Source organism: Momordica charantia (genome assembly GCF_013281855.1).
Source record: "Momordica charantia cultivar OHB3-1 chromosome 9 unlocalized genomic scaffold, Mcharantia_2.0 BLBB01000009.1, whole genome shotgun sequence".
Lineage (NCBI taxonomy): Eukaryota > Viridiplantae > Streptophyta > Magnoliopsida > Cucurbitales > Cucurbitaceae > Momordica > Momordica charantia.
This window is the reverse complement of record NW_028275167.1, coordinates 29,899,356-30,172,704: the sequence shown is the minus strand read 5'-3', so window position 1 is coordinate 30,172,704 and position 273,349 is coordinate 29,899,356. Positions and strand designations below refer to the sequence as shown.

Here is a 273,349-nt window from a genome sequence, read left to right as displayed (position 1 = left end):
AGTGGGTTAGTCTTGTCCAACAGTTAAGGAGAGAGATGTGTACTTTGTATAAAGGGGTATCATTCTATTTCACATAAAAAAAATTAAGACTATCAAAAGAAGATCTGCTACGTTAAAACAGTCAATTAACGACTAAAGATGGTATCCCAAAGCCTGAAGAAAATCTAAAGGTATTAACTTTATAGCACTGGAAGCATATCTTATCTTTTCGATTTGGGACAATTTGCTCGATCTTCTAATATTTGACGAAAGCTCGTGGGAGATGTGATTTTTATGTATTAGGAGGGAGGTTATAAGTTATAATAAGAGATTGAGATTTTGAAATGTTTATAATTTGGGAGTGAGTAGTAGCGTAGGGCCAATAACACCAAAAGCTTTGTCTCATGCATTGTCACTATAGGCAACGACATAATCACGTTGGGTCTGGATAGAAACCTAAAAAGGACTCATCACAATCATGCTGTCTGTGAAAAACCAGCTACCTCTTCGCTCATATTAATTTTTACAATCGTGGCTGAGAAGACGTTTCTTTTTCCTTTTTGTGAAAAAGCTGCCTTCTGCTACACATTATTTCGCTTTTTTATATCAAAATACCAATGCGGAATAAATAAATATCCACTATACCATACCACAGCCACCTATTTGTAAAGAAACACAGTTTCTTTTGCGGTCAAAATTCTGAAGACGTTACAAGTTTATTTATTAATTAAAGAAGATTAAATTCATGAACCATCTTGGCACTTTCAATAACTACCTTCTAATAGGCTTCTTGTTGGAAGATTCGTAAAATAATTAAATTATCGTCTGAGTTTAGTGAATAATAAAAGTGATAGAATTTTAAGGAAGAATGAGATTAATTAGGCCTAGTTTTTTTTTTTTTTCGTTTGAAATTTGTATATTGATGAGAGTTATTCTCATGGTTCCTTCTCCCTTTGTTAAGTCCTTTATCTGTTGGGACATCAATCTGGGTCAAATTTCATTTTTGGATCGGAGGCTCGTTTGAACGTTTTGGATTTTGATACCATATCAATATTCATGAGGTTCGTCAATTAGCAATAAGAGGAGAGGAGTAGTTCATATCTATTATATATAAACCTTTGTTAGGTTCCTTATCTTTTCAATATGAGATATTTAACCGTCGGTCTAATATAATGAAAGAGAAAGTTTATGGTTATAATTGGCAAACTCTGCGCAATCAAGTATAAAAGTTATTTTATCCCTCCGCTGTGCTTCTCCTCTCCTGTGGAAAACAAAGAATCTTCTATCTTACCAAACTTTGGTTGTTTTAGATGTAACATTTAAAGATAAAAGTTTGTATTCAGAGATTAGATGAGAATATGCAGAATAAACATGAAGTAGATTAAAATTCCGTTAGTAAGGGAAAAAAAGGAGGTTAGAAAGAAGTAGTAAAATGGGAAAGTCAGATAATAATAATGTACTAAAGTTGACAGCCGAGGTTGCAGAGTAGAGTAGCTGAGAGTGTTTGTTTGTTTGTTTGTTTGGACTGAAAATTCACATTTTCTTGTCAAGAAATCACGTGCAATGTTGCCCATATCTAATTTCTAAACATCTTGAACACGATAGCTTAACTTACATGCATTATGCATCCCCCAAAACTATATTATAAATAATAATAAAAATTTTATTAAATTTTTTTTTAGAATGTTGGTGGTTAACGGGCCATAAATCTATCATTTTCGTACTGTTTTTGGTCAAGTCAATTAACTCTCCCATCTTTTTTTCTATTTATATATGTTAAAAATTCCAATTCTCTATTCCTAATTTCTTGTTTTTTAGGACTAGTTTCACATGAAAGATACTTCTATATCTGTTTAGGACTTCGTTACTATATGATTAGGAGAATATTTAGCATATGATTATTGCTAGTTTAAATATTATGATAGAGGAATTGGAATGACAGGCTGGCAGTCTCATAAGGGCCACAGACGTAAAGAGATTCACAGCTTGGTTTTTTTATTTTTTATTTTAATTGGACATCGATCAACATCATTTTATTTATTTATTTAATAAACAAGATAATACAAAATATAGTGTATCATTTTTTTATTTTAAAAAAAAGTTATATATTTGTGGCGCCGATTGCAGCCGACGGACCTTCGCCGGTGACGGTATCTTCCTAGTTTGAAAATTCAAAGAACCTTTTTTATTTCCATACCTAATAAGTCAATACGAAAATATTTAATTTACATCCATCCAATAAAAAACGTAGACCATTCATTTTGGTCACATATAACTGACTTCTCTGAATTGGATTTGAATATATTTTTTCTCGTTATTTATTTGAAAAAATATATATAATTGAAGCCAACTTTCATTTTCAACAAAAATTGACCAACGAACGAACAATGAAAATTGAGAGGAATTGTCAAAATAGTAAGGTGTGTCCGAACCAGCACCATGCATCCGAATCTATATCTTCAAATGTTTCTGAAATTGACTTCCACTATATAATAAATTTCATTTATTACATCGTCAACTATTTATAGGCTGGAATACTTGAAACCAGACTTTAGCCCCTAACTAATTACTTTGTTTATTACACTCACAAACTTCCGTCTCTCGGGACATTTTCGTGACTTTACTTTTGATTTCGTCCAAATGATTTTATATTGATGAAGAGGGTTATCCTTAATTATATACCCACGATTTTTTCTCTTTGTCACTGGCGTAAGACTTTCGTTGCATTTTCAACAAATATTTTTATTAATAAAAACAACTGTAATTTAATTATGTGTAAACAGGTAAAAATGAGTAGAGGATATGGTATTGAGAGAGTGGTGATGCACATCCCACATGGTGTGTAAAGTGGAAATATCTTAGGGTGGAGGAGAAAGGTAAAACAATATAGTCGAGTTGATACGTGAGACTCATTTGGTAACATTTTCGTATATTTTTTAAAATATATATGTTTGATGACTATTTCTATTTCTTATTTCTCAATTTTAAAAAATTGGACAACAATGAAATCATTTTTCATATTTCTAGATTTTTTTCCAAAGAAAAATAACTATTTTATCATTTTTTATTTTTAAAGTGCATAACAAAAATATAAAATTAAAGAATTAAATATTTAATTTGCTTGAACATAACTCAATAGGCAAGATACTTAGGTATAACTAAAATAGGTTCAAATTCTCTTCAAGAAATTAAATATTTGACTTGAAAAGTTAATTTGATACCATTTTATTTTTCTAATCGAAACAAGAAACAAGAAATAAAAACGTGATAAAGGAAGGAAGGAATGTGTAGAAATGAATGAAGTGGAATTGGGACGATAGGAAGCCGAAAAAGAAAGTGTAAGTGGTATGGAGAATTGTTGGGTGGTGAAGGTGAAGGAAAAGCGTGTCTGATGGAGAGGGAGCCCAATCGGCAGCCGTGTGGCACCCGGCCACAATCACATGGCTACAGTTGTTGGCGATTGGCCCCATCTCCCACCTCCCGCTTTAAATGGAATGTCCTCCATCTCTCTCTCTCTGATCTCTCTCTCTAACTCTAACTCTGCTATTGCCTATAATCATAACAATAATACCCTTTTAAACTTTGCTTAAACCGCTTTTGCATTTTTCTTCTCCTACAGATTCGCTACAGCCTACAACCAATACAATCAAATATTCATTTCTAAATGCCCTTCGAATGTGCAATTGTCTTCATTTATTTTGTTAAAATCTCTTTTTTAATTGAAGGGGGTAGTTGTTCCTTTTGCAATTATTACGAGATTAGACAATTATTTGATGTAAAACGCTCACCAATAAAAATAATAATAATAATTTTTTTTTTTCCTTTCAGAAATGGTCACCGCTGCATGTGTGAAAACACAAACTAGACTACATAAAATGGCCACTCATATATGCTTTAATATTCAAAACCTTTTGTTTGCCACGTGATTCACTGGTGCAAAATATGGGTCCTTAGACACACAGCTAATGCTTGTTCTATTTTGTCCACCTTAAAAGTTAGAAGTGGGGGTGCTGCCATGACCTTGGCTATGTTCTCTTCTACCATGTACATATTCTACTTCATATCTTAACTACAAATCAAAACCCAAGAAAAATGCAGCACTAAAAACTCAATGAAATGTCGACTACTTTGCTATTACTTTCCTACTTAAACATCCCAATGAAATAAGAATGAAGGCCGAGACCATCTCCTCTTTGAATAGATTAGGCAGGCGCGCCGAAGAGGCTCCGGTCATTGACTTTAAAGCTGGAGACTGCAAGTTTGAATACCTCAGGCATTGGCATGCATCCGATTTGTGAAGCAGGAGTGGCCAAACCAGAGCAAACTGAGCTAGCACTTTCGCTCAAAGGACTGCAACCACAACAGTATAACACAATAATTGGTATTAGAGCTGCCCATGACAGGTACAGGAAAGATATGTTATGCTAGCTATGCACTCATTTTCCATCTAGGTTGTGATTTGTGAAGAATCAACAAATTGGGCTTTTGCTTTGAAGAGGGCCACATCCAAGTTGGCCAACTAAGAAGGATGGTTCTTTGGGCCCTTATCACCCTACAAAATGATTCAAAAAGCAAACCGCCTTCCTGAACCTATCTCCTCTATAGTGCCTCAAAATTATGTTTTCTTGTATTTAAACAGTTAAATCTGGACGTTTACTATGAGGTTGACTATCACTTGGCGGTCCCTAACACAACTAGTCGCCCAATATTTCATGTTTCACAGTTGGGTTAGCCAAAGGTTATAACTCTCATCACTGCCCATTATCCCCTCATCTTAGTGCCACTATGGAGCTAAACTTAGCCCCAACAACCATTTTGGGCGTGCGGCCATTAGTTGTCGAAGCTATATTTCAACTAGAGATACTAATGATCCACTAAGGGCAACTATCAAAAGAAGCATCCGAACTATATGATCTTCTTATCACACGGTAGTTTCAAATTAGAATTCTACCAATTAGTTGCATCAGGAGATCAGCTTTTGTAGTGAGGGGAATGTGAACGCCTTAAATAAGTTTGTCAGGAGAGTATATATGTGGAGTGATGATGTAAATAGTCGGGGATTATGCATCTAAGAAGACAATAAGGGCAAAAAAAATCTCGTAAAAGACTGGGATTTCTTTTCTTTTCACCTTCCTTCCAATTTAACTAACTGTGCATTTCACTCAGAATTCTATCCAATGGTTCATTTCCCTTTTATTTGAGAGTGAGTACTCACTTTATAAGAATGGGTTCATATGCACAGATTAGCACATCTGTGTAAAAGACTGGGATTTCTTTTCTTTTCACCTCCCTTCCAACTTAACTAACTGTGCATTTCACTCAGAATTCTATCAATTGTTCATTTCCCTTTTATTTGAGAGTAAGTACTCACTTTATAAGAATGGGTTCATATGCACAGATTAGCACATCTGTACCAACTCCTTTAAGACGTAGATTCGCCAAATAAACCTGCATAAAACAATAAACAGATTTACTTTATGACTCATTGGGAAATGGGAAACACCTAAACACTAGAGTAAACAAAATGAGAAGGCTACCCGGACAATATTTTGGGCTTCTCTTCCTTGCCGGCCCTTTGAAATTGCCTACACAGACAGAAAGAACGCTCATTGAAAAGATAAGAAAGTTTGCAACAATAACGACGGTCACCAATGTGTGAGAGTTCTAGTAAGTGCAGTTTGAGAATATTATTAGTATATTAATGGGAGGATATTATGGTAATTAGTTAGGGGTGAATTGTTATAAATAGGGGTAGCTTTGTGTGAGGGATTTGAGAGAGTTCTTCGGAGAGAAATAGCCCTCTTGAAAGGTTATCAGGACTATCGTTATTGTTCTCTTTTGTATTGCAATATAGTGTTCTTGTTAGGTTCTCTTGTATTTGAGATTCCTAACAAATTGGTATCAGAACAGCGGTTCTGGTCATGGGTGTTGTATCAGAGTTATTGTTGCTGAAGATACAAAGATGGGCAGTAGAAGAGGACAAGGGTTTGATAGAAATGCAACAACTACTAAAGGAAATGCAAGATGCGCTAGCAAGGTGCATTACAAGACCGACTGGAAGGGAAAGGGAGACATCAAGTATTGAAGAACCAAATGTGAAGAAACCCGTCCTGAAGTTATTGGGTTGTCAAAAAAGGGCGAAGGGTGGCTGGAAGGCGACGTTCATACCTAAGAACGTGGACTGTAGTGCGATGGAAAATCAACCAAGGTTTGAATGTGTTTCCAGATCCCTTGAGAACATACGAGAAGAATAGCCATCGACGAAAGATGAGGAGGTTGCGACAACAAATCCCGATTACGTTGAAGACACCAAAGCAAGGTAACAAACATAAGTTTGAGAAGTTTAAAAAGGATGAAGGAAAAGTCGACTGCCAAGGAAGGAGCATCAAGAGTACGGTCGGGCGGTGGGTGAAGAATCATAGGACAAAGAAGTGGAATGATGGGAGTAGGTGGCGATGGAGAGTGCGACAGGCGAAGGAAAGGGGAAGGAGAAAACGAAGGAATCAACCCCGACATTGGAAGTGCAAAAGGAAGAATGAAGAAGAAATCAAATGGCCGAGAAGAAACACTACATGAGGGAAGATACGAGGTTCCGACGAGTGTAGCACTAGAGTTGCACAGTGGCCGGCGGACGAGTAAGCACCAAAAAAAATATTGGCACAACAGAGGTGGGTGGCGGCGGAAAGGTACGGCATGTGGAAGAGAGCTTACGAGGCAAGGGCAGGGTTACAATACAAGGAGCCTCGTGGAAGAAATAAAGTTATTGGGCTTGGGCTGGGGCTAAGCCAAACTAAAAGGGCCCAATTTGGTAAAAGTAAAGGAGACCCTATTATGTTTTTTATAATTGGGAGGATTATTGATGGGTGGGTCAGAAACTATTTTAAAACAGCAGAACATAGATGGGCTTGGACAAGGTAAGAGTAGAGAGGCCCATCTTAAAGAACATCCTAGGGCTGTGAGTTTCAATTGTTTACCTATGGCCACGCGGGCGTGCACATCAAGGTACAACCCAATTAAAGCTTATGTTAACTTTCTACCCACTTGCACTTTGAGGTTGTTGGAGACATTTTGGAAGCCAGCTCATCCAAAGGGACCAAAACTTGAGGAAGCCCATGGTGAAAGTTTAGAGGCAGATCTGCAAGGTCATTTTAAGAGCTTGTCAATAATAAACAAAAACTCATTCTATTCAAACTCAATAACTTGCGGTGGCATCTATAGAATTGTGATTGTCACGCTAAACAAAACAAAATCTAGCAATGGGAAGCGAGAAAATCCAAAAATCCATCAAGAAGAGGGAAGTGGCAAGGTTGGGTTCAAAAACACAATGTCGGTTCCGGTTCGCAACGCTTATGCTGTTTTGTTCACAAAGTTGGGCGGAAATTGCAGTTTTCTTGTATCTACGAGTATGGTCAAGGGAGATGGAAGGGCGATTGACGTGACTTGGGAACAACGAAACCCAATTTCCGGACCATTCAAGCTGATCTCTTTCGCTTTGACTTTCAGGCAGTGGTTCCTTGTTATTACACTGCTGTTGAAGATTATATTTAGGGGTCTGCACCTTTTGTTAATATAGGTGGGAGGGCGAGCATAAGACTTTTGTTTAATTTTTGTATTCACATTGAGGACCAGGTATCTTTGAAGGACATGGTAATGTGAGAGTTCTAGTAAGTGCGGTTTGAGAATATTATTAATATGTTAGTGGGAGGGTATTATGGTAATTAGCTAGAGGTGAGTTGTTATAAATAGGGGTATTACGGGAAGGAGAAGGACATCTTGGAGAATAGTTTTGTGTGAGGAACTTGAGAGAGTTATTGGGAGAGAGATAGCCCTCTCGAAAGGCTATCGATATTGTAATCTCTTTTTGTAGTGCAATATAGTGTTCTTGTTAGGTTCTTGTATTTGGGTATCTAACACAATGGAACTGGAAAGAAAATTTTATGGAAACGCGGACTACATCAAAGTTCAAGCTATATCAAACGAGCATCATGAACAGCATAACAACAAATATTTGACAAGCTTGGAATATCTAGCAAATACATCAGACCCAACAAATTTAAGCCAAAATAACCACTCTACTAACATATGCCAAAATAACCACTCTATTAAGATATCATAGAAACAACCAGAATGAGAAGTGATGCCGCCATAACCTCATGCACGACAAAGAAAAAGAAAGACAAATTTCTATAGAAATTTGTGTTAGTTAAGTGAAACAGTAGTACCATTTCCAATTCATATAGAAGGAAAGGAAAAAGATACTGCCGTAAATATTGATAGATTAAATAATTAATGTTTATTAAAAACATGTAATAAACATGACATTAGTGTTTTTTTAACGACTAATATAGAAGGAAAGGAAAAGAATGCTAACATAAATATTAATAGATTAAATAATTAATGTTTATTAGAATCATGATTATTTCGAGCTATTGAGCAATAATGTTTTTAAAGCTCTTAACATTTTTTTTAATTTTAACTTAAATGTGCATGTTTATTTTAGTAATTGAGGACTAATTGATTAATCAATAGTAATTAAATAAAAGATATAAAAAAAATCATCTAAAGCATAATGTTTAAATTGTTCTCATTAAATTATTTTTTAAATCAAGATCCTCGTACTATATCCATCTCAAGTTGGTTCTTCTCCTAGATTTTTTTTGCTTGATTAACTTTATCTAAGTTTTTGTTTTTGTTTTTTTCCTTCATTAATAGATTGATTGAGTAGATATGCGATAATCTACCTAAATAAATACCCAAGCGAGCTTAGCTAAACGGTAATTGACATATATCTCAAATCAAATCAAGAGGTTGTGAGTTCGAATCTACCTGAAAAAAAAAAACCATAAAGTTATTCTTACTAAATAAGCATCTTATTTATTCAAAATATGGACTTTTAAAATTTATGATATTTTTTTTTTCACTTTTAATAATTAAATAAATTTTTAAAAAATTAATAATTTTAGTACATTTACGAGATTAGAAATGCTTGAATATAAATTTTTTTCAATTTATTCTTAAATTAATTCTAAAAATTATAATTTTTTTTCTTTAATTATAATTAATAATGAAATTTAAAAAGTTATTATGTTTTAATGGTTAAATAATATTCGAAGAAATAAAAGTATTAAGAATATATTGAAACTAATTTGATGCAAATTGAAATGACAAAAATGTGAAAAGTTTGGAAGAAAGCTTTGTCAATTTATTTTTAAAAATTATTGCCAAAAAAAGAAAATTAATTTAAATTGATGATGTTATCCTGTTATTATTAATAATGAAAATTTTAGAATTTTAGAATTAATGTAATCTCCCTCAACCTCTACAACGATGTCAAGAGCTTCTCATATATTTTTAGACACAGCTTTTACATAGCATATCTATTTAGTCTTTTTATTTGAATTGCTAAGTAGTGTTGTCTAGCAATTATACGATATTTTATTTTTTAATAAATAATTATTAGCAATAATAATAATAAATAAATAACAAGAACTACTATTCACTTAGATAAAAAACAATAATAAATTACAATGTACAAGACATGTGCTAATATACTAGTATTGATAAATGTTTATAGAACAAATAATAGCGAGTCGTTGTTTTATTGTTAACAATTAACAAAATTACAAAGCAAATAAAAAAATATCTTGATTACTTTGAATTGATGTATTGTCATCTTGTTGGGAGGGAACATTTTTAATTACTGTGTGCATTCTAACGCAACTTAATTTTATGCCTCACATTCCCTACCCCTAAAAGAACTCATGCATGATACTTTTCTATGGTTTTCCAAATATTATATTACTTTTGTTTTTACAAATTTTGACTATCAAAGTTCTTCTATAGACAATTTATGTAATTTATGTGTGGATTAAATGATAAAAGATCACATAGACTTACTTAGCATAATTGAGACCTCGTAAAACCATACGAGCCTCTCATATTTATATATATTCAATAGTCTCTCAAATTGGATCACTTTGATTTTAACTCTTAATCTGGACAAATCCTTCAAACAGTCTTTCGTCCATCCAAAAGTGTCAGTCTTAACACAGTAAAACGTAAATTTGGCAACAAAAAGAAAGATCAACAACAGGTGACAATAATTTAGGAAAGTAAATTTGAAAATTTTAAGCAAACAGCTATTTAAATATTGATAGTGAAATTAAGATGGAAAATTAAAAACAAGTGGGGACTTCGTTGAAAAAAATGTACACAACCGAAACAATGGGCAGGCTAACGGATTAATCGAGGTCGTTAATTGCGTGTATATGATCAGTCCACGAACCACAAAATCACAGCCATACATCAAGTTGGGCCCCACTTTGACTCTCTTCCAGACTGCCACGTGGTAGACCTCTCAATCGAATCCAACGCTTTTTCCCCCCGACGACATTTTTCACCAGCTTGGTTGGAAAGCGAATAAAAAAACGACGTAGTTTGATTCTTCTCGATCTCCATCCTCTCTCTTCCATGATTCGTACCACTTCCACAGATTTTTCTTTGTTTTTTCTGAAAACCCTAGCTCTAAGCATTTTCCTTTCCTTTCCTTCTTCTTCTTCTTCTTCATTGATTTTGGGCGTTGTTTCAATTTTCTTTCTGTAGAGAAGGCCAGTGTGGGAAGGTCGTCCCTACTCTCCTTTCCCATTATAGGAATTGGATTTGGGATTCCCTTCCTGCTCTTTCTCAGCCCGGCTGATAATTTTTCGGGAGCTGCGATTTGGGGTTTTAGGGGATATTTGATTCCTAATGCAATTCCGGCTTTCTTTGGGCTGAATATTTGATCGGCTGGAGTTGGACGTCATTTTCCAAGATGGGTATTGTAATATCTGATCAATTTTTGGGTACTTTTGTTCCAATTGTGGTTTATTGGGTATATTCTGGAATTTATATTCTTCTCGGTTCATTTGAGAACTATCGGTTGCACTCTAAGAAAGATGAGCTGGAGAAGAACTTAGTGTCCAAAAGCACTGTGGTTGGAGGCGTTTTTCTTCAACAGATTATTCAGGCAATCGTTGCGATCCTCTTGTTCAAGGTATGCATTGAATAATATCTGTGCAAGTTCATTTAATTTCAATATGTGTGTGATTTCGATCATATATTAAAAAAAGTTCAGTACCCCCTTATCTAGCCAGGATCAATAAGCTTATTATTGGTTGAAATAGGCGGCACTGAGTCGTATTGAAAGTATAAAAACCACCTGTTGGGAAATTTATGGCCTTCTAGCGATGTTTATTTTGTTAGCCCTCCCCCTTGGTCCCCCACTTGCTTGCAACTCTTATGGTTTTTTAGAAATTAGATATTTATGCATTAAGACTGACACTTTTTTGTTCACAAGTAAATCTCCGAGTACTGATCTGTGACTTGAATGGTTCTTGTTGAGCTTTACGAGCTATATTATCAGTATCAGTTGGTGGAGGTCTAAGGATGGTTGGACCTTCGTGCTTCCTAGTCTTGCAGACCAAGATTGGTCGTTTTTTAATTTTCTGAAAATACTTGCTGTCAATTCTGAATCATCTCTTTTAGTTCACCTCGTCTGGTCACTTTCCGTTTTAGTCTTTCATCCACGATCCTCATACTAAACTTCAGAATTCTTAACCTCCCTCCACTCCACAAGAAAAACTGAAAAAAGTAGCATTCCAAAATCTCCCACTGTATCTTAATTTCAAAAAGTTAGTCATCTGAATTAGCACTTTCTACAAAAAAAACTTCGTTGTAATTTTTCTGTGGTATGTGCATCTCGAAGCAAAACTCAATCCTTCGGTTGCCTCATGAATGGCTGTCACCAAATCTAATATTTACCATGTCCGTTGAGAGGGCATAAGTTTTGATCTTTTTTCCCCCTATGTCTTGGGAGTTGGGTGGTTATGGGAAAGGAAGGAAGACCACTGAAAGTTGAAGAAAGCATGTAAAAATTTTATTCTGTATGGATAGATTACATTTTAGCCAAGATCCTTTTAGTCTTGGATGATAGACTTATGGTCTTTAAAGTGCTTTTTGTTTTTTTTGAGATTTCTCAGGCTGTTGTGCTCCAATACCGACCCTCCGCATTGAGTGGGTCTTTTATTAGTTCTGCGGTTCATGAATATTAGTTTCACAAGTGTGGAATTTTGGCTTACATTTATTAAGTATATGTTTCTCCCTGGTAGGACCACCAGAACACCATCAGATTGATTTACTCTACAGTCTGCCGAGGTGTATGATTTCTTACACATACATTTGTTTTCTCACTGTTCTTAGTACTGACCAAAAATGACCTATGGCCAATATGATTAAGAAACAGTAATTTGTCTCTTGAGGACTCAGTTTCGTGAGGTAGAAAACCTACGCATACCTGAAAATAAATGGGTTGAAGAACTTCCTTGTATGGTGGCAACATTGCAATATTGTATCAGTTATTCATTAGTCTGTTGATCCTGCAACTGATTTCTGATACGCCGGATGCTTTGCAGGCTGGGACGATTACTTGTTCCATTCATTTACCAATTTGAATCTAATGGACCTATTATTTATGCACTAAAATTATCAGTTGTGGGACAATGTGGCTACGTTTTCTATACTACGGCTGAGTGGATTTGACACAGGAAGGTTGATTTGATCATTGCCTGTTGCTGAAAATAGCCTTTTGTTCTTAACTTGTGATGTAGGTGACTGGAAATGATGGGGAGGTTGCTTCAGGTCCAAAACCTTGGCTAACAATCATAGTTCAGTTTATCGTTGCAATGCTGGTGTTGGACACTTGGCAATACTTTATTCACAGATATATGCATCAGAATAAGTTCTTATACAAGCACGTCCATTCCCAGCATCACCGGTTGGTTGTACCTTATGCATTTGGAGCTTTATACAACCACCCGTTGGAGGGTCTCCTCCTTGACACAATCGGCGGGGCTTTATCTTTTCTCATTTCCGGGATGTCACCTCGAGTAGCCATCTTTTTCTTTTCATTTGCCACCATCAAAACAGTGGATGACCATTGTGGATTATGGCTTCCTGGAAACCTTTTCCATGTGTTCTTCAGAAACAATTCTGCTTATCATGATGTCCACCACCAGCTATATGGCAGTAAGTATAACTTCTCACAGCCGTTTTTTGTTACGTGGGATAGAATATTTGGCACCTATATGCCTTACTCATTAGAGAAGAGAGCAGGGGGTGGTTTCGAGGCGCGAGTTAAGGAGGATTAGTTGTTCGTTAGGAAGCATATATTATTTGCCTCAGTGTTAATTTTTTCTCTTCCTATTAGCCACCCACCACACTGTTAAATTTGTATCATACGTCTATTCTTGTGTCTTACACTATTTTCTGGAAGTCTAACTAGCTGAATCGTGTTGTGATTGAACTTTTCTTTCCTCTCTTTTCCCCTTTCTTTTACCTACTTCCTGTGAACAGAGAAGAACCCCTATGATTTTTTTTCTCTTTTCTCCTTTCTTGTACCTAATTTTTTCTGCTAAAATAGACATCTCTGATCCGGTAAAGAAGCAAATCTAGGCTAAACTTGGGTCTGTCTGTGTGGGCGATTTCATATCTAAAATCTGGCACTTTGGGTGGAAAGCTTTCAGCCTTGCATATAGTGCATTGCAGGTTAATTTATTTAGTTGAAATGTTATGATTTGTAGATATTGTTAAAGAAAGAAATCAGTGAATGATATGTTATATGAACTAGTTGAGACTTGAGACTAAGAGGCATATATTATATTGATGTAATTTGGAATTAGGACCCAGTTGCCTCATTGGAACTAAGCATAACAGCAGGTAGAGTTTGGGAACTGTCGGTCAAACTTTGGATTAGACAGCTTGACTTTAGCAACTGCCAGTTAATAACAGGAATAATATTTTATTATTTTGTCGTCTGCATCTGATCTGGAAGCGCAGCGCACAGCACATTATCACTCATCACATCACAACCTCGAATATTTTTACTCTTCAAAATTTGATGTAATCTGCGATTAATTAATTATTTGTTGCCGCTTCATATAATTTTTAATAGGTTTATTGGGTTGTTCAGGAAAAAGAAACGTTTTTTTTGGGAAATGTCTCTTTTTATCTATACTTTGGAACTTGAAATATGACCAGAATTTTACGATTTTTAGTCGTTTGCTTCCTACTGTAAATATAGTTTTGGTAAAATTTCACTTTTGGTCAAAGTTAGATTAAGTGTTCATTTGGTCCATTTTTCGTCTCATAATTGTCAAAGTGAGTATAATTTAACGATAATTATATTGAACTTCTTGTCGCTCTTCCTTCAATGTCTTTGCATTGCTACTTGTCTCCACTCTGCCTCCCTTCGACGCCTTCACCATTGCAACCTATCGTCGCTCTGCTTCCCCTCAACGTCTTCATTGTTGCAACCTGTCACCTCTTCCCTTCTCCTCAACCCCTTCATCACCGCTCGCTTAAGTTCGTCCGACTTCGTTTTGGATCTACTACGAAGGAAGAAGTTCCCCCATTCTAAATTTGAGATGGAAGAGAGCTCTCCCTTCATGGTGGATCTAAAACGAAGGTTCTACGTGGAGATACTTGACTGTATCCTTCTACGACTACTCGACTTTTGCAAGTTCTTATCTTGACAAAATCTCCTAAAGTCACAGGCACCAGCTGGTCGGAGAGGAGAAAAAAAGAAGGGAGAATTAGTTGGTCACATCACATGCTCTAATCACAAAATATACATATTATGAGCTAAGTAAGCAAATTTATTTAACAAATAATTGCCATGTCATATTTCCATTAGTCAACTCAGAGACAAATAAATTTAGGATCATTTAGAATGATTTATCAAATTTTAAAGACTGAAAGTATACTTTTTATAACTTTAGGGACTAAATAGACATTTGGCTTAAATCTCAGGAATTAAAAATATATTTTTTCCAATAGTTTTTTTTTTAAAATATACAAGTAAAAAAAAACTCAAAAAAAAAGAAACAAGATGATTCATTGTCTGTCAACTAGAATAATTTGCAAATTATTCAAGGTTTGGATCCGTTTTAACGTTAGTAGTGTTGAGATTATTTGAGGTGAGATTTGGTTGCATCCTAACGATCGTCAACTCCATTAAAATATTGAAGGAACTTTGGTCACACATCTAACTAGTAGGTTTTAAGTTGCATGTTGCCGGTTCTCTTTTTTGCAATACTTGAAGTTGGAGACTCGAACTTCTAAATTTTAAGTCAAGAATATATGTCTTAACCAATTGAATTGCATATTATCAAATATTTCAAATAAAAATTCGATTTTTCATTTCAAATAAAAGTTTTATTTTTCATTTAAGAGGCTTGATGCAACTATCGAATCCAATTATTCACAATTGGGTGGCAAGAGGAAACAGTTCCATTCTAAAATAGATATGTAATAATTATAAATAATCTCTTATATAATATCTTGTTGGGGGTTATAATTTATACAACAATTTGAATTTGTTTCTCTTGTTTTCTTTTTTTCTCTGTAAAGAGACAGATTAATGATTGAAATGAGTTGGATGATCAATGGATATACAAAAGAAGACGTCTTAATGAGAAAAAAAAAGAAAAAGAAAAGGAAAACTGAATTATTAGAAGAAGTATGGGTACTATAAAGAAAGACGAGGACAATTTACAAACATTTTGGAAACTCAATAACCAAAATGAAATTTAGAAAGAAAATTAACACATCTAAGGAACTTAAAAAGTGTTAGGATATTTAAGGCACGTTTGGTGACATTATTGTTTATTGTTTCTCATTTTCAATTTTTGAGAGACTTGAGTATTTAGTAACTATTCGTTGTTTCTCGTTTCTCATTTTTATGAAACATTTCTAAAATTATATAGAAATTTTGGAAACAACAAAATCAAATTTCTTGTTCTCGTTTCCACTTTTTCCAAAATAGATTTAAAAGCATTGTTTTATAATTTCTTTACTTATCAATGACATAATAAATATCAACAAATAAATACAACACAAAACTTTTGGATATTTAAATTTAATATAAAACTGTTTTATTTAAAATTTCAAAGAACAAGAAAGGATTATCAAATATATTTATTTTTCATTTTTCTATATAAAGGAAAGAAACGGTTATTAAACACAATTTTAATTTTCTTAAATGAAAGTGAGGAAATAAGAAATAATAAACAAGTCCAACAAACTGAGGAGGATAAGATGCCAAAAGCCATACTCATTGAGGAACCATATATTACAGTTCTCCAATTGTCACAGATGGCATATTTTGAGGCTAAGTGGAGTGGGTTTTCTTTTTTTTAATTTTGTGGCCCATGTATAATAATTGATGGGGTGGTGGTGATAGATTGATTTAACAAACATTGATGTAAAAGTTACCCTGAAATTTTAGAGCCATCCATTCCATTATCTTTTCTCTACTCATCCTCATCCTCCTCCACTTACCAATCAAACATGTTTTTTAGGATACATGAGCCACCCTGCATCATGCATGGATTTGGTCCAATTAGACCATCCAAAAATAATCAACCAAACTTAAGGAGAAACGACTCCAAAGATGAATGGTTATGCAAACAAACCAAATAACACCTCATTTTCTTTAAGATTGAAAGTTTGATTTTTCACCCCATTGTTTTTGTTTTTAGAGATAAAACGAGACTACTAAAGATACTAGCGGATATATATGTTGTTTGATCATTGGTATGGTGAGTTTTTTTTCTTACGTTTTTAATACAATATGTGAGGTACAAATTCGAACTCACAACCTTTTGGTCAAATATATTATACCTTAACTAGTTAAATTATGTTTAAGTTTGACACTTTAACGATGAATTTGATATATCTTTTAATTTTAATTTTTTTCCTTTAAAATGTCTTTAATTATGTATTTGATTATATTTTATGAAAGTACTTTAAATAGCAAATTTATTTGATTGCCCTATATTCAAAAGTGATTCCACAATCACTTTAAAAATAAATAATAATCTCAGAAATGTTTGTTTAAAAGAATTATTTTAAACTAATTTGATTTTTTTAAAATGCTTTCTTTTTCTTATAAATTTTTAAAAAGCACGTTTAGTTCTATCTAAAACTACTTAAGAAGTTATAAAAAATACACTATAAATGAGTAGTTCTTTAAAATTGTTTATAGAAAAGATAATGTTCTATTTAGAAAGCATTTTTTTTTTCAAAAATCATCCTAGCACACAATTTTACTAACTATTCAAAAGTTTGATGTGAAATTACAGTTTTATCTTTTTACCACTTAAATTGGCGATGGATAAGAGACCACCGTCTACATCTCCATTAATATGACGTTATCTACCTTAGACATAAATTCGCATAGTTTTGTTTTTGGAATCATACCCATAATACTGCCTCATTGTTATTAACTCACGAGACTTTAGTTGCATATTTAACAATCCATTCGTCAATTTGTTCGACATCTGAGGTTTCTCCCCATATGGCTAAGTACCACCCTCCATTTCTCCAAATAATGATATTGTCTACTTTTCACATATGCCATCATGATTTTGTTTTTTTATATCACCCAAAAGGCCTCATTGTAATAGATGTTAATTTTCTCCTTCACTATTCAACGTGGGATTTTGATCGAATTGTCAACAATACTTATATGAATATAATAGGACGACAAGAAATACAAGGTGCCTAATTGAATATAATTATCATTTATTGACAAACTCAAAATTAGACTACGGAGAACAATACATCGAAACAATAATCACATTAAATAAAATGGTAGGTACTCAAACAAGGGAGTGAACTTGTTTAAAACGATCATAACATTATCAATCCCCATAAAGAAAGAATGATCATTTGAAAAGCAAGTGTTTTTTTAAGAATAAACTAATTAAACATACAAAATATTTGACAGTAGGCAATTGGCTTTTATTACCTGATGATAAATAGGATGGACAAGGAAATCAACATACGAGGAATGAATTAGAATCTCTTGAAAAGCGTATGCTTTTGAAGAATCAATAAACTAATTAAACATACAAAATATTTGACATTTGGGGCGAATACCGACGACTAATCGAGTTCGTGCCAACAAAACCCATAACCTTCGTCTCAGCTTCGAACCTAGTCATCCGCCCAAACGCCTCCGCCCGCCGGCAAACTTCTGCCTCGGAACCGTACGCATCTCCCGCCGCCTTCTTACTTCTACACCCCATCAGAAGATTGGAGCGCCGCCTCTGAATCTCTTCGGCGGCGGCGGTTGGGCTGGTGGTGGAGAGGCGCCGTTCGTCGTAGTCGGTGGCGCTGGCGGTGACGACACTCCACTCGATGCTGGCCTCGCTCGGCGCGTAACAAGTGGTGGGCGTGACACAATCCGTGCAATCAGAGCCCTGTCTCACCAGAAACGGATTGGGGTTCCCCATTAAGCTCTCTATCTCGAAAAGATCCGAACTTGCATCGCTTTCCGCATCCCCATTGTCGATTAGAATCGAATCATCAGTGGCGGACACGGACATATTCGAATCTGATTCCTTCACTCTTGGACCGATGTCGTTCCAAGACAGCATCGACAGCTTCCTCTCTAGGTGGTTCAGGCTCACAGTCTCCACACTTTGCGCCTTCAGGGAAGACCCAAAAACCTCAATTGACCTGCGCGCTTGCTGTTCCTCTACTTGAATTTTCATTTTCAGGGGTAAGTTTTTGGGCTCCGCTAATTTCGAGGTCGATTTTCGAAATGTGAAATTTAACCCACTTCTCACCAGTTCTTGTTTCGGATTTGTTTTGGTGTTATTGGATGAATGAACTTCTTCCACTGAGTCTTTGTGGCAGCCACAGCATTTATAGAGAAACCCCTTTGGTTTTAATGAGGATTTATTTTTCTTCTTGCTCTCCCCTGGGCCTGAATGATTTCTCCGTTGCAACAATGTATTTTGGCTATTCCAACTGGACTCTGAACGGATACTTGGAGTTCCAGAGCGGCTAATTTTTGTTTTTGGCTTCTTTTGGTGAACATTCATCTGTTCTGCCTTTTTAAACTGCTGTCTCCTGGGGCGTAATTTCAGAGGATTTGGGTTGTCCATTCCCCCATTGAAGTATTTCTCTGCTCCAAAAACTTCAATATCCCCATCCTCCTCTTGGGGCCGATCTCGAGCCGCTTCAGCGAGTTTGCGCACAAATTCTTTCTCAGCATGGTTCAAGTAGGAAGAGAAAGAGGCTTCCCGAAGGTGGTTGTTGTTATTATTGTTGTTCTCGAAGGACAACCTCTGCGAGAGGTTTGTGTCACAAACAGGTGGCGGCAGGCTCACCCTTCCCATGGACCAAACAGAAAGAAAAATTAAATACCCAATTGAAGAATTCTGAGAATGACAAGAGTGTAGATCCAAAAAGCAGAGGAGAAAGAAAAAAGTTGGAAGCTTTAATGAAGAAAATGAGATGTGAATGATTGAATCGGAGAACCAGGGGATGTGTGTATAAGTAGAGTAGCCGGGTAAGGCTATAAGAAACAGATTAAGCATGCAATTGCAGTTGCAGTTAAAGGAATAGTAGTATGGCCTCTGTTCTTTCACCAAAAACTGACAAATTCTTGATTTCATATCAAAATAACAGCTTTATTTTCTGGTGTGGAGGGCCCTGATTTGCATTTAATGGAGTGCCAGTCCTAAACTCTAGTCGGCCAAACACACAACTTGGACATCCGACATGAACCATTAACAGAACCTCTCTCTCTCTCTCTCTCACTCTCTGTGGAGGGACAGACATCGTAATGTTAACGTATTATCAGGTTGATTAGTTGATGTACCTCTTTGTCTTTATTTTTCACCATTCCTTTGAGAGGAGGTTGTGAGATTATGATTCACAGAACTAAAAACATGAAAAGATCAGAAAAACAAGAAACAAAACAAAACAAAACAGTACTTGTTTCCTTTCGTTTCCTTCCAAAGATTTTTGCTTTTTCTGGGTTCTTTCCCCTAATTTTCTTTAGTATTTGGACACGATCTCAAACTTTAAACCACACTCAAAGTTGGAGAAATAAGGATGCGAATCATACACGTAATTGCATTGGTGTGAAGCTCATTGCCACTTGTCATAAGCTTTTAAAATCCCAATTATTTTCTTAACTAGCAATTTTTAGCATTAGCTCCTCCCTCGCTTGTGCTTTTGGTATTTTTCAGTTGGAAAAACAACAAAATATCTTCTGTTATGTAAATTTAACAATATAGCAATGATGAATCATAACAAAGTGAGGCTCGATCTCTATTATTTAGGATATATTGGGTCAGAATAAAATCATTAGTTTAATACTTTGTATCACCTCTGTACCATTTACATAAATTTATTGGGTTTATATAAAAATAAAAGTGATGTTTTAGAAGGATATTTGTAGTTTCTTGAGAACACATTAAATTTCTTTTTCAAGTAAAGGAAACCGGTTAGACCCCACAATCATTTGCAATCCCCAACTGGTTAGAAGATGCCTTTCATTTCAAGCTTAGATAATTCCAAATTAATCAATCAATGAATACAATCATGATGTGTCGATGCTCGACAGAAAGTACATCATGATCCAAAGTATTTACAGAAGTTATAATTTATTTTTGTTGATTATTACAAATTTAGTAATAGTTATCAGCTTGGCATACAGTTTTTCCATATCCAGAAAAAACATGAGTAAAAAATATAAAGCAAGTAAAAAAAATTGTTTCTTTCATTGCTCAGAAAAGAACGAACTTTAGATGTTAGTTAAAGGAATGAATTTCCCATTATTTTCGAATTTGAGATGCATGGGTCCACTAATTAATTCAATTCTATTTCAAACCGAACCTTAGATTTGACACGATTTTAGATATCTTCAAAGGCTCAAAAAGGATTGATGGGAAGAAAGAGAGTTTGGTAGAATAAGTATAGAATTGAAGAGGAAATATTACATTAATGGGAGTGGCGAACCACAAACCAGAGAGGAGAATATAATAAATAAGTTAATTTTAAAGAATGGGATGCAAATTCATAAATGGGTAAGAAAGAAGAGGTTGGCAGATTTGAAATTGAGACAACGTGAGGATAAATAGGTGGGATGGTTGTGTTGGGTGAATTAGGGTCCACGCCCTAATCAGACACAGACAATGAAGTTAAGTTTGTGACCCATATTAATATCGTGAAAGTGACCAGTTGGAGAAATTATATTAGATTTGTCAAAAAAAAAAAAACTACGAAAATATCTCGAATCTATATTTAGTGGTTATCAGATTAGAAGATTTTTGAATTTGTGCATGGAAGGAGTGGCGGCTTGGTTTAATACTTTTTTGAGCAGCTGGGGCTGAAAGAAGCTTCTTGTTTGAAAACAAGTCTAACTAACAGTTGATTTAGGCCAAATTATGGGAGAGCACTGATTTGCCCCATTGTCGTTGAAAAGTGAAAGATTCTTCAAGAAACAAATAACTGTTTTGAAGTTGAAGGGCGAGTAATTGTTTGCCACTGTTGTCGTGGTTGGTCTGTCAATTTTCATGAAAGGGTATTCGTTCTTGTGTGGAGGCCCACGGGCCAATGAGGTTTCGCTACATTGTTCAATTTCTTGTCTGCAAAAAAGATAGAAAGAGTACTGCTGGCTGAATTGACAAATTTTTTTTTTTATTTTTGTATTTTTCTCTCTTAATTGTTGAATATTTAATGATGACAGGGAGAAAGTTACTCCTTACTTACTAAGTAGTCAAAAATTTTCCTTACAAAATTATAAAAAAAGTGGCAATACTTTGTTTTCGCCGTGGAGTTGGATTAATGGATGGATGTCTCATATGAGTGTAGTTTAAAATGACAAATATAGTGTCTTGGAGTGGTTTTGAAAGCTTGAAAATTTTATATACAATGGCCATACTTTTGTTCGTAGCAAAAGGTCTTTTGCTGAGACATTTTCTTTTCTCTAAAAGTTGTGTTTGGAATTAGAAAATTCTTAGATACCTAATTAGGGTAGGTACTTTCAAAAAGAAATTAGGGTCTTGATGTGGTCGTGAGAGGGTGGATAAATGTTGTTTCAGAGGAAAAGCATTTTCTTACATACATTGAGAGGCGAACATCCAATCCATCATCATCAGTTTGGTCGGATTCCGTCGATTTGATAAATTTTTCATAATAGCTGGTAGATAAAATATTAAAATTATGCTATATTGAATGAATAACTAAAAAGATCTAGCTTGTAGAGGCACCTACTATGGGCTTTGTATAAAGCTTCGATTGTGTCGGATGGCGTTGGCCCAATACTTATGGGTTGGAGAAGAAACTGATTGTTGATCCAAATTGTATGTGGGTTTGGTTTCTTATCACCGATTCGACTTCTACGGACTTGAACTTTCTGCAAATTTTCTTACTTTTTTCGAATTCCACTGCCTTATCCTCTTCACTCTTCAGTAAGAGCGAAAAATTCCATCCTGGGACTCTAGTCTACGGGTTTCATAGCGAGCAGGGGAACATAGTAAAATTGATTAACAAATGAGGATTTCCTGTTCGACTACCTTCGCAACTTTAGCTGAATCTTCTATCTATTGTCTTTCTAATTCATGGAAGCCGTCGTCTTCTTTGAAATCCACCGCGAAACCAACTCCTAAGATTGTACACTTTGGTTACCGAAACTTGCCACTGCAATTTTCACCCCGACGTTCGAATTCCCTGTCCCAAAATGGGTTTCGTCCGCTTTCTTTCTTCAATGCTAAAGATGAATCCGGCGGCGATTTTCAGCAAAAGGTACGCTACTTGTCATCTAATTTGCCATTAAGTTTCGGCATACTTTCTGTTGAATTTGTTTTCCCAGAAAACATACGTATATAGCAGGCAATTGAAGTACATATGCTGGGTCGCTGCCAAGCAGTGCACAAGATAGAAGAAATTATCTGAATATTGTAATTTTGTTCATGCATTTTTTGGTATGAGTTAGCTTCAACACATATTTGGAACTTTGTTACAGGGAAATGGGGGGGAGTGGCCTATCTTGAAGCGGTGGGAAGTGCCATGGGGATGGCAAACAGTTTCATTAACTTCTCTAGCTTGTGGATTAAGGTGGCTTTTTACAACTGTTTCTGCTTTGTCCAAATGTAATAGCTTTCATAATTTCCAGGCAAGGGCGAAAGTTAATGTTTTCCCCAGACAGTTTCATTGTGACAGGATTGGTTGAATCTGCCGCCATACCTTATCTTGGTATTCGCATTGAAGAGCTAAGCTTAGACGAGAAGGCTGAAATACTGTTTCTGGATCAAGGGTATGCTTGCTTTCCTCTAGTTTTTAAAACCTGCTCATAAGTCATAAATTTTTCTGGTCTTTTTTCACAAGTAAATTTCTTGAAGCTATTCGTAAAGTACCTTCAATCATAATGTTTTCTAGCATCTAAGATTCTTTGGTTATCTCTGATGAGTCTCCTGCCACTTTACATTTATTTTTTGTGGACCCAAAATAAGACTTAATTATTCACTGGCTCTTTTGGTAGCATTACAACTGTGGCAGTGCTTGGGATCTTATACAGTATTGCAAACACTTTCCAACCACTTCCCGATGACTTGTATCGCTATGGTATTCTCAATTACGAGCTAAGCTACTGTTGATTGCTTAATCAAATTTTCCCTTTAGCAAGAATTAGTGATCATTTAATTTATGTTAAAGTTTCTTCATTATTATTACTATTATTTGGTATAATGGTTCCCCCCTGATAAATAACTATGGTGTCAGAAATCAGAAGAGCCTTTATTATGTTTTATATTTCAGTGTGGAAAAGTATCATTTTCATGTTATTAGTAGTCATTTGGGCAGATCTTTGGTTTCCTGATCAGGCTCTAACATTTATGCTGATTTATATCCTTCAGATATTAAGGACCCCCTGAATCTGCAGAAAGGCTGGCTCTTATGGGCAGGAGTGGGTCTGGTCGGTGCCCTTGCTTCTATTGCAGCGACAGGAGCAGTCTTGTCTTCATTTAACGGTGGGAGCCCGCAAAGAGAGGTTAGAGATGATAAAGAGCCTTCTCATATTTTATTTTCCATTTTCCAATTTAATCTGGAACTGGGAAGTACATAACTCTACAGCCACCCTTTTCAGTTCTTGATAGCTTGTAGGTTACAGAGCATTCAAATTTAGTGGGTTAGTTCAAGATGAGTTATGCTTTACATTGGATTGTTTATGATGTTTTGTGAAGTATGAATGTAGTTGGCTTCCATATTTTGAAATTTTTATTTTTGTTCCTGGATATGTGGGATTTTACAGAGCACAGACTTTTAAGTATTCTTTTCATTTTTGTTTCAGACAGACGCTCTAGTACGCTTGCTTCCACTAATTGGATCTTCCAGCATCAGGTACTTCAATTTTGCATAAATTCTGGCTTTCAAAATGTCTAGATTTTTCTAAGGCTAATCATGTAGGTGTCTTCTTTACTAAAGACTAACAATTAATTTAGACATAAGCAAAGTGAAACAAGCATATCTGTTTTCATTTCAGCACTGCTTGTCTGGTGGGTATCGCTGGTGTCCTTGCTCCAGTTCTTGAAGAGACTGTGTTCCGGGGATTTTTTATGGTGTCTCTTACCAAGTGGTATGGTCTTTGATTGGTGGTTTATGAGCCTAGTTTTGTTGATCACTTCTTTGAGCATGAACCCGTGATTAGCGCAGCTGCATTTGCCCTTGCACATCTTGTAAAATAATAATCAGCACAAAATAGTTTTACAGATAACACAAATTCAACTTGTAAAAAGAGCTTTCTGTTTACAAAGTAAAAGAGAATTTTAGAAAGTTTAAAAGCCCATTCAACCATAGAAAAGTAAAAAAACAATGCTGCCTCTGAGACATGCTTTGAGATATTCAGGGAAAAAACATCTGGGAGAATAGAATTGGGTGATTGTTATGTGATCATAGTGGAGAAACAATCATAATATATAATTTTTATGAAGTTGTTTTGGCTGAATATGATTCTTTTATGTGTTCATCCGCACGATTTCTCCTTCCTCCAGGGTTCCCACGCCAGTTGCCATTCTGATTAGTGCAGCTGTGTTTGCCCTTGCACATCTCACTCCTGGAGAGTTTCCCCAGCTCTTTGTGCTTGGTAATGTTCATCAACTGCAAGTTCTCTCCGATTTTACCACATCGTCTAGCTGTGACTTGAAATATTATCATCAATTCAGAATCCCTTTGGGTCGACACTTAAGAACGAAGTAGACTTTATTTCGAGTGCGTAATATGTTTCCTTGCATCAAAAACTCATATAGGAACTGCTCTCGGATTTTCTTATGCTCAAACTCGCAACCTCTTGACACCCATCACCATACACGCTTTGTGGAACTCAGGCGTCATTTTGCTTCTTACCTTCCTCTCGGTAAAACATTAATTTCACAGTGAAAGTGAACTCTTTCTTATGCTTCAATTTCAGACTGCAAAATGTACTGAGCTAACTCTTTTTTTTTTTTTTTTTTGTGTGCATATAGCTCCAAGGTTACGATATAAAGGAATTGCTGCAGACAACATGATAGAAGTTGAGGTTTCTTTTTGTCAAGAATTCAGAATCTGTGTAGGAAATCGTCAGACATATTTCCATTGCTTCGTTGGTATTACTGATATCAAATCTTGACAGAAGTAGTGTACAAGTTGATTGAAAGGCTACATATTTCTGAGGATGATCATTGTACTGCAATCTAGCTGATAAAATGAATTTATAAGCCTTTTGCCACTCCTTTCTTCATTATATCCAAATTCTTCGAAACATCAGAGTTGAGTGACAAAACATCAGAGTTGGTGGTGTAATTGGGTCAGCTAAATTTATGTCAAACTATATGTTGGATTAGAAAAAATTAAGAACACACCAAAAAGTAATGCCCAGCATAATCTTAAGATTTTGAATTAAACTGAGAAGCCCATCAAGTGGATACCCTGCATTCTAGCCAGACAAGTCAAACCTTTTCAAGTCTAGAAGACCATTCGAACTAATTAGTTTAAAAATTTGTTCAAAATGTAACATTTTTACACAAAAGGGTCTAGTTGAAATATACATCACTCTTTTTTAATTGATTTGTCCCCGGACTACGATTAAATTTTTGACAAGTTTTAAGAGAAATGTAGAGAGATTTTTTTCTTTTTTTAAATTAAAGAACTATCAAATTTTTAATGGCGAAGAAATAGTCAAATAGACGTTGTAATATATTTTTGAAGATTGTGCCTGTAATTAAAAATAAAGTGGGGTTGCACGCTTGGCAAGTAAGTCGAAGGCGAAGGAGTGAGACAAAAAGGGTTCCAACCGAGGGTTAGATTTTTGGGAATTTCACTGAATTTGATTTTGGAGTCCCATGCAAGTTTGGCATTTGACTCTCAACTTAAATTTTGTGGCACTTCCATTGTTGGTTTTGGTGCACCAACAGCACACACTTTTAGCTCACCCAACTACTCTATATTGGTTTCTGCGTCCATTTATATGTACCTTTTATCTTTCATTAATTCTAGCTCTTATTTATCACATAAATCAAAAACTATATAATATTTGACTTATGGGTTAGGTTTGTGTAACCTTGAAATTAAAATATTGACCTTATGTTTAGTTATGTAGATTGTTTTCTTCATACTATAAATTGTGTAATATCATGAAAACTATATGTAAAATTCATGTCATATAAATCGAGGCTCGTTAAACCATATTAGCCATTTATATGAAGGTGAATGAATTTGAGTATTGGAGTGGAGCATATTTTTCTCATACTATTGGTATTTTTATTTTTAATTAAAAAGTATATTCAAGTGATGAGGTGAATCAAACATTGCTTCTGAATCAAACTTTCTAATTGATATTTTAATTAAACACCAATGTTTCAGTTGAGTGATTAAAAGCAAACACACTATTGACTTATAAGCCCCCTCATCAAATTTTGATATTAGTATTTCGTCCCCCAAACTTGATTTTTAATGTTTTAAAATCATTTGATGAGGAATTGAAAGAAGCACTATTTAAATAATGGCAGTTTAGAAATTACATATAAGGTTTCTTTTTTAATACAATAAATGTGGAGATTAAACCTTCCAACCTTATCAGAAGTACAATGCCTTAACTGTTAAACCAACTGCTCATATTGACACATATGAAATATTTAAGAAAAGAAATTTGATTAAAAAATTTTAAGTTGATGTGATGTATTTATGTTAGAATGTATTAAAATATAGAGGTGTAGAAAATGGGGAAATAAATATATTTTACAAAAACTAAGATATATAAATCATCTCTTACAAGGGGTAATTTTGAGTAGAGATAATTTATTGAGAGAAAATCAAGAGAGAAATTTTTTAAAGATTTTTTTTTTTTTCAAAATTATTTAAGAACATTATAATTTCTGATAAGCCCCACAAAACCCTAAAAGCCAGGTACTGTTTAAAGTCTGAGAGATTAGATTATCATAAATGGGTCAAAGCTTGACTCATTGAAGAAAATGCCCATTTTACCCTTTTGCTGTAACACTAACACAAATTTCCCATTTTTGGCTTTGTCAAATCTTAGAAAATTAGTTAAAATTCTGACAAAGGCAGTGGAATAGAAACTGTGGGAATGGAATAGAAGCTGAATTTTGGAACTCCAAGGAACTCATCAAATTATTATTATTTTTAATCTTATTAATGAAATCTCATTGAAATTAATTTATATTTAATCAGAGAGTATCGAAAGTCGTTTTTAGGTCCTTGTTTCCATGTCTTGATTTCAAATATTAATCCTTTTTTAATTGGAGTCTCCTTTGAAAAACTCCACTCTCCATTACTAATCTAATTTATTACACACACACACTCACACCTAAAACTCCATGAGATTCAAATCTCCAGATTCCTCCATTTCCATAATCCAATTACCTAACCCCAACAAGTTCAAGTTTTTTGCATGTAACTAATTTTAATCAACAAATTACCAATTTTTACCACATGGGTTCTTAAAAAGTTGTTTTCTTTCCTCAAGTTCTAAACTTAATTAAAATCCATTATATTATTTTTTCTTGACCTTAGGGTTTTCTTGGTAGGTGTTTTACAAAGAGGAAGCTTTTAAGGGCCACCACAAATAGCGGCTGATCCCTCGGAAGCAGACCCCTTCTCAGGAAGCATATATTGCCTTCAATCTAACTCAACTTTCACACTGATCTCTCTTCAACACCTTCTCAACTTTTATCCTTTGTTCTTCATTTCTTAGTAACAAAGGAATTGGCTAGCTGAGTTGTTTAGGGTTTATAGAGAGGCAAAAAGAAGACAACTTTTTTTTTCCCCTCTTTATATAAATGGAGGAGATAAGTGATGCAGAAAGATCAGTAGAGGAGGTGATGTTGCCAGGGTTTCGGTTCCATCCAACAGATGAAGAACTTGTCGGATTTTACCTCAAAAGAAAGATCCAACAGCGACCTCTCCTTATTGAGCTCATCAAGCAAATTGACATTTACAAATATGATCCATGGGATCTCCCAAGTAAGAATAATAAAGATTCAAACTTTTTCACTCCCTACTTTAATTTATTGCATGTTTGAAATGAAGCCTGATTTGGGTCTCTTTTGTTTGTTTTTGTTTGAGTTTAGAGCTGGCAGGAAGTGGAGAAAAGGAGTGGTATTTCTACTGTCCTAGAGATAGAAAATACAGGAACAGTGCAAGGCCCAACAGAGTAACTGGAGCTGGATTTTGGAAGGCCACAGGAACTGACCGCCCCATCTACTCCTCCGATGGAAGCAAATGCATTGGGCTGAAGAAATCACTTGTGTTCTACAAGGGCAGAGCCGCTAAAGGGGTTAAAACTGACTGGATGATGCATGAGTTTCGTCTGCCTTCTCTCACCGATCCAGCTCCACCCAAGAGATTCATTGATAAAACCATTCCAGCAAATGTAAGACCCCATCTATAATTTGTTTTTGTTAAATGTTAAGATTAAGACGAGAGGAAACAACAATATGAAGTTCGAACATAGGACTTCCTGTTCGAATGAATAAATCGCTAGTCAACCGAAAGGCTTAAATTGATGAGTTGTATAAATTTAATTCATATATTCGATACCAGGATATCTAATATGTTTGTCCTTTTTTAAGAACTGTTATGAGTTATCCTAAAGATGATGGATCATAAAATGGTGGTGGTGCAGGATTCATGGGCAATATGCAGAATATTCAAGAAAACCAACTCTACCGCGGCTCAAAGAGCTCTATGTCTCTCTTCTTCTTCTATCCCTCCATTGTCTGAAATCAACCCATCCAACAATGCTCTCACCAAAGATGACACCTTTTTTTTCACATCAAAAACCAATTTACCGCCCTCCAATAATCCATTTTCTTTCCCTAACGAGACCCACCAATCTTCCATTTCCAACACTGCTTACCCTTTTGACTTTATTGCCTCCTGTAAGCCATTCAACCCTCAAATTACTAATAGAGTACTCTCCCACCACCTTCCCAACTTTTTTGCTGGGCCCATCACCACAGAACCAGAAAAATCCAGATCAGTGGACCTGTCTTCTATTCTCCTCAACATGTCATCGTCAGTGCTTGGAGATTTTGGTATTGTCAAGCCCACCGACACCATAGATTTCCATACGCAACAGCAGTTTATTACAAGCAGCAGCAACTATGATCCGCAGAGTTTGTCACATGAGATGATGCAATCAGCTGGTGACCAGTTTGGGGCTATAAGATCCAGTAGTACTGTTGGATATCCACTGAATTTGCCTTTGAATTTGAGTGATTCCGGGAAGTCAAGTTTTGTGTGGGATTCTTCTTCTTCATGCCCTAGTGAAGTTTCCACTAGTTTGTCTACAACTAATTGCTACACCTGATCATCCATTGAATCTGAGTAGAAACTTTTTAACTGCTTTTTTATTTAGGTGTTTATGTAGTTAAGTTAGCTAGAAATAGGGTTTAGTTTCCAATGGTAGGAAATACTACTCTTCAGTTGATATGTAAAAGCTGTTCCATCCGCAAAAGTTTTTGCAAATCATTAAAGTGTGAGTTATTTTCTCTCCTTCACCGGGAAAAAAAATGATTGAATATGACTCCACCTTCAAAAATCTGCATGTTTCGTAATAATCAGATACAAGTTTGAAATACATTTTATATAATTTCTCTCATAGAGTAAAATTATCAATCATGTTTTTTTTAGTACAACTTATGGGGTGGGAGATCAAACTCACAACCTTTTGATTAGAGATATATATGTCAATTATCGTTAAGCTATGATTGTTTTGACAAAATTATCATTCATGTTCTTTCACTATCTAATAATTTCTTGTTTCACAGACCTGAGAACTAACACGTGACAAATTTGGAAGATTTAAATTTAAAAAGAAAAATACTGGACTCTTTGATAGTAATGATAAATACTAAATTTTTTCCTATCACCCATAAATGTTTACGAACGGAGAGAAATGCAAAAATAATTGTTTTTTTCTTAAATAAAATGGTTGTGATGGTGGAAAGAGGGAAGTATTATCCATTAAATGACGTATGTGTATTTGTGTGGACCAAAAAATATATTATTTAGCCTATAAAATCTCACTGTATCCATGGTGTGTGTAGGGCAGCCTAAGAACGTAAATTATCATTTAGTATCCTTGAAATCAAACAAATACTTTTAAACTTTTCTACTCTTTTTAGTTTTATATTCTCTTAATCAATCTTTATTCTATTTTAGTATCCAAAGTCTAACATTTAATTGTATATATAATGCTTCAATGTAAGAAACTAACAGGGCGTGCATTTTTTTAGACTTTTCAGATAGCAAGTTTCCAAATTTTCTCATAGTATGACTTTGAACAAATGGATATATATTGACGAACCAAATAAAATAATCTCACCCCCATGAAATTCAACAGTTATAAATCCTCCTCCCTCAAACATCAACAACCACAGAGAGAAAAAATGGAAGGGAAGCAAAGTGAAGTTGTGTTGTTTGGATCGTGGTATAGCTCATACTGCACTAGAATTGTGCTAGCACTCAAAATCAAAGGCATAAACTTTGAGTACGTGGAAGAAGATTTAGCAAACAAGAGCGAGTTGCTCATCAACTACAATCCAGTCCATCAAAAAGTCCCTGTGCTCGTCCATAAGGGAAACCCAATTGCTGAGTCCTTTGTCATTCTTGAATACATAGAAGATCATTGGAACCACCACCCTAAAATTCTTCCAGAGGACCCTTATGAAAGAGCCAAAGTTCGCTTCTGGGCTCAATTCTATGACCAAAAGGTTTATTTCTTTTAATTTCCACCAAATTCATGCGCCGCTGATTTCAATCTTTCGTTCCCCTTTGATGATGTTCTGTTTTGTTTATGATATTTAGATAATGTTAGGCGCCTTGCCCATCCTCAAGTCATCTGAAGGAGAAGAGAGGGAGAGAGCTTGTGAGGAGCTATCGAAACTGATAAGGGTATTTGAAGAAGGAATGAAGAAAGATTTACCTGGAAAATTTCCCTTCTATGATGGAGAAAACTTGGGACTTGTTGATATAGTTGTGGGGCCTAATGCCTCCAACTATTTGGCCCTGCGTGAGGTTGTTGGACCTGTAATTGACTCCAAAAGAAACCCTGACTTTTTCTCATGGGTGGATGCTTTGAAAGCCCATCCTCTCATTAAGGAAACGCTTCCTCCTCATCATAAAATGGTCCAGAAACTGAAAGAGAAGATCCCTCAAAAGCCCAAAGATCACTGAAGGAATCATATAGATAAAGATATATGTTTGACTATGTTTACCAGTTCAGTGTGGCATATGTTTTATTTCATTAGTTTGTATGTATGAAGATCTAAAAGCATTGTAATAATCATAAATAAACAGAGTTTGCAGGAATTTTATGATGGAAAATACATATATTTCATTATAGAAAAGAAACTATCAGATTTGGAAATCAACGAAGCAAGTTATTCCAATATTCTCCTCTGATCTAAACCTGTGACAAAATTGAGATTTGAAGTCAAAAAGGAAAAAGCAGAAGTGCGGGCTCCAAGTGGACCTTTCTGTTTAGGAATGTAATTTGATTAAGTTTTTGGTTGCACCATAATAATTGGTCAACGGTCAACTTTGACATTCTCAGCACTCTTGAAATCAATTTCAGGTCAACCTGAGCAATGAAAAGTATTAGTGAATAACTCAGCCCAGCTTCCTCTTGCTTTTCCAACTTCTTTACTGAAAAATTATTGCTGCCTCTCAGAAGATCTTTCAGCTTTCTCTTAGTCTGTATCACCAGAAAACAGAATTTGTTAGGTACGAGTTGGCAGAAAGGCATTGTCATTGACGAACAAGATTGGTAAAGCCAACCTTCTGAAAGTGAGCTTGAATGTTCACCAACAAAAGCTGTAGATTTTCTGAACTTTGGAGTTCAACCTGATACTTTCTGTTGCATTTTAGGATATTTTTAACATCATTTTTATCAGAAAGAAGAAATTCATAGAAAACCCACATTGACTTCTCTATAATTTCTGCTAAAATATTACATGAAAAGTCATCCTCATCTTCCCATTCCCTTCCTTCAGCTTCTGCAGAACCACCATCATCTGAAGAATAATTAAACAGATTTATCATGATCCGGACCCCCAAAGTACCCAAAATTTGCTAAATATGTTGCAAATTCTACCTTTGATGGGTGGAACTTGCAGAAGAGAACGAAATACACATCGGTTCTGGACATAGTTTTCAACTCTGTTGCCCTGAAACCTTTCTTCCTCCATGAATCTTTTAAGCACGACTTTAAAAAGTTGGAACTCGCTAGCGACTTGGTTATACTGACAAATGCCTTGCGAGTCATGTCGTTGCAGCTCAATGGCCTTCCTAAGCTGCCATTGTAGAATTTCCCAGGAAAGACAAACTTGTCCTACGTACACCAGTTCCATGTCCCTTTGTAATTCTCCTACGGATTCAAGTCTTGGGTCAGCTGTCAGTTTCCGTGTGTTTCCCAACCATAACACTGAGTTTTGCTCTGAAATTGAATTCAGTGGATATTTCAACTGCAGCAAACCTACAGAGTTGAAATCCATTGCTATGTAAAAAGCATCAAGAGATATAACTATATATTGAATGATGAAAGTTTTTATATTTGATAATCATTTTAAACATGGTATAGTATGGTATTAGAGCATGTGGTACTGAATTATTTAAATATGCAACTCTTCACTAAGCCTTGAGACTTGTTCAGGGAAATATCAGACGTATAATAAAATATTTGTTCAAAATAATATTAGGCAGCAAAATGAGTAATGTAAGAACTTCGTGTTATGTAGGTGAATACGTACCAGTGGCATGCATACTCTGATTGTTTAAGATATCAAGTTTCCACATTTTCTCTGCATAAGTTTTGTATACCTTTCGTATCTCTCGCATTAGTTCTTCATGCTTAAACTTTTCATTAATTGCTTCAGGTTCCTCTTCAAAAATCGTTGGAAGTCCCCCAGTTTTTGCATTCCTCAGTTCCATTTCTAGCTGCTGTACTATATCCTGGTGATCTGGTAGATAGTTAAGTTCATACCGATGATCAAAATTCAATATGGAGGGCTTCTCCTGCAAAGTTGTTTCTGTGGATTTCTCTGGAACGTCGACAGATTCTTCCTCTTTCTGGGCCAAATTACTGAGAAAGTCAAGTTGCTTGTTTTCCTCAGCCTTGATCTCTTTGGAAGACGAACCAACTTGATCATGATTGATTCTTGGGGAGGCATTGGTTGAATCCCCTGCAGATTCTGAATCAGACGGAATTGAATAATCTTCCCAAAGCACTTGAACTTCCGCTTCAGGCAATGAATCAAACATATTGGAAGCACTATTTTCCGGGTCAACTATCCGTGCCTTTACTGAGAAATCATCCTCGGCACTGTCACCACTTTTCAAGACACCATAATTTCTTCCCTTTGAAACAACATCCAAAGCAATGGATTGAGTGTAGGCAAGAGCAGGATCGATATTACTCTCGTCAAGTTCTATCCCTTCCCAAGTAAATTCAGAATTTTCCAATTTCAAAAACGAGATACTCTCCTTAGAAACAGAGCTAAAAACAGAATTCCTCGTTTTCCCATTATTTGCACAATCCATTTCACTACTATCCTCCTCCGGAAGTTCGAAGGGTTTCGAACCAACTCGACCATTCTCCAAATGCCCACTTCTTTCATCATCTTTCTGAAACCTTTATGAGAAAGAAAACAGAGAGAAGAACCAATTAAGAAGGTCAGAAAACAAAAATGCATATCTGCGGAAAAATAAATAAAAAGAAACCTGAAAACGTATCGGTGAACTAATCGAAAGGCAGAGAACACATAGGTGTGAAGAAATATCCTAAAGGGAAGGAGGAGTGTAAGCATATTGCTGTGAGGAATAGAGTTCTGTAATTCTTTTGGGTAAGAAATGAAGAAGGGCATTGAGCGGAGAAAATTTCTGTGTAGCCATCAAAATCAAATTAAGGTCCATGGAATTTTGTCTTGATTACAAGAGAAGCTAAAGGGACACAGAAACTGAGATGGAGACGCTGCCTCTAATGACTAATCTTCTCAACCAAATTTCAGGGGAGACGATGGACGTTTCACTTGTAGATGCTCAAGTTTGAAGGTAAATTTCTTGTCAAATTTTACAGACAAATCAGATCACCAACGTCTCAGAGGATAAAAAAATTTGTTAGAACTCCAGAGAAAAAAAAAAATTTAATTTCCGATCCATGTATTTATTATTATTATTTTGAAAAGATTAAATTTTACGGTAAACTTCATAGGATATATTAATTTTATCCTACGTTCAACTTTGATAAATATTGTAATCTCTATTTATTAAAGTGGAGCAATTTAAATTATTATTCTTCCAAATTAGAAGTTTGAATTTTTCACTGTCTATTAAATTTTTAAAAAATGGTAAATTGAAAACATCACTTTTGAAATATGGTAACATTATACTCATAAACTTTCAATTATAAAAATTAAACTCTCAAAACTTCTATGATCGAAACAAATTGGATCCGTGAAGAAAAAAATTAAACCCTAAAAAATAATTGCACCTCTAGATTTTCAATTATTAAAATTAAACCTTAAATTTTAAAAAATTAAATTTATTTTACTCTATTTCTCCCCACATTTTTAAGGGTGGTTTTTGCAATATTACAACTACCATGTGAATGAATGTAACTTAAATTGACAATACTACATTACTACTCTCTTAAAAAATTTTAACTCCCTATAAATTAAGTTGTAACTATGAGTAAATAAATTAGTACTAATCTAAATATAACTCGACTAGTTAAGTGTGTGAGTTCGAATTTCCACTCCACATGTTCACATGGTTACAGAACTAAAAGAAATTACATAAACAGTTAATTTTAGTTTTAAATGTCGAGTAAGTGAATATTGTGAAATTGGAAATGATGAGGAATGTTCTTATTTCTCTCTCTCTTTTTTATAAAATATTTTTAAAATTATATAGAAATTTTAAAAACAACCCAATCATATTCTTATTTTTATTTTTAAATAAAATATTATTTTAATTATTATTGATTTATAGAAAATCAGAAATTATTACCCAAGATAATTATATTTTTCTTTGTAAAAAAAAAAAAGGGATAAAAAACAAGAAATCAGAGCTGTTACGAAACGGTACAGAACCGGACCATCACTGAGGACAAATACGGGATTTCCGTTGTTTCGTTTTCTGGGCTCCACTAATAGCTTCCTTTAGGCCCAAAAAGATCAGAGATTTCCGTTGTTTCGTTTTCTGGGCTCCACTAATAGTTTCTATTAGGCCCAAAAAGATCAGGGATCTTTGTGCAGCATGAGCTGGGTACCACTAAATTTTGTATTTCTCCCCCATTTCCTTTTAAATAACTATTCAAAGTGTTCGTAAATTAGTTTCAGTTATATCCATAAATATTTTGCATTCAATTCAATTTAAATGTGTTGAGTTATAGGAAAATGTAATTAACTATTATTTTAAAAATAATATGTAGAAAGTAATACCAATTTAACGTATAATATTTAACTAGATACAAACAACCTGATATTTCTAACTAAAGATTTAAAAGAAGTGTTATATATATAAATCTTCATTTCTCCTCCTTTTTATTGTCTATTAGAAAAATGAAGGGAAATAAATAATAAAATTGAACTAGAATATTTTAATACTGCTACCAAACGACATCTTCTATTTTTGTAATATTTTGAGAACAAATTCTTGAGATCTAAATAGGAGGTTTTAACTTTTGTATAAAGTAAGAGAGAGAAATTGAAGAGAGATAGAAATGAAGAAAAAAGTATTATAGATTGATAATGTGACATGATATTTGAACTACTACATAAATTTTTTAATTAACAAACGAATAAATAAAAGTTTTCATTTTTTTTTTAGTTTTGTTGCCCAGTGAATATCAAAAGTTTGAAACTTCAAATTTAAAGAATATAAAAATTATTCTGATTCACATCTCATATAAAATGGAGATACATTGCACGTAATTACCAAAAATAATTGAATAAAGCAAGCCAAGTCTGACACTTCAATAAAGTAGATTAATTTCACAACCACAAGTGCATCGGCAACTCAAAAAACACATTACTATAATTAATTTAACACAAATTATTCAAAATAAAGATAAAAGACACGTGACAAAACTGCTTAATAGCATTTTAGGGCGTCGGCAGATCTAATTTTCAATTTCATTTTTCGAAAAATAATTAAATAGATAAAACAAAAGAAAAAATATATTTTTACGGTTCATCTTTTGATTTGATGTAATAATGTAATGTTTTGAGGCTGCACAATCATTTATGTTTCGTTGTTATCATTATAATTTGTGCAACTAAGTGGGCGTGCAAATAATAAAACTTTATAATGATTTGGGCAATAAAATTTTTCTTTCTTTCTTTCTCCCGGTAAAAAATTATACATATTTATATTTACGGCAATTCAAGTATTTATTATTATTATTATTTATTTCTTGAGAAACTGAATATTTGTATTAAACTCCACATGGATAGATCATAGATGGGAAGAAAATCATCTTCTAGTAAACACGATGAGCAGATAGAAAATGGGAGAAAAGAAGAATTGTAAAAACTGCAATTCAAGTATTACATGTTACCTATTTCACTTGTGTTATTATATTGTTATTTTCAATCAAAGATAAAGTCTAAATTTACCTAGGTTGATATTTATAATATTTTTAGATCACCTTTCTATACCTATACCTATAGATTGTGATGTGACATTATATTTGTCGGTGATGATACCTTTTATTTAATTATAAAAAATACTTAACTTATAATATTTAATTAGTTTAAAGTATCCGTTGTAGTTCAATTTCTTTACCTTCACCTCTACTTTTTTTTTCCCAACATGTCATGTGAGTAGAAAGTTCTCCCATTTGCGCAAGATTTGAGGAAGATATTTTCTCCTATAAGAGATAGTTATTATATTACTTAGTTTTTTTAGTTATTGTGTAATGTTGACACCTGGTCTATGATCTTATTATTACTTTTCAATACAAGTCAGATTAATTTACTCTCAGTGTTAATGTGGTATCAAGATTAAGTGATTTTTTTTTCTCCTGAGAGTAATCTTCTGTTGTGCTCTTTCGTCATGTCTCTTCCCACTAATGAGATTGCTCCATTTGTCGAAGAAATCACCCCTCCCGCTAGAGTACTCCATTATCAATCCGTATTATCTCCATCATTCTAATAATACGAGTCTCATTCTTGTTTCCGAATTAATAACGGAAAACAATTATACTTCATGGAGTAGACCTATGGTGATTGCCGTGACGGTGAAGAACAAGATCGACTTAGTTGATGGCTCGTTTCTATTTATAAATACTTACTATAGGTGAGCCAATAAATTTGTCCATTTATAAGTTCGTAGGGTAGTCCTTGATATTCATGACTTCACATTAACTTTTATGTAATCTTACTTACGCTATTTACGTACTTATTAGTATTTAACTAGTATTAAGAACTAAAATGATATGCTATTTTTAAAATAAAAATATTTACCATAGAAGCTTCTACTAGTTCTAACATAAAAACAGTGGACAGAGTAAAATTTGAAATTTGACCCTGTAAAAAGGTTATGGAAGACTTAATCCGTTAAAGCTATGTTCAAACAAGTCAAAATATTATGTTTTTAGAATACTATATAAAGAAATAACAACTTTAGACTATGATACCCACCTCCCTATAATTTTAATATCAAATTTCTTAACAATCAAATGTAATAACATTAAAATGAGTAAGAAAAAAAAAATTATGCTGAAAATGTTAAAAGAGAGGAAGAAAAAATTGTTGGATGAAGAGATGTGACATTTAATTTATAAAGAAGGAAGGAAGCTTGGAAAAGCGAGGCTAGAGAGACAGCAAACATGTTTGTGCAAGAATTAGGAACCTACCTCCTGTTATGCATCAGACAAAATTGCAGATTTCATATCCCAACAAATCTCTCTCAAAATTCACAACTCTTTCACTTCCCCTTTCTTTGTCCAAACAGATCCAAATCAACCAACTTCAGATCATTCACTAAACATCACAAAATTAAAGTATCCCCAAATAATTGCTTTATCATAATCACTACTCTCATACTTTTTTACATCAACTGGGCGGATTTTTTTTTTCCCTTTTTTCTGCGATGTAATGAATAGTTAAATGGCGGATATGGAGGAACAAATTATGTACTCTCTTTTGAATCATTTCCACCATTATCAGAACTGTGAGAAGCTCTGGCTCTGTCCCCCTTCCCAGCTGCTCCGACGACGTATTTGTTATTGTGCATCCAAACTCTGAGCACCCGCTTCCCGATCCCAATTTCATTGCAGAATTCCTCCACTAACCTCTCGTCACTTTTGCGAATTTTCCATCCCATTTTCTCCGAGAATAAGTACATCTTCTCCTTCTGCTCCACGCTGAATTTGGTCCTCTTTCTCTTCCTCTCTTTTGGGCTCAATGTCAATTGATCGCCACGGCGGTCGTCCGGTGGCGCTCCGGTGCTCAATGCCAGCAACATGTGGGGGGCCGAGAAGTGGAGCGGGGGCGGTATGTGCGAAATTGGTAAAGGGACCGGCGAGGATGGGCTTTGGGCCTTGTTTGGGCTCGGGCTTGAGAGCCCATGAGAGTGGTAAGGGTAACGGCGGTGGGCGGCGAGGTTTGGCCAGGGATCGTCGGGTTCTCGGCGGTGGAAGTTGCGGTGGCAGCCACAAGCAGCGCAGTTTAGAGAGGTGGGATCGGCGGGGGTGGCGGTTAGTGAAGGCATAAACTCGCCGCAGCCGTCGAGGGCGTGGCCGCCGACGGTGGCGGCGTGGTTCTTGAGGCATTCTCTGTAGGAGGTGAGCGTGAGCATGGGTTGTGGGATTGAAGAAGAGGAGGCTAATTCCATGGGTGGCAAATGTTATTGGCTGATCTCATTTATGCTGGAGATAATTTCGTTGTTTTCCACTCACACAATGATTGGGAATGGGATTATGGACGCAAAAAAAAAGGGGTCCAATTTTGCATTAGACGACGTGACGGTGACGACAATCATGATTTGGAATTGGAATTGGAATATAACATTTTGACCAGAGGAACATTTTAATTAGAAAAATAAAGGATAAGAGATTAATTAAGATAATCGAAGACTTGATTGAATAATAATAAATAAATGGTTGAGGGAGAGGAGGAGAAAGGAAGAGCAAGAAGGTGGAAAACTTCATGGCCACTGATTAATGGAAAAGAAAAGGGTATTGATTCAATTAGATATAAATCCTTTGGAACTTGATTTGATATGTACTCAATAATTAATTGGGATTTGGTGATTAATTAGATATATGTCTTGTTGTTGATTTAATAATGTCAATACATTTTTTTCTTTTTGCTAATTAATGTTTTCGGGAAGCGGGGTGGGGATATTCTATCATCTGATCTGATGACCCCGTCATTTGCTCCCGTGCCAATACGTGTCCCTTCCAGAAAATTTCAGATCCTGTTTTTTCTTAAAATCTACATTGACAAACTTTGAATAAAATAAAAAATAAAAAAACCTTACTCGATGAAATAATAAAATTAAAATAAAATTTTTTTATTGCACACCCCTCCACTATTCTCACAAATAACCACATAATTCTACTAAATTTGATAGCCAATGTAACTCATGAAATTGAATACTAGATAAACCACCACCAATAATTCAAATCCATTCTGTCTCAGCTTTTTTCTTTTTTCTTTTTTCATTTTATTTCTATCGTCCATTGACTCTCCGTCAAGTGATTACTAAAAAAAATTCAAATTCTCTTATCCATATTTGTTTAACTATAATTTTTTCTTACAATTAAAATTCAAAGTCTTCCCCCCACTTTGTGTTTGATATTTAAAAAAAAATCAAAATCTTTTTAAAGTATGAGTTTGTAAAGCTCACCCAGTCAAATATAATTATTTGAGGTTTTTTCTCGTTAGATTATGTATATTAAGTTATTTTCGTCATCTTCCAATTGTGTTAATTTGGTCGTGGAAATTATAAAAATATTTACAAATAGTCATTAAATCTATCGATCTTATTGATATAATATCAATATCTATCTAGTTCTTCATTAAGAATTATATAATCGCATTAGTTTATTAATGATATCACACTTACATCACTTGTTTGTTAAGTATTAATTTGACTAACAATAGGGACTAGTAAACTGTGGACTATACATGTAATTCAAAAAAGATAAACCTGGCTAGCTAAAAGAACTATTTCAAATATAAGGGTAAGAAGAGAGACATAAATTTGAAAGCAAAATATCCATTAATTTCCTCCAATGAACTAAGGTTTACAACTTGTGTGTTAAAATTGTAGTTATCCAAAAACGAAAAGATAAGAATATAGAATAAGGAATGGAGGAAGTAAGTTGTTAGTGGTGGACACGTGTGAGAAAGGGAGTGAAGGCAGTGGCTGGGACATTGCCATGTTATGGGCCGTGTGTAACACATCACTTTCTGGTTCGGGGTTAGTGCCATAATGGAAGCCATTAAGAGATAATTAAGGGCTCAAAATTGGGGAAGATTCGGAAAAAAAGGTAGAAACGAAGGGGGGGGGGGGGGGAGGTGACAGTTTGTCTTATAGGGTGCTGCTAATGTAATGATAATGCTGAGTCATGATTTAATTAGGAGTGAAGAAACAGGAAACAACACAAAATCTTTCTAATCTCTTTGAAAGGACATTATTAAAGGAAGAAAAAGGAAAAAGGCAAGGCGTGCTCAATTAAATAGGATGGCCGTGGGTGTGCGGCAAGGCAAGCAATGGCAATACAGATGGCGGTGCCGCCGTAGTGATAGAGTTAGGGGCTACGGCACTAGCACTATAATGTCCTTGCCGCCCGCCCATCTCCATCTATTCAACATCGGCATGCGCCCTACTTATGCAAATAATCAATTCAAAAGGAAAATTTAGAACCGACTAATTGGGATTAGTGTAGTATGTACGGTCATCTATGGGCTGTGATTAGTTTTCAGTGGGGATGGAATTTAATTATAGAAGATAAAGGGGAAGAGAAAAGATGGGAGGGGATGTGAATGGAAGAAAAAGTAGTAGTAGTAGTAGTAGGATTGGATTGGAAAAGATGGAGGGGAATGGGAATTGGAATGGGCCTAGTCAACACAAGAAAGAACGTGGCAGTGAGTATTGGGTAGGTTATATGCTGTGCAATAATTGAGGTTTTGTGAGATACAAAGAGCTCATCCAACATGCATTCCATTTCCTAACTACTCATATTTACCCCCAAAAAAGGTAGAATCTTTGTTACTTTTTTGCTCTGGCGTCAGCACCTATCAAAACTTAGGAGAGAAAAATGTAAAAAGGATTTTTAAATTAAAGGTAAAAGAAGCTGTCAGAATTTAGTGGTGTAAGATAGGTGCTAAGTTAAGTATTTTTCGAACTTAATTGTTGTATTTCTAAAAGTGGTATATGAACTAAAATCTTAACAGAGAGACTAGTGGTGTCTTTTTGACCTTATTATTGTTTATTGTCTAGGTTTAAAAAAAAAATCTCTCTCAAGGGAGACACTTCAACTTTGTCCTCACTCCTCACCAAATATTCTCTTGGTTTCAAATGTCATTTTTTTGTAGTGTAATTCCAGCTCAGCTACAAAATACATGGAGACAGGAAATTCCATCTGAAGAAAAAATAAGAAAGAGTAAGAAATACCAGCAATTCTTGGCGTGAAAGTTCCTCTTCCTCAAGAGTTCAGGAACAGAGCTGAGAGCGCCACCTTTCATCTTGCAGTTTTCTCTGCATGGAAAGGTTAATGGTACGCCAAATTTATTATTCCCAATGACTTGTACCACCTTCTTTTGCTTGACTGATTTGGATCAAACCTGTAGCAAACAGCCATGGATCTCCCTTTTTTGAACATATCTTCCCTGAAAACAGTATAAAGAATGCCTAGATTTGATCTGCTGCTTGAACATCAATTGGGCTTTTTGGATCTGTCTGATGGGTGAGGACTGAGGAGAACAACTGGACAAAAAGGTTTGTGGCTCCTTAAGTCTTAAAGCACCAACCCCTGTTCGGTACACCTGCTACAGATTCAATGCAGTTGAAATAAAGAGCAAAAATTAAAAGTACGCGTAACTTGTAAAAGCTCAAACAAACAACAAGCAGACTGATGAGAGAAATGTCCACTTTAGATGTGAGGATACCAATTTATCCCATTATTAGAGGGAGAGGGTTATGTAAAAAGCAAGTAAGGTGGTAAGAACAAATCCCCTTGAAATTTGGTTTATTTTTCGTATCATCCTTTCCATATTTATCAATTATCTGCTACTTTGGCCTATTTGATTGGTTCTATATGCGACACAAAAATTTACTCTACTTGGTTCTTGCGCGGATTGGCTATCTTTAAGCTTTTCTTTGTTCTTTCACCGAAGGGCTCTTGGAGGATGAGGCTTCTAGCTCGATGCAATTCTCTGCAAAGAGATCAATGTTGAACGTTGATTAAAAGCAAAGACAACATAGTGTACAAGATAAACAAAACATGTACAGTTGTTCCTACTATATTTAATAATTCGAGGCCGAGATCTTTGAACGATTCCTACTAATTTTGTTTCAAGTGTTCCCATCCAACTATAGAAAATTTGATTAAACTTTCATTGCTTTATTATTCATGGGTGACGGGTCAACAAATTGCAAGACTGCAAGTCATGAAAAATAATTACAATGTAGAATTACACTCGGCTTTGCAAAATGAATATAAGACAGATTACAAACATAGAAGCTCATTTTAAGGGAGACTAAATTGAACTTTTTGGTGCTAAAACCATTGAAGGAAAACCAAAAAAGAAAAAAGAAAAGGAAGAAGAAGAAAAGGAAGAGGTTAGATTTGCGCCTATGTAAGTTAAACAATGTCCTGGTGCGGAGCCACTTGAGGTCCTGATGCTATGGCAAATTGCAGACCTCTGTGTCGTCCTGATTGTAGCACAAAAGCAACTTGTGCTGCACCTAAGGCTGCAGCCTCCTGTTCCTTAAATTATACAAAACATAGAGGATAAACAAACATTCAATACAAAAAAATGATACTTGAATTATTCGTTAATGAATGATAATGTGGGAGGTGAATCCACCTGTCTTCGTTGTCGACGTTGCAAGATGTTGACTGCACAAGCCATAATGTAGCAAGGCAAGAGAAAACCGGCCGCTCGGAGCAAGAAAATCTGAACAATATGGTTAAAAACAATGTCCACAAGTTGAAGCCAAAGATCTTTGAAAAGGAAACTGGCAGCAGATTATTGTTCATTGCAGATTAAAACAATCAACTCGACTTACAGAGAAGAAAGCAGACACATAATCATCACCATCAGGATCTGTGACTTCCAGTGCATGACGTAAGAAAAGTAGGATCATGAGCTGCAAAATTGAAATAAAGAAAATGATGTTATTTATCCCAATTGAACGGCAAGTTTCAATAAAAGGTTCTTCCTTTATGACGCTTTTTATGAGAATGTGAAACCACGATGACAAATTTATCTTCAAGAGTGAGGTATTAGCAAAACGGTGTATCCGATATATCCAACTAGTAAGATTGAAGGATAATCTATACTGACATCAATTTAAAAGTGCATGATAAAAGTAAGATTCTTGATTATTATATTGGGTCTCTTATGTGTGATATCGAACAATAAACTTACAATAAGAGCAGCTGCTCGACAAAATGCAGCTCCACTAGCATCTGAAGCTGCATATTCGTCATACTCGGCTTCCAATAAATTACGTTCAGCCTCTGCAATAGCCAAAAGGCGAGGATCCTGTAAATTCAAAGGGGTGCCAGTGATGGTCCATCCTCCCCTGCAGAAACAAGAATGCAAAGAAAGAATACAACATGTTCAGCTTAATCACTCAAATGCACAAAACCAAAGAACTTTCCATAATTTTTCAAGTAAACAAAAATATTTCAGAAGATAATCCTGAAACTTCCTGGAACTTCCTAAAATATGAAAACTTGAAGCATGTAAGGTACCCAATATCAATAGAAGTTTCTTCAATGCGAGGGGGAGGTGGTGGAGCTGTATAATCAGGTTGGTAAGGCTGTACATCGTATGCAAGAGAATAACATCAGATAAGCTGAAACCTCTAAAAACCATAACATTCAAGGTAGCTGAATTTTTCTATATATATGCGTTTACACACATTGTTTTAGTTTTATAATCTTTTAACTGCCAAACTATATCATTCATTGACTTCATTTTTCAACGGAAATATCATTACGGAAGAAGGCTTTTCTTTCAGCTAATGCAAGCCATGATGCTATCATTGAATTATGTCCTTGCTCCTCGGCAAAGTATTGAATCGAGTTAATACATGTTTGCATAACATTGACCACGAGTACACAGAAGATTCTGAGGATTTAACATAACCAATTAAGATAAAGAATGTGCACATACCTGATGGCAGATTTCGCAAGTTATATCCCCTTTCTCATTGCACCATTGCTGTATACACTTCCGATGAGCATACTGAGAAAATAATTATTGCTGTTAACATCTTATCGAAATCATAATGCACTACAGGCACATGGTGTTTCCAGCTTCTGAGATAATATACTTATTACTCGTTCAAGCTTTTAGTACAGTGGCACAAATATATAAAGAAACAGAGGTCCTATAAAGTTGTTTGTTTCACAATGCTTCATCATTGAGAAGAGGACCAATCATTTATACCTTAAGACTGCCACTACAGGCACATGGTGTTTCCAGCTTCTGAATCGTATCCTCATCCTGGCAAATACGACATTCTGCTACCTGAATCAGTGAATCATTCTCTCCATCCAAAGCCTCATTCTCCTCTCTCCTCACACCATCAACATTGGAAGTGGACGTCGAACAAGACGAGGCCACGGAGTCGCCGTCCAAATCCTCTCCGGGCGTTAAGAAAGGAACAATTTCATTCGGGTCGGGCACCGGATCAACGGGTACCGGCCGAATCAGCCGGTCCACATACAAAACGAGATGATCGCCCATTGCTCCGCAACCAGAAATTGAAAACCTAACTCGTGAAAAACAAACCTCACCGGCTCACAGTCCCCAAAAATCATATGCTATATACACGAATAAAAACAGACCCAACCCTAAGAAGAAAAAGAGGTGTACAATTGGGAGAAAATAACCAGAAATCCAGAATCCCCAGTGATCGCGCTGAGAAGGCAGCGGACCGGTGGGATTCCGGAGCAGAATTGAAGAGGAGAGGAAGATAAACAAGGGATTCAATTAAATGAAGGGAGTTGAATCAGATTGGGGCAAAACCCAAGAATATACCTGCGGCAATGCAATGAAAGCGCTGAATTTGTTCGGGTCGAGCGTGAAGAACGGGGATTTGCTTCCGCCGAAACAACGAATCTAAAATGTAATAAAAGCAATAGCGAGGTTTATCAACAACCTGAGGGGAATTTTGGTCACTTCATAAATTATTGGCGCGTAAACAACCGGGTCCGGGTTCTTCCTATCCTCCGCTCCATCTGGCCCGGCGTATTCCCATTCCAGCCCGCCAGTAGCCAGCTAATTTAGCTACATTAAATATTTCATTTCATTTTACTAATTATTAATAAAATAAAAAAAATTACATACTTAGTCTTTTTTTATAAGAAAATTCAATTCTACAAATCAGGAATATTATTGAAAGTTTAATATAATATCCATATATGGTGTTCACTTTAACAGTGAAGTTACATCATTGCCATGTAAAATACTTTTATGAAAAGAGAGGTAACAAAAAATTACACAAAATCTCTTACAACCTATTTTTTCATTGATATGGAGCGTAAGTCGCTAGTCATTGAAAATGTTTGATTCTTCTATTCTTTTGAGTTGGTATACGAGTTTACTATTCTTTTGAGTTGGTATACGAGTTTACTTCTACGATGCTTGATGGAAATCTCCTTGTGAAAACTTATCCTGATATTGGAATGCTGACTTTTGACAATAAAATAAAAGCATTGGTTTCAATTTTTGTTTATCTCAAGTTGTATTTGGTGGCATTAGAATTCTTCATACTAGAAGGTGACGGACAACCTTTTCCAAGCCCGTCTCAAAATAGGGAGTCTATAAGTTGAAGGAAAGAATATGTTTATGCTGCCCACTGCACTTCTAATATTGCCCACCGCATAGAAGTTTGGGATCCATAGCCTATATTTCTTTCTTTGGCGTTTTGACTGAAAAATCAAATGTATTTCTAAGAAATGTGAAAAACCTAAAAGAATCGCTAGAGTGCAAGCATAATTTTTGAAAACATAAAACAAAAGAAATGAAATCATTATTAGACGTGTCCTTAATTTTTAAAATCAAATTAATCATTCAAACTCACTCTTGATTTATATGAAAATGATTAAGCAAGAAGATTTTCAAACCAAATATTAAAATAATTGATTATTAAACATGTTTTACAAAATCATTTAGAGCTAAATCACTCCCAAACCTACCAAATTCATCACAACCAAAAAAATACCCAAGATTTACACAATTATACAAAGAGAGAAGGTAGGGAGAATAGACCTGTTAATGCATTGATTCCGTTGATAAAAGTTCTGAAGAAGGTGGTGCCTTCCCGTGGAAGCTGGCTTTGGCTCTCCATTAATCTGTCTGCATAAATTAATCGACTACTTTGGCTACCGTTATTGTGTGCAAAGCAAGTAAAACTTGGAATGAAATAAATAAGAAAAGCATGCATAAAAAACAAAACAACAAAAGATGTTACCCCTTTCTCTGGTGTACCAGCTTAAAAGACAGTAATTGACAAGACTTTAAATGTCGATGTCTCAATTTCATGGATATTTTTCTAAAAAGTTAGAGAAATTATAAAAAACGTACCAAAAAAATTAAACTAACAAGTAAATAATTACTCCTTGTGTTGATGTCAAACTCATGGAAATGTGGATGGACGTATTGACGAATATTTAATGTCATGGTAATTCGTAAAGACTAAAGACTGACATCATTTTTATCCTCAGCCACGTGGCACCATTCCCAACTACTTCACTCTTCAAAATTTTATCCTGATGTGTTGTTCCTAAAAAATAAAATAAAATAAACATAATTGGCTGATACCATTTTTTTTCTACTATTATCTGCAATATATATAAAAGTATATAAAAGTGAGTAGGTGGAAGATACTCATTTTTAATAATATTATATTCTTCATTTCTTAAATAACACCTAAATTATTGATGTTTAAGTTTCTCTCTCTTCCACCCATATCTCCTTCCACGTTCGTCTCTCTCAAATTCTAAGTTTCTTTACTCATTTAACTTTACTTTTCTCTTGCTAAAAAAAAAAAAAAAAACTTTACTTTTCTCCCTCCCACCCATCCAAATTCTCCCTCTTTCGCTCTCCCAAATTCTTTTCTCACTTTTGATAAAATACTAATTACCAAATTATAGATAAAAAAACCACACAAATTACATATATATGAAAGAAACTTTCTGCCCTCCCCAATAACACCTCACCTAAAATATTAATAGCCAATCAAAATTTAAAAAACATTTTTACATTCATTATAAATCTTATGTTTTAAAATTTCATGACTTTTCATTGAGTTAATTTTTTATTTTTTATTGTCAAACTGAACATAGCTCAAGTGGTTAAGACATTTATCTTTCATCAAACATCATGAGCTTGAACCCTTCTCCCCACATATTATACTAAAAAATGTTAATCTTTTATTTTATTTTTTTGACTTTTTATAATGGTTAGAAATTGATAAATGAAATTAATTGCTTCCTAAAAGTAGGATAGGGATAGTTTTCCTACCTAATGGCTAATCAAAATTAAATAAATATATATATAGATATTACATTCATCAATCGTCATAAACTTTTCATTTTAAAATTCATGCATTTTCAATTTTTAAATTAATCTTTTATTTGTTATTATTATCTTTTTATAATGTTTAGAAAATTAAATTGGTAAAGGAAAATTAATTGCTCCCATAATCTATGCTATATATAAATCTCTACCTTCCATTTTTCCTTCAACTTTTTAATACATACTCATTTTTACCCTTCAAACTCCTACGGGACACGACTTTTCGAAGGTGTCTATTAAGATAAATTAATCTAAAAGAGTTGCGACTGTTTGACAAAACGATGCATCCATCTACGTATGAGTATGATTGCAAACCATTTATAAAAGAAAAGAAAACCATGTTTTTTTTTTTGCCCAAAACTCATGTTCGAGACACTATCTGTAAACCTTCTCTCAAGAGGAAGAATTGTGTGGCTAGCCAGCAACAGGTGGTGCAAGTGATTGATAATGAAGAAGGAAGATGAAAGTAATGAGAGTTGTGGAAATTGGAGCCCTCCATCAGCGACAATGAGGACGACGATGGTGTCATATATCTATGATTGGAGTTTTTTTTTTTTTTTTTCCTTAATTGTTGATCAATCATATATGGACTTAGGTCTCTACTGTCCTATTTTAAATGGTTAAGATGCTTCCGTTCAATTTTATTTTATTCGCATTAATTGGTCTACGAGATAAGTTTTTTATTTTTCATATCCAAAAGTTATGAAATAAGTTGTTAGATCATATCCGTTTGTAAAAAATCTTTTCGTTTATTCAAAAGGGCAAAACATCACCAAAACCCCGAGACCCTGTCACATTTTCGAAGGAGAATCAACAAAAATCAAAGATCCTACCAAAATTTCATGAGGGAGAATCAACAAGAACTCGAGGTCATATAAAAATGTAAGTCCTCAATCATTTGAATATTTTATTTTATTTTCTGAAACTTTTTATATTTACTATTCAAACAAAATCTTTCCTACTAATTATTTGCTAATTTATATTAAACATTTTTTTACTATTCATATTATATTTATAATAAATCAAACCCATCTTATTTGGCAATTAAATTTTGCCACCTAGACTCTTAGTCAATGCCACATCATTAAACCCGTTAGTTTTTAACGGTGAGTTAATAGTCGGGATCAAAATGATACATTTTTTAAAATATGGAGACTAAAATGAACAATTTTAAAATACAAGGATCAAAATGAACCAAAACTAAAATTACATGAACCAACGGAGTATTTTAACCCAAAATTTATTATATATTGACCTGAAAATTATATATTCATAAACGTTTTACAATTCCGCTCAGAGAAGAAAATAAGTACCCAAGAGGGCAACAGAAAAACCCATCACCAAAATTCCCACAATGATCATCAATTCCCATCCAAATTTTCGTGCGGATTTATTTTTCTTGAGGTAGCACAAACATGGGATCATAATGGAGGTGGTGGCACTTAGAAATGTGCCTGTGAAAGCCATAACATACTTGAAAAATGGAATGGACAAAGCCACAATGAGTGTTTGTGACAAGCAGCAGAGTTATGATGAGGATGCTCTTCATCCAAGTGGCACTCCATACATCTTCTATGGCACTAGAAATTGGGTTGCCTGTGGTTGCATATTTGCCGATGAGATTGATGAGGATTGGGCGAATTGCTATTCTTGTGCTGATTTTATGGATTGGAAGGTTTAGTGTCACTTGTGACTTTCTATGGTCATTGTTAAGGATCCCAAGAAAATAAAAGACATGGAACGACATTATCAAATTTTAGGCATAAATTTTTGTGACTTTAACTTTTGTCGTTTCACTCAAAAGATCTCTTATCAACGAAGATAATTTTTCTGATTAGATCTCCTCATTCTCTATCCAATATGAAAGTTTATTTCCACCCCTAACATCCTAAATCTTACACAACACTGAACTGAAGAAGATAGAAGTAATGGGCGTGATGTGGGTGGAAATTCCACTTATAGATAGATAGAAAGGAAAAAAGAAAAACCATCTTTACCTTCCTTTCAGGCTCACACAAAGTTAGATAAAAAAAGGTAACATGATCCGCTTCTTATTCATTCATTCAAAGTTTTATTCAATTCATTCATTCATTCAAAGTTTTATTCATGACCAAACTCTTGTCTTCACTACCACAAAAAAACTTGACAACTTATTATTAAAAAAAAAAACTCTATTTTTATATTACTCTCTCTGAATTGTCAAACATTTAATGGTAGTAAGAATAAAATTGGTTTGTCACCAAAGATCCAAATATTTTCCTATATGATTCCATTGTCCAATACAATTAGCTAGGTTTTGTAGAAGTTAAAACAAGTTACCAAGTAAATAAAATTATTAAACAAAGTAAACAAACACATGAATATCAACATGCCAAGTGTACCAAGTGAAATCAAATATTTTTTTGATAGTTTACTCATCTAGTAAATAAGTATTTCTAAGTAATTTAAATTACACGGAGTAAGCCGTAAACTCAACCAATGTTTTTATTTTATGTTATCTTAATTTTACAATCATAGTAAGTAAATTTATTTAGTATGAATGCAAACTGTTAATAATGTCTAATTTTGACGTTATAATTGAAGCATGACATACATATATTTCCGGAAAAAAGAGTGGGTTCAAATTTGCTTCCCATGTAGTAGTACTAATAATAATAATAATGCAGTGTAATTCGGATAATAAGATAGTAAGTCAAATAATAAAGTAATTCAATAAATAAGGAAAGGACAAAGTAATAAATAAGTTAAATAGCAAATATATATAATTAACTTTAGGCCGCAAATATAAATTTAGCTTAGTGAAGGTAAAGCATTTTGTTCCTTACCTAAATTAAGATTCCCAACCTCATCTCCATTCCATAGTTGTTATATTAGAAAAAAAAGTGAATACAAAAAGAATAGTACCCTCCACAAAAATATAGAATATTGATTAATGAATATCACAATAGGTGAAACTATCATGGATCAGTCTATTGGTCAAATAAGTCAAAAAAAATTAAGAAAAATAAAAAAAGAAAAGAAAAGAAAAAGTGTTCAAAACTCATAGTAACCACTGCTTAAAATTTAGTATTGGTTGTAATAGGATTAGGCAGTCCTTATACAGGGTTAGGCGGTTATTAAATATATATATATATATATTTTAATATATAAAGTTGATATTTTGCTACAGAATTCCACCAGTGTGATATGTTTATTTAATTTTTATTTTTAGGAATAACACATCACGATAGAACAATATATATATGCCACTAGTTTCACAAAATCCAATACAACACTTAACGAAAAAAGACCTAACTTTTGAAAAGTGAAAGTAATGTAATGGAATGGGCGCGACGGCGGTGGCTGAGGAAAAAATAGTGTCGTCTTTACCATCCATTTAGGCTCACATAAAGGTGATACCAGAAAAAGAGGTAACATTTTTTTCTTTTCTTTTTTTTTTTTTATCTATGCATGATTTTCTTATTTATTGCCTTCCAAGTTTTACTTGCTTTGCGCAATAACGGTAGCAGAAGTAGGCAATTAAGATCAATGGAGAGCCAAAACCAGCGTCAACTGGAAGGCACCACCTTCTTCAGAACTTGTATCAATGGAATCAATGCATTAACAGGTTTATTCTCTCTGCATCTCTTTGTGTAGACTCTTGGGTATTTTTTGGTTTTGATGAATTTGGTATGTTTAGGAGTGATTTAGCTCTACATGATTATGTAAAAACTGTTTAATAATAGATCATTTTAATATTTGGTTTAATAATCTTCTTGCTTTGAAATAGGGTCATTTTCATATAAATTAAAAGTGAGTTTGAATGATAAAGGCTGAGTTTAAAAAATTAAGGACGCGTCTAGTAATGATTTCATTTTTATTTTGTATTTTAAAAAATTATGATTGCATTCTAGCGATTCCTTACCTTAGGTTTTTAACCTTCTTTAAAATAATTTTTTAGTTTTCGAAACTTTTAATCAAATTTTAAAAATATTTGTAAAACGCAGATTACAGCTCAATAATATACTTGAAAGTAGAGTTTAAAGCTTAATTTTCAAAAGCAAAACATTATAAAAAAAAAAAAAGTCTAAATTACTCAAAGTTAACTGATTGTTATTTTCTTACCTTTCCACAATAACATATTTAGCACCAGCAAATATCACAATTCATATAGGGTGCGTTTGAGGGTGATTTTGACTTTGTAATTGCTAAAATTACTCTCCTTTCTATTGATGCTTTTATGAAAGTTTAAAATCATTTAAATTGATTCTTAAGATATGATTAGGAGGGTGATTTTGAAAAATGAAATGTTTTTTTTTTCAAAATCATTAATTCTAACATCACTCGTGAAGACATCTATATTATTTTGCAACATTAGAACATGTTTGAGGATAATTTGATGTGAACCTAATCATTTTTTATATTTGGAGTAATATATTAAAATGATATAGAAGTGATTTTAGGAAATGAAAAAAGCGATTCCCATATGAGATAAGGGAAAAGTGCTTTTGAAAATTTTCAAAATCACTTCAATACAAGGATAAAAATCACTCTTTGAGATATATATATATAGGTGTGGGAATATTATCAATTCCATTTGCACTCTGTCAAGGAGGGTGGCTGAGTTTGATTCTTCTGTTTTCGGTGGCAATTGTGAGCTGGTATACGGGTTTACTTCTGACGCGCTGTATGGATGCAAATCCCCTTGTAAAAACTTATCCTGATATTGGGACGCTGGCTTTTGGCAACAAAGGAAGAACATTGGTTTCAATTTTTGTTTACCTCGAGTTGTATTTGGTGGCAGTACAATTCTTGATATTAGAAGGTGACAATCTACACAAGCTTTTTCCAACCCTAAGTCTTAGAATGGGGAGTCTAGAGGTCGAAGGAAAGAAGATGTTTATGCTGCTCACTGCGCTTCTAATATTGCCCACCACATGGCTTAAGAGTTTGAGATCCATAGCCTATATTTCTTTTGGTGGCGTTTTGGCTTCTCTTATTTTGATTTTGTGTGTTGCCTGGATTGGTGCATTTGATGGCGTTGGCTTCAACCAAAGAGACATTCTTTTAAAACCTCATGGATTGCCCACCACTATAAGCTTGTTCGCCTTCTGTTATTGTGGACATCCTGTTTTCCCGATGCTTTTTACCTCCATGAAGAATAAACCCAAATTTTCCAAGGTAAACTCACCCATTAAGTTCTGTACCATTCATCGACCAGGATCCTAAACTTTAAAAAGTAACTAACAAATCAAAATGAGTGAAATTGATGAAGGGTTTTTAATTTGACTGCAGGTTCTATTTGTTTGCTTTGTGGCAAGCACAATGAATTATGGTTCAATGGCCATATTGGGTTACTTGATGTACGGACGAAATATCAAGTCACAAGTGACACTAAACCTTCCCATCCATAAAATCAGTACAAAAATTGCAATTTACACAACCCTCATCAATCCCATTGCCAAATATGCAGCCATAACCAACCCAATTTCTAGTGCCATAGAAGATGTATGGAGTGCCACTTGGATGGTGAGCATTCTCATCAGAACTCTGCTGCTCATCACAACTCTCATTGTGGCTTTGTCCATTCCATTTTTTCCGTATGTTATGGCTTTCACAGGCGCATTTCTAAGTGTCACCACATCCATTCTGATCCCATGTTTGTGCTACCTCAAGATTAATAAAGCCGCACGAAAATTTGGATGGGAATTGATGATCATTGTGGGAACTTTGGTGATGGGCTTTTCTGTTGTCCTCTTGGGTACCTATTTTTCTCTAAACGAAATTGTAAAACGTTTGTGACTGTATAATTTTCAGGTCAATATATAATAAAAAATTATTTTAATACCATAGAACTAAGGGACAGTTTTTTCAATAGGGTAAAAAAACAAACTAATTATTTTGAAACTAATTTTTAAAATACTATTTCAAGAGAAGATCTTGTCTAAGCAAGATGGATGTGTAATACTTTGGTCCTCCCTAGAGACAACTAATTAAACATGTAAGTTTTTCACTTTTATGAGATCTAGAAATAGATAGGTTAATGGTGGTTGGAAGTTGGAATCTATGATGCTGGGTAGCATTAAGCCACCTTTCACATGGCAAATAGAGGACTGAGAGTGGTACCTCAAATCCACACCTCGAACCTTTGTGTAACCTCGGCATCATCGAAATTGGTCCAAGGACTTATTGAATAAACTGATGTAAACTCTCCCACCAATATTAAAGAACCTATGCTTGAATTTCTGAAGTAGTATCGGGTAATTATTAAGTAGACTCCACTTATCAACAATATAAATAGAGAATCAACCTTCAAGTATACGTCTTATATATGCTTTAACCATGGTTGAGCTCAGTTTGGTTTAACCGTCCAAGTATGAATTATATTTTTATCAGATACGTCTTATAGTAATATTAATTGTTTACTCTAAGTTTTAATTTTCGTATAGAAAATTGATTATCAAATTAATACTATTTAAAAGAACAATCAAAATGTGTTACATAAGTCTTCATAGATAGATAGGAAGCCAAATAATTAGGCCTTTGGGTAAGGGTGATAAACTTATAATAATGACTAATCAATCGTGAATTACAAAACATAATTTTAGGTATAAACAAATGTGGGGAGAGGAAGGATTGTGTACAACTTCTGACCTTAAAAAAAAAAGAACAAAATACGTTAACTGTTGAATTAAATTCATAATAAAAGAATATAATATAATTTCAATTATAATTTTCCTAAAATAATAGAATTGACCATTTTTTAGTTTATATAATCTATATTTTCTTCTATTTGCTATTTATGAAAGGACTTCAATTGGGAGAGAGAGTTATTTCCCCAATGATGCGTAAATCATAGTTTCATTCAACTAACTGTTTACTTTGAAATTTTTCCAAAAAAATAAAAATAATAACAATAAAATTCCATACTAATAGGGTGCTAAAAATTGCATCCATATAAAACATAAATAAAGATACAAGTAAAGGATGAGCATTGAATCATATTATCATTAACATATGGAATGCAAACAATTGTGACTTTAGGTTTTTCATTGGCACCAATATATATATCTATATTTATCTCAAAAGAAAAAATATATATATGATTTTATGGATCATACTTCCACTTTCTATTCCTAAATTGGGTCCTTTAAATCCTGCAATTACATAACAGGAATACTCCATTTCCATCTAGTTGACAACCACTCTGTAATGGAAAGGTGACATTGGCTCAGCCAATTAATGTAATGCACAACCCTTGGTCCTCTAATTTAATCTAATGGAAGGAATAACATGATTCCTCTTTTGCGACAATGAAAAGTGTATACCCTACTTTGTTAAGAATTTGACTTTTTTTTTAAAGATTATATATATATATATATATAGGATTTTCACCGGTCCAAAAGGGCTAGAATTAGTTAAGAGGGAATGGGTTCAAACTCAAATGACATTTGTATATAACCAAGAGGTCGTGAGTTTAAATCCTCTCACCCCATTTATTGTACTAAAAAAGCCCCAGAACATATGAATATTCTTTTTTTCGGGTATATGGAAAAGTCTATACTTAACACATGTTTGGAAATGATTTTTGTCATTTTTAAAAATAATTTGTATGTCATTTTTAAAATATTATAAAACGGTAGGTTTAGAAGTGAATTTGATATATATTACTAAAATTATTTTTGTTATTGTCAAAATTACTTTCATTTAAAATAGTAATACTTTACCATAATACATACTGATTTTAAAAAGGGGGACAAAAGTGATATTTGCTATGCCAAAACCACTCCATCAAGCTATTAGTTTGTTAAGAAATTACCTTTTCTGGTTATAATATGATTTCCTTTGAAACTAATTAAACCAATGTTTGAACTACATTTCTTTTCCTTTTAGAAAAAACAAAAAACTAAGCCAGGGATATCTAACAGTTGACAAAACTACAGCTTGCTACATTGATTGGAGATTTTTTTTTCCTTTTTTGAAGATAACTCAAGCTGGCGATAGTCGATTTACATGGTGGATAATTGATCAAAATATTAGTTGGAGTATATCAAAATATTATATATGTCAGTATTTTCTAAATGTTATATTATAATGCTTATGTTTTTAATTGTCATCTCTATAATATTTAACCTCCTATGTGTTTATATATAATTAGCTTAAATTTCAATCTTGTAACCAACTAACAATCAGATATTTTTTTAGTACAACAAATTGGGGGTATGAAGATTTGAACTTCTAATCTTAAAAGAGGAAAAAAAAAATGAATAAGTGTCACCGTTGAACTATGCTCACGCAACAATAAGATAGTTGATAACCCATAATACCTTTCTTTTGATATATATATGTAAAATCAAGGAGAAAGAAAAGTCCCCTTTTTGAAAAAGGTATTTGATTGGCTCACGTATTCTTCAAATGGTATGATATTATTCCATTTTAGACAATAAATTTTGTTGCTTTGTTTTTGGTTGTTTCACCTAAAACCTTTCTTCGGTGCTACCTTTTTCTTTACAAGGGATGGAGATGTATTACTTTTAGTAGTTCTTCCATCCCTCCTATTCCACCTATCCCTTCACTCCCAGGGATTCTGTCCAAGCGTGTTGCTGTCTCATCGGATATGTCATACTCTTATTTGATGAGATTTCATATCAACGGAAATAATTGTATCCTCACATATGATAACTTTGCTTCCACTCCTAACATCCCAAAAATCTTACACAAGATTGAGTTGAAAAGATAGAAATAATGGGCATGATGTCGGTGGGAATTCCACTTATGGTTGAGAGGGAGAGAAAAAAAACCCATCTTTACCACCCTTTCAGCTCACACAAAGTTGATACAAAAAGGGAGCAACATGATCGGTTTCTTTTTTATTACTTCAAAGTTTTATATCTCAAGGAGGCTGACTTAGTTAGGTCACTAATAAATGTACAAGATAATGTTTCCTCCCACCCAATGGAGTCTAACTTTTGCCCATATATATGATTCCATTGGTATAAGAAAGATTAGATTTTGTAGAAGTTAGAACAAGTTACCAAGTAAATAAAATTATTAAACAAAGTAAACAAACACATTGTAATAACATGCCAAGTACCTAGTGAGATATCAAATATTTTTTATAGATAACTTATCTAGTCATTAAGTATTTCTCAATAATTTAAATTACATATGTGAAGTACTTTCATCTCTAAGTAAACTTTAAAAATGTTTTTTATTTTTATGTCATCTTAATTTTACAATCATAGTTAATAAATTTATTTAGTATGAATAATGCAAACTTTTAATAATGTCTAATTTAGAAACTAATTATGTAAGCATAGCTCAATTTGTCGAGACATATACTCCCAATCAAAGAGAGTGAGTACAAATCCCCATTCCACATGTTATTTTAATAATAATTATAAACCATATCAAAAATAAGGGAAGGACAAGTAATAAATAAGTTAAATAGGAAATATATATTACCTTTAAGCCGCCCACATAAGTTTAGCTTAATGGTTAAAACATCTTGTTCCTTGATTTATTGTACTAAAAAAAATTGAATACAGAAAGAATAGTAAGCACGTTTCTCTCCCACCAACAAAATATGGTTTGCATATATATGATTAATGAGTCAAAACAAGCATAACTTAACGGTAATTAACATATATCTCTAACCAACAGGTTGTGAGTTCGATCCCCCATCCTCACATGTGTACTAAAAAAACACACACACACATATATAATCAATTGGTGAAAGGTTAGTGTTTATTCTCCTTCTAAAATCAAAATTTTAACTTTCCATCCATAAAATTATGTTATCGTTCCTCAAGCTACTAACAAGAAAAATTGTATTCAATTCCACGTATGGAGGATGGCTTTATACTAATGTCTTTGTTAAAATGACATTTTTTTTAAGAAAAAATTTAGCTAGTAATTTCCGTAAAATATAAGTTTGCCCCTCTTTTGTGAGATATCATTAGAGAGATATCATTAGAGGAAGTTGAATCAATTTGGAGGTAGGCCGAAATTAGAAAAATTACAAAACTTATTTCAAATTTACATTCAATAATGGTTAGGAATATACACATTTTAAATTTACCTCCAACGATAATTATTGGAAGAGAATAGCTATCTGTTGGAACAACCACACCCACATGCAATAGTGTTTTCTTTTCCTCTTTGAAACAATAAAAAATTATAACACCCTAATTAAAGTAACCCGTAGAATTTATTAATATATAATAGTAGAAAAAAAAAGGTATGTGTCAATTTTGCTACCTAATTCCTCCAGTGTGATATGTTTATTTAATTTTATTCTTAGGAAAAACACATCATGATAGAACAAATGCAACTAGTTTCACAAAATCCGATACACACTTAACGAAGAAAGATACCAAACTTTCGAAGAGTTGAAAGTAATGGAATGGGTGCGAGTGCGACGTCGGTGGCTGAGGAAAGAATCATGTCATGTCTTTACCAATTACCGTCCTCTTTGGCTTACATAAAGCTGATACCAGAAAATGGGGTAAATTTTTTTCTTTTTGTTTTGTTTTTTATGCATGCTTTTCTTATTTATTTCGTTTCAAGTTTTACTTCCTTTGCACAATAATACGGCAGCCAGAGTAGGCAACTAGTTTCTACAGACAGTTCAATGGAGAGCCAAAACCAGCTTCCACCGGAAGGCACCACCTTCTTCAGAACTTGTATCAACGGAATCAATGCATTAACAGGTCTATTATTACCTCTGCATTATCTCTTTGTATAATTGTGTACAATCTTGGGTATTCTTTAGTTTTGATGAATTTGGTATATTTGTTTCGGGTGATTTGTTAACCAAAAGTGATTTAAACTCTAAATGACTTTGTAAAAGATGCTTTATGATAAATCATTTTGATATTGGGTTTAGTAATCTTCTTGCTTTAAAATGTGATAATTTTCACATAAAAGCGAGTTTGAACGGTTAATGTTTGGTAGGTGACTGTCATGCTGTTTGAACCAATTAGAACATGACTGGGAGTGATTTTGACATAATGAGAAATAATAAATAGTCTTAGAGTGATTTTAACCAAAGTGATTTTGTCATCAGGAATCACTTTGGAGTGATTTTGAAAAATTACTTCAATACAAGGATAAAAATCATGCATTCTCTCGGTTGGTTAGGATACCTCATCTGCATATATCACTGCACTTCCACTCGACACCTATGGTGATAATAAACGACTCATCTCGCTGTGACCTCTCTCTTGAATTCTCAAAACTTCTATCGCTTCATCTCTTACCATGTTGACATATAGACTAATTGTTAGTTTGAAATATATAAATATAGGTGTGGGAATATTGTCGATTCCATTTGCACTCTCTCAAGGAGGGTGGTTGAGTTTGATTCTTCTGTTTTTAGTGGCAACTGTGAGTTGGTATACGGGCTTACTTTTGAGGCGTTGTATGGATGCAAATCCCCTTGTGAAAACTTACCCTGATATTGGGATGCTTGCTTTTGGCAACAAAGGAAGAGCATTGGTTTCCGTGTTTGTTTACCTCGAGTTGTATTTGGTCGCAGTAGAAAATATTAGAAGGTGACAATCTACACAAGCTTTTTCCAACCCCACGTCTCAAAATTGGAACTCTACGAGTTGAAGGAAAAAAGATGTTTATGCTGCTCACTGCGCTTCTAATATTGCCCACCACATGGCTCAAGAGTTTGGGATCCATAGCCTATGTTTCTTTCGGTGGCGTCTTGGCTTCTCTTGTTTTGATTTTGTGTGTTGCTTGGATCGGTGCATTTGATGGCGTTGGCTTCAACCAAAGAGATTTTCTTTTCAAACCGCATGGATTGCCCACCATGGTAAGCTTGTTTGTCTTCTGTTATTGTGCACATCCTGTGTTCCCGATGCTTTCTACTTCCATGAAGATTAAAACCCAATTTTCCAAGGTAAAGTCATCTATTTATCCCGTCTAATAGATTGCTAAAAGGTACCTAATAAATCAAAATTAATAAAATTGATGAAGGGTTTTTAATTTGGTTGCAGGTTCTATTGGTTTGCTTTGTGGCAAGCACAATGAATTATGGCTCGGTGGCCATATGAGGTTACTTAATGTACGGACAAAATATCAAGTGACACTAAACTTTCCCATCCATAAAATCAGTACAAAAATTGCAATTTACACAACCCTCATCAATCCCATTGCCAAATATGCAGCCATAACCAACCCAATTTCTAGTGCCATAGAAGATGTATGGAGTGCCACTTGGATGGTGAGCATTCTCATCAGAACTCTGCTGCTCATCACAACTCTCATTGTGGCTTTGTCCATTCCATTTTTTCCGTATGTTATGGCTTTCACAGGCGCATTTCTAAGTGCCACCACCTCCATTATGATCCCATGTTTGTGCTACCTCAAGATTAATAAAGCCGCACGAAAATTTGGATGGGAATTGATGATCATTGTGGGGATTTTGGTGATGGGTTTTTCTGTTGCACTCTTGGGTACCTATTCTTCTCTAAACGAAATTGTAAAACGTTTGTGACTGTATAATTTTCAGGTCAACATATAATAAAAATTTTAATACCATAGAACTAAGGGACACTTTTTCCAATAGGGTAAAAAAACAAACTAATTATTTTGAAACTAATTTTTAAAATACTATTTCAAGAGAAGACCTTGTCTGAATAGAGAAAAATGGTATATCTTCAAGGATGACCTTCATCTGGAGTAAGCAAGATGGATGTAATACTTTGGCTCTCTCTAGAGACAAGTAATTAAACATGTAAGTTTCACCTTTATGAGAGCTAGGTTAATGGTGGTTGGAACTTAGACTCTATGATGTTGGGTAATTCAAATCGCAGCATGAGAGACCATACCTTGAACCTTTTGTGTAACCTCAGCATCAACGAAATTGATCCAAGGTGTTGTTGAATAAACGGATGTACCTAGGAATGTGCAGAGAATGCTATGCGTTCTCCACTTTTGGACCTCGCAAAGAGAGAACGTGTTTTTTCCTCTGAGTTTAGTTCTCATTCGCAGAGCGAAGAAAGTGGGCTTTGCCCCAACTACCTCTATCCTTGGGAAACCAAAAGAGTTACCAAAGGAAAGTGATGCAGTCTCCCCTAACCTGGACATCAACGAAATTGATCCAAGGTGTTATTGAATAAACTGATGTAAACTGTCCCACCAATATTGAAGAACATATGCTTGAATTTTCGAAGTAGTATATGGTAATTACTAAGTAGACTCCACTTATCAACAATATAAATAGTGCAACGTTCACGTGTATTTGCTTGTCCAGAGAACACCTAAAATTCTATTGACTTGAATGTTGGAGCTTACTAGTTTCTTTCCTGCAGTTTTTCGCTCACTTGGGTGGTTCCTTCAACACTGAACGTTCAATTTTCATTTAGGTCGTGGTCCATGTTCAAATTGCATGGTTTATTTACCGGTTTTGTGTGATTTAAAATTTATTTACTGGTTAGGGTCTTTGAGTATTTAGTCTTTTGCTTTCCTTTTTGTTTAGCGGGAAATTGGGATATATGACCTATTTTGCAAATAAGTTTGAATCTTTGACTCCTTTTTAAAAATACTCATTTGTGACCCCACCATCGCCAACACCAACCTGAACTACCAAATTTCTCGGACTTTCTCACGCTTTAGGGTTTAATTTTTGGTGTTATCTGAAGCAGCTAACTTGCTTTCTGTTGAATTTTGCAAGTGTTTGTTTTGAATTTTCGAAACTTAGGGTTTTACCCTAGATTCAATCCCAGTTCGTTTAGGCCCGAGATACTTTATTGGCTCCAGCATCCAGGATCAAGAAGGCCACCATTATGCCTTTCATCTCAGTGTGTGTCTTGATTCATCTTGAATCGGGATGAAAGGCATAACGATGTGGTCTTCTTGATCATCTCGGATCAATAAAGCCACCATTTTGTCTTTCATCTCGGTGTGTGTCATAGTCCATCTCGAACCAAGATGATAAGCAAAATGATGTGGCCTTCTTGATCCTCTCAAATCAATGACTATAAAATTAAGAGATTAATTAATATTCGATTTCAAAAAAAAAAAAGATTATTGGACTCGTTAGAAGCAAACAAAAAGAAGTTTACATTCAACTGTTATGAGTGGCAATAAAAGCAAACAAAATCTCACATTAACTAGAGAATAGTATATAGGTGAGAACAATTATTTACACTAATACGAGAGTTTTTTAGTGTGAAACCAAAAACAAAATCATGAAAATATTGTGTGGATCTATAAATTGAATTCTTGATCCCATCCTACAATAATTGAATTAACCTTAAAACAAATATATATGGAGCGATTAGATGGTTTTGTACCGGTACTGAATCTTTTATGTAAACTCAATTCAGTAAAATTACCATGTTTCAGACATTATTGAGGAGATCTATTAACTGTAAATTTTTTGCTCTCTCATATTAAACCATATTTCCCTTGGACTCAGAAAAAAATAAGGAATATTTTGGAATATATATTAACTTCACCACTTCTTACATATCTTCTACATACATTATAGACGCATAACATGCTTGACCAAAGGAGGGAGAAAAGCTATCTACATAAAAACAGAGAAATTACCTCAACTATATTCCCGACCAAATTAGGTAATTACTTGTTAAGTTTAACCTTCTCCTGGTTCTCCTCCATTTTCTCATTGAACGAATCCCACTCCAAATTCTTCATCTGCAACTCTTCCTGCAAACTCAAAATTCCAACAGAATCAGATAGCTAAAAAAATTATTAGAAATATAAATAAATAATGATATTGTAAAAAATGTTACAATTCTACTCGATTGATAGAGAGAAATAGTAAAAATTGTAAGGTAATTATTAAAAATGTATTACTTAATTAAAGATTGATCGTTTAAGAGAAGAACGAGATTATCTAATAAACATTATCAAAGATTCCAAATTTGAGCTTGTTTTAGTACAATTTTAATTTAACCTTAAATTTATGTTTGACTGCTTTAAATATATCATCTGCCTAGGAGTTTTCTATTAAAAAAAATTAGAGTAAAATTCAATGATGACAAAAATATAACTATTTTTAAAGTTGAGGATTAATAATAAATATTTTGAAAATCCATAAAGTTAAAATGAAATAAATTTAATAGTTAAATATTTTGAAGGCTCAAAAACTCATATCCAAAACAAAACGAGATTTAAACTTAAAATATTTTTATATTTTTAATAGATTAAAATTAAATAAATATAACCTTGAAATGTCAGTGTCAGCGGCCATTCACATTTAGCATGAAAAGACAAACATGTCCACGCCTGCTAAAAATATTTCACTTTCACACTTACCTTTTAATTCACAATTAAGTTGAGAAAATAGTACAGATTCATTTTATGAACCCTTTTTCTGGGTAGACGTTGCAAAGATTATGATTATGAATGATACTTTAAGGGGTGAAGGATCCGTCAAAATCCATCTTTTTCAATTTCCACTACTATTAAAATTTTGAAAGTCATTTAAAAAAAAACTACATTTACTTTTTTTTTCTCTTTTCCTGGTAAAATATTTGTATGGTCAACTACGTGACTAATGGGTCACTCGTATCACTTTAAAGTTAACATAATTTTCTTACATCCCTACAATTTAGACATGTAATTGGCGTTAAACAAACCTTAACCAATTCGGAATGTTATTAAATTCTTTCAAACTAAACATGCTTCGTCTATGAAATTTCAAGCAACCACGAAACAAGTATTACTCTTGAAGTCATAATTTTATAGGGTTGAGGTAAATTCTTACATGCTTAACGCTTTGTAGATCTAATATTTCAATTCCTAGAAGTTGAGAAGAACGAATTAGATAATTAAATTTTTTATTCTAAGACCAACCAATATACGTTGGCTCCCCTCCTTCCTCTAGAGCTTCACCTCGATTTTTTTTTTCCTGACTCGCCCCTAACTCTGATATATATTAAGTATTGTTGACTAAAATTTGTTCAAATATAATAAATATGTAAAAGGTGTGAACTTTGGACTTTCAAAATGAAAGAATGTCAACGCAAGAGGGCAATGCCCAAACGGCCACGTCGATCCACCGTCATAATATATAAATACAAAAAGGAAAACAAAATTTTGGCCGACATGGTGAAATTATAATTATAATATGAACGAACGTTACGTCTTTCTGCTTAAATACAGCCAAAAATGTTGGCCAATTAGTTTGTGACCAGCGGATATTCTTCCACAAACGCATCCTTAATACTGCCTTTTATGTCTCTATATATTGACGATTGAAATCATCGCAGTTGCCATTCCAAGGCTGAGCCAGAATAAGCATCATCTTTGTTCCAAAAGTCCAAAGTCTAAGCATGAGTTTCTTCACCCGCTTACTTCTCATCCAACTCCTCATTTTCCAGTGCCTCTCACTTCTCTGTCTCGCTCAAGATTTCGATTTCTTCTATTTTGTTCAAAGCGTAAGTATTTATTTACCACCCATGCCCATGCCCATACCCATTTGTAAAGATTCTAACTTTGTTTTCTATTTGCACTTTGCAGTGGCCGGCATCTTACTGTGAAGCTTCTGGGAGGAGTTGCTGCTATCCCCGCACCGGCAAACCATCCGCCGACTTCAAAATCCACGGCCTTTGGCCTAATTACAACGATGGCACATACCCCTCTAATTGTGACTCGTCCAACCCCTTCGATCGAACTCAGGTGATTAAATTTATCCTAACTTATTTGTTAGATATCCAATTTATGAATTAGATTTATCCTTTTAGGTTGAATGGTGTATATTAATCATCAGAGTCGGAAGTTCTGCATTCGAACACTTGTATTGTTGTTTCCTCACATTTATTATGATTTCTACTTGTTCGATCTTGTTGCAATTTTTCAAGCTCTCAAATAGGGGAAGTGTTAGATATCCAATATATGAATTAAATTTATCCAATCCATGTGGAGGAATGATTTATTTGTTAAGATCCTAACTTCAGTTTTTAGACCAACCATAGATTACTAACATTTGGTTTGTTATATATATATAGATATCAGATTTGGTGGGGAGTACGCAGAAGAACTGGCCGTCGCTAGCTTGTCCAAGCAGCGACAGCACAAAGTTCTGGGCGCATGAGTGGAACAAACATGGAACTTGCTCGGAGTCGGTGCTGGACCAGCACGGGTATTTTGAGACCACTTTGAGCCTTAAAAACCAAGCCAACATTCTGCAAGCTCTTCAAACCGCAGGAATAAATCCAGATGGAAGACACTATAGTTTGGAGGAAATTAAGAGGGCCATAAAACAAGGGCTAGGGCTGGCACCAGGAATCACCTGCAACGTCGATGGATCCGGCAACCGCCAGCTGAATGAGGTTTATTTGTGCGTCGATTCTTCTGCCTCAAACTTCATAGAATGCCCAATTTTCCCCGATGGAAACTGCGCTTCCACCGTTGAGTTTCCCAGATTTTAGGAAGAATTTGATCCATGCCAAATAAATAATATATGTCTCTCTGTTCTCTCTGTCTGTAATTTGATCTGACCACAGATGTTCCTCTGCCTCTTCTGACTAAATGTTCGTTTCTGTCTGATTTCTTTTGCAATTTTTGTTTTTTGGTGTATTTTAATGGAAAATTTAAATGTTCAGCTCATCACCTGATCATCAGCCGGCTTCCAATGTTACATCCAAAATTTTCTGACTTTTTATCCTTTAATTGTTAGACTAATCAGTAATTACATAATGTTCAGAGATTTGTCATATAATTTAAATCCGTGTTTTCTAAGTACAAGATACGAGAATTTGAATCTCTAATATTTTAACTTACTAAATATAGCATCATTCATTATCTGTACTGAGAAGGATTCCCTCTGGGAAATAAATTGTCATAATTCAATTTCTATTTTTGTGCATTTAATAAATCGTGACCGTTGGTTTTTGAAATTTTACCAGTAAACGATGGTGTATCAAAATCATCACAAATTGTGAAAATAGGTAAAACAATGATAGCAATAATGAAGATTCTATAAAGAGATCATCAAAGTAAAACCTAGCTGTACTGGAAAGAAAAAAAGAAAAAAAAAAGTAAACCCTATCTAGAAAGGAAAGAACGAACAATGCAAATAAATAAATTAAAAACAAAGTCATAAAAAATATTAATTCAATCAAACAATTGAAGAAGTGATTGAGCCAGCTTCCCTATCTCCTGAGAGTTGATCGGTTGAGTTCGATTGGATTTAAATACTTTTTAGATCAGACTCGATTATTTAGATCGTAAAAAATTATTCGATACAAAGAAAAAAAAAACCTTATCAAACAATGAATCCAACACAAAACTCAACCAATAAATATTGGGTTGGGTTTGGTTCAACGTTATTTAAGTCAATTATTCAAAATAATATTGAATCAAGATCTATAAATCAATGTTTATTTATATGGTAATATAAAAATTATTGTAAAATTGATAATAAGTTCGGGGTGAAACCTTGAACAAACTAAACTCATAAAGTTTCCATTAATAATTAATAATAAGTTCCTAGGTGTGTTTTCCGGCACCAAATGTTGTAAGATCAGGTAATTGTCGCGTGAGATTAGTCGATGTGCGTGTAAGCTGACCCGGACAATGGTCACAAATATAAATAAATAAATAACTCATATAGTTTCCATTCATTTGGACACAACTCAACTTTACGATCCAACCGAATCCATTATGAGTTGTTTTTGTGTGTGAACTTGAGAACGTTATTATTGGACTTTATGTTAATGTTTGTAATTTTCTCCCTTTTAAATTTGATTGGTGTAAGGGAGAAAAAAACGCATACTTGGAGTGAAAGGTATCTACACTTGTAGTCATGTGTTGAGTGTTCAAATTGGTAAGGACAAGCATTCTTTTTCGTTTATCCATTCGGCCAATATAACTTTTTCGTTTATTGTTGTTGTGGTTACTTAGTAGAGTTTTGACATAATAATAATAATTTCTCCTAATTAAGAAGAAAGGGAGTAAACAATAATAATTTCCTTTTTCTTTTTAAAAGGGTTGACTACAAATTAGATTAAACTACATTAGAAAATTAACTAAAGTTCTTCCAAGTACGAGTACCGGCTCTTCTGTTAAAGCTTTTTTTTTTTGTCAATTTATAGTTGATCAAAAGTATTGATTAATATTAACTTCTCATAATACAATAATATTATGCATAAAGCAAGTGAAAATCTGCATATTATGTTAGTTTAAAAAGTTGGTCGGTGACACGTGTCGACCGATCTTCCTCCTAAGATTGACAAATTCCCAGTGGCAGATTGATTTGCACGAAAAAGCCGACCTTTTTCTGAGATTGAGTTGCACAGTTGAACACACCAAATACAAATTACAATTGCAATTGGATTTTTTTTTTAAGAAATTGAGGACTATATATTTTTTAAACACCAAAACGTTTACTTAATCTGATCAGAATCAGCTCTCCCCTACTATTTAACACTTGTTTTACTAAAATCATTTTCAAACGTGTCCTAAAAAGAGGATTTGACAAAAATTTTAGAGGAAGGAATAAAAATCTTAAAAGAGAGAAATTTTAGATAGTGAGAGACAAAAAAATGTAGACAAATAAATAAACAGATGAGAACTAAAAATTTAGAGAGAGATTATAAAATAAAAAATTTAGAGACACAATTTAGAAAGATAAAACAAAATTAAAGATAAATAAAGTTAGGGGACAAAAATTTTAGAAATAAAACAAGTAAAATTTCTTTTAAGGTGAAATAGAAAGAGAATTTTAAAAGTTAAAACAGTAATCATTTTAAAATTAATTTTCTATTATTTTTTTTTTATCAAAAATCACTTGGGAGTTATTAATGATTGCCAAAATTGTTATTTTAAATTTTTAGTGATTTTGACATTAGTCTAATGATTCTACCAAATCACCTGAAAAATTTAGATTAAGCAGGATGTATCTTAAAAATGTTTTATATTAATAGAAACTACAATACAGCCACGAACATTCATGGGTATATGTAATGTAATTGATCATATAGATATCCAAATATTATTCAATATGAAAACAAAGATTAATATCATTTTTGGAGCAATGTCTTCTACCCAGCGATCTGAAAGAAAGTTCTTTCCTTTCTACCTCATACATTTAGTTAGAATCTAACAAAATTGTTCATCTTCTTGTTAAGAATAATCTCTTAATATAGATAACTCGGTGCTTGGGCTTTTTAGTTTTCCGTCGTGGCTGATAAAAGAGAGGGTGGTAGTATTTCCTTAAAGTTTCTTTAATAAAGTCTTAATTCAAAAAATATATATATATATATTTAGACTTCGCAGTTTTACTGGTCCTCGCAGGAAGTAATTAGCTTGTCCATACTTGAAGAATAATACAAGCTGCAAGTGATCTTAACTTTGAAACAAAGCATAGAAGACGTGGGTTTAGTTTGTTTTGTTGGGTAACCCCTTCTCCATCTTATTTACTTTTTGGCCTATAAAGAAAGACAACTCAGCTAGCTTTCATCGTTCATTGGAACACCAACACGAACAGAAACATGAAACCCAGCCACTCAATCGTCATATTCAAGCTTCTTCTCTTCCACTATCTATCCGCCGTTTGCCATTCTCAGGATTTCGATTTCTTCTACTTTGTTCAGCAGGTTGAGTATTATTACTGCATCGACCACTGGGCACCAGAAATTTAATACTTTTATGTTTCAGAAGTTTTTTCAATTTCGCGTTTGAATTTGCAGTGGCCAGGAGCATATTGCGATACAAAGCGAAGCTGCTGCTATCCCAAGACAGGAAGGCCTGCAGCAGATTTTGGCATTCATGGACTTTGGCCCAATTTCCAAGATGGCACCTACCCATCCAGCTGCGATCCAGACAGCGTTTTCGACCCAACTCACGTAATGCACGACTCCTATTTTGTATCAGGTTTCATCTCAAAATTAATTAACAAATAGAGGAGTAGACAACTTATATGTTAGGAAAATTGCATTGGATAACAAAAATCTTTTATGTATTTCAAAATATGTCACATTTTTTAAAAATTTTCAAATATAGCATCATATCAGTTGTATAACATACATACTGTACAGAAACTCATATCAAATATATATCACATATATATTAGTACTCATGTATATTAGAGATAGTAAATGCATATCATTTGGGTAAGGTTGTTATTTTAAAATTGAACTTTCGTTTTTTTTAAGTACTATATTTGAGAAAAACTAAATGTAATTGTTATTTCACTAATTTTGCTAAATGTTACCATATTTGCAACTACCCATATATTTTAAAGAATCATTCTCTTGTTTGGTCCTTTAATATTTTATTGTCGGATCCTAAACATGCTTCTCAAAATGATGCCTACCAATCTTGATCGACTCCTAATTTTTAGACTGGATGTTGGTTTGAGTTTATGGGTTATGATACGATATCAATCTCTAGGGAATACAACCATGATCCTTTTGTTTCTAATCCAAGAGTCTAGTACTTCATCTCTTGTAATTCTGAAACTTCAATTATTAATCGAGCAAACAAACCAACTCATGAATTATTATTGGATCTGATCCTTAGATCTCAGAAGTAGCAAGCAACATGGCGAAGCAGTGGCCATCACTGAGCTGCCCAAGCAGCAACGGCCTGAGATTTTGGTCACACGAATGGGAGAAACATGGGACTTGCTCCCAATCAGAACTGGACCAGAAAGAATATTTCGAAGCAGCCATGAAGCTGAAGCAGAAGGCGAAGCTACTCAAACTTCTGAATGGGGCAGGAATTGAACCAAACGACGAGTTCTACAGCTTGGAAAGTATCAGAAACGCCATTGAAGAGGGCCTTGGATTTACTCCTGGGATTCAGTGTAACAGAGATTCCGCTGGCAACCCTCAACTTTACCAGATTTATTTGTGTGTGGACACTTCTGCCTCTGAGTTCATCAAATGTCCCGTTCTTCCCAAGGCCAAATGTGCTTCCACTATCCAATTCCCCAAGTTTTAGATTCAACAGATTAATTCTCAATAGGTCTGATTGGTAATAAATTCTGTCTTTCTGTTGGGGACACAGAAACATTAATCTTCTCATGAATTTAGATGAATGTTTGGGAATTTCTGTTTTCTGCATGCCCTCTGAATTCTTTAAAAAGATTCTTACATTTTAAATTTGCCATTTCAATTTTATTTATTTCAGACCTAACTTTATTTATAGATAATAAAGATCAATGCCTTGCCTTCCGTCTAAGTCAATTTGACCTATCTAGTTTGTCTATCTTGTTCACTAATTCAATTTGATATATTATTTTAATTACTTTCAAGCTTTTTTTAAAAAATGAAAATGAAAATAATAAATTTTACAAGTGCCAAAAACAGGTCATATTTATAAATATAGCCCAATATCCATATTATTTTTGCAAATACGGCAAAATTTCAAAAATTAAAATTTTGTGTTTTTCCTTATTTTAATTTTGTCATAATATAAAGAGTATCATATCGAGTACATCAATTATATAATTAATATACTGAATATACATTATGTCATTAATATAACTGATATATATCAAATATATTAGTCAATAATATACTTTAACTGTATTACTAATACATTTCTTTTGGGTTGAAAATTTCGATTTATGTAACATTTAAGTTTTTTTATTGATACATTAAATATATAATTTTTTTTAATACAATAGGTAGAGATACAAACCGGGAAAAGATATTTTTCGCATTTTGAAGGTAAATTTCTTCTCTCTCTAACCTTGTTTGATAATTTCCTCCTTCAGTGAACTATTTGGCTTCATCGCTCTCTCCTTCTACTTTAGCACTCTGGAACGGTGTCTTATCCATTCATGTCTTTCTGGGTATGTTTCTTTTCACTTCCGTGACTGGAATTTTTATTCAAGGTGTTTTGAAGTTGAGATAATTTACATTTCCAGGAGTACCTTTGCTCTTTTCGGCATTCTTGTCCTCTGCAATGCACTGCATCGTTTAAGACTCAAATTATTAAGTACTGAAATGGGTATCTCGTGTATCCCAAGTTGCCAATTCACTCTCGCAAAACCAAATTCGGCCTTTCCGAATAATGAGTTCACAAATCCACCTCACCCTCTTTTCCTTTTGTCCAAATGTACATCTCTCAGGGAGCTTAAGCAAATTCAAGCCTTTACCATCAAAACCAATCTTCAGAATGACATCTCTGTCCTCACGAAGATCATTAATTTTTGCACCCTTAACCCCTCAACTTCGTCCATGGACCATGCGCACCATCTGTTCGATCAAATTCCTGACAAGGATATTGTCCTTTTTAACATAATGGCACGTGGTTATGCTCGCTCTAATACTCCATATCTTGCATTTTCTCTTTTTTCTCAAGTCCTCTGCTCCGGTCTTCTTCCAGATGACTACACATTCTCGTCCCTTCTCAAGGCATGTGCTAGTTCTAAGGCCTTCAGTGAAGGTAGGCAGTTGCATTGTTTTGCTATCAAACTCGGATTGAATCATAATATTTACATTTGCCCAAGCCTCATAAATTTGTATGCGGAATGCAATGACATGAATGCAGCACGTGGAGTCTTTGATGAAATGGAGGCGCCATGTATTGTTAGCTATAATGCAATTATCACAGGTCATGCTCGAAGCAGTCAGCCCAACGAGGCTTTGTCGTTGTTTAGAGAATTGCAAGCGAGCAATCTTGAGCCTACTGATGTTACTATGCTTAGTATTATTATGTCATGTGCTCTTTTGGGAGCACTAGACTTGGGAAGGTGGATTCATGAATATGTTAAGAAGAAAGGGTTTGATAAATTTGTGAAGGTGAACACCGCACTTATAGATATGTATGCGAAATGCGGAAGTCTTGTGGATGCTATTTCTATCTTTGAGGACATGCGTGTGAGAGATACACAAGCTTGGTCTGCAATGATAGTTGCATATGCAACTCATGGGGATGGCTTGAAAGCCATCTCAATGTTTGAAGAGATGAAGAGAGCCGGAGTTCGACCCGATGAGATTACATTTTTGGGGCTTTTGTACGCTTGCAGTCATGCTGGGCTAGTAGAGGAAGGCAGAGGATATTTTAATAGTATGTCTAAATACTATGGAATAGCCCCAGGGATCAAGCATTATGGATGTATGGTCGATTTGCTTGGTCGAACAGGTCATTTAGATGAGGCTTATAAGTTCATAGATGGATCGGAAATCAAGCCCACGCCTATACTCTGGCGCACCCTGTTATCTGCTTGCAGTAACCGAGGTAACGTCGACTTGGCAAAGCGGGTTATTGAACGAATTTTTGAATTAGACGACTCCCATGGAGGGGACTATGTCATATTATCAAACTTGTGTGCTAGAGTAGGAAGATGGGAAGATGTGAACCATATAAGGAAATTGATGAAAGATAGAGGGGTGGTAAAAGTTCCTGGGTGTAGCTCTGTGGAGGTAAACAATGTAGTGCATGAGTTCTTCTCTGGAGATGGAGTTCACTCCATTTCTGTAGAGCTGCGTCGAGCACTTGACGAGTTAATCAAAGAGATAAAGTTGGTGGGATATGTTCCAGATACATCTTTAGTATACCATGCTGATATGGAAGAGGAAGGGAAAGAACTTGTCCTTAGATATCACAGCGAAAAATTGGCCATTGCTTTTGGACTCCTAAACTCACCTCCCGGGACACCGATAAGGGTAGTCAAGAACCTTCGTATTTGTGGAGATTGCCATACTGCCGCGAAACTTATATCATTCATTTTTGGGAGGCAGATCGTCATTAGGGACGTTCAACGATTCCATCGATTCGAAGATGGGAAATGCTCCTGTTGTGATTTCTGGTAATAGTAAATGTTGATATCATAAGCCATTCTTATAGCTGGTACTTTTTTCTGCATTGGCCATGATTTGCAGTTCATTGGGAACCTTTATATGTTTGTATAGCCATGAAGGAACCCAGAACAAGATTCATTTGGATATTGAACCTACCCATATATATTCATCAGTATAGTAAGTGATTATCACATGTGCCGGATCAAAATAAAGTATATAACCATACGAAGATGATCATATTTCTACATCATCAACTGGCTTATTTTAGATACTTTTTTTGACAGTCAACTACTACGCCAACTCCATGTGCTCCTTGTATTAACACTATCAAATCATAGAAGTTGAATAATGGATTTCATTTCTACCTATTGCTATTCCTCCTTACTGCAGCCAAGTTCAAGATGCTGTACAAAAGGGGATCATATATTGGTGATTCATTAAGTTTGTTTCAATTACAACTGCTTTGAATTTAATATTTTACAAACCTATATTTACGTAGACTGCTTTCTTGAGCATTATTTTTTTCTTTTATAAATGATTTGTTATTGTTTTTGCTTCTCCGCTATTATATTTCCTCATTGAAATGAATATTAATACCTCCAAGATATTGAAGAGGCGGCATCTCAAGCAATCACAAAAACTTTGATTACCAAATACATCAAATCAAATATCTTCATTAACTTTTATTAATCAAAATTTTCAAACAACTTGCCAAAGCATCATTAAAATACCTTCAAAACAACCCAATTTTCTTTCTATTAAAAGGATGGGTGAAACTGCTCATTTTGTTCCTATTGGGTTTTTATATTGAAGAGTCATTCATTGCTTATGTCCTCAGTTTGATTTCTTTTGGTTTGGACTGTAGGTGGGCCATCAAGTAGTGGGTTTTTTTAGGGAAAATTAATCCTAATGACGTGTTCAACCAACGAAAATTTATTCAATTATAGTCCATTTCCCGATATTTTCCGATTAAAACCCATAAACGAGTCGTAGAGATTAATCTAACAGAAAAAAAAAAGAAACTACTTTTCTTAATTCATACTTTTTCTTGCTACATATTATATCGGTAACGTTGCTTTGGAACATATATTTATCGTATGGTTTACTTAGAATAGTAAAAGTCTACTCTTTTTTTTCTTTTTGTACATTGTATATTATAAGGTATGATGAATGATGTGAATTGAATTCCATTTCTGACAAAAGTAACACCCACGCAATTATACAAGAAAAATGAGTGAATTTGTGTTGGTGAAATTAAAATCGGGGAAAACGACGCAGTTTTGGCTGGATGTTGAGGCTTTGGGTCAAGTTGGAAAATTCAACTGCCGTCTGTGGCCAGCCATTCTATTTTACTCTTCCATTTTATTCCAAATGACTGTCTGCGAAAAGAAAAGAACTAATAATAATCGGGAAAAGGGACAACGACCCTTCATCTAAACCGTCCAATCAGAATCGGCCACGCCCTACAGCGAATTTGCTTCTTTCTAAAGATGGCTTTACGCTATTGGTCTGTCGTGGCAAGAGGGGCGACCGGCCGGGTAACACGGAAGATACCCCCCCTAACTTTTTAAAATTATTCATAAATCAAGACGATAAAAACGGTATCGTATCCATTTTATTAATTTAAAGACACCTATTATTATTATTATTATTTTTAAAAAGCATCAAATTTGAACTTTGAAGATCTGGGACTGGACTGGGGGGGGGGGGGGGGGGGGGGGGGGGGGGGGGGGTGGTCGAGGACCTATTCAATTCAACGTTGTTTTTTCTTTTTTACTTTTTTTTTTTTAATTTTAATTTTTCTATGCTTTGACGTCGACTCCAAGCTTGAAACGACAGCGATCTATTACTCACTGCAACTTCCCCTTCTCTCTCCTTCTTCGTCTTCTTCTTCTCTTCTTTCTTCTTCCTCCACCGCCTTTAACTTCCTAAATTTCTTGCCGCGTCGGCTTTATTTTCTCGGCATTTTTTCCGGCGGGAGTTTCTGTTCACATTCTCAAACTAAATTTGGTCTCTCTTTTTTCTTCGCCTTGCCTCAGCATGTTCTTCTCCGACGGACTGTTGAGGTCGGAGTACTGGTTCTTGTTCTGCGGAACGGCTACACAATGTCTTTGGATCTCGCCGTGATTCCGGTCGCCGGAAGTCTATTTGCGAGGTTCTGATGATTTACTTCTTAAAGAACACCGAAGTCTACTTTTCCACTTCTTTCTGTTCTGTGTTTTGCTACTTTTTGAAATCGTTCATAGTTTGGAAAAACTGTGCATAGTGGAGTGCGGACGAATCGTTTGTTGTTTGTTTCTGTTTAGTTTTCGATTTCTTTACTCCTCCATTTCCTTTCTGGTACCGTCACTGGTTTTTTGTTTAATAATTCTTTTAAGAAAATATTTTTTGCGATTGACGCGGGATGTAAGTTAGGATTATTGATATTGCCATTAACTGCAGGAACCTATTAAATATCTGCAATAAGTAGTTCTACTTTCTTGTGCATTTATTGATTCATTATTTTACAATTAATATATGTCAAAAGTTTGAATCAACTTCTAAATAGGAACTTTCTCCTTGTTATTTGCCTTTTGATTTTGGGCTGGGCGTGACTATCTTATTCAAAGAGAAGAAAAAATTAGTGAGTTTTATCCCTTGTTGAAGTCCTGGCCGTTCCTCGGTATTGTATATATATTAATTTTAACCGGAAAGTTGAAGATGATTTTTTTTATATGTATATATTCATATTGTCAAAACTCATTTACCATTTGTTTCTAGATATATATGTTCTTCATGATCGAATCTTTCATACAATGCGCTTTCAGAGTTCGTCTCAAGAAACAAGGTTTCCAGCCATTGGAACTTCAGTTTCGTGATGCTTAATGATGGTCAAACTTGGGCTTAGAGCTATTGCCTATTAGGGTATCATTTGAACGCCAGAATGAAGAAAAGCTATGGCCGGGTTCTGGTTGCGTCCTTGTTTACATTGCTGTTGATGATTTATGTTATCACGAGAAGTTCGTCTCGGGAAAATTATTATGCAAACCCCTTGTACAATTCTATTGATCCTCTTCAGTGGCTCAATCCTGCAGTTCCACCTGCAGTTCAAAATCCTGAAATTGCATACCAAGTGATTTCTGCCGACTCTATAGTATCCAGTCTCTTCACTCAGGGGAATTTTACTGACGGAGAGAATCAATCTCTGCAGACTTGGAACCATTTAAGAAGCATAATTAATTGTACCCGAGGTTTGCCTAATGCAGTTGAGGCCATTAAGGAAGCTGGAGGCGTATGGGATTTTCTAAAAACTTCGATTGAAAAGGAAAGGCTTGGTTATACGAATGAAAGTGCACGTGCGAAAGAGAAGCAATGCCCCCATTTTCTGACCAAAATGAATGCAACAAAGGTTGACAGCAATGGTCATAAGCTAAGAATGCCTTGTGGCCTTACTCAGGGTTCTTCCATCACAGTCATTGGCATTCCAGATGGTCTTCTTGGTAACTTTCGAATTGACTTGACTGGGGAACCACTGCCTGGGGAGCCTGAGCCACCCATCATTTTGCATTATAATGTTAGGCTTTTGGGGGATAAATTAACTGAGGATCCTGTAATTGTCCAGAACACCTGGACAGTATCTCGTGATTGGGGAGAAGAGGATCGATGCCCGCCCCCTGGTTCTGACGAGAATGGAAAAGGTATAGATGTCTATTCATGTTTCCTTTGAATTATTTCATTCAAGACACCACTAACGTAAAATAACTGTTCTAGTCAGATTTCTGCATTTAAAATATGTAGCTGTTTGTATATTCCGATTGAAATGTGTCGTTTTTATAAACAATTCAGGTTTGCTGATAAAAAACCTTACCTTTATACTTTGTTACGAAGCAGGCCATATTTGACTCATCAATGGCTAGGGAAATTGAGAACATTGCATCCATAAACTTCATAACATTGAACTGAACAATGTATTAGGTTCCCTCCCCCAATCAAGCACTATTTCCATTCACTTTGAAGTTAACGTTGTTCATTTTTTATGCTAGTGGATGAATTGGAAAAATGCAACAAGATTGTGGGCAATGTCGAAAATCGACTTCCTGAGTTGAACAAGAATTTCAACAAATCAAAATCTGTGGTGCAAGGAGCTAAAACAATAAAGTACTTCCCTTTCAAACTCGGTCATCCATTTGCTGCTACACTTAGAGTGGGAGTGGATGGAATCCAGATGACAGTTGATGGAAAGCACGTTACTTCTTTTGCTTACCGTGAAGTAATCTCACCCAGTCTTATATCAATTACCTTTACATTGTTCTCTGATCACTCAATCTTATGCTGTTTTGACTTGCTTCTTACTCAGACTTTGGAGCCATGGCTGGTCAGTGAAGTAAAGATTTCTGGAGACTTGAAATTAATTTCTGTCCTGGCAAGTGGTTTGCCCACATCTGAGGATTCAGATCATATAGTTAATATAGAAGCATTAAAATCAACTCCCCTCTCTACAGAAAAACAATTAGATCTGTTCATCGGTGTTTTCTCAACGGCAAACAATTTTAAATATCGAATGGCTGTTCGAAGAACGTGGATGCAGTATCTTGCAGTACAGTCGGGATCTGTTGCAGTTCGCTTTTTTGTTGGGTTGGTGAGCTTCACATGTACTCTTCTTGGATTGAAAAGAACCTCAAAAAAAATTAGGCTAAAAACTTTTCATGCATATTGAAGCTGGCGGTTTCATTGAGTATGAAAAAGTCTAGCTGTTTGTTGAATGAACCACGTAGTTTACTTCCAAAGTTTATCTTGAGGCCACTTCTAAGTCTGCTCATAATGCCTTCAAGTGAAATTGAGTGAGGTGCTTGATAAGATCTGCTACACTAGTTCAAAATTTCATCGGTTGGATACTTGAACTGGAATGATTCATCTGCTGTTCATATTAAAAGTATACAAATGTTTTTGTTTCTTTCATCATCCGTCTCTTAAAATTCACATACTATGAAGAGTACAACCCGTAGTGGTTTACAATCACTTTACATCATTTGCAGCATAAGAACCAAATAGTCAATGAGGAACTGTGGGATGAAGCCCGAACATATGGTGACATACAGATGATGCCTTTTGTTGACTACTACAGCCTTATAACCTGGAAAACGTTGGGTATCTGTATCTTTGGGGTAAAGTTTCGTTCTTTCACTAAATGATGTGAACTCATCATTATGATTCATGTTAATAATCTCACCACTTTGGCAGGCAGAGATAGCTTCAGCAAAGTACATCATGAAGACCGATGATGACGCCTTTGTTCGAGTGGATGAAGTTTTAGCTTCTTTAAAAAGGATCAATGCACAAAGTGGATTGCTTTATGGACTCATCAACTCAGATTCTCAACCTCACAGAAACCCTGAGAGCAAGTGGTATATTAGTATGGAGGTAATTTTCAACACTGGTTTTTTATTATATGGGCATAGGATCTAACATTGCGTGGATAACTCAAGGCTGAAAATTCACTCACCTTTTTCCCACTTTTATGGGTCTTAATCTATCCCTTGCTTTACTAAAAACCCTGGTTTATTCCACCATGTTTGAGTTGGTATGCTTTGAATTAGGCTGATATTTATATTATAAAAGAGTCTGTCGAATATTATTCACACTTTTGAACAAGCTCGCTCAGAATATGGTTCCATTTGCCAATGTAGCGTACTTGGATTAATTTAATAAAAGAAAATTAGTTTTCTTTCTACCATCTTATCTTCATTGGTTGCTCCAATTTAGGAATGGCCTGAAGAGAATTATCCAACATGGGCACATGGTCCTGGTTATGTGGTGTCTAGTGACATAGCAAAGACGATCTCCAAGAAATATAAAGAGGGCCGCTTAAAGGTATCCGTTATTTCTTTGCTTGAAATAGGTACTTTTCCATAAACGATGAATTAAAACCAGGCTATTATATCTTCAGATGTTCAAATTAGAAGATGTAGCCATGGGAATCTGGATTGAAAATATGAAGAGGGAGGGCCTTCAGATTCGGTACGAGAAGGACGATAGGATCCATATTGAAGGTTGTAAGGATGATTATGTGGTTGCTCACTACCAGGAACCTCGAGAGATGCTCTGTTTGTGGCAGAAACTTCAGGAAGGAAATGGTATTAGATGCTGTGGTTCTGATAACTAAGAGGAGTTATGTTCTAAGCAGCCTGGAAATGGAGTAACTATTCTGACACCATCGAAGTAGAGTTAGATGAAAGATCACACCAGGGTTGATACCCCTGAAACAGAAGAGGTAACATGAGAATTTTTAAACCCTCTTAACGACTGCTGTATAATTAGGTGTTACTGTAGAGAAGTATATGGATTTTCAAGAGTTGCTTGAAATTTTGTATATTTCAAGTGACCGAGAGAGACATGATAGAAAGAGAGCTGTAGCCTGTAAAGTGGTATATAGAATGGTGAATCAATTGAATTTTATCAAATCATGCTGTTGAAATTGTTTGAATCGGATTTCTATTGTTTTAACAACGGTTCTCTCACACAGCTGCGGGGCACAAACAAGTACACAGCATCATTTGTTATCATAACTTCATCCTTTTCTGGACAACTTATCATAGAAATGAAAACGAATGTGTTTAGATAAATTAACAGTGTGAACAAGGCATTTACGATTACAACTTGCCTTAATTCCTGGCAAATCTATCGCTGTAAGAACCCATAGTGTGAAATTGCAATCTCAAAGGCTTGCATCTTCTCTCCACGAGCAAACCCGTTTCGGTCATAAGATGATATTTCGTGGATGTTCAAATCCTCACATGTCTTCACAAGTTCTTCACCAACGTACTGAGCAGCTTCCTGTAATCACCAAAGCAACAAATTAGGCCTTTTTCTATTCAATAATAGCTTCTTATCAGGACTGTTATCATCTTAAGTTGGTGGAATGAAGGTGGAAAATTGAGATGAAATCCTACAATGGTGGTGCACGAGGGATTTGGACGCATAGATTTCTGCAGGGTGCTCCCATAAAAGAGGCACTTCTTGTTCTGGTCGTCTACCAGCATTGCATATAACTGCTTATCAGAACAGAATACTGAAAGCCTTGGTCTTTTAGGAGTGCCATTATACTGCTTGGCGTTGAAAACCATCAAATGAAATTAGAAAATAAGTATTACTATGATAATTAAAAACACAGTGTGATGCTTAAAATTTTAATAATGTCCACGAGCTCACAACACAAATTGAGTACAAAAAAACATTTAAGACCACCTAACCTTAATGCTCTCAACAGAAATACAAAAAAAAAAAAAGTGACTGTCAACGAGGCAACTGAGGCAAACTGCTGATGACTCAGTGGCAGTGCTACAACGTTGTAAAAACTAAAAGTGAAAAACGAGGAGACCTTTACAAAGAGACTAACTTTTTTTCTTTCGAATAAAGGGCAAGAGCCTGTGATTTCAGAAGGGCGCTTTCGAGATGGAGAATGATAGCGTACCTTTTTCTGCATCCTCCTATTTCTAATTTTTGCACTTTCTGGTTTAGAGTGTCCTCTTGCTTGGATAATCAACGGCTTCAAATCGCAATCTACACGAAATTTAGAAACTAATATAAAACAAAATCCATCTTCGTGAAGTATTCTATTTAGTATGATAGGTATAACCTCCAGCCAGTGTTCTGTAGTTTTACTCATCAACTTCGTCCAAGAAGAGATATATTGATTTCAATATAGACTAGGAGCAAAAGCAGGTGCAATTTCACTTACTTTTACTTTTCAAGGAGGGGAAATTAAATGGCTTTGACTGAAACCCAAAGGGCGTAGAAGACTTCGATAGCAGACCGGGAAGATTTACAAGAGGCATGCCACCGTATACTTTTTGAAAATCTAAAGTATTGAGAAGTGAAAGGGGCATTTCGACGCGGTCCTCTTCATTCAGGCATTTTATCGAACACCTTGCACGCGACACCTGAAAAAGTGATCGACAATTCAGCGCGTTAAGTCAAGCGGAACCCAAACACCATATTGAAAAGGAGACGCATAAATAGCGAAACCCAAAGGAATTAAGGAAGAAAAATCACTCAAGACTTTAATCCAGGAATTTTTAATTACATTGGAGAGGAGACGTTAGCTAAGAGAACATAAACATCGCCATGCTTTATAAAGCTACCTGCCGAGCCAGAGTTCCGGCGGAATGAATGTGGTTTCGTTGTTGAAGCCTGTTTGATTCTGTACTGTAAAAGCCCGATTGGCGTCTCTGTGGTTGCAGGAGAAACCAAAATATGTTGCCTACCGTCTTCTTCCACGTGTATATGGACGGGATAGCTCAACCCCATTCTTTTTCTTCAAATTTCAACTTTCCGTTTATTACTATTTTTATTTCTCACGATCTATGCTTTACGGCTCACACTATTGGATCCGCTTGAGCGGGATTCGTTACATTGGCTATGGAACACTTTCAATAGAGTGATCGAGCACAATATTTTACGCTACATGTCTATGTGGATGGAAATGTAGAATTCTCAATTTTATATAAACATCGATAAAATGTGATATTTCTGTAAAAGTTACAAAAATTTAAAAATTATAAAAATATTTCAATTAACAAATAAACATTTTCCTAATTCTAAATTAGTTAAAAATAATTAATATTAATATTATTTATATATTAATGACATTTTATTGATATATTTCATATTTTGTCGATTTTCTTGTACTATGATGGAAATGTCGATTTATCTCTTATGTCGATGTTGAACACATAAAACACATGGATATATCATATATTTAGAACTATGGGTAGACAATACATAAGACCCATATCTTTGCCTTTACACTATCCACAGGATAACTATTTTTATTTTAAATTGATTTTAAGTCATTGAAATTAAAATTCTTTGTGGGATGTTAATGAAAAATGAAAATAAATATAATGTTTTATCATTATGTCCTTACAATTTTACGAGGTATAATAATAATGGTATGTTTTAATATCAATTATATATAATAATGAAAGAAAACAAATTTTTGATAAAAAAAACATATTTTTTTAATCAAATCAAATCAACGTAATAAATTAAAACTTGACAACTTCACCTTTATTATTAAAAAAAAAAACCTTACAAATATCTCCCTCCAAATAAGAAATATTAAAGATGAATGGTTTTAAATTTAAAAACAAAATTACATATTAAATGGGACTTATATTCAATTTAAATGAATTCTTATTAAAGATATATTTCAAATATTTGAAAATGGTTGTGGGGTTGAATGGATCGTTGTTAGTTGTTTCTCATTTTTCTCCTAGGATTAAATTTGGTATAAAAGGTTCTAAAACTATAATTCCAACAAATCCGAATGATGTGGTAATCAAAAAAAAAAAACACACAAACAAATCCGAATGATGTGAAATAAAAATTATTTGAAAGAAAAGGTAAGATTTGAAAAATCATATATAATTTTAAAATTTAAATTTTATATTTCATCCAAACGATTTCAAGTTTATTTTGATTTCTAAAATCATTCCATTTAAAAAATCCTTAGTGACATCATTCTTTAACGGATCCTCTTCCTCATCCTCACCCTATCTTTCATTTCAATTTCCGCCGCCTCCTGCAATCCATCATCTCCGGCGACCTCAGACCAGCGGTACATACCACGGCGTCGGCGCAGCAACCAACGAGCAGATTCGGTGTCGATCTGCAGCCCACGAGCAAATCACCACTCCATCTGCAGATCCGGCAATCGGCGTTGGGAGGAAGCGACCCACGGCGGCGCTGCTTCTCCTCCACGAACCAGATCTGCGACCGGCGCGGGTTTCATCCACGAACGCGCGACCTTCTTCGACGGCACAACAAAGATCTTTTTAATCTAATCTCCTTCAGTTCCTACATCCATCGTCCCCACTGTTCTCCACTTCCCTCACTCTCTAATGGCTTCCGAGCCTGACCCCACTGACTTTTCCTCCGCCCTCTGGTTCCCTGTCACGCCACCCACCACAACTATTTCTACACCCGAAGGCACTTTAGTATTGTTCTCCCATACCTTCTTCCGACCCACCCCCGGCTTCCGAATCATCGATCAAAGCCATGCCCACTGCTCACATGAATCAACAAATTGAATGTGTAATTTGTTTGGAGGAGATGGAAGTCGGTGGCCTGATCAAACAAATGCCCTGCAACCATAAATTCCATTCCAATTGCATAGGGAAGTGGCTGGAGCTACGTGATTCCTTCCCCGTTTGTAGATATCAGATGCCAAATCGACGAAGAATATGAAGGTTGAAGACGAAGAATCGAGAGGGAGATTTGGGTGAGTCTCTTTTGACAATGCCATCACAAATGGGGATTCAATTCGAAATCCTCCAGTCGATTCTCAAAATTTCCCCCCTTGGTCTGTCTCTGGATTATGTGTTATTAGTCTAGCTTAGAACAAAAATCTTTAATAGTAACTCATGAATATGATTTCAGCAATTGTGGAGTGAAATTGTGAGTCAATTTTTAGCCGAACAATTCACGAAACAGAATAGATTTGTGATTCTTTTTGGGGCTGCAACAAAACTTCAATCTGATGGAACTTGAAGTCTCAAATAACCATGATTAAGTTAAGTTCACAGAAGCTGAATTGATGATTTCTATAATTTTTTTTTTTTATCTTAATTAAACTCTCCCCGGGGGTGGCTTTGGAGTGTGGCGAGGATTAGCTCCAGAAACTGGATAGTCACCGTACTGTAAATCCATTCTGCCATTGAACAACTTTTGTGGTGGCTGATTCTTCTGCCATTGAAGAAATTGCATCAATTTTAAATCATCTCTTATAATATACACGTGTCAGTTATGATTCAATCATATATAATTACATATCTCTACCTGGTGAGCAGCTTGGGAGGCTGGAAAATCTTGGCCAAGGTGGATCATAACTGCAGCCCCTGTAAATGTAGGAACCTGTCAAGATAAACTGAGAATTACAGAGGTAGTAATTTCAATAAACAAAGTTTGAGGGGGGCGTGTACTTGATGCAGAGACAGTGTTGAAGGAGACGAGGAGAGAGAGGAGCAAAATCGTGAGAAAGTTTTGGGTTTGGCCTGCCATTTCCATTACACAGTTCATGATCTTCACCCAATTGTGACTCACTTGTGAGTGCGTAGATATATATATATACATACATACTTCTTTGCAGGTATTTGGGTTGGTGAAAGCACATAGAAATGTGGGTCGAGAAAAAAAGCATTCCCAACTTTTAAGCCCTCCACCCCACGAGTATTCTAGAGTTTCACGATGGTATGATATGGTCTATTTTGAATTCAAGTTTGTGTGACTTTGTTTACTAAAAACAACTTTGTTCTTACTGATATACTATGGATCTTTATTCTATCGGTTAGGTTTCATATACCCGAGCAACTTGGTGGTGGGGACTGCATAAAGAGATAAAAAGAAGTTGACTTTGTATAGAGAATGGAAAAAAACTACCTGCCCACCGCATAAAACACAGTTATAATTCTGGAATGATGACCAAATTGTCGTTTCTAAAGAGATTGAAGATTGAAAAGGAAATAAATATGGAAAGAGAAGAAGATCAAAAGTAACGGGGAGCTGGATCCACCAAGGAAGTGGAGAATGAGGAAGAAGTCAATTTGGGGTGACAAATAGAATGAACAAACAGACAGAAAACCAGACATAATGGTGAGAGAAAACGAGACATTCATATTTTGAGTGGGAAGAAGATGGAAAATTCTGGGCAATTAATGATGAACAAGTTTGAAAATTATTTTGAGTCAACCTTGTAATGGATTATGAAGGGGAATTTACTGGTTGTTGCACTTGCATTTGCAGTCCAATCTAAGCACTTACTACAAATGTCATCCCATCTGGTCGGCCAAAACTACTCACATCTCTAACTTTGACACAGTAAATTCCAGTTTTTTTACTTTCATTATCAAAGATTGTGCCATTGTCGTATATGTTGTCATCAAAGAGTAGTTGGTGTAAAAAAGTTAAGGTAAAATCAATGTACTTGATTTTCATTAACTTTATTGGCATGGTTGACATTAGGAAGGTTTTAGATTAATCTGTTTCTAATGATAGGTCACTGCAACACCATCTAGACCAAAAATGTGGATTTTGAGGGCAATTATATTATATTGAGAATTTAAGTAACAGGAATGTGAATAAATATCTTTTTATTAACTACATTTATTTACAATTGGTGTATTATTGTTTTGTTGAAAAGTACAGCTTGAAGAAAGTTGAATCTACTATTTGGCATGAATTTCAAATTACAAACTGAACTCTTTTATTATTATTTTTTTTAATGAGATGTCTTAAAATCCCAATTTAGAAGGTTTTATCCTTAAAATAAAGTTTTTGATGCACTCCTCATAATAATGAGATGTCTTGAGATGAGTTTATTTAAAGATAGAACAATACTTACCAAAACGAGTATAGTTCTTGAGTTCAAACTTCCACCTCATATATTGTACTAAACAAAGAAAAAGTATAACAATACTTAGGTACCGAGAGACATTCTTACATTAAAGTACTGACAGGTAGGAGAAAGGAAGGCAGAAAGAGAATATACATTTTCTTTTTAAAAATGGAGATCTGTCGAATTATTGTTGGTGTTCAAAAACAAAACTTAGTGTTTTTAGATTGAAAACATAGAAATTAAATAATAAATAAATAACTTTCCATTATTCCAAAAGAAAATATAAGCTTGTATTGTACCACACTCAAACACAATTGTCAAAATTTCAAACTTCGCATTGATTTATCCTAAAGATTTCATATATTTTAACTAATTGATGGGTTAGAATTTTACTGATATATTTGGGAGTGGGAAGTGGGAAAGAAAAATTGTCCAAACTCCAAAAGAAAGCACTTGGATTTGGAAGTGGAAAGTGGGAACTCTAACTCTGTCAAAGAATATTGAATCATTATTTGTTAGAAATTTTTGGAACTCTTTTACTTCTCTTTGTTTCCATACAAAACTCTCTATTTTTAGCGCCCAAATCAACTCATATATATGTTTCTATTGGCCCAATCACTTGGCTACCAAAAATATTCTAATTAATCTCATTATTTAAATCTATAAGTCAAACTTCTACATTAATTACGAATTGTAATGTGAAATTTTTGTTCAAATCTCAATCATAAATTTATTTAAAACTCATTTCTTTTTTAGTACAGACTCATTCTCTTTCTAATTCTCATATTACTTTGATTGTGATTTAATATTTTGGATAATCATCATAATTTCCGACCATTAACACCATATTCATTTTTGTACTAAATAATTTTACATTCACAATATAGTTTTGATAGGAAATAAATACATGTTGTTGAGGGTGAGAAAAGTGGTGCAAACGTGGGGTAGCCGGCATGGCAGTGAAGACTGGCTCCACTGTAGATGAACGACTAACAAGGGGGCGATGTCGAAGTGGCAGGGACGTACAAGCAGTCTCACGACGTGCCTTGCAGCAATAGAACTTGCAACGGATCGTGGAGACAAGCGACAAAGGTTATACCACGCGCCAAAAATATCCTCTAACGACTCGTTAGAGCTCATATGCAAGTAGGGCCCACTATGCACAATGCCTAGCAACCTCCATAGTCGATTCCATCACCTATGAAAGGGGTAGAACCTTGCCTTACAAAGATAATTGAAAAATCTATCACTTAACCCATACACACGATTGCTCTCCATTTCTTCCTTTATTTGAGCTGCAAACTTGACGTCGGATGACCTTTAGCAAGGCACCGTATCAATGTCGATATCTGTTATCGAATGTTAACTCGTTTGACGGCCATATCGAATGACATCTAGGTTAGCTAGATTTCGGCACTAACACATGTCAACGAGTTTTCATAATTTTACATCTAAAAAGTTAGATTATATGTTTAGTTGAACTTTTAAGTATTTATTTATTTAGTCTATGTACTTTAAAAAGTTTCTAACATGTATTTCAAAAAAAATATAAAATTTCTAAGGTGTCTTCAAATTTTTAAGATTATATCTATCTTGTCCATGTTGTCAAATCTACCAACTAAAACTTTTTGACAAGTTGATTCAATCATGTTTGAACATATAATAATACAAGTGTTTTTTTATAGTCTAATAACATAAGTGTTAAACTAGTAGAGTCAACAATATAAATCTATTACACACAAAATTAAAAGTTTGGTGGGTAATATATTTACCAGTGATACAAACATATCAAAACTATAAACTTTGTAGAGTACCATAATCAAATCCGTAAAACTTCGATGATCAAATTATAATTTAACCTATTTATTTTTTTCAATAAAAATGGAACTTTCTGATAATAGTTGATTTGCTTTCAAAGTTTTGAGTGGGAAAATTTGGTGGTCTAATTGTGTAAAAACGAAGACTTGGGGGGGGCTCGGAAAAGTCCACCGAGGCAGAGGCAGTTTGAAAAAATGAAGGAAGGTAATTGGATAAGAGAGGAAAATTTGGTCGTGTCTTGTCGGGACTCGTTCAAACTGGACACGTGTCGGACACCAAAAGAAAGATAAGTCTCCTAATTGGACAGAGGACAGCCACTAGAAAGAAGATATTTATAAAGAGAGATATGCTCCTTGTGCAACGGACACGTGTCCATTAGGATTTCGTGGTGAAGATGGACGGCTGGGATGTGTTTAGATGGGCTTTTCGTGTATCTTTTTGTTGGTGGGGATCGTGTTCGAGACGGTGCTGATGTGGCAGGAGACAGGTATTAAGTCACTGCTGGCTGTGAGAGGCACCGTGGTGGGCCATCAGCCACGTGTTAATATTTGCCAGTGGGGAGCTCCTACAGCTAAGCTACCCCTCAGCCGAGTACTCGCCAAAAACTCGACGCCCACACTGCCGTACACTTTTCTTTTTCCCTAAAAATCACAATTCTATGGGACCAAATTAATTTAAGGGATTAGATTTGTATCCAACTTTAAATTTATATTTTTTAATTTTTAAACTTTTAAAATATCTAACTCGATAAAAATAACGATTCCTCAAGTATCCAATGTACGATATTGTCTGTTTACTTTACTTTCAATTTCATTCAAAATATCTCATACCAATAGAGATAATTATCCTTATTTATATATTATAGATCATGTTCTTTCCTATCCAATGTGGGATCGATAAATTTCAAAATATTTATTAAACAACAACGTACTATATATACATATGGTTTTACTATTTTATTATTTTATTAAATAAAACTTTGTTTATTATCCTGTCTTATTAAAAAAGGTTTGAATGGAAGAAAATATAAAGGACATTTAGAAATATATGTTCAACCAAAAGCACATCCTAGAAATATGGTGTTTTCATTTTGTGTTGAAAAAAAAAATTGCTTCACAAACTCAATCTGTCACTTGAATTAAATATCACATCAAATACTTTTTACATACAAAGTGCACTCTAAATTGACAAAATATTTTCAAAATCGTCCTAATTCGGTGTCCCACTTGGATTTAAAAGTCATTTTACTTCATTTTCATTTTTATCTATTAAGATAGTCATGTTTTGTCATACTTAAAATGCATTGACGTTTATCTATTATAAAAATAAAAATTGTAAAGAAAATATGCGTAAAAATATATTTAAAAAATAACTGTATCATAGTCTATCAATTCAAACTTTTTAATTTATCGGTAATTAAACACACTATGTACGAGGCTTATTTTGAAATTCATGCAATATTCTAATTAGTGATATATTATTAATGTATTATCGGAGAAAGAAAATAGATGGAAAATGAAATATAAACCCTTGGGCTTGAACAATATGTTACTACATTTTATTTTGGCATAATTGATATTATTATCATTTTCAACATCTTTAACCATCTCACCCAATCTTATATTACATGTTTTCATGAACATTTTAAAATCTTTGATAAGTTCACCTTTAATTATATTATAAATATCTTTTTTATTATATTTGGAAGCAAATGTTCCAGTAACTTTGAGGCTTGTTTGATATGCCATTCGAATTCTGTTTTTTGTTTTCATATTTATTTAATCAAGTGAATTAAGTGAATATATATTTGTCAAATTTGTTTTTTAAAACTATTTTATATTTTCGATGTTTTTAAAATTTTAAAATGCAGAATTAGATTAAAAAAATAAATAAATAAATATATATATATATATATATATATCATTCTATATCATTCATGTTATAAACTTATTTAATTTTTGTTAAAATTAAAATATGTAAAAATTAATATATTATAAATTATATAATATTGTAAAATAATAAATCTACAAAATTCATAAAAAAATGTTAATAAATTAATTAATATTATTTTGGATTGAACTAAATATTTAATTCATAACTATTTATTTTTATAAATATATTACTAGACCTGCATTTAACAATTTTTTAAATTGGGATTTAATTTCCAAGTCGGCTAACAAACATATATTCGAAAACCACTCAAAACAAAGAATACAACATTGTTTTTCATCGAACCCATTGTTTTGATCAAATTTGTGTTTTCATATCACCAACTAAATGGCTCCATGCGATACGACTATTTAGGACTAAATTACGGTTTCTTAAACATCACAAGACAATTACATGATTTTTCATTTTTTGGAAAATTATACTAAATTGACATAAAATAAAATAAATGTATTTATGGAAAATATCACATTTTTTTGTTTTTTTAAATGTCACAAAAGTGGCTTTTAATTGGTCTCATGTAATTGTATAGTTTGTAATTTATACCATTTTTGTACAATTTTAAACCTAATGTTATATATAAAATATATATTCTTTTATATGCTATTTTTGTAATTCTTTCATTTCTTTCAACGCATCTCACATAATATTTACATATACTCACGTCTCGTACTTAAACGTTGAATCTATGCTCATAAGGAAAAGACATTAGACTAAATGTCTTCAATAAAAAACTTCACTTCATCTAAAGATTCTACTTTCTAACTCTTAATTCATTTCTGTAAACTCGACCAAAATTTATCTTTATTCTTTTTTACAAGATAATTTTCTACTCCACATAACTACTTATTCCTTGACAGCCCAAACTTATTATTCTATATAAGTCCATGTCATTGAAAACAAATACTAAAAGTTATGGAAGCATTTTTTCTAGCTATTTGTCACTATATATCCACTTACTTAACTATCAAAGTTGTGTAAGTTTTGATTTGATTTTGTGTATATATATATATATATATATATATAACATATTTTAAAACAGTTCCTTTTTTTTAGCCATTTCAGCTGGATTAATTGTTAAATAAAATAAAAACTAAAAAAAATTATATGCATAAATTATTTAATTTTACTCAGCTACTTTAATTTAATTGAAAAACCATGGTTGCTCGATTTTAAAATTATGAAGGAGAAAGAAATATATCAAGGTTCAAGTCTGGCAATAGATTTTTCAATTCTTTTCCCCACATCCCCTATATGAAAATGATATCCATATATCAATTATGCATCGAGATATTTTCATTGAAAAGTCATTTAAAAAGGAAAAAAATAAAAAGAAATAGACGGCAAGCAATGTCTACTTATCCTGGAGCGACACGTGGATGATAAATTATTTGATTTAAAAAAATCAAATTGTTTTAACATATGGGTAAAGGTTGAAGAGGGAGGAGTGTAGTACTTGCATTTGTCCAATTGCACTTTGAAGCATTAAACCCCACAAGAGTTAATGGCTTTTCATCAAAAAGCAACCATTTCAATTCACCCAATTGTGGTAGCTTATCAATTTTTAGAACAAAAGTTTTCTTTCCACTCAATGGAACATTAGTGGATGTCACAGGATTTTTTTATTTTTTATTATAAAAATAGCAACTCAGAATTTGAACCTCCAACCTTAAAAGAAAAATTATATATCATTTACCATATATATTATTTTTGTTTTTACTCTCATCTACATTATTGCCATGGATAAATAATCGAATAAAACTTTAAATAATAATTATATGGTTCAAATTTAAATCTTCTAATTTGATTTAGTATTATTATTTTAACACAACAACATAGTAGAGATTTGAACTAGTAGTTTTTTTTGGTGGGAGGCCTTAATAAGTTGAGTTAAGCTCATGACTTTTAATTTAATTTTAACTAAACGCAAGAAGTTTAGAATTAATATGAAAGGTGTCAATACTATTTTTGATCGTATTTTTCTTTTCTTAATTATAAAAATTATTAATATTTTAAAGAAAGTACTGAAAAAATAACTGCTCAGAAATTAAAAGAACAACTTAGTATGATCCACCCAATAAGAAAACAGATTATTATATGGCTACCACAAAATCAAGTCAAAGTGTAACAAAGGCAAAAATTTAATAATCTGAGAGAGAGAAAAATACGAGGGTAGCCATGGGAAACGTGATTAACGGAGAGAGAAAGTAAACGAGGGGGCCGAGTAATTGACCGAAGGGGTCACTGTAAGATGAAGATTGGCGAGTAATTGAGAGGAGTGAGAAACGTCAACGTGGCGATGCTGACATGGAATAAAAAAAGGAAGAAACAGCACAACACTATCTTTTTAACCAATGTGGGGAATCTAACAGCACAATAAAGATCTCCAATTCCATGGCCACATGAAGTTGTGGCTCACAAAAATTCCCCCCCTCTGCTGACGTGGAGACGCCCACCTTGTCATCTTAAACCTCCTTCTCCATTTCACACCCTTCCATATCATCTCCCTCTCTCTCTCAATATTCTCTCTGATCAGCAAAAAGTAGAAAAAAAGACTCACAAATTCTCGGATTTTTCTTATCCGAGAAGCAAAAATGGCAGAGGTCGAAATTAGAGACCCAACAATAAAGTTGTTTGGGAAGACGATTGCTTTGCCACTCGACCATTTGGCTTCTGATTGCAAACTTGTTTCTTCACTGCATAAACATGCCCAAAAGGTAGGAATTGAATTTTCACCATTTTTTCACTGTTTCACATTCAATAATCAGCTTTCTCTTTCTGGGTTTTCGTTTTTCTCTCAGTTTCATGGATTTTGAGTTACAGTATCAGTTTCAGTTGTAATTGCCCGTTGACTTTGGTTTTTAGATTTAACCACCACTCAAATTCTAGATTAGATTGGGAAATTTTGGACTTTATCATTCATAAAAGGTATATATTGGGTTTTTGTTCTTGGATAATGAAATTCAAAGATGGAACCCAGTTGGATTACTCTGTTTTTTAAGTATCCAATTTGGAAAATGAAATTGTTCTTCACGTATCTGATTTTCTCTGTAAATTTGAACTTTTTTTGTGTACAGGAAACTTCAAGCGAAGAATTGGCATCAGAAAAACAGGGAAACGGAAGTTCAAACCAGACGACAGAACAAACAACATCCGGGGTCAGCGAGAACCCATCGGTGGAGAGGGAAAATTCATCTCCAAAAGCCTCCAAAAGCGAAGAACAGAGCGAGACAAGCATCTCTCCAGACAAGACATCGAAAAAACCAGACAAGATTCTGCCTTGCCCTCGATGTAACAGCATGGACACAAAATTCTGTTACTTCAACAACTATAATGTCAATCAACCTCGCCATTTTTGCAAGAATTGCCAAAGATACTGGACCGCCGGCGGCACCATGAGGAATGTTCCGGTAGGTGCCGGCCGACGAAAGAACAAAACCTCCCCTTCCTCACATTTCCGTCAATTCATAATTCCCGACGCCGGAATTCACCACCCCCATCAGATTCAATTTCTAGGAAACAACGGCGCCTTCCTCAATTTTGGCTCAGATTCTTCCGTTTCTGATAACTGTAATCCAAATGGGTTTCTCATTGGTGGAGAAAATGGAGATGACCATTCCAGTAAATCCTCAATTACAGCTTCCAATTCGTCGGAGAAAGGAGGTAAAATGAAAATAACTTCACAGCCACCGGTGGTAAAAAATATTTTACCTTTTCCTCCCCAATTACCGTCCATTACAGGGCTTCCATGGCCCTACCCTTCAGCGGGTCCGCCGCCGTTCTGCCCCACGGGGTTTCCGGTCTCGTATTACTCAGCGCCGCCGTACTGGGGCTGCACAGTACCACCGTCTTGGACTCTACTCAACCACAACGGTCAAAATTCGTTTACCAATTCCTCTGTTTTGGGGAAACGTTCGAGAGATGGGACAATCATTAGCAACAATGCAGAAGAGGTGGTGAAACAGAGGAATTCTGAAGAACAATGTCACTGGATTCCAAAGACATTGGAAGTGGATGATCCAAATGAAGCAGCAAAAAGCTCCATATGGTCAAAATCAGCAGCAGCAAGTTTCATCAATGGCGGTGGCCTTTTTGCCGCTTTCCAACAAGCGGCAAAGGGAAAAGAAGAAAATCACATCGAAAGTTGCTCACTTTTGCAGGCTAATCCAGCAGCCTTTTCTCGGGCTCTGAAATTCCGTGAGATTGCTTAGTTTTAGAGCAAAAAAAACTTCTGATTGTTCTGTTGTTAATTAACCTCTTAATCCACTGCCAAAAGTAGAGGGGAAATTATTGTTATTTCCAACAGAGAGGCAGTTTAATGAAGACAAAACTGAACCAGACATGCAACATGAGGACACTCCCACCTGAGTGGAACACACATGTTTGTAGGCTGTGGCATTTGTTTTTGTCGAGCTTTCCTGTACATTATTATCACAAGTGAGCTACTTCTTCTGCCCTGTGGGATGCTACATTCTTGGCCACAACAAAACTTTTATATATAATTATATGTATACTCCATTAGCTTACTTCTAAAAATGTTGCAGATATTTGGAAATGGATTCAATCAATTTCCTAGCTTGGTTTTCCTCATTTTCTTTACCTCTTTTTGCTACTACAATGATCCTTTTAATATAATTAGGTAAGTATTTGAATCTAAAAGGAGATTGAAATGTTTCTAATCACTCAACTGAATTCAGGCCAGAGATTTTTGAAAGTTTTATTATGATATTTGATTGTGTTGGACGGAGATTAGAGACCACCACAACTTCTTCTTCCCCAAGATTCATCATATATTATTATTGTTATTGGGAGAGGACCCGTTGCATGTGATGCCATCAACTTTCGTTATCATAGCCCTCATCTCCCAATTAAGTTCCTCCTTGGCTCTTCTTTTGCTTCCTTTTATCTATTTTATTTAGGATTTACATCATTATCTTTACTTATCTGTCAATTTCTAGGATAAACATTGTTGTTGTTGTTTGATAGGAATAATTCAGTTTTCTGTTCTTAAAAGATAAGGGCTTGTCTACAAATTATTTGTTTTCCAAACTTTAAACAAACTTAGGAAGAGGTATTTCAAAAAAGGAAAAAATGATTATGAGATGGGATCTAAATCATCATCCGAATTGGTTGTCAAACTTAAAACCAATCATATGTCATTGAATTGGAACCATGAGTCAGGATATTATGATTTAAAAAATAAAGTAGGTTTGAGGGTACTTGTTGGATTTTAATGTTAAAGAAATAGAAACATGGGCATGTGGAAGTTCGAAGCGTTAGAGAGTGACAAGGTGTAGAAAGTCGGGATTAAAACTTCTAACTTTCAAAGGTAGAAGTGACACTACTTGTCTAAAAACACCTACTAGTCCTAAAATGAGTCGCGCCGATCACAGATCCCGACTAAATATGGAGGTAATAGTCAACTTTTTCTTATCTTTGACCTGAAACTTTGACTAGCAAACTCTGAGTGGATGCATAATAAAATAATATTTTTTACGTAACAACTATTTGTACATTCATCCTAAATGTTTTTCTCGATGTAGAAAAAACTTTTTACAAACAAACTACATGCATACAGAATATCATGCAACTCTTGAACTATTATGGGGGGCAGAAACTAATCTACTTACTCCTTGAAATTCAGGTAAAGCATGGGAGAAAAATAAATGAAAATAGTGAAAAAAAAAAACTTCACGAATAATTGACTCATGAGGTGTAACCTTTCTAACCAGTACTACTTTTCTCTATCTCCTAATAACATATAAAGTAGAGATTTGAACTTTCGATCTTTCAATAAATGATAGTTTAACAATGATGGACGTATGAAATCATGAAGAGGTAAATTCTTTACGGTAGAAAAGAAGACAGTGGAAGTTAAAATAAATAAATATAATGCAATGGTTTTGGAGAAAGTATCTTGGAAGCAAAGTTTGGAAAAGAGAAAGCAACTTTACATTCCACCCAAAAAGGCAGCTTGGAAAAAGATGGAACAACTTGTGATTTTGATGTGTCTCCCTTTTGGTGGACCACTCCAAAAACTCACCCAACTCACCACTTGGAATTTCTATCATAAACTCTCTCTCTCTCTCCTCCCTCAGATTATTTTATATATGTAGAGAGAGAGAGAGAGAGAGAGAGAGAGAGAGAGAGAGAGAGAGAGAGAGAGAGAGAGAGAGTGGGCTCAAGAAAATTAGGCTACTCTTCTTCCCAAAAACTGTTGCTATTCTTGGGCCAATTTCCAATGTTGGGTTCTGCCCACAATTTCATCCCCAATCCTTATTTAGAAACTTTTTTGTTATTTAATACGCTACAAAAATTACTTTGTTTCATGAAATTTAAATTGACAGACACTACAAATGTACTAGCTTACTCATAAAAGGAAATGTAATCTTCTTATCAAAAATTTGATAATTATTTACTTTTAAAAAACGAGAAAATCTCTCCCTACATTTCTCTCTTTCGTCATAAAAAACATAATAATAATAGTAGAAGTCACCAACAACTAATATTATTATAAAAAAAAAAGGTAATATAAAAGAAGAATAATACTTACCTCCTTGCTGGAAAAAAAAAAAAAAATCTCTTTGTATTTTTAACGATGATTAGGAATCTCCTGTTGACAAGTATTATTCATCAAATAACTTAAAGATTTGGGTTAAGTTCTCACCCTTGCTCTAACTTGTTCTAGGGAAAAAAAACCATAAGTTCTTAATGTTTGATATGTGGCTACAATTTTAGAATCTTGAAAATAAATAAATTACATTACAAAAGCAAGAAAAAATAAAATTATTTGTAAAAAACAAATGACAGAAAACGTGAGACTTTTGATTTGGACTTCTCAAAGAAGAAAAACAAAAAAGGGCAGTCCTTGATCTCATATCAATTATTTCATTTATATATTGCAATTAATGAACTCAGCCATAAAAAAATGGATGGATTAAATACTTTTTAATCTATATACTTTTAAAATGTTTAATTTGATCTCTACCCAACATCCGATTTTATTTTATTTGAGTCAATATATTCGATCAGAAACATATGTCAATTGTCACTAAACTATATTCGTCTTGACATATAAATTGTGTAGCTAATTACCGAAGTCTTCTTGACTCATAGAGGCATAAAATTAATTATACAGTATGTCTGAGGAGAAATAGGATAAATAGTAAGTAACCTTAATATAAGGGAAAAAAACAAGAATATTTAGGGACACATATTGTCTATTATGTGAATATATCAACATATGTTCCAGCACTCAAATTTCACTGTCACCACTCTGTACGATTTAATAACCTCTAATTCTAATTCTAATTTTTCCATTTTTTTTTCTTGGGAGGAGGGCTATCATTGACTACAAGACACAGCAGTGGGATAATCTACGCTCCAATAATCTGAGATATTTTTTTTTCCTCTATTTAATTGTCTCAGATTTCGCTTTCTTCATGTGGCTCCAACTCCAAGAAAGTCGATGAATGGTGGCGGTGATTTGGTCGTCTCCGCCGTAACGGACGAAGATCCACCTCTTACAACGTGAGATGCGGTGTGTGCTTGTGAGCCCCCGACGCCGTGGCTAGACGGCGGAGCCGCCGTGTTGCACGGCTGATACTGGTGGTGGCTACGTGGTTTCAAAAACCCATTGCCTGTTCCATCCCATAATCGGCTCTTGGGATCTGCAACCAAATTCCAACCCATTAAACTCCCAAGCTCACTAATTTTGCTTAAAATAGAAAGATTAATGTTTATTTAACCATTCATCTTTGCTAACAGATAACTATTGAGAATGACAAAGTAAATTTACTCAACTCTTGTCACAAGTACGAGAAAAGTTTACGACGAAAACCATTTTAGTGGACTTGTAAAAGATGTTTGAAGTACATTTAATCAAACGAGCGTAATGGGTTATAGTACATTTAATCCGCTAGTTATATTTTTAAAGAAAAATGTGGCCTTTAAATTTAAAATGGTGTGAAGAACTAACAAACCTGGAAGGGCATTAAAAGCTGAAAGCTGTGCACATGAGGCGAAATAAGGATGGTTATTGGAAATTGGCTTTTCTCCTTCTCCACCAATGGGCATTTGGGTCAAAAAGCCATAATCAAGTCCTCCAACAGAAGCCTGAAAGTTTCCAAAAGGGGAACTACAAGTAGACGTGTGTGGGTTGTCTCCATCTTTGGGGAGATTAAGGAAACTCAAATCTTGTTCCATTTTTCTGTAAACAGACTGGCTGAGCTTCCTCCTTCGGTAGGAACGAGACTGTTCTCTATATTTCCTGGCCATTATGACGTGCCAATGATTCTTTACAGCATTATCAGTTCTTCCAGGGAAAAGTCTTGCTATCATGGCCCATTTGTTTCCGTATATTCGATGAGCTTGCATTAGCCTGTCTTCTTCCTCCTCGTTAAATGCCCTTCTGTTGATCCTTGGATCCAACTGGTTAAACCATCTCAATCTGCAACTCTTGCCTTTATACCAAGAAAAGAGAAGAAAAAAACACCATGAACAGTAGTAAAAAGAATGTACAAAAGAAAAGCTTAATTTTCAACCTCTAGCTTGCTAATAACTTGTCAGAGGTTCGATTCTCCGCTCTCACTTCTAATTCCCCTTGTTCATCAGCCTCCCCTAATGTCCGATTTCCAACTCCAACTCTTTGTGATATCTTAGTTGATCAACACATTCATGAGAAGTTTGAATCCTCACTCTTGCCAATTGTTTCCTTTTTTTTAACCGAAAATCAGAACCCTATACCTAGTAATATCGATGCCTGCCCTACGGTCAAGATTATTAAACTCACAAAAAGATTCGAACTTAAAACCTATAAATTAACTTAAGAATTCTAAATTAGCAGGATCAAAAGACGTCAGGCCCTGACAAATGAGCGGCCCTTCCAGAGCAATCCTCACTCTTGCCCTTTGCACATCTCGAGTAAGTTAAAATATTAATAATCATCTTTAAATATTAGAGGTTCAAATTCTCACTCCCAATGTACCTTTATATACCTCAACTGGTTAAAGCATGAGTGTCGAGTTAAAGATCAAAAATTCAAATTCTCACCTCCTCCCGTTTCTTAAGTTTGAACTCAAAAAAGGGAAACAGAAAGAAAAAAAAGAGGAAAAATTGTGTGTAGGTTTGTATGTTACCAGATCTTCCCTCCAACTTCTCAGCAATGAGGTTCCAGTTCTGGGGGCCATAAAGAGCCACAAGTTCTCTCAACTTGGTGTCCTCAGCTGGCCTCCAATGACCTCTGGCACAGAGTCTAGACTGAGCCCCACTAGCAGCATTGGAACAACTACTAGGGTTGGGGTGGGGAATGTGATTTAGAGACGACTCATTAATGTTATTTTCAACAACAAAACCATCACTGAAATCAGAAGTGGCATAATTCCCATCCGCAACATCAGTCTCTGAGCTTCTGGTCATAGACTCACACGAAAATGGAAACTTCCAAAACCCTCCCCCCCCATTCTCAACCTCACAGCTCCTGCCCGACGCATAACTCTCCTCCTGAGAATCACAAACGCCCGAAGAAACAACCGCACAGTTGAGATCAAGATCGAAAGCCTCCATTTTTTTTCTTCTTCAAAGGCTCCAAGTTTGCATTTTTACCAAATGGGTTGGATATATAGGCGAAGTTTTGAAGTGGGTTTGAATTGGATTTGGAATTGGAGGGATGATGACGAAGGGGGATACTGTTGGGAGGTCATCTCCACGAGCCAGAATGTGGAAAACGGAAAATGGTGTACAAAATGAAAATGTGGGACTTGAAATAGAAAGCTGGCTGAGAAGGAAAAATAATGGGGAAAGAAATCGAATATTGCAGTGTACCTCGAACAGAGCTGGGGGGAAACTTAGAGATAGAGAGAGAAAGAAAGAAAGAAAGGGTAAACAGTAAAGTTGGCCTTTTGAAAACTGACTGAATGGGAATGCAACATTAGCATGGCTGACCACAACTCTGCTAACCCTTTTTAGCTAACAAGTTTGGATTTATTTGGGGTTGTTTTTGGTTTCTTTGACATGGGCATTTTTAAACTCCTCTTTTTTTTCCTTTTTTTTCCTTCTTTTAATGGAAAAGTAATTTGTAATTCATCAGTTCATGAAGAAGGAGAAGAATTAGCAGAGAAAATTTTGAAAATTAAAAAAAAAAAGGTACGGATCTTTATTTATGAATCTCTGAAAAGTCATTGGGAAATCAAACCAAAGAAATCTTATGCATCTTTCCTTTCCCAATCCCAATACGTTCTTCCTTGATTTTGACTAAGGGATTGTGGAACCCTTGCCTTAACTGTTAACTAATGAGTGAAACTATACGCACAAAAATAGAAGATAAAAATGAATGGGATAGGGAAAGGTATGTAAGGTGTTTATTTGCCCAGAAAAAAAATGTTTCAAAATGATACTATTTTGGATAGGCTATTTTTTAGAGAATAATTTCATTGAAGAAGACTTTTTATTTGTATTTTTTTTAGTTCAACTCCGAGTGATTCGAACCTTCAACTTTTAGTCGATGATATATGCACCATTTGATTGGATTATTTGAAAATAATCCTACATTTTACTTGGAAAAAAAAAGATGTTTGTTAAATTAAAGTTTTAATCCTTATGCATCAGCTTTTACAATTTTGTTTAAAGTTATTTTTTTTTTCCAGCTGATTCCTACCATCCTAAAAGTTGCATTATTGTCTCATATTCTTTAACTTAAAATTACTAAATAATGATAAGTGTCATAAAAACTAAATTAAAGCATGTCTACTTCCTCTTAATGTTCATATATGTATTTGTAGTGATATTCTTAAAACGATTCATAAAATATAATGTCTTAAACCCTCATTTAAGTTTATTCAAAAAGTCCTAGTTTATTCACAAGTCTATTTATGGGATCATTTTTTACAAAATAATGCATCAAATACGAAGTGAGAAGATCTGATTTTTTCCTTTTGTAACTGGAGTCAGAGCTTTGTTCCTCTACACCCAAGACATCCGCGTCCATCCCATGGCTCAGACGCGAGAGACATTAATGATATTTAATATTAATCTCACAAGAAAGTTTGAATTTGAGACGTCCAAATCAGTATGCTCAATAGACTATAAATCCTTGCCAATTGGACTGCTTCTTGGAAGTGAGAAGTTTTGATTCTAGAACGTCATAAAAAGAAGTAGAATTAACTTAACAGTCAAAACTATACTCATGTTAGTGAGAACTATGCGACGAGGATGAACCTGAAAATGAGGGATGAATTAGTAGTGAGTAATTGTATGCATTGAGTGAGTGTTGAGGGTTGTGTTGTGGGTGTCCAATTCCATTGACAATAAAAGAGAAGTGGGGGTTTGCTGGGGTTTCCAGATGGTAGGCTTATGACGCCTTTCTTTTCAATGCAGATTGCAGAAACAAGAAAGAGAAAGAGAAAGTTATTGAGTTTGACACCTTAGTAGTTAATAGAATACAGAGGCTGCTGGCTGAGAGAGATTGTCAATCACATTCTGTCACCTACGGCTACTCCACATTCATCATCATCATCAAATATACATTTCTTTTTCAGCTTTAATTTGTTTATTTGCTTCTGTTTTCCATTTGGAAATAGCTGCCCTTCCCTTAACCAACTGAGGTTGACCCAACAAACCCCATTTGCTTTATGAACAAATTTTAACAGTTCCCCCATGCTCTCTCTCTTTCTCTTTCTAATCCCTATTGGCTATTCCGTTTCCCTCTCTTTTGATGCATAGGCTTTGGTGTTTGATTGATGAAATTGTTGACCTCCTGCCACTGCTGCCAACTCTGCCTCATCTCAGTCCTAGCTCATCTGCCATAGCTTGAGCTTTAACCACCTTCTTAAACAGTTAAACTGGCATTTCCTTCTTCTTTTTGCTAAAACAGATGGCTCTTCTTAACCAAGTTCTCATCAAGGTTTAGGACATGCATCAATGGGTTATGAATGATTAAATATTGTGTAACTTGTTAGTTTAAGTTTTTGGATTAAAGTGTAGTTTGATATGACTATTGGAAATTCGACCAAAAGTTGTGGGTACATGAATAAGGGAAAAGATCTATAACCAAAGTCCACATTAACTGGATAAGAGAAAGATAACATCTCTATTGGTACGAAACTTTTTAGGTGAAATCAAAATTAAAATCTTGATGGCTTATGTCCTAAATGTACAATATTATACTATTATTGACATTTGGAGGGTCTGTTTGAGCATGATTTTTGTTAGGGTTTATGCTAATTTCCAAGTCTACAAGTAGGGAGAACGTTTTTTTTTAATATTACTTTACAAAAATGACCTAGGTTTCAAGTCAATGACTTTTTAAAAAGACATAGAATGTCTCAAGAATTTAAATAAATGATTAAATACACAGTAGTCTATTAACCTTGAGGAGTTTGGCTGGTGTAGTGGTAATTTCACTCTTCAAGCATTTTCTTTCTTCTTGTTTTTTAAATTGTTATCATGTTTCTTGGGATACATACAGCTTTCAATGGATATTTGTTGATTCATTTGTGAAATTTCAACTCATGGGTGTGGACGGGAAAAAGTTTCATGATATTGTTCATATCATATCTGCCCTCAAGAGAAGGGAGGTTAAAGAGAGACCCTAACTAGAAAGCCAGTAAAAGAAAGAAAGAAAAGAAAAGGGTAGATCTTTTCACCTCAAGGAATGTACTTGATCATATGCACATGGATGGCTTTAGGGCTTACATATGCAACAGTGCTGCAACAAAACAAACAAAACAAACTTTGAAGCTTAAATTAGAGACAGTGGGTTAAAAAAAAGAAAGGAAAAAGAAAGAAAAAGAACTTAAATTTTATCACATTGGGAATCCCAAAATCAGACGTTTCATTCAATTCATTGTTTGGCACAGTGGTTCAGGAATGTACTATCAGCTGTGACAATGGGAGTGAACAGTAATGGGTCAAGAGAGAGAGCTTTGAACAACAACCACCAACCAAACAGAACACTATCTCCATTAATGACTTATCATCCTTCTCTGCCGAAAGATCTCACACTGATGCCCCCTCTTTTGGAGTTCCTTCCAAAACCATCTTCCCTCTCTACTAGTACGTAGCTCTGTATCTCTATCTACACTCCTAATTTTGGATCTATACAAAACAAAACCCCAATCAGGTAATCTTCAACGTTTCCCTGTTTTAGAGCCACCAAAAACGCCCTTCTAATCTACTCCCCTTGGCAGTTTCCTTTTATTTGACAACAAGCCAAAGAAAATCCAACCCATTTCTTTGAAACTATAGTAGATGTGTTCAACACTTTGTTTTGGAATCTAATGATATATATAGTTCATCAATTTCATTTAAATGGGTAGAAATAAATTATATTTTCCATCATCTTCACCACATCAAAGAAACAGAAGGAATAAACCATAAAAGGTAAGAAGAGAGTTGTAATAGTCTATGCTTTCAATTAATATATCAAAATAAAGCTGCCCATGTTAACTATGTACTGTGAGATAACCACAAAAATGTGACATTGATTAAATATAATATAAGCTAAAAGTAACAATGATTTGAAAAAGGGTGTTCTTTTTCCTTTTTCGTGGAGTGTGTAATCAGACAAAGGACAGTGAGAAGAAGCGAGGGAAGCAGAAGATGAGGGCAATGTTGACAAGTAAAACTGCGTGTAACAGTATTGCTCAACGCCTAAATTTCCCCCCCATTGTTAAGTTCTTCCTTTATGGTCTGCTATGGTCTGCACCCAAAAAAAAAAAACCAAAATTTTTTTGGGTTAAATTTTTCGCATTTGTTTCTTTCCTCTGCCAATCCCACGTGCGGCATTTCTTGCCCTAAGGACTGAGCCACTGACTGCTTCCTAATAGCAGAATTATTGTGATTTTTGACAGCTTACCTGAACAAGCAAACTTAGGATCCCCTTCCCATCCACTTGTGCAACTCTTTGTCCTCTTTATTAGCTTATTTTCCTCTCTCTCTCTTTTTTTCCTTTTCATGATGAACAACAAGAACCAAAACTATCGGCCAAATCTTGTGACTTTTAGTAGTGAAACTTTGGAATTTTCCATCAAGTTCGATACACGTTCTCCAAAACAAAGTAATTACAGTAAATCCAACTGGGTTATCTGAGAAATGTTATTCAAAATATTGCTATATATAATGTTGACAGAAAAACCAAAAGAAAATTAAAAAAAAAAAGAAAGGGAACCCCATTGGCAGTGCAGTGCCAACTAACGTTCTCTCAACCCTAAATGCCCAACAAAGGAGCAAAGGGTAGCTAGGAGAGCTTGAGAATGAAGACTATGTAATAAAAGAATTTGGTAAGAAATGGCCCACAATATAAATGGTAGGGCTGAGCCGAAAGATTCTGTTGGGTTTGCTCCCTTGGAAGGATACGGAATAGAAACTAAAGGTATTGGCGAAGGGTACCCTTCGATGCAGAGAACAAACAAAGATGAATCTTTATGTTGGGATTTGCAAATACCAACATATGAAAGCATATCATACAAAAGATCTCTCACTTTTCCATGGTTTTTATGTTAAAAGTAATTGAGGCGAACAAACAAAGATATCTGTTTGTTGGAATTAGAAACAAAAAAGAGAAAAGAACTTCCTATAATGCTTCATGTTGTGTGAACAGTGAAGAAGAGAGAGAGAGAGTAAAGAGAGGTTGAAATGAAACAATATGAAAAGATTGAGGTGGTCTGATAACATGATTTTAAGGTGGACATGAACATCGAAGCACATTGGTCAGTTAAGATTGTCGTAAAGCACAAGGACAAACAAAAATTCCTTCACACACGACGCGACCATAAATACATACCATGTGGATTCTGAAATCGGTGTCTCATAACAGATAATATCGTTGTCTATGAATTCTCTTTGGCCTACACATCCAGTTCCAGCTAAGCTAGAATTTAACAACAAAACCAAAACCAAAATCATTTATTTGATTAATCATATAAAATCTCCTTAATCAGACAGATCATGTATAATATAAATATAAGTTATATAACCAACTTAACTTCTTCAGAACATTCGCTCTCCTCCGAGTCTGATCTGCCTTAAAGGCAACCAACCAATATTATAAATAATGTATTGAGAAATAAATAAATGAAGACCATCATGAATTTCAAATCAAAACGCATCCCATCCTTCGAGGTTGAATGATTAAAGAATGGAATAGATCCCTCTCGTCTTGTTTTTCTGTGTCTGAGCAAATTGATTGTAGGAAGGGAGGGTAACGGGTCCAGAGGTGACGACTGCAGACCCCAATTAGCATTTGCATTTTGGTCTCCCGAGAAACAGAGATGACCCGAGGCCTCCTAAAACCGTACCATTCAAAACCTGTAATGGACAACGTACCCTGCAAAATCTGGACTGCGACAGTGGTGCATCTCTGCAGCAAGAAACCGTGTTGTTCGGCTCACGGTTCAACAAGAAAACGAATCATCATTCGCTATGGAAATCTCTTGAAGATTTCTAACTTTGGTGGGACAAAATCTAGTTTCATTTTCCCACACTAACTTTCTTCCAACAGAAATAAATTTTCAAGTCCAACTGATGATCAGAGGACCATATTAATAAGCCAGCGACGGACATTGCTATATCCTATGATTTGGGGGTTCACCTTTCCCTCTCCTTAAAGTTTGAGCTTTTTGCATAACACAACCGGGTGTTCTCTTTGATGAATTTCTAATAGTAGCCAAGGATTATAATATACAGGTTGATAGTTCTTACAATATCCATGGGAAATTACATTCGGTGATGAAATGAATCAAGCATAATTTGATTACCATCCGACTGTTTTCCAGTTAATCTCTACTTAAACAGCAATCTTCCTGATATCTTTGCGATGGGGCCAACCTTGCAAGTTGTCTCTCGGCAAATTTCTGTAGTTAAGCCCTGCATTGCATCAACAAATGGTTATGGTGCAGAAGCTTGAGTCTCGGTCTCTTACGTATACTCTGTTTAAGCAGCAAACGTTCTGACTGATGATCTCACTCAAGATGGGAACAAACTTTGTGAGTCCCTCCAACCAAATTGCTGCATTATCAGATGGGCATGGTGAAATGCCTGGCCTTGTCAAGGATCGTTTCCATCACAGCTCCCTGCTGAAACAAATGGAACTGTCAACATAAACTAACCTCAGCAGCAATGCTCATCCATCATTTCAACAAAATTATGCTTAATTCCAGTTCCAGTGTATTAGTACAATAACAGATATCAGGGGCAATGCAAATTTTGTTCATTCGCCCTCTCTGCTTGACTACAATCACCTGATTAATTTCCGTTTGAAACTTGTTAAACTTCATTCCAAGGAACAAAAGAACAATAAATGAAAAACACAACAGAACCTGAAGGAAATATAAAGATAAACTTTTACCGTGTTCAATTGCTCCATTTATTTTTGTTGTTGCAGGTGCAGCATCATCTACTAAATCACTGTTTCCAGATAGATTATAAGAAGCATCAAATAAGTAAAGTGCCTATTATGATGCAGCAGTTCATGTGTTATTTACATACAACCATGCGTGCTACTTATTTGAGTACAGTCATTGTGTAATATTTGTATTTTGTATATATGATATCCTTGCAGCTTTGTAGTATATTATCTCTCTAGTGAAAATACTATATACATAGTGAGCCCCAACATGAAAAAGATGTCCAGAAGTGTCATGAAATAAGATGGGTTGGAATCGTTAAAAAATAGGATTGAATGACCAATTACGATGGGGAGTCACCACCATGCCAAATGATACTTCTAAAATAACAAAATCTTGCAATTCACAAGTACTAGTTAACTGTGGCGAGCTCGACGACATTCCACAGGAAGTTAGACGATTACTTAAAAAAATGTAGGAATGCTGTAGGAACCAATCAAGATCTTGCATCATACACCGCAACAAAAGTAAAATTTTATATTGCTTTGCTACCAAAAAGATGTCCTAAAGCCAACAGCAAATTAATGGATTTCGGATATCCCTTCTTAGTCCAAAATCAAAATAGAAAACAACCAAATTGCATTACCTTCCAAGATCCGCATCATAGAAGGAGCTGAGAACATAAATTGGCAGTGGCAACATGAACCATGCGCACAGCTCACAGCTTACTAATACCACTATAAATTTAGCTCCAAAACCACACATCAATTATGGGACTTGCTAGTTGCTAATACCCATTATTTCCAATAGTTTTCGACTGTAACAAGGCACAGGTTCCAAGTCATTATCTTCTGCAATTAGAATATGCTATATGTTTCAAGTCCTGCCAAACTCACTTCTTGATTCCAAAGAACTAATAAACTACTGACCGAGTGAAATACTTTGTTTTAATGACAGGCTCAATTCTAAAATTGCTCTTTTTTTTTTTTTATGGCAACCATTGCGTCGATTATATATGCTTTAACCAATCGAGAGTAACATTGAAAAGGTAGCATATCCCCCACCCCAACGAAGGGAACCCTTTTTTATATATATGAACGCTTTGCCGGCATATACAGAGAAACCACAAACTACAAAATTAATCAAACTACAAACTAACAAGCATCTACAAGAAGCAAGCTACTCACTTCAACCATCTGCCGTAGCCGACTGCAATCGCATTTCTATTACCCTTGCAGTGAACTCCCCATCACTAACCTTCAGCATTCTCGACAAAGAAAGCGACAATCCATGCTCAACCAGTAAACGATGACGAGGCTTAATTTTTCTCTCCAAACTAAACGAAAAATACTGCGGAAACCTTTTCAATTCCAGTAAATCACCCTTCATGTCTCCTAAAAAATAATCCACTTTCGGTACCAAATTGTTTTGAATGCTATATGTCAACAACCCCGGAGACCTTAATACCATATTAACCACATCCTTGTGCGAGAATCCCAAGCTCTCGAGGTACTTAATCTTGGGCAGAAGCGTATGCTCAATACTCGAAACCAGTAGCATTGTCGTCTGGCACGTGATGGCATTCAATCCAACGAAACCCAAATTGCGCAAGAAAAGCAACGTAGGTCGCAATTGAAGGTCTAAATCAGAGACGAGAATTCTAGGGCATCGAATTATGGATTTTCGAATGTCGGGAAACGGAATTCGGACCTCATTAAGAAGGAAATCGAAGATGGGGTAGAGATCGTATTCCGGGTCAGAGGTGAGGAGTTGAGGGTACATGTCGAGGACGCGGCCAACTGCAGAGAGCTCGAGTCCCATGGAGGAGAGACAGACCTCGACGGACTTGAGAGCGGAGAGAGTAGCGGAACGAGAATCGGGATTCTGCTGGAAGGCTTTCCGGGAATCGACATGAAGGTGATTCTCGAGGTATAGTATTTTCTCCCGGAATAGGATGCCGGAGTCGGAGGAAGTTGCGGTGCCGGAATGGCCGGAAAATTGGGTATTAATGGTCACGGTGAAACGAGGGCTTCTGAAATTAGGGTTTCCCGAGGGTTTAAGAGATGGAGGCGATGACCGAGGAAAGAGGAGGAGGATGCATGGAGGAGGAAATTGGAGTCTGCTTATCATTTCAGAGGCCGAAGTTTTCCCTGTGGAGGAGGAAGAAAGGTGGACCAGATTTCTATTTTAATCAAAGTTTATATTTCTTTAATACCTTATTAAAAATGTGTTCTTTTACATTAATTTATGACTAAATTAGATTATTGACTATTTTTTATGAAAACAAAAACAAGGTGGGCTTAAGCTTGGATCAACCCAACTGCTTGAATTAGCCTATTATAGTCCTAGTTGGACCAGCCCACTAATATGATTCATAGTAGCCAATGGGCCTTAACAAACTATGGGTCTTGGGCCCTTTAGGAACTTGTACAACTTTTCCATTACTGATGACAAACCTTCCCAGAAATTGCATCACAAATAATCTTCTCACCCAACCATATTGTTCATACCATTATTAAATATTTGATAACTAAGAGAGATAAATGAAAAAACATAAAAATTTTTTAAAATATGATGAGTTGTTAAATATGTAACGATGGTAAAAGCAAGGTCACTTACTCTCCTCACAAATAAAAGCATCCAAAGCAAGGTCACTTACTCTCCTCACAAATAAAAGCATCCAATTTTGAAGATAATTCGTAGGGTTAAATATTTGTTCATTCTAGTCTCTATTATCTTTTAAAGATTAATTTAATTTTTATTTTAGTCTTTATACCCTTAAAATATCTATTTTAAAATTTATGCTCTTATAAAAAATAACCAAAACCTTACTATTTGTAAAATTTTATACGCAATGAAAATATTTTAATATAAATTTTTATTACTATATTTCAATAAATTTAACGAATAAAGTACGATCCAATTCGTTCTTATCTCTCGATAAGGTATCATGCTAAAATTATAATTGAAAAAATGAGATAAAAATAAAAAAAATTTAAATAGTAACTTTTTAAAGGTACTAAAATCAATAAAAATTAAAATACAAAGACAAAAAATAACCAAAACTGAAACTATATCATTTTTATTTTTATGTTGGAAAGTGAATGATATTAGTCAACTTAAACATAGTACAATTGATTAAATTATGTATTTAGGACAAAGCGATTACGTGCTCGAAAACACTCCGTACCCCCACAAGTTGTAATACTAACCAGAGAAAAGTTATTTAATTTAATTTGACATAAAAGTTATTTTATGTTAGAATGTTCACTTATCATCATGTGAACATCATTTCAATAAGCTAATATTGTATAACGTAAGCTCACCGCACATATGTATCCCTTTTATCCGTCACCAAACTCTCCACTGTTAAATAATAATGCTTCGTTGCTCAAAATAAAAAATAATAATAATAATAATAAACAATGCTTCTTCGGAAATGAAGAATTACACAGAATTTCACAGATAAAATTTGAATGCAGAAACTGAAACTGAAAGCAAACTCCTCAACTATCGGTGGGAACAATTTATTTGTAACCATATACAACAATTAGTGGTGGAAACTGGTGGTTGATTTTGCACCGCAAATTAAGATGTGGTTAATGCATCTCAGCAACGAACGGATCTGATGTAATTTACAAGTAGAATGGAAGTGATGGTGTGTGTTTGTTTTCTTGTTCTTCCTCCGTCCAATCCAACGGACCCCTCTCCCGAAGAAGAAGAAGAAGAAGAACAACAACAACAACAACAAGAATTAGGGTTTGTTACAATATAATGCAACTGCAAAATTGGGACAGAAAAGGCGATTACGAAGGCACGATGGTTTGGAACTGTGGTGGAGAGTAATTGAAAAGGCGATTAAAGAGGAAGAGAAGGATGATGGTTTTGGCTGGGGAAGAATGGGAAGGGTAAAGCTGAAGATCAAGAGATTGGAGAACACCAACGGCCGCCAAGCAACGTATGCCAAAAGAAAGAACGGCATCATGAAGAAGGCTACCGAGTTATCAATCTTATGTGATATTGACATTATTCTTCTCATGTTTTCGCCAACTGGGAAGCCCGCCCTTTCTTCTGGAAAACGCAGGTACGCTACACGATGTCCTCTCTTCTCCCATACTCGTTTCGAACATTCTTAATTCTAATTTCCTCTCTTCGTAGCATTGAAGAGGTAATCGCGAAGTTTGCGCAACAAACTCCCCAGGAAAGGGCGAAAAGGTAGAATCGCTTCAAACATCAGTTCCTTTCCTTTCTTTATCTTTTAATCGAATTCGTTATTTGCGACTTACTTGTGTTCTCTTCTCACTGATTGGATCAGGAAATTGGAAAGCCTTGAAGTAAGTAATCCCACCATCCATTTCGATTGATTGTTTCCCCCTTTTACAGAAATCGAAATTTTCTGATCTCCTTGAGTTTTCTAGGCGTTACGGAAAACGTTCAAGAAATTGGACCACGACGTTAACATACAAGATTTTCTTGGGGCAAGGTACGCGTCGGTTCAGATATTCCATCTATTATGGAGTTCATAATTGCGCAACGATCTTGATATTTTTGGTTTGCTTTTTTGTTTTGTTTCAGCAGCCAAACGATTGAGGTACGCGTACACCTCGGGATTTGCTTTATTGGTATGTTCGATTTATTTGAAAATGTTGCTTATGATCAGTAAATGGCAGGATTTGGCTGGCCAAGTGAAGTTATTACGGACCCAACTTTCGGATGTACATCAGAGATTAAGGTTGATGGCGGCAAATTTTTTGTATCTCGTTAGAGTTTTCCTTTTTCCTATGTAATGTAAGCCAACTTTTTGCTGTTCCCAAATTTTGTATTTCTTGATTCTTCTCTGCAGCTATTGGGCCAATCCTGATAAAATAAACAACGTGGATCATTTGACCCAACTGGAGGATTCCTTGAGAGAATCGCTTAATCAAATTCGAGCGCACAAGGTATCAATCACTTCCTTTCTGTTGTGATTGAAATGTGGGAGAGCAATCTTTTGAATCATAGCAATATAATTTATATCCTGTTTTTTTTTTCTTTCTGCTACATTATTACTTTATGTTTAAGGTTGTGTATGCTTGAATTTTATTGGAGGTAAGTGAGAAGGATTTGGGATTTTGAAATTGTTCCAAATTTTTTATTTACTCTGGCAGGAAAATCAGCAGAAGCATCCTCCAGTACCCTTAGAGTTCACTAATCAGGTAAAAGGACCTCAACTTATCAACTCAAGTTTTTGAATTTAGTGATAGTGTTTAATAATAGCATCAGAGTAGGAGATCTTGTAATGAAGCTCATGTCCTCTCCGATTTATATTGGAGGTCATTTGTTGGGTCTCATACTTATTTTGAAAGCTACAAGTGCATGGGTGGGAGTGTCGAGAATATAAATTGAAGCTCGGACCTATTGGCTTTATTATTTGGGTTTTGTGGTAGCTTAAGTTTAACTAGATATTTTCATTACTTTGAAGTAGTAAAATTGTGTCAATTGCAGATGCAGGATGGACTGCATCTACCTTTCAATATGAGTGTTGAGCAACAACTTCAACAACTCCAACACTTCTCTTGGATTCCCAGTGATAGTCAAAACATGGTTTTACACGACGATCCAAACTTTGTTCCTCATAGGTAAGTTTGAAGTCTTCATTTTTGCTTAAAAAGAACTTGTTTCTTTTTCTATTCCATCAAGATAATCAGCTATGGTTCTGTGATTACACTAGAAACAAATACAAGGAAGTGGAAGATAGAAAGTTGTGGGAGACCGTCTTTAATACACAATTATGAACATGCACGAAATTTAGACAATTATAGATATTGATGTATGAATGAGCTTGGATCGTATAATTTTACCGAAAACTAGTATTCAACATATTAACTTCTTTTTTTTCTCTTTAGGGATGTGGAGTGCTCAGCAAGTTCATCCTTTGCTAGTTACCCTGGGTATTTCGGCACGGGTAGAAGTCCAGAGATCTCAAATTCTGGACAAGAAAATGCCGTCCTCCCTGAACTAAGCAGAACAGAACCTCTAAGGCCCCAGCTAGGAGGACAAAATTCCTACATGTCTTATAATGTCAATTTTTTTAATGACCCGAGATTTCAACCAGCAGCAGAGATGAACCTGCCAGTAAATCCAGTAGATTATCACGTTAATGGGAATTACGACCCCACCCAACATAACTACTGGGCTTCATCTTCTGGTCCTTGTGCTGTTTCATTGTTAGACGATCGCTTATATCCTTAAGTAAGTTTACCTTTGAAAACTGCTTTTGTCATCACAAAACTATGAAGTGAAGATGATTTTGTTGCTCAGAGCATTAAAAAACCAACACTTTTCATTTAGAATCTTTGTGGATCAAAGTTCACATTCTTGGCCAAATAGTACAGCACATATTTTAGAAAATCGATGTCCTGCTTTTACTGTTAGAAATCTATACAGAAGATATTTGAACTGTCTGTTACTTCTGCTTTCTTATTTTCCTGTGCCCCAGTTGAATACTGAGTGACTGCTAGGTTCCAGCTTTGTCAAAAGCAATATTTCATTTCTAGCAACTAACTGAACATTATGTATTGCATACAGTTATAGCAATGCTGGAAAAGTTGATCGTGACAGCTCGAGGATGATTTCGATCTACATTCATCTTTACTGAGCAACTATAGCCTTCAGAAAGAAGTCGATAGCCTAATGTACACACAATTTCAGAACTACCCTCTCGAGGTTGTGACCAGGCAAAAGAGGCTCAGTGCTTACTCTCCATGAAATTAGGTTTCAAGGAGTTGTTTTTTGCTTTATCTCTGTCTGTCTTTTTGGCAGCTAAGGTACTGCCCTTTCATTTTCTCCGGCTTACATGGAGCTGTAAATAAACATAGCAACATAGCAGTTCAAAGACAAATACAAGTTATAGTTAACTTTCTGTTTCAGTTCAGTTGGCCAAAATAAATCCAGCATGTTTCTCTACTTGTCCATTCGATACAATGTCGAAGGTCAAGAATAAAGGCAAGTCGTTTCATGATTTCGTGTTTTGGTTATTTCAGTTCCACACCTTTTTTTCATCATTGCAGAAAAATTTTGGTGATGATAACTGATAAGGAGTGGTGTTTCCAACCACAAATAATGAATCCCTTGTTAACAAATGTTTGGATTAACACTTCAAGCTTTAAACTGTACAAAGACCATGAACCACTGAACTCCATGAAGATGATGAGCTAGAATGATAATAGGAAATTAGTCTCTATTTACTCACTCTTTATGAAAAATGGCCAAAAGATTCAGCCTTGGGCTTTAAATAATTGGGCTTAGATTTTAGTGACCTAAAAAGGGGCATTTACTTAGCAAATTTACAAAAATGATTAAATAAGAAAGAGCAAATGATATATGAGATATTGGTTTTTGCTTAATATGAGTTTAACCTTAATATATTTTGGGGCATTTGATGGAGAAAGCATAACAGAGGAAGCCCCACAAGAGATTGAAAACATTAATACTTAAAAAACAGAGGAACAGAACAAAAATAAGTAAAGTCTGCGTTTTTCATTACTGAAGGAAACTGAAAATTTACACTTTCAGTGACCAATAATACAACAAATAAAAGTAGCGCAGCAGAGAGCTGATTAATGATTACAACACAATGAACTCACAATGGTAACTAAAATGCAGGCGGGTGGTTAAAGCCCACCTCTGCCAACTTCTGCTTTACAGCAAAAGTTAGGTTAAAAAATCCAAATAAGTAGCCAGTACAGCCAGCCCTCATTCAATGTTGCGATTTGAATCAAAACGATAAAAAAGAGCCTCCCAAAATAAGCCCGTTCCTCATTTTTTGATCCAAACACTCACATAGTATATACTATATATCTAATAATCTACTAATAGTATACTTTAAGAGGAAGAGAAAAAAAGGTCACACTAGATTTTTTGTTTTACTCTGCTTAATCATAGAACTTATTTTTGCTAGAAGAGGGTAATGAATCAGAATTGGGCACCACTGTAAGTCTGGCCGAAGGACCAGCGGGCGGGGACGACGTTGTTGGAGACGACTGTGCGCCCGTCGCTGGTGGTGACCTTGAAGGAGAGGCTCTGGCCGTTGAGGTAGCTGTTGCTCTGCCAGTTCTGTCCCCAGTTCCTTGACATTGCTTGCCAGCCAGTTCTTGACCCTTTGATGGAAACTGCGTGTACATCACCAGCACCACCAACGTTTGTGATGAGCACCAGGTTGAAGTAGGAATGGCCATTGATGGTGAACCTTATGCCTCCCCGTCTCCCGCAGGGTACCCTACAAAAACCCCCACAAAAACTTGTTAATTGAATGGCTCTGGAAGAAATCCCCTGTCCTGTAAAACTCTGTTTTGATGGCTTACCTTCTGTAGGCGACGGGCACAATTCCTGCTCTGTATTGGGCAATGTGTTGGAAGACGGGCTGGGAGAGATCAAAGTGCTGTAGAGGAGGGTTGCACCATCCTCCGTTGTTGTTGGGAAGGGCATTGTTTGGAGGGCAGAAATTGGTGGCCGTGACCACAATAGAACCCGGCAGGCACCATTTAGGGTCACTCGCGCACCTAATCTCATAGCAAGAGCCGCAGCTCAAGCCATTATTGAACAGAGCCGTACTCAGAGCAGCAGTGTTTGTTCCATAGCCTTGACTGTATAAATTACCATACCCACAAGCCCCACCTGCAAAATTTCATCAAACACAAAAAAAGTTCAGCCATATTTCACATTGTGTGCCAACTGTTTGTCGAAAGTCCTCAAAGAGCTCATGAGTAAAACAGTGCATACCCATTGTCCCAGAGGCATCACTCCCACCGTAGAACGTAGCGTGGGCGCTAGTCCACCCTCCTCCTGCATAGGCATCAGCAGAGGAAACCATGGCATAAAACCCCGCCAAAAATAAAAGTACAGAAGCCATTCCTGCAAAAGAGAAGTTCAACTCTCAGCAAATCTTCCATCTCTCTTTTACCCATTTTCAAACAGAACATTATTGCAAACGCGAGAGAGAAAAAGAGAGAGACAAGATGATTACCAGAAGAAAAGAAGTAAGAAATGAAGTAACAAAAAGGAGATAGAATGTGAGGCAGAGGAGTGAGGGATTGGAGGAGTGCAGGGGACAATATATAGAAAATTTGGAAGTGGGCTGCCTCACAGAGACTAATTAACCACCGTCACCACAGACCAACACTTTTTAAGCTGCTGGGGCCTAAAAGGGAGTCTTCAAACAGTAAAAAAAAGAGGGAGAAAAAAAAAAGAGGTTTGTTTTCTAAGCATCAAAGGGTGGTTCCAGGGACCAAAACGTGTGGCTTTGGAGCTTTGCTAGTGAGATATCCAAGTGGGGCAAGCCGGTTTCCATAGCCATGTGCAAGCAAGCATCATCATCCCCAAACCTCTTTTTTTTTTTTTTTTACTTCATTCTTTTGTTTCTTTCAAATTGTCCCCTTCACTCATTTTCCATTAAGATTATACGTCAATTTTAGATATGAAAAGAGAACAACGTTACATAATTTTGTACTTCTTTTTAGAGCCTTATGTTACAGATAAAAAGAAGGAGATTGAATCTACAACCCACAGAAGGATGACAAGTTTGTGTAAAAGTTCTATCGATAATTTGAAGGGTTGATGGGTTTTTTACACCACAAAACAAAGTATGCATTAATTTGATTTTAACTTGATTTGAAAAATAAGTTATGAAATAATTTTGGAGGAGCCCACTTACAGTTGATGTATATTCTTTAGGTAGAGGGTCCACTGAGAGTTGCTGTACAATCTGAACATATTCAAATAGGAGCTGACCCCCCTCCCTCCTATTTATCAAATTTGAAAAAAAAAAAGACATATTGCGTAGCACGTGGGTGATGACATTCTTTTAGCTGTCTTGAATCAATCCCCCCTCGACCAAATAATTTTCCACTTTTTTTTTGCCTTTATAAAGTTTATTTACGTGTGATTCTTTATATATTTTTCTGTTAGTTTATCCCATCATATCTTTAACATAATTTAATAAGACTGTTCTATGTTCTGCCATTTTTTCCAGACTCAAAATGCTAACTTGGTGTTGCAAACATAAATCCAGTGCTGATGGGTAGAAGGAAAAAATCATAAATGTTATATATCTAAATATAGGGAAAACACAGTAAACGACACGAGAGAAATTTATAGTGATTCCCCCAAACTATGAGCTACGTCTAGTGTTTCTCAACAAGATGTTCTACTATAATATTAGGACAAATAATCTCTCAATCTAGAGATCTCCACAAAAGCCACCTGAACTAGAACAATAGAATCTTAGGAAACAAGAATTAAAAACCTCACAAAATACCCGCGAGAATTGATGGTTGACTTTGCTCTACAACCCCTGAGAACTCGTCTCTGAAACTCTGCCAAACATTGTTGCCACGCCTCTGAAATCAGTGCACCAACATTACTCTGACCGTCCATATGATGTATGCGACAATATATGCGACAATACACAAATAAACAAAACCTAAACAAAATAGCTCTATTTACGGGAGGCCAAAAATCCTAATCCTCATAAAAAAACAATATTATAATTTTTTTTTTCTTCCTAGGACATAGAGTCTCTTATTTTGGTTCCATTGTCCCAACCTATTGAATAATTTAAACATGTTTAGAATGGTATCAAGATCCAATAAACTCAAACGAACATATCTAAAAAAGAGATCCGACTGAGATTTGCGAGCTTAAAAGAGCCACGGAAGAGTCTATATTAAGAAATTTAGAGACCTAAATGAACTAATTCATCCTACTGTGGACTAGTTTTAGAATGCAATTTTACAAATAAACACTAGGATCCATCAAGGAGAGACAAAAGGGAGAGAGAGTAATTGAAACATGGAGTCTTGAGTCAAATTAGCCATTTTGAAGATGTCAGAAGTTTGTTCATACCAAGAACTTTCTATCCATTTCTTGATGTTTACATCCTGTTTTTAGACTAACTGCTGGTCTTCTTTCTAGTCTAAAATTTCAACTTATTCCGAAAATATAAATAAAAGAAGTCTTATATTTCAACTAAGAGATAAGGTGCATTGATTACTGCAATTATTTTCTTCATTTGATCAAAGATCCTTGTAACAAAAATAAAAAATATTAGATTTGGTAAGAAAAATCATGGGGGAAAATGGTTTCACACGTGGGTAATGGTAGAAATTGCCCACATGTGCGAGCGTTGGCTTCGTGGACAGATTTTCTACATTATATTATATTAATTAGATGATGACTTAGGTAGATTAAAGAAGAAATAAATCATGATTAATTCTAAGGAAAATAAAATCTGCATGGAAAGCGACTTCCAAATTAGAAAGATTCTTCACTAATAATCCAAGGCTTAACACAACCGAGATTTACGGCACTATGTCTCGAATTTCAATATTTTTTTGGTTAATTCTTTGAAAGCCAAAGTCCAACCATTATATTATCTATACTTTATTTTTCCTTCCTTGGACTTCAATTTTCTTTCTTTATTTTCGTCATTTTCCACAAAATTTCACCTTTCTTTCTTAATTTCAACCATTGTGTCTAATTTTCACCAACTTTTATTTGCATATTTAAATTATTCTCCATCAAATATGTACGCAAATTCAAATCGTTTGATTCAACCCCGCCGGTCAAACTTGGCTATAAACACTTATTTATCATATTAATTTAAGTGTTGACATATAGTTTTTTAATCAGAAATTCAAAGAGCAAAATCACGATTTTTAATTTTGATGCTTTTTTTGTGTGATTTGAAAATAAAAATCCAAACCTACGCTATTTGAAATTAAGATTTTATCGACGTTGAGAAATGTCAATACAAGAAAGAAAAAAACGAAAAAAATATCAGCAGCACCATCGGTTGAAGACCGTTGAGAGATCCCACTACCGATGAAAAGGTTAGTTTTTCCATCGCATTTAAAAAGGTCGAAATAGACTACTTATGTGTTTTTTCATTTAATAGTCCAATATTACGAAAGTTCAGATTTTCATAAAATTATTGTAACTTGAATATGTAAAATATAATATTGTTAGTATATAAAAAAAAAAAAAAAAGTGAAATGAAGGAATTTGGAAGCAGTAGAGGACAAAGTGAAAATAGAGAAAAGAAAGCGAAATGTAATATATCTTGACGCCGCGAATGAAGCAGCTGCACATGCACGTCTGTCTATCAAACTCAAATTCAAGTTGTTTTCTAATTTACCCCAAAATCCAATCCCCCAATCCCTCTCTCTCTCTCTCTCTCTCTCTCTCTCTCTCTCTCTCTCTCTCTCTCCATATTCTTCCAAATGCCTTTATTACAATTTTGTACAAAAACAACGCCACAACCAATTCATCTTATTTTTCCTCCAATTCAAATCACGCTATTTATTACTCCAATTTGTGTATCTTTGTGCTAAAACCAATTTGTGAATTTTGACTACGAATACATTCTCTTGCAAATTTAAATATGTTGTTTATTCATATGGTATAAAGATGTACAATAATTCTACTAAAAGAAATTTGGGCCTATTGCATGAGAGAGAGATGAAAAAAAACAAATAGTGAAGAAGACTTGTTTTACAGCTTTGACACAAAATTTCCTAATTGAATATTAGAATGCAGGTGATAAAGGATAAGATAACTTTGGTTGATGTGTATATTTAAAATCTTTCTATAGATGATTGATTACTTTTTTGAGACACGATCGTGACCGCTTAAAATTGTGTGAAGGATGGAGGATGCATCCCGACGTTGACACGGCAGATGTTTTTGTTTTTAATTATTTATTTTTATTTTTCAACTTTTTTGGGCTGTTTCACTGTTGTTGTTGTTGGGAGGAGATCTAATTTTTGAGATTTGATAAATTGATGTCTCCCCACAGCCCATATCCCCATGCGACACCAATTTGCAAAATTCACATGCTTTTCCATCACCAAGAGAAGAGAAGAATGCTGCGAAAGTTATTAAACCCTCTTTTTCCAGATTTTCGAAGTGGAGGAAAAAATAAATAAATAAAACAAAACAAAGAACAAAATTCCAGTCAACTTTCTTCATTTGACTCCTTACTTTTTCACTTGTGTGGAATTCACACGCTCATTCCAATCAACCATAAAAAAAAAATAATAACAATAAATTTTTAATCATTTATTTTGTATTCATGACTATTTAGGTTAGTTTATACTTATTTCTACCAAATACTCTATTATAAATATTGGATGCTATTTATCAACCACCACATCTCAACGTCAGGAGTTATCTATCAACGGAAAGAAGACAACTCTTTAGAGAATAATTATATCGAGTCAGATTTCCTCATCTTTGTGTTCTCAGTTGAGCTACTTCGTTTTCTATACTCCAGTCGACCTACGATAGGCACAAGCCGAGAGGTTAAAGAGTAATCCAGGGAGCACACACGGCAAACATATTTTCCAGCAAGACAGTTCGATCTTAGGTTGTCGAAGCCCTTCGGAAGCTCGCCTAAATAGAGTGTCCCACCTCTTTTAAAGGTATACGAAATATATTCCATCTCGAATGTAGATCAGATTGTATACTGATTAGAGCGTCGGAGTGTTAATTCTGTTTTGTAGGTTTTTGAAGTACTTTAGTAGGAAATATAATCTCTCTTTAGTCATTTTCGTTTCTCCAAATACAAGGTTTATAGTGTTTGGAAGAGATGAATTTGTGAGGTTTTGGATTATTATCAACTAAATTATGGAGTTACATGGGTAAAAAAAAAAGAAGAAAAATAGTGATAAATGAGAATATTTTGAAGTATATTTTGCAATTACAAGTTGTTTTAACTACCCTTGGTAGGTTTTAGGTAGGTAGCTCACCCAACCAACTACCATAATGCTTTATTTCGCCTTTCTTAAATTACAGTTAAAATCTCATTAATTAAAGAGTGAACCAAACACTCCATGCCTTGGATTGATAATTAAATATCAATCCAACCTTCGCCTTTGGATTTGGTGGGCCATCCTTTCTAACGAGAAGGATCTACAAATATTTGGTTGCCAAAATCCGGAAAGACAACCCCTAGTAATTAATAATTACTGTTGTTGTAATTATTGTAATTATTATTATTATTTATTATTATTATTATTGAAGGGAGAGAAGTAAAGAGGAGTAAAGGAGACCAGCTAGATAATTAAATTAGTTATTTATTGCCCTCGTAGGTTTTTTTTCTTCTCTCATTGTGAAACTTTATGCTGCCGACAAAGATGGTGTTATTTTATTAATTACTGCGGGTGGTGGTCATCTTTATCTCATGAAAAATCTAAATAAATAACTATTCAAGTTTCTTTTATAATTATTTCGTTTTTTTTTTCAAAAATAGAAAATAAATATAGAATAGTTATTAAATAAATTTTATTTTTTATTTTTCAAAATTAAACTAGTAAACATCACTTTTTTTTTCCTATCTACTTCTACAAATATTTTCAAAATCTAATATACAACTTGAAAACTAAAACAAGTAATTTTTATAACTTGTGTTTTTTCTTCCTTCTAAACTTTGCTTAAGAATTCAAAATTTTTTTCAAAGAATTGTGAACACTATTAAGAATGACTTAGCTTTTGGCCGAATATTTTTACTTTTGTCAGAATATTTACAAGTGTTTGAATGATTTATATATCAAATCTATTTTAAATGTGTTAAGGGTGTGTGTTGTCGTTGCTGTCTCGAGTTCGAATAACTATACTTGTAGAATAAGATAAATTTTAAGTTCCATAAATTTACCTACGCCAAAACAATAATTCAGTCATTTGAAAAATAAAAAACATTAATTATGAGTATAAATATAAGTTGTAAAAACTAAAAACTAAAAACGAAAGGATTATTCAACTTTAAATATTTATCACTAATTATGGTTATTTTTCTTTTTCATAGAATTTTCTATACATTAAGAATCAAATAGAAAGTTATCTAACAGATGAAGAACCTCTAGATATATTTAACTTAAAAAATATATATAAAAGTAAGCAGGCTTTTGTTATTAATAAAGACCAAAATTTGTTCATTAACCTTTCATCTAAAATTTTTAATCTATACTTTCTTTGAGATTAAAAGTTGAAGTGTTTATTTTACTAAAAATAATTGAACTTATAAAATTAATTTTAGTCAGTCATTCAATCGTAACTAAAAATAAAAAAGAGAATATTTAAAGCGATTTATGTGTATATGATAGATAGTCAAAGGAGCCGACGATCCGACCCTAATTGTAGCAGCAAAAACTAGGAGCAATATGAATCACATGGACACCCAAATTAATTTATTACATACCAAATTTAGACACTTGATTATATTAAAAAACAAACTTAGATAGTTGATTAAGTTCTTGTTTTCATTATTAAATATAAGTTTATAAAAAATTTAAATGATCAAATAGTTAGGATTTGAGAATTAAATTAAAATATTCAAAATTTATGCTTTTATTTATTCCGAAAAAAGTAAAAGATCGTAAAACTACTCTATAGAAATGATATTTTTTTTAGTACAATAAATTTATGGGTGTGTGGAGTCTGAACATTTCATTTTCTTCGATAGAATTATATTCATATATATCTCTGTTTTCAAATATCGAGGTCGAGAACTTGGATCATAATTTAATTTATGATGAAGAAGTTGAAAAAGTCAAATTGAACATTAAAAGAATAATAATGTGCCATTTAAAAATGACGTAGAACGCGATGCATGGGCTGTAATTAATAATGTGCAATTAATTTTCGGCATCACAAAAACGCTAACTCCTAAACATTTGAAAGGCGTACCCAATTTCACCTCTACTCCCAAAATTAATTCTTTATCCCTTTGGTACTATAAATAATAATCCTATAATTATTTCTTTTTAGAATTGAAAATTAAAATAGGCATTTTAAACGTTTAAACATCACAATATTTCTTTTAAAAAATAATTTTACCATTTCAAGTGAAATGATAAAAATTCAAACGTATGACATGGGAAGTCCAATGTATGATTTAACTACTTTTTCTTTTACCCTTTTATGTCCACACGTATACATATCTTTTTGATGATTAAAAAAAAAGATAAAATAAAATTATAAATAAAACCTTTTCATTTTATATCTCTTTTTTAATTTAAAAAAAAACATATCATAGCATAAATCAAAGTCAAAGTCAAAATGTAACATAAAAACACATCAAAAATGTCAATTTTTTATTTTTAATATAACATATAGAGATGGAGGATTCAACTCACAACATCTTAATTGGAGAGATATATATATCAATTACCGCTAAACCATGTTCATTTTGACGAAAAAAAAAGATCAAATTTACACAATATAACTCTTTTAAATTTTCGAAAAGAATGTTTTCATAACTATTTCATTTCATATCACTTCTTTCTCAATTAAAAATATTCTCCAATTTGCATACAAATTTTAAACACACAAAATTTTAGTTTCATTATTATCTGAAAAAGGCAAACATAAACAATATTACTATTTTATAATATTTGACTTTTTAAAATGTGAACAAAACTAAAATGCCAAAGTAAATGGTTTTTAGAATTAAAATTGAAACAGCTCCCATTTTTCGAATTTAAAATTCCAGAAAAGGAGAAATAAGAGAGGATTACCAAAATATTTCAACCTTTTTAATTTATATCTCTATCAAACATTTTATTAAAAAAAAGAAAGAAAGTGAAACTTTATCAAATATGTCCATAATTAACAAACACAAATATCATTATAAGTTTTTGTGGACCAAAAAATGCGTAAGCCTGACTTGTAGATGACCCAAAATACATGAGAATTGTGTAAAATAACAAATAAGAAAACTAAAAGAAATGAAAAAAGAAAAGGGGGAAAAAGCTTACCTTTCATGTTGTAAAGGTTTCCACCACAAGAGGCCTACACAAAAACTGTCAAATTCTTTGGTATATATACCAAAAAGAAAAAGGAAAAAGGAAAAAAAGTCTCTATCTACAAAAATAATAAATAAATAAATAACCAGAAAAGATGGTAACGAATGGTGCTGTAAAGGCACTGAGTGAGCCAACAAAAGCACATCCATTTCTTTTCAAATAAGCCTAACCTAACCCAATGCTTTTTCCATATCCCTGAAATTAAAATATAAAATTCATAAAGTAGACAACCAATTGCATTACACCACACGACTCATTGAAACATGCCATATACAAGTCACGTTAATACGAGCATACTCAACGATAAAGACATAAATTTTATTATGTCGAGAGCAAAAGTTCAAATCTCCACCACTCCATATTTGTTGTAATAATAAAAAAAAGAAAATTGAAATGACGAAGAATTAGTTTGTATACATGTTTCTTCCTCGAGTCTAGGAATATACAGACTTTTGCAAGCTCATTACTCAGAGTGGTGCCTACAAAAACTAGTGTAGAAATTGGAAACATATATTTTCACAATCACATGATTAATTTAGAGGTTGGATTGAGAGTGGCTCAATGGAGAGGAGGGGCCCTTTTCTTCTCGCTTGCTGGAAGCCAATATAATCTTCCCTCTTTCATTTCATTTCGCCAACTATTTTTGATCCTAAACAAACTAATTAATTCCCTTTTCTCCTTTCATTTCATTCTTTAATTTTGCAATGGCACGTGGTTAGATTTTTCTAAAAAACATCTCCTTTTAACTCTTCCTCTCCCAATTCTACCGAAAAGAGCATTTGTTTTGGAAAACTTCGAATGCCTTTTCACGAAGTTGTGAATTAAAATATTGTATGATGTTATTTCGAAATGAGAAAGGGAATTCCAAAATTCCGTGACCCAACTTTAATAAAGTATATCTTACCTTTTCATATTATATATATATATTTTTTCCTTGGAGTAATGTGAGTGGAGGAAAGAGGGAAAGATGTAGAGTGGGAGTGAGTATAGTAAAATTAAAATCAAAATCTATCAACAAGTCTAGCTCAAGCGTCACCTGTATTCTTTTCTTCGAGACCAGAGGTTAGATTACCGTATTTCCAAAATGTTGTATTAATAAAAAAAAAATGAATATGCTTGTCACAATCATTTGTTAATATTGTCCAATTGTGAACAACATCATGGCTTTACCCCATTTGCATTTGCCAACTTAAAATTAAAAGCCCCACTTCCCATTTTTCCTTTCCCCCATCAATCACTTCCCCATTTTTGGCTGCTTCCGCAGATTATCCCCTTTCTCCGGAGAAATTGCTTCTTCTTTTTTAATAATGTATTTTAAGAAACAAATTCAAATTACCGATTTTGAAAATAATTCTGAAGGTAGTTGGCCACGGTTTACGCCGCATGAGAGCGACGTAGAAGTCGCATGCAACGCATACGATTAATTTTGTGTTTGTGGTGCGTTCTTTACATTTATGAATTAATTAAGCATTTGTTTATGTGTATAGTGTTTGGCATGGTGGTGTGCTCCTTCCAATATTATGCACAATTTGTTTGTACACCATTTTACTTAAATTGTGTAGGTTGTATGCAATTTCTACCGCCTCGAATCCACATCACATATTGCATAAGATGATACGTGGTAACCGTAAATCGTGTGGGTCATACACTGATATTTCACTTTGACAAAAAGCTACCCTATTTTGTCAATAATTTAGATATATGCTCTAGTTTTATAATTTTTTATTTAATTTATATATATATAATTTTTTTTCTTTGAAAGCTACACTATTTTTGAAATTTTTTGAATTATATTATTTATGAAATTAACTATTTTAAAATCAATTAGTTATCTAAATAATAGTGCAAGTACTTGGGAATTTTTGTCTCGGTAGGTTTAGGATTTACATTCTGCCTAGAGAGAATGAAATTGCATAATAGTAAATTAATAATTACTTATTGTTGGTTAACCAATGCTTAATCATGGTTATTTATTTTTCCGTCATGATTGGTTTTAACCCAAAGTACAAACAAATCATTCGCTTTTACTGCCATTTTATTAAAAGTAGTGTTAATTTCTTTTGTCATTTGTGTACTCTCTGTTAGATTCTTTCTTTTCTGATAAGTAATTATAGTCCACTGGTAACCCAGTTCAGTTTAATCCAGTGGCTCACTACCTCATTCAATAGGATATGATATGGTTCCCTTCGCACGCCCATTTCTAGATTTTTTTTAGTTTCTAAAGATAATTACTTAATTATTAATTATGAGTTTAATTCGTTAAGGTGGGGAAGAAAAATGGAGAAAAATGAAGGAAAAAAAAAAGTACTTTTTTCAGTTCATGTTCATCATGGAATGCCACAACTCAACTATACATCGATTGGTAAATCAGTAATCTGGAGAAGCTAAAATTTTCCCAGCTCAAGAATTTGGAACGAATAAGCAAAAATACAGGGGAAGCTGATTCGAAAAGAAAAGTTCTTTGAAATTCCTTTTTCTTTCTTTTCTATCTGAATTATCTACATATTTCAATCACAGTTTCATACTGGGTCCAGCTGAAGTTCTTGAACAGCCAACAAATTCTTGATCAAATGGTCTTGCACTCACCAATCGTAAAGAGCCACTTTTCAACTTTCCTGGAAACTCTTTGCTGGAATTTCCCTTGAAAGAAAGGTTCTTTATACGATTTCGGTTAACTAGAAGCATCGAATTTCGTGGAGGTGCGTGCAAGGCCCCTTCGACACAATCTCCTACCTGAGCACAACCCCATAGTCTCGGCATCCCCTCCTCGCTGGTTGAGGGTCTAGGCCTACTAGGTAACGTATTCACATTCCTCAATCTTGAATTTGCTTTTTGCTCGGGTGAATGATCATCCTCATGTTTCAAGCAAAGCGGGCATGGTGGGTCACTCTTACGTGTCTTTGGAGTAGTCTGCTCCAAGCATTCGGCATGAAAAACATGTCGACAAGAAAGAACTCCAGCAACTGGCATATCAGTACTTCTCACGATGCGACGAGAACTCCATGGCGATCTCTGTGAAAGAAATCTTTCGCATAAGCCACAACGGAAACCATCAGATCTACATGATGATCTAAAGTAGATCTCTGATTCAAGTGGCTCGGACACATCGGCAAAATCAATGCTGCTACTTGCACTGCTCCATCCTTGGGTGTCTCTTTGGGGAGTAGGAGAATCAAACTCAGTGAACCCTAAATTGGTGGATTCAAAAGCTTCTCCCGAGGAAGTTTGCATAGGAAGGGCAAGAGGATGAATAGGTTTGGACATGAAAGAACGACGACTCGCAAAGTTCCAATTAGAGGATGAGCGTAACTTGACAGTCGGTTCTGTTTCGCTACTGTCTGAATGCGAGAAAGTAGAGCTCCCACTATCCAGATTTTCAGAGGTACCCTGCAAAATGCAATTGAAAAAAACTTAGAATTTGCTAGTTTTATGCTAGTCATTGTACCAGGGAGATGATACGAAATTCAGTACCTCTGCCGCAGGCCTAAAGGAAAGTGTCACCAATGAAGGATCTGGGGAGAAAGAGAAACAATAAAACAGTTCAGTTGATGAAGAGTAACATGAATATTATTAGCAGAAACAAAAAAAAACAGTTCCAATATTGATGGATTCTACATTATCCTATACACTAAGTATGCCACATCCTTCTCAGTGATGTAAAAATAAGCAAGCAATAAACTTAAAGTAAAAACTTGGAACATCTAAGAGCAGAGATAGAATATATAAGGCAGTTTTCTAATTAAAAGCTGGGCATTTAAAATAATCACAGTCAGCTCATTAACAGTTAGAACAAGCATCTCACTTATGTTTACATCTTTTAAAATTTAACAGAAACACGATATTTACCTATTTAGTAAGCACCAGTTAAGCTGCTTGTTTCTTTTTTATCTTTACTTGAAATACATCTTTAGTGGTTCTTTTTTTCTTTTTTGGTAATTCTTCTATAAAAACATACTTAGGATTTTGAACCAACATCACAACTTTATGGAATCAATGCATGAACTAACTTTAACACTAGGGAAAAATTAAACTGGTAGAACTAGCTGCTAGAGGATGCCATGCCACTTATTTGTACTTGTCCATAAATTTCATGCAAAATTCACTTGAACATTTAGGGAAGAAAGAAACCAGTTGAATATGGCCAAGGGGTAGGGTAAAACTAACTGACTTTAAGAGAGTATTTCCCTTTTAGGAACATTTGAATAGTGCAAACAAGAAAAATGCAAACAAAAAATCAGAAAAGAAACTACACATCGGTTCACTAGAGCAGACTGCTCACAACCTTGCCTCAACTGTTATAGTTTCAAGGGTGGGGATAATCAGGCTCAAGGATACACATCAAGGACATTTCCCACTCTTAAAATATCAGACAATCATTCCCCATTTTATGGCTTGGAAAAAACGCCCTTTCTCCCTTCCTCCCTAAACAGAGGATATTGTAGTTATCTGCTTAAAATTCTCTCACAAAGGTACAGCACACTCACAAGAGGAAAGCAAACAAACACACACACACACACACACACACACACACAAAACTACAATAATCTGTAACTAAAATCTCTCCCATACGTGTGTGCATGCACACATAGACACTTACTTAAAAACCATTTAGATGGAACGATGAAACTATGATAAGCACTTAAATGAAATAAGAAAAGTACCAACTCTACTATATTAGAACCCATTACCCAGAAATGTAAATCACGAGAAGGAAATTGAACTTAATCACAAATTACCAAGTGCCCATGAAGTTTCCTATGCACCCACGATGATGAGAAACAATAATATGACTACAGAAAATAACGAACAGTAATAGTACCCCTTTTGGTTGAAGTTTCATAACCATCAACATTGATTTCCTGAATTGCTGGAGGCGTCCATTGAGGGCCTTGTGAGATGTCAGATGGACTACTCAAAAACAACCCAGCACCATCAGATGCAGAGTTGTGAGTATAAAGATGGTTTCCCCTTATCCAGCTGCGACTTTCTTTACTATTTGATGATGTAGATGACCCATACAGTTGCGCGCCATCATGCCAACCATGTGACAACCCTTCAGACTGGAATCGGATATCCCATCGTGAAGGAGGTGGTGAGAAGCTCGTATTTGTATGCCAGAAAGGCTCGTGAGGACCCATAGACCAATCCCTGCTAGCAGCATTTGATCCATGTGGCCTTGCAGCCACACAACAAAGGGATCCCATTTAGCTATCTGCTCCCTTTGACCGTTTCTGCTTCCCTTCAATTCTTAAAACATTAACCAGCAACCATTCCGCTCAAATGACTTAACGTAACACATTTCCGAGCTACAAACTACATCATGGAACACAAAGTTTTGGAAATCAAAACCCACACTTCACTGAGTGAATGGCCTCTGAATGTTACTCAAAAGTTTCACATATGCTTTTACTCTTTGTAACAGGTAACAAGCACAAACTCAGTTATATCCCATATTCCTACAAAGTCAACGAGCAGCCACAGCACAACTGCCGTCAGAAAAAACGTTCCCATTATAGGTAATAACCACATCGAGCCAACAGTAAGAAGGTCCATATGTATATTTAACGAGCACATGCAGCAATAATGAGGTACTGTAAGTAGCTGAATAAGCTAAAGAACATACATCCAGGCAACGGATCACACAAACAGTGAATTCAAATAACACAACACCCAGCATGTAACCAAAAATCAGAGGTCAACAGGCTAACTGCTGAGTCTCCTGGAACTATATATATGTACAACAACCATCATAAATGATATCTACGAAGCTAGAATTAGAAATTTTAAGGCGAAATAAACAAGAATCTATCACAACCTGACACACAGTGCACTAGAAAAGGAAAACTATTCAAGCAGAAAGAAGAGGAACAAAGAAGAGAGAAAACAAACAAAAGGAAGAAAGCATTCCAGACTTGTAACATAAAGAATCCTGGGAAAAAATGCCTAAATTTAGGGGAAAAATCAAAACAGTACCCCAGAACAAAGGACGAATTAAACATTGCTTTGAGAAACCAAAAAAGGGCGAAAGAAAGCTTACATTTTTAGGGACAGAAAAGAGAGAGAATAAGCACAAGCAGCACCGATTGTGCAGAAAAGTCTGTGCGACACCAGCGACCAGCTGTCTGAACGGAAGGAAAACCCTAGTTTGTCGGAGACGGAGAGAGGGACCGTGACTGTGAGCTCACGAACACAGAAAGGGATTAAGAACTTTTCGCACGAAGGTGTCGATGTTGCAGAAAATTGGTTTAAACACCCTCTAAATTTCGGAATTTTGCAGTTAAGTCCTCACACGAGTCTCCAATATCAAGGAATAGAATATATTCTACTTTTATTATTTTGGGAAACTAATATGTCCTAACTTTTGCCATTAAAGTAATCATTTGCATGTAAAACAAACAAAGCTGCCCATTTAATGGTATTAAATACTTTTTGGACCATGATGTAGATTTGTATTTAAAAAAAAAATACATTGAAATAAAGATTACAATTATTGTAGTTTAATGAAATAAAAAAAGGGAGTTTTTTTTAAGCCCATGATTGTTGTATTTATTAGTTGAGGAAGACCTACCAATAATTGCATTAATAATCATAAGGAAATTGAATGCATATTTACCAACTCTGTCATAAGTATTCAACCTCTATTATAAAACACGTAACCGTACCATAATTAATTATGTACAAGGACAAGCCAAATATGCATCGTGAGCCACATTATTGATTTTAAAAAATCTTCATTATTCATTGAAAAAAAATTCATTAGAGACCTTTCACCTTTTTAATAAATGAGTTAAAAATTTCCTCAAATAAATAAAAAAATAAATGAGTTAAATTATCTAGAATTTCAAAAAATATCTAATATATCTCTGAACTTTCGTATTTAACTTTTAATTTTGTGGCTAATAATTTTTAATGTATTTGATATTTTTTTAATTTATGGATTTACTGAGCACAAAATTAAAAGTTTAGAAATCTAACCGACAGGTACAAAATTGAAAATTTATAAACTTAGTAGATACTCAACCTATTAGACACAAGCCTTTTGTCAGACGAAGGCCTTGGTCCATCGGTGCCTTAGGGGCAATTATCCACGCTGATCGTCCTCACATGGCCTTAGTGCTCAGGTGGTACGGGGGACACAAATGTCAAACATCATGAGAAATGTACCACCACACAATAAGTATCATGTAGAGTAATGTCTAGCCCTGAATTTGTTCGGGTGTTTGATTCTACCCGAGCTGCTAATGTTGGGTTTTTTGGGTAATGGCACCGGCTTGGCTAAAACAAATTATCAACATGGTTGTTCAAACAGGATTGAACCCATAATTCACTTCCTGACATCAAAACAATGTAGAGATCTCCAAACAAAAAAAAAAATCAATATATGGTGTAGCTGAGGAGATGCATCATGAACAAGAAGGTTAATATTTTATGCACTTAAGTAAGAACTGGAACAGGAAAAATGGTTTTGCAGAAGCTTAAGATGTGAATATTCAGGCTCATTGGCCTGCAGAGAAGAGGGAAAAAAAAACATAGAAGAAGACAATGAAAGAGGATACTGAGTGAAAATGGGAAGTTCCATTTCTGGTCATCTATAAGCCACTCCATAAACTTGAGGATTTATGAAGGCGGCATTGGAGAAGGAAGCCATGTGTAGATCAACGTTTGAAAACCCTGCTTTGCTTATATCTTGCCCTGTCCTGCGGGTAAGGTGACATCCATCAGCAACTATCTGCTGCAGAGGATCAAGCACATCCTGTATTAATCGAAGCACGGTTCCTTCTACATCGACACAACAACAAAAGAATAACAATGCTCAATTGATTATATTACATACAAACACATGGTTTTATGGAACCAATGAATTGGCGAGATTTGGTATAATACCTTCTGCAGCCACATGTTCAACAAATACGTAAAGTCCACCGGGTCTCAAAACCCTCTTCACCTCTGCACACCACACCAAATGAAATGTACCTTGGTGAGATTCATACAATCATAAGTTGGGTAAATTCATACAAAAACGCAGAAAAATATTTCTTTACCCCCTATAATAGTCCTATCGAGGAATTTCGGTCTATCAGACAGTCTAATAGTAAAAGAAGATGAGAGTCAGACTAGTGTTAGTAGCATAGTTTCATTTGTTTTGATCTATCATTACCCAGAGGAAATGGCTTTGTTTTCGACTGCATAAGCCCACTCTTATATCTTATCATTATGTGAAGGAAATCAAGCTAAGTTAACCAATATATTGATATACAGATATTATCTATATATATGGTTTTTCTTCTGAGCCTGAATTCTTAAGCAAGTATACTTTGTTATGCTATTGTCAATCAAGCAATCGATAGACTGCCAAAGAGCAGAAGCAAAGTCAATTCTCAGCTTACTGGGGGGAGCTCAGGATTTTCTATCAAAGTTCAAGGAAGTCAGGCATGAAGTCTCAATCTTAAGTTTTCGGTTTGGGAAACACTGGTTATTTAACCAATGGATGTCAGAGTCTCTACCAAACTACATCACAATGAAAAGAAGGTAGTACCCTTAAGAGCCATGTCAACATTCATCACAGAACATAAGACAAGTGTCCCAACAACAGCATCGACAGAAGCATCGGGTAATGGTATAGCCTCCCCGACCTAATTGAAAACCAAATATTGGTAAATCCAAAATTCCAAATAGTGAGTAAACTTCATACTTCCAAGAAAATAATCTTGAAAGCACAACCAACTCTGTGTGAGCGCTAAACTATTAGAAATAACAGTGTGTTTGGAGGTATTTTTCAACATATTATAAGTACTTTTCAACTAATTAAAAACACTTCTTCAAATTTTTATGTCGAAAGCATGAATAAGTATATATGATCCGATCCCCAGAAACCTTCAAAAAGTACTTTTAAATGCTTTTAGAGAAAACATCTAACATATGTCTAAAACAAACTTAGTTGAAGCAACTAAAGGAAAATTGGCTTAGTTACAAATTGATAACTTCTAATTCTAAAGATGCGACTATTTAAGATGAAGATATTACTTCAGCATCCAATTACTTCACGATCTCAGAGACACAAACATTCCTTAGCAAACAAATTATGTAAAAAGGCATAAAACTTTACTGAAAAGACAATGGAAGTGACCCCAGCCATCAGATTTGTCGAACCCATTCATACCAACTGGAATGCTTCATGACTCAAATTTACCTAAACTAGAAATGCTTTCACATTCAGTAACAAAGACAAGAACATGAAGAAACTGCACGATTTTTATTCAATCACATATGCCATGCAATAATTCAATGAAGTTCAATAACGAACTGCAGAGTTTATAAAGTGACATACAGCTTGTTTAAACTCGAAATTCTCAGGTGGCAGGCCAGCATTCAATGCTGCTTCCCGAGCATATTTCTCCATCTTTTTATTTGGGTGCATACCATAAACCCTCATACCTTCATCCCCGTAACACTTAAGATTGGGACCTGCCCCGATTCCAATCTCCAAGACTTTCTGGGCCTTTCCTCTCAAATTGGCAAATATCTGGGACTTGTAATCCGCAATCTGACCAAACAAAAAAGATAGCAAAAAAATTGCAACAATGTTAGCATAGCAGTTCGCAAGTTCCAATCAAATGCAACGTAAGTTGGCTCCAACCTCTGCTTCATAGGGTTTCATGCCATTAGCCAGAACTGACGCGTAGAAATCCTCGTACCAGTCTGGCTTGGGAGGATGAACCCGGTTCAATATAGCCTGGACACAAAACCAATGAACCTTATCATCAGGGCTTTATGGGGAAATTAGATAAGAAACATGTGGTTATTGATTTAGGGAGAAAAAGAAAACCCCCATGAATTTCCTTGAAAGAAGATACGCACAGTATAGTCAGAAGATGAATCGGAAGAAGCCATTGAAGGACATAGCGGGAACAGAGATGTCGCTGCTGCTGCTTCAATGAAGCGCCTCCTTCCACACATGCAAGATTCGTTGGCGCAAAACGAACGCACCAATGGCGGCACCTCCGTTGGCTTGCTCTCGGTCGGCGATGGTCTGGTTTGTGGAGGATCATTGTGTTTGGAGAAGATGACTGAAGTTGCTGGAGAGGCGTTAAGGATCATGCTGCTTGATTATTTTCCCCAACCTTTTTGGAGCCTGATTCGGCCCAGTTATTGACACCCGGCCTTCGTGTGTGATTGTCGAATTTCGGTAAAAGAAATAAAAATCTGAAATCTATTGTACTTTCAGAAATATCTGCTGCTCCCATTCATTATCAGTGACGAAGAGAAATTCAGAATATAAATTCTCTCCTAAAAACCCGAACTTTTTTATTCAAATTCTCTTTAAAAGAATCCAACACTTGGGATTATGAAACGAGCAAGAAATGGAGATAGGAAAATTTGGTGGGTATAAATTCTGCCTCATAACAGAAGGTATTATATTGCTGTATTGAATGCACTTGGGCCAGCAAGAGCCAGCTATAAGATTGTAAATAATTCTCGAACGCAATCCAAGGATTGAATTCATAACTTTAAAAAGCATATGAAGCATTACATCATCCCACATAGCATGATCTCCATCATAACAAGTGAAGCTTATAAATTCAGCATGTTTCACTTATTGGCATCATTCACGAACCGTCAGAGAATGCTGCTCAGTCTAGAGAAGTAGATCAAGTGCTCTCGTTCACATAGTTATTCCTTGCACACTTTCTCCTCGGGAACATGGTCATTGCTGCCACTGTCTATTGTGGATTGCTGATCCTCGGCAGCGGGGTCGATGTTGCCATCATTCCCTGCTGAGAACAGGAAATCGAAGCGAAATATTTATCATTTGCTGTCAAAAGTTAGAAGCCTTAGCGGTAAAAATTGAGAGCCTGTGGCTCATACCTTCACCTTCATCTGCAGGAGCATAAGCCGAGCGCCTTGAACGAACTTGCTGATGTGGGGTTGGCTGATTATAACAACAATGGTAATAAAAAATCAGCAAATATTAGAAACAGCATAATAGCCACAACACTTTTAAACAAAGACGTACGTAATAACCTGCAGGTAATCACTTCCGAATTTACAACCATTTGGAAATCCAAGTGGTCTTTCACTTTTTGATCACATACAGGAAAGAGAGTTTGGAAGACAAAATCCAGCTATGGTTATTAGTGAGATTATATTATCTGACTAAAGTATCAGGTGTTTTCGGGAAGACAATCCCTCAATCAACCTCACATTAGAGATTTTTATCAACATTAAGCAAGTGGGTGGATATCAACTGCTGGTTAACAGCTAATAAACTATTACTAAAGAGCAAAAGTATACTTACAGATTTAAATATTTAAAAGTTACGTCAGGTATGATGATGAAACAGACAAAGATAGCCCACTATTATTAAACATCACGCACCTGCAACTTTGGCCTGAGTGCTTCAAGTGGTCCTTTAGGTTTTTGTGCTCCTTGCTGTTACAGAAGTCAAAAGAGTGGTTAGACAAGGCATAAGCATCAAACTTGGACATCCAATCAACATCAAAATTTTGTAGTCCAGATAATTTTCAGCGCCCGACCACAGTTAAGTCCAAGTAAAATCTAAATGAGTACCTTCCCTAATGCCCAATCAGCAGAATCGAAAAAGGCACGTTCATGGTCCTAGATAAAAGGAGCATTTGCAGTTGTCACAATATAGGACTTGAATGAAATTATGAAACTAATATCTCAAAAGGGTAGCTGAAAGACAGCAAATAGTTACTTTTGATATCAAAGGAGGCTTTTTTGGCACTATGCCTCCGTACTTCTTCTTGATGATCTCCTCCTGTTTAATAATAACCATTATTAGACTGTTAGCAAACAAATTATGACAAAACCTTAGTGACACCTCATGACCAAAACAACTGCTGGGAAAGTTGAGACAAATTCCTGCGATTGCATACACACAATTAAAAACTGGACCCAAGACAGGAAAAAACATTTTCCCTCTTGCCCCATCAAGGCTATTTTTATTTTATCTTTTCCCCTTTATGGTGAGCTTTATGCAAAGACAAGTAAAAGCTACTTCCAAAATCCAAATCTTAGCATAAAAATCAGAGACTTTCCCGTTTTAGTATTTTCATAAAAATTTCTTTCTATGGACCTTAATCATACAGAGAACGAAGGCAACAACAAATATTACATTTCAAACACACAGGATTTAAAATTCACCAACGACGGAACAAGATGACAGACAGACACAAGAAAACCACACCATAAATACAGAAATAGCACTAACCTCTTGCTGCACCATAAATACAGACATTTCTTCCACAGATTTGTCGCAATGATCTTGATTTTGGGGGGAAGTATCGGCAATGACTTGCTCCTTTACATCCTCGATATTTTTTTCTGACATTGTTCCCCTTCGTTACAAGGACTATAGGTGAACGGTAAATAACTGCAAGATAAGTCAAAAAGATTGTTCAAAAATAATTTCCCTGCAATCACGGACTAAAGCATTCAAATACGGTAAGAACATTCCACAAGTAAAGCGCCCTTTGATAGAGTCCACTTCATACCAAAATTCCATGATTCCTCGAAAATTTAACTGGAGCACATCAAAATAATTATACATCCGGGTCCAAATCAATTCAAAATATTATACTTTCCAGTAGCCGACATTATGTAATTGGTCCAAGTGCTCGACTTTACACAGAAGTCTGATAAAGCGGCTTATTTCAACCAAATACGAAACCTAGGAGAAAACGACAAAGAGAAAGCTTCTATCGTAACATTATTAACCCTCCCCCAAAAAAATGGTGACTCAAATCAGAAACAGATTTGGAGTTATGATGCTCTGTCAATCGTACAGTTCCCAGAATCATCCCTAGCGGATTTAAAGCTTACAGAATCATACGTAGCACATTTGATCACGTATTTAATAAAAACGAACAAAAGTCAGAATTCAAAACATTCACCCCAATATCATTGCCCCCGTCTGAACGAAACTAATCTGATTCATTAATGGAGGAAAATGTAAAACAATAGGAACTTCACCTGCTAGAAACAATTATCATATTTAACAAACAAATGAAGTTCCAGAGAGCAAATGAAATGAATGGACGGTGGCAATACAAGAAAACGATCCAGTGAACAAAACTGGATTCTCAGTCATTTGATTGATAAGCGTTGTTGTAAGTCAAGATCCAAAATCGGAAGAAGGCGTAGATATAAGTGACTTACGTGATCAGAGACGAGAGATCCCAATCAAAAGTGACGGATAAATTGGAAGCGGAGAATCCGAGAACGGAGCAGAAGCAAAACCGGTGTAAACTGATCTCCCCGCTGCCTAAATCGACAGTCTCATTGAACAGTGTTGTAATCACCAACCAAACAAAGCCTAGAAATTACGCGAATTGCATGAGATCAGAGCGCGTGGTGGGTGGTGATCCTCGTGGGCCGCAAAATCTGGGCTGCTCCTCCATCCTGATTATTGGGCTTTTTTCATTTTGGGCCCAACTGAGTTTTCCATCCCGAGATCCTTTTCATTTCTTTCTTAAAATTAAATGTGAAACTGTGTGATACTAGGGATAATGTTTTTAGTTTTAAAAAATCACATAAAATAACATAAAGTAGGTTTCAAGAAAAGCAATTAGGAAAGAATTTCTCCTCCAAAATCATCTTAGGAGTAATATAAAAGTGTTTTTTGGAAAGAAATAAGAAAAATACTTAAAAGTCCTTTACGGAAAAGTATTTGTAACAGCTGAGTTAATGAGGTTGCGTCTCAAAATCAATTGACAATGAGAGGAGTAGTCCATATTTATTATAAACCTATGTTAGATTCCCTCTCTTTTCAATGTGGGATTCTTAACATGAGAGTTTAAATCCAGTTTAGAAAATATGTATTGTGAGTGCAAGTTGAAAGAGCCCGAGGCTAGGAAATTTTTGGTTATGGGACTTGAATAGTGAGCGCTCAGGCTAGTTTCTCTAATTAAACCAAGTTTGACAACAACTTCCTCCATTAGGCTTATGAAGCCAAAAACTCACTCTAAACTCAATTCACACTTCAAGTGTCACTAATGTTGGATTTGTAAAGTATGCAATTGGGTTAGAGAAGAGAATGATACATGGTATATAGATGAGGACAATTACCTTCACTGGTATGAGACTGTTTAATTTGAACGAGACTATATATAAGAAAAGACGTGAGGACTATACCCAAAACAGATAATATCATATCATTGTAGAGATACTTGGAAGTACGCGTTGTCCTTGACAACTAAAATTACAAAATAATAGGTGTGATTCCCCCTATGCAAAAAAGTGCACATAAAAGAATGGGAAAATGACATGAATGACCCTCCTAAATAAACTTTTTGCTCGAATAACCCCTTCCTACAAAATTGTTTTGAATGGACCACCATATTATTTTAATGAATTTAAAAATGATGAAATTACGTTTATGCCCTCAATTAAAAAACAACGGTTGCTTTTTCGTTTCCCTCTCTTCGTCTTTCTCGTGCGTTTCAACTTCTTCCCCTTCTTCCTCTCTTCATATTTCTCGTGCTTTTCAACTTCTTCCCCTTCTTCCTCTCTTCATCTTTCTCGTCTGTGCTGCTTGAAGCTTACGTTCGTGCGCTTCTTCCTCTTCGTTTCCCCCTTTTTCTCTTATTGTGCGTGCTATTGAACGCCTTCTTCGCGGATTGTTTAACTCCTTCGTCTGCGCCTCGCCCGCGAAATCAAGGTTAGGATTTCACTAAACTTACACTTAATCACTGTGGTGTTCTTGTTTAATTTCGTTGTGGGGTTCTTGTTTGACGTTGTGGGTTTAGGGTTTAAGTTTGAACATTTATGTGGGTTTCAGGCGATTTAGGGCGGATTGATTAGGTTTTTGAAATTATTTAGGGCGAATTGATTTGGTTTTGACAAGTTTACGGGCTAATTCGGATTTCTGGGTTTTAGTTCTCGTGGAGATTTCTCGGGGTACCTCGGGGGTGATTTAACTACATCGAAGCATCTCGTTCAAGGTGCCCCGGGAAATTCAGATGTGGTGTACTGTTTCTGGTAAATTTCTCGGGGTATTCTCGGGCGAAAGTAACCCGAGAAATTTACCAGAAGCAATATTTCCGTCGCATGCTTTCTCATTTTATCTCGCGCGCTAAGTTTTATATGTTATTTCTCGGGGTATCTCGCCCTGGATTGGCACGAGAAATTGAGTATTCATGTATTGATTTTTTTTCGACACGAGAAATTGTAGTTAACCCGATGTCGAGCGAGATTGCCCCCGAGAATTAAGACAGAACATTGCTTGACCACTGGCTTCTTTTTGTTTTTTTGTTTTTGTTTTTTATTTCTTGCTTATGGTTGTATGGCTATCATATTCAATTATGTTTTTACTCGTATTCAGGTTGAAAGTATGGAAATGAGACCGAAAATTGACCCTGCAATATTTGCCTCTGCAAACGTGACCTTTTTATCGCACCTAGCGAAGACAGACACTGATATTAAGGAAAAACTCACCCCTAGACAGCTAGCCATGTTTAGGAAAACTATTTTCGGTCATCTGCTGGACGTGGACCTCGTTTTTAACGGACCGTTGATACACAATATCTTACTTAGGGAGGTTGAGGATAGTACACCGAACACGATTAGTTTCAACCTTTTTGGGAGGAAGGTGTCGTTTGGACGGAGGGAGTTTGACCTTATTAGTGGCCTACACTATGACAGGAACCCAGTTAGGAAAGTTACACATCCTCGTAGACTTAGGGCCCTGTACTTTAACGATAGGACGAACATTGTCTTGAGTGAGTTAGAAAAATTGTACATAGCCGCCCAGTTTGAGGATGACTTCGATGCGTTCAAGGTATCAATTGTTTACCTAGGACTTCAGATGGAGGTGGTGGCCCTCTTAAAAAAAATCTGAGACTATAATCATCGAATATATAATACTGTGGAACCTGATACTGGGGCTTGAATAGGTATACACAACGTATCAAGATGTTGAACTGGTCCCGATCAATTCTAGTAAGCATGAACATGGCACTTATGAGCCCATCGTACGTTATACTATTGTCCACATCTAAACCTCCCATAATCCCACCTTCATATACAGATTGAGACTCATTCCACATACCACCATAGCTAATAAAGAGACGAGGCATCCTGCATCACGAACGAACAAGTTAATTCAAGGTGAAATTACCAGAATTCACGGGCGAAAACATGTAAATTCTCGAACGTGATGCTTATACATCTCGGGCGTGAATGCTATTATTTTCGCCCGAGAATGGTTCAAAAATGGCTCAGAAACAGTTAGAACAACCAGAACAAACAAATTGTTTCACCCATACCACACTACGTTTCAATAGAAGATGAAAGCTAAAAAAATAAAATTATACAAAAGCTAGAGATGCAAATGTGCGAGTTCATAGATGAAGACAAAACATGTTCTTCAAAATAAATAACACCTACCTCGTTCATGTAGAAAAATATCACTTTCAGATAGAAAAGTATGAGGTAATTTACAGGTACGTAATTCTTTTTGTTGTCTGAGAGCTTAGTACAAGATGCACTGATGAAAAGTAAAGTCATTCGTGGGAATATTTTCAGTTAGGTGTTTCCTTTATTGAAAAAATTCAATTCATGGGCGAAACAGAGGCATTTCACGGACGTGAAATTAATGTAGGTCAACCAAATAACTTCATATCTCGAGCGGGATAGTTGTAGTTCACGGCCGGGAAATTAATATAGTTCAGTCCATTTCTCGCGGAAGTCTCGCCCATAATTTCATTATCTTGTTATTTTCCTCAGATTTCGCTCGAGAAAGTAACGATCTCACCCGAGAATTCAATTTGTTTGCGAGGGGTAGTTGGGTACATTTACTACCACTGAAACATTAGAAAAGTCACTAGTGGACCGTTGAAAACATATTTTGAGAGGTGGGTTATCTAAATAAAAAAATTCTCTTGAGAAGGCTATTCATGTCATTTTCCCTAAAAGAATCAATCTATTGATTTAAGTAACTTGATTAAAATACTGAAGATATTAACTTATCTGGAGCGAGCAGGTAGAATAACTTCAAAAAGAAAACAGCCAAGCTGGCCCATCACATCCAACCGCACGACGACACGTGTAATACAGCTTAGATCATATAGAAACTTGAAACGTCATCAGAAATTCACCTAATATCCACTTTTGTTTGTCTCTTAACCCTTGGACAATTAAAGAACTCCAAATAAATTGAAGTTAGAATTGAGATTTTGTTTTGTGTTTTGATGTTATTAGAAAAATATGGAAAGGGAGATGAAGGCAAAATCATCAGTTGAGGAGAATGGTCCAAAACGCTGCAACCCTATTGGGGAAGGAGCGCAGAGGAGGCTGTCCATAGTGGACTTAGTGCTGAGAGTAATGGCAGCCATGGCAACACTGAGCAGTGCAGTTGTGATGGCCACAGCCAATCAAACTCTGCCATTTTCTACGCAGTCTTCTCAATTCAAAGCAGACTACAAAGATCTTCCCACCTTTACGTAAGAACTTATTCACTTTCTGATATAAACTGATACAGAAACTATAATTTGATGTAATTACAGGTTCTTTGTGATGGCAAATTCCATAGTTTGTGGGTACCTCTTTCTTTGTCTTCCACTATCCATCTTCCAAATGGTGGAAGTTGCTGCAGTCACCCCACGGCTCATCTTGCTCACTTTTGACACGGTAAGATTTAATTAGTGCGTGAAGAGTGTTAAATCACTCTAAGTTTAAAAGTTGGCTAACAAGTAGAAATCACACCAAACTTCCTATTTTGATACCATTGTTAAATCTTCATTGAACACAAAAGTTTAAGCTAATGAGTTACGAGAAATTTAATTGTTTATTAATATTTATTAGGAACATGTAACTGAAGTTGGTTATTCAACTTATTTTGGTTTAGTTTGGTTGGTTAGCCGTATGGTTACTTCCTAATTCTGTATTTATAGGAGAGAAATAAGTTGTATATATTTTGAGGTGATATTAATAAAATCACTCATTTTTTCTCTCTCTCGTGACGAAAATATGATATCAGAGCAGGAAGTCTTGTGTTCGAACCCTGCATTGTTATTTCCTCCTCCCTGATTCCCACTTGTTGGGTCTTGATGTAATTGTCCAAACCCACGAGTGAGGGGGAGTGTTAGATATCCAATATATGAATTAAATTTACCCAACTCATCAATTTAAGATGTTGATTGGGTAGCCTATTTAGACACTCGATTATCTGTTTCTGGATTTTGTGTCTTCCTTGGTGATTCCTTGATTGCCTGGAAATCCAAGAAACAATTCACTATGTCCCGATCGTCTGCAGAAACGGAACATCGTGCCCCTGCTGCTGTATAATACTTTGACATATTGATTTTTACCTTTTTTTTTTTTTTGTTAATTAGTTGTGCATAATTCTAACTCTGATTGTGTGATGCTTGTGGCGTTTAAATGCAATGAAAGATGGCGATGGCGCTTGTGGCTGCTGGCGCATCGGCAGCAGCGTCGGTGGTCTACTTGGCTTATCGAGGCAATGATGCTGCTAATTGGGTTTCGTTTTGCACCCAATTCAACTCCTTCTGTCAGCACATTTCTGGATCTTTAATTGGCTCTTTCGGTGCAGTCTTTGCTTTGATACTCTTGATTAGTATCTCGGCTACGTCTATTTCTCGACGCCCATCATGAATATTCTTGCAATCCTTTAAATAATAAACCTTATGCCAAAAATTTGTCTTAAACCCCACTCCCCTAGTTGTGAGATTGTATAATCATAAACAAACAAACAATAAATAAAAGCAAATAAATTTTTTTGAATCTACTCATTTCAAATGTCTTTATATTTTATATGTTTAACACATACGTAGGATTGAATCTAATTCCACATTTGTATTCTAAAAATATAATAATAACGATGACATATGTTATAACTTATTGTTCGGCAAGATATCAATTACAAAATTCAATATTTCATTTTTAACCTTTATAAATGGTTTCGATATTATAAGTTAGACAAGAAAAAAGATCAAACTTATGAGGTGGTTTTTTATAAGTAAATCATCACTTAAGTTTGTAGATTTTATTCCGTGGGCTGAAATAGTGTTGTTTTTCACACAATATCCTGTCTATAGGGAAAAAATATGAGATTAAATGAGTTAGAGGAGATATCTTTTGTTGATTATGTCATTGCTTACTAAATAGAATAGCAATAAATGACCTAGACTCAACTAAATAAGATTGGACCATGTTTAGATTCAAATTTTCACTTAATGAAAATTAATTAATGATATTTGAGAAAAGGTAAACGCTTCCCTAATTCTTAAATTGAAGGGGACCTGTCGAGAAAAGTTTTGATTAGTGAATTAATGTCAAACTTCATCGATAATTTTGATATCCTAACTAATGATATATATATATTAAGTATCCACGCATCTCATAAAATTTAGAGTTCAATTTATATACATGTCGTACTCCAAAACATATGGCTCTCCAACCTTTGAATTGATTATTCATTAACCTTTAGAATTACTTTATTAAAAAAATATATATATGAAATTTGGTCCACTGTGGATCACCTAATAGTTGCAAAAGTGCATATGACCTGTAGAAAATGGAGAAGCATAGGTATAAGAACAATAATTTAGTCTAATATCCTTGCCATTTAAAAAATAAAATCACAAACAATTTAATCTTTAAATATAATATTTTATTCAAATGTTACTCGTGATTTTTGACAAAATTGTCATGAAATACCTTCACTTTCTCCAATGTAGTTTTCCTCTTTTAATTTAAGCTACGATGAGAAAATATACAAGTCAAATTTGCAACCTTGAAAATCTAAATGGACTTTGCCACAATATGAGTTCCAAAGCATTTAAACAGAGCAAGAAATCACATTACTTTAAGAAGTTACGCCATGTGAGAACTCAAATTCAAGTATTATATCTTTTACAAAATAATTAAATTGAAATATTAAAAGTGTAAGATATTAATAAAATTTTATCCGTTTAAATACCATTTTTCTCTCTAAAATTTTATTTTTATTTATTTTATGTCCTCTCAATATATTTTGAAACATTTCATTTGACCCTATAGTTTTGAAAAGTGACTATCTTGATCTATCCATTCATTTTAATTTTGATAAAAAATTTTAACACGACATTTCACTCACTAAATTTCTTGAGGTAATCTATCCATTATACATTTTATAAAATTTTGGCTAGTTGGTAAAGGCCGGATCAAATGATATATTTTGTTTGTAGATTGGAGGATCAAAAACATGACTATTGCTTTCCAATTGATTATTTTTTCGTTAATGTTACTTCATCGATGGCGTGTGCCTAATCGAAGTAATTTGGTCAAGTGGGAATGATGTTCAAGTCTACCGATATGTTAGAATACCTTAGATGCATACATCACTACCGTTTCACTTGACACATATCGCGATGATAAATGGAACGTAGCCACAAATTTGTATTAAAGGAACCTAAAATACATGGATCAAAATGAACAAAATTGAATGTATATAAATTAAAATGAATATTTCAAGCCAAAGCGAATATAGTTTAACGATGATTAGCATATATCTCAAACCAAGAGGTTGTGAGTTTGATCTCCCACTCCCACATGTTGCACTAAAAAATATGAACATCCACCCATGTCGTACTAAAAAACATGAACATTTCCAATGATCAAAATAAATGAATAAAAAATACTGATAAAAATATTATTTAAACCATTTTAAAACTAAAACAAGTAGCTAAATCATGTTTCCTTAACTTCGCCCACAGTATAGAATATAGTAGAAGGCTTTTTGTAACGCATATCCCGACAAATTAACTCAAACTCCACCAGTTTAGGCGATGATTATTCAATAATTTAATAATTAAAATGACTCATTCTCATTCAATTCAACCTTATGATGTAAATCGCACTAAATTTAAAAATAACAATAATAATAAAATAACATCTAATCTAACTTTTTATCTCGTTTCGAACAAGTTCATTCTCCACCACTTTCCACGCGCTTCTTTTGACCTTTCTATTTTCCTTTTCCATTATTAATAATAATTATTACTATTATTATCTGTCTCTCGCCGTTGCCGACTTGTCGTTTTGGATAAGCAACACCTTGTCAAATGCCGATGGCTTCCGTAAACAAATTGGCCTGAACCTAGACCCATTAAAATTTTTCCAAAGAAAAAAGGAAATAGAGCTAAAATTGAAGAAGGTGTAAATCAATCAACTAATTACACAGAATCTCTGCACATTGAATCTATACTGGAAACTGTCACTTTCTTGAATTCGTCGTGTAAAGACATCAAACCTAAACCCTTTAACAAACAATATTCACAAATTTTCCCTTTTTCTTCTTCCAAGTAATTTTGTGTCGTGTTTCTTTCTTTCATGGTGTTGTTTTTTGTATTTTGCTCTTCAGCGGCCCAAGCCATTCCAATCGAAGGCAGGATTGACGAATACGGGTTGGTTAAAGAAGTTGTTGTTGTTGTGATTGTGATTGACATATTGGAAATCTGCTGAAGCAGAGTAATCAAATGCCATTTCCCCTGGCTCTGTTTTCCCAACATTTGTATGGGTTGTGGTGGCGTTTTGAAACCCAACAGTTGGGTTAATGCTGGAATTGTCATTGAAAAGCTGAGAAATTGGGCCTAAATAATCCAAATCCAACAGATGGGTGATCGAAAATGTCCTTGGAAATTTCATCACTTGCTCTCCATTGCCTTCTGCGACACCGTTTTGGTGATCTCCTGATGATAATTCCTCTGCTTTTTCCTCCAACCCCTTGTTCGAATGCCGCTTCTTGTAGATCCTACACAGAACCCAATCATCCAACTGAAACAAAAACAAAAAACAAAAACCCATTAGTCAACTGATTCATTTCAACAATTCAACTAGACGAAAATTGAAAAAGAAAAAAGGAAACTTACTCTCATGGATCCTCTTTGTTTGGTTGTTTGTTTGTTGGATTCAATGAGACGATACTCATGCATGATCCAATCAGTTTTGATGCCTTTGGGGGGCTTCCCTTTGTAAAAAACAAGAGCTTTTTTTACTCCCACGTATTTGGAGGCGCTGTAAATGGCCTTGTCGGTGCCGGTGGCCTTCCAGTAGCCGGAGACGGCGGCCCGATTCGGCCGCACGCCGTTGGGATATTTCCGGTCTCTTGGGCTGAAGAAGTACCACTCATTTTCGCCGGAATCTGCCTTCTCTGCACAAGTTTCGTTTCATTTATCAACATAATAAGAAAAAGGGTTATGAAATTTAGGTAAATTTTTTGGGAACTAACCAGGCAAATCCCAAGGATCAAATTTGTAGATGTCAACTTCTGGGATGATGGAGATGGGGCATGGCTTGGAAGTGGCTTGGTTTCTGAGGTAAAACATGATCAATTCCTCATCGGTTGGGTGAAATCTGAAGCCAGGGGGAAGCTCACTGCAGTTCCTGTCCTTCATTTCTAGTCTGATTTTGGATTTTTACGATCAATGAAACAGTAAAAACAGAGGGAGAAGCAATGGGTTGGGAATTAGGATAAGGCAAGCAGGGGAAAAATGAAGGTGTTTGAAATGTTGGAAAGGAGATGAATGGGGCTTTTATTTTGGTGGGTTTTGTCGTTTTGTGCTGAGTGGCAGTTTTTGATTGGTCTGTTCTTTGACTTCATCTTCCATTGTTGGCGGCTTTCCAAGAAGTTCATTGTCAGAACAAGGAACAAATTTGAGTTCCTTCCCATTCCCATGATTCTTTAGGCTTTTTTTTTTTTTTTAAATTACTTTGTGGACATGATAATCTTATCCGAATATGGAAGAAGATGCCATTTCCAAACCATCTGGTGGTCTTATCTTTCACACTTCATCTTCTTTGAATATTTGACATTTGTAATTGGGAATTTCTTCATACCTCGCCAGTCTTCTTTTGTTTTTCTTTTTTTGTTCCTTTTTTTCAATTCTTTCCCATTTAATTCCCACGAATCAAGCCATATGATAAAGAAAAATTATCGTCTCAAATTTTCCAAATCGAATAATGAAATTTGAAATATTCTAATATGCTAATGCTAATCAAGTGTTTAGAACCCGTTTAGACAAGTGCCGCGTTTCTAGACTTTGATTTAAAGAATTTTGATGGGAAATTTTTGCATGAATAATTTTCCGACATTTATTGAGTAGAGGATATCTTTAGATACATGAAGAATAATAACATCTTCGTTCAAATTGCCACCCAAGTATTGTATTAAAAAAAATAATTAAATTTTGAAATAATAATGTAATATAGGATGACTCAAAACTCATTTCATTCAATGCTGAAAAATGGGTATTTCTCTATATTAGGAGTAAAGTCTCACCATCTACGTGGTTGCACCACAGGGGGCCACTAGGGTCGTGGGCCTCGCTTGATCTCAAATGAGTTCAAGGAATACGGGCCCACACAATTGGTCCAAGGATATGATGACCCGTGTCAAAATCTAAGGCAGAGAACTCCAAAACCAAACACCAATCGACAACGGAGAAATGATTTCGTCATCCAACGATCTTCGAGACCCTCTAACCACATGCTGGCAGATAGTACAACCCAGATACAGGAAGACACGCCATCAAGTGTATTTCACCCACAAAAGGAGAGCGAAAACCCTCCCACAAGGTACACTAACTTTTAGCACACCAAATCTTTTGCTTTCCTACCTATTTTACTCTGATTTAAGTAATGATTTAAGCATCGAAAGGTGTTGGATCGAGCACCGCACAATATTGAATCTGATTGGATTTTAATAATTTTGATAGAAAAATTACATCTAACATACTTTTCAATGGAATAATACTTTTCTAATCGGTGAATCTTAATTACCATTAACTACCAATAAAAATTTGATAAGTATCACCTAATTCCTTGTTAAAAAAAATTCAAAATCATAGTTAAAATAAATTGAGAAGATGATGTAGTCACTAGCTAGGACCTCGATAATTATGGAAGTTACATGAAGGACAAAAGAGAATGGTCCCTACATAGGATATGGACTAGGGATAGAATTGTGATTAGGTGATTCGTTTTTGGCTGGAACCAAAACCTGATCGCTGATTGGTGGACAGAAAGGCGATTAGAAGTTGCCACGTCGCGGTAGTAGGCAGCCCCGTGTCCCTTAATCTTGGAGATTAGGATAAGCACTAATATAAAGCAACCGAATTAGGCGGAGAAGATTGATTGCTTGTGGTTGTTATCCGACCACCTCATCCATCCACGTCGACAATTTTATATTCTCGCCATTTATTTTTGTCCGCAACGCGACACCAGACTTTGACGCGTGGCATCGGGATCGGTGGGAATTCCAATTTTGCGATTTAATTAAAAGAATATTCTATGAAGTGAGGTGGGGGTGGGATAATTTTTTGGCGGCATGCCACCTTGTTTGTCTGACGTGGAATTCCAGTCAAACTTGGAAATTTGAATGTTTTTTTTTTTGTACCAATCAGAATGTAACTTGAGAGCATATGAGTTCTTCTTCTTAGTGGATTTGATGGGTGGATGATTGGATAATGCTTAATCAGTTATCACCTATTTTTACTGACCTGTGACTAAAATTTTTTGTAAATATAAGAGGAAATGTAAATAATAATTACAAAAACTTTTTTTGGTTTTTCAAGGAGTTAAAAAACTGTCGAAATTTAAATGGCGGTCAGCATGTCAACTGATATGGTTGAAAATTATGTTTTTAAAATACAAATATTTTTTAAGTTCATAAGTTAGGATAAACATAACTTTGGACTAAATTATTTTTTAGTTTGACCCTATGAACTTTCGTTTTCCTTTATTTGAAAACTTTTTGTTTTTTATCTCTAACATTTTTTTAAAGTCTTTACTTGAAAAAGTACTTCATAATAATATTGAAATTAAGATGACGGAATAAATTGGTGGTGTCTTTTAGTCAATTCATAAACATACAAACAGTGCTATTTTAAATGTCATCATTATTTTATTTTATTTCAACTACATCATCGAGTACGTACTGTTAAAGATAAAATTAAGTATAAACACTTGATTCTTTTAGAAGCATGTGTTTTTGAATCTTAGCTCATAGCTACATCAAAGACGAAGAATCTTAGCTCATAGCTACGTTGAAGACAAAGAATAAAGGTCAATATATCTAAGAGCAGCTCAGCTTGGCACTGATATAATATGGATTTTGATCGTCAGAAAATGCGCTAAAAGTCAACAGAGTGTGAATTTTACTAGTAGAAGATTTTCTAATTGCCGACAAAAGATCTACCAAAGGACATAGATGGGTGCCATAATTTCATATTCGCATTTTCAAAAACTTCTCCTATAATAAAGGTGGAGACACTCCTAAAAATTATGAAAACTCTTTGCTTTGAACTCAAGCTTAGTTGGATACAGCTCAAACTAAATACTAATTTAAGTTTTGGAGTGTACATGATCGAGTACCCATAATAGAGTAAGGTTCGATTTTTTGATTTTCAGCTTCTAGTTAAGCTTGCATCAGAGTCCACCTCAAATTACTTTTGATGTGTCGCGCAAGTTAGAATCCAACGTCAATAATATTTAATTAAAATTGTTTTAAATATAGTAGAATAAATTAAAAAGAACTTAACATATTGAAGACCAAATTTGAAAGTATAGTGGTAAAGGAGGAAAGTGGCGGTGACGAATGTGCTGAGATAAACTCTGCATGCGGACCAAAGGGATTATGATTGTTTCTTTTTGCTGCTTTGACATTCCAAAATTTAATGACCAAATAATTTTTTATAATTATTAAAAAAATTCAAACGTGACAAAATTAGAAAGAGCAATCGGGATGTGACAACTATTTTTAAATAGGATAATCTAGTGGATGAGCTTACATGATGACATTTAATACTGTTTAAGTTTTTATTCGTTGGATAATCACTTATGCCATTTCATTTTTAATTTTCTGGTTTTAGTAGCTATATTTTATTTTTTATCTCTTCCTTAAAAATACATTTGAATATTTGGTCAAATTTTAAATTTCAAAAATAAGTTTTGAAAGCTTAACATAGATTTTGAAAATGGAAAGAAAAAAAAGGTTGGTAAAACAAATAAACACGATGTAGAAATATTGTTTCTAGGCATAATTTCTAAAAACAAAAACAAACAAAAAAAACATGAAAGGTTATATTTTAGTTTTTTAGAGAACTACACTTATAATTTAAGATTTTATCTGGTTTATCATTCATTTGCAAAATAAATAATAATAATAATTATTATTATTAATTATTATTTTAGTTTTTACTACCTCACTCATTATTTAAAAAGTTCTCATTGCCATTTTATAGCAATTATTTATCAGGTACATAATGTGATATTTAATATGTGAATCAAGCCAACTTAGTTTTAGCATTATTGGGTAAGTCACAGTTAAATAATAGAATCCAGAGGTACTACACAAGTAACCTAAAACAAAAAATTATATTTTTATTTTTAAATAGTTGATAGTTTAAAAGGTTGAAAAGTAGCATACTTCAAGCCACTTTTTTAACTCAAAAAAAGTCATGAACTTAAATTCTCCCACCTTATTTATCGTCGTATAGTATAGCCTCTATTTTTTAAGATAAATATCAATATTAAATTAGAAGGATAAAAAAACATCTTAAATATTTAAATATTTATGAATATTCTTTTTAATGGATTTTAAGAATTTGAAACTCCAACCTTTAATATATATCTTAAAAATAACAAACTTTTAAACAGCTCTGTCAACTCAAACCCCGCCATTAAACACAAATTACCTAAAAACAAGCTGTTTGCATCTTTATTGAACATGTTCTTCCTCCTAATTTGAGGAAACAATTCAGAGCAGAAAAGAAAGAAGAAGAACAAAAACGAAAAAAAAAAAAACATCCATCCCATAGCTTCACAAAACAGAAGCAGATGGAAGAAAACAGAGAAGAAGAAAACACAAAAAAAAACTAGTAGCCATATTCATGGCTGCCACCCCCAAGCTCAAGAACAGACCTCAAAGCCTGTTTCTTCATCACCTTCCCATAAATCCCTCTCCCCAACTTCAAAACCCTATCCATTTCCATAACCCCACCATTGTTTTTACTTCTCTTAAACCTCTCCACCATCATCTTCACCACTCTCTCATCGCTCCCCACCGCCTCTGCAACACTCTCCGCCACCATCTCCGCCGCCGGAATTCTTCTCCCCCATTTCTTCATCGCCTTCTCCGATCCAAAAAATTCGCCGTACGCTGCCCAAAACGCCGCCCTCAGATACCCCTTCTCTCTTCCCCTCACCATCCACCTCCTCATTCCCTCTTCCAATTTGTAAACTACAGCTCCCATTTCAGTTCCTCCTTCAACTCCCATTTCAATCTCTTTCATCTCTTCTCTGCTGCTGATCTGTTCTTCGAATTTGCATCTCTTGCAATTGCATTCGAACCCCCAAGTCTGCGACATTTTCTTGCGGGTTCTCGACGGCGAAAGCGGATCGAAATATGGGAATGTGATCTCTTCCCCTGCTTTTATGTCTCTTGAAGCGTGGACCATTATGTGATCTCCAATGTGCAAGCGTCTGGCGTTGGGGCTGCAAGAATGGTTTATGAATGAGGCTAATACCCATAGTCCAACTCCGTAGTAATCTCTGTTTTTCCCCAAAACCTTCGCGGAAGCTGCATCTTCAACGAGGGAATTGATGTCCAAAACGGTAACGATTCTGCCCCTTTCTTCAGATTGGTCAATTTCTTTACTCGTCTGATCCTCTGTTTCTGGCTTGAAGAAACCCATTTCTGGAACCTCGAGTCGCTCCTCTGTTTCGCCGATCGAGAGTAACCCAATAAGATTCTTCGTTTTGGCACTTTTTGTGGCGGAATCCGTGACTTTATCGATGAAATTCTTCCACATTACTAATTGGGCGTTTTCGTCGCGATTTTCTGGTAAAATCCCTCTTTCGATCGCGATTGCTTTGGTGACTAGAAATAAAGTCCCAGCATCTACATTCTTAGTCGCGAATAGCCCACGCCCGCTGATGGCAGATCTTCTAATTTGCACCGCGCCGATGAATTCGGCCAATTCTGGGGGTTTCCCACGAAACCCATTTAGAACCCAATCGGAGAGATCGAAAGCTCCAGTCCTCGACAAATGTTCGAGTTTCTTGCATTTCTCGAGATACCCATTAAGATTTTCGGAGCTCCCAATGACCTGTGGGTCGTGGAGAGCCGATTTGAAGCAATCCAATGCGGCAGAGTACCTGTTGAGATTGAGCAGAATCTTACCTTTACAGAGCAGAGTTTTGAAGTGGGTGCTGTCGATTATCAAAGCTTCTTCACAATCTTTCAAGGCTTGGTCGAAATTTCTGAGTTTGGATCGGGCTTCGGCTCGGTTGCAGAGGGCTAAACAGAGAGATTTGTGAAGCTTGGAGAGATCCGTTTGGTGATTCGAGCAGTGGCGGATGAATTGGGAGTAGGCGTGAACGGCGTCGTTCCATTCTTCTCTGAGGAGATGTTCTGTGGCTCTGGATCTGAGTAGTTGCATTTCGAGCTCTGCCATTTCTGGGTCCTTGGGTTTTTGTTCTTGTTCTTCCTCCATTGCCATTTTCGCAGATGAGTTGAAAAACGTACGATTCTTCTCTCTGATGGTTGTAATTTTTCTGGGGAAATTTTAAAATTTGGGATGTGTAACGGTCATATTTCGCGAATCTCTCTCTCTCTCCTTCCCTTTGAACTCGAACGCTTTAAAAAAGTTTAACTGATCAACGGTTATGTTGGGGCCGTTCAATTTCGACATTAATTACAATAGTCTGTTATGGAATGTATTAGGGAAAATATGAGTTGGGCTAAATCTTCTTTAACTTCCTAATAATTTTTTTTTAATCTTTAAATTTTTAAAACGTCACGACAACGTGTATTTGAACTAATTTTTTTTAACAGAGAATAAATGTTTAAACTTACCATTTTTAAAAAAGTAACAAAATACCTTAACCATTAGGTATACTTACATTACATTAGCACTAATTATGAAATTTGAACCATAACAATTATCTATTTTTCTGTAAATTCTTCATATATTTGCAACAAATTGATTCAAGCGGTTTTTACTTTTATTTTAACAATTTCCGTAACATATTGGTACACTATACATATTTCCAAATAATCTTTGACTTAAATATTTCATCTTCTCTTGTCAGCTTCATTGTCCCTCTCCTACGTCAATTTGGTAGAAGTTATAATGTTTCATCGTGGCCTTCTGTTGGCGAGTGATGTAGGTTTTCAACTTCTTCTCGAGACGGACTCTTGGCAGTATTTCCAGTTTCTCACTCAGGACGTTGAAGATTTGTCTAAGGTACCTTCTTGTTGAGATTCATCAATGGTGTTCTCTATTGGGTTCGATCCGTTCCACCTTCACACACCATGAAGGCAATGCAGCAACCCATGAACGGGCACAAAAAGTCGTTGTTAGGCATTTGGACCCATATTTGACTTGAGGAGTGTCCTTCTAAAATTTCCAATTTAATTGCTTCTAATTGTTCTACTTTCATTTCCTAGTTTGGTTTCTTTTGTATCCATCGGAAAGCAAAAAAAAATTAGAATTACATAATTTAATTGAACTAAAAAAATTACAAAATTTAATCGCAATCATTTCAAAAGCTTAAGGTATAATAATATAATTGCTCAAAAGTCATGCCACGATTGTTGAATGTTGTTGTTGCGTTTTTCCCTCTTATTTTACTGCTTACATATAATTAGAATTTCGGGTACAGTAGAAATTGAACTCGACGAAAGGCAAAAGTAAAATCATTGAATTATATATTACCATAATATACGAATTCTCAGAGAATTGAAACTTTATCCATTGTGAATAAAAAAAATTAATAAAATTGGTCGCCACACTGAGGATCTCTTCTCCTCTGGCATCAGGAGTGGAGTAGGGTTTTGGGAACTCATCGATGAAAACAAGCAAAGAAAATGGAGGCCACAATTCCTACACCAAATTGTTTCTCACCTCGCTCTCCGCCATGGTGGCCGAGACCACCACCTTCCCTATGGACCTAATTAAGACCAGGCTTCAGCTCCACGGCGAGTCCTCCTCTCGCTCCACAAATGCGTTCAGAGTCGCTTCGTCGATCGTCAAGGAGCAAGGTCCCTTTGGCCTCTACAGGGGCCTGTCTCCGGCAATTCTCAGGCACCTCTTCTACACGCCAATACGAATCGTTGGATACGAGCACCTACGATCCCTCTTTCTTGCCCCCGATAGCGGTTCTCTTTCCCTCCATGCCAAGGCTCTTGTCGGTGGAATCTCTGGCTCCATTGCTCAGGTTCGAATTTTCTGCATTATGCTTTTACTGAGGATGTAGTCATGTACGTTTTAGAGACTTGCGTTTGCCAATTCAGCTTCAATGTGGAAAATTTAGCAAATCGAGTTATGAACAATTCATTAGATGTATAATCTCTGGCACCTGTGCCGGTCTCTTCCAAATCATAACATGTTTGATTCGATGTTTTAGAAATCTTTGAATGCTTAAATTTTAGAATCTAGGATGTTTTAGGATGACCATGAAAATCACCGGCACTGTCTGAACTTTCTTTACGCCTTGTTCTATGTTAAAGTTTTCAAACTATCACCGAATGCAACACCCCCCTCACGAGTTCGAATACCTGATACCATGTTGAACTACTCCTCAATTCAAAAGTCTAGGTTGATAGATTACTGTAAATTTGATCTTTTTATGTTCTTTACCTGTACTTCCTCTGCTAAATATCAATATTTTTGTGTGTACCATTAGTACCTCAGGTAGTGGCAAGTCCTGCTGATCTTGTTAAGGTGAGGATGCAAGCCGATGGCCGTCTAAGGAGCCAAGGTCTGCAACCCAGATACTCAGGACCTTTCGATGCCTTAACCAAGATAGTGCGTGCAGAAGGGATAATTGGACTTTGGAAAGGGGTTGTTCCGAATGTCCAAAGAGCTTTTTTGGTTAACATGGGAGAACTAGCCTGCTATGATCATGCAAAACGCTTTATAATCGAGAATCAAATAGCCGGTGACAATATCTTTGGCCACACATTTGCTTCTGTAATCTCGGGGTTGTGTGCAACTACTCTGAGTTGTCCAGCTGATGTTGTAAAAACAAGAATGATGAATCAAGCAGCAGCTAGCAAGGAAGGTACGATCAAGTACAATAGCTCATATGATTGTCTTGTAAAGACTGTTAAAGTTGAAGGGTTGAGAGCTCTGTGGAAGGGGTTTTTCCCTACTTGGGCGAGGCTTGGTCCTTGGCAATTTGTCTTCTGGGTGTCTTATGAGAAGTTTCGAAAACTTGCTGGCCTATCTTCTTTCTAGTTAAAAAAATTGCTCTGAACTTCAATGATCTAGAAGTTCTCCAACTTGTTCTGTTAGCCACTTTTTAGTTAGAGATGCAATGAAGAGCGATATTGTAGAAGCACTTGTATCTAGATGTTTGTTGGCTTGGAAAACCGAGTGACCTAAAAAATAAAGGGTGAGATATTGATTGGCTTTGTCAAGAGTGTTACTACTTTGTGAGAGCTTATGGTTATGGATCATACCAAATTTTGTTTTAATGAACTTTACCCGGTTCGATTTGCAAGTTTATTTAATATTTTGTAGTGCAACTACTCGTGGAAGGGGAGATGTCAACTCACAATCTTTTTGGTTGGAGACATACATCACAACGGTTAACATAAGTTTATTTAATGTTAGAACCGTGTAATGTTCAAAACTATAATTAAAAATTTGATATCTCACATCTGTACTGAATTGGTTCTATTTGATTAAACTTTTAACTCAACAACTATCTTGGTGTCCATAGCCACCTTTCGACAGCCATCGTGGAATATCTGGCCTCTGTGAGGAAGGCAAAAACTTAATCGAATAACATGAAAGAAAATCTTTTAACATGATATTCTTTTGAGACTAAAAATTGCAAGTAAATTCCCGATTGCTGAACTGCCAAAATTATTGCAAAAGCTAAGTTTCCAGAAGTAAATATTGGAGGATGGAAGTTCTGCGATGTAATTTATAACTCTAGATCACCAGCCACCACCTCGCATCCTGTCCTGCATTTCAGCTGCCCTCTCCTCCTTCAACCTTTGTGCAATCTCTTTAATCTTGGGGTTGAAGAAACGATCTCGGACGAACTTCCTTTCCTCGGCTTGTATCTCCTTGATAGCACTTGGATAGGGGTTGGGAGGAGGTTTCTTCCCTTGAAGACGTGCAATTTGCTTCAAGCGAGCATAAGCCTTCTTTTTCACCTTTTTCTCAGCTCGATATTCCATCTGGATGGCAAAAGACATTGTTAACAAAATGGAGGGATTCAAAGAACTAAATGAGTAAAATATCCATAATCCATACATTGGCTACTGCCATGGCTTCCTCCTCACCGACACCCTGTTCCTTCAGTTCAAGCACCCGCAAGCCAAATATTCTAGCTGGAGGAGGATCAAAACTACAAAACCTGTTGCAACAAAAGCCAACTACTGATGAACTCTCTCTCTATCTTTCAGGATTCCATCAATTCAAGATAAAAGTCCACAGATATATATGCTTCCAATTGTACCTATGTCAGCAAGCTGACTGTGTATTAGAATTAGAGATTCTATCTTAAAGAAGAGGGTAAATGACAAATTCAATTCACCATCATTCCCAATGATAAAAAATGCATGACATTAGAAACTTTGTTATCACTTAATCTATTCCATAACGAGCATCTTGCTTAGAAGTAAACACACATAACATTTAACAGGAAATAGAAAAAAACGCTGGCTCTTTTAAAACATAACTCACTTCGTGTAATTTGCCATAAAAAAGTGTCTTCACTAAAATGATGATAATCCAGAGGATCTAGCAGTCTTAAAATTCCTCATGGTAAGCAAACACATGGCTAAATGTACAATGCAGGCATAAACAACCAGTCAACCAACAAGCAACAGATGAAGACAGGTTGCACTCGGAAAATGAAGTCAATCCCTCATTTCAGAAATGGATGGTGTAAAATGTGACAAACTACAAGTAAAAGAGGAGCATCATACTTGATGGCATCTTCGTATTTTGAATCTGGATGTTTCTGGAAGAATTTTTTTACATATACATCCTCAGGAAGACTGATTGTCTTGATTGTTCCATCTACTCGTGGAAATGTAGGAGGTGGCGCCCTGAGGAAGAGTTTAGTGGATGAAGGTAAGATAATTGTTTCAAATAATTGGAGGCCAGCTGCAGCCATAACTTTTTATGCATCCATTGCTACCACAATGAGCTCAACACGAACAATCCACAGAAACAACAGGAAAAAATTCCCAAAACTTGGAGCACTTTCAAAGAAATTAATCTCAATTGACAGTTATATTTATTGAATTCAATGAACAGAAACCTGCTGCGAAAATTTTTCACAAAACCAGATGCCAGAGACATGATTAATTGAGAAACTTGAAGCAAGTACAAGTAGATAATAGAAGAAGAACTGACTGTTCCATTGCTTTGAGCCAAACGGGTTCTGCTTTGGCTAAGCCCTTGACGAGCTTTCTAGTCCTAGCTAGCAAATCTCCTTTCATGAAGGACATAACTCCTCTTGTTTTGACTTCGATTTTATCCAACAATCTACAATAAAAAATGAGAAACGAGGAGGTAAATCAGATATCACAGCAAAGCGAAACAACACGTGAACCAACCACTCTGTCTTGTAAATCAACATTTATTACAGTAGGTAGCACTCATTACATTGGGTAAACCACTACCCTCTTTTTTCTTTTCCTACCTAATCTCTGCTTAGACAAAGAGTTTACATTTTTCATCTTTCCTTTCTGCCTTTTGCTTATTTTCACAACTTCTATTCAAGCAAGTCTTTGTAAACCTTTCATGGTATGAAAACGCAGAGACGTTTGTTAACAAAATTACTCTCAAATATCTAAAGAATTCCAGTAAGCTTCTCTTTCTTAGTATCAGAGCAGATGGCCGACGCCACAAACACCTCATCAGCTGCAGTGGGCCAAGGAGAAACCGAAGCCACCAACAAAGAGTCTTCAAACTCACATTGAGTATCATTAGGGTTCCAAACCAACAAAATCAGAATGATTGAAAAACCGTGTTGAATCTATAAGATGAACAGAAATCAACCAGCAAAATTTACACACACAAAAGAAAGGCGGAGAACAACGATGAACTAGAAGTGGGCAAGAAGAATAACACCTTGCTGGAACCTCAGGGTTTGGGAGGATTTCCAATTATTTGAAATCATTTCCGGCGTTTGGTTGCTTAAAAAAAAAGGATTTGAAATCTTTTTTTGGCCGAAATTTTTTCAATTCCAAATAGTTCGAATTTGGCAGAATTTGAAAATAAAGTTTATTAATTTTCAATTATACTCCATTTTATTGGAAGAAGGAACCTGGCGATTGGACTCACAGAGAGGGGCAGCCAGACTCGCGACGCGGTGGGACTTCACGAGTGGCGGAAAGAGCAGTGGCTGGATCTCACGACTGAGGAGCGGCCGGACGCATGAGCGGTGGTGCGGCTGGAGCTCCGACTGACGGCGGCGCGGCGGGACTGAGTTAATCGCGTGCGCCTGGTGGAAGAAAAGTAAAATGGGAGAGGAGAGTGTTTTTATTTTTTATTTTTTAGAGTAAAGTGGAGTTTAAGGTTTAGCCGTTTAGGTTTTTTTTTTTAATAGAAACTTAGAGAAACTTTCATTAATCACAAAAGAAAGATACAGCAAACGGGCTGGGTAGAGGCAACCCCACCCAAAAACTAGACCAACTCTTTTCAATTGTTCATGAACAAGGAGAGGTTGATATTACAAAAGAATTTTCCGTAATTAATACACCACCAAGAAGCAATGTGCTGTACATTCCTACAAAAAATGTCAAAAGGGCTGATTATATCCTCGAAGACCCGAGAGTTCCGTTCTATCCAAAGATGCCATAAAAGGGCTCTTGAAGCACACTTCCAAATCAAGTTAGCCTTCTTTGGAATCATCCACCCATGGAGAATTTCCACCATATATGGGAAATGAGGGTTTATACTCTTTTTCTTGTTTATTTAATTTGAGATATTTGTATGTATATATTTTTTTGCAATGACTACATTGGTAAGATTTAATTTATTGAGTTGAAGTCTGTTTGATTACATTATTTGTTTTCAACGATCTGTATTGTTACTATTGAAATATTAGCCAACTTAAGCGTAGTTTACCTGATTGAGATATTTATGTTCTATAGGACCGATGAAAATTAGGGGAAAAAGACAAAATCGAGCTAGTTTAATTGAAAGTTTGACGATCTTTCAATTCGAGCATAAATCTTGTTTCAATTTAGTCGACCTAAAGGAGACTGAGTGACTCAGATAGTAAAATTTGAAGAGAGAAAGAATATAGAAATTAAAGAATAGACAATGAATTCAGACAGTTAAAATTTGAGCATCTAAGGTAGGATTGTGATTTGCACTTACCTATAATATGCTGGTCTGTTTGTATTAATTCCATTAAGTTGGTTTCTACATATAGTTTAAAACCAACTATATTTAGTTTAAAACCAACCAACCAACAAACCAATTGATTGATATCAAAAGCTAAGTAATATCAACCAATATTGAACTATGTTAACATCTGACTGATTTTATGGTAGTTTTATCAGACACAAACTCATTTTTATTAATAATATATTTCAATTCTTTCAAAAAAAAAAAAGTTTTCTGTAGACATCAAATATTGTTTAATTTAAAATTTATCGAATGGTTTTAAAAATAAATTGTAGTTTCTAAAATTGATCCTACAAATGCCTCGAAAGAATATGAAAATAATTGAATGAAAATTGTTTACTACTTCATAGATTAACAATATGAGTTCAGACCTTTACCATGTTCTACTACTTTTACAACCAAGGCGAAGCAGAGAGATTTTTGTTGTTCAATATTCCATTTTCGAACGTATTCAAAATAATGGATTTGAAAAGAAAACAGATCCATCCAAGGCATGGGGACAAATTCCAATACATGTGAATAGATGTTGTCACAAATCCTCATGGTTAACAAGTTTAAGCCCCCAGCTGATGTCTTCACAATGTCTCACATGGGGAACAACTGCACCAGTATCTATTCCTTTCTTTGCCTTGCAGTCATAGAACGGAGGAGAGTGGAAGCAAGGCTCCATCGACATCGCCCGAACACACGGTGGATCGGGCACGGTCAAGTTCTCGGTCTTGTACAGAATCCATGGCTTCAACCCGCCAAGACCTTGAGCCACATATCCAAATGTTGACCATGCGCTGGTCACCAGTACATCACTAAAACTCAGAAGGTACATTTCTGCCCATGCTTTCCTGTTGTGAATCTTCTTCCCCGTCTGCTGATACTTTTCGTAGCTCGGCTGGTAGACTCCTACGACATCTCCGGTTTTGGTTGGGTGTTCCCAGTACAAGGTTCTCACTTTTTCAGAATACCCTGAGCTTAAAGATGTCAATAAAACAGCCTTCACTCTTGGGTGCTCCAAAGGAATGGAAGAGAAGCCTTCCTTGTCTACCTCAGGCAGTAACTTCTCCTTGAGGGTGCACCCTAAAATCTGATCCTTTATATGTTCGAATGGCCCCCGCCCGTCCACAAACACTCTTATTTGAATTCCTATTCTTTCATCTGCACTAGATAGGTACGCTTCGTAGTATCGCGTAATTAGTCCCCAAACATGATTTGATGGGTGGAAAAGATACCGGCCCAGATGATGGAAGACTGTGTCCTTTTGGGGAAATAAGTTACTTAGTTCGCGCTCGAACGACGGGATCAGGAAGAGAGAGGGAACAAAGTAGTTATCTGTCTTGAGTATCAGCCAAGGGACTTTGCCTAAAAGAGCCTGTTCTTGATCACAGAAGAAAAGTTTATCATGATCATCATAATCATGAACTAAATGTAGGTATAAATACAACGGGAGCGGTTGTGTTGCCGTGTTTAGAGCGTTGCTCTTCAGCATATTTCCATGAGAATGAGGAGATTTCAAATCGAATTTACTGAATTGATCCTTCAAGGGGAAGTCATTTGGAAGTAACCAAGATTTTTCTGGGAAGGGTTCACAGAATAGATCAGCCATATTCTTCCCTGGGTCAACAAGTAAGACACGATTGGTAAGGAGGGCATAGAGGAATGCAGAAGCCAGAGTGAGTATCTTGTTTCCCAAGCCACTATAAGATATCCAAACGATATATTTACACTCGGTCGAACTAACACTACTGCCAGACCTGAGTTGCTCTGCTGCTTCATTGTATGGTTTTGTATCGGGTCCGCAGCGTCGATGAAGAGCTTCGTAGGCTCTAAGTTTAGAGAGGAGGTAAGGAGAGGGTTTGTGGGGAGAAGTTCTTCTGTATGAACTGGATCGGTACCTGCTCAAGCATGATCCTTCATCAAATCCAGGAATTAGAAGGCCACCAAGAAGTTTGTCTCTGTCCGAAAGTCGAGAGAAACCATTTGCTGAGCCTATAAATTGAAAACATGGAAAAGGATTAAGAAAATCAGAAAGCAAAGAAACACTGGACAAATTTCATTCTCTTTATTTCTTTTCCCACAAGCATAGATGGAAGTAAATCTACAAATTTCGACAGAGTTAATTCTGTCTATCTTATGCTTCATAGAGGTCTGATCACAACTCGATCAACGTTGATACGTTACCCGACAACTTGTTGTGAAAGGATGTTCAAGAAGGTTGAATCAACTCGATAACAAACTGGTCGTGTTGTAAAAGAAACAAAAACTTGCAGCACCTCACTCATTTTTACTTAAGAACTGACACTTGGGAACATACAAGATGCAAAATAGATGATAGAAACTGTGACAAAAGATAAGCATGGGTTGATTCTTGGAATGTATAAGCTTCTCTAAAGCACATTGAAAGAAAAAAAAGGTTCCCCTGTTTCTTCAAGGATGTAATGATATGAGAAAATAGATTCATTTTAAAGAAATGGATTCATTTTAAAGAAAGCTAGGAAAAAAATGGATTCATTTTAAAGATGTAAGGTTTCAGATGTAATGTGAGTGACACTAATTGGCTTCTATATACAGGAGAAAGAGATGGATTTGAAAATGTTAAGATTCTACGGAAGTGTGTATAACTCGGATCTCATTCTTGAATTGATAAATCCAAACATCTGCCATGCGAGCCAACCAAAACAGCTTTAATAATGATATCCATAACATCTTGCAAGACTAGAGAACACTAAACAGTCCAAAAACATTCTCTCCAAAAGCCCAGCAACTCAAATTTGGGACATTAATGATTGAAAATTTGGCAGGATCTACAGCTAAAGAAATCAGATAACTGTATAAACTAACCTGAACTCTCAGAACTGGCGTTGGCGGCGGCTCTCTCCAAGGCTCTGGCTTCTGCGAAACCCAGAGAGAGATCCACCGCTGGATTCCGGAGCACCGAGACTACAAAAGCGACCAACGGAAAAACTATCAGAAAAGAAGTCAAGATCTCCTTCACCTTCATCTCTCGGATGAACCCAGATTTCGAGGCACCGTCCAGCGAGGCTCGGAATCGGAATCGGAGTCGGAGGCGATCTATGGGCCTTGAAAAGGAAGTTCGTCTCCTAAAAGCTCCCGTCATTCAAAATTTCAAAACGGGTAATGGGGATAAACCTGGATTTCTTCAGTTTTTGATCGATTCGACGAGGGACAAACGGTGAAATGGGCATCATGAGGAAGCTGGAAACAGAGCAGGTTCTGGGTGTAGGCTTTAATAGAATGTCTACAGAGTTGAAGAAACGTGGCGAGATGATTCTGTGGTTTTATAGTATTTGGAGTGGAAATCGCCATTGATTGAGCATTGACTGGGGAAGGGATTTATCGCAAAACGAAAGCGGAAGCAGCCCCATCAGGCACCCATAATCTATACTCTTTTGTCAAGTAATTCAAGTCGATTTAATGCGAAAAATCTCTACGGATGTCGATTTGTCGAGCGTTGGACTTCGACAACAAAGAAAAAAAAAATCAAAATTTAAGGATGAGTATGATGTTGATTCCATTCCGAGGACAATTTTTGTCGTTTTGGACAATAACGAATGCAATAAAAAAGAAAAGCAAAGAGGGATTAATGAGAACTCAAAAATATACAATGATTCAGACTGGGAATATAACTCTAATCCTATATATTTGGGATTTAGTTATGATAACAAGATGCATAATTTTCTATTATTGGATATAATTTAGAGCCAATCCAAAAGATAATAATATTTAAGTTTAAATAATTTTGATGCTTACATCTCAAGTTTGATTTATTTTAGTAGACACATGAACTCCTAATTTCTTGATAAAAAATAGGTGTCAATTATTCCTGAGTTAAGTCCATATTATAAATTTAGGTGTCCGAATCTTGAATAATGTATCTTAAATTCTAAAAAAATGACATAGGTGGGGCTTGACAAGTGATAAGGACAGAAAAAGGGATCGCCAATCAATCAATTGATTGGTACTGAAAATTGTTGGATACCATTGGGACAAATAAGTTTGTTCAAGACTTAACGAGAAGTGGGTATTGGTGTTTGGTGGGAAGAGGAGTTCTACTGCCTGCCAGAATATGAGAAACAGCCAAAGGGGAAACCTTGTTTTATACAGCTAACGGTGTAAAACTAACCATACATACTGTGTAATATTTTGTAACATACTTCTAATTCTCAAGATATAATCACGTTTGGTATCTATTTCTTCTTTCTTATTATTTCTTTTATGTTTGGTAATGTTTTCGTTCCTTGATTCTGTTTCCTTATTTTTAATGTAGAAAAATAGAATTGCATGACCCGACATCTATAGACTCAAATAATATCAAAACTAACGGGAACCAAAAATAAAAAAATTTGTTTTTGCTGTTTTAAAATTTTTACAAAATTTGAGAATATTTCTAAAAAAAAAGTTAAAAAACAAATATAATTAGATACCAAATGCCTGTACTTCTTAATAAAATTGAAAACAATAAACAATAAATAGGAACGTTATCAAATGGGCTATTTGGTAACCGTTTATTGTAACCTGCTCTCTTCGATTTTTTGATTAAAAATGAGTAAAAAGTTTTATATGAAATTTAAGCTTTCAAATGGAATGTTGAAGTTTTTATGTTATTTTTGTTTTGTTTATATATATTATGTATTTTAAAATAAAAAATGAATATTTATATCTATGTTATAGGAAAAGAAGATCTCGAAATAGGAATAAAAAACATGATTTTGTTATTTAAAAAACATGAGTAAGGAGAGGCATTAACAACCCATGCTTATGTTTAACCATAAATGAGAATGCTGCTGAATGTTTTTTTTTAATCAAGGCTAAATGTTTCATGAAAATTTTCTCATTGTCATTTTTTAAGCGATTCAATAAATAAATAAATAAATATATATATATATATATATATATAATATAACTAAATAAAAAACTTTATTCATCAACGACACATATTTAATCGCTTATAATGATAAACCATTTTGTCATAGAGATAGAACTAAAACTTCGAAATATCTTTTTTAGTACAATGTTTAAAGATAATGATTCAAACTCACAAGCTCATTAAACCAGGTTCATGTTTTCATTAGAAAAACTTTGAAAATCATATACACCAAATTAAAAAAAAATATTACGTAAACTAACGTACTTGAACTTTTGAAAACCATACATAGTCAAACCTTCATTAAGGTTAAAGTTTCAATTCAATCGCTCTCACATTTGTGTAAGAAGATCACAGGCAATAAATTAGTTAACCTAAAAATAATACACACAATATTTAATAATAATAAATTGGTTTGTTTTTTCAGTATTCTCATGATGTTGAAAATGTTCCTGATGCCGGGCTTTGGGCTCTTGGACCGAACTATGTGATCCAATTCTGTTGCCGGCCCATTGACCCGGCCCAAGGTCAAAACGACACCATCGATTCGTGTTGGGCATTTCCATTCCTAAACCCCGTCGGCTTCTTAGTCCGATTTCCACCGCCAGATACTAAAATCAGTACGGGCACAAGCTCGCAGCTATGGCGTTGAGGATTATGAGGGCGGTTGAGGGTCAGACATGTTCGATGCTAGGGCTCAAGGCGATGGCTAATGTTTTACCCCATTTTTCGCCGTTATCTGGGATCATGGACCGAAAGGATTCTACGCCGCCGCTGGTTCTGCCGGAGTTTAACCATGAATCTGATAGCGATAGGATCGGCAACTGCAGTAGTGTGGGATTTGGCTTCCCTAGTTTATCTTTTTCCGGGTCCATGGAGCTCATGGCTGTTCCTAAGAGGAAGGTATTGGATTCCCCCGTCCTTTTTTTTTTCCAAAGCATCAAACACGTTGAAGGTACTATTCCTACAATAGAATCTTAAGCAATTTGAACCTAGTGGAAAATGTAGAACCTTAAAAATGGACATTGCTTATATTTGTGGGATATGTAAGCTGTTATTCGATTGTGCTTTAAGAGAATTGTTCGGAACTTTATTTTTGTTCTGTTTCTGAGGTCAGTGCTTGATATCGTATGGTACTTGGCAGCAGTGATTATTTCTATTCTAATATGATAAGCACTGTGACGATTATGTGGTTTTAGAGTCCATAGATTTTCTTTTGGACTTGAAATTCTTGTAGCTCATCCATGTGTATATCTGAATGTATGACAATATTTACATGTTTGTTTGAAACATTAGTCTAGGGCTACGCTGGGTTTTCAGACTTCCTATTCTAAACTCGTTATTGTCTGGATTTTATTGGAAAATTTGAGGAAGCAATTCGTGGCCAATGTTTTGCAGGTTTCTCCACATAAAAGAGGCATAAGAAATGGCCCAAAAGCTCTAAAACCTATTCCAGTTATAATTCGGTGCAAGTAAGATTCTCCCTGCTCTTCCCTTACGAACTAGTTTCCAACGTTGCTTTTAGCTTATGGGGAAGTTAATCTGCTCAGATTTTGTTGATTGTGATACTGAAACATGATCAATCCAGTGATTGCATATATGATTGTATTGGGAAGCTGTGTTTTCACGAAAGCTGAACTAACCTGCTTATGATTTTGTAATTTTTTGCTTCATATCGGATGTATTCCTCTATGATTGTCAAGTTCTCGCAATTTGTTAGCCAGTGTAGTTCAGGTCACTGAATAGACTAATTGGATATCTCTAATTAGCATTTGACTTTTGAGTTTTGAGGTCAAGTGTTAGGGAAGACTGATGTCTGTGATGTAGTTTTACAAGAAAGGAAAAATGAAATAAGCTATTGTCAAAGGATGCCAATGGGCTATATGATAGCTAGCGAAAGTTTGAATAGTTTTTTTTGCATATGCTGAAGAGTTACTACATGTTCATAGTTTAGGGAATTGCATTTATTCCTTATCTTCGATTGACTAATTTTTTTGGGAAGTGATTTTTCCCCCTAATTCCACAAGGTCCTATGTATCCACTGTTTTTTTTTTCCTCCCAAGTTTGTCATCAAAGATGATGCATTACATCAATTTCGCCTTCTAACCATATGAAAAATATCCGGTTCATCTGGAAAGAACAAAATATTCAAAATACGATGATTTGACTCATGTAGGCATCTTGTATTGTGATAAAGTCGGCCCATAACGTCTGTGATGGTGTAAAATGCTTATTGTCTTGAGAAATTTTCTTGGTTTGTGCATATTCTTTGGCTGACTCTGTTCATATTGCAGGAGTTGTGGTAAAGTCAAGCTGCCTCACTTCTATTGTTGCAGTGGAGACAGAGGGAGGACGGGGGAGCAGGACAACTCAACCAGATGAGCCAACGCAGGGCTAACCCCATAGAATCTTCCCCCATTATTGGGAGCTACAGCTTCTTTTTGGATATTCTTGTTCATTAGGTTCTTTAAACTTTGCTGCTCTCCCCTTTTCTAGAAGGACGCTCATTGTATGGTAGATTCAAGATTCTAAGCCTTCAATATGTTATAACCATCAATTAGCTTTTGAGCTCATCCTTGCTTTGTACTTCACCAGCAGACTTCAGTATCTTTTGCTTTCCCAATAAAAAAAGTTAATTCCGATCCGATTGAAGACTTCAGATGAGGATGCCTGTGATTGCCATGGTGACAATGGCTTTAAGTGCCGAAAAAATTTATCATACGACTCTAGTGCCAGCGATTGCCATGGTGACAATGTATGTATCTTGCCATAGTGACAATGTATGTATCTTCCCACCGTCACTCAACCCTGGGCTGTCGCTGCCCTGTCCCATGGCTGACATTGATGAAAATGTGGACAAATGTGGATGTGGCTTATCGTGTCAAAAAAATTTCTCATACTACTCTAGTATAGATACTATTGTCATTTATTGTATGCCACGGTGGTATTATTTAAAAATGACCAATTGGGTCACACCCCAAATTAACCAGCAACGCCATGTTATGAAACTTATTTTTTAACCATCATTAACTTTTGAAAGATAACATGCAATGTAAATCATAGTCCTTTATACAACTACAATTCCTACACTTAATACAAATATACAACGTACCAAGCTGGATACTAGCCCACACATTTTACAAAGATTCTGAGATTCTGAAGTCAAACTATATATGTACATATAAAGGATGAAAGTTCAATTAGTTAGTTAATTAAAGAAAAATCTACACTAAAACCAGTCTCTATAATGGGTATAAGAAACAGAACTCACAAATGTACCATTTGAATTCTGTTTCTCCACAATAAATTTTCAATCAATCTCTATAATACTTTACTAAATCTTCAGTCTATGGACTATGATATTCACAATCCTTCCAGCTTTAGGAACTTCTTCTCACAAGAGTTCCATTTGTTTTTCTCTCCCCTTCTCCCTGTGAGTTTCTGTTTCTTTCCACTCCCAGCCATCACATTGATCTCAGAGTATTTTTCCTTTAAAAAACCTCCTTAGCCACCTGTCAATTTCTAGGAACATATTCCCCATGCACAATGTTCCACTCATCACTTGTATCAAATTCAGCTGAAATTTCCCTTCTTTTCCTCCATTTTTCCTGAACTTGAGGAGGCCACCTGTCAACTTAAAACAAACCCACTTACACCTCACCTCTCTCTCATTAAAATTTCGGCTGTAAATTTTTTCTCTTTTGGTTGAAGACTTGGAGAACAATACGAGCTAGATTCTGGGGAAGAGAAGGCTTTGGGTTTGAAATGAGAAATAAAGGAAGTTGAACAGGGTAAGTTAAATTATTTGGTTTTCATGTTCTTTTGATAACTTTATGATGTTCCTCAGCTCAGCAATGAGTTGTAGATTGTTAGGAAAACTTACAACTAACAGTTGGTCCTCCTTTTCTGCTGAAGACTTGAATTTGCGGACTGATTTTGAGTCTCTGTACTAAACAAGATGGGAAAAAAATACAAAATTCCCCACACACATATATCATAAGGCTTGTTTAGCAGCCTTCTAGTTTGAGACTCTACTTTTTACATGGTAGAGGAATAGGAAGAGCTTGAGTGGCATTTAAAGAAACACCAAGGATGAAATTTGAGAATGAATTCAAGAAACAAATGGTGCCTGAATGGACGGACAATTATATGGATTATAATGGCCTCAAAAGGTTATTGCGTGAAATTTCCTGCCAGAAACAGATTAACAAGTCTAAAGCATCCTCTGGCCACTCAAAAAAGAAGCCAAAAATTGACAGCAAATGTAGTGAATTAGCCTCTCAACCAAGAAACAAGGATATTGAGAACCAAGTGGCCGGAGATATTGACAAATCACGGCAACATGTTTCCACACAACTGAAGTTCCGTGATATATCAGAGATTGAGGTGACCTTTTTTAGAAAACTTGATGAAGAGCTCAACAAGGTCAATTCCTTCTACAAGGAGAATATAGAGGCTGTAACTGAAGAAGCAAGTGTTCTAAATAAACAAATGGAAACTTTGATGGCATTGCATACGGCTTGCCCTTCAGGTACATGGATGCTTTACTTATATGAAGGTCAATCTATGAGATACACTGAACTTTTGATGGTAAGTTTTATAACCTAATGTTTATTTGAAGGAAGCGCGCAGAAGGATTCAGCAGTTGAAGTGGATACTAATCATAAACATGAGCCAAGAGGGTCTAATTGGGGTTCAGAACTGGATCAAGTTCACACAGCAGTATGTAGCAATGAATATGTAGAAGAAATGACAGCAAAGGACGACAACCAATATGCTCTAGAAATTCTTAAGCATGTGCAAGTCCGCTCACGTAAATCCATAGTGAAAGGTATTTTCAAGAATTCTAAAGAGGGCGACTTGGATGTCAATAAAGATGACCAAAGAAAGATTGAAGAACAGTTGAAAAGGCATATGCTGAATTTTACCAGAAGCTTCATTTGTTAAAGCAATACAGGTATACGGAATGCTTCAATGAAGATTGCATAATTACCATATGCTGTTATTTGTGTAATTAAACCATTCATCATGTGTTTATACTCTTGAAATTGGATGAACCAGTTTTATGAACCTGTCAGCATTTGCGAGAATCATGAAAAAGTATGAGAAGGTCTGGCATTGAATCAGTAGCAGTATATTTATTTTAATTCTTGGATTATCTTTTACAAAGTAGAGTAATATTTCTTAAGTTCCAGATATTTATATGATCTATATTCGTGGTTACTTTTCCTGCTTGATTTGGGTACAGATTTCATCAAAGACGGCAGCCAGGTCATACATGGAAATCGTGGATGATTCATATCTTGGAAGTTCTGATGAGGTATTATTTTAGTGTTGTTAACATTATTTTATATCTTCGAGTTCTCAGCAAATGATGCAGGCTTCTAATAGCGTATGAATATGATTCTATTCATATAATGGTTGATATTGATGGAAATTTGTTGGCCTTGTCCACTACAACACGGCTGATTTACTTCAAATTCAATTAGTCAGCATTTACCAATGATCATTAAAACGTTCTCCAGACATCATGGATGCAGTTCAATTTGGTCTTGCATCTTCATAACTGATTAATTTTTCCAGCGCTCATCTTTGTAAACCTTTGACCAAAATGTGATATTCGCCTCCGACTTCTTCTTTATCTTATTATGTTCCAGTTGATGTTGGTTTGTTTTTGAACTAGGTAGCTGATCTCATGAAAATGGTGGAAATTACCTTCATCAAGAACTTTTCAAACTCAAACTATAAAGAAGGTATGAAGCTTTTGAAGCCAAAAACTAAAAGAGAAAAACACAGCGTGACATTTTCTTCAGGTGATTCTGTTTTCCTTCTCAAGCTCTCGCTTAAAACAGAAGCAGACATTAACAGAAGTCTGAACTATTTTGTTTTCAAGGGTAGCGTTGATAATCATGTTTGCAATTCCCCAGACTCATTGATTAGATTCATTTCCTTACCTTATTTTCAGGTTTCCTATCTGGTTGCACAGTGGCACTACTTGCAGCAACTATTTTGAAAATAGTATCTCAAAAATTGATGGAGAGGGAAGATGGCACTCATTATATGGAGAATATATTTCCACTTTACAGGTAGTTATAGTGTCCTATAGTTTATACACGTATCTACCGATAGATACTAGTATGTAGCTCCACTCCACCAGAAGTTTTCTTTGAGATGCTACTGGTTTATCTTGCAGTCTATTTGGCTATATGGTCCTACATGTGCTCATATATGCAGCAGACTTACACTTCTGGAGACGTTGTCGAGTTAACTATCCGTTTATCTTTGGTTCCAAGCGAGGAACTGAATTAGGTTGTCAAGGGGTTTTCCTGCTTGGTTCTGGTCTTGCAGTACTTGCAACAGCCAGCTTCCTGGCAAGCTTATACTTGGACCAGGACCACAGTACTCGAAAGTATAGACAGAAGCAGAGAAGGTTCCTTTAGGCACAATAGCAGTAAGATCACTGGAACATATAAAATTACTGCGTACCAATTTTATTTACAACTTCCATAAATATACTATAGTTTCCCTTTCTCCCAATGCCTCTTTGTACAATATTCTCTGTGTCAGTAGTTTCTTCCTTTGTGCAGCTTATTCTTCTCGTCATCTTTTGCCCATTCAACATTCTATACAAGTCGAGCAGTTTTTTCTTTTTCCGTTGTATTTTACGCTGTATATGTGCTCCTCTGTGCAAGGTAATAAAATTGAGATGAGTCAAATCGTTGATAAGTAACTGACAAAGCTGAGATTATGCTGCTCTTGACGACTCTCTTGCAGGTTAGGTTTCCTGATTATTTCTTGGCAGATCAGCTTACTAGTCAGGTTCTACATTTAAATAATTTCTCGGTATGATGAAAGATTGTTGTTAACTTTTTTGTAATTGAGTTCTTTGCTGCTAATGATTTCAGGTCCAAGCTTCACGATGTATAGTGCTGTATATTTGCTATTATGGTTTAGGAGAATACTCGAGGAAGCAAGACAAGTGCCACACACGTGGCGTCTACAACACGCTCTCCTTCATTATTGCTGTTGTACCATTTTGGCTGCGGTTCTTACAGGCATGATATGACATTCTTTTGCTTATTGTGGTTATTTAGTAACTTCAACAGTGATTCTTTTTTGTCAAAGTTAGTAAAAATATATATATACAAGATCTTACATTCTTTTGCTTATTGTGGTTATTTTAGTAACTTCAACAGTGATTCATTTTGTCAAAGTTAGTAAACAAAAAATTTAAAACAAAGTTAGTAACAAAAACTAGAATAAGTTAAGCTGACCAGTGCTGTTGTTTCTTATGCTGTTTCGTCGTAACCAGATATGTACTTATGTTTCATAGGAACTTTATGGCTGAAATTGATCAAACTTGTGCAATATTTGCTGATGTTTTTTATTGAGACCTTGATTTGTTTCATATACTTTCAACACCTTGAGCGGAAAATATTAGCCTTCAGTTTTATTTCTACTTCCCAGAAGAGATTCAGTTAAGTTGCAAATGGTTATCTCACATTCTGATATCCTCAATCATCAATTCATTTTCATGCATACGCAAATGCGTAAAAAGCAATTAACAAAAGTGGTGTGTGGTTATGTAGTGCATCCGTTGATTAGTTGAAGAAAAAGATGCAATGCACGGCTGCAATGCTTTGAAATACCTATCGACGATTGTTGCAGTCCTTATTAGAACTGCTTTTGAACTAAGAAAGGGAGTTACCTCGATGGTGTTAGCCTTGATTAGCTCAGCAGTTGCCATGTTGATCAATACATACTGGGACATTGTTGTTGACTGGGGACTTCTACGAAAGCACTCAAAGAACAAGTACTTGAGAGACCGACTTTTAGTGGCGAACAAGCGCATCTATTTTGCAGCCATGGTAAGTCAGCTCGAGCAGATCGTTTACGCTCTCTGCCCTTGACTAAACTAATCCAATATATTTCTGTGGGATTTTGCATAGATATTGAATATACTATTGAGAATTGCTTGGATACAATTGGTGTTAACATTCAACTTGCACTCGTTTCAAAAGGTTGCAGCCACTGCATTGATATCTTGCTTGGAAATCGTTCGCCGCGGTCTCTGGAACTTCTTCAGGTAATTATTTCCTATTGCTACAAAAGCCTGTCCTCAACATTTTAGATCAAATTGAAATCTTGTCTTGAAGCCATGTGAGCTGAATTCTGAAACATATAGAGCAGCACAATGTTTTGGTTTTGGCCTTGATTTTAAGTTGACATTGAAGGTTCCATAACAATTATGCATTTGATCAGTTTGGAAAACGAGCATCTGAACAACGTCAATAAGTATCGATCCTTCAAGTCGGTTCCACTTCCGTTCAGCTACTTCGACGATGATACTGACAAGGACGATTGAGAGAAGAGACAGAAGAAGAGGAGAAAAGAAAATTGAAGTTAGAGACTTCATATGCCATGGTACTTGTCAACTTAAGGCACAAGCAAAGCCTTTGTCATTACATTTTTACTTCTTAACAAAGGGTAGTTGAGGGGTTTATTTTTATTTATATTTTTAATACAGAGAGAACATTACATTATAAAAGGATTGATTATGCGAAGCTTCCTATTAAAAATTTATAATGTTACAAACAAAAAAGAAATAGAGGAAAAAATGGCATAAGTTGCAAATATTAGAGGCTATGAGTGGCAAGAAATAATCTTGGTGGGAGATTTTGTATAATTTTCTTCTTTTTAAGTACAACGCGGTGGGGTGAGAATCGAATTCATACTTCACTTTCACTATATTTACATTTGTCAAAGGGACGCTTTCAAACAATTTTATATTTGATATATCACTAATATACTTAATTTGATGCCAACATGAGTTTAGCTCAACGATAATTTGTCATATACTTGATATATCAATAATATACCTAATTTGATGCAAACATGAACTTAGCTCAACGGTAGTTTGTTTTTGACTATTTATTAATATAATAGACATGATATGAATATCGATATCTTATACTATTTGAGTGCTTCAATTTTTAAACCTTCCATTATAAATTATAAATTTTTACATATTTTTCTTAAAAAAATTTTGTAATATAAACCAAAAGTCTATTTTGAAATCCGATATTTGAGCTGTAATTATTTAAATTTTATGGATCAAAACAAGTTAAGTTCACACCAAGTAAAATTACAGTTTTTCCTATTTTTCTGAAACTTTATTAAATTTGTAGTCAGCTCAGCTCCCAATTCCCATCTTTGACCTTCGTTTTAACTTCCGCCACAAGGAAGGGGAAAAAGGGGAATCCCTGTGGCCTGTACTCATTTCATTTCATTATTCCAGAGGGTTTTGGCTTTTTGGGGTTTAAGCCGGCGGTGAAACCACAAACAATTCCGCCTCAGAATCTAACGCCGCCGCCACTTACAGAGTCAGCTGCGAATCCGACGACTCCTCCGGCACCCACAAGGATGTCCACTTCGGAGTCGAAACTCCAAGCCTCAGAATCAAACGCCGCCCCTCTAAAACCCTTGAGGATCAAGCCCCAATTGGTTCTAACATTGTCCAAGAAGAAAAAAATTCCGCGGAGTCTGGAAAGATACCCGAGAGCGGGGGTGATGATGAAGGAGGGGAGGATCTAGCGGAGGAGGAAGAGGAGGAGGAGGGGGAGTGTGGGTTTTGCTTGTTCATGAAAGGGGGCGGTTGCAGAGATAGCTTCATGGATTGGGAGAAGTGCATTGAGGAGGCGGAGAAGAACAAGGAGGATATTGTGGAGAAGTGCTTTGAAGTGACTGGGGCTCTGAAGAAGTGTATGGAGGCTCATGCGGATTATTACGCGCCGATTCTCAAGGCCGAGAAAGTGGCAGAGGAGGAGGCGATTATCGAATTGGAGAAGGAACTGGCTTCAAATGCTACGCAGCAAAATACGAATTCCAGAGGCCCGGAGGTAAATGTGGGTTCCGAGAATTCAGAAGAACAGAAGGCTTCTGCTGGTGGTAAGTGAATTTGGTTGCTGCTCGTTAGATCTGATTTCTGAGGCGGAAAGCATTACTTTTTTGGAGTATTTTAGTTTTAATCTCTCTTTTAGCAGTCTGTGGAAGATATCTTCCTTGAACTTTTTGTCTTAGTACACCGATAGATGATAGTCTATTTCGAAGTATCATAGGAAAGGAGAGTTCTTACCTTATACCACTTTTTTATTTAATTCAAATTTCTGAATAATTGTTCTTGTCACTATTGGCTAATATCATTTTTTCAAGAATCATCTTCCCTAATGCTTTCTTTGTCATTTAGATAGAGGCTCCATTTGAATTCTCCCTTCCAACTATAGTTGGAAAGGTTGGCAAAATATCATTACCTATCAACTATAATGTGTGATCCTTTTTTTCCCTTTTAGAAACTTTCTGGGTTATATGTATGAAAATTGTGTGGTCTAACTTTTCATTTGGACTTTGTTGCAAACTAATCTGATGATTTGTTGGTGTCCTGTTTGTGGCGTGGAAATTAAGTCTCACCGAGTGTGTTTGAAGGCCAACCATACTTTGCGATTTAGAATTATAAATAACTCGGTTATAAGTTCTGCTTTCATGTTATTTATGGTTGTCACATGTGAAAGGTCGTTACTGTTAGGCCATTTTCAAATTAAACCATTGGTTTGTCCTTTCTCCTTTGGGGCAAATGATTCGAATTTTTTGTCTGGAGCAAATATTGGCTGCTATGAGAATATGGTGTATGATTCAGTATAGGATCTTTCTAATCCTTCTTCATATTACTTGAACACACCTGGGATATAGATATGGGACTTTTAGTAGCTTTGTTGATATTTCATAATGGCCATATACCTAGAATTTAATATCTTACGAGTTTCTTTGGCAACCAAATATAGACTATATAGTATGATTATGTGGTTGTCTCATGATATTTGTTAAGGTATGTTTAAGCTAGCTTGAACATCCACATATATGAAAGAAAGTAGCTTTCGTGATCTGCTTAGTCCATTTTGTTATGGTTAATGATGGTTCTTATCTAAAAAGGTGATAGATAATGATAGTGCCTTGTAGACTTTATACAAATGAATGTAAAAATTCTTCATTCTGATATTATTGTGATTACATCTTAATGACAAGTATTGAACTTATAAGACAACAGAATATTAAATAAAATCAGGGAAAGCTTGACCAAGAATTTCCCTTATTTTTCCTCTTTCAAGGGTAACTGGAGTTTGGGATTTGGACCTTGCATGTTTACTTAAACGATTTAATCTATTGCCAATTAGGCTGTTACTATGAATTATATCAAGAGGAATTATGTTTAATTAGCATAGAACCAGTACTATTTGTTGTGTGAGTGAGATCAAATTTACCAGATGGGGAACTTTCCTGATTGCTCAGAAAAGATCTACATGGGCATACTCTCTTTCAAACTTGCAAGATGGATCAGTCAACTTTATCGTTACTTCCAAATTTTGTCTTTCAAATTCTTGGGATATTAGAGGTGGATATTAATGATATGGACCATAGTAAGCCAGTGTTTTTGTTCCCGAAGCAATAGCAGTGCCCCACAAATACCTTGAGGTGTATCATAGGGTTTGCTTTGATGCATTGCAGTCTAATATTTTATTTCAGATGTATATTGAAGATAGGTGCAATAATCTCGAGTCTTGAGGTCCATCCTATGCTATTTTTTAAGGATGCTTTGAGATGGATGGTGATGATCTAAGGTTATTGAACTATTCAATGGAAAGCTTTGAGTCGTAAATTGATGGCATGCAGATGCAAATGTGCTCGTGGTTTTTACTTCAGCTGTAGATCACAGGTCCTGCATGTAAATGCTGATATTGCTCTTTAGGCTCCTCATAACACATTCTTTGAGGCTGTGTGTATTTGTTTGTAAACTTTTTTTTGGGTAAGAAACATTTTATTAAGAACAAAAGAGCAGTACAACCTACGGACAAGGGTCAAGGCAGCCCCCTCCGAAAAGCAAGCTAATCACAAAAAAACTTTCCAATCTTGTAAAATCAAGGAGAGGCTACAATTACAAAAGAATTTCGTATTTCTTGTGCACCACCAAGAAGCTAAAACCTGCACACTATTACAAAAAGAATCTCATGACTCAGAATTATCTTCAAAGGGGCGTGAATTCCTTTCCAGCCAAATGTTCCATAAAAGAGCTCTAAAAGCACATTTCCACAAAACTCTAATCTTTCCTATGAAATGCCACCTGTAAAAACATTCTAAAATCCAGCCTTCCACATCTTTAGGCATGCAAATAGTGATGTCAAAACACTATTTGTTTGTAAACTTGGTATTATTTATCTGCAAAGTCCCATATGGAAAGGGTGATAGTGCTCTTCAGGTTCCTTGTCACATTTTTCTCCGGTTGAGAACTTGAGATCGTGTCATTGTGCATACTGCACGTGTGTGAAACTTGGTACGATTGAGCTCCAAAGCACAGATCTTTTACGATGAAAAAGGCTGATCACTCATTAGATAGGCTCCTAATAGAACGCTGTGGGTAATCTAATATATTATTTACCTTCTCAATTTTTTTTTCAAATCACTTTTTTTTTAGTACAACATGTAGGAGCGGGAAATTGAACTCATAACATCTTGATTTGAGATATATGTCAATTACTGTTGAGTTATGCTCGTTTTGGCTTTATTTACCTTCTCATTTGGGTAAATTATTTACAGCTCTACAATATAACATTTTCTTCTGAATTATTCTGAAGCTTGGTGCAATATGGTTGAATTACATCCTCTGCCATCTTTTATGATGCTTTTGAAATGGTTTATGAGATAAAATTACACTGTTGAACTGAATTCTTTGAGCCATTCTTGTGTGTATATGGGTAAGTGCCATGTGTGAAAGCCTGGTATTATTCCATTGGAATTGGAATTATGAGGAAATTAGAATAAGGATATTGGAACGATGTGTTACTTTATATATACCATGGCCTAGAGGTCTCAAGTTCGAACCTTTTGGTAAGCTTAATACCAAAAACCTTTGATGTATCTTGGGTCTGGGCCTTACAGATGCTCTTGGGTATAGGAGAGCAAAGCTCCGACTCCCAATTATACAAAAAATATATATATATATACCGTAAAAAATGTTTGTTAATGTTTAGAAACAATTGAACTAATGTATGTTGAACTTCAGTCATCTTTGTCATCATCTTCATCATAGTTGAAAGGCAGCGGTACAGATTTAAATGCTCGGTACTTTCCAACATTGTTCAGATGCTCATTCTCCAACCTAATTCAAAAGGCCAATGGATAAATCAATAAACCACTTAAGATTTCAGAAAGAAGTTGTACGATTCTTCCAGGTAGTTCAAGAAGAGAATGTCGTACCTGAAGAAATTCCATATGCCACGACGAATGATCTCGAGGCTGGCAACTATTGTAATCAAGCCTTGTGTGTGCAGGAAGGAGAACTGGAAATCCAACACAGTTTGCAGCCAAGCAAACCTCAGCAAAACATTCAAGACCTGCATTTGATCACAACTTGTTCAGAATACTTGAAAGAGTGTCCTGTGGATCATAACTTGTTTTTAGCAAAGAATCCCTCTGGGAAACTCACCATTGCCGCATAGTAAACACTATTGTGACCGACTAGAAGCTTATCTCGCAACCAGCGATTCTTCGAATGCCGTTGCAGGAGGCCCCAGTCGATGGCAATGTCCCAATATGTGCTGATGATGGCAGCCACAGCCGAGAAAACTGCAGCTACGATTTTCCAGCTTATTCCCTTATTCAGACTGTAAGCTGTCCTCAAGCAAACTGCTACTATTGTCAAGAAGTACTTCACACCATTATATCCCTGCATCGCGTCTTTTTCCTCGTACAGTCGCCTAAGACACTGTTTGAGTGAGAGACCAACAAAAGTTCTTCTGTTAGAGATAACTTTTACTGCTTAAAACGGAGCTGAAAGGTTTGGTAGATGAGATTCAAACCTGAAGGAGACGTGACCAGTATGGAATAACAGCAATGATGAAACTGAAAGTGTTGAATACAGTGTTTGTTCTACAAGTGTTTCGTCGATGCTTGTAATCTCCCCAACCGTAGTAGCAAATGTAGAATTCGAGGCTTCGAAGTGCTTGCACCTAAATCGATTTAGAGTATTTGTTTGAGGCTCTAAGCTATTGGTAATTGCTTGAATTGAAAAACCTTGTGGTATAAAGAAAGAAAAGCCTGATGTCATGTAACTAACCTGGCTGGTTAACTGATCTGCCAAGAAGAAATCCGGGAAGATGACCTGCAGAAAGAAGAAAAGTACCCAAAATTAGTCCAATATCAACATCCTGCAAGTTTATTCTCGTCATCGAGCATAGTTTAACGATCAAGGCATCAACAATCTATTGTATAAGTTGAAGAATCTCCACCGTAGAATTTGTAATGCTATATTCTCAAAAAGAAAAAGTCTATTCTCATTTTTCTTACCATGAAGAGGGGAGCACAGATACAATGATATAGAGTTCTCATGCAGAAGAAGCGACTCGAGCGATATAAGATGTTGAATGGACATAAGAAGACTGCAATCACAAGCTGCAAGCAGGAGAAACAGTACTACATTCTTAGGCTGAAGTTATTGGCTTTATGGCCAAATGAATAGATTTATGTGAGGCCAATCTTACAAGGAGCAAAACCAGAGGGAGAAGTTCAGTCACTGCTTGATATGGCTTCGTTTCAGGGTCCATCTCCATGTCGAGGTTCGAAAGAACACAGGCTAAAGCAAGAGCTGCCACAGCAAAACTGGGAAGCAGAACATCACGGTAGGACAACTCAGTTCCTTGCTTGAAGCCAAATATGAAGGAATAATTGACTTGGTATCGCCTCCAAAAGTATATATTTGCTGCATACATTAGCAAGTGCAAGACCACGAATCCAAACAAGCTGCATTCAATAAGCAGAGAAACGAGTTAAAATGACAGTTTCTACAGAAAAAACAAAATTCAGGAATGCTATCAAACGAGCTTTTAAGTTACCTGTAAAGGGGAAACATGGTTTCCATGTACTGAGTACCGCCTTCTTTGTCAAGTATATGTCGGGCTCGTGTAATAAAAATGAGGGCCACTACAAGAGCAATGGTGCAGCCAGCAAAGAAACCTGAAATATTTGTTCCAAAGTCGAACCAAACATCAATGAAGGGAATTCTTTGTATTGGAAAAATGTAAGAAATAAAGAGAATTCATGAGGGGCTTACCGACTGAAAATGTAGTTCTGTGTCTTTCTTTCTTAGCTTTGGGTCTCAAGATGTTCATTCCTTTGGTGCGATTAGCGTTGCAGAAGTGTTTGATAAATGCAGCTTCAACCCTCTCCATTAACTTGGAAACCTGGTTTAATTAATGCAAATAATGTTAGTTTAGAGCAAGCTCGAGATATTATTCCCACCTCTTTTTTTAATATTAAATCACAAATATGGGATGTAGAGATAAATTCACGATCTTTTAGAAAAGATAGAGATGTCAAACTATATTCCGAATATCGGTCATTATTATTAATTGGGATATGTCTTTTCACGTATTTTAAGATCAATTATTAAAATAATGACTTGAAAAATTACAAATCATATCCATCATTTGAGTATTTTTGAAGTTTATATTTTGACATGTTTTGTTTTACCTTTTTCCACATCAAAATTGGGCTGTTATGTTCAATGCAATGGTAGCATATTTATTCTTAAGGATAAAATAAGAAGAAAAAATTGACAAAGTAAAATCATGATTTTTGAAATTAAAAAGATTTGATTTTGAAAATTGTAGGCAATTATATATATATAATATAATTAATGTGTAGTAGGTGGAATGAAGTTGAGATAATTTTCACTCTCTTTGAATATCTTGTTTGAAAAAAATATGATTTAAATACATTCCATTCTATATTCTATCAATTAAAAATATTATGAGGTTTGGGATTTTGAAAATTCAAGGTAAAGATCACTAAATAAATATTCCAACCTCATCAGAACTTCCAAGATAAGAACTGTCCACCATCTTCATGTATGACTTTCCTGCATTTCTTGAAGTAATCTGCAGCCATCATTTTCACATAATATGGTCTCAAATTAGAGCTCCGAGCTCAAATATTATGCCTCTTATATAGCTCATAAAATAACATAGAATATAAATATTTACCTTATCATATTTCTTCATTATCTTCGAAAATGCCAAAGTATTCAGGAAGCTGTTTCAATCATAGCAAATTTAGACATATTTTCCACGTTACAATGAAGAAAAAAGAATATGTAAAATTATAAGTTTATATCATTAAATTTGTATCTATTAACTCCTCTACGTACTTTTAAAGATTCATAACGAGTAATTGAACTTTCAAAATTATGTTTATCTAATAGATATCATGTTAAAGATTTCACATTGAAAAAATAAATGACCTAACAATAGTTATAATAGACATAACTCTTCTCAATTGGTTTGGTTTTGAAATGGAACTCATAAATATTAATATAGTAACAGAGTTCAAAAGGTAGAAATTTACTCTCTAACAGTTGAAGAACAAAAAAGTATAAGCTTGAATTACCTGTAGCTCTTGAGTAGGCGAAGCTTGTGGTAAAAGACTACGAAAGCCTTCTTGAGCTGGTTCTCGATTCTGTTGAGATTTTCTTTGTTGAATTGAAGTTCAGAGTTCTTGGGGAAATTAAGAAGGCCTTTAATGGTGGAGCGAGGGGTCTCTAGAGTTGTGTTCATTTTCACATGATCCAGAAGTTCAAGTGGAGGTGGCCTATTGGCCTTCATCTTCGTTGCCATTGCCTTATCTTTTTCTTCTTCTTCAACCTTCCCTTTATTATTATTGTTTTCCTTATTCTTCTCACCATCTTTACTTAATGATTCAGAATGTAGTGGACCATTGTGGCTGGATCCACCTTCACCTTCTTCTATGGAATCCATGGCGATGTGAACCCTTCCTGCTCATAAATAATAACAATTTGTGTGTGTAAATGAAACCTGCTGCACATGTTAATGCTGGGTAATTTTCAAATTTATTGACACCCATCTCAGATTTAAACCATATCCTATTTATACATCGAAAAAGTAATCATCTTTTTCATGCAAATCTTTGTCATATTATATAGATTACCATTTCAAAGGTTATATATATATATATATATATATATATATATATATATATATATTCAATCTCAATCATTTCCTCCCTTTCCAGTTAATATTAGTAGGATCATTGGTTGGTTTTTGTGGTAACTTTCAAACCCACAAGAGGTTAGTGACCTTGTTATGGTGTATTTTTATTGCTTTATTTAAATAAGTGGGTCCTACTAAAATTTTTGAAAAACAATAGCACAGAATTTGAACAGTTAAAGTACAAGACGATTTGAATAAATTTAATTTATTATCTTTGGCATCGAGAAAGTAGTTAAAGAAATGATTTTAAATTTTGTGATTTGAAATCGAGAAATGATTTTAAATTTTTTATCTGTTTGGAACGATAATGATTTAAAACGAAATAGATTAGATTTCGATGTTCACAGAAAATGAAAAGAAAATAAATTTATTAATCAGAAATTAAGATTTGATAAGATTATATAGATAATTTACTTCGAAAGTCTATAAAATGCTGACCACGGCATGATTTTGAATTCCTTTCAAAATCCGAAGCATGGAACAGAGCATGCTGCTAGTAAAAAATTTGACAAACTTAAAAACAGAAAAAGAAAATAAACTAAGTTATAAAGTAAATCACACTAGCTAGGTAAAGTTTAAAGTTTTTTAGTTTACCAATAATTAACCCACACATTAAATAAAACTTACTGCTGGCCCGGACCCCAGATGGGGTGGAAGAAGACAAGGCAGCAGTTGAAACAGCAATGTCGGTGGCCAACCTTGTGATCTCCTCGGAGCGGTCGCCGGAGAAATCCCAAACGCCGTGAGGATTCTCCACTTTGATTCGGAAAGCAATCAAAGCATCCATTTGCTTGTTCAAGAGGGTGGCCTCCTTCACAACCTCCTCCACTTTTGACTTGTAGAATTTGTCTACTTTATTGAACTCTCGATCCAACGATCTAAAGTATACAAGTTCGTACTCTCCCCCTTCCTCGTCCGCCATTAGAAACGTCGTCTTGTACTTTCTTGTCCCGTCTCGGTTCACTGTGTTCACTAGAATCGCTTGTTCTTCCACATCTTGCGGTGAAGCTGCATGCACATTGAGAACACGAATAAAAGATTAAATTTTGGACAATATGAATATATTAAAACATAAGTCATTCGATTTAGTGGCAGTGTAAGAACCTGGACTTGTGGGGTTGCTGTTTTGGGCGTGGGAGTGGACGTGGCTGTGGGCGTGACCATGGCTGTGGCTGTGGCGGAGCGTGAGGCCGCTGAAGGCTCTGTAGAGAGTGAGGGTCCGTCGGAGTTGGCCGGAATGGGTGGAGGGGTGGTTCCGGGCGTGGGTTCGGTTGAAGCTATCGATTTGCTTCAGAAGGGACTTGAGAAAATCGTAGTCCATGTACGCTTCTCGCCACTCCGGGACCATCTGAGCCGTAAATTGCTTCCCAAACTTCATTTTTCGCAGCTGGTGATGATGTGTTGTGTTTTTATGAGGGGAAAATGATTTGCAGAGAGGATTACTGGGTATTTATAGATCAAATATTCCGAGTATGAAAGAGACATTTCAAAAGTTTGGTGGCGTTTTCTTTCTTTTGGTTTGATTTGTATTCACTGCAATATAATTTGTTTGTTTTGCCTCAAATTTCAAACCAAACAGTGGGAGGAAAATAACACGTCATGCAATACGGGGAGGGAGAAGAGAATAGAAACCAAGCAAATTTCTTTTACAAAAGGAAAATATTAATCAGTATCATTTTCGTTTCTAGTTTACTCGTTTCTAATAAGGAAAAATAGAATTTCATAGCCCTCCAATTACACCAATGGGTTCAAGAATATGAATAAACGAAATTTTTATTTCTGTTGTAACAAATTGAGTACGTGAACGAGAAACGAAACTTTTTTTCGTCGTTTCCAAAACTTCTATATAATTTTGAGAATATTCTAAAAAATAGAAACAATAAACATAAATAGTTGTTAAATAGTTAATAAAATTAGAAATGAGGAACAAGAAATGAAAACGTTATTAAACGAGTCATTTTGCTGCCCACCCACCATCATTAGAACAATTTTTATTGATGTTCACCACAAAACTAGTGCTCCAGTGATCTAAGTATTGCTCGATTTGAATCTCCAATTTCAAGAAGATTGAGGAATATATATTTTTACCGCTAAAGTATATGTTCGTCTTGATAATAAGAAAGCAAATTTGATTATAGGTTAAAATCTTCCCTCTAGACATGTGTAAAGTAAATCACATAAGGTTTATAAGCTTATTTTTTTCAAATAATCAAATTATAGAGACTAAAAAGAAATTTTTAATCTCATGCAACTGAGAAAAGATAAAACCAAACAAGAATCCAAAACATTGACTGATTTTTTTTTCCTTCCAAAAAAAGCATCCATTATGGAAGGATCAATAACACATAGACTATGTCAATCAGATAGATTAATCAAAGGAGCACAGTAAAAGATTTGTCTTCGACATATAGATTTGTGTTTGATTCTCGTTAATGAAAATTATTAAATATATAATTAACAAAGACTTAATGATAAGATAAATCAGTTTTCAATATGGCATCTACACGTAATGACCATTATTTTATGTATCTTAGTCGAAAGTAAAAAGCATTAAGATGCCATTCTTAGAATTAGAATAGAAAATTCAAAGGCAAGATCTTTCAATTTTCATAAAGTACATGTGTCTACTAGAGGTTCACGTTTTGGACCAAAAAATAAAATATGATGTTGACTCAGTCAAACTTTAAATAGCCCCCATCTCTTTCTCTGGTTTTCACCGTTTCTGGAAATAATGGTTAATAATTAATTTAACAGAACATTAGGATAGTTTTTATTAGGTTGATAATCATGTTTTCTAAACTTGATTTATTTAGCAGAAATATTGGCCAAAATAACTCGACTATGTGAGCTAGTTTATGCATAACTTAATATTTGATCATTAAGACATATATATATATATATATCATCTAAAGCAATCAATTTTTATAAGGTAACTTAAAATATATTAATATCGATTGATAAAATTTGCACCAGTATTTAATTGGCACGCAATATATCTATTGGTAAAACTATCCTATTATTTTCTTTATAACATACTTTATTATTATTTTGTCACTATTGTTTTCAAACTATCCTAGAGGGTTTGTTTTTATTTTTTAAGTACATTTGGAAAAAAATAAAAAGAACCCCTTTTTCAATAGGTCAATTTTGTGCCAAACAAAAAGTCTCTTGGCATTTTCCAAAAGCTGGGATATGATTATTTATTTCTACCACCTTTTTTGACATGGTTTAAAACTTTTTTGTGTGTCTCGAAATTTCTAAGAAGTAAATCTTTTTTGGCATTCTTTGGGGTTGGTTTGAGTTCACAGTCCAAGTGTGGAAATGCCCTCAAATTCAACACCTTTAATTTTGTTGCTTGATTTGATTGATCATTTTGAATAACTTTATTTTATATCCCATTAGATTGAAATGTGGATGTGTTGATCAGTTCATACTATGAGATTATCACATTTTTATTATATTAATCAGTGAGCAATCAATAACTTAATTATAAAATATAATATTGTCATCATGTATGACATGTGTATATATGTCATAATAATCAATTTTTTTTTCAGTAAATCTAACTCTGTAAATCTATTATACATAAATACTCTTTAAATAAGAACTTCCTTTAAAAGTACGGGGTTAATAATAGTGTTCCCTTTAAAGAAATTGCATTACAGCAAAAATTTTTTATGTATTTTTAAATATGTCACCTATTTTTAAAATTTTCAAATATATAAAAAAAAATCTTATACAAGTAGTATATAAAATACTTATTATTAAATGTATATCACATACATATTACACAAACGTTCATATTAGTTGTATATCAGACTTATATCACATACATATTACAAACATATTAATAGTATATCAAATGTATACATACATATATATATTATATCATTTGGGTAAAGTTGTAATTGTAAAATTGGACCTCCATTTTAGTGCTATATTTGAAAAAAAAAAACTAAACAGAGTTGTTATTTTACTAATTTTACTAAAAAATTTTTTTGACATATTTGTAATTGTCCCTTTCTTTCGTGTGTATAGGTAGTCATTTAATTTTTTAACAATTTTCTAAAAATGTAAATATTATTTCATTCAATTTACCTTACTCGAGATTTATTTGATATACCTTAAAGAGATTATGTTTTGGTATAATAAGAATAATGTGTCGAAAATTTTAGACTGTTAAATTGATGAGAAATAATTTTCTTTAAAAAAAGAAAGTATTTGCCTCGAGCCGTTATCATCTTCCCAATTTTTTAGTATTATTTTAGTATGATTTTTCTAAGGGTATATTTGAATGGTTGATTAATGACAAGGTCTTAATGATAAAGTCATTTTTATCTTAAAAAAAAAAAAGAAATAAGAAATAAAGAAGAAAAATATATATTCAATAAGGATTCTACTCTTGAAAAAAAACTTCAATGTCTCAAAGATGACATACAAATTTTCTCTCTTCCTATTTTATTGTCCTCTTCTAGAAATTGTATTAACCATATGTCACTATGGAGCAAAAATTTAAATCAAACACACTTGAATCTCCGACCTCTATTTTTTATTTGTCAAAGTGAACATAACCCAACTGTAATTGATATATATCTCCAAGTGGGTTCGATCATTCTCACGTGTTGTACTAAAAAAAACTATTTTCTATTTATATAAATGTCGTTCGGTTGGATAAACTTTTTTTCCTTGACAATAAAATTTTCATACTTTAAAATCAATTTCGAATTAATATAAATATCTCAATTCTAAACTTTAAACTAATTGTAAGTAGTGAATATATTGGATAGAATTGTACAAATTACAATTAAGTTATTGTGTTATGATATAATATTATATTTTTTTTAGTACTTCATGATATAATATTATAAAATGTATATTAACATGAAAAAGGAAAACACGGTGCTACGATTCTCAAAATATAATAATAATAATAATAATAATAAATAAATAAAAGAACATGGTGGTATGAAATATAATATTTAAATTTCAAACTACTTTAATCTTTCTTTTATTTATTTATTTATTATTATTATTTTGAAATAGAATCTTTTTTTTTTTTTGAGCCAGAATCTTTCTTTTATTAAACTATATATGCAATGGAAAAATGAATCAAACATATATATGATATGATTGATGAAAACATATATACTTTTACATTACCAACAATTTTATCATAAATTAGTTCTTGAATCGCCCACATGGATTATAAATTACTATTTAATTAATGCACAATATAGACAAAGAATAAAAATCTATAAATATATGATATGCAATACCCCTAACTAATAAGAATTATACATAAGGGTCTTTTTGGTAAAATTTTCATTTCTCTTCATAAATAAAAGTAGAACTACGGTTGGTAACGATTGAAAAAAGTAGTAGAAACATGTTTGTTTACCATTTTTTGTTTCCTCGATCTCTAGATTTTTAAAATAGAAAGCAGCTTTTAAATATGAAAAACAATTTTTTAATACTTATTATGTATTATATTAAGTAAAAAAGAAAGATAAAATAAAGTAATGTTTTTGGAAACATGAAAAACAAGAAACTTGATTTTATTATTTCCAAAATTTCAACACAATTTTAAAAACCTTTCTTAATAAGAAACGAGGAACATAGACACTTATCAAGCGATTAAATTTCTCAAAAACTGAAAACGGAAACAAGAACCTTGCTGACCTTAAATTTTATAAAAGTAAATAATAATGTTAGGCAAAACAAGATCACGTGGTAGAAATAGAAGAGGGGTGAATCTAAAATGGTCAATAGGATTGAAGTTGGAATGATTTCAAAGGAGTACATGTCCATGCATGGTTTTTTTTTTAATTAATGAGTCCACACCCAAGTCTTTCTGGTCTTCTCTCTGGTCATCGTTTCAGTTTCAAAGCTCACGGCTGCTATATTTTAATGCCCACTTACAATTTACAAACCAAAAGAAACAGCCATATTTCCTTTCCAATCTCCAAATCCCACCAATTCATTGACATAATAAAATAGAGTCGTGGCCGTTTGTTTTCAATTTTCATCCCAAAAACTGGACTTGTTCCTAAACAGTTTCGTTACCTTGTCAGAATTTTCCAAAACCCTCAGCTTCTGTTATCAAATGTTGACGAAGATGGCAGAAATCAACCCTGCATACTTTTCACTGATTGACAGTGTTCTTTGAATCAGAACAATGGGGTTTAGTTAGAGTTAGACCAATGGCTGCTTTCCCTGCTGTACGGTGCAGAATAAAAAATTGTAGGCACATTCTTGCTTGTGATGAGTAGAAATTTCCTGGAAAATGACAGAAAGCAGCTACAGTAAAATTGAACTTGGTTACCATGTAATGTTTTTCCCTTATTTTTACCTGTTTCTGGGACAGAAAATGGAAGCAAAATGTCCAATATGATTCAGGATTTTCTCCTCCTTCAGCTTTTAGTAGCCTAACAACATAATTAGACCGTTACCACTTCTGTGGGGAAGGAAGATAAAATAATGTACTCAAAGTCAGCAATTTTTTATTCCAAGTTAAGAACTAATACCTGTTTTAATATGTCTAAGCATGACATAATCATTACTTCCAAGATAAAATGCAATTAACCACCATAATTAAATAATAATTGGTAATAGCATAATCCTTGAAAAACCATAACAAATTACTCCCAGAGTTGAAATTTCTACACTTTTGTACTTGTGTTGGTCCCTTTTTTAATTGACTGCAGGGATTTCAATTTTGAGCAAACAAAAGAAAGACAGGTTATGCAGTGTTAGTGTAGAAGCAAGCATTAAGCCATACCTCGAACAGCTCTAATAAGCATCTGGAAAAATTGTTGACATCTCACATCTGATACAAATGATAACATTTTTATAGCAGGATAGAAATTACATCAAACAAATAAATTATATAAACAAATGCTTGGATGTCCAAGGGAGAATTCTGAAGGATCTTATTCATATTGCTTTGTATAAAACTCTTAGGGTTGAATATCGACATAACCGGGTGATGTGCAATGAAAGCGAGACGATTTTCTCACCACATTGAAGTGGAAAATTCCCCCTGGAATGCCATGGAAGGTGATTCTTGATTTGGCCAGTGGCAGTTAGAGTAGTTTACTTGAGTTACTATGGCTTAGCGAGTCGTTGCAGTTTGCTCCCTCGCAGAAGCATTCATGAGGATTTGCATAGAAGTAATCTTCTTCCTTTGGCTTGTCTGGAATTGCTCTACGTTGCATTGGCTGTCCCTGCCTTTTCTCATGCGCAGATCTTACTGCAGCTGCAAAGTCATCCCAAGGAAGTGTACTGTTCTGATGCATATCCAGTAATTCCACTAGCTTTTTTCTGTCCAGTGTTATTGTTCTCTTAAACCCCAGGTATCTGTGAGCAGTATAAATTAGATCAGAAGAGAGTTTTTTTATCAGAAGATCAGAAGAGTTTTGAAAAACCTCAGATGGGAATTTAGATGCTATATGTTCAAGGATAATAAAATTAGAGGAAAACGATAATCGTGTAGTGAGAGATGAGAGATGATGTAGCATACCTGCGGTGACCTTCAACAAGTCTTGCCATGTTACCATCATAGGTAGGAATGAAAGTGTTACTGGCTACTGAAACCATAAAATCTAAAGCTGCCATTTGAGACGAATGATTTCGAAATAGCTGCAATTCTTCTGGGGATAGCAATGTTTCCTTTTTCACCTGATCACAATAGGGCAATGAATCTCAGAAAAATTAACATCCATGGTAGTGAACACATTAAAACAACTTTTTTTTATTACACAACTGAACCAAAGAGCTTAAGTTGATGGATCAGAGTAAATTTAATTTTTTATCAATATTTCCTGGACTTGAAAATTTGTACAGAGCCAAACAAATGGTTATCAGAGCCTCCTACTCTAGTACCATATTAAACTATCACTTAATCCAAAAGGTGTAGCCAATGGATTACGATAAATATAATCTTTTATCAATACTTCAACATTTTTTACTACTTGAAAGTGGCCAGGAACAGAAATTTCTTCACTTTTCTGGCAAAGAGTTCCCAGAATGTCATGATGGTTAGAAGTTTCAGCCAATTTTTCTTCACAGATTTTCAAAATGGGTTACGCCAGAAGGTGGAAATTCATGCAGATGACATCATCATAATACTATAAAGTCGTCTGAGTTCCAGCCAATTGCCTCACAGACTTATTTCAAATAAAGTTACATCAGAAGGTGGAAATTTGAACTCAAGATATTATGCTAGTACTCACAATCAGTGGAAAGGCTGCCCTAAGAGTTGCAAGTCTTCGTTCACTACCATAAATTTCTCCGGCTGCAATATATATCTGCGTCTCCTTGTTAAAACCCAAGGCCTGCAGTGTCAATGCTGCCTCCTCTGGGGTCAGAGGACACAGACCTTGTGATCTCCTCTCTTCAGAAAATATCTCCTTCTCCCTCCACCAAGGGAATGCATACCTGGATGAAGGTTCAATAATATATTAGTATTTCACCTAAGCAGCTTCTCCAAATCATCAGCTTGCAATATATGAATTAAAATTTACTCGACCCATCAGTTTAAGCTTTTGCCTTGAGTGGTGGTTTATTCATCTTTAACATGGTATCAAAACGGGAGGTCCTATGTTCGAATCCTGCATTGTTGTTTCCTCTCCATTTATTATAATTTCCACTTGTTGGGTCTTGTTGCAATTTTTCAAGCCCACGAGTGAGGGGTATTAGATATCCAATAAATGAATTAAAATTTACCCAACCCATCAGCTTAAGCTTTTGGGTTGAGTGATGGTTTATTCATCTTTAATAATAACATATAGATCAAAATATTTAGAGAGAATAAAAGCAACGTAAACACCAAATCTGGGATAGAAAGAAACCAAAGGTTTTTCAATGAAAAATAGAAGCCCCCCTTTTTTTTTTGCGGTGATTCTGTGCAGCACAATTAGAATTCTCCACACAAGATATTTTTCAAGTATACTAGCTCTTTGATCAACCTCAATTGGGAGTGTTTTACGTAGTCCCTTGATGGCAGAGGTTTGGAAAGCTGACTAACATTTAATTCTTATCTAAATAAAAAAAGAATAACCCATACAAGATTCGGAAACAAAACAAGTGGGAATAAGATTAACACTTTGACACTTCTGATGCCTATCTTATCAACCCATTTAAAACAGCATTTTAGACCTCTAAGAAAGATTGGATGGGTACCTCATCTGCTTGAGCTCATCAGCTTCTTCCTTAGTACAGCCATGTGTACAGCCAGAAAACGCAAGCATATCCATCTCGTATCTCAGATGCAAGACCACAACAGGTCCCTTTTCTTGAAGTAGACGAATTAACTTGTAACCCAGTGTCTCAATCTGGGGGGAAAATTTCAGTGCCTGGAAATTGACACGACATCTGAGTTTCTGTAGATGATATGGGATTCCATTGTTTGCCAAGCGTGTATCTGTTTTATTAAAATGTAACACCGTATGCTTCCTAAAGAGAGGAAGAACCTGCACAATGAATTTGAAGGCATTAGATTAAGAGGTCAAAAGGCAAAATGGAGAGACGTGGATAAGAGCACGAGAAGATGTTTATATCTTTATTTAAATGTACTTATAATTATAATACTTTTGTATAACAAGTAAACACCGTGAAAGTAAAAAACATAACTATATTCAATGTTTCAATGAGCATTTTATTTTACGTTACATTCATAATATACTTAGTATACTTTTTTTGTCTCATTCAAGTACTACTCAAACATATTGTTAGTCAGTTGTGTTGAGGCTTTATGACCAAGTATTACAATTTTTTCATAATAAATATAGAGATCTATAAATTAGGGTACTTTACAATTTACAAATATTCACCCTATGAGTTAAAAAAACGGAGACTAAACCTAACAGAGAATTTTGTAATTTTCATATATTAATATCCCCCAGCCCCCTTCCCGTCAAGTTTGAGGTTTCATCGTCTCAACCTAACCTCCCATCTTCAACCCAACTTTAGGAATATACTTGGGGTTTCTTATCTCTTGATGTGATTGCTAAACCAACCACCTCCCAACTCGATTAGACCGATTCATCACTTACTCAACACAATCTTGAACATCCTGTACAGCTATCACAACCTCTTTCCCAAATTTGTAGGTCTCATACGGGTTTCTTTACCAAGCTCCATAACACATCCACCCCACCGCCCCCCGCCCCCACCCCCCCGAACAAAAACAAAAACAAAAATGTAGGATTTTTCTTAGGTTCCATCTCATTTCAGCAAACCCCCTCCCCAGGCATAAATGACTAACCCTTTCTACTACCCTCCATACTTTCTCCACCCTATTGATGTCAACCTTCAAGCATAAGCAAAACTCTGACTAAGTTTCATCTCCCTCTTATATCTCGCACTTTTTTTCTGTCTCTCTCACCCTAAACATGCCCAATCACATCCCACCATTTCATGTCTACAGTTTTCTCTGCATGCTTTGGCAAGCCAATGTACCAAATATGTCCAACACCAACACTCACTTTCTGGGAAGTGCTTGAGCGACCTGTTCATGTAGCATTTTCCCTTTTCATGTATTTTTTATTCACAAAGTTTTTGCCTCACGTGATCTGTAACTATTTCTACTGACATAACTGAAATTTTTCTTTCAGAAAGTAAGCAAAGAACTAAAAGAATCATATTCACTCCCCTTTTCACCCACTTCTCCAAACAGCCCTCTCCCCAAATATTGAAAAAATAATCATTCAGAGAAGAACTTTCATGCAAAGGTCAAACTGAATAACCCGTTTGGCTCTTTCTTTAGCCAAGACAATTACTTCAATCTTTTATTAGAACAAAAAATAAACCAAAATTTTCTGGAAGCATCATTTTCACTGATACAACAGGGAAATCCAGCTTACAGAGAACTCTAACTTCAGAAATATGTCCAAAATATTTATCAGTTCTCATCATGATGTAATGTCTTGATGAGATTACATTGCATGGACCCATAAACTATTCCTTAAAAACTTCACAAATTGCATCATTCAGTAAAAAGATTACACAGCCCTATGGTAGGTTTGGGCAATAGACCATCTTTAGAAACCATGGGACAAGCGACATGAGGTGGTCCACTAAGCGTTGCCCCAACAGTATCTCCTGTAGCCCTTAGACTTCAATTGCTAAGTGCTTAGAATCTGGTAACTGGGAGGTCTTCTTACAAGGTGGGTGGTGATACTTCCGAAAGATGTTGGCACGACGTTGGTGCAATAACAATCCTCTAAGAGATCTATTTCCTATTCTGTTCTCTCTTAGTGTAGCCAGAAACGGATTCACTTCACATTCCAGTTGGGGGGACAGGTGCCCTCACCAGGTTCGAGAAAAGGCAACAAAAAAGTTCATAGTATTCCATGCCAGAGTAAACAGTGAGACCACCGAGTCAGGGAAGACTCAATTCAGACCTAACATCCACTCAAAAAGATAATAATCTCAAAGCTGCAATCAATTGGTATTGACAAATAACTTGGTGATAGCACAGATTCACCATCCAATGAACCTAGTTTTGCATCTAAGAAGTAATATGAAAAACAAGCACGGGTATAAGTTTAAAAAAATAATACAAACCTGTTCTAAATAATATTTTTCATTTGACCAGCTAACAGGAGGCATAGCAAATGGTGTGAATCCATGTTTCCTATTGAACTTTTTTGGTATTCTTCTGACAATGCGAACTTCGTCCCTCAGTGAATCAATAAAATGCCTCACATTAAATATGTCATCAAAATTACTGCAGGAGAGTTCGATGTTAATATCTTAATATGCTGAAGTCTTTGCAAAAGAAAGTAACCAAGTTACACATTGCAAGAAAAGGAACATACCTAGGGTCTGCCCAGAAAGATGTTTTATCGAGTTCTGGAACAACCAATGTCAAGTTCAAAAGACGAGCAACAGTCACCATATCACAGATCTGAAATGCTTAGTTAGATTAGTACAACATATTATCCTTGCAAGGAAAAGAACAAACAATAATATGGGCATAAATTGGGAAGACGTGGGGAAAGAAAAATCAAGTCAAAAAGTGCACACCGCAGCGCGCATTTGATTTAAGCCCCCATTGCAGGACACCCGAAGATAACCATTACTTGAATAGTTTCCTGCACAAGTTGAGGTCTGAAGTCAAATTCTTCCCGAAGCAGTTAGCAGAAGAGACAATTTTAGAGCCCAAATAAAATGTTAGGCACTAGCCACACTGTAATGGATGAGTTATCCAAGAAGTTTAACAACGATGCAAATGAAGTTCCATCGCTTATTTTATTGGAAGAGAGCCAAAAAATAAATTTAATTCCGAGAATTAGTAAAGGATGGTGTAATAGCATTGCCATAACTTATGATATACTTGAGAATATTGGTGGTACTGGAAACAAGTTCACAGATATTCATAAACCCAAGCAAGATCGACCAACGAAGAGGTGGTAGTAAACTCCACAGTGCAGGCCCTTAAGCTAAACAAATTCCCGAAATGGGGAAAAACGCAGCCAGAACCAGGTGAACAGTTCACTGATCCTATTCCGTAATAAATCAAACCCAGTTATGGCTACCCTTATATGCATCGTTTTCAAACAAAGACAATCCGATGAGAACGGTGGTCACAATGAAACGTAGAGACATGTCCTCACGCAATGCTCGAAAGTTAAGAACTTAGCACCCAGCAAGAACAATTGTATTTATACATAGCTCATTATACCTATCAAAAACACACAACCTCCCAATATCTCCAATGAAGGAACGAAAGGTTTGAGGCTAAGGAACTCACTTTCTGGAAGAAGCGGCGTCGATTGAACGGACTCTTCGACGTGTAGAGAAAATGGAAGCCCGGTGACTTGCGAAATTCGATTGGTTATATTGGATATAAAAGGCGGATGCCATAGCTTCCCAAATGCTACGAGCTGAACCAAAAATGTCCAAAGCAAAATGCTGGAGCAGACACGAACAAACCAAACCTGCAAACGGGTTCTCGGAATTACAGGAGCTGGGAGTTTATCGCACCTGACCTGTATACCCTCAGATCTAACTTCCATTGCTCCGCTAAACACCACATTGCTGCCTCATTCAAAGTCCTCACCTATCCAACAAATTCCCGCATTCAACGTATTCATTCCGGCACTTAAGATTTCCAAATTTGCATCACCGTTCAAGGATTGAAGCCCGCTTAACACCCAGGCAAAGGAACAGCTTACAATAAACTAAATTGTTGCAATCATGCAAATTGATACAGCTCCCAAAATAGAATCTCAATAAATGAAACGCCTAGAAATCTGAATCGGGAAATCGGCAATCGGCAACCAGAACCCACTTCAGCTATCGGGCTATTCGGATTCGTCAGAGAAGATGATGGGGGTGCCGGAGCGGAGTGGAGGAGCCGATTCACGAGCCAAAAATGAAGCAAATTAAACCCGAACAACTAAATAAATGCCTTCTCTCTAAACTTTCCCGCAAATTTCTCCCTTTTCCCATTATATTTCTTAAACTCAAACAAAAAGGAAAAAAAGTGAACAAATCGACGTGGGAGTTGGAAAATACCGATTAGTGTTTGTTTGGCTAACGAGAAAGTCCACCAAACTGATATCTTTTAAATACTTTTGTGCCATTTTCAGAGATATCGTCTCCAAATTCAAGTTCAACTGCTTTTAGTTTATTATTTTTTCTCAAGAAATGGACGAATGTACTCTTATTTTTATAACAACTGGTTCTGCCGTAGAAAATTACATTTTTTACACATAATATAATTTACTTTATAATACAATTTTTACTCTCCAAGCAAAACAGATATACACCTTATTTTATTCTATATCCATGTCGGGTGAGCTTGCGTGTATTTTGATTGATAACCATCTACAAATTAATACAATGTCTTGTATAAGTGGATCCCGAGAAAACTAATTTACAGATTGATAATTTCAAGTTATTTAAGAGTAATTCTCTAGGTTTTAAAAAATAAATTTGTTTACTTAGCCATTTCTTATTTTTTATATGTAATTAATCAAAATTCAATAACATTCAAATCTCCATTTTTTGTGTTTGAAAAGTTGAGTATCGAGAGCAACATTTTTATTCATCGACTTTTATACATCCAAATATTTTCTAAAAATTATCCGATCAAATCATCTTTGAAAAAATAATGGACAGATATTAGAAAGCATAAATATGTTAATTTCATTTGTGCCTTCTAAAATTAAAAAGAACGGATCAAACATTTTTTTCTACCATTGTGATCATCTTATATACTATCCAATTTAATTACTATTTACAAGTTGTAATTAAAAAAAACAAATATAATTGTTCTAAAAAAATTGACCATCTATAGAACCAAGATAAAGAAAACGAGAAACAATGGATTAAATTCTATAAAAACAATAGAACAAATTCATATTTATTCCAAATCCATACCTCAAGAACCTGCGCGACCAGCCAATAGTTTAAAATAAATAAATAAATAAATCATAAATAGTGTTAGAAGGAGCCACTTTATCTCGAAAGTTCCTGTAATCCCATCAGCAATATTAAATTTTTTTTTCCCATTTATTATAACTTTTTTATGGCGAAGATAAAAATAATTGAAAATTATTGATATGGATTGACAAGAGAGATCGTGATTAAATATTAAAGTGGTATCTACCGTGGAATTAGTCCAATGTTCCAAAATATATATAATTGTCTAATGTAATCACCACTTTTATAATTATCAAATGTAAGTTAAAAAAATATATTCATTGACTTTCCTCACATACATCTAACGATCACATTATTATTTTCGTGAAGCTGTCTTTAACCAGAAGGATCTAACATACTAAGTACCTGTTTGAGAATAATTTCAGGGGTGATTTAAGCAAAAGATATTAAATAGTAATTGATTTTGTGAGAGTGGTTTTTGTTTAAGGTATTACCTAGAATTAGTGAAGTAGAATTGATTTTTCAAAATCACCCTCTAAAAGGAGGTGGTTCCAGTTCATATCAAAACCCGAGTGGTGCTCTGTCATCCAAAGTTGAAGAAAGTTCAACACAAAAGATATTGGTATTTAGCAGAGTGGTCGAGTTCTGTTACCCTTATAATAGAAGCTATTCAGTATTCTCCATGGAGTTGATATATTATATATATAGCAGCTCCTGCCTCAAATTTAGGCCAAGTTACAAATATAATTACTGATGAAGAGTCAATGGACAAATAGAAAAAGAATTACTAATGATCAAAAGGGAAATATAATATTTGGAGGAGAAAGTTTCACAGAATTGAAAGAGTAGAGTTCAGTAGTGACCTTTTTTCTCTTCTGGTTTATGGAGGCTTGAAGTATCCCATGCCTTATGCTCTAGTCAGCTTGCATATGCCATATGCCAAAATCAAGCTAACAAGAATCCATCCATTACTGGATCCTATATGTGTCTTTATCAAGGAAAAATCAGTTAAAAATTGGTTACGAATTACAGAAAATTACTAAGCACCTCTATTTGATGTACACCTAAGGCGACTGACCGACACGTTCGCCCTTCTTTCCATAACTACGTTCCACCAGAGTAAATATAATTTCTGTCTTGGAATCATGACAATTTCTAGCAGACAAAGATTGGGTCATTTACATCATACTAAAATTATGCACAGGTCAGTTATTTCCTACATTCCACACTAAATGGTTTTGACACAAATTTTCCATCTCAATTATACTACGACCAGCTTCCTTTTTTGCTGTCTCATTCTGCATATGAGATGATCTAGTTTCTTCTTTCATTCTGTTTTCTTCCTTGATTTGTTGAGTTCTTGTATAATCAGACAGCCTCCCAGCAATGGCATATGTACTAGAAAGAAGCACTGAATCGGTGGGATGTTCATCATTTAGATCAACCAGCATTCTCTTCACAGACTCACCCAGCTCAACATCTCCATAAACCCTACAAGCTGCCAGAAGCGCACGCCATCCAGTAATGTCTCCCTTGGAAGGCAGGTTCTTGATTAGGTTATGAGCTTCCTCCAGCAACCCCGCACGACCAAGAAGATCGATAATACATCCATAGTGCTCAATCTTTGGTGTCATGCCATATTCATACACCATTCTCTTGAAACATCTCATCCCCTCTACCACTACACCTCCATGACTACATGCGTTCAGGACTGCCAAGAAAGTTATTTCATTGGGCTGAAAACCCTCATCTTCCATCTCATACAAAGTTCGAATAGCCTTCCTTGTCTGACCATGAGCCCCATAACCAGTTATCATGGCCGTCCAAGACTTCACATCTTTATCCTCTATCTTATCGAAAATGTCAATCGCCTTGTCTAGAAACCCACATTTAGCATACATATCAACCAGTGCTGTTCCAAGAACAGCATCCACAGCCAATCCTTCCTCCTCCACATAATTTCCAAGGTATTTACCCGTACTGACAACACCAAAGGTAGCACAAGCTGAGAGTAATCCTGCCAATGTGGATGAATTCGGTCTTATTCCTTCAAGTTTCATGAGATGTAGTGAAAATACTGCTTTTTCTAACATGCCATTTCTAGCATAGTTATCTATCAAACAATTCCACAGAATTACATCTTTCTCAGCAACTTCATCAAAAATAGTTTGTCCTGATACTAAATCTCCAAATTTTGCATACATATCAATTAAACAAGTAACCACACTGAGACCAGAACACAAGCCCACCTTGATACAATGTCCATGAAGAGACCTTCCATCCAAGGAATTGCCAGCATCACCCACGGCAGATGAAACAGTCAATACTGTATTCACGCTGATCAAACCTCTCCCACACATTTGTCTAAAAAAATCTAAAACAACAGTGGGCTGAGACGCATGAAGATAACCACTCATCAAAGTGTTCCACGAAACCAAATCATTTCTTTGAGAAACATCATCAAACAGTTTGCGGGCATCTGCAATTTGGCCACACGAACAGTAAAAGTGCAGAAGCACATTGTTAACATGATTGAATAAACCATGCCCAGTCCTATGAACAATCCCATGAATTCCCTGTCCAGTATTAATCGCCAATTCTCGAGCACAAGCTTTCAGAATTGTTATGAAAGAAAACTCATCAGGCAAAAAGTTCTGATTTCTAAGGTCATTGAAAATAACAAAAGCTTGTCTCGAATCATCGCTATTAGAATAGCCTCTGAGCAGAGTATTGAACATAAAGAGATTCGGGTTTCGTATATCCCTGAAAATGGAAGCTGCATACTTGATGTCTAGTATGGCGGATGCAAGAAGTTTGCTCGATGTGAAAGGGACGAGGTCAAGAGCAGTCTTGACCATGTAGCAGTGGATTTGAGAGATCTCAGAAGTTCCATTGCAAGATTTGAGTAGAAGAAGGAGTTTTTGATCATCTGAAAATACGGCATGGCTAATATTTTTGGACCAAGTATTTAAATTCCGCCGCAGGCACAATGCATGGGCTAAGCTCATGAACCTGAATTGCTTGAAAGAGGTTTCGAAGCTCACACAAACGATCACACGATCCCCGGGGCAATCGCTATTGTCAGATACTGAATTTCATGAATTCACATATCGATATCTAAGGTTCGGAATTCCTGTAAATGGGACATTAGTGACAGCCATTACCAGAAGACAAGACACCATGGACGCCACCAAAGCTGGAAAATGCAGTGGAAATTCGAACCTGATCGAACTACGAAGAGATATATGCCTTAAATTCGAGTAGAAAATACTTTTGAAAAGGGACATGTTTCATAAAAATATGCACCATGCTATAAAAAATATTAAACGAGGAAAATATCTCGCTACACAAATTAGCGCTAATAATATCGAGACAAATTATTAATTTATTAGTTAATTTATATAATTCAACTCACTAAAATATTTATCTCCGAAAAAAAAATTATAAGTTGAAATTAAATTGAACTATAAAAGTTAAATTGAGCCGGTAACCTGCATGACTCAAACCCCAAAGGAAAAAAAAAACAAAAAAGGAAAAACTGAAACTGTTCCCATATTACACTAAATTAAATGAAAATAGGTTAAATTACCGCTTCCGCCATTTATGTGTAATTTTAGCCTTTTAGGCAATGAGTTGACATATAATATATATATATATATATATAATTGTTAACATCTAATAATACTACAAACTAGAACCAAAGCACAAATCGTCAACACAAATGATAATATTTTTTTTTTGGAGGCCAACACAAATGATAATTTAACCATATAAATATGGCATTGAATAATTATCTTAATTTGAAAACTGTATTGAATAATATCCAATAAATATAAAGCCAAACCTCTTGACAACCATGGACATTTGAGCAGTTAAATATACACAGTACGAAAGCTGTTATTCTGAAAATTAATAAACTGTTATGTGCATTTCCCCGTCCTCTTCTTCCTGCATATTGATCTTCAGAACTTGCAAGGACTTCAACCATATGGTATAATCTTTCATTTTAAATGAACTTGCAGGAACAGTAAATTACCAAATTAATCTAGTAAAAGTTTTCTCAGGCGTCCTTTTTAAAATCCAACAAACTAAATCCATCATTTACATGAGAAGACAAGAGTCAGAGAAGCCATGGAAGTAGAATTACATAGAATGTTTGTGTTTTCTCCGTTACCACAACTAAATTACAATTGAAAGATGAGAAGAAACAATTAAATCATACGAAACATGGAAGGCCACATTCTGGAAGAATATCCTCCATGGGAAATAGGACTGGGGATTTGGGATGGCAGGTGAAGAAAAATGAGAAATTTCAATCGAAATCACAGGCTCTGTTCAAAATCAGCATTTGAACAGAGCGAAAGCAGCCGTAAAATCTTTTTCACAAGTTTTGCTAGTCGTGAAAACCTTCCAACTTCAGGGGCATGATTGAGCAGGATAAAGCTGAATGTTAGGAACGGCATACTACTTCATTCACATATTAGATCATACCATCACTTTGAATGTTATGCATTGAATAAATTCCAGTGATGATCAGTTGGTAGATTTTCCTTGATCTTTTCGAGTCTTTTGAGAATTTCCAAGAAAGAAGGTCTCTTGTTCATGTCGGCTGCCCAACATTCTTCTGTTAACCTGAGAACATCAAAACCAAGAAGAGGAGAAAAAGAAGAATCAAGTAATTTCCGCCCTCATCCTGTTTACCCTTATAATAAACGAAAAGCTGTCTCCATGAATTGATCTAAAAAGGAAGTGTTTTTTACTTGAGAAGAAGCAATCTCAATGCCGGGAGTGACATTGAGGGATGGTAAGTTTGAGTGAGAAAAATAACTAAATGATTAGGTTGAACGTAAAACAGAAATGACCACTCACTCTCTCAGTACAGGAAGGTATCCCTTTGCACGGAACACCGGCCTATGACCTTCAGCCACATATTTGGCAGCTTCATAAGGCTCGTAATTAGCTAGTGGAGGATCTCCCTCAAGCATCTGCACCAGTTAGATTGTTGCGAATCAAATGAAGTCTCTTGCAATAAAAATTGACTTATATTCTTGGGAACGCTAATATTACCTCATATAATATCATTGCAAAAGAAAACACATCCACCTTCTTATCATATTTCCTGTGTTTAAAAACTTCAGGAGCCATATACCGGTCTTTTCTCCACATGCACGACATGATAAAGAAGATTTAAGCATTAAAAAAATTATATAAAACTGAAAATAACTGCATCGCAGGCACTTACAGCTTCCGGTCTCGCCAGTCATTTTGTACACATCATGTGAATTCTGAACTTTGATGAGCTTGCTTAGACCGAAATCACCAACTTTTAGATGGTCTGCACCGGAATTGACTAAAAGAACGTTCCTGTAATTTCAAAATACTTTTCCAATATAAAAGTAGATGACAGCAAATTCAATCCAAATCTAGTTTTAAAATCAAGTGAATACGAAATGACAGCAGAAAGCTGGTGAACGTTTGGTTTTTCTAGTCTTAGACGCTAATCCCTGGCAAAAAATTTCTGGTGTGTGATAGAGATTTGCATGCTCATAAAAAGTCTAGAACTCACCTTGGTTTTAGGTCACGGTGAATTATAACATTCGGCTCATTGTGGAGATAAGCCATTCCCCTGGAACAGGAAATATTATCAAAATAATTAGCACGATTAGTAAATTCCTGAGGAGCAAATATTGGACTTGGTTAAAACTTTAGATGAGTTACATCCTTATGACAATTAATTTCTAGATTTGAGTACAATGTGATTTTAAATACCATGATATACAGCCTACCATAAACGAGGCAAAGCCCAACATGGAAATCAGTAAAATGTCTCGAACAATCAAATAATATTGTTCACTAATAAATTATCTGCCATCCATGGAAATTTGAGGAAGTTTAGAGATTAGATAATGGAGATATCATTTTGATAAAGTAAATTTTTAAAAATCGTTTTAATCCTACAGCATCATCAAAGAAGCATGAGTTTGCAAAGAAAGCAATGCTGCAGGATGTTTCTTTCTATTTATGTTATCAAGTTTTTCTAATAGGTTGAACCATTATATGAGAGGTACAAAGTAATTCAACATCGCAACTTGTCAGGTTCATATAACACTTTGCAAGCAAAACGAGAATCATGATATTGAAGCCTAGCTTTCAACTTATGAAAAAGCAAAATAAGAAAAATAGTTATGGAAGTAGAGTTCATATTATCAATGAGAAGTTTGCTTCTTGTCAAAAAAAAAAAGGGTAGAATCTTATATCTTATTGGCAAAATTTTCGATGTCTTTTACATTCAGATAATCATGTATGACCGTTTTTGTGAAAGATCCAACGAATTTTCCCACATATGATACAGCAAAGTTTAAAAAGAAATAACAATCTGCCATGGAGAGAAGGATCTTTCATGTTCCTATGAGCAGTGAGGAGCCAAATTAGCACACCATTCATATATTTTGCAATGTCCAATGCAAAACTTTAAAAATCTTCAGATTTTTTCTTATATTTTCAATCTTTGAGGCATCTTATTTCTTCTTGACAAGAGTTTTGAGGAATCACATTCTTTTACCTGGCGATGTCCAGTGCAAAATTGATGGCTGTTGCAGGACTGAGCGAACCTTTATCCTTTAGGTATTGGTGAAGATCACCCTAAGAGAAACAATAATGTCAACCACCAGCATGAGAAAATTACAACTTAAAAAGAATATAATCTGAAAATTTGTGGAATTGTGACATAAATCAACTCAATCAGTTACCCCTCTTAAGTATTCAGTAATTAACATAAGGGGTTTCTTCTCAGTGACAGCTCCAAGAAATTGGACTATGTTAGGGTGGCGTAGCTTCACCAACAGATTAACCTCATGCCGGAAGTCCTGGCTGAACAAGAAAAGACAACGCATATAATTAACTACAATCATATTGATTTAGTAAAGATTTAAATGGTTCTTATATATGTTAAAGAAAAAGATAAAAGATTAATATGGAAACTAATGGAGAACAGTGGTAGGAAACTTCAGAGATTAATTTACTGTAAAAAATAGAGTTTTGAGGGATTATGTCAATATCGTGGCTATGGAATCAGATTTCAAGCTGTATTGCAAGGGAAAACAACAGGAAATATAATAAAAATAGAGAAAGGTTCCGTACGGTTCACTACTGTACCTTAGGAATACATTATACATATAGGGTTTTATAAGTAAAATATTTTTCTGGATCTTACATCACTAGTCTATCATCTGAAAGCGATGGAAGAATACGTTTGACAGCTACAGGTGTTCCACGCCAATAGGCCTTCAAAATTTCACCGAAGGACCCCTGCAAAATACAGACGTTCATAAGTGAAAGCAACTCTCTTAAGTGGATAGAGGATCATACTAACAAAGGATTCAAACCACAAAAAAACAAAACAAAGATAAAATAAGATAAATGGCGGCCTAACATTGCAAAGAAAAATGTCCCATGTCAAGGAAATGAAAGCTATCAAAGACAATGGATAATGAAGCTGAAGTTATCTCAGTACAGATTCAGAATGACCAAGTACTTAAGACATTATGACATATTGTAAATTCTAACAATCTCAGCACTCATGCAGCGAGGCAAATGGATTAAAATGGTTTCTGGAATACCTATCATCAGACTCGGACGTTTTTTATTTTAAGACGACAATTTTTTTCTCCAATTGTGTAACCAAAAGGCAAGCATTAGTTCGAATACACATTAAAAGGAAACAAAATGAGAAAAACAGCCTCTTGTTAAAGATATAGGAAATGTAACTGGCTGGAAGAATTTTTTAGGCATTCGTTCCAAGACAACTTGAACCTTGAAGTTCGTTCCCTTTTTTTTTTTTATAATCCATAATTGATCTCTCTTTAGCATTTTACCCCGATAGTGGAAATCCAACTTGCTGCAATTTCAAGAAAGATAAATTTGTACCTTGCCAATAATAGCTGAGTTTGAAAAATCCAGCTCAGAAGGATCAATTTCCCAGTCACATTTATTCGGCAGAGGGGGAGGAACGGGCTTCGGTTCAAAATGGCTTCCATTTTGGCCCTGCAACATATAATTTCATTCAGAGGCAGAAATTACCAAGAAATAAAATCCCAATTGTGAAGAATATTCACGGAGTCAAAAATAACATTCATCAAAGTTTCTCCTCTTTCCTATGAAGAAAAGAAAAAAGAGGAATATTCATGGAGTAATATGAAATATCTTAGTCTTTAAATGCAATCAGGTCAAAAACATGTAGAGTCATAAGATGAGGAAATGAGATAGAACATATAAATGAAATAAAAGGACTGTAATGACATTGAAACTTGTAGAAAATAACAGGTAATATGAGACATGAGTGAACATAGTATGGATGCAAGTAGAAGCATCTTGATTTTCACAGTAACAACAAGATATAGCAAATAAGGAAGAGGTGGCTGCTTGTAATGAAGAACGGATAGTATAAAAGTTAAATTGCACTCGCACAGCCAATTGGCACAAGCACAGACTGACATTAATACAAACAACCAAAAGGGAAACTCTCAACTTACATAGGACAGGCCACCATAAGATTTTAATAACTCGATCATGCCGTGCTTTTTAGCACCTTCCGCATCAGCTAGCGGCTGTCATGGACAAGACAGGATCCTTGTAAGTTCAAACTGTAAATACTTGTGCATTGAAAGAAATGCTAGACTACCTTGATGAGGATAATGATGCAAGTCATTCACACGATTATTGCACTCAATAATAGAACTTTAAACGTTCACGCAAAGCAATGGGAAAGTACATAACTAGTCAACATGAAAGCAAGCTTATTTTGAACACGTGATATCTCCTTACTAATACAGTCAGGAAAACTACATTCTTTTAAACTAGCAATATATGCCAATGGTTTAACTCCATTTAAAGAGCAAGACCAATTTGACAGCAATGACTCAATTGCAAAATAAAATCCATCCTTCAGAGTTGACCAAATATAAATCATACGCTGTGCAAGTAGTTCAGATAAATCGGGTATGGCAAGTCATTCCCAGAGTGGTACGATCATAAAGCCCTTAAGCTGCTGCCATATACTCATTTTCTACGAACGTCCACATATACAGAAGATTCAGATTTCTTAACTCCAAGAACTGCGAATGCATAAGAAATAATGGGGGTGGGGAAATGTGGCTCAATATTAGGATAAAACCACGCAGTGATGGACTTCTTTCCGAGTTATTTTGTTCGCAGACGCTCTAAGCTAATGCCCACAAGCCCAGACTAAACAACGCTTGACATCTGGCCGAATTACCGTATTGGCTTGAAATTTAAACGTGCAGCTACAATTACCATAAAATAATTCAAACCCGGACCAAATACCGAAGAGTCAATGTAAAATAGACGTCAAACAGTAATCGAGTCACCATATAAACACAGAAAACAGTTCTGATAAAGAATTATTTCCGTAAAGAACAGGTAGGCAAAACTTACAGTGTTCTTCCAGCGATCTTGGGCATTGACATCAGCACCATGTTCAATCAAACACTTGGCAACATCGATCCAGCCATGAAGCGATGCAACATGGAGAGGGGTGCGGCTGTCGTAATCTCTGGCATGGACGAGGGACTGATCCTCCTCGAGGAGTTTGCGAACGGCACCAGAGTCGTTTTGGTGAGCGTGCCACAATATCAGTGACGTTCTACTAACTCTCGCTTTCTCCTTCTGCTTCTCCTTGGTTACCCCCGACGACGACGAGGAGCTTCCCTTAGCTCCGGAGTTTCCCGGCGACGGCGACCGGGCGCCAGTTCCGGATGGTTCGAAACTCATGATCAAAATTTTCGGATCTTCTGGATCGGATCGAATGGGGGAAGAAACCGAAACTCTTCCTTGACTTGCACTCCAATTGGATTGAATGCGACTCTGGATATTTTTCGATTATGGATTTCAAAATTACTTAATTGCAATTTAAGATCATGTGAGTACGAGGGGAAAGTCAAGAAAGAAATGCCAAAATGGGAACGACTCACACCCGAATCTGAACAAGTGAAAAAAAGTAAGGATTTTACCTTTTCAACTGAATATATTCATCTTTCTCCCATTAAAGTAAAACCTCTACGCTCTATTTTGTCCTTTATGATACCAACGGTATTTCTTTTCTTTTTTCTTTCTTTCGAAATAGAATCTAAAATTCTATTAAATTACAAGTTTCGTACTACACATTTTCAACTCTATTTTAATTAGTATGTTTTATAAAAATTTATAGAGATTCTCCCACTTGCTACTCTATTTTAAGATAAGTTGACAAGTCTCTAAACTTTTAATCATTTAGTATTTACTATTAATTATTTTAATTTAATATTTAGGTAATATACTGCCATAATATTTTACGATCACGCTATGAATTAATTTATTATAGTATATTTTTAAGTTTAGAAAGTAATATTTAAATCCTTTAAGAAAAATAAAATAAGATTTAAAGGTGCCTGCTCATTCGAATATAATTTATACAGACATTAAAATCTCCAGGTCATGTAGTAAAAATAACTATTATTATCCACATATTGACAACCTTTTTTAAAAATTATATAATATGTAATTGAAAAAATATATTATTTTAGTGTATATCATCGTGTAAAAAATCTGTTTTAGCAGTTAAGTTCCGCTCCTTCGTGTGGATGCGCTGGGCGTTGGGACCGTAGGCAACTGCCACGTCGGGTCCCACTGCCACGTCGCCAGGGTTAGACCTAGTCAAATATAGCATCCTCTCATCCGTGGCGTGTGCCAATAATGTGTGTCCAATTGCAATGAACGGCCGACATGAAATATTTTTGAATGAGCAAATCAAACGTAAGCACTAAGAAGTAAAAGTAATTAAAGGCTTGTTTCTCTTGGAGGTAAGAGTGGACACAATTTGACAGCTGTTTGGGAATTTGGATACGTATTTTCATTTTGGTCTGATCCTTACAATATTTTAGTTTGTTTGAAAGTTAACAATGCCGTTGGTTTGTTATTTAAAATTTAATGAAAAATAAAATTATATTTCATGTTTTTAGTATTTTCATATATATGCATAATGGTATATTTTAAATTTTAATATTAATATAAAGAATTGTTTAAGAGATTTAGTAATATACCTGTAAAGGGTAGTTATCATTTAAATATTTATTAATTAATTTATTAACATATATGTTATACATTTTATAAAATTTAATGTAATATATAAATATATATATGTATGTATAGAATTCGTAGAATCGTTAGTTTTACACTATGATATAATTTGTAATATATTATGTTTTATATGTATTAATTTATAGAAAATAAAATTAATTTATAACTTGAAATAGTATATTTGTCAACGTTTTGATCGACTTTTTTTATTATATAATTGTGCATTCTAAAATTTCAATTCCGAAATTTGAAAGGATAGAAATGTTGTTTTTTTAATTTTCATTACTTAGATCACGTGATCCAAGAAAAAAAATAACATTGAAAATTATAACATACCAAACATGTCGTAAGTCTTTTGCCAATCCCCAGGAACATTTGAGCAAGGTAATTCTTTTGAATCTTTCGAAAACGTGTTTTCAAATATAATTTAAGAGAATGATCGTTTGCCAACTTGAACATCTAAGTTGAACAAGCCTGCGAAGCTCGACTCTAGTTAGGATTGACTCGATAGGTGAGCTGATGTAAGTAAGAAAAAAACTTGCAATTAAATAATAAACACTCCAACGTTCAAGTCAATAGCTAAGCGATCTATACTCGAAAGATAATATAGTTTCATGTATTTGAAAATGAGGCGGGAAGTCTCAATTTATAGATGGAGCTTTCAATAGGGTTTCATGGTTTTCGGACAGTTTGAGAATCACGATGTGTTGTCGTGGATTGTGTATGAGTGAAGTTCTTTGAGGGGTGCCTTTTGATCGACTTTGCTGATAACTTGTATGTTCAATGTAGAGGTTTGAGCTCGACTAAGCTAATATCTCAAGTGACCGAGCAAGGAGAATATAGGTTTGCTCATCTTCAAGATGACTTGCGACCACCTCCGGTAGATTGGCTCGGCCTCTCTGGCGAGGTTCGAGGCACACTTAATTACTAGAGTTTACTCTGATTCATAATCACTGCCATATCAAATGTTGACACATGGTTGGTGAGAAATCACCTCCAACCATATATTTGTGAACTAATGTAGTTACCAACAATCTAAAATATTACCCATTAACTTATTATAATATATGTGGTAAATTTTAGTTAATTATTATTTTACAATATTATATAATTATAATATATTATACTTGACCAAATTTGGCAAAAATTAAATTATTTTATAACATAAAATAATATATTTATCAATGTTTTTTTATATTTATAATATGTATTTTAAAGTTTCAAAATCTAAAAAACGCCATAAACATAAAAACATTGTTTTCAAAATTTTCCACTTTGATCACAAAATATGAAAACACCCTGTATTGGATTCATGACAACTAAAAACAGAATTCGGATGATGCTTCAAATTTTGGCGGAACATTTTGAAAACAGTTAAAAAGAACAAAATACGAGAAGAAAAAAAAATATGGATGTTTTATTTTTTTAGTACAATATGTTGGATGAGGGTTCGAATTCACAACTTCTTGATTGGAATAGATGCAAATTATAGTTGAACATGAGCTATGCTGGCTTTGGCAAAACATAAGTATTTAATGTAAAAATTGAAACAAAATGATTGCGAGATGACACCTAATAACTTAAAAAAAAAAGAAAAAAGAAAAGAAAAGATAGGCACCTAAATTTTGAATCTCATCCTAATGGTTGTTAGAACTATATAAAAAAAGAAGTATTTAAAAGAAAAATACAGTTTTGAAAATTTATATTTATAAGGTTAAAAATCACATTTGGTCCCTGTACTTCAACTAAAGTAACGATTTAATCCCTAAACTTTCAAAAGTAACAATTTAGTCCTTGAACTTTAAGATTGGTTACAATTTAGTCCTTGTCGTTAGGTATTAGGTTAAATTTAACAGAACTTTGAGATTGCTGTCATTTATGGGTCGGTTTAAGATTGGTTTGGTTTAATTTGGGTTGGTTTAAGAATTAAAAAGAAAGGAAAAAATTAAACCCCTTCCCCACCATTTTACACGCCTCTCTACAGAATTTCAGGAACTTTCTTGCCGAATTTCAGAGGGTCGGGAACGACAAAAAGAAAACTGAACAGGATCGAGAGTTCTTTCAAAGTGTAATGAGGACCGATTCGATTTTTCTTCCATCTTCCTCTTCGACTCCACAAATGGAGCTTTTGCTCATTTTCCTCCTCCGTAACTTGGGATTCAGCAATTGCGGTGACTCTTCCACTGGCTGGTGCCACTGTTCCAAGAAAAGGTCCTCTCTCTCATTGATTTTAATTATAAAAAAAATTATTTTAAAAATAAAATAAATCATAACTGAAGGTAATTTGGGTTCTGGAACTTTGGGGGAACCGTCTTCTTTCCCATCTCTACCTTCATCGTTGAACTCCATAACTTGAACCAATTTCAAGGGCTAGAGACACATCAACAGGCCATCAATAGAGGTAAAACCGTACGACTACAAATGATACAGAAATTGGGGAAAGAACCTCACTGTGTATAATTCAACTGAAAAGCTAAAATAGCAAGGGAAAAAACCCCAAAACTCAAAAATCCAATGGGGGAAATGAACAATTTCTTTGACAGAGATGAGAAAACGATAAAGGGCTAAGGATGGTGGGTCAAAGAAGCAAAATCCTGAAAGAGGAAAGGGGAAAAGGGAAGCAAAAGAATCCATTTTAAATTGACCGTGAGAGTCCTAAAATTTTGCAGAGAGGCGTCGAAAATGGTGGGGAAGGGGTCTAATTTTCCCCTTCTTTTTTAATTCTTAAACCAACCCAAATTTAAACCAAACCAATCTTAAACCAACCCACAAAGGACAGCCATCTCAAAGTTCTGTTAAATTTAACCTAATAGTTAACGATAAGGACTAAATTGTAACCAATTTTAAAATTTAGAGACTAAATTGTTACTTTTGAAACTTGAAGAACTAAATCGTTACTTTAGTTAAAGTACAGGGACCAAATGTGATTTTTAATCTATTTATAATGAACACCACTTGCATTACATTATTGAACAACTGTAACTGTAGTGCCTCGAAAATTAATGCGACTTTAAAAAAAACAATATAATTAAAAAAGTTTGCATTTACGAAGAAGATGCCGCTAGGTCCAAGTCCAAAAGAGCCCATTTACCTTTCACAAGAAGAAAGCCCGGAAGCCCACTTACACGTACAGCGGAAGCTAAACTAAATTCGTCCCACATCGGAAAAGCTCAAGAAGGGATGACATTTCAAGCAGTATATAAAGGAAGGAACTACAGCCTCTGAAACATACTTACCTGGACGGGGTCAATGGGCGATCAACAAGGCTCATGGCCTAGGTTGGTGACCTCCATTGCACTTCGGAGGGGTGCCCGCCTAAGGTCTGCCCAAAGTGGCAGAGCCTACGTCATAATTTGTGGCAGCGGGGGCCTGCGTTCGCGCGGCCCCTACAAATCTAGTTCAACTTTGCCCTAATCAGGATGTTAATTTTATAATTAAACCTATCTTGTAATTGATTGTCGGTTGAACTTGTCAATACTTCTTGCGTAATCCCTAAGCTAACGTGTAATTTGTTTCTTTCAAAGTAAGTCAAAATTTACAGATCGCGCGCTTTTCGATAAATTATCACGGTACCATCCAAGTTCTCAATTCTCGAAAATCGAGTGAAGTGTGATTAGTTTATGTTTAAGCTAATGAACTGGAATTAGAGTAGGGAATCTTCGTCAACGTGTTGCGGGATGATGCTTTATGTATGCTCTATTGAGTTCGGATTCCATTCTTGCTGAAGTTAGCTTTTCCAGACTGCTGGAGGTTTGAGATTCTATTCCCCTCTGGAACCATTTTTGTGTCATTTCTCGTCAATTACTGCTTCCCTTTTCGGTTTGATGGTTTCACGATGGAAGTGTATTTCGCTTCTCGGACTTGAAAATTCCCTAAATTTGAAAAATCTGGAAATACTGCTACAGTTCTATGTATCTATCTTTCTCTTTCGATTGCGGATTGTTCTTTGGTTTAGAATTGCCATTTAGTATTTGTTTTTTTCAGTTCATGCGTGCATTTGATTAGTTGTTGAACCGGAAATCTTTCAAGTCCAAAGCAGTTCTTCTTTGCAAGTGCAGAAATAGTGCGCGGAGATATTTGTGGATATCTTATTTGGTCTCCTGAAACTTGGGTTTTTAGTTCAGCGGCAGTATTCTCGATTGCTTTTCTGCGGTTCGGTGTTCTACTACTATTAGCATATCGTTGTCGATGCTTCAAATTTTACTTCTGGAGCAATGATTGTTTCTGCACTCCTGACGTCTGTGGGAATAAATTCTGCCTTATGTTTGTCGTTCCTCGTGCTGTATTCTATATTGAAGAAACAACCTGCTTACTATGGCGTCTACATACCGCGTTTGGTGGCTGAAGGAAAAACTAAACAGAGAGATGATTTCAATCTAGAAAGACTAATACCCTCTCCCAATTGGGTGAAAAAAGCTTGGATGCTTTCTGAAGAGGAGCTTTTGTCATCTTCAGGCTTGGATGCTGTAGTTTTTATGCGAATTGTAACTTTCAGGTAATTAAGCTTCTTCAAGACAGTTAGTTCAGTTTTAAGATTTAAGAGTGACTTTTTTTTTAATTCAGTTTTATCAACCACAAATTTGTCTCTCAATATTCTCTTTGAAGTGAACTAAAAAGGGTTTGCAAAAGAATTATGGATTTTTTACCGAGAAGTAGGGAGTAGAAATAACTATGAAAGCAGGAGCTCATTTTAGTGTATGCTCCATCTGAGACTAAAAACTGAAAGCATAGAAACAAGTGCATTTTTTGTACAGTTATGTTTGGGCAGAGTTACTTGTTTTTGTGATTGGATGACTCCCTTCCTTTTTTTTTATACTATTCTCTTTCTTACCAGTTTTTGGTGGATAAAAACATGTGGAAGTGAGACCAGCAGTAGGCATTGGTTTGCTTTTGTTTCTTCCTCATTTTATGTTCTCCCATGTCATTTCTCTACCTCTGATCAAACATATTACTTGATTGATATTAAAAATATCTCCGTTGTCTGGGCAGGCATATTATTCCTACATGTTATTGAACATTGCCTATTTATTAAAATTGTGTTTTCTTCTTGAGTATGCAAGTTCGGTCAAGAAAAAGTTTTCCCGTATTAAGTCTCTTTCATTGGTGTTATAGCATGTTCTAACTATGGTCTTTTTGGATATTTTGTTATACTGCTACATTTGTTCGATAAATCTGTTCAACCACATTTTTAACTCTTTTTTCTTTTTGGAAAAATGTTGCAGTTTTAAAGTGCTTTTATTTGCTGGGGTCATTGGAATCTTTGTTCTTCTTCCAGTGAACTGCTCAGGAGATCAACTCGAGGATGTTGACCTTGTTAATATTTCAAATAACTCCCTGGATGTATTTACTATTTCCAATGTAAAAGACGGATCACATTGGTATGTTCTAATCACAATTTTATATTTAATATAAAACGGATGCTTAAATTACAGTATTTTTGTATGTGTAGATAATTTCAGAGTAGATATTAAAATGATCTGATGCTCAAATGGTTTCAGCTCTCTGTCACCCACGCACACATAATCTGGAAGGAAGTGACATGATGCAAGTGGTGTGGGGTTTTGATAGGTGTTTCATATGTTTTTATAATGTTTGCAAAGCAAATAGGAAGAGACTACGGTTTTCTAAACACAGTTCAATGAATTATTGATATTATTAGTTTAGTTAATGCCCTTAATGATGCTATGGGGTACTGATGTGGTGAATTTTAAAGCTTTCGAGTGTTCTAATGGCTAGGGTTTCTTATTTTGTTCTTAATTCTTTTGTGCATTTTTGTTACATTTTTCCTTTTGGGGATGGAGAGTCTGCTTTTCTGTGGTGTGACTGTGTTTTTATTTACTGCCTTGATAGGATGAAAGGCTCGAATATTTAGCGATCTTTTTCAATGTTATTCATAGTTTTAATGCATGACATTGTTAATTCAGCAAGGGTCAAGCATGCCCCATGGTCTATCAAAGGTCTTGTACCCAACTATAGAATTCTCAAGTGAGAAAACTTAGCTGCATTTTTTGGATTGATAAAAAAAAAGTTTCCTGGCCTTCATTTTTTTTTTAAATAACAAGAAGAAATTTGTCTATATTTACTGAAATATTGGTAATCTGTTGACAAATCTGTCAATATGTTCACTAAGTTCTTCTCGACATAATTGTTGGTATTCTATTTTGATCACTGAGTGAAAGAACTAATTTGTCATGGGTTTCTTTCCATATTTGTGCTGACCTAATCTTAACTAGTCATGTACACAAAATGTTAAGGGTCTTATCTTAGAAAGGGTAGCTTGCTTTGAAGCCAAAGAAAAATGTATTGGATTGGCTGATTTTGTTTCTTAGGTTCATACCTTGACTAGTGATGAATGAAATTGAAATTCACATTCTTCTGGATCATTACAATTTCTACTGTTCTAATTTTCAGGCAAATATCACAAAACTAATTCATTTTCTTCTAGTTGGCAGGTTATGGATCCACTTTTCAGCTGTGTATCTTATCACTGCATATATCTGCTGTCTACTTTATTATGTAGGTGACTAACACCGGTAAAAGACATGCTTTTTTTGCATATATGCTTATAAATATTTCTGCATCCACTTGACTAGCATCCTGTCCTCAGATATTATACTGGTGAAAATCATGAGGTTTTAACAATTTCTGCAATAAAAAAGCGATCAACAGTTGTATTTAGGAAGGAATGATCCATCTTTGAAAACCAACCTATTATCTTAGCTTCTTAAACCAACCTATCTAGGCTCTTCTCTTTTCCATCACTATAGTTACTCTTCCCTTATAGCCAATGGGAAGTGCTTCATCTAATCCCTATATGGGTCTTTCATAATTTCATGTTATCAATAAAATTGTTTCTTTCAAAAAAAAAAAAAAAAAAAATCTTAGCTTCTTAAATCTGCTCGAGTGTGATATTACAGAGGACATGGTTTTGCACCTAATCAATATGTACAAACTCTTGGGATCTCTCAAAACTTAATTGTAGATCAAGACAATATGTTCGAAGGCTCAAAGTTGATTAATCTTGAATTTTAAATCTGCAGGAATACAAGTATATTTCTTCAAGAAGGATTGAATATTTTTGTTCATCCAAGCCTCTGTTTCATCAGTTTACCATCTTAGTTCGGGCAATTCCTGCATCTGCTGGGGGAAGCATCAGTGACAGTGTTGAGCATTTCTTCACCGAGTACCACCCTTCAACTTATCTGTCTCACACAGTTGTCCGTCGAACAAGCAAACTTCGAGGTCTCATTGTAAGCCTCTGCCTCAAAAGTCAAAACTAATGTTACACCCTCTTTCTCTTCTTTTCTCACATGCTGAAATAAACTTGTATCAAGAAAACCAAGTTCATTTCCTTGTCTACATGTATTACGTCTAAGTTGCATATGAAAGCTGGCTGTGTGGTGCACTTACTATGCTCTTATGATCACTTAATATGTTGTGTTTCTGATTTCTTTCTCTTCGTTCTTTAGAATGATGCAAAAACAATGTATGGAAGACTCGGCCACTTACAATCGAATCTCACTCAAATACAACCTAACCGCGGCAGTTGTTTTGGATTGTTTAGACGGAAGGATGACCTTGTTGATCGATATGAAAGAAGGTTAGGAGACATTGAACAGCGTCTGAGATTGGAACAATCGGAGGTTTCATTGGCTGGAAAAGTAAGCACTTCCTTTGTGAATTGCTTCTTTCTCTTTGATGCAGTTCTAATCTTTTCCTGATAATTTGAGTTAAAAAATAATATACACAGTATTATTAATTTGGTAGATATTGCAAAATATATGAGAGCAAGGGCACGTTTGGGAAATTGAGTGAAGTTATGCAACATCTAATCAAGGGTGCCCAAAAGAAAAAAGAAAAGACGATGGATTAACACGATCAACTTAATTGGGTTGTCAGTTTGTTTGGGATACAAACTAATTGAGCTATATGGGTAGGGTTTGTCGTGCTTCTGTTAAAATAAATTGGATTGAATGAACCAACAAAAATTTATGAAAAAAATATAATTCATTAAATTCTCCCACAATTTGATTTTTTTTTTTACTCTCCAATTGTTTAAGCCTTTTTTTTTTTGAGAAAAGGTGATTTAATTAGAAAGCAACTGTCTCATGGGCTACCTTTGGACTATATGCTTTCATAAAATAAAACATCATATTGAACTCCTATTTTCTAATTTTATATGTGAAAACAGGTAACTAAATCCTTATTTTCACTATTTTCTAATGAAATTTAAAAAGTAAATGACCTGAGCCAACTCAACGTAAATTTTACATTGGGATTAGATTGGACCCTTAGGTCTTACCTTAATTTGCAACCTGGTCAGATGCTAAATATTTGTTTCCCCAACATAATCACACCCATGGACACCCTGCATATAGTGAAATTCATCTCCAAAGGTTTCTAAAATGTTCAAGTACAACTTACGAAATCAACATCCACATACATGTAGGAATTGTTGTTATTCCATGATATTTTCTGCTTCTGGACAATAGACTTGAGTTCAAATGGCTATTGAAAAGCAAATGTTTGAACGTATTCTTCTATGTTCGCAACCTTTCTAGTTTACAATGAATAAAACGTCAAAGTAGAACTAAAGCTTCATGCATTACTGCAATTATTTCATGGATGATTTTTTGGTTCCATATGTCACAATGATAAAGTTCAAGGGTAAATTTTTTTTTTTTTTTTGGATATTCATGAGTGTCCGGGCCAGCTTACGCACACCTCGACTAATCTCACGGGACAACCGTTTGATCTTACAACATTTGGTGTCGGGAAACACATAGGAATTACTAATTACTAAGGTAGGTGGCCATCATGGAGTTTGAACCCATTCCCTCTTAATTAATCCTAGGCCCTTTGGACCAATGAGCCATCCATGATGGTTGCTCAAGGGTAAAATCTCATCGATTAGGAAGGAAAATACAATGGGAAGAGTTTTGCTAGCCTTTCCTTCTCTACTAAATCCTAACAACTTTTACTTTCTACCCGAAACTAAACTTTCCTGTTAGCAAGGCAACTTCCAAAATATGGATTCACTGCCACGTTTACAAGTGAGTTTATTTGTGAAATCAAAATGGAATTTATCTAGAATCTGGCTGTGAATGATAATATATATATATATATATATGTATGTATGTATGTATATATATATGTATGTATATAGATATGTATGTATGTATATATATATGTATGTATATATATATGTATGTATGTATATATATATGTATGTATATATATATGTATGTATGTATTTTATAAGAAACGAATATTTCATTGATGATATGAGATATACAAAATGCAAGGGCAGTTACAAAAATGCCTTCCAATTGATGAAAAGGTAGGGTGTAAGAAGTGAAGGATGAATATAAACTTTTACACCAACCAAGAGCAAGCACAGTCACTCTATCCAGAAAAGAATCAAAAGAAACAGATTTGTTGTTAAAAACTCTGCTATTCCTTTCAAGTCATAAACTCCAAAGGAAGGCTCTGATGAACAGGATCCAAAGTGTAGCTCTGTTCTTTTTGAATGGATGGCCAGCCAAGAGACAGTCAAGGAAGATGGATGGTACATTGTGAAGAGCTGTCTTCCATCCGAAGATAGATAGAAGATGTCCCCAAAATTTTGATGCAAAGTTGCAGCTGATGAAGAGATGTCCCACTGACTCTGATGCACTGAAATAGAGGTGGCAGCAACTTGGAGAGAGAGAGAGATGTGTGGTAGCCTCTTCTGAATTCGATCAAAAGTGTTCATGGCCTCGTGACTGAGTTCCCAGCAGAAAAACTTAACCTTTTTGGGACATTTACCTTGCCAAAGAGTGGTGAAAAGGGAGGATCCATTGTGGGTACCGACCGATGACAGGAGCTTGAAGACAGAGATGGTAGTGAAGGCTTTACTTGGATCAAGAGGCCAAAACCAGTTGTCTTCACCAGGGGAAGGGACAATTTCATCAATTAAGAGTGATAGCTGAAGCCAGTCATCGAATTCCTCATCTTTAAAAGGTCTACGGAAGCTATATACCCAACAAGAGGTAACCTTATCCCAATGATCAACAATTCTGGCGTCTCTGGTTGTGGTTAGGGCAAAAAGCCTTGGGTAAAGACTGGCTGATGGCCCCGGGGGGTGCCATCTATCCCTCCAAAAACAGCAATGACTTTCTTCCCCCACTTTGAAGTGAGCAAAGTCCTTAATTAAGTGTGTTTGTTGTTGGATGGATATCCACGGGCCTTTGTAGCCAGTTGAGTAGATTGTGGGCCAAGTGTCTGTGGAAGATCTCATATATTTTGCAGAAATGAAAGTCCTCCAAAGGTGGTTTATCTCGCTTATGAATCGCCAAATCCACTTGGAGAGCAGAGCATTATTCTTGTGTTTGATGTTGCCAACGCCCAGGCCACCATCAATCAAGGGAAGCTGGACATGTTCCAATTAACAAGATGGGGCTTGCTGTTTGTAATTGGTCCTTCCCATAAGAAATCCCGAAAGATTTTGCTGATTTGGTCTGCCACCTTTCTTGGCAAGCTGAAAAGAGAAAGGTAATAAGTGGGAAGGTTGGATAAAACAGATTGAAGGATAGTGTGCCTTCCCCCTTTTGATATAAGGTTGTTGCTCCATCTGCTCAACCGATTTTGTAATTTTTCGATGATGGGATGCCAAAAGGAGTCCTTCCTAGGATTTCCGTTTAAGGGGAGACCCAAATAATTGCAAGGCCAAGTGCCTGTTTTTCGTCCCCAAGCCTTTGCGATGAGAGTAGTGATCTGTGGATCAATGGAGACTCCATAGACATCGGATTTGTTGTAGTTGATGTTGAGACCCGAGGCAACCTCAAAAGATTTGATAATTTTTTGAAGATTCATGATCTTTGAGCGATCCATACTAGTAAAAAGGAGCATGTCATCTGCAAAAAGAAGATGGTTAATCAAGCCACATCTAGATGAGTAACCTTCTATTTGGCCTCGACTTTCTCCATGGGTGAGCATATGACTTAGGACATCGGTGATCATAATGAAGAGGAAAGGGGAGAGTGGGTCCCCTTGTCTTAGGCCTCTGGTAGCTGTGAACTTGCCTCTAGGTTTGCCATTGATAATAATGGAGAAGCTCGTTGTTGATATACATGCCCGTATCCATTTCCTCCATTAATAGTCTATCCTACACTTTAATCTTTTAAAATTAAGTCACTAAGGTTATCAAGCATCATCACTTTCATTTTTTCTTTAAATAGGTAATTGTCTTCTTTTGGAGTTCATCGAGACTAAATTGGATCGATTCCATTATATTATGTCAGAAGTTTCTGTGTATTTGTTTTTTAGAATTGACTTTAGTTCTAACCCCATTGTGATAGAGGTAGAGAGTTGCATGTCAGTCGATATCTCTTGTTATTCCAAATGTTCTAGGATTTAGGATTGTGGAACTGCATCCAAGCTTTTAGAGTTCAATATGAGAGTGTCTTTTGGCTAAGGTGCTTAATAGATTGAATTGAACTAACATTCCTTTTTAATTGCCAAAGGAAGTTCCAGCTGCTTTTGTATCCTTCAAGTCACGCTATGGTGCTGCAATTGCTATGCACATGCAACAGTCGGATAATCCCATTCATTGGGTGACAGAGCGAGCTCCTGAGCCTCATGATGTATATTGGCCTTTCTTTTCTTCAACATTTATGCAAAGATGGATTTCTAAGCTGGGAGTTGCGGTTGCATGTTTCCTTCTTACTATACTATTTTTCATACCAGTTCTCGTAGTGCAAGGACTGACTAACCTTAACCAGTTGCAAACCCGGTTTCCCTTTCTTAAAGGCTTTCTTACCATGTAAGTAGTGACTCTTCACCTAACTTTTGTTAGAAGTAGCATTTCTTTCCTTAAAGCAGTGTCAGAAACTTGATGTTTAAGTCTTCTAAGCCAATTTTTATATGATACCTAATTGTATAGATTCATCATAAGTAGCAGATGAGTGATTAGTTCACATGAAATGTACTTTGTTTCAAATACTTGGATACTGGAGTAGTCACAAAAAGCAGACAACAACTAAAGCCCCGTATATATATCCCCCTCGAGAGAACTATTTGTTGTTTTGGAATGATCATCCTGTTGATAATTTTTTTTTTGTGATGATAATCAATAAATGCTAAATGTTTCATGCGTTTGATTTACCTTTTCCCGATGGATTATATGATGTTTTGATGGTCTAACCCCTAATTATCATTACAGAACATTCATTAGTCAAATCATAACAGGATATCTTCCTAGCCTTATCCTTCAATCCTTTCTGAAGATGGTGCCCCCTGTTATGGAATATCTCTCATCCATTCAAGGATATATTTCTTTAAGTGAAATAAGAAAGAGTGCATGTTTTAAAGTATTGTGGTTCACTATATGGAATATTTTCTTTGCTTCTGTCTTCTCGGGAACAGCTCTGTTTCAACTTTCAATGGTCTTTGAGCCAAAGACCATTCCTAGGAGGCTTGCTGTGGCAGTTCCTGCGCAGGTAGAGCCTGGTGTCCCTATGAATACTATCTTTGAAGCTTTTATTGAACGCCGAAAACAGTTTGAGTGGAGGAACTAATATCTAATTACAAGTAACAGAATTGGAATTGTCACATTTGTATATGTTTGGAAGCCCAAACTTATATGATTTAATGAAATTGGGGATGATGAGTTGGCACATTTGTGTTTATGTCTAAATTTGCTAGGCAAGGTTGTTAAACTCGTATGCTGTATGAACTTTATTGTACAAGTCCAACCAAATTGTAGGGCAATCAATTTAAAACTTAGCTTCAAGTTTCAACCATAAGTTGGTAAACTTAACGTTCCTATTTGTGAATCATATCAATTGTTCTTATCTTCATAGGAAAGTGAGTCAGAAAGTAAATCTTAGGCAGACATGTGTCCTGTATCTGTCACAACTTCTCTGAAGCCTAAATTTAGAGGAAATTTTATGATTACCTTAATATTGATTCCATAGTTGATTAAAGGATTAATTTGGGCATGTTATAGAAATACTACATCTGTGCATAAAACTCTGTCCTTTATGACCATGAGGCACAGAGTTTCATACTTCTCACTCTTCATTTTGATTGTAGGCCTCATTTTTCATTGCTTATGTTGTCACATCGGGATGGACGAGCTCGCTATCGGAACTTATCAACCTCTTCCCTCTTATTCGTAGTCTTGTTACAAAACCTTTCAGTGGAAATTCAGATGATGAACAAGAAGTTCCATCCATTTCTTACCACAGTGACATTCCGAGAACTCTTTTCTTTGTACTTCTTGGTGTCACATATTTCTTCCTAGCTCCACTTATTTTGCCCTTCCTTCTTGTCCACTTCAGTCTTGAATACATAGTTTATCGCAACCAGGTTCGTCACTTTTCCCCCTATGATTCAAGCAATAAGTTATAAGTGACAAATCAAGTGACCTATATATTTGCATCTGTACCGAACTTTATTATTTGATGTATTTAGATTGCCTGGTAGGCTTTTCATTATTGTCCTGTGAAATATTGTTAATTTTAACTTGTTTATACTTTTTTTTTTAATGATGAATGTCCATTTCTATGTTTTTCTTTAGTTTAGTTTATTTTTTTGTTTTTGTTTTTTTAATTTAAAAGGACATGTCTATGTTGAAAGATAGATTTCTGTCCATTTTATTAAAGAATCTCATTCTACTTATTTTCTTAAATTTTTATATATTTTCAAGTGGTGAGGTCATATCTGTCCTAGGACGCTCCAAGTTCATGGCCAATACAACAACTTCAAATTAGTTCTCTTATGGGAACTTAAATGAATAGCATGATATAAAATCTTATTTCCAGAGAATTATGTCTTCCATGTTTTTGCTTCAATTTAGCTTTTTAAGGTGTCATTTGGTATGGGATCTGAAAATAATTGTCTCCACAAACAATAGAAGTACAGAATAAATTAAGTTTTTGAAAATGTTCTATGAGTGCTTTAGCTGTGATATTTATTTTGTGGCTAGCTACTATATTTTCTCTTTTTCTGGAAGTTCCTTCTCATATGCCTGGCAATAACTCTTTTTTGCTTAACGTTAAATGTGCAGTTCATCAATGTGTATGCACCCAAGTATGAAACTGCGGGGAGGTTTTGGCCTATTGCGCACAGTTGCATTATATTTTCTTTAGTACTCATGCATGCTATAGCTGTGGGAATATTCACACTGAAGAAGCTCCCTCTGGCATCAAGTTTATTGGTTCCTCTCCCAATTTTAACGCTTCTTTTTAATGAGTACTGTCGGAAACGCTTCCTACCCAATTTTTCAGCTTACTCTGCAGAAGTAAGTTTACCTACTGCAATATTCTTTCTTCAACTTCGCTTAACACATTTTTCTGTTATGCTCTGCCCTCCAAATCTCTGATTTGATACCACATATCGTTGTTTCCAGACTTTGATAAAGAAGGATAGAAAAGACGAGAATGATCCTGCAATGGCTGAATTTCTAGACAATTTGGTCACTGCATATAGTGACCCGGCCTTGATGCCTGTAAGTTTCACTGCAAATTCCGACAGTCTCAGCCGCCCGCTGATGTCTCCAGAAGATTAAAGAACTTTGATGGATAAATCTTTCAGTAATTGGTGGTGATGTGTATTACTATGTACGTTTATAGCCAGTTTCCATATAATCAGGTTAGGTAAACTTACCTGCTCTTTAGTTGATAGAGAATGTTATTAAACCTTTGAGTACCACGGATGTTTTGGAGTTTCTGTAACATATCACCAATTGAAAGAATAAAAAGCCTAAGTATTAGAGGCTGGGGTGAAGGTCTGAAACATAAAGTAGAGTTGAAAATTGGAAAGAAATTGAGTTTTTATTTTATTTTATTTTATTCATAGTCCTGCAAGGCTCTCTCTATATAAATTTATGACTGATAATAGAAACTGAGGTTCTGCAGCCTTTAGTTTTCAAATAATTCCCTGGACCAAGCCTTGAATCCACGAGCCAATTCCATTTTCTTGGCTCCGAGTTTCCATGATCCGTCATTATTATTCTACACAAAGTTATCGAAATTCTCAATTTATAGTCCAATGTTTGGATATTAGAAAAGGCAAATAAATTATTCATCGAGATACTGTTTACTATGTACAGTAATTGGAAGTCCAAACAAACAGTTGGATTAGAATAGTATTGCTGGCTGTGGCTAGTGCATTATTGAGGCATTCCCTGTAGTTTTGTATTAACTAAGAAGAGTAGGACAACGTGAAGGAAACAAAGGCTTAAATTTGCAGTGTTTGTTCTTATGGAGTCTTACTAAACAGTACCCAACAACTTATTCCCTCTCTCATTTCTTAATTCAACCGGATTCTCTTTTTTGAACTATTTCTGAATCTATGGAAGCAAAACAAAGTTGACAGAAAAGCAAACTAGATGAGCCAGCTCAAGTCATTCATGAGGGCCACAGTGATTTGACTGTTCACATATCATTATTGCCATTCCTTTTCCATGAGTCTAAAACATCATTATTGCTAACTCCACCTCCTAATGACTTCTACTTTTGTCTTCTTTTGGCCAGGGGGAGGGGAAGGGTGTCAGAGTAAATTGGGTTAAGTTATGTTTTTTTTTTACTACAAAAAAAACAGAGTTAAGGTAAAATCCATTTATAGCTACTTTATTATATTAACTGTGCTGCCAAGGCCTATCTACCAGTTATCTCTATAATCTATTCGTAGGACTAATGTATCTTACTTTTGATGGTAGGTTTTTCCACTTCCATATTTTCCTGTACTTCTGACTTTGACTTTGACTCAGGTTCTGTTCTACATATTCAAAATCCACTACGAAAAAAGGTATGCAGAAAGTCTCTCTCTCTCCCCCCTTGTGGGAGTTTCTACATTCATCAAAACTATTGAATAATGCACCACCTCATCTCAACGTGTGAAATCAAGCTTCTGATCTTCTCCATTCTCCAGTATGATGCCTTCTTATGGAAAATACATACCCCTTTGATAGTTTTGTTTCCTCTTCTCCCTTAGTAGAATATTTTAGATTGAAAATGAACAAAAAAACAAGACCCAAATCGCGTCAGTGTATTAGATGTAGACATTTTTAAAAAATTCTTAATGAGAGAGACGTATTGCCTGTAAATTGATATGATCTACTCAAGTTTGAGTTGAAGCTTATGATTATTTATGATGAGGAACACCACTAAATTGGCAGCCGCCCACCCACCATGTATGTATTATTGGTGCAAGTATCTTACAACTGACACTTCTTGGATTCTCATTGATTGGTGAAACCTCAAGAATTCATCATCATTTCCCATAGATTTATCTCCTTTTGGCTCAAAATTTCTCCTCTTCAAATTCAAGCAAAGATTATAAGAATCAGGCCAAGTGGTTGAGATTGCCACCTTATTTGTTTATCCCTCAAAAGGAGAGGTTCAAATTAAAGGATAATGTTTGATCTTCTGCTACCTTCACTACCCACCAAATTCATGGTTAGATTTGGAAGATGTCTAGTCTCTTCCTCTTGCTAGGATTCCATCATTCCACTGAACCAACTTGGGTCTTTTCATTGCACAAAAACTATGATTAAACGGGAAAAAGAAGGCCACTAGTTTCCACTAGAAGTTATCATAACCTACAGATTAATTAAATAGTACCTGTAATAATAACTATAGGGTACTTTTCTTGTGTATTCTTAATTGTGATTATTGCCCAGAAAAAAGCTCTTAAGCTGCATATTCAATTGATTTGATTGACTTAGACTGGTAATGACTTCACCTGTCAACTCAGCCAAAGCCTAAAATATTGGCTGATCCGACCGAAAGCCACAAAAATTGGCGACGGCGGTGGTTTATTATTTATGGCAAAAATCAAAAGCTGTCGACATTAGTGGATGCGATGAGTTGAATAAGTTTATTGACCATTCCTAAACCACTGTCCCAATGTACAGATACAATGTTCTTAAGGATATATATTTTTTTTATATATTTATACCCAAAAAAAGGAAAAAGGAGATCCAACTTTCCCAATCGTTGAATGCCCCATTCATCCTCAATTCACTCCCACCAATCATGTGTTCAAGGAAAATGTAGTAGAAAAGAGCACAAAAAGGTGGAGATTTGCTTATGATCTTCCACTATTCTATTTTTATTTTACACGATCGAATGTGCGTGAAGATTTGAACTCTATTCATCGGACTTTTCAATTAGACTGTCATTATCGTTGTCGTCGTAGTTGAAACACCTTTTTGTCACCTTTTAATTATATTAAAAAAAGAATAAACGAACATGCATCCCGACCTCTCTTTTGTTTTATTTTGTTTTTAGTAACAACCAGATTGGTGTTAGTGTTGTTTCTAACCAGATAACTACTTTTCTGATTTGTTCACTTGCCTTGAAGATGTATGTATTTAGGATGGAGAGATGTCTTTTGTCATCATAAGGACGGTTTGATTGGTGATAATCCAAATAACAAATTATGATTAGAAATTTAGAAGGTCAAAATCAGTCTTGTCTTCTTCGTCATTTGCACATATTCTGTTGCTTTTCAATTCCTACTTGTATTCCACTGTTCTACACTGACCCAGAAAATTAAATTGCTAACTTATTAATTACTTATTTTCGTTAATTATTATCTTTCCAATTTCATATACAAAGCCTTTTGACAAATTAACTTTTTCCATTTTCTCTCTCTCACATAATAGTTGTTTAAGCTTATATCATGAAGGGAATGAATAGGTTATCTTTATACATTTATAAGTATATGAAATCAATGGAGTGAATGATTGGTTAAATTAATAAAAATTACAAATGTTCAGTTTGTTTTACAAAATTTAAAAGCCTTGAATACGATGATATATATTATTTTATAATTCAAAATCACTCTCTTTGGTAACTTATTTAAAGAATAAATATGTTGCTTAATGACGATATTAAAATGTAGATGTGAATATCAATTCACGCTTTCATCGAATTTACATAATAATAATATTTCAAAATAACCCAAAAGTTGAAGGATACCACTTCATTCCCTTGAAATTTAATTATATTTTGATGTTTATGTATAATATGATACTTACATTTATATTTGAACTTGAATTGAGATGAATAATATATTTCTATTTTTGTCCGAATAAAATTTAATAATACTTCTCTCCTTTGGTGACAAAAATGAAAATGACAGAAAATTATTGAGTCAAGGTCTACAATTGTAGGTCATATAGTTAAACTAAGTTACAATTAGAGAATGAGTACAAATAATTTCATTAAAATAAATGGAGAAGTACAAACTCTTACCAAGGCATAGTGAATTGACCCCACTATGCATAACAATAAACTAATAAAGGCTACATAAAATTACCTCAAGCAAATAATGTTGCTTTGGGAGACCTCGAAGTTTTTGAATGAAGTTCATATTTCTACCCAAATTTTCACTCAAAAGTTAGTAATTTTATTACATTCAACTCGAATGAGTAGCAAAGTTAGAGTGTATTGGGAAGTTTTAAAATCACTCATCTTTTCCTAGATCATGTTTAGCAAATTAAAAATTGATTTTAAAAAAGTTTAAAATCACTTTAAATTAATTTTTATGGTATCATGATTTTAAAAAATCAATTATAATTAAATATCTTTTTTCAAAATTACCCATTCTATGCCAACACACCCTTTGTATATTTTCAAAATCAAATTAATAATTCACATCCAAAAACTGTTATTTATTCAAGTCTATATTCCAACTTGACAAAATACAATAAAAGAAAGTCACAGTTGTGTTGTTTGCTTAAAATTCTAAAGGGTGAGCTTTTTAAAATTTTCAACAACAGTAAGCAATTTAAGAAATTCTAAAAAACAAATGAGTGGTTTAATAAAATGTTAAAGATGCTTTTTTTTCCTAACAAAAAATCATCTTGAAAACTTATACCCTAAATTTACACCAAAACCAGACCCCACTTCCCCACTTTTTCCATTCCAGACATACAAACGAACATAAAACCTCCATCAGGCCCAGACACATTGAACCTTAAGAAACTTAGACCTTTTTTTTCTCTCTCTCTCTGCAACAACTACAGTCCCTGCTGGGACTGAGATACCTTGCCACTTGCCAGTGGATATAGAGAGAAATAAGAAGAAGAGAAGAGAAAAAAAGAACAAAGCCCATTTCTTTCTCTCTTCTAACTGTTGTATCTCTGCACTTTTTCATCCGCATGAACCCATTTCTCTCTTAATCGAATCATGGAAGAGTCAGAAGAGGCCAATGCCACCACCAAATGCAACAGCAAAACTGGGAGTTTCAAAGCCTCAATAAACCCTCATCATCATCATCACCACCACCACCACCACCACCATCATGTTGTTCATCACCAATATCAGCACCACCATCTATGGCAGTACTCAAATCAATATGCTTTTTATAACCAAAACCAGTTCCAGAGATGCTACCCACTTATTCTCCCTCTCCCTCTTCCTCCTCCTATTCCTCTGCAGCTCGCTCTGGCTCCTCTTCCCCCAAATACAACAACAACTACAAAAACCCACTTCCAGAAACCTTCCTGCAGGCTCAATACTCCTCCTCTTGCCGCCCCCTCCGATACCCATCTTCCAATAATCAAGATTTCTCCAGGTATAACCCTCTCTTTATTTCCCTTTTCTCTGTTTTTTCTCATTAGGGGTTTTTTGGCCTCTTTTTCTCAAGTGGGTGGATTCTGGATTGTAATCATTCTGACATTTTTGTTGTTTTTTTTCCTTCTTTCTGTTGAACACGTGCATTCAGCTCCAAAAGGGCTACGACTGAAAAGCAATTTACCACTTAAAGGAGAAAATGGAAAAGTAAGTGAAAGTAAACCAGAGGCATTAGTGGCTGCAAGAAGGCCAGATTCTGGAGGAGTGGAAGGCCCATTTATTCCTCTCTTAGCTAACCATTTCTTAGTCCAGTTTGACCCTTCACAACGTATTTGTCATTACAATGTGGAAATCTCCCCCAATCCTTCAAAAGAAATTGCCAGAATGATCAAACAAAAACTTGTGGAGGACAACTCTGATTTGCTCTCTGGGGCCTCCCCTGCCTACGATGGCCGCAAGAATCTTTACAGCCCAATTGAGTTCGTTCGGGATAGGCTTGAGTTCTATATAAGCCTTCCAATCCCTTCCAACAAGATGAAAGTTACAGGAGGAGAGATCAAACATAAGCAGGAGTTCAAACTCTTCCGGATTAGTATCAAACTTGTCTCGAAGTTTGATGGGATGGAATTGAATCGATACTTGACGAAAGAGGGAGATGATTGGACTCCAATTCCTCAGGATTATCTCCATGCTTTAGATGTTGTGTTGAGGGAGACCCCAAATGAGAAATGCTTCCCTGTGGGAAGATCTCTATATTCAAGTTCAATGTGGGGGGGAAAAGATATTGGGGGAGGAGTAGTTGGTTTGAGAGGCTTTTTCCAAAGCCTTAGGCCCACACAGCAAGGCTTGGCCATGAATGTGGATTGCTCTGTCACTGCTTTCCATGAAAGCATTGGAGTGATTCCTTATTTACAGAAACGCCTTGATTTTCTTAGAGACCTTTCACAGAGGAAGACAAGGGGCCTAACCTGTGAAGAAAGGAGAGAAGTGGAGAAGGCTTTGAAGCATATCAGAGTTTTTGTTTGTCACAGAGAGAGTGTTCAGAGATATCGAGTTTACGGCTTAACCGATGAGCCTACTGAGAGTCTCTGGTTTGCAGATAGGAACGGGAAGAATCTTAGATTGGTGGGTTACTTCAAGGATCACTATAACTATGAGATTCAATTCAGAAACTTGCCTTGTTTGCAGATTAGTAGGAGTAAACCATGTTATCTTCCTATGGAGCTTTGTATGATTTGTGAAGGACAGAGGTTTCTTGGGAAGCTCTCTGATGAACAGACTGCAAGAATGCTTAAGATGGGTTGCCAGAGGCCTAGGGAAAGGAAAGCTAATATAGATGGTGTCATGCAAGGTCCTGTTGGGCCAACAAGGTAAAAATTTGGAAAGCTCCAAAGAAGTTTGATTTTGAATACAATTTGATTCTCAATTTGCTTTGAATTCAATTTCTCCTTTCTAATAACATTTGTCTACTTTGGCTGACAGTGGCAACCAGGGAAGAGAATTCAGCCTCCAAGTTTCTAGGGAAATGACCAAATTAACTGGGAGAGTTCTTCAACCTCCCAAGCTAAAGCTTGGCGATGGGGGCCAGATTCGTGACCTCATTCCCTCCCGTCATGACCGACAGTGGAACCTCGTTGATTGCCACGTTTTCGAGGGAACGAGAATTGAAAGGTGGGCATTGATAAGTTTCGGTGGCAGCCTGGATCAAAGGTTGAACATTCCCAGATTCATAAACCAGCTCTCTAGAAGATGTGAGCAATTAGGCATTTTTCTCAACAGTAAACCAGTTGTCCCCCCTCAATTTGAACCGACGCAAGTGCTTAACAGCGTCTCAATTTTGGAATCAAAGCTTAAGAAGCTTCATGGAGCTGCATCGAACAAACTTGAGCTCCTGATCTGTGTGATGGAGCGGAAACACAAAGGCTATGCTGATTTGAAACGGATTGCCGAGACGAGCATCGGCATTGTAAGCCAATGCTGCCTCTATCCGAATCTTGCCAAATTGAGCTCCCAGTTTCTGGCTAATTTGGCTCTTAAGATTAATGCCAAGGTTGGAGGTTGCACTGTTGCTTTGTACAATTCATTACCCTCCCAAGTACCCCGACTGCTTCGAACCGATAAGCCTGTGATCTTTATGGGCGCTGATGTAACTCATCCCCATCCCTTGGATGATTTTAGCCCTTCCATAGCTGCTGTGGTTGGCAGCATGAATTGGCCTGCCGCAAACAAGTACGTCTCGAGAATGAGATCGCAAACACACAGACAAGAAATCATTGTGGATCTCGGAGCCATGGTGGAAGAGCTGCTCGATGAATTTTATCAAGAAGTGAACGAACTGCCATCGAGAATTATATTCTTCCGAGATGGTGTGAGTGAAACCCAATTCTTCAAAGTGCTTCAAGAGGAGCTGCAGGCTATTAAAACAGCCTGTTCTAGATTCCACAATTACAAGCCTCCCATAACTTTTGCTGTGGTTCAGAAGAGGCATCACACAAGATTGTTCCCGTTCAAAGTTGATCCATCTTCGAATCAAAATGAGGTTCTTGATGAAAATATTCCTCCCGGGACGGTTGTGGATACCGTGATTACTCACCCAAAGGAGTTTGATTTCTATCTCTGCAGCCACTGGGGGGTTAAGGGAACAAGTAGGCCTACACATTATCATGTACTGTGTGATGAGAACCAGTTCACTTCTGATGAACTACAGAAACTGGTTTACAACTTATGCTACACATATAACAGGTGCACCAAGCCTGTTTCACTAGTTCCTCCAGCTTACTATGCTCATCTAGCTGCCTATAGAGGCAGGCTTTACCTCGAGCGATCCGATTATTCCACGGCTCATACCCGAGGAGTTTCTGCTGTCTCTCGAGCTGCCCCGCCAAAAACAACGCCTCTACCAAAACTCAGCGAAAATGTCAGGAAACTCATGTTTTACTGTTGAATTTTGTTGTTTTCATCCATGTATATTGTTTATGCCATAGATGAAATTTGCATCCAAACTTCTGAATTAGAGCTAATTAAGCCACCACCATGAAAAGATTTAAGAATTGAAGCTTCTTGCATAATACTATCTACAATCTACATGGAGGGGATAAGACTTTAGGAAAACAAATTCTAATGGACTCAATCTGACAGTGACACTTAATGAAAAGTGACACTTGAATTAAAAATGACATTGATATGGTTTAAAGTGAAAACAGGAAATTTCCATCTGCATTACTTTTCTTGTTGACTCTGGCACATAGATGTTGTAAAGCTAGGCCCTAGAAACAAAATTCATCATATCTTGTAGAAATTAAAACTGTCTATGTAACAGTAATTTTGTTTATGACAAGTTAATTTTCTGCCATGTTTTGCTACCATACCACTAAATTATTCCCCTATTATTATGCTTCTAAAGTAACCCAATGAAAGCAGTTCATCAGGTACTGTGAAGAGGGAAAGAGATTATCATAATGATGGAGAGAAATTACAAAAAGAAAAAGAACTTTTGAGATGAAAAAGAGAGAGAGAGGCAAAAAAGTGTCACAAATTCAGAGAGCCTCACAGTCCCAGACTTGGATTAAAGAGAAAAGCCAATTCCCACATCCAAATTGTCCAAACTGACCCAGAAAAGAAAGAGGAGAGAGGGAGAGGAGAAGGGTAGTTTGGGGATGAAGAAATGGTGTGATATAACACATTCATGCAATGACAAAGTAAAGGGCATGAGGATGGGAATAATAGAGAGAGAGAAAGGGAAGTGAAAAGTCTGACTTTTGAAGTTGCCATTTTGTCTGTAGAGAGGAAATAAACAAAGAGAGATGAAATGGGTTTTATTTATTTATCGGAGGAAGGACAGAGGAGCAGAAGGCAGAGCTTTTGTGTGCTGTAAGTTGGAACAGCTTTTTAGCGCCATTAATGTCCCTTCGTCAGCAAGTACTGCACGGCCTCTCAATCCCACGCGACACAAAGACTGTAAATTTATTGAACCCTAACCCTAACCCTAATCCTCCCCTCCCCTCCCCTCGCTACCTGCTCCAATGGGACCCCCGAGGCCCTCTCCTTTTACTTTACTTTACTCCCATCAATTCCTTTTTTTTCCCTTTCGCCAAAAGTTATGTACGCTGCATAGGAGAAAAAAAAAAAACTTTAATCTCACGACCTAAGATTAGGGATATTCATTTTATCCCCGGAGCTCGTTACTACCAGGACCGCTCTAAATGAGGCAGGGAACCACTGTTTAGATTTTCGATTGGGTGAGGATGGGAAAAAATATTTCGCGTCGAACTAAATCGGTGTGAGGATTGGAATATGTTCCCGTCCCTTGACCCACGTCATTTTTTAAAATATATTATACATACTAAAATAATTTTATTATGCTATTTATATATAGGTATAATAAAAAAGTCATACATTCTTTTCCATCCACCCAATACTAATATATATTTGGGAGAATTAGACGTTGTAAATGGGATTTGACCTTTAGAAATTAAGCAATTATATAAAAATTCATTTAGGAAAAAATATATTTATTCAAAAATAATTTTAAAAATAAAAAAAGAAATGGTGATAAAATACTCTGTGGGGACCTGATCCCCACAAATTCTCCCCGAGGAATCCACACCCCGATCTCCACAAAATTTTGTAAGGATGGGGAATTAAATGGGGGCGCAGAAGTCTCTCCCTGTCCCGTGAACATTCGTACCTAAGATCAAGACAAAACAAGAATATTTGGCTCCTCACCGTTCATGATAACCATAATTAATCATTGTTTGGCAGCAGAGAGAGATAAATATAAAAAATATAATTTTCTTGTAAAAAAAATGATGTGCCAATTTTTCAACAATGGTTAGGAAAATATTGGTGATGATAGGTGAGGCGAGGAGGCAATATATATATATTTTTTTCTTTTTGACAAAAATGATAGAAGAAACTTGAAAGAAAAATAACGTAGGAACACAAACAAACAAAAAGACAACAAACCAAAAAGGAAAAAAACAGAAAAAGAAACGCAAGCAAGAACAACATAAGCTAAGAAAAAAAGCATACCTCAATTATCATAATAAATCTCAAGCATACTGATGATTTGCACTCGTCTAGGCTGATTATGTTTACATTTCACTCGCTTAAATTTTACATTATAGTTTATGCATTCATTTATTAGTGAGTTTCGCTTTGTTTTATTCCAGGTCACATCACAACTTCTATTTGATATGAAATCAATGCCCGTCAAACATATCTATGATTATTCTAATTTCTACGTCCAAAGAAATTTGTCTGTTCAAACAAGTTTTCCCATCTCAAAAGTATCGAGTTATCGAACTAAACATTTTGGAGAGAACCTCCAAATATCCATACCCTATTGAATTTTATTTTAAGACTAAATTTAGGTGACATAAAATGTAAAATCTATTGCATTATTATCCATTTATCACAAATCTCAAACACTTGCACGGATTTCCACACACGAGCATAGCATTTGAATCCCTTCTTGGTTACTAAAAAATCAAATGGATATCGTTAGCACTGTGTTTGACTAAGATTTATATATTTTGAATAAAAAAATTAAATATATAATCTGAAACGAAACACACCTGTTAACAAATCAAATACAAAAGGAAAGAACTCGGATTTGTACAACTCATTAATTAATGAAATTTGGGTTTGCAGTTAGATCCAAATTGTAGGTTTATGGAGAATGAGTCGACGAAGGAATTAGGGTTCGTTTGGTTTCTTGAAATTCGTGCAGAAGAGGACGCCGTTGTCTTCTTCAACCGGCTCAATAAGAGGTGGAGCCTGGAGGTTCTTCCCCAACTCAACTAACGGTCAAGTTCTCAGATAGGAGGGGCAATCACGTCAACTCATAAGAATCAAAATCAGAAATCGAAACACAGATCGCTCGCAAATTCGCAATTAAACAAAGAAATCGAAAATCGAGGCGATTTGAAAGAAGAGGGAGGTAAAATAATAGAACGTAAAAAAAAAAAAAAAACTAAGATTCGTTTGTGTCGGTGATGGAACCTTATTCTGCAGCAGAGCCTCCGGTTACATCAGGCGGCGCAGGTCCCGAGATCGGCATCTGCGTAGCGTAGCGCCAAGGCAAGGCCAAGGCCAAGGGAGCTCGCTGTTGCCGACATGACGTTCAATTTTGTTGTGACGTAGCGTCGGTTTTCAGAAAAAAGGGGTCCCGTCCTCTTCTTCAGACCTATCCAATCCGATCCGATGGAATCGACGCTTTCGTCCTTTCCTGTGGCCTCTGATTTGATCGGACACATCACTCACTCTCTCTCTTATCTAACGGTCTGCATCGCATTTCCCCAATCGCACCACCGAATCCCAGAGATTATCGCATCTTCTGCTTCTGCCTCTGCCGGATTTAGATTCACGCGCCCCCTTTTGTTTCTTTGGTCTTCCTTCTTCCTGCGGCTGCGGCGTAGCACTACAGCACCATGCATCTCGTCGATCTTCTTTCGTTTGATGTTGTTCTGGGCCTTCTATTGTGGGCTCGGACCTGAAGCCCAAAAGTTTTATATGATGGATGGACTGATGGTGGGCTTTCTTGTGACTCCATTCTAGGCCCGTTATTTGAGTGGATTCAGAAGCGCATTTATTCTAATTGGACCCTCACACAATGGGCTACCAGTGACCTTTCTATATGGAAAATAAAAATAAAAAATAAAAAACCAAATTATACCCCATTTTGTCCAAATCTCTCTTGAAAACGATAACTCTTCCACAATTTTTCTGTCAAATACTTATTCCAAGGAGCTTAGCTTTAATGAAAGTGTTGAAATATTAACAAATGTTCGTTGAAAGGTATTTTTGAAACATTTATGATATCGCTGAGGTATTTTTGAAACATTTATGAAAATCAAGTGATATCGAATATTTGACAAAGTCTAGGCTTTTTAATTTGTTCATAAAATATAGTTATTAGCAAGTTATACTAAAGTTCAAATCAATTGTAGTATATTATTTTGAAAAGGCAAGATTCTACTTTCCCATTTGAGGGTTTTATATTTTTACATTTTTATATATTAACGCAAATTAAATCCATTAATAATAACCTTATAACAGATTAATTCATGATAAAATAAAATTATTTTTCTTAAAGTTGAAATTTAAAAGATTTTAAAATTTCTAGTACTTAATACAAGCCATTTAATCTAGAACACAATTTGTTTTTTTAACAAGTATATATTTATAAATGGTGAAAATACTTCGAAATGATCCCAAATTCATTTAAAACTCTTTCCCTCCCCGTCGAGTCAAGCTACTTATCTACCCGATCTTATAGAAAGAAGCCCTCAGGTAACTTAATACTTGATGGCGAACAATTATTTCTTTCCTCTTTCTTGCGCTTTCATCAGAATTATGCACTCAAATATTTGAAGCTTTCGCATAGCTGAGGAGATCAGCAAAACTGTGTCTACAACCAGAATTGTCTATTGTCGAACGATCAATCTAGGTACCCACTGAATGATCCAAAGTTTTACATATATAAGGTTTTTAAGGATCCATTGAATGATCCAAAGTTTTACATATATAAAGTTTCTAAGGATCCGTTTGGTAACATTTCTATTTCTTATTTCTCATTTCCAATTTTCTTAAGAAATATAATAGAAATTTTAGAAAAACCTAAATAAGTTTCTTCATTCTTGTTTCCATTTCCAATGTGTCCCACAACATAAATAAAAATATTGTTTTATCATATTTAAATTCATGGATGTTGAGACCGTACAATCTGTTTTTCCTTTATTAAAAATGAAGAAACACGAAGGAAGAAAAAAAAAAAGCAGGAACGTCGCAAAATGGACCCAAATTATCGCAGAAACAAATCTCAGATCGTTCCATTATATAAGAATTGGCAAAGCAAAAAAGGAAAAGTAGAAGAGCAAGTGTAGCAAGCAAGCCAACAGAAGAAACCAAAGAAGCAATGGAACAGAAGTTGGAAGCCGAACCTCAGATTTTAGATGGCAGAGAAATTGATTTATAACTTATTGTTTGTATAGATGCCGCTTGAGTTTCCAACAGTAACAAAAGAGCAAAACAAATACAGAACAGGGTTGTGTCTAAAATGGACAATATTCTTCTGAAATAATCAAAATAAAGGAATAACCGACCTCTAGAAACTCGATCCGTTCTTCCAAATGAACATCAAATCTTTATACTCATTTACAGCCCTCCAACTTGAATACAATGTTTGAAGAAGGAATCTGGTCATCACTTCTCTTCAACTTTCTACTACACAACACCATTCTTTATCATATTCATTTTTCCTGAACAAAACTCAACATTCTGACCACCATGTGAGTGAGAGTTAATTAATGGGGACAAATGGAGCTGAAACAACACCAAATGATTGTTTACATTCCAAGCATTGCCACAGAATATGCCTCTTGGCTGTTTGCATTAGAAAACCAATCAACCAGAGTTTTCCCAATCTTTTCACATGAGAGAGAGACAATTTCTTTGCATCTTATGCTCATTAATGAAGCCAATATATATATCCATTTGTATGAAGTATTATATAAAAAATGTAAGAATATACCAGGACTCTTGCCATTGCATGTATTGATGTAATCTCCCCCAACATCTCAGATCTTTTGTGACTATTGACAGAAGGGAAATCAAGGCAACAATAAAAGAAGTACAAATTTCCTGATCGGCACTATCATCTCTTCTATGGTATCATCTAGAAACAAGTTCTCCGTGTCTAATCAATCTATGAAACTATCAAATCAAAGAATACCAATTGATCCATCAGAATCCTCAATATCCAAAACCGAATCGTGTTCACCATTCGATATCACCATACTTGAAGATCTGCAGCTGAAGTAAAAAACTGCACTCATCATAGAATCAGTAAGGACGACAAATGAATACATAACCACCAAGAGGGGGCCTTCCCATATCCGGGAAGACCCATCTCCGTAGCTCAGAGTTTTAACCCTGTGCTCAAACAATCCCTCCACAAAGACAGTCCCAATTGTAGATCCCAGAAATATCAAAAGCCCCACTTGAGTCTGACCCCTGACTAGGACACACGACCGAAGCAATGCCCCAGGGCCTGCAACATTTTCCAACACACAAATAACAATAGCTATGTTGCAGATTATGACAGCATTAGCAAAAATAACAGAGAAGATAAGTCCCAAAATCACAGCAGCAGATACAATTAGATCAGGCGAGAACCCTAATACGTAAATTGTACTGCAAACAGCACCAAGGAGAACCAAGAACGTCGTAAGACAACCAACAATCGCAAGACACACCGAAGCATACGTAGAGAGAAGACGATTCCATATATTACGAACTAAGGCAAAAAACTGGCCTGCTTCGAACCTTCTTTTGGCGTATGTACAATCCACCGTATGAACGACAGCAGCTTTTGATATCAAAGAAAGGGTAATGAACAAAGGAAAGCACATTGCCGACGAAAGAATCGTCTCTGCAAATCTCTGGCACGAGTGTTCGATAATAGGCATCAACGGGAGCCCACTGGACTTGGCAACTAAAATCAACCGAATAGTCAGCATCTTGACAATCGACTCATCAACCAACATATTGGAAAGAAACACGGCGGAAACAGGGCAAATTAGCAAAATAGCAATAAGTACAAACGCGGTGGAATTGTACCGAAGAATCCGAACGGTTTCTCTCAAGATCTGCAATGCGCTCATCGAGTGGAACCCATCGTCAGGGTCAATCCTAAAATGAGAGGGTTTTGATGCCACACTAAGCAAACGATCTTCCTGCCATTCTTTGTCCTCAAAAGGATCCCGGATGATTTCGGAAGAATTGACGGAAGAAGACAATTCCATTTCCATCCCCAATTGGTCCCAAATCCAAGTACGCTTCCAGCGCGAGATCCGGCACAGAGCTAAAACATCAGCATCCCCAAACAGTAGAATGGGAAGCTGCAAAGCCAGGCAATGCAGAAGGGTCAGATCTGGGGAGGTGAAAACGCAGAGGGGGACGCCATTGATGCGGCGAAAAAAGGTTCCAGTGGAGAAGATTGGCGATTGATGTGGGGGAGAGAGAGGAGTAGAAGATTTCGGAGAAAATGTAAGAATGGGGGAAGAGGCGTGGCTGTGGAGAAGGAAACTGCGCTATTTCGAAGGGGTTTGGGGATCCAGACGTCAAATTCCGCGTCCCTTCTTCAATCTGTGTTGCCTTTCTTTCGCGTACGGGGACAGTCCTCAGACATGCATCGGCGTCGTCAAAGGTTATCGGCGAACCAAAACAAAATTAAATAAATAATACCCTTCAACTCTTACCTAGTTTCAGTTATGCCCTCCTATTTTTTTCCCCTTATTTATAAGAAACTTCAATTCTATTTCGAACCTTTAAAATTATTTTTATAATAAACTTTTCTGTTACAAAAATATGAGGTTGCGGTGACCCATAAGTTTGGACGGTGAGTCGTCAAAATAGAGATACACTACACATGGATACAGATGGCTTCAATCCTACTTTGAACTTGGAGTTTAAGTTTTAATTATTCGTATAGTTATCCAATTGAGCATAGTTCAAGTGGTTAAGACACTTATTTTTCACCAAAAAGTCATGATCTTTAAAAACATATTCGTTTTACTTCTTATTATTATTTTACTTTTTAAGGAGTGGATAATGCTAACAGGACATATGTAAGTGTTATATAAGTTAGCTGTGATAATTATGATTTTTTTAATAGGATAAATATGGGATGAGGAATTAATGATCCAAAGAAAGAGTAAGGTATTTTAACCGTTCAAAAATGATCGTAATAATTAAAATAATTATTTTTTAAAAGTTCAAATACTAAAATAAATGTGTATAAGGTTAGTGCAGCATAGATATTTTTGAAGTTATGAAAGAAAAATGGAAACTTAAAAAACCAATTTAAATTTAAACCAAAATAAAATCTATACTAGTTTATCTTTTATCTAAGTCTTTTTCTATAAAGATTTTTCATATTTGTTTTATTTTATTATAGTTACTTACTAAACTAGAAATCTCACGTGATATGTACTATTTAATTTAGAAAAAGAAAAAAAAAATCAAATTTTAGTTAATCAGAATCAAATCTTGCTTGATGCTTGCAACTTGATTTTTCTCTTCCACTTTGCTTTCTTCTAACGGCATAAATGTCATCTAAATTCGAACACAGCCTCATTCTTTCCTATATTTTCAGGTTTATCCGCATTCCATTCTTATACTTTCAAATAATAACAATTTAATCCTTCAACTTTAGTTTATTACAATTTAGTCTCTATACTTTTGTATTAGTAACAATTTAATCCCGATAATTTAAAGTTTGTAACGATGTAGTCCTTAGTGTAAAATTTTTGTTAAATTTTTTATATGGGTAAATCAATAAATCGATGAACAACCAAATATGTTTATAAATTACAAAGAGTAAATTGTTATTATGATAAAAATAGACACTTAAATTTGATAAGATTTTTCATGATAAGAACTAAATTGTTACAAATATACTTTAGTGGGAGTTTGAACCTTAAAGAAAGGAGTCGATCTCAATTACCGCTGAACTATGATCATGTTGGCAGTTGAGGTTTCTCATGGCTGCACAATATTTTCATTGATACCCTATTACTCGAGATCAAGTCTTGAAGGTAGCGTTTCTATTGTTTTTACTCATTTTTCTATTTCTTCCCTTTCTTTTTTGTTTTTTTTTTAAATTAATGTTATCCACAATATTCAGGGAAATAGATTTTGTAAATACTTATTAAATCAACAATTATTTTTAACTTACCCCTCATTCCAAAGACCTACAAAATTAATAAATGGAAATGCAGAGATAATTGAAAAGTTTGTAGTATTGTAAAGACAATTGACACAGTTTAGTTTAACCAATCCTTGAAGAGATTGATTTGTCTACAAATTTGGGCGTTGGAGAAATATGTCAAAGCTCATCAAATGGATCATGTATGGGTAAAAGAATTGACAACATGACTGGAAAACTTTAGTGTTGAAACACATTTCAGTAAACATCATTAAAGATGAATGATAACAAGAATTCATCTGTTGGAACTAACACATGTTCAACAAAAGCAGTCCAAGGAATTCATTTCATATCAAACAGCGAGGCAAATCCGAGAGTTTCAAGAAATAAACTAATAAATTCGACCATCGAGATCGGCATCGGGTCAGGTAACTCATCTTCAGTGATGCCTTGATCCTTTGGTTGCAATGCCGAGGCAGAATTTCACTTTACAGAAGAGATTGTTTGATTGGTGCTTGAGAATTCCTTGGATGGAGAATGAAAGAATTATCAACTTTGCACCACCACGATATCGAGATGAACCTGATCGATAAGAAGCTCATAATCGGGTATGTTTGCTGTTAATCTGGTTAGAAGATGATGCTTGCAGTTGTGCAAGCCTCTCATCCTGATCTGAACCATACAAGGCGTTGTTCCAGTTTGTCGATCTTTGGACAATCCTCGAAGGAACTCGGTCGCTGTCCTCCCCACCCGAAGCTTCATATCCATCACTAGTTGACCTTGACAGTGGAAGTCCCTTTTGAGCAGCTGCATTAACTGCTGCAGATAGGCCTGTGAGTCGCTTAGACTCTTCAGCTCCCGATGAGGATATTCGAAACGGGTGGATATCAGGTGAGTCCAAACTGCTCTCCGGAGACGAGGCAACCATGGTGGAACTCGACATTGCTCTGCTTGTTTGGAAAGCACTGCGTGCTTCAAGCTGAAGAGGACCAAGGCTGGTTGATGTGCCAGAGAAACCTTTGTCAACAGCTTTTGCTGGAATATTTGTCATGTGTTTCATAGGTAGATCAGCTGGAAGTCGCACCCGCTTATTCCCTCGCCTTCTATTGTTTTCAGGTCGTGAAACAACTCGGCGACCACTACTTCCAAAACCGCTATCTGTTTCTCGCTCAAAAGGAGCCGCTGATCTCACCACAGGCTGCAGAATTTTGGACTTCTTCCTTGCTTCTGCAGCAGCCTTTGAAACCTCCTCAGCATTTAGTCTTGCCAGTGTCCATGGGCTGATCCTCACAGCTGCAGGGTTCTTTTTCTTTGTTGCTTCCTCATTAGCCGTCCTCTTTCCTAGAGAACTAACAGACCCAGTCTCTGGTGGAATCACATCAAACTGAAAGGAAAAAGAACAGGTACTCAAGCTCGAAACCCGAGTGTTTTTCAATATCCATTTCAAGCTTGAATAGGAAGTAGAAGATACAGTTGGTTAAATTACCTGATCCTCGAGAAACAAGCGCGGCGGAGTGCACCATGCACCACGATGGAAAGTAGAAAACGAGCTCGCACTGCTTAGTCCAGTTAATGAGCTGACGACAGACATTTGAGGACTTTGCTGGCCACCAACTCCCTGTTGCTCTTGCTCCTGCTCCCTTAGAGCTATGATATAATCATATGTAGTAATTCCCTGTTTCAAATGCAGGCAAGTAATCAATCACAATGCGACGAAGAGAATGAGAGAAAAAAATTCAGGCAAGAAACAATAGTAAAAGCAGAGAAAAGAAAATATGATGTTGCTAAACTTGCCTTCTTTATGAGAAGGATGTGAAAAAAGAAAAGTTGAGCAAGCGGCAACGTCGCAATCATGGCCAAGATCGTACAAACTGCCTGAAAATGGAAGTCACAACAATCAGTTTACGGAAAACAATGATACAATTTGCTCATTATTTGAACACTAACGAGTGAACCAATCAAGTTTGAAAGGAATCAATTTAGATTGTTGCTCAGAAAGTTAAGCCAAACACAGAAGCCAAGCAATGGTCAGAATCACTAACCACTACAATAATGAAGGGTGCCAAAGAAAAGCTGCTACCCAATTTTGAGGAGATTTCAACAGAGAATCGCTTCTTCTCGACAAAACAGCAGATCAGCACAAGGATTCCGCTCGACCATTGTACAATAAGCTGCAATCTCAAGCCCAAGGTGCACAAACCATGTATAAACCTGTCAATAACTAATTAAAATGAAACTGACATGAAAATAAATCCTTACTCTGGTGGGATGCTCTTGAGGTGCTGTCATGTTGCAAGGAGGGATCATAGAATTAAAAGGTGGAATTATGTAGATTGGTTTTGAAATTCAAATAGCTCAGATGATTGGCAAAGATTTTAGAAATCTAACAGCAGCTATCATAACAAGAATTTGAAATATCTATGATCGAGAGGCATCGTGATCCTCCAAAGTTCAAAAATATCAAAAAGAAAAATCTCTGTAAAAATGTGAGAAGTTGGCCAAGGTAAACAGGACTCAGCGAAATGCCACAGTATTTGGTTTCTTGAATAGAGAGAGGAGGATCAAGCTTACCAAGAGGAGGGAGGCGACCATGAGGGTGAAAAATTGTCTATAGTTCTTCCGGCCGATGCAGTTGTTAAGCCACTGCAGAATCGCGAGTAAACAAGTTGTTAGAAAACTATTGGGCCACCGAAGTGAGGAAGAGGAGGTGAGAATTCAAACATTCTTTATACCCTGCAGTGGTGATCAAAACGATCAACGCATTTATCGCAAACTCTACAGTGCTTGCTGTACTTGAAAACCTGAACCAGAGTAATGCTTGGATTACTTAAAGGCCACCTCAATAAACAATCAGTAAAGAGTGCTTCAAGGAAGGTTAAATGTAAATACAATTTGAATACAATTGTACAATATTCACAAAACAAATCAACTTTTGATAAAATTAACATATAAAAGAGAGATAAAGAGATTCTGCGTTGAGCTTAAAAGCTGTTTTTTAGTCAGTCTCGGTGAAAATATGTTCTGAAAGTTTTCCTTAGTTTGTTCTCTTGACTTGTCATATGAAACTACGAGCTCTTTGACGGTTCAATCACCTCAACTTCACACAAGCTGCAGTAAAACATGCCATCTTCACTCATGTGTTGCTGGGAAGATTCCTCATTCGAACTCGAACAATTGCAAACAAATGCACAAGGGAAGCATGCCAACGAAAGACAGGATAATGTCTTTGAAGCTGGACTGTCTTTTTCTATTTGCAGAAGGTCCTTAGAATTTGCATCTGCACCCACCGCGTCTTTATCTACAGATTTTTCTTCGACAGAGGCAGCATTGGGATCATGTGTGAATGTCGTTGATTCCCCACCAAGTTTGGAACTTTTTTGTTGAGAACACTTCCCTTCATCTGGTATGTTGATGTACTTTTTGGATTTAAACACTCCCAGGTCTGCAGGGTCGGCTGCCGCACACCAGATATATAGGCCGAACACACATGTAATCTGGTAACAAAAGAGATGTCATGAGAAAAGAAAATGAAGAACCAGGCTCCATAAAGATACAACGGTGACAAAGAAGAGATAGAACGAATTGGCTTGCATATTTCATTTTCCAGGTCTTGGTATCATCACCATAACTTCTATCAAAACACAAGCCTCGATTTCACCTTCGAATGCTTAAAACATCAAATATCATACACACCACGAGAAGGACTCAAATTCTAGAGTTCACTCCATCCACCATAGAAGAATAATCACCAGACCCAGATTTCATTTTCTATCAGAAAAACTGTCTGTTCCATACATCAGGCTCATCTCTTACATACAAAGAGGTAACCGATACAACTTGTGGGGTTTCAGAACTATAAGTAAACAGAGTTTCGAATCAGTCCCTAAAATTTGACAAGCATCCCATTCTTCCATGGCATGAGACCAGGAGAAATATCAGAATATACAGCCCGCGAGCGTATTTCAGGTTGAGATAATGGACTTCCCCTATCAGGTATCATTAGCTTCAAGGTTCAGAAGCAGGCCAAACGAAGGGAACAAGTTTCCTCGCAATTGTCCAATATGGATTTATGGACAACCAAAACTAGATCAAATGGGACGAAAGGAGGGAGATCCATGAAGATAAGGGATCTTTGATAAGTGGGGAAAGATCAAATTCACAGAACCAGGCGATTAAATCAGAGACAAACAAGTGCAAAACGGATAGATCTCAGCTGTTGGAACCATAACACAGAAGAGCAAGTACAACATTGAACATAAGAGGATAATGGGGAGAGAGCTTACAAGAGGAGTATATAGACCAATAATAACATACTGAAAAATCTTCTTCCCGACAAAAGGAGCAAAGAAGACATAGAAAGCAAACCCCAGAGCTAGAAATACAGCAACGGCAACCACCTATAAAGAGGAAAAAGAGAATCATACTCAGAATGATATATTTGTAGCAAATAAATGTATGATTAACGACAAAAGAAAATGGAGAACAAACAAATACAAACCTGGAGAGGATGGTAAGGAAGTTGCCATCCATGCTTCCTCATTGGGGCGCACCCAGAAAAAAACAAAGAAGAATCGAAATGGCGGAAGCGAAAAGCAAGATAAGAACAAGGAAATGAGATGGGGTTTCCTCCTTGAGGCTGAAATTCAGATTACCAACTTCCCCTTCTTCTCTCCATTTCCCACAGAAACTACAAAGATTTGCCACTGAAGTTTAGTCATATTTGGGATTTGGAATCAGTAGAAAAACGAGGAAGAGAAAGGGAAAGATAAGGTTATTGCTGAAAAGAGAATGCGGTCATGGAAACCGAGAAGAGGAGAAGAGAAGAGAAGGGGGCCTGGCCTCCTCGCTCTGGGTTCTCTTCGGTTGCTTTGAAAGCTTCCGTATATTTACTGAAGGAATCTGTGAACCCGTGATGGAGAGAAGTAAAAAAGATGGAAGCAGGCCTGGGTTTTGCTTTTCAAGCCTATAATTACCTCCCAACCTCCTCCTTTTGCTTTAATTTTCCTTGTTTCCAGCGTTGTCCCTTTTTCCCTGCCCAAATCATGTGTCACAGAAGAGAGCCACCACTGCCCACTCTTCAGCTCTCGTTTTCTTCATCAATTCAACGCCCTCTTCTTCTCTCGACTCACAAGAATTCGACTATTAGAAATTAGACGCCTAAGCAGTAAGCCCAACTCCTCTTTTGGTGCTGTAACTTTCACTACTTTGAAGCCAATTGGACCAGACATTAAACCAATCCACTACTCTATTAAATGTTCTCTGCCCTTCTTTCCGAATCTGTCCTTTTGTATTGAATTAGTTGTTGGTATGGTACCTAGAAAACGATTCGCATGGACAATTCCATTCTGTTCCAAGAAATAAGAAAAAGAAACGAAAAACACGACGTGAACGATCGATTGATTTGCCAAAACTTCAAGCTTTGAGATTGAAATTTCGCCTTCGGCTCTTAATTAATTATACACGTCCGCACATAGTTCCCACGAAAAGAAAAGAAAAAAGACACCATTTTTTTAGTAAAATCTCATCTGGGTGATGAAAATCCAACAACGGAATTTCATAAACAATTGAGATTAATGAACAAGACTTGAACTTGAATAAATTCCAAAGCGAGAGAATGACATTACATGGAAGAAAACGTGAGATGTGGGTCAATGACCCTCTGTATTGTAGTGTAGTTTAGTGAAGTGAGATTAGTGACTAAATTTAGCCCTTTTTCCTTTTAGAAGGAGAAAGAAAAAAAAGCAAAGTTTTAGAAATGAATTTTGGCATTTTGTTGTCAGACATTGGGCTCCATGTTAATTAAAAGAAAAGAAAAAGAAAAGAAGGTAATTTAGAGAATTCTCACTACAGAAGCTGATGGTAGAGCCTGCCCGCAGACAACCAAATCTCTGAACGTAAATATTTGAAAAATGTAAATTGATAATTAAATATAAAAATATAAAAATATAAAACGGTGCGTTCTGACAGGGTAGCTCAACTGCATTAAATTCTTTTTGGAGGACTCACTGTCGCTCCTCGATAGGGTTTGTATATATGCACTTTTTACCCTCACCAATTCCGAGCCCACTAGATTTCCAAAATCGCGTTGACCCTTGGGATTCTCTCGCCCGTCGATTTCGATTCGTCGTCTGATCGAACCGCTGTGGATCGTCTTCATCCCATACCAAAGTTGTGAGCTGCTGTACTTGATCATATTGAGGCCAATGGAAGCCTAAGAGCAAACAGACCAGCCATACCTTCATATTCATTTTTTGTTATTTTAGTCTATTCATTTTAGTTTTTATATTTTTTAAAAATAATTATTTTAATTTTTAATTGAATCAATTTTAAATTTCGAGGTGATACTCGGTTCAATAAATTTATTGAGATGTGACTATAAATTTTTATTAAATAATTTTTATTGTGTATAAAACTTATATTAAATTTTTTTTGAAAACATAGATTGGAATATTCACTTTTTCAAAGTATAGGACAAAATCGAATGTTTTGAAAATATAAAAATTGAAATAGATATTTCGAAAGTAGATGAACCGGATAAGCTTTAATTGAAAAATTGTGTTGGTAATTGAAGTAAAAAGGCACCCATTTTCGTATATATCAATGATTATTAAAACAAGATGGTAAATTTTTGAAAATTTGAAATTTATGATGTAAAACTACTATTATTGTCAATAATTCTTTTATTGAAAACTTTCAATTGTCCTACATTTTAAATTTAAATTTTGAGTTCAGAGATCATTTTCTAAATCGTAATAGGTTATTTAGGTTAAAATATTAATATATGGCTAAATTTATTCTAACCTATCCACTTAAGTTTTTTTTTCATGGTATCAAAGGTGTACAAAATAGACTAATAGTATATAGTTCATAATATTAAGGGATTACTTCGATTTCTTTGTTAATTTGAATACAGAACCAGAGCATGTTATACTAAAAAAAGTTAGTTTATTTTTTCTCACTCTGGTAAATTTTCTCTAACCTAAATACAATTTAACCAATAAAAAATGTAATTAGAATAATTAAATCGAATTAATGGGGCAGCATCTGAAAATGTGTGCAGTTAGGAGGTGAAGTTTATGTTATGTGTGGCGTTATATGTTTGGAAGAGATTCGAAAACAAAATTAATAGAGAAAATTGAAAGAATCATTGAAGAAAAAGTCAAAAGGGGATCAGAACAGAAGGAAGAGAATTGAATTGAATAATGAAAAAGAGAGTTGCTTGCTTCAACGGGGAGCAAAACGAATACCAATAATTTATTTATTTATTTGCATCACCTGTTTCCTCTGCTCTTTTGCAATTCCTCCTAATAACTCCAAAACTTTAGTGCCAAATTTGTGAACCTCTCAAAATATCAACACCTTTTCCTGTGATTCTGATTTCCATCCATTTTTTGCAGAAATATTTCGACTTTCCACACCCAGTTCAGTTCCTGCAAATGTTACCTCAATGATTTATCTGGTGGATATTGCTCAATCAGTCAAAAAGCATCCTGATTTACTAAAATTAAACTTTGTTTTTCCATTGGTCTTGAATTATTTTATTCCAGTTCCTAACTTTTAATGTATCTATAAGAAAGATAGCCCCATAAATTGATGGATGAGGTAAAATATTGGGTGAGAACATAACAAAAAATAGTAACCAAAGTAGATATTTCCAAAATTCTGGGACTAAAATAGTTGTTTCTTAAAAGTTCATATATTGTCGACAGAAGCACAGTAGTTAAGATATTTATTCATTTCTTTTGACAGCGGAAACTCTCCACCTACATTTGTTATACCACAAAAAAGTTCATAAATTAAAATGAAAATTTTAAAAATTCAAGAACGAAAATGAAATAAACTTAACAGTCATCAACCAAAATAAGATTCAACCACGTATAAGCAATTCAGAATATACTTAAATACTAAAAGAATTACAATAAAAGGAAACAAACAAATTCTACACTCTAAAGACAGAGGTATTAGACACTTGACATCGTTGTTTTCTGTAATTTTCTTCCCATTGACCCAAAAGGGAATTTGAAAGCTTGATATCTTTCTTTATTTAACAAAGGAATGCCACAGCTTTTCAATCTCTCTCTCTCCCTAGTAAGGTGATAGTGGGGACAAAGCAAATTAAAGGATGAGGGACACATTTTCACCCTTATAAATGATGGAAACTAAAAAGAGAAATGGGTGGGTGTCTTTCATTATGTAACTTGTGGACAAGCATGTGATGCTTTTATTACATTCATGGGCCCCCAATAAGGCCCACTAATTTCCACTTCTCTCACCTCTCATCTCTCTCTCTCTCCCCTCTTTTAACATCCCTTTCCATTTCTCCCCCTCCCTGTAATTTTTTCCCTTTCACTAAATCCCAAACAAAAGCATCCAATTATGAATCTGTTATCATCAGAGATTCAGCTCCAATATGTCATTGAGTAGCTCATGAGTATGAAAAGAAACTGAACTATGATGTGAAACGTAGTCGTTTAGGGGAGATGAGATTTGTTTTTACCTCTGTTGGCAGCCACAGCTGAGGAATTGCTGGAGAGAACTGTCTTCTCTGGTGAATTGTGTTGAATTTTCAAACTTGAGGCAGCTTCCTGTCATACAAATCAAAATGTTACCTGTCAGTTCCATTTAGACCCTTTTAAAATTCTAATCACAAAAGCTAGCCCAACAAATCAAATATAGCTTCTCCTCATACTTAAAAACCAACATTTGACAACTCTCATTACCGATATGCAGGTACTCGACGATTTTCATAACCAATGTGCACATCTCGACAATCTCATTATCAACTCGATCTTCCATAGACTATTGAACAACTTTGGGATGGCTCATTCAAGTCACACGAACCAGTTCATCCGAAAAGAAAAGCCAAGTTCCTTTCCCAGCAGATGTGGATATTTTAATGTTACCTTTCACTAAATAAACAAATAAGATACTTTTTTTTATAGTCAAAGCATTTGACGAAGATGAACCTCTAACCCTGTTTGAGTACAGACATAAAGCAGACAGTAGAGGAAAGAGGATTCCCTTGCTTGATGTGGAACCAGGTCTGTCTTTGAAGCAAAAATTTTCCAAGACCCACCAAACAGTTTAACCCAAAAAGGAAAATTTTGCAAGCTTCCAGTAAGAAAGGGAGAGACTGCTCGGTCACACTTTAGATGGATCAATATCATAAGCAAATAATATAGAATAATTTACTTGTATTCCCATTTACAAAAGAATGCAAAAGTAGATTTGATACGATATGCTTCTTTCAGACATCTTACATACAATAACTATTACAATCTAAGTTCCTCTTGATGTGAATTCTTCTGTTCTCATTTCCCTTTAACTGTATATTAACAACAGGACAAAATGGTATTGATTTAAAAGTATGGCTTTCAGTAAGGCTTTTGAAGTGGGAAGATATAAAACAGGTAGAGAGCATCTGCCTGAGAAGTTGTACTCTCATGTTATGGTCTGACCTCTTTTGCTCATAAGTTGAAGAAAGAGAAACTATGTTATTTGTTCTTCCTTTAACCGTAGAAGTCCAACAGGCTGTTGACGTGAGTTCCCGGAATCAGTGTTCTTACTTGAAAATCTTTTCTCAGTAACCATACTTTGTGATTTTAGGTGAGGAACGTTGCTGTTGAATGTACTGTGGCTGGTGGTTCTACCGGCTGGAACATCGTGATTGTGTTTACCCTCGTACGTTGTTACTACAGCTTTTGGGTCTGTTGAAGCTCTCTCAACATGTTTACGAACATTGCATCCCGGAGTCGTGCATTTATAATAGCTCCTGCAGCGTGAATGAAGATCACTTGATGAAATTAGTAAAAGGATCAGTCTCAACAGCCACAAGCCAAATCAGTCTTCTTAATATTCCAAATTACATCCTAAGGAAGATTTTAGTTTTTAAGGTTTTGAATTTTTAAGGCCACTCTGTTTGTCAATACAGTGGTAATTTGTATTTCTACAACTCTTTAACTACTGGAACTGAATGAGATAAAAAGCACAAGCACCTGGGGTAAGGATTGCCTTTAACAATTTTCTGCCCGTACTTCCGCCACCTGTAGCCATCATCCAATAGATCGACTTCACTTGTGGTCTGCACAATGATTCTGGATTCCGTGAGGGTCCTATGGGAAGATGCTGGCTCTGAAACTCTAACCTCAGTATTCCTTCAGAGGGCAAATATGATATTGTTCATATCAATCAATAAAAGACAGCTATATACTTCAAACTAATGAGTTGAAAAGGTACATTCTATTACATAAAAATGCCTTACCGTCTCTTGGCATCGGGCTCGTCTTCATCTTTTTGATTCACTCCAGTTTCTATCTCACTCAATCCCTCACCATCACTAGTACCAGATAACTGTTCATGTGTAACAAGGCTTGAATCCTGATCTTTCTTTGCAATAGAAGACACAGCTGTCTGCTCATTCGATTTGTTCAAATATCCACTTTGAAGTTGAGAAGATAGCTCAGGATTTCCAGGAAAACTTGAATATCCGTTAGAATTACCGACATCCTTCGCTCGCTTATTCAGTTGAGGTCGTTCATGGTTGTGCTCACCTTTGTAGATAATTTCAGTAACCTGGCCTTCCAGAGATCGTTCAACCTTTTTCTTCACAGGACAATTCAGATGTGTGCACTTATAATAGCTTCGAGGAAATTCACTGCCCTTCACTTGTTTCTGTCCATATTTTCTCCAATTGTAGCCGTCATTAGCAGGCCTATCGACATTACACGAAGAAGGTGGCAATCTCTGATCTGATTGAGAGATATCCAATGACTCCGTGGTAGCAACTGCAGAGTTCAGTAGTGGAGGTTGCATCAGCTGATCTTTAGTTTTCTCGCCAGGAAATGTCGCTGAAAGCTCTGCGGATGCAGCGGGTGCTACCGATGAAGAAAAAGATTCTGCTTCCATTTGCTTATGAGAATAGGTTTGTGCAGCCTGCATGGTAACCTGTGCCAAAGCCTGCTGATGCGTCATTCCAAAAGGTCCCTATAACAAGCCATGAGTGAAAAAGTGAGAGCCAATATATACACAACCTTGTACAAAAAAAGCAACACACTAATAAAGAACAACATTGTCATATGCAGGCTTGCAGCTTTATATGATAAAGTCATTCAGTACCAAAAATCGTTGATATCATATCCATGTCAAATCAGTACTACAGTTATATAAGCACGAAGCGAAACTTTTTTGGCCCAAAAAGAAAATAGTCAGATTTTTTGACATGTCTGACTACTCTTCGGTGCTCACAACTAAGTAATTGCAAGACAAATCCCCCGGAGAGCTGAGAGGCGATACATGCTTAGCGGCAAATCTGCTTCAAACAAGTTCAACAAAGTAGCCCGAGTGAGGTACAAATCCTAGCTAAAAAGCTTGGCCAATAATGTAGATTAATGAATCAAGTTGTTTCTTTCTTGGTATCAGGACGAAGGACTATGGAATATAACTCTAGAAAAGGAACAATAAATTGGAAGGACGACATGGCATTGACAGGTTCCTAATAGAGATTATTGATTAGGAAACGAAGACAAACATCCATTTTTAGACAGCTTTGCATGCATTATCATTTTAGTTCACATAAAGATCAATCTTCAGCTTCATTTCTTCTATAAGACAATTCAAAAGATGGAAGCTTCCAATAAGAGCTAAAGTTCAAAAGACTGCAACTGAAATGGGATAAAAATTATCATGGACTGCCATTAACATCATAACAAAGGCTCAACAAAATGAATAAATCAGTTCTCTTCGTAAATACGACTATTTTGCTTCTTCCATTATGAGCAAACATGAAAGAGAAAACATCTGCCATAGAAACCGACGCCCATTTGAGAAAATTGGAGCGAAACGAAATGATTTCTGCTTTGTAACCTCTATTGCAGTACATCCTTTGAGACCACTTGACAAACACTTGATATGCAGATTCAATTGTCCCAAAAGGAATATAAAACACACAATAAAGCATGATCCCAATTTTTCTCATCATTGTTCTACAAAGTACTCGGTAATTAACAGATTATACTCAATTCAATGAAATTTTGTATTTACAACACGCAATTCAGATAAAAGAAACCAAAAACACGCAGCCTAGATATCATATAATCAGTTTGCAAAGTGATTTTTAAGCTATTACCTGACCGGGAGAAAATAGTCCCGCAGAATCCAGACCGGCTGAGCCCTTGAGCTCAAGCGCCGTCGGAGCGTGGGGAGGAACTGCCACCGGCGAGGCCATGGCTCCGGCAAGGAGCTGAGAGAAAGACTTGCAGTCGTCGGAATCGGAGAAGAAGCTCGAGACGAGCGTCATGGGGCCTGGGCTAAACCCGAATCCGAAACCCGGCCCACCGAAGAACGACTCCATAGAAGTCCGTGGCGGGAGATTAATAGTGGGCCGCGACAGAACGGCCTTGGACTTCGGCGGCGGCGAATTCGGTGGCTGTTCTTCTTCATCATCACCCATAATCCAAATTCAAACAAATCAACAGAAAATCAAGCTCTTTCTCGAATATACCAAAGGTTTTTCTGTTCTTGGGGTTTGTCCTCGGGATCTGAAATGGAGCTGAAAAAAGTCCACGCCGCAGTACACGAAAAATAAAGTGTAATTAAATTAATTCGAAGAAAAAATATTTGTCCTCTCCTCTTTTTGTTTTTGAGATTTCAGCTCCGATCAACTAGACATGAATATGACAAAATTAACTTGAAAGATATTTTTTTGTTAAATTCACACCCACAAACCCAAATTCCAGTAGCATACGGAAAGAGAAAAATTGGCCATGGGCAAAATCGGTGCACTTTATAAAAACTTTCATCTATTTTGGAAGTTTGTCGTGTTAGAAAACCAAGGTAAATTCCTGGTGAAACTTCAAATTTCAACTGCTTCGTTAAGATCAAGCTAAGGATTTTTTTTAATTGGGTCGTGGATTGTTGCAGGATTTGAATCAGAAATTCTGAAGTCTGCACGCACCAAAGTCCAATGCTTCTAAATCAAATAATTGATTAAGTTGGGAGTAGAAAAAAAAAAATAGAGCTGTATTTCGAGGTCTCTAGTACGATCCTCATGGTACGAAGATCTAGTAAATTAGAATTAGGAATCTTGATCAATTAACTTCTAAGTCATTTCAAGGTTAGGCATGATCAATTGTCTTGAGATCAAAGCTCTAAACAAAGAACAAATTTTTTTGTCCAAAAACCCAATCCTAGATGCCACATCATCAACCATAGCAAAAGACAAAAGATACTATACCATAAAATTGAAAAGTAATAAAATTACATTAAAAAGCTCTTAAATAAAATTGAACTGTATCATAATTTAAATTACTAGGCAATTCATATCATCTCCTCCTTTTGAGGATAGATATTTTGTTTATAAAGTTTGATTACAATATACTTAAAAAAACATTTTGAAGATTTATTCACCTGGGTACAAACAATGGGAAGAAATTCGAAAAATGGTTCGCCTATGGTAATGAAAATCTTCCCTCGCTGTTCTCATTATTCGTCATTGTGCATCGTATCATCAATTTTTAGAAATGATTGGTTTTATCAAATTTATAGTATTACAAAAGTATAAATACTATTTTGTATTGAGATTAATCATGTCAACATTATTCAATAATAATGCAGCATCCAACAATATAAAAATTATTTATAAGAAAAAAATTGATAGCTTGAATAGAGGAACTAACCACTATAAGAATATTTAAATTTTCCGACCTATACAATAAAACAAAATATATTTTTTTCAAAATATAATACATGATTATTCAGTGATGTATAAATTATAAATAAAAGAAATACGTAATCTTCTTGTTAGTATATATTTTTAGAGGGTTTAAATGAGGAGGGTAAATCTGTACAGTAATTTTTAAATTCGGAGTTTGTAGGGCGGAGGTTGATTTTGTAATTTTGGTGAGTCCAGAGGGACAAAGACGGAAAGCAAAAAAATATAGGACATGGTGGGCCCCTGTAGGGCCAGCTGGAACCAAATCAATGGAAGGGGTGGTGAAGACTAATTAATGTTGCTTTGATTTTCATGGAAGAGGCTGTGATCATGGGGCCACACGACACGGACATTGAAAAAATTAGTCAACTAAATTTTCTTTTCTGTGAAATTTTTTATTTTTTTAGGTTTCAAATTGATTTTTTTTCCTTTTTCCATAAATTATTATTAGAGGGCTATTTTAAAATTCATATTTTACCAAAATTATCATGTTATTATTTACATTTGTAAATTTTCATGAGTACGAATTTTTTCTAAAATATTTTTAAATAATTTCCTCAATTATATTTATTAATTTTTAATTATTTATTTGCAGATAAATGAATGGCCATTTTTTAGTACAATTAAAATATAAACTTATATAATTTGGGGATATGAGAGATCGAATCCGACCTCAAAATAAGGAGTAGATATCAATTACTGCTGAATTATGATCATGTTGACAGTATAGACTTATGATTACGAATGAATGATTGTATTTTAGTAATGGAGTGAACAAATAAAGAAATATTTCAACTTAATTATAATTATATTTTGGAATTCCAAAATTAAAAATGAAATTCCTATCATTTTTGTTTCAATCCTTTGGGTTTTCAAACTTCTAACAGTTACAAACTTTCGTTTATTATCATTTGCTATTTTTTTCAATTGTTTACCATTTTCATTCCTAGCTTTCTTGCATTTTATTAATCTTTTTTAAACATGGGTTCGACAACTTTTATTTTATTTTCAGCGGCATGCGACATATCACAACAAAGAATATTATTTCTTTTTTATTTTTTTCATTTTTCCAGTGATATGCAATACTTAGTATATTAAAACAAGGTTACCAAAAATATATTTCATAGCACCAATCAAAAATACATGTGGTATGATTTAACATTATAAAGTATATACATCATATATCCAAAACATAGTACTTCTAGTAACTTTATTTCCTTCATAACATTGTAAGTTGTCCACAAAACGTTAAATATTATTTAACATTACAAAATAGGTACAGTATATATCCAAAATATGTTCCATATCAATAAATTTAGATACTTAAACACATTTAAATTTGAATCAAACAAAATAAATACATATTATTTAAATTCTTAGAAACATCCCAAAAAAACCGAACTTTTTAAAGAGTATAACTGAGAATTTGAGATTAAAATGAGATTCGTACAATATAATTAAATGCAGCTGTCGAATAAGTCCAGCTCCATTTGAATTTATCTTTCCACTATATATATATATATATTTTATCTTTTGAAATATCACTTAACTATTTCTTAAAATTATATTTCTACAACCTTTTTGGTACATTTTCCCCATCATTAAAGACATTTAAATTCTTACCTAAAAACAAGGACAGGTTACATAATACTAAAAAAAAAAAGTAAATTATAAAAATCACCCTAAATTATAATAGTTGTTGCAATTACATCCGTAAACTTCTAATCATAAAAATTAAACCCTCCAAGTTAAGTAATTGTTTGTATTAAAACTTTTACGTTAGTTGGGTAAAAATTGCCATTAAAATTCTTCTTCAAGAAACAAAAATAAAACTCTCCAACTCAAATTCAAAGAGCAGCGTTCAGTTCGTTGAGGGGGAGAGAGAGCAAACAAAAAGAATCTTGAAAATTTGCAAAGTAGAACATGGAAGAAGACAAACTTTGGGTTCTGGCGAGTTTGTGAAATTGGAGATAAGGTGTAACAAATTTCTCACCAAAATACAAGAAAATTATTGGAATCTAGAGAAGTTGGAGTTCCTAGACGTCGATTCGAAAATTTCAAAATACCCAAATTTATTTGGGCAGATGTCGAGGTTGAAGGAAGTTCATTTGGGTGGAAATTTACTCGAAGGGCAGATTCCAGAGATATGGAAAAGCTCGAGAGTCTGTCTGAGGATTTGGATTTTCCAGCATTGAATCAATCGGAAAATTCCTCCATCAATGGCGGTGAATTCGAGAAGTTTCATCTCAGTTATCTGGCGCTCGACGGTAATAACCTGGAAGGAAAATTGCTATCGGAGTTTGAGCTTTTGAAGGTATTGAAATATAAATCATTTTAGATAATGAACTCAGCAACAGACTTCTATTTTCTGCAAAATTATCTTAAAAAATTGGGCGAAATTGAGACTAAGAGGAACCCAAAGTTGCGTAGGTGAATAACTAGAGAAAGTTAAAAATGGAAGCGTTTTAAGGAAGATGAAATTGGGTCAGCAATCAAACATCACATGTCAGAACTTCACGACAATTCTAACCCAACTAACAGAAAAGTTTAATTCAAACAATTATTTAAGTCGAAGGGTTTAATTTTGATGATTAGAATTTTGTAAGTACAATTGCATCTATTATAGTTTAGGGATGGTTTTTGCCGTTAGGACAGGTTGCATAAATTTTTAGCAACGTCCGAAAAACAAAAACAAGTTTTACAACAAAGTCTTTTTAAATAGTAAAATTTCCTCTTTTATTTCCTGGGCCTCTGACTTCCCTTCATTTTCTTTCATCAAACAGCAAAAATAACACATGGGTTATATAATTTGAATGCCCCAAGAAGGCATAAAATCAAGCTTCACAAAGCCACCGGCAAAGAAAATTGCAACATAATAAGCAATATAACAATAAAGAAACCACTACTATTGGTAACTAAATATAATACTTCCTCAGAAACGATGATTCTATCCTATAACTTCTAAACAACCATAGCAACTATGAAGTTTACATACTTTAATGACTGAAGACTAACCAAGAAACAACTTCAAAGTCAAACAGCAATCAGGAGGAGAAAAATAAATATTATCTAGAGTAAAAGACACCGCTACTCGAGAATATTCCGGTGGGGGCAGCAAACCAAGCTTCTCAGACATGTCAAATGACTGTGGACAAGAACATCTGGATTTTGTTTTGAAGAGTTTGCTGCATTTGTAAAGGGAACTCTATTTCGGGCCAATGTCCTTGAGAGCGCAAATTTGCTCCTCTCCCATTGAAGACATGACAGTCACAATCAGATCCTTCCCCTCATTAAATCCATCCTTGATCTGCAAGACATAGTACCAGTAGAAACTTATAGATCAATAGAACATTATTTTTCAACCACCTAGATAATTTGGTGCTATAGATTAGTATTATGCACAAGAAAACAATTACAGACTAAAACAATTAGAATGGACAAACTTCGAATTTTTAATCTCAACTAAGATGGTTCGCTTGTTAGTTAATCATGGACGAAATGCATTTCTGAATTTTAAAAACATTTTAGCAATTATAAATTTAAAAAAGTGTTATTCAAACCTTCCCATACACATTACACACATCCACATTTTGCAACAAACTCAAACCCATATCTCTGAAGAACATAAGCATAATAAAAGGAGGAAAAACAAGAAAGCAGAAAGGCATCCACACTTAAAACTCCATACCCCAGAGTGGAAATTGGAGTCCCATAATAACAAGGACCGGATAATATACTTTAAGAAGTGGAGAAAGAAATAATTTCATTGTAACAAGCAATATGGTACTGTAACAGCAGAGGAATCTCAGGATGCAATCAATCATTAAGGCCAATTAAACACAACAGCACAGAAAATGTTAACAGCCAAAAAGAAAATCTTACCTGGGACAGAAGACTCTCATCGGTTGGAAGCCTCAGGTCATCTTTGGTGCTACCACTGTCCGTTAGCAGGCTAATCTGGTAAGTTTTCATTAAAATTAGGGTTAGCCACGGTGCTCTACATGAACAACCAACCAGTGGAAACTGATACAAAGAAATAAACAAAGAGAATTTGATCATACAAATCCGTCTTCAGAGATATCAATGAGCTGGTAGTCAGTGCGACTGACATGGGGAACCTGTGTTTCAAGAGTTCAAGAATAAAAAATCACAAACTAACACAAACAAACCTACAACCTACAAAGAAAAGTATAAAAGTAGAACAAGATCTTCATACGTCACAGTTGTGGGAAGAGGGGACGATATCTTCCAGCTTTTTAGTAGTGAAAATGTCAATTCCAACAAAGTGACATTTAGCATGGCCGTGCTTTCCAGTCTTAGAGGTTGAAACCTCAACAACCTATAAACGAAAATACATAAGCCTAAGGTCAAGTTTGGTTATAGAATAACATATTACAAGATAATAAATGTTCTACTCAAACGGCGGAGGAGAAAACTAATACCTAGAAAAAAACGGACTGAAGTACGGTAGCTTCATACAATTCATTAGTTTCATTTTAGCTAACTAGATGGGTCAATCAATTTCACCCAAAAGAAACGGACGATTGATCTAGAAAACTAAATTCGATGGACGACAGCATCTCAAGAGATTAAAAAAGAGACTGAAACAGTGTAAAAGCACACCCCATATCAACAATCAGTAAATAAAACACAATTATCCAAAGTCACAGAACAGAACAGGAAAAAAGAAAGCCCTTAAAAATGATATAGACGTAACGCAACAAGAGAAGGAGAAACTGAAGCAGACGATACATCTAAATATATATAGATACTACATATCAAACAAAAATTATGCGAATCGATGGGACAAAGGATGAGAGACAATTGAGGTATCAGAACGAAAACGAAACAGACCTTGCAAGGCCTGCCCTTGATGACAATGTAACCATTCTTACGGATGGTCCCGGCCTGCTGAGGATAAGTCTTGGAAGCTCCGGCGTCGGCCTTCGACTCGAAGTGATGCTCCTCGTCGGACATGGCTCTGTAGGTGAAAAGAGTGAGAAAGGAGAGGTGATACAGAAAACTAATAGGAGGGGGTTGACACAAAAAAAAAAAAAAAAAAAAAAAAAAAAAAGCAAATTTATACACGAGAAAAACGAAGAAGAACAGCTTGGATACTAAAAAAGGAAAGGGAATCCTAGGGTTTCAAGAAAGTTAACGAAAGTAAATGCTTTCGTGTAAATAGTCTCACCGTTGGATTAGAGATGAACGGTCACCACAAACTTAAGTTTATCATATTTAAACAAATAAGGTAAACGACATAATAACATCGGATCCGTGGCGCAATGGTAGCGCGTCTGACTCCAGATCAGAAGGTTGCGTGTTCGATTCACGTCGGGTTCAATTTTCCGTTTTTGATTTTTTCCAGTTTCTTTTCCAAAACTTGCCTCTTCGTTTTTTAATTGGGCTTGGGCTTGCATTACAGGCCGCACGGCCTGGAACTTAGAATCGCTCACTTTCAAAATTGAAATCCAACTTTTTTCACGAGCTAGGATCTGTTAGTTGATTTGGAACACTTGTTCTGGTTTCCAAATTCAAATTTTGTACAGACACATAGAAACCGTCTTTTCCAATTCAATGGCTATGCCCTTTGTCCAGCAGAGACATCCAACACTTACATCCTAGTTGAAAGATTCCAACACCGCCTTCTAAAACATTATGAATAAATGTTCCAAGGGGCTGGAAATCAACATACCTTGTACCATTATGCTCAAGAATGTAAGCTTCAAGTTTTTTATGATTTGGTGCATCAAACACCCAACTCCAACAAGCAGACACAGAGAAGCCATAGTGCACTGTCTTGTTAATTTGCAGCTTACCCTGGTAGAAATCAAATAACTATGGTCCCAAAAATACAAACAAAGCTACAGATCAAACAAGTTAAAACCTTGACTAATTTTTCATATATTTATACAGATGAAGCAGACCTTAAGAACAATGTCTTTCTGCAATTAAACAGTCAAACATGAGATCTATGTTACGGAGCCAGATATTTCTCCATCATCTTTGGAGTCTGTTTTCGTTATTGCTCCAACTTCCTCACTGCCTTGATAGTTGGCCTTCACCCTCCGCACAGGCACCGTGACAGAGTAAATAGTTCTGAGATCTGAATCAGTAGAGACATTGAATTGCACTTTATCATCTGAATCTATTTCAACAAAATCTGAAAGAGTACTCAAGATGTTGTCCACAATTTTTTGTTTAGCTTCATCATTAACTGCACATCGGTCAGACAAGAGAATCATCTTTAACCGCTGCTTGGCAATCGTAGCGTTGGATTTCAATTTAGATGTTGATGATGGAAAAATTATCCTCCAAGCCAATATCAATCGCTCCAAGAAGTTCATGTTAATGGAACTAAGGATAAAGCTTTCTTGACTTAGGGATTTTGGTGATTGTTCATAATTTGCAGAGCTCTCAAAACCATCTCGCAGGGAGATTCTACGTATGCTATCATTTTCATGTGCCATGGTGTGCCATTTTGGCTTGATTCCTTTATTTCCAAATCTCCTGTGAAGAAAACCAGAGAGGTCCACCTGCAGTGTAAAACAAGAACCCCAAATCAATGAAAGCCGATAATATTTGCAAGTTTTCCAGTGGGCCCTTCCTGCATTCTAAATTAGACCATATCGATCTCTAAAAAAACATTCAATAAAATCCGGGAAAATATGGTCAATTCTTTCCAGCCCTAAAAAGAATTTAGAAGAAAAAGATTCAAGGTTTAAAAAATCCCCAAAGGTAGCCATCTCAGTCATGTATGCTTCTTGGGCGGTCTAAAGAGGAAAAAGAAAAAATATGCTCAGAAGAAAACCATCTGTAAGCATAACAAGCATTGGGCCATCTACTCGACTGACATAAAAAAATTTAAGAGATACATCCATGATGAAACTTGTGGAAAACCAGACCAGAAATTTTGAAGACCTTGCAACTATCAAAAGACGGTCAAATAAGCCATGTCAATCATTGAAATTGAAACCTAACTCAGTGCACCAGCTTGACCAGTACAGCTAATAAGAACGGGAAGATCTCAGATGAAGAACATCATTTGAAATTGAAACCTAACTCAGTGCACTGGCTTGACCAGTACAGCTATTAAGAACGGGAAGATCTCAGATGAAGAACATCATGACATGCATGATTACCACTCATGTAGTTCTTCAATAGAACCGCAGTCAGTTCTGCAATTCTTGATGATTTGTACCACAAAGAGCGAGCATTCTAAACATACAGGATATGATGATTGATACAATTATAGAAAACCGGAGCCAAGTTGAAGCGGCATGAAGAAGTATTGAGTAAAGAATTAAGTCCAAAGTGACTAATGAAGTGAACAAATATCCAGGGAAACGACTAAGCTAGTGATATTTGAACACGACTGTCTGAAAATATGACAAAGCCAAAGGCAAAATTCCAAAGTCAGATAGCAGAAAGCAAGAACTAGTAAACTATAGGCATGCCCGACTTCACTCAAAAGGCCAGTAGCAATGCAAACGGGGCTAAAGTAGTACCGAATGTGAAAATCCATTCCAAGCATTCGTTAGCAAAGCAGGTAGCAAGAAATAGTCCCTACACTACAAAACCTTAGAATTGCCATTATACTTTACCGGATTCCTTTACTACTTTCCATTTCTTTGTTGGAAATAAAGCAAAGAAACGAGATGAATTTGACGAATGGCAACAAACTCAGATGAAATTGAAGATAAGGAAGCGTAGAGAAATGGAGGTAAGAGAATTGATTTTCAGACCTTGAGAGGAAGGAGAGAGTTCGGAGGATGCCGTGGATAACGAGAGCCGAGTGTTGCAAAAGCCCTTGGGTCTCCCGGAAACGCCATTTTCCAGTTTGCCTTTCTCTTCCCTGATTTTCAGACCATTCTGTTTGCGGCCGGCGCTGGGCAACGGTACAGCCTACGTTTGCCTGAAACGACGACGTTGTATATCCGTACCAATGTCCATCTAAACGACGCCGTCTATTGACGGGTAAAACCAAGATAATGCAACTCTTTACCACTTTTTGAAGAAAAAATGCAATACTAAATTACTATTTTATGTTTTGAGAAAATCATTATTTCATTTCTTATGCTCTTTCTAGAATAGTTTTTATACGACCAATTAAGGATAAGAGTTAAAACTAGTTCAAACATTTGGTAATAATATATTTCCTTTTTCTCATTTACAAATGCTCTCAAAACTATATATTATAAACATTGAAGATACGACACTTTTGTTTCTTGTCACAAACTTTTACCAAACATTTTATTCTATTTAATGAAAAATAGAACAATGAACACAAGAATAGTCACTAAATGCATAAAGAATGAGAGGAAGAAAGTCCCTTCAAAGTCTATCTACTCTGCTATTTTCATGTTCTCACTTCCAGAAAGGTCCAGTCCTAGACAAGTTGGTTTATGGTTTATCTGGTTCTGTCACTCCTTTATGAGAGAACTTGACATTTGACTATAAAGAGAGAACAGAGAATCATATGAGCACAAAGCTCGTGAAATAAATATCTATAAAAGGGACAAGATTGAGGCTTCTATATTTGCAAAATGCAGCATATGTAACCACAGGATTCATATCCCTGCTTCCTTAATGATACCAACAATGTGTGTCGTACTTTTGAATATCAGAATTCTTCTACTCTAACGGCGTCACGGGGCTTTTCGTACGCATCTTTCGATCTCGACTTCTTCACTCCTGCTGTGAACCAGACCTTATCAGACTTGTAGCCCTCAACCACCACGCTTGTCACTTTCACCCACACTAGGACCTTCGTCTTCATTCCTTCAATGCTTGTAAGCTTCCCTCTATGAAGAGTTCCTTTCACCCGGGTCGCGTATCTGACTATGGAGGAATCCGTGAAGCTTATCTCGCAAGCGGATGGCAAGTGTACAATCAGCTTCGATTTGGATTCGTCGAATTCATAGCAGATTGTGTTCTGAGGAAAGAGGCCAGGTGGTAAGTTGTACTCGCGAAGCAAATCTGGCAAGCTCTTTAATGGCTTACCTGTGGGAGGAAAACGATAATATCAATACTTATATGGGCTATGGTTTTCTTCAGTATTATGCTCACATAAATCTCTTAAAACTTAGTGCAGAAGATGAGAGTCAGTAACGAGGGAGCAGATTTTGTTTGGAACATGAACAAAACAGAAATGCAGCAGACTGGAAACACAGCGCAGGCAAAGCCTGAGTACTGGCAGATTCAGATAGGAACTCGACCAAAAGGAAAAGTAAAAGAGGAATTTCCACAAAAAAGCTCAGTTATGATGATAAATGATGAGGCAAAAGGGGAAAATGAACTCTGCGACTAATTATGTCAGAGCTAAGTGTTCTATCTTCAAATTCTATGTAATTTGATTCGTAAAATGGGCGAAATTAGTGTAGTGATAATTGTCACCATTCGCCATCTTAGATAGATTAGATGCAACCTCGTCTACCAAACAAGGCACTGTCTAATGAGGGCTAATTCATTGGGACTTCTCGTTTGGAGAAGCTGGAGGTTGAGGTGGGGATTTGTCCTGCGCTGCGCAATCAATTCCAAATTGCAGCAAAATTGTCCATCAAATCCGGAATAAATGTTCAATCATTCTGATATAAAAAGGAGAGAATATGCAAGACTTCACCTTTCAGCTTGTTGAAAATCCACTTAGCCTTTTCTTCAACGGTGTTTGAAAAGGTCTGCAATAAAAGGTAACATGTATAAGATTATAACCAACCAAGGTCTAAGTTTAATGTTCCCAATACGTCAATAGAAGGTGCTCAGCGGTTTAGCCGATGGCAGTTGATATTTTAAATACATATATTGTGCATTCGGATAAATTCTGTTTTTGCTGTGTTCTCAATTAAGCTCGTTGACATTTGACAATCTGAATCAAAATCTCCTAGATATAACGATTTTAACTAAAGAGAGCGTCGATTTTGACAGATTGATGGCAAATATTAATAAATAAGTTCTCATTCCAGCATTCATCTTGGGGTTTGATCCAAACAGATTTTAGTCGGTCAACCGGTTTCCATAAGAATTTTCTCAATCTTTCTTCAAAGGTCATTTTTATCGAACTGATACAATCAACGAAACCCCAGTAAGCCCCTTCAGTTCATTTTCACTTCCATTGTAACCCTATCGCCCAATCCTCTGCGTTAGTGGAAGAACCTAACGGATCTCGCCCCAGTCTTGGTAGTAAGCGAAAAACATTACAAAACCAGCAGCTAGTGGCATTAAAACTAAGCTACATTACTCAAATCGCGACGAATAGAAAGAAACCCAACACCGCAAATCAAAGAAAAACAGCAGGCAATGATTCTTGGAGGAGAAAAATTAAGAAATACAAAGCAGAAACAGAACAAGAAACTCACATGGATATCGTCAGTAATGTTTGCGAATTCCTCCTTGGCTTTCTTCGAAATCCACAAGCTCCCGACCTTAATGCTGCCCACTTTCGTCAGAGCCTTCTCCATTTCGCAGCTCGAAGCGACCTTCTCTCGTTCTAGAACTCGGCAGTGAGATCAGAAAATTGCGAAGCGAGAGTATGGTGGGGAATGGGAGCCTCACCCATATAAATCTGAAGCTCTGCTTGGAGACGACGCTGCCGTCAGATGAAAAATTGTGGCGCTCTGCGTTCAGTCGAGAGACTGTGAGTGTGGAATTAAATTGAATCGAGAGGGTAATTCAGTAATTTTGCCGGCGGAGGAGGACCAATTGGCGTGGAGCTAATCTTCTGGCTTTTCCGCGGATTTACTGCGATTGCCCTTTGCGACGCTAGGTTTGGTTAAAAAGAGCGGGATTTTCTCTCTCCCTCTCCAGCCGTCTTCATTTAAATATTTAATATTTTATTAAATCATCATTTTATATAATAAATTTAAATAATTGTCGGGTTTTGCTTTTAAAAGAAAAAATTAAAATTATTGTGTAGGGTTGGTTTGATGATGGTTTTATTTATTATTATTTTTTTTTTTTGTCTGTACATTTTTTATCGATGTTTTTTAATGTTGTTTAATTCACAATGTCGCTGAAATTTCAATAAAAAGTGTTATTTTCGTTTTGGATTCATTTTGTTTTTAATTTGTATTCTTTAAATTTATACCCTTTATTCACATTTGTACTCCATCCTTTAAAACAAATACTTGTGAACTCTTGACCCAAATTTCAAAAATTATGACTGGGATTTTTTTCTTATTTTTTGTATTGCAGTTCAAGTTTATAAACTCAATGTTTAAATCTTATTTTATAGTTTATGAATTCTTGACTTTAATTAATTTCAGTTCAGGTAACCAATCTAGCATATTGACATAATTGTACTACAAATTTTATATACGAATAATTTGTAATACGAATATATGACTACTTCTTAAGAAATTTAGTGAGTGAACTATCATATTAAAATTATGATAAAATGAAAAATGAAAAATATCAAAATAGTCGCTATTTAAGAGTAAACAGATAAAAATGAACCTTTCGAAGGTATGGAAACAAAAAAAATAAGTAAAATTAAATATATAATGATGTAATAGTACTTAATCCTGAAAACAAGGTACAATTCATATAATATTGAATCCGTAGTGTTTATTCGATTGATAATAGTTGGCAAACACGAGCAACAATCGACACTTACTTTATTCATCGAAGTTGGAAGTTCAAACGCTCATACCTCTAATTTTTAACGTATCATACTAAAAAACGACTAAAGTTACGCGTTATTAAATAGTACTGTAATTTTATTTGTTTTTTAATGGTACCAGGTGAGAAGTCAAGAAAAGAAAAGAAATGTCCATTACTTTGTAGGGAACCGTGATTGGTAAGACAGGAATCGATTGTATTAGATGATTGGATGATGAAGATGAATGGGCACATGGGTTGGAGTGCTCAATCCTGCGACTGCATGGCCTACAGCTCAAAAGTTGATAAAGACACTCCCCCCTTTAATCTTAATTAATTAATTAATTAACACCCTTCCTTTTTTTTAGAATTGCCAGAAAATCTTGTCTCTCTTTCTAAGTTTTTTTTTTTCTAGGTCGGTGCTAAATGCTAGGAAATTATAAAGACAGGAAAATAACGTGGGAGGAAAAATGTTAAGGATGACAGTATTCTCGAAATAATTGTTGTCATCTTATATATCATGGATAAGTACCATTAAAATAGTATATATGATATTGTCTGTTTTAGACATAATCTTCCCTCTCATCAAGTAGTCAACCAATCTTTCCACACTCGAACAAGAATAATCTCCACAACGGTATGATACAGTTTGCTTTTGGGAACCTTCACGTCTTTGTTTTTTGTTTCACCCAAAAGATATCGTATTAATAGAAACAATTGTTTCATCTTATATGCCAGATCGTACTATTTTATATTTTGTTTGATTTTTTAGATATGCAACCAAAAAAAAACTTAATTTCATGAATAATTTAGTGTAATAATACATCATTAATACAAAAATTAGCAAAATGAGAAAGCCAATGACAGGTTCCTTTGGATAGAATTTACACGTGATCGAGTTTAAGGTTCGAGAGGGTTCTTTACCATTAATTGATTGATACTAAATTATTGGAGCTTAATGATATTATTCTATAAGAATTGATTTAAATGTTAAGTTTTATTTCACTATTTTTCTTTTCTTTTTAACGGCAGCTGCTTGAGTTTAAAATTGACCTAATTGATTCATGTCTATGTGGAGTTTAAATTATCAAACAAAAAACCAATTTACACGCAATCAAATTATATTTTTAAAATTAAGCCATCTTAAAAAAAGTTTAGAATTTTATATGGAGTGCAGATAACTCACTCGAGTAACTCTCTCACTTTCATTGCTTTATAAAAATATAAAAAAAAGTGAGATTAATAGAAATCAATATAATTGTTGGGTAACTACACATATGAAAATTATGCTAATTGCTTATACAAATAATTATAATTAGATTTAAATGGATCCATCCAAATTAACCATAATTCAATTTGTTAACGTATTTATTCTCGATCAAATGGTCGTAAATTCGAATCCACCGTTCTATCTTGTCAATGAATCCAAAAATTACGGTAAAAGTGAAAGTAGCAAGGAAATAATGGGAATCGGAATAAAAGTAGGGAGTCGCCGGTATAAAAAGAGGGGGAAAAAGTGTACTTTTATTTTCCTTTTATCATTTCTGCCTTGTGGAGTATAATTTTCTTTTTCTTGTGTACAAAGTTGGTCCAGCCGCCCTCTTTAATTTTTGAAAAAAAAAAGTTATCCACCAAACAAATAATATTTATTTATTTATAAAATTTTAATATATGAATAAATAATTTTAGTACTCACCAAATGTTCAAATGGGCACAAAGTATGTTGGTCAAATTACAAACTATGTGCACGATTGAGCCTATGTTAATTTTAGCAAATAAATGGTAAATAATTTATTTCAAATCATTAAATTTTGAATTGTGTCGGTAGATATTTATCGAAGTTAGCATTATTAATAAAATGATGACATGATATACACATTGATAAACTTGATTAATGGACACATTTTTTGAATTTCGTCTAATTGATACATCATACGACATAGTATATTATGCATTTTTTCTTATTTGTTAGCTTAATTAAAGGAAGGTACACGTGGTAATGGCATAACCACTCTGTCACGCTCAAATGGCAAATATCCTATTCCTTTCAGACATGTGCGATGTCAAACAAATATAAATATACAATAAATATGGACATAAATGTAGAATGCGAACTTGCAAACCAAGATATTTATAATTATAGTAATAAATTTCTCTACCACATTAATAATTCTCATAAAAATAACGATGGACCGGAGTGGAGATTGGGTGGGGCCCACACACTGATTCATAAATACCACATCACACTTTTTTAGGCTGTGGTTTATGAATGAAACGGACTTCAAAGACGACAATACATTAGATCTGGTCGCTGAGATCAGAGAAGACGTGTAACTGCTCAATCACCACCGTACGATGTTGTACAGCTGTTTTCTGACAATCCCAACCACCAACCCTTTTTTCCTCGTTTTCCCCAACACAGGCCCAAATACTACACACTCGATCTGGGCCAGGAATAAAGCCCAAAAAACATGATTCGAATTGGGCCTGAAATTCAGGCCCGATTTTGCTGTCAGGCGGCGTTTTGACTCGACACGTCCCGTAACTGCGGAGGGAGAAATTTGGTGGGGTCACGCAGAAACAAAGGACGGTTTCATGATTAGCCGTCAACCCTAGGATTTGTATACTTTACCAAACGGTGGGACCCACATAGAATATATAATATAATTAAAAAAGAAATTTTCAAAAAGGAATTTTCTGTTAGGGCAAGGGCAAGGCACATGGAGAACGTATCCTGGTTGTAGTGTACTCTATACGGGAGCTGTCCATGCAACCATGGGAATAAAATCGTATTACCCAATAAAAACGATTCCTATATATACTCTATTAATATTATCGAAATTATATTTATATATTTTTAAAATAACGGTAGATTATTTTAAAAATGTGTGAAAATGACAAGGCTGGTTGGGCCATCTTAAAAAGTGGGTCCCGGTGCAAAATGACATGTGGATGGGGCCCACGATGGTGATCGTGTTTGTAATGATCTTCACTCCGCATCCCTAATCTCGGAAATAAAACACATCTCTATTTTTGTTGGGATGATTAAGCGAAAAATAACTACTTAACCTCTCCACTAATCACAACATGCGATGTAGCAATGATTCTAATGGTGATTTGCCTGTAAATACTAAAGGAAACTCTACCCTCATGTATGCACGAGTCTCATTACAAATTTCTTACCAAATAATTTTACCTAAAAATTTAGTGTTTCCAGCATTTTGCAGTTCTCATTTTGGTTTATTGAGAATCTATCGAGTGACCAAATTTGTGTGGAACAAAATCTAACTCATCTCAAATATGAAATATTTGGATTGGATTGGTTCGAGTTATTCGGGTCATTAGCATACATATTGTATAACAAAAAAGTAAGTTATATTATCTTACACATTTATTTTCATATTGTCTAACATTTAGTCAAGATCCTTGAATTTTTTTTAATCAAGATCCTTAAATTGATATTTATTTATATGGTGGAAAAGTACACTCCAAATTTTTTTTCAAAAAATAGTTTTAAAGGTCGTTAGAGAATAAATAATCCATAAAAACTAATTGAATGAAATAAAATTAAAATAAATATAACTATTATTATATACTTTTTGTGACCCTTGAACCAACTAAATCTATAAAATTTTCATTTATTTGAACTCATCTCAATCCAAATTAATTTATAACCCAACCTAAATCGAATGGATTGGATTGGATTGGGGTAGATGATTTTTTCGAGTCATAAGGTTTTTGGAACACCCCCAGTAAATACCACATGATTTGATCAATATGCCGTTATAATTGGACACTGTCCATAAATACTTTGGTTGAATCATTTATTTTGGCTCGACCAAAATCTGCCACGTGGTTGCCTTATATGCCCTACATCTACAATTTTATCGATGCATGTTCGAAATTTAAATCGAAACACACAAGAAGCAACAAGCCAAATTATCGATTTTTTTCTAAATTATCAATTAAGTAACTATAATTCTAACTCGATTTCAGTTTAATCTCAATAATTTTCAAATGTTTCAATTTTGTCTTTTATGATTGAGTTTGAATTTCAATTGTAGTTGGTGTACGTGTTTTTCAAAATTTCGATTTAACTCATATGATATGGTCAAACTTCGCTCATATTATTATGGAATTCAAAATATGACATATCTTTAATTCACGTGACAGCAAATTGATGTTTCTTAATTGACGTTAATTAACTATATTAAAAAAAGGCGACAGATGGCTAAAAAATTGTTTATAAACCATTAATAAAGTTTAAAAAAACCATAAAATCTTCCCAGCATAATGAGTTCAGATGATAAGAGTTAGAGATCTCTGTTACTATCTCAAAAGTCAATAATTTACGGCCTTATAATTGTTGTATTATTTTTTAAAAAAGAAGAATATAGACTGAATGGAACATGCTTAGTGACTGACGAAATAGGTAAATTAACCGAAACAATAACAATACTAAAAAAGACAACATTTGATCCCAGCCATTGAAACGAAGGATCGGAGGGTGGGAGAGGCAGTGGAAAAGAGTTATTTGAAAAAGGCTTAAAATTTGTCTGTGGGGAAAGGGAAAGGGAAAGGAAGGGATGGATAAAGGGAAAGAGACAGACAGGTAATGATAACGAAAGAAAGGGGAAGAAAATGGAATTTAATAAAATAACAAAAATTAATTTGAAGATTCGAGGGTGGGGACCACCGGGAGAGGGGTATTTCCGTCAGAATGGGGCAGTTTCGTAATTTTTGATCATAAATTTGGGGGCAAATGGTTTTTCCGTGGCCTAGATTCGTGGACGGAGATCGACATGGGGATTTGAGAGGGAGCGGCTATAACTATAAGGAAGAGAGATTGGTTCCCATTTTCGCCACAACCCCATTTTTGGACTGCGTGAAACATGTGTACGGATTATCCCGTTTTAATCGCGTTCCGCTAATCCCCTTAATTTACTAAAACACCCTCTCTGCCCCTTCCTTTGTTTAATCGCCTAAATTATCTATACTATATAAAGAGGTGTAAATTTTATCCCTCCGGTTTATCCTTTAATTTTAATTATATTTTCTATTATTTTGAGTGCACTTTTATCATTCGTCTCTCTAAATTTCTCAAATTCCACCCGTTCTCCCTCCCTCCCTCCCTCCCTAAAAATTATACTTTCTCAAATATTATTTTTTCCTATTTCAAAAACTTCATTTATCTCTTTTAATTAAAAAATAGAGAAAATTAGAGGGGTGGAAATCGAAAAAAAGAGAAATTTGTAAAGATTGAGAGATATTATTTAGAAAGAGGAATAAAACCAGAGTAGTTGAGAGGGAGATTTATATTTGAATGATAAAATTATTCTTAAAGTAATAGTAATAAAATGATAAATTTCATGTGCATTGCATGTGTTGCTTACCAATTATTAAAAATGCCTTTACATTTTTTTCGCTTTAAATACAACATGTGGAGGTGGAGGTTCAAACTCACGACATTTTAATTAAAGATAGATGTTTTATCTGGTTGGTTTGAATTGGCTAAATACTTCTAAATTTGGAAGTGGGTGAAATTGATTCAAATATGATTATGAACAATTATACAATTAAATGAGTGGAGAAATATTATGACTAATGAGTTGTGAAGGGAGCCGTGACAATGTAGTGTCTAAGAAATGAACAACAAATGGAATAAGTATGGATAACCATGAGACAATCATTTATTTAAGGGAGTATTTTAATTTATTTTGAAAGTTAATAATGGTGGAAGTGGAAATTTTTAATTGAAACCATTTTTAGATATTTTTATGATCCTTAGTTTGAAATCAAAATTGATTTATATTAAAGGAGATTCGACAAATTTGTTCTATGATAAATACGGGAGTTGTGAAATTTACAACAAATATGTGTTACTAAAAGCGTTGACTTTGATAACAAAATTTGAAATTCTTGTGCATATATAGCGAGAGAAGAAGAACATGTGAAAAATGATTAAGAGGACATTATTTACTGGTCTGGAGATTTCATTTTTGGCTGGACGTGGCCAAAATAAACGAGGAGAGTTGTAGGTTTTATTTTGTTATTATTATTTTTCCTAACGAGTTCAAAAAATATAAAAATGAAGATCCGAATGCGTGATATTTTTGTTGAGATATTTGTCTTAATGCGGGATAATTTTAGGTTCAAAATTGAGACTTCAAATATAACAAAAAATTTATAACTTAAAAAAATAATGAAAAAATATAATATTATTAGAAACACGTGAGAAAACTCTCTTTATAATTTGTTCAATGTTTTTTGTTTTAGCAGGGAAGCTTGAAATTTACATGTGAACTTCTCCCACAAAAACTTTGAAATTATGTTTTAATTTTTACTATATTTTTTTTAATATTTATTTACCCAGACAACCTTCCCCAAAGTGGAGACCTTGGTTGATTGATTAATTAGTGGGTTACAGATAAAAATGTCAAATTTTCGAAACTAAAATCGAAAAAAAATAAGGATCACCGTAGTGATTTGACCAAGGAGAAGTTAATTTAGATGAGTTAATTTTTTTTTTTCCGAATTAGAGTCTTAAATTAATTCAGAAATCCAAGCACTATTTGTTATCTTTTTCCTTCTAAAACACCCAAAAGAAAAGATAAAAAAAAAAATATTGTTTTTGTTGACTTGGCATTGGATTTAATTGTCGAAGTTAAAAAAATTGAGGTAACGGTAAGCGGGGGCTTAAGGTGAACGGAGGAGACAAAGGAAGCGGACACAGGCTCCCACTTCACTCGGTTACCACTCTACAGGCAACTGGCAACTGGCAACTAGCTGTATTTTTTTTTTTCTTTTTTATATAATTAATTATTTGTTTTTATTTTAAAAATTAAAATATTCGTGATATATTTTAGTCCATTTACTTTCAAAAAACTTATTTTGGTCCCTATATTTTTTTAAAATAATTATTTTAGTCCTTCTATTTTAATTTTATCTCATTTTGTTCCATCGTAATTTTGTCATGATATAATTTTATTCACTCGTTAAATTCTTTGAAATCCAACTATAAATTTGTATTTAAGAATTTCTTTTGTATTTAAATTTTACAAATAGGAATCAAAATAGTCATTTTCTAAAAGTATATGGATTAAATCCGACATCTTGAAAGTACAAAAACTAAAATTAAGTAAGTAAAAAGTACTAATGTATAAACTGTTTTTTTTTCCACTAAAAATCCAATGCCCACACGCTTTGACTTATTTGACATTTTCAAAAAACTTACAAATTTATTAGATGCAAAAATTGAAGTTTCATACATTATTAGATTATTAGATATTGAATTAAAAGTTTAGAAATTAATTTGACACTTTTAAAGTTTGAGGATCCAGTAGACATAACCAATCAAAGGGTAAGGATTCAACTTGTAATTTAACCAACTTTTTCCAATAAGTTATGTTTTATGATCCTCGTACATTAATAACAAAATATGATATAACAATTGCTTCTATATTATTGAGAGACTACGCTGTTAAATAGTTGAAGTTAATGATATTTATTAGACCAAAATTAAAATTTTAGAAAATTTAGAGAGATCTATTTGATTTTGTGGTGTAAAATTCACATTTTTTTTGCATATTTGTTAAAATAAATTAATCTAATATAAATCTGTTGCTACAAGGTAATAATAGGTGAAGATAGGTGAAGGTTAGATTCGAATTTCTGACCTATTGAAGAGGTCAACAAAATGATTAGATTTTTCTTAGTACAACAATATGTGGGGTGAAAATTCGAAGCTACTATCTTTTTTTACTAGAATAATATAATTTAAATAGTTGAATTTTGTTAAATTCACAAATAATTAGATTTAACAATTAAGAAAATATCACTTTAAATAAATTAAATAATAAATACCAATGACATCAATCCAATTGACAACGCCCAATTTAAGTGCTCGCATAAATACGAATTTATCAGGAGGGACAAAATACATACTGTATAAAAAGAAAACTCAACATCCAAATCCAGTCTATCATTTAAAAAAAAAGTTAAATTTAATTTAGTAATTCAACTTTCAACTTTATTTTATGTTATTTTAGGACTTGAATTAAAAGAAAAATACTGTTAAAATTGAAATAGGAATTATTAACCTTCGTGGTTCTATATTAAAATCAATTGACAATGAGAGAAGTAGCTCATGTCTATATTTTGGTTCATCGATCTTGGTCGGATGATAGTTTGAACTTTTGGATTCTGATACCATATTAATATATTCATGAGGTTTCATCTCAAAATCAATTGGCAATAAGAATCTCAAAATTAATTGGCAATAAGAGAATTAGCCAATATCTATTATAAATCAATGCGAGGTCTATTTTCTTTTCAATTTGAGATCTTTAACCGGAACTGTTCCTGTTGAAGGCGTCAAACGACACTGTCATGTGGAGGATAGAGAGTGGACAAACCAACAAGCATGTCTTTAATGCTCGTTCATCCCATAGGAACGACCTTCAACACTTAGCCAAACCCTGGACAGAAACACCGAAACGAGATGGAAATATACATACGTAGATAGTGCGTGCTCAATAGGCTGACCTTCGACCCGACAGTCTAATTGGCAATTGGATTCCTTATCGGATAACAAACCTACAAATAGGATACTTCACTCTTCAATCAGACATCAAATTATAGCTCGACCTCCATATCGTGTAAAATTTAAGCGACTTAAGCGTCAAAATGTTTGTTCACTTATTCGGTCTCTCCTTACCAACGAGCCTTCCATATAATTTTGGATATCTCAACTCTCTCGGTCAGCACACCTTGACCAGCTAGACCTTGACCGACATTTGAAATAGATTATACAGAAACACGAAAATCACTAAACAAGCCCTAATTTACTCATGTGGAGGGATTGGGGTAATTAGGGTAAAATAAAAGTGTAGGTATGTAGGTGGTGGAGGGTGGCATGGTTTGATTGGGCCTCTTTTAACCTTAACATTGATGGCTTCAGACAGATGCTCTCATCATCACACCCCACTGCTCTCCTCCTTTTACAACCACAAAAAGAAAATATATATATATATATATAATTCATTTGTAAAAAAAAAAAAAAAAAAAAAGAAAGAAAAAAGAATCATGAATGAGATCCAGGAATGAAAGGAAACCATGGTTAAACTTAAAAAAGGGGTGAGTCAATCAGAAATCGGGGTGGGGCCCACTCCCCAGTTTTTGCCAAATCTTCCCTATTTAGTTTGCATTTGCATCGCCAACACTCATTTTCCATGAAATTTATTATCACTCTTTCCCGCGGGACCACTCTCTCTCTCCTCTCCAAATACCAATTAAAATATCCCTGAAATCTCCCCTCTTCTCATTTATTTTTAATTTTATTTAAATCCCATCTCATAATTCTTCACTTGAAGTCAGCTATTAGTTTTTTTTTTTTTTTCCTCGTCTGCTTACCCATTCCATATTCACATAGAATATAAATGGATATAGTAATAGACATAAAATAAATATTAAATTTTTAAACTCATTTAGAAATGATGAAATACTTATTTGTTAATTTAAATATCGATATTTTCATAAAATTAAGATATTGATATTTAGAATTTGGTTGAGATGCTATTTTTCTCTTCCTCGTTTTAGTTTACGTACTTTTGAAACGTCGATTTTAGTCCGTGTAGTTTTAAAAAGGTAACAATTTTAGTTCATCCATTTTCATCTTAATCTCATTTATTTCAATCATAATTTTAGTAGGACACTTGACCCCACTAAATTTTTTGAAATGTATCCATAAATTTGAATAAAAGAGTTCTCATAAGCTATTAAAGACTAAAACAAACGTTTTGAAAGTACAATAATCTATACTATATTAAAAAGGTAAGATGTAGGAAAAACATTTTTGGACACTTTTGCCTTTTACTAAATTTACAAATTACAAATTATACCATTAATATATTATTACAAATATTAAATTAATTATTAACTATTAATTATCCATACTATAAATGCATGGAATATAAAAGGTTAGAATGCAAAAAGTTTTCCAACAACCTAAAATTAATTTTTTCTTTAATTAAAATTCATACTAGAATTTCAAGAGTTTTAGAATTTGAAAAGCTTTTGTAACGTTTTATCTTCTACTACTATAAAAATAGGCTTTCTTCTACATGTTTTTCACAAGTTTCAATACTTTTTTATTCTTAGTTCCTTCAAACATCTCTCAAAGATGATTCAATCATGAAAACATCTCGAGATATTTGTGACATATTCATCAAGTTGCAAGGGAGGTATATGTTGAATCTACATATGTCGAATACTAGGTTTGTGACATTACCATTCCACAATTTTACAAAGTTGAATAATAGTATATGTCAAGCAATTTTCAAGAATGAGCATATTTACTCTAAAAGATGAGTGTATAGTAAGTATTTGGATTTTTTTTTTGTTACTATTGTTATTTTTCTAATTAGTGTGTTTTTTATTTGGAATGTTTATTTTTTTAGCAATTTTATTTAGTTTAGGATTTTGATTTTTCTTTTTGTTACTAATGTTTTTTATTGTTTAGTGTATTTTTTTTATTTGGACTGTTTCTTTTTTGAGCAATTTTATTTAGAATATTTGTTTAAAATATAGATAATTACAAGCTCATGTTCTTATTGTTGAAAAAAAAAACAATCACAGAAGTGAATACATAAAAAAATGTTTAATTAATAAATTAATTATAAACAATAATTTGTATAGAATCTTAAAAGGTGGAATATACAACTTTTGGTCATTTTATTTTCTAATAATATAATTTGAAGAATTTTTCTTTAATAATTTTAATTATAATATAAAATTAAATCAATAAAATAATTTATATTTAGTTAAAAAATTCAACATATATAATAAAATGCCAGCTCTAAACAAATATTTAATAAACAAATAAAATATTAAAAAAATAAAATAAAGGACTCATATTATGTTGAAATAATTTAAAAATAAAAATATTAAAATACTTATTTACTTTTTTATTAATATATAATTTTTTCCTTTACTTTTAATTTATTTATTTACAAAATATATCATTAACAATTAATTATAAATAGTATATTTAAAAAATAATTATAAATAGTACATTTTATTATTAGTAATTAGCTGTCAATAATAATAAATATATATAAAAATTAATCTTAATTATTTTTAAAAATAATTATACTTAAAATATTTTACATGAAATTATATAAAATTTAAGTTACCTTATGATTAAAAAGAAATTTACGTGCATTGCACGTGGTAATACACTAGTAAAATTTAAAAGTATGGATACCGAAATGAACATTTTGAGAGTAGATTGATCAAAATAAATCAAAACCAAAAAATACACGTAACAAAATAATATTATTTAAAAATTAAAGGTACTTATTTTGTATATAATTTTTAAATTTTACACGATATTCCAGAACCATAAATATACTCAATTTTAGACTTCGTCTGATTTTTCCTTTTCTACTTATATATATGAGAGTTTTGAGTTACCATTTGTGCATAAATATCTTACTTCGTTTGTAACATAGTTGATATAAAAGGCGATTACCGTACTAACCACCTTGCACTTGGGAATTTGACCTCCAAATATTTCTTATTTTATATGATTTCAATTATTGAACTCGTACCATCTCCAATTGGCCTATATCACAATTTAAAATTAAATAACAAAAATCAACCAATTTTATTAGCTATT

The 273,349-nt window shown here is 35.1% G+C and overlaps 43 protein-coding genes, 2 long non-coding RNA genes, 2 other non-coding genes and 2 pseudogenes across 74 annotated transcripts; 22 read left to right on the top strand and 27 right to left on the bottom strand.

Annotated features, from left to right (window-relative positions):
• Window positions 1–3,846: 3,846 nt before the first annotated feature.
• On the bottom strand, window positions 3,847–6,689 carry LOC111019067 (uncharacterized). The gene is made up of 4 exons (XM_088116867.1): window positions 6,552–6,689; window positions 5,517–5,564; window positions 5,351–5,427; window positions 3,847–4,329 (listed from the first exon to the last, which is right to left on the bottom strand). Exons 1-4 carry the CDS (start codon window positions 6,672–6,674, stop codon window positions 4,182–4,184), a joined length of 396 nt encoding a protein of 131 aa, XP_087972993.1. The 5' UTR covers window positions 6,675–6,689; the 3' UTR covers window positions 3,847–4,181.
• A 3,700-nt stretch (window positions 6,690–10,389) lies between these two features.
• Window positions 10,390–13,318, top strand: SBH2 (sphingoid base hydroxylase 2). The gene is made up of 2 exons (XM_022295570.2): window positions 10,390–11,011; window positions 12,624–13,318. The coding sequence occupies exons 1-2, from the start codon at window positions 10,790–10,792 to the stop codon at window positions 13,161–13,163; spliced, it is 762 nt and encodes a 253-aa protein (XP_022151262.1). The 5' UTR covers window positions 10,390–10,789; the 3' UTR covers window positions 13,164–13,318.
• A 4,477-nt stretch (window positions 13,319–17,795) lies between these two features.
• Window positions 17,796–19,768, bottom strand: LOC111019100 (protein PHYTOCHROME KINASE SUBSTRATE 1). Its single transcript, XM_022295386.2, has one exon. It carries the CDS (start codon window positions 19,479–19,481, stop codon window positions 17,919–17,921), a length of 1,563 nt encoding a protein of 520 aa, XP_022151078.1. The 5' UTR covers window positions 19,482–19,768; the 3' UTR covers window positions 17,796–17,918.
• Window positions 19,769–22,156: 2,388 nt separating this feature from the next.
• LOC111019231 (CAAX amino terminal protease family protein) lies at window positions 22,157–25,576 on the top strand. 2 transcript variants are annotated; one of them, XM_088128348.1, is made up of 10 exons: window positions 22,164–22,620; window positions 22,841–22,932; window positions 23,024–23,131; window positions 23,357–23,439; window positions 23,730–23,863; window positions 24,164–24,213; window positions 24,356–24,448; window positions 24,864–24,955; window positions 25,119–25,225; window positions 25,335–25,576. In XM_088128348.1, exons 1-10 carry the CDS (start codon window positions 22,369–22,371, stop codon window positions 25,374–25,376), a joined length of 1,053 nt encoding a protein of 350 aa, XP_087984474.1. In that variant the 5' UTR covers window positions 22,164–22,368; the 3' UTR covers window positions 25,377–25,576. The 2 variants fall into 2 exon arrangements, with proteins under 2 accessions (XP_087984475.1, XP_087984474.1); XM_088128349.1 differs by lacking the exon at window positions 24,356–24,448 and having other exon boundaries at window positions 22,157–22,620.
• A 2,393-nt stretch (window positions 25,577–27,969) lies between these two features.
• On the top strand, window positions 27,970–29,888 carry LOC111019192 (protein FEZ-like). Its single transcript, XM_022295525.2, has 3 exons — window positions 27,970–28,329; window positions 28,437–28,738; window positions 28,991–29,888. The coding sequence occupies exons 1-3, from the start codon at window positions 28,146–28,148 to the stop codon at window positions 29,675–29,677; spliced, it is 1,173 nt and encodes a 390-aa protein (XP_022151217.1). The 5' UTR covers window positions 27,970–28,145; the 3' UTR covers window positions 29,678–29,888.
• Window positions 29,889–30,698: 810 nt separating this feature from the next.
• Window positions 30,699–31,742, top strand: LOC111019191 (glutathione S-transferase U10-like). The gene is made up of 2 exons (XM_022295524.2): window positions 30,699–31,082; window positions 31,177–31,742. Exons 1-2 carry the CDS (start codon window positions 30,699–30,701, stop codon window positions 31,543–31,545), a joined length of 753 nt encoding a protein of 250 aa, XP_022151216.1. The 3' UTR covers window positions 31,546–31,742.
• On the bottom strand, window positions 30,766–34,371 carry LOC111019190 (uncharacterized). The gene is made up of 6 exons (XM_022295522.2): window positions 34,090–34,371; window positions 33,120–34,000; window positions 32,465–32,845; window positions 32,149–32,384; window positions 31,295–32,065; window positions 30,766–31,210 (listed from the first exon to the last, which is right to left on the bottom strand). The coding sequence occupies exons 1-5, from the start codon at window positions 34,230–34,232 to the stop codon at window positions 31,805–31,807; spliced, it is 1,902 nt and encodes a 633-aa protein (XP_022151214.1). The 5' UTR covers window positions 34,233–34,371; the 3' UTR covers window positions 30,766–31,210; window positions 31,295–31,804.
• A 3,734-nt stretch (window positions 34,372–38,105) lies between these two features.
• LOC111019182 (zinc-finger homeodomain protein 11) lies at window positions 38,106–40,439 on the bottom strand. Its single transcript, XM_022295511.2, has one exon. The coding sequence runs from the start codon at window positions 39,205–39,207 to the stop codon at window positions 38,503–38,505; it is 705 nt and encodes a 234-aa protein (XP_022151203.1). The 5' UTR covers window positions 39,208–40,439; the 3' UTR covers window positions 38,106–38,502.
• A 1,728-nt stretch (window positions 40,440–42,167) lies between these two features.
• LOC111019176 (RING/FYVE/PHD zinc finger superfamily protein) lies at window positions 42,168–45,801 on the bottom strand. 7 transcript variants are annotated; one of them, XR_015787224.1, is made up of 9 exons: window positions 45,006–45,799; window positions 44,730–44,801; window positions 44,306–44,373; window positions 43,977–44,133; window positions 43,615–43,695; window positions 43,413–43,502; window positions 43,178–43,312; window positions 42,665–42,758; window positions 42,168–42,371 (listed from the first exon to the last, which is right to left on the bottom strand). XR_015787224.1 is itself a non-coding variant. In XM_022295505.2 (8 exons), the coding sequence occupies exons 1-7, from the start codon at window positions 45,303–45,305 to the stop codon at window positions 43,187–43,189; spliced, it is 894 nt and encodes a 297-aa protein (XP_022151197.2). In that variant the 5' UTR covers window positions 45,306–45,799; the 3' UTR covers window positions 42,168–42,758; window positions 43,178–43,186. The 7 variants fall into 7 exon arrangements, 5 of the variants coding, with proteins under 5 accessions (XP_022151197.2, XP_087973709.1, XP_087973708.1 ...); XR_015787223.1 differs by having other exon boundaries at window positions 42,168–42,368; XM_022295505.2 differs by having other exon boundaries at window positions 42,168–42,758.
• Window positions 45,802–51,392: 5,591 nt separating this feature from the next.
• Window positions 51,393–53,974, top strand: LOC111019061 (amino acid transporter AVT1I-like). Of its 2 annotated transcripts, XM_088116997.1 has the most exons (4): window positions 51,393–51,550; window positions 51,650–51,747; window positions 52,693–53,300; window positions 53,415–53,974. In XM_088116997.1, the coding sequence occupies exons 2-4, from the start codon at window positions 51,669–51,671 to the stop codon at window positions 53,919–53,921; spliced, it is 1,194 nt and encodes a 397-aa protein (XP_087973123.1). In that variant the 5' UTR covers window positions 51,393–51,550; window positions 51,650–51,668; the 3' UTR covers window positions 53,922–53,974. The 2 variants fall into 2 exon arrangements, with proteins under 2 accessions (XP_087973123.1, XP_087973122.1); XM_088116996.1 differs by lacking the exon at window positions 51,393–51,550 and having other exon boundaries at window positions 51,557–51,747.
• Window positions 53,975–58,626: 4,652 nt separating this feature from the next.
• LOC111019060 (amino acid transporter AVT1I-like) lies at window positions 58,627–61,409 on the top strand (annotated as a pseudogene). The gene is made up of 3 exons (XR_015787284.1): window positions 58,627–58,831; window positions 59,428–60,030; window positions 60,128–61,409. The product of XR_015787284.1 is annotated as an amino acid transporter AVT1I-like (transcript).
• A 2,900-nt stretch (window positions 61,410–64,309) lies between these two features.
• On the top strand, window positions 64,310–65,711 carry LOC111019062 (extracellular ribonuclease LE). The gene is made up of 3 exons (XM_022295347.2): window positions 64,310–64,540; window positions 64,623–64,781; window positions 65,111–65,711. Exons 1-3 carry the CDS (start codon window positions 64,436–64,438, stop codon window positions 65,531–65,533), a joined length of 687 nt encoding a protein of 228 aa, XP_022151039.1. The 5' UTR covers window positions 64,310–64,435; the 3' UTR covers window positions 65,534–65,711.
• Window positions 65,712–68,542: 2,831 nt separating this feature from the next.
• LOC111019173 (ribonuclease 3) lies at window positions 68,543–70,156 on the top strand. The gene is made up of 3 exons (XM_022295502.2): window positions 68,543–68,701; window positions 68,795–68,950; window positions 69,627–70,156. The coding sequence occupies exons 1-3, from the start codon at window positions 68,597–68,599 to the stop codon at window positions 70,047–70,049; spliced, it is 684 nt and encodes a 227-aa protein (XP_022151194.1). The 5' UTR covers window positions 68,543–68,596; the 3' UTR covers window positions 70,050–70,156.
• A 563-nt stretch (window positions 70,157–70,719) lies between these two features.
• OTP85 (Pentatricopeptide repeat (PPR) superfamily protein) lies at window positions 70,720–73,417 on the top strand. 2 transcript variants are annotated; one of them, XM_022295369.2, is made up of 2 exons: window positions 70,720–71,501; window positions 71,607–73,417. In XM_022295369.2, the coding sequence occupies exons 1-2, from the start codon at window positions 71,060–71,062 to the stop codon at window positions 72,869–72,871; spliced, it is 1,707 nt and encodes a 568-aa protein (XP_022151061.1). In that variant the 5' UTR covers window positions 70,720–71,059; the 3' UTR covers window positions 72,872–73,417. The 2 variants fall into 2 exon arrangements, with proteins under 2 accessions (XP_022151061.1, XP_022151060.1); XM_022295368.2 differs by having other exon boundaries at window positions 70,721–70,905; window positions 70,981–73,417.
• Window positions 73,418–74,655: 1,238 nt separating this feature from the next.
• On the top strand, window positions 74,656–79,322 carry GALT1 (galactosyltransferase1). 2 transcript variants are annotated; one of them, XM_022295450.2, is made up of 8 exons: window positions 74,656–75,014; window positions 75,667–76,536; window positions 76,882–77,108; window positions 77,196–77,477; window positions 77,875–78,003; window positions 78,080–78,259; window positions 78,602–78,709; window positions 78,786–79,322. In XM_022295450.2, exons 2-8 carry the CDS (start codon window positions 75,783–75,785, stop codon window positions 78,999–79,001), a joined length of 1,896 nt encoding a protein of 631 aa, XP_022151142.1. In that variant the 5' UTR covers window positions 74,656–75,014; window positions 75,667–75,782; the 3' UTR covers window positions 79,002–79,322. The 2 variants fall into 2 exon arrangements, with proteins under 2 accessions (XP_022151142.1, XP_022151143.1); XM_022295451.2 differs by having other exon boundaries at window positions 75,620–76,536.
• Window positions 79,285–81,127, bottom strand: LOC111019142 (Ribosomal L18p/L5e family protein). Of its 2 annotated transcripts, none has more exons than XM_022295453.2 (5): window positions 80,980–81,127; window positions 80,577–80,778; window positions 80,310–80,398; window positions 79,789–79,941; window positions 79,285–79,672 (listed from the first exon to the last, which is right to left on the bottom strand). In XM_022295453.2, the coding sequence occupies exons 2-5, from the start codon at window positions 80,722–80,724 to the stop codon at window positions 79,517–79,519; spliced, it is 546 nt and encodes a 181-aa protein (XP_022151145.1). In that variant the 5' UTR covers window positions 80,725–80,778; window positions 80,980–81,127; the 3' UTR covers window positions 79,285–79,516. The 2 variants fall into 2 exon arrangements, with proteins under 2 accessions (XP_022151145.1, XP_022151144.1); XM_022295452.2 differs by having other exon boundaries at window positions 80,922–81,078.
• Window positions 81,128–81,379: 252 nt separating this feature from the next.
• LOC111019085 (uncharacterized) lies at window positions 81,380–84,639 on the top strand. The gene is made up of 2 exons (XR_015787181.1): window positions 81,380–84,088; window positions 84,190–84,639. It is a non-coding gene; the product is annotated as an uncharacterized LOC111019085 (long non-coding RNA).
• LOC111019084 (uncharacterized) lies at window positions 83,495–83,953 on the bottom strand. The gene is made up of 3 exons (XR_002602500.2): window positions 83,821–83,953; window positions 83,678–83,752; window positions 83,495–83,584 (listed from the first exon to the last, which is right to left on the bottom strand). It is a non-coding gene; the product is annotated as an uncharacterized LOC111019084 (long non-coding RNA).
• A 6,790-nt stretch (window positions 84,640–91,429) lies between the features above and the next one.
• LOC111019099 (cyclic dof factor 1) lies at window positions 91,430–93,587 on the top strand. The gene is made up of 2 exons (XM_022295384.2): window positions 91,430–91,714; window positions 92,075–93,587. Exons 1-2 carry the CDS (start codon window positions 91,592–91,594, stop codon window positions 93,206–93,208), a joined length of 1,257 nt encoding a protein of 418 aa, XP_022151076.1. The 5' UTR covers window positions 91,430–91,591; the 3' UTR covers window positions 93,209–93,587.
• Window positions 93,588–96,199: 2,612 nt separating this feature from the next.
• On the bottom strand, window positions 96,200–98,951 carry MYB117 (myb domain protein 117). The gene is made up of 3 exons (XM_022295514.2): window positions 98,135–98,951; window positions 96,980–97,459; window positions 96,200–96,667 (listed from the first exon to the last, which is right to left on the bottom strand). The coding sequence occupies exons 1-3, from the start codon at window positions 98,559–98,561 to the stop codon at window positions 96,438–96,440; spliced, it is 1,137 nt and encodes a 378-aa protein (XP_022151206.1). The 5' UTR covers window positions 98,562–98,951; the 3' UTR covers window positions 96,200–96,437.
• A 4,934-nt stretch (window positions 98,952–103,885) lies between these two features.
• Window positions 103,886–107,531, bottom strand: EMB93 (Mitochondrial transcription termination factor family protein). 3 transcript variants are annotated; one of them, XM_022295517.2, is made up of 3 exons: window positions 106,525–107,531; window positions 105,340–105,398; window positions 103,886–105,232 (listed from the first exon to the last, which is right to left on the bottom strand). In XM_022295517.2, the coding sequence occupies exon 1, from the start codon at window positions 107,465–107,467 to the stop codon at window positions 106,526–106,528; it is 942 nt and encodes a 313-aa protein (XP_022151209.1). In that variant the 5' UTR covers window positions 107,468–107,531; the 3' UTR covers window positions 103,886–105,232; window positions 105,340–105,398; window position 106,525. The 3 variants fall into 3 exon arrangements, with proteins under 3 accessions (XP_022151209.1, XP_022151210.1, XP_022151208.1); XM_022295518.2 differs by having other exon boundaries at window positions 103,886–105,067; XM_022295516.2 differs by having other exon boundaries at window positions 103,886–105,064.
• A 1,282-nt stretch (window positions 107,532–108,813) lies between these two features.
• LOC111019221 (agamous-like MADS-box protein AGL30) lies at window positions 108,814–112,245 on the top strand. Of its 2 annotated transcripts, none has more exons than XM_022295561.2 (11): window positions 108,814–109,421; window positions 109,496–109,552; window positions 109,653–109,671; window positions 109,756–109,820; window positions 109,916–109,928; window positions 110,008–110,069; window positions 110,181–110,277; window positions 110,485–110,532; window positions 110,822–110,955; window positions 111,223–111,568; window positions 111,905–112,245. In XM_022295561.2, the coding sequence occupies exons 1-10, from the start codon at window positions 109,237–109,239 to the stop codon at window positions 111,566–111,568; spliced, it is 1,026 nt and encodes a 341-aa protein (XP_022151253.1). In that variant the 5' UTR covers window positions 108,814–109,236; the 3' UTR covers window positions 111,905–112,245. The 2 variants fall into 2 exon arrangements, with proteins under 2 accessions (XP_022151253.1, XP_022151252.1); XM_022295560.2 differs by having other exon boundaries at window positions 108,815–109,421; window positions 109,913–109,928.
• A 591-nt stretch (window positions 112,246–112,836) lies between these two features.
• Window positions 112,837–114,500, bottom strand: LOC111019229 (expansin-A1). Its single transcript, XM_022295578.2, has 4 exons — window positions 114,342–114,500; window positions 114,098–114,229; window positions 113,680–113,992; window positions 112,837–113,594 (listed from the first exon to the last, which is right to left on the bottom strand). The coding sequence occupies exons 2-4, from the start codon at window positions 114,225–114,227 to the stop codon at window positions 113,291–113,293; spliced, it is 747 nt and encodes a 248-aa protein (XP_022151270.1). The 5' UTR covers window positions 114,228–114,229; window positions 114,342–114,500; the 3' UTR covers window positions 112,837–113,290.
• A 9,963-nt stretch (window positions 114,501–124,463) lies between these two features.
• On the bottom strand, window positions 124,464–128,963 carry LOC111019222 (RING/U-box superfamily protein). 3 transcript variants are annotated; one of them, XM_022295563.2, is made up of 4 exons: window positions 128,213–128,963; window positions 126,995–127,661; window positions 125,647–125,687; window positions 124,464–125,562 (listed from the first exon to the last, which is right to left on the bottom strand). In XM_022295563.2, exons 2-4 carry the CDS (start codon window positions 127,377–127,379, stop codon window positions 124,687–124,689), a joined length of 1,302 nt encoding a protein of 433 aa, XP_022151255.1. In that variant the 5' UTR covers window positions 127,380–127,661; window positions 128,213–128,963; the 3' UTR covers window positions 124,464–124,686. The 3 variants fall into 3 exon arrangements, with proteins under 3 accessions (XP_022151255.1, XP_022151254.1, XP_087973349.1); XM_022295562.2 differs by having other exon boundaries at window positions 126,995–127,631; XM_088117223.1 differs by having other exon boundaries at window positions 126,995–127,488.
• A 618-nt stretch (window positions 128,964–129,581) lies between these two features.
• On the bottom strand, window positions 129,582–132,423 carry LOC111019223 (uncharacterized). Of its 2 annotated transcripts, none has more exons than XM_022295567.2 (6): window positions 132,034–132,423; window positions 131,813–131,908; window positions 131,504–131,719; window positions 130,712–130,808; window positions 130,060–130,122; window positions 129,582–129,954 (listed from the first exon to the last, which is right to left on the bottom strand). In XM_022295567.2, exons 1-6 carry the CDS (start codon window positions 132,271–132,273, stop codon window positions 129,761–129,763), a joined length of 906 nt encoding a protein of 301 aa, XP_022151259.1. In that variant the 5' UTR covers window positions 132,274–132,423; the 3' UTR covers window positions 129,582–129,760. The 2 variants fall into 2 exon arrangements, with proteins under 2 accessions (XP_022151259.1, XP_087973350.1); XM_088117224.1 differs by having other exon boundaries at window positions 129,582–129,951.
• A 137-nt stretch (window positions 132,424–132,560) lies between these two features.
• Window positions 132,561–135,515, bottom strand: LOC111019224 (uncharacterized). Of its 2 annotated transcripts, none has more exons than XM_022295568.2 (7): window positions 135,355–135,515; window positions 134,408–134,569; window positions 133,892–133,954; window positions 133,744–133,791; window positions 133,552–133,605; window positions 133,042–133,105; window positions 132,561–132,950 (listed from the first exon to the last, which is right to left on the bottom strand). In XM_022295568.2, the coding sequence occupies exons 2-7, from the start codon at window positions 134,525–134,527 to the stop codon at window positions 132,847–132,849; spliced, it is 453 nt and encodes a 150-aa protein (XP_022151260.1). In that variant the 5' UTR covers window positions 134,528–134,569; window positions 135,355–135,515; the 3' UTR covers window positions 132,561–132,846. The 2 variants fall into 2 exon arrangements, with proteins under 2 accessions (XP_022151260.1, XP_022151261.1); XM_022295569.2 differs by having other exon boundaries at window positions 132,561–132,947.
• A 3,810-nt stretch (window positions 135,516–139,325) lies between these two features.
• On the top strand, window positions 139,326–140,937 carry LOC111019184 (casparian strip membrane protein 1). The gene is made up of 3 exons (XM_022295513.2): window positions 139,326–139,637; window positions 139,701–139,824; window positions 140,587–140,937. Exons 1-3 carry the CDS (start codon window positions 139,402–139,404, stop codon window positions 140,806–140,808), a joined length of 582 nt encoding a protein of 193 aa, XP_022151205.1. The 5' UTR covers window positions 139,326–139,401; the 3' UTR covers window positions 140,809–140,937.
• A 2,404-nt stretch (window positions 140,938–143,341) lies between these two features.
• Window positions 143,342–144,713, bottom strand: LOC111019098 (NAC domain-containing protein 2). The gene is made up of 3 exons (XM_022295383.2): window positions 144,425–144,713; window positions 144,066–144,346; window positions 143,342–143,970 (listed from the first exon to the last, which is right to left on the bottom strand). Exons 1-3 carry the CDS (start codon window positions 144,588–144,590, stop codon window positions 143,554–143,556), a joined length of 864 nt encoding a protein of 287 aa, XP_022151075.1. The 5' UTR covers window positions 144,591–144,713; the 3' UTR covers window positions 143,342–143,553.
• Window positions 144,714–148,885: 4,172 nt separating this feature from the next.
• On the bottom strand, window positions 148,886–150,833 carry SDG35 (SET domain protein 35). Its single transcript, XM_022295387.2, has one exon. It carries the CDS (start codon window positions 150,693–150,695, stop codon window positions 149,070–149,072), a length of 1,626 nt encoding a protein of 541 aa, XP_022151079.1. The 5' UTR covers window positions 150,696–150,833; the 3' UTR covers window positions 148,886–149,069.
• Window positions 150,834–151,940: 1,107 nt separating this feature from the next.
• On the top strand, window positions 151,941–153,707 carry UCP3 (Mitochondrial substrate carrier family protein). 2 transcript variants are annotated; one of them, XM_022295458.2, is made up of 2 exons: window positions 151,941–152,415; window positions 152,892–153,707. In XM_022295458.2, the coding sequence occupies exons 1-2, from the start codon at window positions 152,047–152,049 to the stop codon at window positions 153,435–153,437; spliced, it is 915 nt and encodes a 304-aa protein (XP_022151150.1). In that variant the 5' UTR covers window positions 151,941–152,046; the 3' UTR covers window positions 153,438–153,707. The 2 variants fall into 2 exon arrangements, 1 of the variants encoding a protein (XP_022151150.1); XR_015787087.1 differs by having other exon boundaries at window positions 152,274–152,415; window positions 152,884–153,034.
• A 156-nt stretch (window positions 153,708–153,863) lies between these two features.
• Window positions 153,864–156,894, bottom strand: LOC111019147 (uncharacterized). Of its 2 annotated transcripts, none has more exons than XM_088117054.1 (5): window positions 156,493–156,894; window positions 155,577–155,708; window positions 155,144–155,266; window positions 154,467–154,569; window positions 153,864–154,390 (listed from the first exon to the last, which is right to left on the bottom strand). In XM_088117054.1, exons 2-5 carry the CDS (start codon window positions 155,669–155,671, stop codon window positions 154,145–154,147), a joined length of 567 nt encoding a protein of 188 aa, XP_087973180.1. In that variant the 5' UTR covers window positions 155,672–155,708; window positions 156,493–156,894; the 3' UTR covers window positions 153,864–154,144. The 2 variants fall into 2 exon arrangements, with proteins under 2 accessions (XP_087973180.1, XP_022151151.1); XM_022295459.2 differs by having other exon boundaries at window positions 156,510–156,890.
• A 1,007-nt stretch (window positions 156,895–157,901) lies between these two features.
• Window positions 157,902–161,114, bottom strand: LOC111019063 (galactoside 2-alpha-L-fucosyltransferase). The gene is made up of 2 exons (XM_022295348.2): window positions 160,413–161,114; window positions 157,902–159,560 (listed from the first exon to the last, which is right to left on the bottom strand). Exons 1-2 carry the CDS (start codon window positions 160,687–160,689, stop codon window positions 158,110–158,112), a joined length of 1,728 nt encoding a protein of 575 aa, XP_022151040.1. The 5' UTR covers window positions 160,690–161,114; the 3' UTR covers window positions 157,902–158,109.
• Window positions 161,115–163,016: 1,902 nt separating this feature from the next.
• LOC111019232 (Ribosomal L32p protein family) lies at window positions 163,017–165,101 on the top strand. Its single transcript, XM_022295581.2, has 3 exons — window positions 163,017–163,359; window positions 163,855–163,928; window positions 164,751–165,101. Exons 1-3 carry the CDS (start codon window positions 163,099–163,101, stop codon window positions 164,836–164,838), a joined length of 423 nt encoding a protein of 140 aa, XP_022151273.1. The 5' UTR covers window positions 163,017–163,098; the 3' UTR covers window positions 164,839–165,101.
• Window positions 165,102–166,081: 980 nt separating this feature from the next.
• Window positions 166,082–171,220, top strand: LOC111019097 (EXS (ERD1/XPR1/SYG1) family protein). The gene is given in 15 exon segments (XM_088117512.1): window positions 166,082–166,247; window positions 166,372–167,359; window positions 167,362–167,413; window positions 167,518–167,566; window positions 167,705–167,776; window positions 168,140–168,269; window positions 168,422–168,542; window positions 168,650–168,867; window positions 168,870–168,907; window positions 169,044–169,148; window positions 169,231–169,275; window positions 169,362–169,511; window positions 170,046–170,324; window positions 170,406–170,542; window positions 170,719–171,220. Coding segments are annotated over 14 exon segments (2,310 nt in total). The 5' UTR covers window positions 166,082–166,247; window positions 166,372–166,548; the 3' UTR covers window positions 170,822–171,220.
• Window positions 171,221–171,671: 451 nt separating this feature from the next.
• On the top strand, window positions 171,672–172,683 carry LOC111019093 (uncharacterized; annotated as a pseudogene).
• Window positions 172,684–174,736: 2,053 nt separating this feature from the next.
• On the bottom strand, window positions 174,737–181,001 carry LOC111019089 (phosphate transporter PHO1 homolog 3). The gene is made up of 14 exons (XM_022295375.2): window positions 180,672–181,001; window positions 180,195–180,575; window positions 178,948–179,332; window positions 178,545–178,593; window positions 178,368–178,439; window positions 177,614–177,743; window positions 177,396–177,516; window positions 177,045–177,303; window positions 176,851–176,955; window positions 176,621–176,665; window positions 176,364–176,513; window positions 175,991–176,269; window positions 175,762–175,898; window positions 174,737–175,663 (listed from the first exon to the last, which is right to left on the bottom strand). The coding sequence occupies exons 1-14, from the start codon at window positions 180,943–180,945 to the stop codon at window positions 175,564–175,566; spliced, it is 2,487 nt and encodes an 828-aa protein (XP_022151067.1). The 5' UTR covers window positions 180,946–181,001; the 3' UTR covers window positions 174,737–175,563.
• A 5,333-nt stretch (window positions 181,002–186,334) lies between these two features.
• On the bottom strand, window positions 186,335–193,195 carry LOC111019174 (O-fucosyltransferase family protein). The gene is made up of 8 exons (XM_022295503.2): window positions 192,322–193,195; window positions 191,595–191,662; window positions 191,387–191,475; window positions 191,133–191,295; window positions 188,748–189,037; window positions 187,799–188,003; window positions 187,087–187,244; window positions 186,335–186,923 (listed from the first exon to the last, which is right to left on the bottom strand). Exons 1-8 carry the CDS (start codon window positions 192,584–192,586, stop codon window positions 186,650–186,652), a joined length of 1,512 nt encoding a protein of 503 aa, XP_022151195.1. The 5' UTR covers window positions 192,587–193,195; the 3' UTR covers window positions 186,335–186,649.
• Window positions 193,196–194,903: 1,708 nt separating this feature from the next.
• On the bottom strand, window positions 194,904–197,254 carry LOC111019088 (Pentatricopeptide repeat (PPR) superfamily protein). Its single transcript, XM_022295373.2, has one exon. The coding sequence runs from the start codon at window positions 196,964–196,966 to the stop codon at window positions 195,164–195,166; it is 1,803 nt and encodes a 600-aa protein (XP_022151065.1). The 5' UTR covers window positions 196,967–197,254; the 3' UTR covers window positions 194,904–195,163.
• Window positions 197,255–198,078: 824 nt separating this feature from the next.
• On the bottom strand, window positions 198,079–203,943 carry VIK (VH1-interacting kinase). The gene is made up of 11 exons (XM_022295557.2): window positions 203,412–203,943; window positions 202,490–202,564; window positions 201,885–202,001; window positions 201,172–201,266; window positions 200,708–200,828; window positions 200,521–200,600; window positions 199,525–199,584; window positions 199,201–199,322; window positions 199,026–199,111; window positions 198,828–198,943; window positions 198,079–198,590 (listed from the first exon to the last, which is right to left on the bottom strand). The coding sequence occupies exons 1-11, from the start codon at window positions 203,745–203,747 to the stop codon at window positions 198,464–198,466; spliced, it is 1,335 nt and encodes a 444-aa protein (XP_022151249.1). The 5' UTR covers window positions 203,748–203,943; the 3' UTR covers window positions 198,079–198,463.
• Window positions 203,944–208,311: 4,368 nt separating this feature from the next.
• Window positions 208,312–222,024, top strand: LOC111019125 (Early-responsive to dehydration stress protein (ERD4)). Of its 6 annotated transcripts, XR_015787151.1 has the most exons (13): window positions 208,312–208,841; window positions 209,150–209,586; window positions 210,314–210,469; window positions 211,544–211,607; window positions 212,132–212,341; window positions 212,561–212,752; window positions 216,596–216,894; window positions 217,294–217,570; window positions 218,166–218,441; window positions 219,142–219,375; window positions 219,484–219,725; window positions 220,610–220,683; window positions 220,846–222,024. XR_015787151.1 is itself a non-coding variant. In XM_022295426.2 (11 exons), exons 2-11 carry the CDS (start codon window positions 209,306–209,308, stop codon window positions 219,640–219,642), a joined length of 2,148 nt encoding a protein of 715 aa, XP_022151118.1. In that variant the 5' UTR covers window positions 208,312–208,841; window positions 209,150–209,305; the 3' UTR covers window positions 219,643–219,915. The 6 variants fall into 6 exon arrangements, 4 of the variants coding, with proteins under 4 accessions (XP_022151118.1, XP_022151119.1, XP_022151117.1 ...); XR_015787150.1 differs by lacking the exon at window positions 220,610–220,683; XM_022295426.2 differs by lacking the exons at window positions 220,610–220,683; window positions 220,846–222,024 and having other exon boundaries at window positions 219,484–219,915.
• LOC148209316 (U1 spliceosomal RNA) lies at window positions 208,320–208,481 on the top strand. Its single transcript, XR_015787473.1, has one exon. It is a non-coding gene; the product is annotated as a U1 spliceosomal RNA (small nuclear RNA).
• Window positions 222,025–223,331: 1,307 nt separating the features above from the next.
• On the top strand, window positions 223,332–227,727 carry AGO7 (Argonaute family protein). The gene is made up of 3 exons (XM_022295544.2): window positions 223,332–224,660; window positions 224,811–226,029; window positions 226,142–227,727. Exons 1-3 carry the CDS (start codon window positions 224,273–224,275, stop codon window positions 227,601–227,603), a joined length of 3,069 nt encoding a protein of 1,022 aa, XP_022151236.1. The 5' UTR covers window positions 223,332–224,272; the 3' UTR covers window positions 227,604–227,727.
• Window positions 227,728–232,589: 4,862 nt separating this feature from the next.
• LOC111019201 (Son of sevenless protein) lies at window positions 232,590–234,948 on the bottom strand. Its single transcript, XM_022295535.2, has one exon. The coding sequence runs from the start codon at window positions 234,469–234,471 to the stop codon at window positions 233,383–233,385; it is 1,089 nt and encodes a 362-aa protein (XP_022151227.1). The 5' UTR covers window positions 234,472–234,948; the 3' UTR covers window positions 232,590–233,382.
• Window positions 234,949–236,596: 1,648 nt separating this feature from the next.
• On the bottom strand, window positions 236,597–241,800 carry LOC111019218 (DHHC-type zinc finger family protein). Of its 2 annotated transcripts, XM_022295558.2 has the most exons (9): window positions 240,868–241,800; window positions 240,653–240,766; window positions 239,462–239,863; window positions 239,102–239,170; window positions 238,941–239,012; window positions 238,412–238,540; window positions 238,164–238,244; window positions 237,856–238,044; window positions 236,597–237,753 (listed from the first exon to the last, which is right to left on the bottom strand). In XM_022295558.2, exons 1-9 carry the CDS (start codon window positions 240,907–240,909, stop codon window positions 236,968–236,970), a joined length of 1,884 nt encoding a protein of 627 aa, XP_022151250.1. In that variant the 5' UTR covers window positions 240,910–241,800; the 3' UTR covers window positions 236,597–236,967. The 2 variants fall into 2 exon arrangements, with proteins under 2 accessions (XP_022151250.1, XP_087973181.1); XM_088117055.1 differs by lacking the exons at window positions 240,653–240,766; window positions 240,868–241,800 and adding an exon at window positions 239,961–240,632.
• Window positions 241,801–245,535: 3,735 nt separating this feature from the next.
• LOC111019219 (putative WRKY transcription factor 3) lies at window positions 245,536–249,074 on the bottom strand. The gene is made up of 4 exons (XM_022295559.2): window positions 248,494–249,074; window positions 246,631–247,352; window positions 246,365–246,523; window positions 245,536–246,141 (listed from the first exon to the last, which is right to left on the bottom strand). The coding sequence occupies exons 1-4, from the start codon at window positions 248,815–248,817 to the stop codon at window positions 245,859–245,861; spliced, it is 1,488 nt and encodes a 495-aa protein (XP_022151251.1). The 5' UTR covers window positions 248,818–249,074; the 3' UTR covers window positions 245,536–245,858.
• Window positions 249,075–252,962: 3,888 nt separating this feature from the next.
• LOC111019214 (eukaryotic translation initiation factor 5A-4) lies at window positions 252,963–255,186 on the bottom strand. The gene is made up of 6 exons (XM_088117897.1): window positions 255,164–255,186; window positions 254,932–255,058; window positions 254,294–254,416; window positions 254,139–254,195; window positions 253,960–254,034; window positions 252,963–253,384 (listed from the first exon to the last, which is right to left on the bottom strand). The coding sequence occupies exons 2-6, from the start codon at window positions 255,052–255,054 to the stop codon at window positions 253,283–253,285; spliced, it is 480 nt and encodes a 159-aa protein (XP_087974023.1). The 5' UTR covers window positions 255,055–255,058; window positions 255,164–255,186; the 3' UTR covers window positions 252,963–253,282.
• A 162-nt stretch (window positions 255,187–255,348) lies between these two features.
• Window positions 255,349–255,420, top strand: TRNAW-CCA (transfer RNA tryptophan (anticodon CCA)). Its single transcript has one exon. It is a non-coding gene; the product is annotated as a tRNA-Trp (tRNA).
• A 453-nt stretch (window positions 255,421–255,873) lies between these two features.
• On the bottom strand, window positions 255,874–258,070 carry LOC111019095 (cell division topological specificity factor homolog, chloroplastic). Its single transcript, XM_022295381.2, is given in 3 exon segments — window positions 255,874–256,053; window positions 256,056–256,613; window positions 257,823–258,070. Coding segments are annotated over 3 exon segments (693 nt in total). The 5' UTR covers window positions 257,910–258,070; the 3' UTR covers window positions 255,874–256,005.
• A 288-nt stretch (window positions 258,071–258,358) lies between these two features.
• Window positions 258,359–260,785, bottom strand: LOC111019230 (DUF538 family protein (Protein of unknown function, DUF538)). The gene is made up of 3 exons (XM_022295579.2): window positions 260,433–260,785; window positions 259,700–259,754; window positions 258,359–259,080 (listed from the first exon to the last, which is right to left on the bottom strand). Exons 1-3 carry the CDS (start codon window positions 260,532–260,534, stop codon window positions 258,701–258,703), a joined length of 537 nt encoding a protein of 178 aa, XP_022151271.1. The 5' UTR covers window positions 260,535–260,785; the 3' UTR covers window positions 258,359–258,700.
• Between the last annotated feature and the right edge of the window lie 12,564 nt (window positions 260,786–273,349).

Bases quoted from the DNA above. Each gene is read 5' to 3' on its own strand.
- LOC111019067 (XM_088116867.1), bottom strand. From the start codon at position 6,674: ATGCCGTACCTTTCCGCCGCCACCCACCTCTGTTGTGCCAATATTTTT. The intron at 5,565-6,551 runs GTAGTGTTTCTT...CTGTCTGTGTAG, and splicing joins AACCTCGTATCTTCCCTCAT to GCAATTTCAAAGGGCCGGCA. The intron at 5,428-5,516 runs GTAGCCTTCTCA...TGTTTTATGCAG, and splicing joins AAGCCCAAAATATTGTCCGG to GTTTATTTGGCGAATCTACG.
- SBH2 (XM_022295570.2), top strand. From the start codon at position 10,790: ATGGGTATTGTAATATCTGATCAATTTTTGGGTACTTTTGTTCCAATT. The intron at 11,012-12,623 runs GTATGCATTGAA...CTTGTGATGTAG, and splicing joins TTGCGATCCTCTTGTTCAAG to GTGACTGGAAATGATGGGGA.
- LOC111019100 (XM_022295386.2), bottom strand. From the start codon at position 19,481: ATGAAATCAAGAATTTGTCAGTTTTTGGTGAAAGAACAGAGGCCATAC.
- LOC111019231 (XM_088128348.1), top strand. From the start codon at position 22,369: ATGAGGATTTCCTGTTCGACTACCTTCGCAACTTTAGCTGAATCTTCT. The intron at 22,621-22,840 runs GTACGCTACTTG...ACTTTGTTACAG, and splicing joins GCGGCGATTTTCAGCAAAAG to GGAAATGGGGGGGAGTGGCC. The intron at 22,933-23,023 runs GTGGCTTTTTAC...TTCCCCAGACAG, and splicing joins TCTCTAGCTTGTGGATTAAG to TTTCATTGTGACAGGATTGG.
- LOC111019192 (XM_022295525.2), top strand. From the start codon at position 28,146: ATGGAGGAGATAAGTGATGCAGAAAGATCAGTAGAGGAGGTGATGTTG. The intron at 28,330-28,436 runs GTAAGAATAATA...GTTTGAGTTTAG, and splicing joins TGATCCATGGGATCTCCCAA to AGCTGGCAGGAAGTGGAGAA. The intron at 28,739-28,990 runs GTAAGACCCCAT...GTGGTGGTGCAG, and splicing joins ATAAAACCATTCCAGCAAAT to GATTCATGGGCAATATGCAG.
- LOC111019191 (XM_022295524.2), top strand. From the start codon at position 30,699: ATGAAATTCAACAGTTATAAATCCTCCTCCCTCAAACATCAACAACCA. The intron at 31,083-31,176 runs GTTTATTTCTTT...TATGATATTTAG, and splicing joins CTCAATTCTATGACCAAAAG to ATAATGTTAGGCGCCTTGCC.
- LOC111019190 (XM_022295522.2), bottom strand. From the start codon at position 34,232: ATGCCCTTCTTCATTTCTTACCCAAAAGAATTACAGAACTCTATTCCT. The intron at 34,001-34,089 runs GTTTCTTTTTAT...TTTCTCATAAAG, and splicing joins GTTCACCGATACGTTTTCAG to GTTTCAGAAAGATGATGAAA. The intron at 32,385-32,464 runs GTAGAATTTGCA...ATTATTCTTCAG, and splicing joins GCAAGTTCCACCCATCAAAG to ATGATGGTGGTTCTGCAGAA.
- LOC111019182 (XM_022295511.2), bottom strand. From the start codon at position 39,207: ATGGAATTAGCCTCCTCTTCTTCAATCCCACAACCCATGCTCACGCTC.
- LOC111019176 (XM_022295505.2), bottom strand. From the start codon at position 45,305: ATGGGCGATCATCTCGTTTTGTATGTGGACCGGCTGATTCGGCCGGTA. The intron at 44,374-44,729 runs GTATGTGCACAT...TACGATGTACAG, and splicing joins CTTGCGAAATCTGCCATCAG to CCTTACCAACCTGATTATAC. The intron at 43,503-43,614 runs GTAAGTCGAGTT...CATATTGTTCAG, and splicing joins ATGTGTCTGCTTTCTTCTCT to ATTTTCTTGCTCCGAGCGGC.
- LOC111019061 (XM_088116996.1), top strand. From the start codon at position 51,591: ATGATTTTCTTATTTATTGCCTTCCAAGTTTTACTTGCTTTGCGCAAT. The intron at 51,748-52,692 runs GTTTATTCTCTC...ATATATATATAG, and splicing joins TGGAATCAATGCATTAACAG to GTGTGGGAATATTATCAATT. The intron at 53,301-53,414 runs GTAAACTCACCC...ATTTGACTGCAG, and splicing joins ATAAACCCAAATTTTCCAAG to GTTCTATTTGTTTGCTTTGT.
- LOC111019062 (XM_022295347.2), top strand. From the start codon at position 64,436: ATGAGTTTCTTCACCCGCTTACTTCTCATCCAACTCCTCATTTTCCAG. The intron at 64,541-64,622 runs GTAAGTATTTAT...TGCACTTTGCAG, and splicing joins TCTTCTATTTTGTTCAAAGC to TGGCCGGCATCTTACTGTGA. The intron at 64,782-65,110 runs GTGATTAAATTT...ATATATATATAG, and splicing joins ACCCCTTCGATCGAACTCAG to ATATCAGATTTGGTGGGGAG.
- LOC111019173 (XM_022295502.2), top strand. From the start codon at position 68,597: ATGAAACCCAGCCACTCAATCGTCATATTCAAGCTTCTTCTCTTCCAC. The intron at 68,702-68,794 runs GTTGAGTATTAT...TTGAATTTGCAG, and splicing joins TCTTCTACTTTGTTCAGCAG to TGGCCAGGAGCATATTGCGA. The intron at 68,951-69,626 runs GTAATGCACGAC...TCTGATCCTTAG, and splicing joins GCGTTTTCGACCCAACTCAC to ATCTCAGAAGTAGCAAGCAA.
- OTP85 (XM_022295368.2), top strand. From the start codon at position 71,060: ATGGGTATCTCGTGTATCCCAAGTTGCCAATTCACTCTCGCAAAACCA.
- GALT1 (XM_022295450.2), top strand. From the start codon at position 75,783: ATGAAGAAAAGCTATGGCCGGGTTCTGGTTGCGTCCTTGTTTACATTG. The intron at 77,478-77,874 runs GTGAGCTTCACA...CATCATTTGCAG, and splicing joins TTCGCTTTTTTGTTGGGTTG to CATAAGAACCAAATAGTCAA. The intron at 78,710-78,785 runs GTATCCGTTATT...TTATATCTTCAG, and splicing joins ATAAAGAGGGCCGCTTAAAG to ATGTTCAAATTAGAAGATGT.
- LOC111019142 (XM_022295453.2), bottom strand. From the start codon at position 80,724: ATGCCCCTTTCACTTCTCAATACTTTAGATTTTCAAAAAGTATACGGT. The intron at 80,399-80,576 runs GTAAGTGAAATT...AATTTCGTGTAG, and splicing joins CCCCTCCTTGAAAAGTAAAA to ATTGCGATTTGAAGCCGTTG. The intron at 79,673-79,788 runs GTAGGATTTCAT...TGGTGATTACAG, and splicing joins ATCCCTCGTGCACCACCATT to GAAGCTGCTCAGTACGTTGG.
- LOC111019099 (XM_022295384.2), top strand. From the start codon at position 91,592: ATGGCAGAGGTCGAAATTAGAGACCCAACAATAAAGTTGTTTGGGAAG. The intron at 91,715-92,074 runs GTAGGAATTGAA...TTTTGTGTACAG, and splicing joins TGCATAAACATGCCCAAAAG to GAAACTTCAAGCGAAGAATT.
- MYB117 (XM_022295514.2), bottom strand. From the start codon at position 98,561: ATGGAGGCTTTCGATCTTGATCTCAACTGTGCGGTTGTTTCTTCGGGC. The intron at 97,460-98,134 runs GTAACATACAAA...CTTGGTATAAAG, and splicing joins GAAGTTGGAGGGAAGATCTG to GCAAGAGTTGCAGATTGAGA. The intron at 96,668-96,979 runs GTTTGTTAGTTC...ATTTGGTTGCAG, and splicing joins AGCTTTTAATGCCCTTCCAG to ATCCCAAGAGCCGATTATGG.
- EMB93 (XM_022295517.2), bottom strand. From the start codon at position 107,467: ATGATAAGCAGACTCCAATTTCCTCCTCCATGCATCCTCCTCCTCTTT.
- LOC111019221 (XM_022295560.2), top strand. From the start codon at position 109,237: ATGGGAAGGGTAAAGCTGAAGATCAAGAGATTGGAGAACACCAACGGC. The intron at 110,070-110,180 runs GTTGATGGCGGC...TCTTCTCTGCAG, and splicing joins GATGTACATCAGAGATTAAG to CTATTGGGCCAATCCTGATA. The intron at 110,533-110,821 runs GTAAAAGGACCT...TGTCAATTGCAG, and splicing joins CCTTAGAGTTCACTAATCAG to ATGCAGGATGGACTGCATCT.
- LOC111019229 (XM_022295578.2), bottom strand. From the start codon at position 114,227: ATGGCTTCTGTACTTTTATTTTTGGCGGGGTTTTATGCCATGGTTTCC. The intron at 113,993-114,097 runs GTATGCACTGTT...GAAATTTTGCAG, and splicing joins TGATGCCTCTGGGACAATGG to GTGGGGCTTGTGGGTATGGT. The intron at 113,595-113,679 runs GTAAGCCATCAA...GGGTTTTTGTAG, and splicing joins GTGCCCGTCGCCTACAGAAG to GGTACCCTGCGGGAGACGGG.
- LOC111019222 (XM_022295563.2), bottom strand. From the start codon at position 127,379: ATGGGATCCCTTTGTTGTGTGGCTGCAAGGCCACATGGATCAAATGCT. The intron at 125,688-126,994 runs GTACTATTACTG...CTTTCTCCCCAG, and splicing joins TGAAACTTCAACCAAAAGGG to ATCCTTCATTGGTGACACTT. The intron at 125,563-125,646 runs GTACTGAATTTC...TGCATTTTGCAG, and splicing joins CCTTTAGGCCTGCGGCAGAG to GGTACCTCTGAAAATCTGGA.
- LOC111019223 (XM_022295567.2), bottom strand. From the start codon at position 132,273: ATGATCCTTAACGCCTCTCCAGCAACTTCAGTCATCTTCTCCAAACAC. The intron at 131,720-131,812 runs GTTGGAGCCAAC...TTGTTTGGTCAG, and splicing joins TGAAACCCTATGAAGCAGAG to ATTGCGGATTACAAGTCCCA. The intron at 129,955-130,059 runs GTATTATACCAA...GTGTCGATGTAG, and splicing joins TGAACATGTGGCTGCAGAAG to AAGGAACCGTGCTTCGATTA.
- LOC111019224 (XM_022295568.2), bottom strand. From the start codon at position 134,527: ATGTCAGAAAAAAATATCGAGGATGTAAAGGAGCAAGTCATTGCCGAT. The intron at 133,606-133,743 runs GTACTCATTTAG...CTTCTGTAACAG, and splicing joins CTGATTGGGCATTAGGGAAG to CAAGGAGCACAAAAACCTAA. The intron at 133,106-133,551 runs GTGCGTGATGTT...TGTTATAATCAG, and splicing joins CACTCAGGCCAAAGTTGCAG to CCAACCCCACATCAGCAAGT.
- LOC111019184 (XM_022295513.2), top strand. From the start codon at position 139,402: ATGGAAAGGGAGATGAAGGCAAAATCATCAGTTGAGGAGAATGGTCCA. The intron at 139,638-139,700 runs GTAAGAACTTAT...ATGTAATTACAG, and splicing joins AAAGATCTTCCCACCTTTAC to GTTCTTTGTGATGGCAAATT. The intron at 139,825-140,586 runs GTAAGATTTAAT...ATGCAATGAAAG, and splicing joins TCTTGCTCACTTTTGACACG to ATGGCGATGGCGCTTGTGGC.
- LOC111019098 (XM_022295383.2), bottom strand. From the start codon at position 144,590: ATGAAGGACAGGAACTGCAGTGAGCTTCCCCCTGGCTTCAGATTTCAC. The intron at 144,347-144,424 runs GTTAGTTCCCAA...AAACTTGTGCAG, and splicing joins TGATCCTTGGGATTTGCCTG to AGAAGGCAGATTCCGGCGAA. The intron at 143,971-144,065 runs GTAAGTTTCCTT...TTTTTGTTTCAG, and splicing joins AACAAAGAGGATCCATGAGA to TTGGATGATTGGGTTCTGTG.
- SDG35 (XM_022295387.2), bottom strand. From the start codon at position 150,695: ATGGCAATGGAGGAAGAACAAGAACAAAAACCCAAGGACCCAGAAATG.
- UCP3 (XM_022295458.2), top strand. From the start codon at position 152,047: ATGAAAACAAGCAAAGAAAATGGAGGCCACAATTCCTACACCAAATTG. The intron at 152,416-152,891 runs GTTCGAATTTTC...TTAGTACCTCAG, and splicing joins TCTCTGGCTCCATTGCTCAG to GTAGTGGCAAGTCCTGCTGA.
- LOC111019147 (XM_088117054.1), bottom strand. From the start codon at position 155,671: ATGTCCTTCATGAAAGGAGATTTGCTAGCTAGGACTAGAAAGCTCGTC. The intron at 155,267-155,576 runs GTCAGTTCTTCT...ACTCTTCCTCAG, and splicing joins TGGCTCAAAGCAATGGAACA to GGCGCCACCTCCTACATTTC. The intron at 154,570-155,143 runs GTATGATGCTCC...TTGTTGCAACAG, and splicing joins AAATACGAAGATGCCATCAA to GTTTTGTAGTTTTGATCCTC.
- LOC111019063 (XM_022295348.2), bottom strand. From the start codon at position 160,689: ATGACGGGAGCTTTTAGGAGACGAACTTCCTTTTCAAGGCCCATAGAT. The intron at 159,561-160,412 runs GTTAGTTTATAC...TTCAATTTATAG, and splicing joins CGCCAGTTCTGAGAGTTCAG to GCTCAGCAAATGGTTTCTCT.
- LOC111019232 (XM_022295581.2), top strand. From the start codon at position 163,099: ATGGCGTTGAGGATTATGAGGGCGGTTGAGGGTCAGACATGTTCGATG. The intron at 163,360-163,854 runs GTATTGGATTCC...AATGTTTTGCAG, and splicing joins TGGCTGTTCCTAAGAGGAAG to GTTTCTCCACATAAAAGAGG. The intron at 163,929-164,750 runs GTAAGATTCTCC...TTCATATTGCAG, and splicing joins CCAGTTATAATTCGGTGCAA to GAGTTGTGGTAAAGTCAAGC.
- LOC111019089 (XM_022295375.2), bottom strand. From the start codon at position 180,945: ATGAAGTTTGGGAAGCAATTTACGGCTCAGATGGTCCCGGAGTGGCGA. The intron at 177,304-177,395 runs GTAACTTAAAAG...TATTGAATGCAG, and splicing joins ACCATGTTTCCCCTTTACAG to CTTGTTTGGATTCGTGGTCT. The intron at 176,666-176,850 runs GTAAGAAAAATG...TTCTTTCTGCAG, and splicing joins TCTGTGCTCCCCTCTTCATG to GTCATCTTCCCGGATTTCTT.
- LOC111019174 (XM_022295503.2), bottom strand. From the start codon at position 192,586: ATGGAAGTTAGATCTGAGGGTATACAGGTCAGGTGCGATAAACTCCCA. The intron at 191,663-192,321 runs GTGAGTTCCTTA...CAACTTGTGCAG, and splicing joins GACGCCGCTTCTTCCAGAAA to GAAACTATTCAAGTAATGGT. The intron at 189,038-191,132 runs GTTTGTATTATT...TTCATTGTGCAG, and splicing joins AAAAATATTATTTAGAACAG to GTTCTTCCTCTCTTTAGGAA.
- LOC111019088 (XM_022295373.2), bottom strand. From the start codon at position 196,966: ATGAGCTTAGCCCATGCATTGTGCCTGCGGCGGAATTTAAATACTTGG.
- VIK (XM_022295557.2), bottom strand. From the start codon at position 203,747: ATGAGTTTCGAACCATCCGGAACTGGCGCCCGGTCGCCGTCGCCGGGA. The intron at 199,323-199,524 runs GTGAGTTCTAGA...TTGAAATTACAG, and splicing joins CACCGTGACCTAAAACCAAG to GAACGTTCTTTTAGTCAATT. The intron at 199,112-199,200 runs GTAAGTGCCTGC...TGTGGAGAAAAG, and splicing joins GACTGGCGAGACCGGAAGCT to ACCGGTATATGGCTCCTGAA.
- LOC111019125 (XM_022295426.2), top strand. From the start codon at position 209,306: ATGATTGTTTCTGCACTCCTGACGTCTGTGGGAATAAATTCTGCCTTA. The intron at 212,342-212,560 runs GTAAGCCTCTGC...TTCGTTCTTTAG, and splicing joins GCAAACTTCGAGGTCTCATT to AATGATGCAAAAACAATGTA. The intron at 218,442-219,141 runs GTTCGTCACTTT...TTAAATGTGCAG, and splicing joins ACATAGTTTATCGCAACCAG to TTCATCAATGTGTATGCACC.
- AGO7 (XM_022295544.2), top strand. From the start codon at position 224,273: ATGGAAGAGTCAGAAGAGGCCAATGCCACCACCAAATGCAACAGCAAA. The intron at 224,661-224,810 runs GTATAACCCTCT...ACGTGCATTCAG, and splicing joins AATAATCAAGATTTCTCCAG to CTCCAAAAGGGCTACGACTG. The intron at 226,030-226,141 runs GTAAAAATTTGG...TTTGGCTGACAG, and splicing joins GGTCCTGTTGGGCCAACAAG to TGGCAACCAGGGAAGAGAAT.
- LOC111019201 (XM_022295535.2), bottom strand. From the start codon at position 234,471: ATGGAAATGGAATTGTCTTCTTCCGTCAATTCTTCCGAAATCATCCGG.
- LOC111019218 (XM_022295558.2), bottom strand. From the start codon at position 240,909: ATGAGGAAGCATGGATGGCAACTTCCTTACCATCCTCTCCAG. The intron at 240,767-240,867 runs GTTTGTATTTGT...TCCTCTTTATAG, and splicing joins TTCCTTACCATCCTCTCCAG to GTGGTTGCCGTTGCTGTATT. The intron at 239,013-239,101 runs GTATAAAGAATG...GCGATTCTGCAG, and splicing joins GTTTTGATCACCACTGCAGG to TGGCTTAACAACTGCATCGG.
- LOC111019219 (XM_022295559.2), bottom strand. From the start codon at position 248,817: ATGGGTGATGATGAAGAAGAACAGCCACCGAATTCGCCGCCGCCGAAG. The intron at 246,524-246,630 runs GTAAGGCATTTT...TGCCCTCTGAAG, and splicing joins GAGCCCGATGCCAAGAGACG to GAATACTGAGGTTAGAGTTT. The intron at 246,142-246,364 runs GTGCTTGTGCTT...TTCACGCTGCAG, and splicing joins AAAGGCAATCCTTACCCCAG to GAGCTATTATAAATGCACGA.
- LOC111019214 (XM_088117897.1), bottom strand. From the start codon at position 255,054: ATGTCCGACGAGGAGCATCACTTCGAGTCGAAGGCCGACGCCGGAGCT. The intron at 254,417-254,931 runs GTCTGTTTCGTT...TTTCGTTTATAG, and splicing joins TCAAGGGCAGGCCTTGCAAG to GTTGTTGAGGTTTCAACCTC. The intron at 253,385-253,959 runs GTAAGATTTTCT...TATGTCTTGCAG, and splicing joins ATGAGAGTCTTCTGTCCCAG to ATCAAGGATGGATTTAATGA.
- LOC111019230 (XM_022295579.2), bottom strand. From the start codon at position 260,534: ATGGAGAAGGCTCTGACGAAAGTGGGCAGCATTAAGGTCGGGAGCTTG. The intron at 259,755-260,432 runs GTGAGTTTCTTG...CTTTTATTGCAG, and splicing joins ACATTACTGACGATATCCAT to ACCTTTTCAAACACCGTTGA. The intron at 259,081-259,699 runs GTGAAGTCTTGC...TTCCTCCCACAG, and splicing joins GATTTTCAACAAGCTGAAAG to GTAAGCCATTAAAGAGCTTG.